General features: G+C 37.4%; 7 protein-coding genes across 10 annotated transcripts; 2 read left to right on the top strand and 5 right to left on the bottom strand.

The window, feature by feature from the left end:
- The first annotated feature begins 6,667 nt into the window (after window positions 1–6,667).
- LOC129923670 (uncharacterized) lies at window positions 6,668–33,796 on the top strand. The gene is made up of 3 exons (XM_056015744.1): window positions 6,668–6,689; window positions 26,084–26,466; window positions 29,987–33,796. The coding sequence occupies exons 2-3, from the start codon at window positions 26,308–26,310 to the stop codon at window positions 31,235–31,237; spliced, it is 1,410 nt and encodes a 469-aa protein (XP_055871719.1). The 5' UTR covers window positions 6,668–6,689; window positions 26,084–26,307; the 3' UTR covers window positions 31,238–33,796.
- LOC106065688 (adenylate kinase 2, mitochondrial-like) lies at window positions 33,343–41,777 on the bottom strand. The gene is made up of 5 exons (XM_056015745.1): window positions 41,608–41,777; window positions 40,190–40,235; window positions 38,818–39,008; window positions 37,659–37,826; window positions 33,343–34,780 (listed from the first exon to the last, which is right to left on the bottom strand). Exons 1-5 carry the CDS (start codon window positions 41,701–41,703, stop codon window positions 34,553–34,555), a joined length of 729 nt encoding a protein of 242 aa, XP_055871720.1. The 5' UTR covers window positions 41,704–41,777; the 3' UTR covers window positions 33,343–34,552.
- A 4,249-nt stretch (window positions 41,778–46,026) lies between these two features.
- On the top strand, window positions 46,027–62,990 carry LOC106065687 (uncharacterized). Its single transcript, XM_056015960.1, has 10 exons — window positions 46,027–46,164; window positions 50,469–50,668; window positions 52,186–52,478; window positions 53,543–53,725; window positions 54,171–54,381; window positions 55,499–55,677; window positions 57,975–58,049; window positions 59,247–59,403; window positions 61,397–61,646; window positions 62,721–62,990. Coding segments are annotated over exons 1-10 (1,755 nt in total). The 5' UTR covers window positions 46,027–46,162; the 3' UTR covers window positions 62,926–62,990.
- Window positions 62,991–65,504: 2,514 nt separating this feature from the next.
- LOC106065689 (solute carrier organic anion transporter family member 2A1-like) lies at window positions 65,505–95,286 on the bottom strand. The gene is made up of 13 exons (XM_056015738.1): window positions 94,970–95,286; window positions 90,412–90,668; window positions 87,426–87,564; window positions 85,411–85,761; window positions 84,027–84,113; window positions 82,286–82,454; window positions 76,255–76,397; window positions 71,345–71,509; window positions 69,743–69,926; window positions 69,193–69,316; window positions 68,145–68,299; window positions 67,046–67,110; window positions 65,505–65,972 (listed from the first exon to the last, which is right to left on the bottom strand). Exons 2-13 carry the CDS (start codon window positions 90,619–90,621, stop codon window positions 65,710–65,712), a joined length of 2,055 nt encoding a protein of 684 aa, XP_055871713.1. The 5' UTR covers window positions 90,622–90,668; window positions 94,970–95,286; the 3' UTR covers window positions 65,505–65,709.
- Window positions 95,287–97,138: 1,852 nt separating this feature from the next.
- On the bottom strand, window positions 97,139–131,388 carry LOC106073264 (solute carrier organic anion transporter family member 2A1-like). 2 transcript variants are annotated; one of them, XM_056015736.1, is made up of 13 exons: window positions 131,152–131,388; window positions 121,080–121,332; window positions 118,881–119,019; window positions 116,171–116,509; window positions 113,551–113,637; window positions 112,144–112,312; window positions 111,696–111,838; window positions 110,013–110,177; window positions 108,767–108,950; window positions 107,463–107,586; window positions 105,052–105,206; window positions 101,348–101,412; window positions 97,139–97,881 (listed from the first exon to the last, which is right to left on the bottom strand). In XM_056015736.1, exons 2-13 carry the CDS (start codon window positions 121,287–121,289, stop codon window positions 97,538–97,540), a joined length of 2,124 nt encoding a protein of 707 aa, XP_055871711.1. In that variant the 5' UTR covers window positions 121,290–121,332; window positions 131,152–131,388; the 3' UTR covers window positions 97,139–97,537. The 2 variants fall into 2 exon arrangements, with proteins under 2 accessions (XP_055871711.1, XP_055871712.1); XM_056015737.1 differs by lacking the exons at window positions 118,881–119,019; window positions 121,080–121,332; window positions 131,152–131,388 and adding an exon at window positions 117,327–117,425.
- Window positions 131,389–141,691: 10,303 nt separating this feature from the next.
- LOC106074881 (extracellular sulfatase Sulf-1-like) lies at window positions 141,692–203,114 on the bottom strand. Of its 3 annotated transcripts, none has more exons than XM_056015801.1 (18): window positions 202,897–203,114; window positions 164,177–164,600; window positions 163,170–163,406; window positions 161,670–161,898; window positions 161,068–161,163; window positions 159,767–159,917; window positions 158,708–158,883; window positions 157,618–157,746; window positions 156,085–156,153; window positions 155,283–155,451; window positions 153,613–153,832; window positions 151,475–151,552; window positions 150,741–150,898; window positions 148,914–149,059; window positions 148,499–148,668; window positions 146,832–146,974; window positions 146,545–146,659; window positions 141,692–145,424 (listed from the first exon to the last, which is right to left on the bottom strand). In XM_056015801.1, exons 2-18 carry the CDS (start codon window positions 164,511–164,513, stop codon window positions 145,249–145,251), a joined length of 2,799 nt encoding a protein of 932 aa, XP_055871776.1. In that variant the 5' UTR covers window positions 164,514–164,600; window positions 202,897–203,114; the 3' UTR covers window positions 141,692–145,248. The 3 variants fall into 3 exon arrangements, with proteins under 3 accessions (XP_055871776.1, XP_055871779.1, XP_055871777.1); XM_056015804.1 differs by lacking the exon at window positions 202,897–203,114 and adding an exon at window positions 176,408–176,426; XM_056015802.1 differs by lacking the exon at window positions 202,897–203,114 and adding an exon at window positions 165,338–165,464.
- LOC129923728 (LWamide neuropeptides-like) lies at window positions 179,919–180,470 on the bottom strand. Its single transcript, XM_056016194.1, has one exon. The coding sequence runs from the start codon at window positions 180,468–180,470 to the stop codon at window positions 179,919–179,921; it is 552 nt and encodes a 183-aa protein (XP_055872169.1).
- Window positions 203,115–212,401: the final 9,287 nt, after the last annotated feature.

Below are 212,401 nucleotides of genomic sequence, written 5' to 3'. Positions count from 1 at the left end.
TAGTCTCTAACAGTGCGCACCTTCTCAGTCTATCTCTACCAGTGCGCACCTTCTCAGTATAGTCTCTAACAGTGCGCACCTTCTCAGTCTATCTCTAACAGTGCGCACCTTCTCAGTCTAGTCTCTAACAGTGCGCACCTTCTCAGTCTATCTCTAACAGTGCGCACCTTCTCAGTCTAGTCTCTAACAGTGCGCACCTTCTCAGTCTAGTCTCTAACAGTGCGCACCTTCTCAGTCTATCTCTAACAGTGCGCACCTTCTCAGTCTAGTCTCTAACAGTGCGCACCTTCTCAGTCTATCTCTAACAGTGCGCACCTTCTCAGTCTAGTCTCTAACAGTGCGCACCTTCTCAGTCTAGTCTCTAACAGTGCGCACCTTCTCAGTCTATCTCTAACAGTGCGCACCTTCTCAGTCTAGTCTCTAACAGTGCGCACCTTCTCAGTCTATCTCTAACAGTGCGCACCTTCTCAGTCTAGTCTCTAACAGTGCGCACCTTCTCAGTCTATCTCTAACAGTGCGCACCTTCTCAGTCTAGTCTCTAACAGTGCGCACCTTCTGCACTATCTTGGATGTTGGTGCGCATGACAGTTTTATAACAATATGTTTATTGATAGGTGAAAATGTGTTTACCTGAAAAGCAGTTGTTTTTCTTTTCTACTGGTTATATTGGAAGATGCATAATATAAATTGTTATAGTCAAAAGTAAAGTACCCCTTTCAGACCATGTGGTCTATAGGGCAGATGATGTTAATGACATCTGTTTCTGTGGCCCACGGTCAACTAGAGTGTCATGTGGCCAACACAACGACCAACCGCCTTTGCTTTTCCCCAACCAGTGTCTGATACCCATTACCCATTAGAGCTTGGTGGACTAAAAATGCCGAAATTAAAAACCCATGCCTTCACCAGGATTTGAACACGGGGCCTTTCGGTTCGAAAGCCAAGCGCTTTACCACTCTTATAATCTTATCTTATAAAATACAGACGTTACTTCAAAAAAAGAAGATGATTACGTACTATGTGTGTCCCTATGTCAATCAAATCATGCATGTTGACCAATGACTTAAACTCTGCCAAGTCATTGGTTTTCCTGGCTGACACAAGCAACCCATTTCATTAGATTAAATACTGAGCCACAACGTACAAATACAAAAGCACAACGTAATAAAAATACAGAGACACACAGATAAAAGCCTTTTTTTATTCAGTCACATTCACCTTCACCTGTCCTTAAGTCCGTTGAGTCACTGGGGGCACCAGTTGTGGCGGTCGTTGACCTGTAGCATGATGCTGCTGGTAGCCAACTAAACCGTTGTAGGATTATTATATTTCAACATATAAAACTTGAAACAACTTGAGCTTTTGTGAACGAAACTAATATAACTTTTATTGCAATATAGACAAATTTAATTTGAGATGAAATGAAACAAATATAGTTGACCCAAGTACTACTATAAAATGGTATTTTAAACAAAATCTAACTCACTACAAAAACACGTCTTTTCAATTTGGCGTTCAGGAGTCGTCTGGCGTACCCAAGACAGCTTACGACAGAGTCGCTTATCTTGCATCATTCGCACTGCATAGCCACCAACCAATCGTTAACTTCTTCTCACCGTCACCATAGAAACACGCACACACAATCCATAACAGCGCCACACATGAACTCAGTCGAGCGTCTTCTCTATTTCTCTCAGTTTTTACAAAGCCTATATCAGCTCTTTATGTCTGTCTGTGTGTCTGTCTGGTAAAAACGTTTGTTCGATGTCTCCCCCCACCCTATCTCGGATCAAGCTAAAAATTGGGCACAATTATTTCTTTGACCACACAAGAATCCATTTTAAAAATAAAATAACCAATTAGTGAATTAACTATTGGTAATAAATTATTTTGTTTGGTATCTCGAACATGGGAAAGAAATTGTAATTGACTGAAGTGGTGGTATAAGCTGAATTAGTTCCCTTTTATAGGTCGTCGTCTGAGTCTTAGTAAACACAAACCTGAAAAAAAAGGTCTAGACTCTAGACTATATTTTTATAAATGCTTTTTTATTGTTAGTATAGATCTATTACAAATTTAATTAAATGACTAATCCCAACTAATGGATACGCTTAATTTAATTCTTAATTATTATTTTTATTTTCTTGTTTGCCTTGAATTGAATCTCTTTCAATGACAGTCCTGTACATTCTTTAATTTTGTCTGGTATTGTTCCCTGAAGGAAGGTCTTCGCGAACCCTGAAGAACTTGTAATATGGCTATAAAGTTTTAGTTTGTTTGTTGTTGTTTTTTTTACAGTGGCCAGCAGGTCATCGAGGCACCCAATAGCCATTACAAAAGTATAACTTTTTCGTTTTTATTATTTAAAAGCTTATACTCACTCTGTCTATCTGTGGGAAATCTTGTACACGTTATTTCTCTAAGTTCCCATTTTCCAATCAAGGTGAAACTTTGCACAATTATTCATTGTTGATTATGAAAGCAGCATATAAAATAAGCAATTAAAATAGTTACAGTGTCTAAAAGCAGTGAAACAGTAAAATAGTTACATTTTAAAACCTTTCCACCCCCCAGATTGTGTCTGATTGACGCTGAGTTGGGGGGAAAGGACACAGCTGTTTTTTTTTGGGGGGGGGGGGTTTGCATCTTTCTCGGTGCCCTGATGCCCTGATAGCCCCTATTCCATCTGTTAAGCGTAGTAACTAACATTTCATTCCATTCCACTCCAGAGGCTAATGACCTGAATAACTGTTTTTTTTTTAACTGTTACATATACAAGCAGAAGACGCGCAATTTACAGCAGACGTCAACATGTACAAATAGTTGTATGGAACTCAGATCATAATACAGCCTACCTCGTTTTTTTTTTAAAAAATCGATTTTTATAAAGGGGGAAATGGGTCTTGTAAAGTCATTTCAGTGGTTTCATTTTGTATTGACGGTGATTCGTCTATTTCCCCTCGCGTAAAATGAACACGTAGCCCTAATGCTACAACGTTATAAAGTAGAGTAAATATAGGCTACATCTTTTTCAAAGTATAAGTATACATCTTTTTCAAAGTATAAGTATACATCTTTTTCAAAGTATAAGTATACATCTTTTTCAAAGTATTAAGTCATGCAATTCGAATGCGTATTTCTTAGAAAGACGCAGCTTGGGGATATCTTGCAAAGGCCGCGGGGTAAACATTTAAAGCCTCAAAGAAGACAAATTTGTACAAATACTCCTTCTTCCCTGGCGCTAATAGAGCATGGAATGGGTTGCCTGAGCTAGCCAGGAAAACCAGTGACTTGGCAGAATTTAAGTCATTGGTTAGTATGCATGACTAAATGCATGACGCGTAGGACGTAATCATCTTCTTTTTAGAAGTAACGTCTGTATCATATAAAGATAAGATAACAAGACGAAGACAGGCGCAGAAGGTAAATTAAAAAGATAACTCGACCACCGGAAGACGACGTTTTTTTTTTCTGCCTTAGATGTGCCAAAATATTGTAATAACTTAAGGGAGGCAACTCAACGAGACATAGATGTTTATTTACACGGAGACACGACAAACACATAGGTCATAGGTCATCTGCCTTGAGCTCAGCATCTTCACGTTGGACTCTTAGAACTGAAGACATTACTCCCTGTGACTTGATAGCGCGAGTCTAACTATTTGTCGATAGATTATAATAAGTACATCGTTTATTATTGCCTCCTATCTGTTCGTTGAGTTGCCTATCTGTTCGTTTCTTGCCTGTCTGTTAGTTGAGTTGCCTATCTGTTCGTTGAGTTGCCTATCTGTTCGTTGAGTTGCCTATCTGTTCGTTGAGTTGCCTATCTGTTCGTTGAGTTGCCTATCTGTTCATTGAGTTGCCTGTCTGTTCGTTGAGTTGCCTGTCTGTTCGTTGAGTTGCCTATCTGTTCGTCGAGTCGTCTCCTTTAGAGTTACAACAATATAGAGGACAGCTTATCTGTGGAATCAAGACAAGCCTTTTTATTTCCAGAAAGGAAAATACCGTTTCCAGAATTCTTTGCTGAAAGTCCTCGTCTGATGAAGTCGACTGTAAGATGAGATTATTGTTTTTGAAGCCCATTCTGTTGATTGCAAGTTGTTTTGTTTTTTCACAATACCTCTATTCAGGTCACTCTTTCATGGTAGTTGGGCGGACGCTGATCAGAAGAATGGATCTCACGATTTTCCTAGCCAAATTTAATTTTTTTTTATTTTTTTACTTTGAAAAAATTACAACGGTCAAACTAGAGTTTTCTCCGTATTGCCAACGAGCTATTAATTCTTTTCTCAGCAATATACTTCAACTGTTAAATTTCTAGGAAAATCGTTGGAGTCGTTTTTGAGATCAGCGTCCAGGGTTACTGGATCAGGCTCCATGAAGTTCTGACTTGAATAGAGGTATTGTAAAAAAAAAATGCGTTCTAGATGTAAGGGGAATGAATGTCAGGAAAACGCCTTGCGCCACGCTCTAACGATGAACTTTTTTATTCACTTAATGTAGCCTATATTTAAAAAAAAACAACACAAACGCAAAAGTTATTAACGTTGTTTTTTTTTTCTTCTGCCATTCCTTTGTTAACTTCTTGTTCCAGCCAGAATCTCACCTAATGTATATGACGTCATCGTGATGTTTAAGGGCCGTGAGAGCAGACGATATACATGCAACGGTCATAAACATTTCATTGGTTAAAGATTGTGGTCACGTGATGTGAGCTACCATAAAACAATAGAAAAAGAAAAAAGAACTACTTTTTTAGATTGAATGGGTTATTAGATTCGCAAGGGAGTTTCTAGAGGGTCCTAGAATCTTGTTGAAATAAGCATTTGTTTTGTGGTTGTCGTTTTTTCCCAGAATTTAATGAGATTCTTCGTCCAACCAGATGTAAAGGGTATCTGACTGCAGGGGAGACAAAAAAACAACAGTTCGAGTTGTGCTGGCTGCGCAACTCCTTCGTAAAAATCATTAGCCACAACAAACAACAAAAAGTTGCATTTATCCGATTCGATCAGATTCTGTTATTTATCATAAGTGTAAGTGAGAATTTGTCTAAATTTATTAATTACTATCATGGTAACAAGATGTAGGTAGAACGTGGCAATGGTGAGGAACTGGACAAAGACTAAGACTAAGACTGCTTTATTGATTCTTACGGAAATTTGTTGTGATTACAAGGACTCTTTTTCTCATATAAAGACAACACAACAGAAAAATACACATAAATACAACAGACAACATAAAGAGTTCATTCAGCGACTACACACAGGTATCTTGGTGCATTTCATGTTTCCTGATCAATGAGTGTCGGTGATAGAGTCTGACCGAGTGAGGTAGCCACTGCTTCCTTCTGGCGGGGTTAGAGAGCACTAAGAAACACGGTGCCGCCACTGCATAGAGGACTGAAAGACAGTTTAACCACATTCTTTATGAATGTTGCGGTCTGCGCTAACAACGAAGGGGACAAAAGAGATGAGAGAGAGAGAGAGGGAAAGAGAGAGAGAGAGGGAGAGAGAGAGAGAGAGAGAGAGAAAGAGGGAGAGAGAGAGAGAGAGAGAGAGAGGGAGAGAGAGGGGGGAGAGAGAGTTGGAGAGGGAGGGAGAGAGGGAGAAAGAGAGAGAGAGAGAAAGAGGGAGAGAGAGGGGGGAGAGAGAGGAGGGAGGGAGAGATAGGGAAAGAGGGAGAGAGAGAGAAGGAGAGAGAGAGGGGGAGAGAGAGGGAGAGAAAGAGGGAGAGAGAGAGGGGGGGGAGAGAGAAGGAGAGAGAGGAAGAGAGAGGAAGAGGGAGGGAGAGAGAGAGGAAGAGAGAGAGGGAGAGAGAGAGAGAGAGAGCTTGTCCGGCAACGAGGCTGTCCTTTTACGGGGACAAGGTGACCCTAAGACTCACTGCCCGATTTCTTTCTGGTGCTCAAAGGGTTAAATTCTCATCAGGTTTGTTATTACTGATTCCGTGGGGGGGGGGGGGGGCACGGTTCCACTGGTCTTGGTAAAAAATCATTTACACCACTGCGTAGTTCCCAACACAGGACAACACATTCACACACACAAAACAACACACACACAAACACACTATAACACACAAACAGGGTTGTTGATTTTCCGAAATTCATTGTGACTCTGACATATAAGTACAGGCAATGAAGTCAATGAAGGGTTTTAGTACAGCGGCACTTAACTCTGGGTCCGGTTATTTCCCCCTCTTTCTGGGTAGTTGTTGTTGGCGGGAGTAAGAAGGGAGAAAAAAAGGGAGGGGGCGGGGGTGGAGTATAATCTTTGAGGCTTTAAGAAAGTCAATATGACTATTTTTGTTTTGTTTCGGTGGTGGGGGGAGGGGGGGGGAAATGGTGCATGATTAATATTAGAAGGTGTAGACTACTGCTGGGGAAAAAAAAACTCAGTCTCGATAAATAACTGGTTACGTTCGAGGGTGTCTCTGCGATACTGTTATTTCCTAGTGTCCGCGACACATTCGTTCGCTACTGCTGAGTTAGGCAGGTGAGATCTGTAGGATTAACACTGTAAACCAGATCAGAAAGACAAAGAAAGGAAAGTCTTTTGTAAGTCTGCTTTTCCAAATTTATGCATTGACAGTTATGCCAACTCTGTGTAGCCTAATTAAGTGTACATAATGTCTGAACACGTGAAATTCTTAAGTTCAACGGAACCATTTGAAGGAAAATAAAGACAAACAAGGTTTGTTAGCATTTGTATTGATTTACTTTCTTTGTGCAAGGATTTCCTTTAAAGCATCTGTCAGAATTTGCTACTTTGAAATATGGCACAGAATAAAAACTGTTTATACATTACAAATTATTTATATTCTAGAAATGTTTGTTTTATGCTCAATGTCCACTACCTAAAATGTGAAGTCGAACTGGGAGATATTGGCTTTTATTTGACGTAAATAACTTTAGCAATATCAGCAAACAGACTTTTTTCTCTCATTCTAATTGAAAGAAAATTAAATCTAAATAAATAAATTAATTAAAAAAAAACAACTTGCAAAATAAAACAAAAATACTTTTTTTTTTTTTAAAAAAACGTAGCTTTTATAAAAAAAAAAAAAAAGTACCGCACAATCACTACCATATCTCTCAATACTTCAAGGTTAATACTCCCTTTTCTATATGAAACAAAATTAATTGATTACCACTAATTTATTTCTATATTCTAGATACACACATACATACATACATATATATACACACATATATTTCCTCCAGGAAATCATTGTTTTACCACATAACTTGTAAACAACTGATGTTTAAAAAGTGTTATGAAAAAATAAAAAAAATAATAATTTTCAAACCTAAATAGTAAAATAGTAAAAAATAGATAAGTAAATATGTACCTAGATGAACACAGGGTATGATATTAGTTTATCCCAGCAAGATATTGTAGTTCGGTATGAAATTTTCTGTTTATCGCCTTCATAATTGGTTAGTTTCAGATAGATGAAAACAAAAAATCGATAAATCCTGTAAAAAAAAACAAAAACAAAGCCTGTCTAATGGGAAGAACTCCACCCTTACAACTTTGAGCTCAAAGTCAGACATAGCAGCTTTTTTTTTCTTTCAAATTTCTTTTTGACTTTCTTCCAGATACTTTCCTCCTCTTCCATACCCCCCTCACTCCCTCCCTGTCCACCCCCCCCCACCCCAAAATGCTTTACAAAAATACTAAGGCCAGAGCGCACTGAGCATGAAAATGTCGCTAAACAAAAACAGTAATAAAAATTATTTCCAACCGTGCAAATTTATTTTTCGCTAGTCTACAACTCTAAATGTATTACATGATTGATTCACAATATCTAATAATAATAATAATAAGACATGACTTACAGTCCAAAGATTAGTGAGGAATGCAGTATTTCCCATGGCTACTCAGCCCCAGCTGTGACCTGCATATTTTGCCACATCCAGGGCAGGCATAACCATTGTCCGCAGGTGGTCGATTTAGATTTTCTTTTCGCCGTCTGCGTTTGTCCTTGGCAGCGGATTTTCTTTTGGTCCCAAATGTGTATCCCGCGGCCCTCGTGAGTGACCTCCAGCTGTCTCGTTCTGAGGCCGCATGCAACCAGGTGCTCACTTCTAAGTCAGCCAAGGAAAGTTGACGCCTAAGCTGGTCTTTGAAGCGTTTTCCTCTGTTACGCCGACCACCTTTTAGCTCACCAAAAAGACTGACTTTGGCATACGTTCGTCTCCCATACGGGATAAGTTTCCCACCCAGCGTAACTGTCGGACCATAAGAAGTCCCTCTATGCTGTCCATACCGGCGTTCGCAAGGACATCGCTGTTTGTCGGGCTGTCTTGCCTACGTATGTCCATGATGGAGCGCAAGCATCTTTGGTGGAAGCGCTCAAGAAGTCTTAGTTGTTTTCTGTATGACTAATACAACTGCATTCAATATAATCATATTCAATACATTATTCTTTTTTTTATGTTACTTTGTATACATTCTTTGCACATCGCAGTTAGCTGAGTAAGTTAAACATATGAAAAAGTTTATGTTCATGAATCTACTCACAGCCTGGGGGATCAATAAGATGAAGGAAACATTGGCGGTTATATTTAGCTTCATTATCAAATACTAACAAGGGCAGGTAATCGATAGGAAAGAAACAAAACGCCAGTGTTCAGAGTTCAAAGAAATTGATTTAAGATGATTGAGTGAACGCCCTTGTTAAGTTGTAAGCTTATATGATCTCTAAGCTGCTAGTTAGTTGTTACAGTCTTGTGAAAGTTATAAGATCTACATACTGGACAAATGTTATGTGTTGTTAATAGCGCGTTTACGGCGATACGGAACGTACTAATGTAGATTCTTGTATTGTAGTATAAAGGTTACGGGTGGTTCAGTTACGTTACAAAGCTTATATCAATTCACTCTGGTTAAAAGTTTGAACACGTTATTTCTCCCACACACAATCTCGGATCAAGCTGAAATTTTGCACAATTATTTCTTTTACTTGACAACACAAGAATCAATAGTAAAAAATTAACTAATTACGTAACTATTGATAATAAATTATTTTGTTCGGTATCTCGAACAAGGGAAAGAAATGTTACCTGACTGAGGTGGTGGTATAAGCTGAATTAGTCTCCTTTATAGGTTTTCGTCTGAGGCTTAGTGAAAACAAACATGAACTAGAAACAATGGATAACTATACAATACAATCTTTTATGTTCATAGACTCTTCGCTAGCAGAGTGGTTACCGCGTTGTCTTGAGAAGCCTGAGAAGGCTTTAGCCCACGAGTTTGAGTTCAGGTCGTTCACATTTTTTTTTATAAACACATTTTTAAAAAGCGATCACCCAGATACCCATTCTCTATATCCCACCCCTTTCCAACTGGTCCAGACAAGTGTTAGGATCATAGCGTATTGAGAAAGATTAAAGCCTGATATTACGCTAAACAAAAACAATGGGTAAAAATAATTTTAATCTCTCAGATTTATTATTATTAGTCTAGATCTATTACAAATTTAATTACATGACTGAGCCAAACTAATTGATACACTTAATATAATCTTTTTTTTAAAGTATTTTTTATACATATCATATATAGCTTATGAAAACTGATCATTAGGAGAGAAGACAACCTTGCTGAAACCTTTTTTCACTAGATAGGAAGATGGAGTAACAATTAAAACCTTTGTGATGATAGTCTGATGGGTATCAGGTATTATCTTCCTGAAACTAAAAGAGCAGATATCCATTTTTTATTGCACTTAAAGCTATTCATCGGTACTTATTCCGAGTAATTCTTGTACTGTTACATCCGTCTTTCCTATTTAGCATTATAGGGATTGGTTATCCATTGAAGTATTACTGTAGCCAGAATATCTTCAAACCTTAGCAGATAATTGGAATAGAAGGCATTGAAATAGTCAACGGAAGTCAAAACGTCAGCTTCCAAATAGTTTGAATATTCTAAATTTGGTACTTATTCCGAGTAATTCTTGTACTGTTACATCCGTCTTTCCTATTTAGCATTATAGGGATTGGTTATCCATTGAAGTATTACTGTAGTCAGAATATCTTCAAACCTTAGCAGATAATTGGAATAGAAGGCATTGAAATAGTCAACGCAAGTCAAAACTTCAGCTTCCTAATAGTTTGAATGTTCTAAATTTGGAAATTTGTAGACTTTGTCGAGTCCAATATTTTGCTTCATTAGATCAATTCTCACAAGAAATGCTCAGTTTATGGACTTTTGTCAAATTTTGGCTGTCCCCTTGTAGTTGCAAGTTAACTCTAAATTTATGAGACAACAGACACAGAATTCTGCTTGATTACTATTTTGTTTTAAAATTATATCTTAAACATCGAAGAACTTCAAAAAGTGCTTAAAAAATGAAATATATTGTCAAACAGACTTTCGACTAACATCGTGAGAGGGAGGTATTGATAAAAAGGTCGTGGTCAAGTTCTTCGTCGATTTCTTCATGAATAATAAAACGAACATGTGTCAATAGTAAAGGCAAGGGCTAGCTGTCCAGATGTTTAGAGAAATATGTAGTTTGCAGCTTTCAATGTCATAACTCATTTCAATAACACACTTTTGAATTGTATTGTTGCTTGAATGAATTTATTTTACGACATCAGATGCTAGTTGTTTTTTGTGTGTGTGTGTGAAACAGTTCTCAAAACGTCTTCCAATGGCTTGAAAAATCAATCTTTGCCTTTAGTTTTGCTATAAGTGGAGATATTGTTCGTCGCTCGCAAATCTCTTCTCTTTGTTATGTTGAAGCTTTGTTCACAGTGTATCTATTATGACCTTATCTTTGGGTGATTGAAAGTTTTTCAGATCTTTATGCATTTTTATCAGCGTGTTTAGACCCAATGAAAAGCCCTCATTGAAAACACCAGAAGACGAAAAGAAAACTTAAATAGGCCACGGCTTTGTCTGCATGAGATGCGGGAAAATATTTAGGTCGCAAATGGGTCTGTGTATTCATGTGAAACGCTGCACCCAGCCTTAATCTTCGTAATCATAGACATTGCCGTTATTATTATTATCAACTCAAATTATCTTCTAGCTTAGATGTTTCATAGCGTCATTATTTAGTTGCATAATAGACACTTAGGCAATGAAGATAGGAATGAAGCTGTCACGGATGAATGTGTGTATGTATGTATAATCTATTTTTACATTCTGCGCGAATGACCGGAAGTGTGTTTTGTTGTCGGACAGAGACCATCGTGTGTGATATGCAGTAAAGCAGATTAAAGTTTATGTGTTTGATCTAGTGGTTTGTTTTATTTCGTTAACTAGAACTGAACCAGGGACACCTAGACGTATTGAGAGCTAAGGTAGATTCTATCGAGTTATAAGTATAAGTATAATAGGAAAGCTGTGACAGAAGCCACAGTTAAAATAATTCAAACTGTGCTGTTTACATTTCTTTTTGGATTTTGCCATGTTCATTCGTTTCATGTTGACAGAATTAAGATATTTAAATATCATACTAACATTTACAAATTAAAAAATTCATTTGAATATCAGGGTTGAAATTCAAAGGATTAGTCAAGGTGTGAATCATATGTGTGTAGAGTTAATTTCATTAATAGGAAATAAAATTTAAAGACTCCGTCTGCTTAGATGAGATCCCACTATCGTAAACCCCCATTTACATCTCATAGACCCCCAATTTATTTTTTTCACTCTCATAGACCCCTTGGAGGTCGTCATAGACCCCTTTTGGGTACAGATAGATCACATTGGGAATCATTGATCTAGATGTTGGTGTAGTTGTCTTCTAGTGACGATGTTGTCCTTTCTGGCGTCGAGGAGTGTCGGTTGGCGTCGACCCACTTCGAGCCAAGTCGGGCTCGCCAAAAATATGATTGTGTGTCGATCTGGTTAAAACTGAATCTGAAAGTGTTATTCTATGTTGACTTAGGTTGATTTTACGATAGATTTACCTCAATACAATTATCGACAACATAAAATTATTTGCATACTAGAGTAAGACGGGGAAGTTCAATATGAATTAGAGATGGGAATCGAACCCAACTTTTAAAGTTCGGGTTCTGTTCGGTTCGCTCAGATTTAAGTTCGAGTTCGGTTCGGTTCGATGACGAGTATAGTTCGGGTTCGGTTCGGTTCGGTCAGGTCTAAAGTTCGGGTTCGGCTCGGTTCGATGTTAGGAAATTATGTAATAGCAAAATTAAGTTATAAGGTTTAATGCAATTTATTAGTTAAAACTTTTTTATTTAAATTTTTACATAAAAGAAATACTTTGCAATATATAATAGGCCTATGGGCAATACTTTTGCCAAAATAATGTTGCCTACATACATTTAAAGCGTTGTAAAAATTTCGGAGATAGAAATGAAGATGCGGCAGGTTTTTGCTCAAGTCGGCAAGTGGTTTAATTCAGGGTGTGACTCGGCGATAAGCGAATTTTTTTTAAAAGGCTAATATCGATGTGCTTTCTTTCAGAACGCACTATTCATCATAATAAAAAAAAAGTCGAGGGCCATATTAAATCTAATAATAAAGAGGCAGACCTGGCCAATAGAATTATGCAAGGGACATTCTAGGAAGGCCTACATATTGCGCACATACTTCTATAATGGGCGTGATCTTTTTAAAGAAATATTCTTCGTGTAAAGACGTCTCTATCGAGGATTTTTTTTCACACATGAGTCTTCACTATTATAAATTGTAATATACAGAAGAATCACACTAGCGGAGATGTTTTAAAATGTTTTATTCAAAACGTTTTGACCCATATTGTGCATATGCGCCTCGCTAAAAGCAGTCTTCAGTTGACAAGGTCTTATTAGAAGATAAAATGACATCTCCACTTAATATATTTTAATTTTAAAACATGTAATTATACTAATATTCAGATAAGTTACACTAAACTTTTTTTTCAATGTCCCCTCTCTTTGTTAGTTGGTCATTGGTTTGTCGCTTACAGACAGCTAGTACAATTGAAGCAATAAAGGCGTTTTATATTTTTACCGGTAAGGATAGTATAGATGGACTTTTTATTGTCCGACAGTTACGCTGGGCAGGGCACGTATCCCGTACGGGGGACGAACGTATGCCAAAGGCAGTCTTTTTTTGGTGAGCTAAAAGGCGGTCGACGTTACAGAGGCGCCCCACGGAAACGCTTCAAAGACCAGCTTAGGCGTCAACTTTCCTTAGCTGACATAGAAGAGAGCACTTGGTTGCATGCGGCCTTAGAACGAGTCAGTTGGAGTTTACTCCCAAAGGCCGAGGGATACACATTTGAGACCAAAAGAAAATCCGCTGCCGAGGACAAACGCAGACGCGAAAAGAAAAACTAAATCGACCACCTGCGAACAGTGGTTATGCTTGCCCTGGATGTGGCAAAATATGTAGGTCACAGCTGGGCCTGCGCAGCCATGGGAAAAACTGTATTCCTCACTAATCTTCGGACTCGAAGACAAGCCTTATAATAATGTATAAGCTTAATAAACTTTAAAATAAATTTCTTATGTAAACAACTAAATATAGCCTAACTTTTATTACAATATTCACATATTTAACTTGTGACAGAGATGTAATATTAATGAAATATACTGATATTTAAACAAAATCTAGGTCACCACAAAACAACGTCTTTGCTCTTTCATGTCTCAAGATTGTCTGCCGTTTCACGTTTGCATTATTCTAATTTCATCATCCTTTATGCATAAACACCAATCAATCGCTTAACCTCTTCTTACCGCCACCAGAAAACACACACACTATGACACCCCTTTTTGTCAAGAAGTTGCGTCTCCCCATCCCCCAATTCAAGGTACTAACCATCCCCACCCACGGGAGAGGACCCAAAGTTTGAGAAACGCTGCATTAAAAATACTGATGATCAATAATGCAAAACAGAATAATAGTAAAAATATTCAGGGGCGTAGATAGGAATTTTTCATCATTTGGGGGCCCGGGAGGGGCTGGACCTCTTAGGGGGCCCCTGCATTTTGCGTAATATTGAATATTTATTGCAAAAAACACTAATTTGGGGCCCCCTCAAGTAGGGGCCCGGAGGGATTTTACATTTCTCCCCCTCCTCCCCCACCCTTGCTACGTCACTGATAATATTTCAATATGGAATACTTCACAATTTTGTAAAAATAAATCACTTAATAGAAGATAATTAAAATTTATTTTAAACTAGGACACAAATGAACTTATCTACACTCTCTAATCGGCAAAATTATTCTACTCTCAACTAACAGCCATCTCAAATAAAAGTGACAATATTTTAATGTCACCTTTCTACTTACTAGGAACTTGAATCTAGATCTAGATCTAATTAGAGGGCGCCTATTCGACTCAAAACCAATATTGCAAACAGCCCGCGAAAATTCAAGGTTAGGGGAGAGTCGGCACGTACGGAAAAACCCATGGGAATCTAAGCGCGCCGCTTTTTTTTTTTTTTAAATACCCCCCCCCTCCCCTCCCAAGTTTTCAAAGTATAATGGAATCATTAGAATTTAAATAAAATATTTAAGTAATTTTTTTTAAACCCAAAATATAAAAAAGGGATGTATAAATTGCAAAATTAGTTCGGTTAAGAAAAGCAGGGTTCGTTCGGTTCGGTTCGTACCAAGCAGTTTCAAAGTTCGGGTTCGGTTCGGTTCGGTCATAAGTGAGGTTCGAGTTCGGTTCGTTCGGGTTCGGTTCGTTTCCCATCTCTAATATGAATACTCTAATTACAATGAAAGGAAACAGTCCAATGTCGCCTGAATGCTTCGTCTCAAAAAACAAGTCCTTACTCTTTCAAGTAATAAAAGTCTCTCCTCCGTTGATTTCGTCTTCGTGTTTTTAATCAATCGTCGCGTCACTACGGAAATTCCCGATTAAACTACACGCCTGCCTATTGAATTACTACAAAAGTCTGGACGCCTTGCGTTTTCGGGGAACCGTTAGTTTGTCTTCTTGTTTATCATTGTAACTGACAATAAGCTAAATTTTAGTGCAAATACTGATTATATCAGCAAAAAGGGCAGCAAAGATTACGACTACTAAGAAAACTGTCCTCGTTTAATGTTAGCGAAAAGGCCATGGCTATGTTTTATCACGCTCACATCTGCAATATTTTAAGTTTCAATATCACTGCCTGGTATGGCAATCTGAGCATTAAAAATAAAAATAAACTTTATAGAATCCTAAATGCTGCTGGTAAAATCATTGGCAAAAAAACAAACCCCATTTGGGCAGTTGTTTGAGACAAACATCTATAAAAAAAAGCTAACAAGATCCTCGAAATAAAGAATCACCCTTTGTGTCAGGATTTTGTGATTTTACCATCACAAAAGAGATACAAGACACCGATGGCAAAGACAAACAGACACAAACACTCTTTTGTTCCCCTGGCAATCAAATCATTAAATAAGAACAATCTGATATAAACTTTGTCACATGTAAATTATGAGTGAGTCTGGTGTGAATGTACACTTTGGTTTCTTATAGTTATAATGTTTTTTGTTTGGTGTAATGCACACATTGTAAGACAAATTTCCATACGGATAAAAAAGATTATTATTATTATTATTATTATTATTATTATTATTGAATGCATACTGAAAAAAAATAATAATTAGAATATAAACTTTCGGCACACTATACATACATTCGTATAAACATTCAGGTCATAATTTTTAATATATATATAGGCGGCTTATATGCCTGAGATGCTTAGACCTAAGCTTACACTTTACTTCTATATTGTTTATTGAATTTGGTGACAGGGAATGCTAAAAGAAGCCACACAAAAAAAGGTGTTCCTCTGGGTGAGGGGTGTTAAGACATTGATATGAGTAGAGAAGGGGGGAGGACAGGTGAGAAGGACACTTGAAGTGCCCTTAAAAGTCCAGGGGTCAAGTGAAGTGTGGGAAACAGTCAGGAAAACGTTCTACAACTCTGTATACATAAGGGTTCAAGAGCTCTAGATGACAAGTTTATGAGACATGGTTCCAAACTCTGAATTCTTAATTGAGCTCGGAAAGTTTTAAAAATAGTCTCTCAATGAACATGGATGAAAACTTTACTTTTTACTATCTGAAAAAAAAAAAGGGATTGCCCTGTTTAAAGTAATCCAATAAAATAGGATGATACATGAGCCAATATACTTCGCATCACCTTGTATGTGCTAATAGGCATGTCCCCTTAAAAATAATACTAAAAATAACGCATGTCTTCGAGCCCAAAGATTAATGAGATAATGCAGGGTTTATCTAGCATGGAAACCAAGAAAGAGTTTTAAAGTTATAACCTTTTATTTTCACCAAAAATAACTCTCAAACCATTTCACTTGATCTAGCGGTGACCTTATTGAAGACTTCCGGAAATGGCGGAAAATCTATAAATAGTTATTAGCTTTTTTTTTGGCGTATCTGGTGTACAAAAAATAAGGAAGTGTTGATGGGCGTTGTTTTTTTCGAAGGTCTGTGATCATTTCTGGGCACTTTTTAGCTCTGCGGAATCAAAATGTCCTAAGCTCTTTCGAATAAAGCTCAAAATAGTTTCAATGGGAATGAAGCATTAGAGTTTCACTATAGGAGTTAGAAATTCACATTAAAATGGGCAACTAAATAGCGATAAGAAACGAGATTGGATACGAAGATAAACGAGATTGGATACGAAGATAAACGAGATTGGATACGAAGATAAACGAGATTGGATACGAAGATAATCGAGATTAGATACGAAGATAAACGAGATTGGATACGAAGATAAACGAGATTGGATACGAAGATAATCGAGATTAGATACAAAGATAAACGAGATTGGATACGAAGATAAACGAGATTAGATACGAAGATAAACGAGATTAGATACGAAGATAAACGAGATTGGATACGAAGATAAACGAGATTGGATACGAAGATAAACGAGATTGGATACGAAGATAAACGAGATTAGATACGAAGATAATCGAGATTAGATAAGAAGATAACTTAGATTGGATACAAAGATAAACGAGATTAGATACGAAGATAAACGAGATTGGATACGAAGATAAACGAGATTGGATACGAAGATAAACGAGATTGGATACGAAGATAAACGAGATTGGATACGAAGATAAACGAGATTGGATACGAAGATAAACGAGATTGGATACGAAGATAAACGAGATTAGATACGAAGATAAACGAGATTGGATACGAAGATAAACGAGATTGGATACGAAGATAAACGAGATTAGATAAGAAGATAAACGAGATTAGATACGAAGATAAACGAGATTAGATAAGAAGATAAACGAGATTGGATAAGAAGATAAACGAGATTGGATACGAAGATAAACGAGATTAGATAAGAAGATAAACGAGATTGGATACGAAGATAATCGAGATTAGATACGAAGATAAACGAGATTGGATACGAAGATAAACGAGATTGGATACGAAGATAATCGAGATTAGATACAAAGATAAACGAGATTGGATACGAAGATAAACGAGATTAGATACGAAGATAAACGAGATTAGATAAGAAGATAAACGAGATTGGATAAGAAGATAAACGAGATTGGATACGAAGATAAACGAGATTGGATACGAAGATAAACGAGATTGGATACGAAGATAAACGAGATTAGATACGAAGATAATCGAGATTAGATAAGAAGATAACTTAGATTGGATACAAAGATAAACGAGATTAGATACGAAGATAAACGAGATTGGATACGAAGATAAACGAGATTGGATACGAAGATAAACGAGATTGGATACGAAGATAAACGAGATTGGATACGAAGATAAACGAGATTGGATACGAAGATAAACGAGATTGGATACGAAGATAAACGAGATTAGATACGAAGATAAACGAGATTGGATACGAAGATAAACGAGATTGGATACGAAGATAAACGAGATTAGATAAGAAGATAAACGAGATTAGATACGAAGATAAACGAGATTAGATAAGAAGATAAACGAGATTGGATAAGAAGATAAACGAGATTGGATACGAAGATAAACGAGATTAGATAAGAAGATAAACGAGATTGGATACGAAGATAATCGAGATTAGATACGAAGATAAACGAGATTGGATACGAAGATAAACGAGATTGGATACGAAGATAATCGAGATTAGATACAAAGATAAACGAGATTGGATACGAAGATAAACGAGATTAGATACGAAGATAAACGAGATTAGATAAGAAGATAAACGAGATTGGATAAGAAGATAAACGAGATTGGATACGAAGATAAACGAGATTAGATAAGAAGATAAACGAGATTAGATACGAAGATAAACGAGATTGGATACGAAGATAAACGAGATTAGATAAGAAGATAAACGAGATTAGATAAGAAGATAAACGAGATTAGATAAGAAGATAAACGAGATTGGATAAGAAGATAAGCGAGATTGGATAAGAAGATAAACGAGATTAGATACGAAGATAAACGAGATTGGATACGAAGACAAACTGCCACGCATTGAAACATTGTTACAATTACATCACAATTATTTTCTGTTTAATAAGGAACAGTGACGTTCAATTTTGAGTCCTTGACATTGTCTACTTTCGCGTGAACACCTCCCATAAGAAACAAAATCTACATTATTTTTTTCTCTTGGGTTCACTATTCACAAAGCACAATATATAGATCTATTGCAGGGGTTCTCAACCTGTGGGTCGCGACCCCCTAGGGGGTCGATTGACGATTTGCCAGGGGTCGCCTAAGACCATCGAAAATATGGATTGTTATTGTCTATTCCTATATTGCAGTATGTGTGTGGGGGGGGGGATTGTAAAAAGGGGTCGCCGAGCATAAAAGGTTGAGAACCGCTGATCTATTGGGTAGCAGAAAAAAAAAATTTTGCGTTTCATGGTTAGAAATGTTTAAGTTCAGTTCATCTGGTACCAGGCATCTTGTAACCTACAGGGTATATTTCTACCCACCGTTAAGTCTGCCTTGTCATCTTGAATGCCCCTTCACCAGACGTCACTGTAATCACAAGACAGACCAGTAGATTGTAATTTTGACGCGTTGGTACCAAATCCACACAACTCTGCAACAAAAATATCCAAACGGATATTTATTCTCCCCCCTTTATTCAAGTCCATGTATTTGTTTGGCATTACTGGCAGCGGAAGGCAAGCGATCTCTCTGTTTGTTCAACACTCTCCATTTCCTTTAATAAATTGCTTTTTTAACCTTCACTTTTTTTTTTTTTGTGTTGGTCTTTAGAGCACGTAGGGGGAGCTACCGTAGATAAGTTTAAAGGAAACAAAAGAACTGTTCGCAGTGCTCTCCCCTTTTTGTCGTGTGCTGCGGCGTAATCAGAGACAGCACTCAGCAGACGTGACGTCTTCTGAAAGTCGTTTTAGTAAAAGTCTCTCTCTCGAAAACAAAAAAAAAAAACAACTTCGAGGCACCGGTCGAATACGAGAACTATATTTTTCGAAGGTAAGCTAGAAGAAGCGTTACAGATTCGTCATATATAAGTCGTTCTCAATTACAAATTAGGCTTTTTAACTCTTTCCTCTCCTAACTGACGATATCAGCGTTGATTCCACCAGAATGTGGTAAATAATGACGGAGAGAAAGAGTTAATACATTGATATTTTTCTTGTTGATCTTTTACCTTTACCTATCCCTTAGTCTGTTGGACCGTTGGGGCACTACGCAAGATTCGTCGACCGTCTTTCTCCATTCCTCTCTGTCTTTTGCCTTAGTTAGAACCTCTTTCAATGGCAGGCCCGTCCTTTTTTTTATGTTGATTTCCATCGCTTTCTGTGTCTGCCTCTTCTTCTTTTTCCTGGTACTGTTACCTGAAAGAATGTCTTAGCGAGCCCCGAAGACCTTGTAATATGGCCCCTTTTTATGATAGCTAGCATATCATCATGGGCTCTAATCGCTGCAGTAACCCTGTCTCTAATCTCTTGGTGGTTTTTAAATGTAATACCTAGGATCCTTCTGTAGCATCTCAATTCCATTGTTAGGATCCTTCTGTCTAGCTCTGCAGCGTCCAAGACTCACAAGCATATAATAATGTAGCCATGACCAGGGAGCGCATCAGTCTGATTTCGGTGCCGAGGGCTATGCCTTTGTCTTTCCATATTATTTTAACTTTTGAAAGGGCTGCTGTGAAATGTGTTCCCTCATCTGAGACAATAGCTCTAGATTTAGATTCAACTCAATTTACCTTACACCCAGCTCGGGATTTAATTAAATGTTGGAACTGGGCGACACTTTTTAGTGTTCCGTTGCCTTCTTTTAAAAACTTTTTAATGAGATTGATCTTAATTAGAGAAATGACATGTTAGAGTAATCCAGGATGGCTGCCTGGTCGTGCGGTCTGCGCGCTGGACTGTCGTTAGGTCGTCTCGATTGTTCCTGGTACATACCCAGCCCGCTGCCCTTCCCCGCCGTTCTGCGGGAGGTTTGGGTTAGGATATAGATTAGATTATCTTCAACTCTGAAGGAACATCTGAAACATTTAAAACATTTTACAAACATTTATGACATTTGGCCCGAGAATTCTAGTTTCTAGGTTTAACTTAACGTTTTAAAAAAAACGTTTATGTTTACTTTTGTGTTAATGTATTCGAAGAAATGAATTGTATGTGATATTTATCACTATAACCTCCCGTTCAATCGTTCTAAGTAATGTAAAGTATCCCTGATCTATAGGGCAGATGATGTAATGGTTATCTGTTTCTACGACCGACAATTAACCACGGTGTCATGTGACCAGCACAACGACCAACTGCCTTCACAATAGAGTAGGTGGACTCAGGACTCAGGGACTCAGGACTCAGGGACATCTTAAAATTCCGAAATTCAAAATCCCATTTTTCATTGAGACTCGAACCCGAGACCTCCACCACTCTGCCCCCACGATACCCTATCACTTATTCTAATAGGCCTATTGTGCTTTGTTTCCAAAATATTTCTAAAGTCACGTAATCAATCTTGGCTTTACCATCCTGGGTCACTCTTTTGAACCCATTCCAGGGACTCTTTTTTTATGGTCTTAATGACTTCCTTTACATGGAGTGTTCCGTTCAACCCACTTCATTGCCGCCTCTGTTTTTATGACTCAATCTATGCAGTCCTGTGTAAACGCCAGCTCCTTTGTCGTGTTCTAAAACCTGACTCCACCACAAGTCCAGTGGTAAATCATTTGTCCAAATCGATTCTAAATTGGCCTGTAAACATCAAATGTTAAGTCTTTATAAGGGCTGCAGACAGGCTAGCACGCGACCTAAGCTGTCACAGTTCAAGCTGTTTTGTTTCATAATACCCATTTTGTTGTTGTTTTTTTGTCCCAATAATAATATCATACATATTACATTTGTTTTGGGTCAAAACACTTCAATAATTTAGAATCCTTTTATCAGATGTTTTAAATAATTATGTTGAGTATTTCTTTGTCCATACGTAGTGTACCCCATAGAAAAGCTACCTCGAAGACAGGCACAGAAGGGCTAAAAGAACTGTAATAGACCAACAGCAGACTACAACTTCTTCTGCATAAATATTTGGTTATAATTTGTATCAGCACTACGGAACAATCAGGTTGTTTTGGGAGAGCTGTTGTATTGTCTCAATGATCATATGACACACGCCGATTCCGAGGTGCCCTTATATGGCTCCTTCTGTCTCGGTAGACAATTGATGCGCCCAGATGAGCCACTGGTTTTGGTTTCGTCTTGAGATGGGGGCAGAATCTGGAGTGACAGATCAAGCCAATTCCGGAGCGGCAGATTTTGCCACAGTTGGTGCAAGTATATGCATCTGTTTTAGGGCTAGCTTTCTAGACAGAGTATACGAATGCATGTTTCTCTATTCTAAAGCCTTCAAATCAACAAAGCAAATAATTCAAAATATAAATGACAATGATAACTTGGCTGACATACAATAATATAGTTGAGATATAACAGCGTAAGAGATACATAAGATCAATAATCCATTACAGAATAGTAATAATAATAATCCAATACTGAATATATGTAACAATGGCAACTCGAAGCAACGATCACCAGCTACCGACTGTCTACTATCCATGGGCGTAGCCAGGGGGGGTTCTTGGGGTTCAAACCCCCCCCCCCCCGAAATGAAATCCCCCCCCCTCGGAATTAAGTGAATGATTTTTGCTTTCATTTTGTTTATTTTAGGTGAGATTTTAATACTAAATCATCACTTACCACAGCACAGCCGAGGCAGTTTTGAGTTAAAAACCCTCTACCAGGGGGTTTTGAGTTTAAATCCCCCTACCAGGGGGTTTTGAGATTTAAAAAAACCCTATCAGGGGGTTTTGAGATACAAATCCCTCTACCAGGGGGCTTTGAGTTTAAAACCCACTACAGAGGGTTTTGAATTTTAAACCCCCTACCAGAGGCTTTTGCAGTTAAATCCCCCTCTTCTATAAAACAAAACAAAAAAAAATGCAAACAACAATCCCCAAATTCCAACAGCACAGTTGAGGAAGATTTTGATTTTAAAACCCCCTCCAAAATTTACGATAAACCCCATCTTCAAAATAAAAAAAGCAAATTACACACTCAAAATTCTATGAGCGTAGCCAAAGGGGTTTTGAGTTTCAACCCCCCCCCTCCAGTTGGGGTTTGAAGCTAAAAAGTACCTCTTCAATATAAAAAAAAGCAAATTACACACTATAAAAATCTATGAGCGTAGCCAAAGGGGTTTTGAGTGTAAATCCCCCTCCTCCAGATGGCTTTTTCTTTAAAGTTTAAAACCCCTCCAGATGGTTTTGAGTTTAAAATTCCCCTACAGAGCGTTTAGAGTTGAAAACCTCTCTCTTCAATATTATTTTAAAGCAAACTATAGTGACCGAATTCTTTAATCGTAGCTAAATGGGGTTTTGAATTAAAAACAAAACAAAAAAAAACTCCAGAGATTTCTTAGTTTAAAACCCCTCAACAGATGATTTGACGAAAAAACTTTCCTTTTCGATATAAAATCTAAAGCGAAATACAGGCATGTAATTCCAAGAGCGTAGTCAAGAAAGGTTACAAATTTCTACCTGTGGCTTGGGCTCCATTAATAAAGTGTGAATAGTCTTCTGCCGAAATTGAAAATCATTAAATGTATCTCAACAAAGATGGCTAAGACAGATTTTAGGAGTCAGTCATAGAGATCGGGTCTAAATAAAAGAAATCATATGCCGAACTGGGAGTCGAATCCTTAGTAAGGTTGTGACAGAGCGTCGCATGAGGTTTTGCGGGACATGTTCTCACCTAAAATGAATTACGCAAAATAAGAGTTGCGGAAACAGCTTGCCGGAAAATGCGCCGAACGGCGCGAGAGGGTCTAAGTCAGTAAGAATAGCACATTAGGTTTTTGAAATAAAACTTTTTAATAGCAAGATAATGCACTGTAGATACCTCAGAATATGCATTTTGTTGGCTTTCAATACCAGAAATAGTGCCCGGCGGCGGGGCTTCGCCCCGCGCTGGGGGATCGCTGCGAACTCCCCCAGACCCCCTTGCTAGCAAGGGCGAGGAGTCTACAATAAACAATAAACGTCTTCCGAAAGGGTGAGAATGTAATAAAGATTAATTATGTACACACACACACACACATATATATATATATATATATATATATATATATATATATATATATAATTTTTTTTCGCGGGGGGGTGGGCGGGGGGAATCCACCCCCCCAAAACCCTCCCCGAAAAACAATCCTGGCTACGCCCATGCTACTATCTAATGGTCAACCATGGACAATGACTAGCTAGCAACACCACTAGTTAGCACTATGCTCCTTAAATATTACCGTACCAAGATTGCTCCAGACCCTCTACGTCACTGATGGTAGATTTCATCATCTTCTACCTTGATCCCACATCATGTTTATTCAAATCAGGCTATCTGGAATAATAAGGACAGTGGACTTCCTGCTGGTCAGCTGAGTGTGTGCTCTCAAGCGTGACATAACCCGCTCTTCACTTTTGGTTTACGCTCTGAAGTGTGACAATTATTATTATAAGATAAGATAAGATAATTTCTATTGATCCAATCAAATGGAAATTCAGTTTGACTACAATTGACAACCTCAGCGTAACTACTATAACAATAACGTTATAGATGCAAATACGAATAACATTCACACACGAAATACAGACACACTCACAAGCAGTGCTTTATAAATTAGACTTCTTGTAATACTCTGACCGAAAGCGGGATGAAGGAGTTTTTAAATCTTTCTGTTTTAGTCCTAATGGAAATGGGACTTCGTTCAGATCTTATGTAACAGTGGTTTAATGGGTGCAGGGTTATCTTTAAGAATCGTGAGTGTTTTGGAAAGGCAACTTTCATGAAAAAGCTCTTCAAGAGATGGTAGCTGTGTTCGAGTGATATACGATGCTTTTTTAATTAGTCTAAGTCTTTGTGCTAGTGAAGTATTACCATACCAGCAGGTGATGGCAAAGTTAATTAGACTGCTGGTGGTTGCTGTATAAAAAAGTTTAATAATTGTTTTGTCGATGTTAAATTTTCTTAGCTTTCTAAGATAGAAGAGTTGTTAGTGAATTTTGGTGTAAAGGTTTTGACAGTGTTCACTCCGTTTTAGTTTGTTATTGGTGGTTGTACCTAGGTATTTATATTCTTGCTTTTGTTCTACGGTTTGGTTGTTTATCTGAATTACTGCAAGATACCCTTTATGTTTCCTAAAATCTATTATCATTTCTTTAGTTTTTTAAACATTTAAAATTAGAAAGTTATCTATGCACCATTGGTAAAAAGTGTTAATTGTTGAATGATACAGATTTTCGTCACCTGCAATAAGGCCAATGATTGCTGTGTCGTCATCAAATTTTATGATTATGATTATTATTATGTTAGAGAGATAATTAAGGGAAACAAAATTTATCGTAGTCCCTTTATCAGTTTCCACTGAGATATTTTCTGGTGATGTGGCAGGTCTGCAGCAGTACCGCCTTCTGACAGGCAACGAGAATGTTCCTAGGAATGCCAAGGGCCTTGAAAGTATCTGTGAGGTCAGTTGTCATAATCCCCTCGGTTGATATAACAACAGGATTTATTGTTATTTTAGATAACTTCCATAAACGCTTAATCTCCAAGCCCATATTTTCGCTGTTTTTCCAACTCAGTTTTTTTTTTTAATTATGAGATAGTGGTACGACGATGTCAATACTGGTGGCGGCTTTTCTTTTTTATTGATGAGCAGCAAATCAGGGCGATTAAAATCTACCGTTTTGTCAGTCAAAATAGGCCTATCCCAGTACAGTAGATGATCCGTAGACTCGAGAACCTCTCGTGGTGAGTATTTGTAATAAGGAGGAGTATCCTTACCCATCAAATTGTGTGTCAAAGCCAAGTGCTGGTGTATTAGCTTTGCAACTTGGTTATGGCGATTCCCATAGGGCTGAACATCCTGCCCTTATGTGTTCAATTGACTCACCCACATTTCCACATTTGTAAACAATATTGAGTTTTAGGATATGTTTCTCGTAATTTTTTGTGCTAATTACTCTGTCCTGTATTGCTGTGACAAAGCCTTCAGTTTCAGGGTAGAGATGACCTGCTTTGAGCCATGCTAAGGAGGCAGCCTTGTCAATGTTGTCCCCATCTAATAAAGCCGGGAATTGTTTGTGTTTTTTCTTCCCAATTGGCGAATCTCATGCCCTACTTCTTCCAAACCGACATTAACATCAACATTGTTTAGGTTTAGAGGGGTTATTATTATTATTATTATTTTGTATGTGTGTTGTTGGGGTTTATACAATGGTTAAGAACTCAGCTTCTGTTGCTTGCAAAGCATATGGTGGTTGGATCTTAGAACTAAGTCACACAAATTTCAGTTCAGATTAATTTTTTACCTTAAAACTAGGTTCGAAAAAAAAATAAAACAAGTAAAGTTTTTAATAGAATGTTATTTAATATTTAGCCCACACATAACAAATATACACTTGTAACTTTTGACACTGTATTTAAAATGTACGTATGATCTAGTTTAAATTTTTTTTTTTGCTGTTACAGTAAATAGCAGAGGCCAGGTATTGAGTTTCAAGTTACAATTAATAAAGTTAGCTGTCTTATTGTTAATTAAAGTTTCATTTGCATTCTCTTTCCTTAGACAACTCCGTAAACATCCAAATTCATAAGGAAAAAAACAGTACTCATTAGGCTACAAGCGTGAAGAATTAAACAAACAGCTATGAGAAATTTAACAACCAGCTATGAAAAAACTTGACCACAAGCTATGAAAAAACTTGATAACCAGCAATGAAGGAGAATCGTCTTTGAAACTAGATGCCATTACGTCAACACCCATGCGTTCAACAAATGGTCATTGAATGAATGAAGAGATTGGATCTTGCTGAGAATGGCGAAGGGGAGCCACCCATGCCAGTTGTAACAACGAGAATTATAGCCCCTGGAGAGCTGCAGCACCGTGACTGTTTGGAAGTTGATTTTGGCGACACTTCATTGAGCGGGGCACGCTTGGACGATGTCGAAGTAAGTAGCTGTAAATTATTCGATCTAGTTGAGGCCATTCCTGATAGAAGGCCTGAGCACTGACCTGCAACGTCACAACCTGTGGGCAGTTTATAAAACAGAATTTCTAAACGACAACATTCATAATGTTGTTTTTGTTATTATGCTTATGGACACTTGCGCCATAGTTGCTACACCACCTCTTGTGATAATGTTATCAATTACGTTTGTATTATTAGGCGTCTCCGCAGTGGCTGAACACTGACCTGCAACGTCACAACCTGTGGGCAGTTTATAAGACTTTCTAAACGGCAACAATTATATTGTTTTTGTTTTTTTTTTTAGTTGTTATACTTTTAGAGACTTGCGCCATAGTTTCTACACCACATCTTACAATAAGATTATCAATTACATTTGTATACATAGGCGTCTCCGCAGGGGCGTAGCATTAGTCAGCTCTATCCAATGCAGTTTGGGTACTTCAAGTGTCTGTTAATTGTAGTCATGCTAGTTGGAATAAGACCTTATTTACAAGGTCGACTGTATTCGTTACAGTATCACAAGGACTAAAGATTGTTTGCTTGAGTCGGGGATTTGGGGAGTCTATCAATGTACACTTATGTAACATATATGTAAGGATCCATAGGTGTAGCTAGGGTTGGAGGAGAAGGTGGTAGAATTTTTACATTAAAAATTAAATACTACGCAAAATGCAGGGGCCCCCAAAGATATTAAGCCACCCCCCGGCCCACAAACGATGGAAAATTCCTAGCTACGTCTCTGTAAAGATCGCGATAGGCGGTAATACTGTGCATCTGTACCCGAAGGCAAGAGGAATACCTACTTCTAGAATATTCTAGATGATACTTATATAATAAGAATTTATGTGTGGCGCGTGAATTGGATTTATAGAACAAGTCCTGCCTACAGCAAGCAACGTCAATCCTTTTGAAGTGCTTATATTTTATAATGTAATTGGTTAGTTAATTAATTAAAATTATTTCAAATTGGTATGGAACCTTCGGTGCTATTTATAGTGCATCTATTAAATGAAGGGAGGTAGTTTCGAGATTTAGTATGACAGTGCGGTGTGTGTGTAGGTATACCTTATATTAGTTATTTTTTAATAGAAAATATTTGTTCTTTTTTTGGTTATAATGTTTATGTCTTTTACAAGCCTGCATGCTTAGAACAAATGTCAACAGAATTCGTGAAGCTAAATTTAATTTGTGGATTTTCAATTATGTAATACCAGTCATCCTATAATTAAATTACATTATATTAAACATCTATTTATCACTGTTTTTCAAGGCTAGAATAGACTATAAATACTATTATGCTAAATTTTTTCATTCCTCGCAAAAGTGAGGTTCTCTTAGATCAGCTATATCTTTACTATTTCGAATTGGACCACAGTCCATCAATTAACCCGTAGGCCCTTCCCCTTTCCCAATAGGAAAATGACTAATTGCATTATATAGACCAGTGCTACCTAAACTGTGTTCCGTGTAACCCCAGTCACCCAGTGTTCCACAAACTACTGGAATAATTAAGTAGTAGGCCACTGCGTGAATTAATCTCTGAAAAATAAGCAAAGTGTTCCGCTAAATACTCAGAATGTTCCGATAAGGAAAAAAGCTTGGGAAACACTGGTATAGACCAATAAACAAAAGCAGCAAACTCAAGGTCTGTTATGTCTTATCGACATTGACTTCATACAATGTTACTAGACCGAAGAATTTAAGAAGTTGTTGTCTAATTTTTTTTGTTACGATTCTTGCTTTTGTGTTTGTTTATTTGTTTGTGGTTTCTTTCACATTTGGGTACAGGAGTATTCTAGAAAACTAGTATCTAGAAGATAAGAAGCATCTAAAGAGAATCTAGACCAGCGGTTCTCAACCTTTTTAACTGGGCGACCCCTTTTTACACCCCCCACTCTGCCGCGACACCCCTCCCCCATACACATACAGCAATAGAAGAGTATAACAATCCATATTTTCGATGGTCTTAGGCGACCCCTGGCAAATGGTCAATCGACCCCCAAGGGGGGGGCGCGATCCACAGGTTGAGAACCCCTGATCTAGACGATAAGTTCCAAGCTCTTCCCTATTTGTAGCTCAGCTTATGTTTTAGTTGGCAGCATCGAAGTTTAAATTAGCGTCCTTGACATTGTCGAGCTGATCAGGAAATCCCCAATACGACCGAATTTTTTGTTCAGTTTGTTAGTAAAAAAAAAAAAAAGTATTATTTAAAAAAAAAAATCTTGATAGTTTATTCGTTGGAAGTATGACATGCTCATTTTAGTTAAATGAATGAAGTACATTTTAATTAAGTTTTCAAGGAAGGTCATAAGCTTCCAGTCTCCAGTTACTGAAACCAAGTTCTGATATTAGCTTTTAATTTTAGGCCTACCTATCACTTAGTCTGTTGGGCCGTTGGGGCACCACGCAAGATTTGTCGAAACGTCCTTCACCATTCATCTCTATCCTTCGCCCTAGCCAGAACCTCCTTCAGTGGCAGGCCCGTCCATTCTTTTTGTTGACTGTTCCCTGAAGGAAGGTCTTTGCGAGCCCCGAAGACCTTGTAATATGGCCATAGATTTATAGCTTGCGTTTTTTTTACTATGGTAATCATGGGGTCCAATCGCTGTAGTAACCCTGTCTCTAATCTCTTTGTTTGTGATGCGGTCTTTGAATCTGATACCTAGGATCCTTCTGTGGCATCTCAATTCCATTGCTAGGATCCTCCTCTCTAGCTCTGCAGTCAGCGTCCAAGACTCACAAGCATATACAAATGTGCCCATGACCATGGAGCGCATCAATCTGATTTTGGTGCCGAGGGCTAAGCCTTTGTCTTTCCATATTATTTTAAGTTTTGAAAGGGGCTGCTTGGACTGTGCTATTTCGTTCCCTCATCTGAGACAATAGCGAGGAGCTATTAGCTTTTATGGAATTAAAAAAGTATAGACAGACTGAAAGATAAGACTTATAGAACAGACAGAGAGCAAGAGGATAGATAGATAGATAGATAGATAGATAGATAGATAGATAGATAGATAGATAGATAGATAGATAGATAGATAGATAGATAGATAGATAGATAGATAGATAGATAGATAGATAGATAGATAGATGGATGGATGGATGGATGGATGGATGGAAGGACGGACGGACGGACAGGCAGGCAGGCAGATAGACAGACAGACAGACAGACAGACAGATAGATAGATAGATAGATAGATAGATAGATAGATAGATAGATAGATAGATAGATAGATAGATAGATAGATAGATAGATAGATAGATAGATAGATAGATTAGATGGATGGATGGATGGATGCATGCATAGAAGGACGGACGGACGGACAGACAGGCAGGCAGACAGACAGATAGATTAATAGATAGATAGATAGATAGATAGATAGATAGATAGATAGATAGATAGATAGATAGATAGATAGATAGATAGATAGATAGATAGATAGATAAGAGAGATATTGGTTGATTGATTTATTGATTCAAATAAACCTTTATATTTACAGTGGCAACATGTGGACAGAGTTTCTGACATCAGATTTTCCAGCCTTGCAAGTCCGCGGGCAGACAGCTCATTGCCCCCAATTTCTAAAACTTCTAGTCACGTGACAGGGGGGCTACGTCTAGAACCATCCACGCCAAAGAAACTCGTTCACTCCTTGAGACTTTCTAAAAGTCAAAACTCTCTCACGAAACTCAAATCCAGCGAGTCAGGTGACTTCGGCTTTTTAAGGAATAACGCCTTCTTCGACCAGCATGTCGAAAAACATGCGACTCACACTCCAACGGCTCGCGTGGAAGTGAGAGAGCCAGGAAAATCAAACGAAGGCAGCAACGTAAGAACTTTCACAAAAAGTCCAGCGTACCAGCAGAAGCTAATGCCGTGGGAGTCCGCCAGGCTGTCGCCAGTCATTTCAGCGGACAATATCAACAACCGAGTCATCAAGTTTCTAGCCGCTGACAATAAACTCCATTCAGTGCCAGCATCTAGATCTAAATTAAAGACTTCTGTGCCATCTAGAGCGATGTACCCCAGTGCTTCGCAGAACACCATGACGTCATCTCATTCGACCGCTAGGCTTTTAGCATCCAAATCGCACGAAAGGCTCAACCCAGCCTTCTCCCATTCCCCAGTGCCTAGGATTTCGCCCTTTCCGAAGGCGTATCCGACAAAAAGCAGAAATATTGTGCGCACGAGAGAGTTTAAGCAGTTTGGGCCACAGGCTAAGTCTACGGAAAAAGGCGTATCGATTCGCAGAAAAATCGAGCAGTATCGAAAAAAATGCGACGAGCAATACACGGACACATTGAAGAGACTAAAGCTTGAGGGAGACCATGACAGCAAGCCGAGTCACTCAAGACCAACGGCATTACCCTTCTCGGGTATCGACTTTACCAAGATTCTAGAAGAACGAATCCACGAACACGTTGCTGACGACGACGGGGTCTCCCAAAGAGAGAAACTCAAACAAGCTTCAAGGAGCATGGTCAGCGAATACGCCACGAACGCTAGAATCGAAAAACGATCGCTGGTGACGTCATCGATTTTTGAGTCGCGGCCCGTGTCTCGAGCCACGTGGAAGACGTGGCGTGACGTCAACGAGAGCGACGCCTACAACGACGTGGCCCAGTACATCCGCGACAATGATCTTATGGACGCCGAACGAGAGCGCTGGATAACGACGTGGTTAGAGGATGTTCAGTCCGCCATGAAGAATATGGAAGCAGAAAGTGAAATGAATCTCATGGACTCGTAATTTTACCTTTTTTTCAACTAGAAAAACCGACATTAGAATTTGCCATGCAATTGTGGACATTTTGAAAAAAACAATCAAAAGCTCTAGAATGCTCAGTTTTTACACAAATAAAGAGAAAATAGACTTAACTAATGTCCACAGAATTAATATTAAAATATATATTGTTATATATCTATAGGGGAGGCGCGGTGGTAAAGCGCTTGGGTTTCCGAACCGACGGTTCCGGGCTCGAATCCCGTCGTACAGACATGTGACATGGCAACGATTTATTGGTCTCCACTGCCCACAGATTGCTCAGGCCTTTTATGATGATTGGTCTCGGTGTCAGTCTGACGCTTCCTTCAAATCGAAATATTTCTGTGCTATAATTGGAAGAGCGTAGAGAATTTGATTCCGCGATGTTTAAAAAGTGCTCAAGAATTAACATTTACTTTTTAAAACACTAAGTTATTAACACTTCATTTATTTAATACAACAGTTACACCAAAAATCTAGCCATTTATAGTTTTCCCGCCATATATGTAAATCCCCAATCATTTATGTCTCCAATAGTGCGCTAATTACGTATTAGAATGTAATAAAACTCCAGCGATGAAGGGCTTGATAAAAGAAAGTTAAATTAAAATCTCTTATTAAGTTTAAATTATTATTCTGTTATGTATTTACTCAGAAATCATCATCAAAATCCATATGAGTGAGGGCTTGAGAGGCTCAAATCCTCTCTTGCAAAAGCCCTGTTGTATTGCGTAGTGTAAATGCGACCATACAGGTCGCGAATTTTGGGTTTCCCAGACCTGTCGAGACGGAGATCAGCAAGTCTGAGGCAGTCAAAAAAGCCGTGAGAAATATGAGCCAACAGGATCTTGACTTGCCCTGCGCTATAATAGCTTACTCACGCCTGGACAGCCTTCACCACGAGAAAAAGCGATCAGAGGCGCCTCATGTGCTCCCAGACTCCACGGGCTTTTTGGGACATGTTCCCAGCACTTAAACCACTTTTCCATTTCTATTTTTTGCAATAACATGAAGAAAATATTTTTTTTCTGAAGCACGATAAGAAACCACAAACATTGAAGAGTTCCTCTTCAGAAGATCAAATAGTTTTCTTTCACTCATCAACTAGTATCTCATTGGTTTATGATCAAAGACTCGAGCGATGTAAAGTCTGTCTCGTTTTCTAAACGTGGTGTTTTTGGGTAAAGTTAGAATTTAATTTTCTGTGATCATTACAATACCTCTATTAAAGCGACACCTATCGTTAGGTAGCCCCGAACACTGACCTATGACGTGGAAACAGGATGGCTGCCTGGTCGTGCGGTTTACGCGCTGAACTGTCGTTCGGATTCATCGATGGTCCCGGGTTCAAACCCTGCCCGCGCCCATCCCCCGTAGTCCTGCGGGAGGTTTGGACTAGGAAGTAGGCCTAAATTATCTTCAACTCTGAAGGAACATCCGTAACATGTAAAAATGTGTTCTATTCATCTAAGAGTTTAATGTTTTTGAGTTGTGCACAGGTCTTCTAAGTCTAGATCTAAAGGCCTATCATTAGAATATTATAAAATCTTGTAGATAGTACTGCGCTCATACGTCAGTAGAAGAAACTGTCATCTGAGGTTTTCTTTGAAGTAGGCGTAGCTATGGTGTGGGGGGGGGATTTGAAAATCCCCTGGGCCCCCACTTAAGGTGGTCCCCCAAATGAGGGTTTGAATAAAATTGAATTTTTTTATGTTTACATTAAATATTACTGTATGCCATTATCTCATGTCATGAAGTAGAATGTCTCAATGCAGGGGTAATAAAGAGCCCAAAACCTCCAGATGCTTTGCTACGCCACTGGACTAACAGCAACCAACCAAGTCATCCCACAACTAACAGCATAAGTACACCTCACAAAGTAACCTTTGTGCAAATCTATACAACTTTAAACAAAGATACTTATGGCTTGTCTTGTCCAGAGATAAAATAGAGTGCACAATTTCATGCGGGTTTCAGTCCTATCTGTGACCTACATATTTTACAACACCCAACACAGACGAAACTGTTGTCTGTCTGTTTGTAAATGTTATTGTCCAAAAAAATAAGTTACAATCTAACAAAAAAAAATATTTATATTTAAAACTGCATCACTTTATTGTTCAAAACAAGTTGATTCATATTTACACTAAATATATTTTGAAATTCCAAAAAAAAAAACAACAATTAAATAATAAAGATGTGTACAAGAAGTTGACAATAAAAATGTTCTAACCTTAAAAAAAACACATAACGGCAAAATATGTAAGTTGAATGTTTTAGTCTCTGGTTCAAATCCCTGCAGTCCTGTACTATGAGATGATTATGTTTCAGCTAAAGGTCACAACACTACAGAAGTCTACATCAGAAACATTACAAGTTTGATCAATACACTGACCATCAGGTCCACCACCACCGGCCTTTATATATGTCCCCATGACCAAGTCAACATGCGGAGTTAAACATTAGCAAAAGTAGCGAAGGAATGGTAAATGTTTGTTACCCAACGATGAAACAGAGATTTTAATTAACAACAATTGAAAGGGAGGGGCGGTGGGAAATGGAATACATAGCATAATAAAGCACTGCTGAGTCACTCAACGGTGTGAATGTATCAGTACCACAGTTGTACATACAGGAAAACTTACACACTCAAAATTAACTTTAAAAAAATGTCCTTTTTTTCTTTATTTACTAACAAATTACAGTCAAAATATGTTAATATAATAATTAACTTGTCAAAAGTTCAGGAAAGCTAAGCAGTTAACCAACAATCCAAATAAATGTCTGTACAATAAAGTCACTGGTGTCATGAAACTCAAGTCTGCCACTGACTAACTAATTTTCAGCAATAACTAAGTGACCCATGGGCATGACAAACTTAATATCCACTAAAAGCACACTTTAGAGGGGAAAAAAAAATGGGATAGTATATAAATGACTGGTAAAAACTTATAGTACAATGCACACAAGCATTTTTAATAATAATGCATACATTATAGATAGGGTCAATAAAAGAATTTCCACATTGAAATCAAACCTTTCAAAACGAAGTACTTCCTGCTGGTCACAAAAAAAGGTTTGACAAGAAAAAATCTTTTAAGAGACGAAAAACAAAATAAAATAACAATTGAGCAGAGATTTCACTAAAATAAGGAAGAAAGATCTTTTTTTTTTTAAATAAATTCCTCTCAGCTATTGACACATCTAGCTGCCAACCAATTGAAAGATTCTATCTATATTACAACCAAAGATAAAGCAAATATAGAAGGTAATCTCAAAACATCACTAGGCATCCAGACCTCATCGCCTCATGTACATGACCTTGTCCTTGGAAGTGGCTGCAGAGAATATACACTTAATGGCAGCAAAGACAACATCAGGCGACTTGGAGGCATCCACTGAAGCGTGAAGCCCTCTCTTTGAGTAGTAATCCACCAGGGGCTTGGTCTGCTTGTGGTAAGCATCAAGGCGCTTCTGCAAGGCTTCGGCGTTGTCGTCAGAGCGGCGTACAAGCGGCTCACCGGTGATCTAAGTGGCAAGTGAGAAATAAAGTAAATTTTTATAATATACATTATGCCTTTTGATTTAAACAATGACATTATGTTAATAAAGGTGAGTAGCAAGGGACTCAAACAAAAAAAAAAGTCAGTGCCTTATTTAACAAAGGGGAATAAATCTGATCCAGGGAACTACATCTTACAGCCATTACTTCAAAAGAGAAGATAATTACATCATACGCATTTTTTGCATTTCATTTCGTGTATCAATCTAGTCTTGCATGGTAATCAGTGACTTGAACTTTTCTTAGCCTATGGAATAAGAAATGTGCCTCTATTTTGTGTCTTTCTGAGTATTTTAATAGGTTTATTTTTCTATTTGTAAATTATGGTTCAGAGTTTTTTGTATTACTGCTACTAACTTTTTATTCTTCTGTCCTGAAGTGTCTCTAAATTTAGAGATTTTACTAAAGGTGATGCTCTAACCAAATGTGAATATTTGTTTGTTATAAATCTCTCTGGTCTATTTTGCGTCATAATCTAGTTTCTTTATGTTTTCTTGAGTTGAGGGTAATCACTCAACAGCAGCACATGTAAAGGTGTCCCTCAAGAAACAACTACTGTTTCTAATTTACATAAATGATCAACTTAATTGCATTAGTTCAGAAACAAAAGTTTAAGTATTTAAAGATGATTGCATAAAACACAGACAAATAACCCACAAGACACTGACATTATACAACCAAGAGAATTAGATGAATTGCAGAACTGTAATAATGTAAGTCTTGCCACTAAAGAAAAAAAGCCAGATATTAAAAGTAAAAACTAAAACAAATAAAATCTACTAATCTTATTCATAGTGAACCAGTTACACATACTAAAAGAAAAAGTAGATATGGAATCCACTCATTGAAAAAATAATTATGAAATCAAGACACAATTTGAATTTATTAAAAGAAATTTTAAAAAATCAGACTATAACATAAAAATGCTATTTAACCTGAGTTAGACCAATATTAGAACATCGTTCCTCTGTTCGGGCCCCCTCAACTCAAGAAAATCAAAAGTAGACCAGAAGTGAAATAAAGTCGAAAGGTTTATAACTTGAATATTCACTTTTTAGAGTAACACCATGAGATAAAATCACTTAAACTTCAGAGAAGACACATCAGAACAAATACAAACAGACATGCCTACTCGCAATACCCAGAACATGGAACACTCAGGATGAAAATGTGGAATTTTGGACCCCAATGTGGAACATAGTCGCGTTTACATTTCGGAGCCATACTGCACACAATAAATAAAACTTCAATTATTACTTAAATAACAATGCTAGTTTGCTTCATATATATTAGATGTAAATAGTATAATTAAAAGTAAGAAAACCAGTAATTCACCATTTTATGTCCTTTGTTTGAAATCAATAGTTCTTTACTCTAAATTATGACTTCTAACCCAAATGTATTCTAATGACCTGGACTCTAAATATGCTACTAGGCCTTATCTATTTTTATTAGTTACTACTAGATCTAAATCTAGTAACTAGATCTACATTATTCTAGGTCTAGTTGATTATCTATCATTATCTAGGGCTCTACTCTAGACACTCTAGATGTTGTCTTCTAGATTCTATTAATCTTAAGTCCTACTTCAGGATTCTAGATCTAGAAACTCATTTAGACTGTGCAAAAAGTAGATAGTAGATCTATACTCTATAGCCTTTTTTAGGCCTGAGCCTTACTGTGCCTAAGTTAATTAATTACATTTAGGTCTAGATCTGTATATATATCTTAATATATTAATAACATATTTTTTAAAAACCCTTTCTTAGAAACCAGTTAGCTCTAGACTAGATCTAATAATGATAATCTCATCTTAAATTGACTTAAATCTAGTTTCTAGATACAATGAAACATTGTCGGGAAAAGTAAAGGATTTGAATGGAGCATTTGTCTTATTAGCGCTTACTAGATTCTAAAAATAGATCTAGTATCTAGACAACTAGATCTAGATCTATGTATATATATACATATAGATTCTAGCCTCCAGATGTAGCTCAACCATATATTCCTAAGCCTAGGACACACCAGGTCTGGGAGATGAAAGCAATAAACAAAAACCTATATATATTTTATTTTGCATTCAGTATTTTCATTTCGCACTATTAATAATTTTTATGATTTATGATGATCTTGTGGGACGGTTCCGGATAACGTATGATTGTAGGCATGTCTGTACAAAGGATTATAACTTTTTTTTTTACACATTTAAAACACAACCTTAAAATACTCACAAGAGCACAGAGATAAAGGCACATTTCTAGTTCTATGCTAGAAGAAATAAGCCTGGAAAACCAATGACATGCAACATGCACAACTAGATTAAGACATGAATAGGAATAGTAAAAAAAAAGTAAAGTTCCCCTTTCAGACATTGCTATCTATAGGGCAGATGATGTAAAGTTCACCTATTTCAGTGGCCCACAGTTTTACGAGGGTGTCATGTGGCCAGCACAACAACCAACCGTCTTTACTTTTCCCCAACTAATGTCAGGTACCCATTAGAGCTGGATGGGCTCAGAGGTGCCTATGATCCCGGAATTAAAAATCCCAGCCTTCACCAGGATTCGAACCCAGGACCTCGGTACAGAAGCCAAACACTTTACCGCTCAACCACCGCGCTTCGAATAGGATGTAATGAAATTCTTTAAGAAACATCTGTAATTTAATTATATGACAATGTGTTAGTATAATATTGGCATCAGTGTTTTTCATCAAGTCACTGCTGTTAGCTAAGATTTAAGTGTGTCTGAACAGTATGCACAAGACTAGTGGTGTCTTTATGTAGAGTTCAAGAGGTCAATGATTTTTGGAAAGGTTTCACAGTTCCTGTACAAAACAACTTACGTCATCCTTCATCTGTACTTTGGGTGGATTGAACTCTTCATGGTAACTGCGACCACTCTTGATGTGAAACAACCTCCCAGTTATCCTTCTTACCAAGAGACTGTCGTCAATGGCAAACTCGATGACAGCTTCCAACGGAGTCTTTCTTTTCTCCAACAAAACATCAAGCTGAAGAAATGACAAGGTGAAAGAAAAAGTTTTATTTATGCAAATAACATATTGTCTGATTCGGACACACTACAGAGAACAATTTATTTAGCCAATAACACTCTATAAATTTTTGCCAATGGTTTATATTAAAAATGTATTAATAAAAAAATAATAATTAGGATTGTCTTCGAGTCCGAAGAGTAATGATGAATGCAGTATTTCATGTGGCCACGTATCCCCAGCTGCTGCCAACATATATTAATTGTAATTAATATAACCTGATAATAAGTATTGAGTCAAGTTTCTATAAATAAGAGTTTGGTCTCAAAGCATATACTGGGTAGCCTGCACAATGATCCACTTTACTTTAAATCTTGGATGAAAGGAGTTTGTTGTAATGATCTGTGGCTGTGTGGTATAAACAACTTTTCTACTTATAAACAAGGAGGTAGCAAGTTTGAATCAGCCAGTAATTTTTAACTAAGATTTAAGTGGAGCTGAGTTGTGATTGCTGACCACCCAAAGCATCAAGTAAGCCTTCTTCTAGATACCCCGCCCATCCAATGTCCACAAAAGGGATTGGACTGGACAAGAACACACTTAATATGCCAAGTATGAATAATGTGTAATAATCATTTAGAAAAAAATATGCACGTATATAAGATCTATATGAAACAGATATCTAATGATAATACCCTAATATGTTTTCATTACATCCTTGATTTTCTAAATTGGTTTTGCAAACACTTAATTACTGACTTTGCATTTTAAGTGTTACCTTCTCAGCCTGTACAATGGTCCTTGGAAATCCATCCAAAAGAAAGCCATTCTTACATCTTACAAGTATGAATAATGTGTAATAATCATTTAGAAAAAAATATGCACGTATATAAGATCTATATGAAACAGATATCTAATGATAATACCCTAATATGTTTTCATTACATCCTTGATTTTCTAAATTGGTTTTGCAAACACTTAATTACTGACTTTGCATTTTAAGTGTTACCTTCTCAGCCTGTACAATGGTCCTTGGAAATCCATCCAAAAGAAAGCCATTCTTACATGCCGGCCTGTCCAAATGATCATTCACCAGCTCCAAGACTAGCTCATCATTAACCAACTGTCCAGCATCGATCACTCCCTTAATACGCTTGCCCAATTCACTGCCAGAGCTGATAACAGCTCGTAACATGTCACCTGAAAAAAAAAGTGAATTGCAGCAATAATGCACTGTTTCCTAAATTGTCAGAAAAAAAAAAGTTTAGTGCCATCGCAGTTTGAACAAAAAAAAACAAACAACAACTTGGGATTAAAATTAAACCTGTCAGAAAGTCAGTCAAATTAACCAGCTTATAAAGGAAACACCAGCAGCTATTCAAACTGGAGTAAAAAGAAAATAGAAACAACATAACAAGCTCATTGGCTTTTTTGATGGAAAACCAATCTGAAGTAATAGCAAGTGTCATTGGGAACAGCATCAACATTCATACAATTTAACAGAAATATATTCACAAACATTCATACAATTTAACAGAAATATATTCACAAACATTCATACAATTTAACAGAAATATATTCACAAACATTCATACAATTTAACAGAAATATATTCACAAACATTCATACAATTTAACAGAAATTTATTCACAAACATTCATACAATTTAACAGAAATATATTCACAAACATTCATAATATTTAACAGAAATATATTCAGAAACATTCATACAATTTAGAAGAAATATATACACCAACATTCATACAATTAAACAGAAATATATACACCAACATTCATACAATTAAACAGAAATATATTTCATAAACATCCATACAATTAAACAGATATATATATATATATATATATATATATAAACATTTATGCAATTAAACAGATATATTCACCAACATTCATACAATTAAACAGATTAATATACACAAACATTTACACAAATAAACAGAAATACAGTCATCAACAAAGGCTTACAATATATAATGAGTGTCAGATGGACTAACAAAATCTCTAAAACTATTGGGAAAAAAAAAAGACGCAACTGGGGCTGGATTGGATACATACAATGACAGGAATAACAGAAAATATTACAAAACAGACTGGAACCCACAGAGGAAGAGAAAAATCTGAAAGCAAACACGGAGATCAGTAGAATTAGAAGCAAACACAGCATCATGGACGCAGGTCCAAATGAGAAGAATGGGCCGGAACACAGAGTTCGACAGTGGAGCACCGTTCAGCACAATGCTCCACTAGGAATCAAAAGGATTAAGTCAAGTAAGTAAATAAGTTACATTGGGTAAAACTTAAAAAAAAAGAATATACCACACACATATCCACAAAATAGGTTTGAAGGATTGTAAAATTACCTGTTGACAAATGGCAGACTGAATATTCTTCAGCTAATTTTGGTGCCTGAGAAGAAGAAGACATACATGGTCATTAAAAACACAGGTCTGTTTTCTGATCTTTTTTACAAAGCTTATATATCAATTCACTCTGTCTGATAAAAAGGTTTGTACACTTATTTCTCTGGCACACGATCTCAATTCAAGATGAAATTTTGCACAATTATTAATTTTGCTCAACAACACAAGAATAAATTATAAAAAAAAATTAAATTAACCAATTAGTTAATTAACTATTCCGTAATTAATTTCTTTGTTTGGTACCTCAAACGAGATAGAAATTGTACTTGACTGAATTAGTCCCCTATTTTCTGACATTAACAAACACCCCACAATCTTTGTTAAAATAAGCCTCTATTTTGATAGCTATGATGAAACTAGTCTATTGTTTTTATTTATGCTCCATTTCTTTTTAGTTCAGACACATTTAGTTTTGTTTACTCTGGAAAAACAAGGGTTTTACATGACTTCAAAGAGCACTGGTTGGACAATGCCATTTTTTTTCTTTTATGACAGAAGGGGGGTAGGTCCGGGGTGAAGGAAATTTGTTTAGAAAATTTAGGTACCAGCTAAACAAGACCTATCTAAAATTCTTTTAAATAGGCCCTAAAATACATACATGTCAATGACACTAACGAATGCTAGATCTACACTTTAGCCACAAATCACTAATGCTCTATCTACAAATGTAAAAAAAAAAAATGTAAAGGGAGGGACAATTATTGATCGATCAGGTACCAAATTAGGCCACTGTCACTGAGCAGAGTGAGCGGGCTAGACAAGGTGTTCATTAATGTCAACACCGGACCTCATTGACCTGACCCTCTTTGACGTCATATTTTATTGTAACTGCGTAGCCTAAAAAACACCACATCTATTTTTATAGACAAATGGATGACGAGTTTATAGATGTTAACAGTTTTTACTAGGACCAACCATTACGGAGCTAAAAAAATTCAAACGTAAAAATGTCAATGGCAGGGCTTAACATGTCCGTTAGACGGAAACAACTATAGATCTATCATCTATTATGTCATTTATGATCATATTCATATTCAATTGTAATTGACAATTCATTTTTCATATCACATATTATATGTGTGTGACTCCGGTGTTTGTATTGCAACTAATATACTCAGTAATGTAAGCATGTACAATGTAGACAGTAATGTTCTATTTATTATTCTATATTATACTATAATAGATCTATATAGATCTAGAGTCTAGATCTAGATAAGATTATGACTACGTTCAACACGTTGTCTTTCCATCTCTTTCACTTTCTCTCCTTTTTCCAGCCAGTGACCGCCTGTCCCTACACAAGCTACGCTAGGCTAGAATACTCTAGGACGAGTATCTTTACAAGTTATTAAACAAACCTGTGTGCCTTTTCCTGAGCCTGGTGGACCCAAAAGAACAGCATTAATTCCTTGGGGTTCATCGTATGCTGGTTTGGGTCTTGGAGCAGCCGGCATTTTCGTTCAGGTTAAATTTGCTGAGAAATGCAGAGTTTATTTTCAATGACCTTTTAAGTTTGGACCGGAAGTGACTTTATGGTGTTGTTTTTTTTTCTTTTCGCCATGGTTACAAAACAAATAATATTTTTATTAAAACGAAAGAGAAAACTGCATAAATAGTAGGCCAATATAATAGTAATAATAATAATAAACAAACAAACAAACAAAGAAGAACTATTGTTGGTTAGACAAAATTTCATATTTAGTAGATGATTTAGAATTTAGAATTAGAGAGTCTAGAATAGTCTACTCTAAATCTAATGTAATGCATATAAAAGGCACAATGATACTATCATACTAATTACTATGATAGCTTAGTCCAGTAAAATGGACCTCATTCACCAATCGTAAACAAACAACATTTAGCCACGTGGTGCTTTATCTCTTCTATATAATTTACGATCTCATGTTTAATTCATGATGGTTGTCACGTGACAGTTTTTTTTCAATGTTTTATCAATAAGATCACGTGACTAAATGTTGTTTGTTTACGATTGGTGAATGAGGTCCATTGCTGACGTTCTTTCTGAGATGATTACCAGCTACAAGTATCCATATGTTAATCTAGTCGTGCATGTTAATTAGAGACTTAAGCTAAGGCATAAGCACAAAGATAAAGGCACGTTCGAATCCTCATTCCATATGCTAGGACAAATTTGTACAAATGCTCCTTCTTCTCTAGTGCTATTAGAGCATGGAATGGGTTAAATTGCCTGAGCCACCCAGGAAAACAATGGCAGTGACTTGGCAGAATTGAAGTCATTGGTTAACTTGCATGACTAGAAGCATGACGCGTAGGACGTAAACATCTTGTTTTTTTTTTTTTTTTTTTTTTTGAAGTAACGTCTGTAGGCCTATTATATAAAATAAGATAAGAATAATTTCCAGACTGTTCCATTTTGTACTTTATAAGATAAGATAATGGCATTTAGACAGAAAAAAAACTTGCAAGACCTTCTCCTGGCTTATGGCATAAGAAATGTGCCTTTATCTCTGTTTTTGTATTTGTAAATTAGGTTTCAGTGTTTTATGTATTTTTGCTATTGAACTAGCTGTTTAGTCTTCTGTACTGAAGCAAGCTATGTCTCTAAATTTAGTGATTTTACTAATGGTGTTAAATCAGTCAAGCCTGAATATTCATTTATTAAAAATATCACGGCTCTTTTTGCGCTCGTTTATCACTATGTGGCGTAGCATCCTTGACCATGGAGCGAAGTGGGTTCAATGTGACCTGACACAATACTTAGGGGCCCACCTATTCCATTGAAAGACAGTCATTTACTAATTTTAAGAAGTAGGCCTACAAGCATTGAGTGCCATAACACTATTAGCCCAGGACCGGCCTAAAATAATTGGATGCCCTATGCAAAGTGAATTTGGTGGCCCCCTAATGAAATAGAAAATTAAAAAAAAAATAATTAAAATAAATTACGCAATTTATGAAAAACACCAACAAGTGTTGGACAAGTTTCGCTATTTTTTCTTTAGAAAATTGTTTAAGAGTCCTCTGCGAGTCCCTACCAATAAGAGGCCCTGGGAGGCCTCTTAGTTTGTCTATGCCTAAGGCCGAACCTGTATAAGCCAGGAGTCTATTTGTAAGAAGTCATAGCTGAACTGAGTGTAATGAGACTACAACTTGCTAAAGGTGTTTCATCCATTGGAGTGTATTTTTGTAAAATGTAATGATGAATTGAAAAAAACATTGACCTACAAGGCCCACTGTTGCATTGCTACGGTACGCCACTTCTATCTGTACCCAAAACATCCTAATTAAGTTTGTTTTTTTAAATATAAAACGCTGAACCACAACTTACAAATACAAAACACACACACACACACACACACACACACATCCTAATAGATTACTCAGAAAAGCAAAAAAAAAATAATGGCGCTTTTCTTATTTCATATGCTAGGACTAATTCGTACAAGTACTCCTCTTCCCAAGTAACACGGAGCATGGAACGGGTGGCCAGAATCAGGCAGGAAAACCTGACTTGGAAGAGTCTCTTAATTAAACCTCTCACATGGAGTGTGGTAAAGATGAACTAAGAAACTATTTTGAAACGTCCACAGCGATGAGTTATGTGGCTTCTTCTTTTTAATCTTTCTCGCGTATGTCATAGTGGAAACTTTAGAAGCTGGAGCATAAACGGACAGACCATTTCCAATCTCTTGTTGGCAGATCAAGTAGACCCCAGCGCACAAAACAATACTCGGTATTGAAGAAAATATCCAGTCCTTTGAAAGTAAACTGTATTGTAGATTAACCAGTATAAAATACTCTGAAAGACACAAAGATAAAGGCACATTCCTCGTCCCATATGCTAGGACAAATTTGTACAAATACTCCTTCTTCCCTAGTGCTATTAGAGCATGGAATGGGTTGCCTGAGCTAGCCAGGAAAACCAGTGACTTGGCAGAATTTAAGTCATTGGTTAATATGCATGACTAAATGCATGACGCGTAGGACGTAATCATCCTCTTTTTTGAAGTAACGTCTGTATTATATAAGATAAACAGCTAAATCATTTGTCATGCTACTGTTAATCAGTTCGACAATATTTTTCTTCAGTATACCGCAAAGGAAGAGCGCCCTCGCATAGAAAGACTTCTGTTGGTCGGAGTGGCAGCTTTGGTTGGACACACCATTACATTACCGTCCCGCCTTTCATGACAAAAGTTGCAGATTCAGAACCTATTTTGTCCTTACCCAACTGCCGCCAAGGTTTCTTAGTGCTCAAGAGTCTCGTGTTGCTGATTTTGATTTAAAAACTTGCGCATAAGTGAAAATGAAAATTATTGCGTAATCGGCTACCTAATAATTAAAAGATATAGCTGTACAGGATTTTGTGTATACGTTTGAGTTACCTCTAAGAAGATTTGAAATGAAATCCTATAATTTTGGAATCGATTACTTCAACCTTTCATTCATGTGAAAAGTTACAGTAAAATTTAGAGAAAAAAATATTTCGGACATCGTTAAGCTACTTTAGGTAGTAGAGAAGATATTTATTTCGTTGGCCTACATCTGTAGCGTTTTATTCGATCTGATTTAGAACACTAATAATAATAATAATTTTTTTATCTAGAAAATTGTTTAAGAGTCCTCTGCGAAGTCCCTACCAATAGGAGGCCCTGGAAGACCGCTTAGTTTGTCTATGCCTAAGGGCGAACCTGTATAAGCCACCTTGTAAGAAGCCATAGCTGAACTAAGTGTAATGAGACTATAACGTGTTGAAGGTTTCACAAATCAGAAGGGTTTCACTAATTAGTTTTACGGCCATTATAGTAATATTGCTAATAATTAGCCTACTAATCTTGCATAGATAAATATATTGTCTTTGAATGTCTAAGAGAGAGAAACCGAGTCGCCAGTCTTCTATATTTAAAAACATTGCCCATATAGAAGAAAAGATGGATATTTTATAATTTATGGGGGAGCTATTCTATTCACAAGTTAACACTGCACCGTCCCTTGTCTGTGAAACTCTCTGGTCTTGTTAAAGGTTGGATAACTTTATAGTCAAGGACTTGGCCTCTCAAATGACCTCGAGACAATCTTGGATTGATGGGATCATTGGCATACTAAATATTGACTCAATAATGAGAAGTCCGTTCTGTTCATTATAAAGCTTAACGGACTATGCTCAATATCAGGGGTTCTCAACCTGTAGGTCGCGACCCCCTTGTGGGTCGATTGACGATATGGAAGGGGTCGCCTAAGTCCATCGAAAATATGGATTGTTTTGTCTATTCTTCTATTGCTGTGGGGTGGGGGGGGGGGGTTCGCAGCGTTGGGGATTGTAAAAAGGGGTCGCCGAGCATATAAGGTTGAGAACCGCTGCTCAATATAGTAGTAGACTAGGTAGAGCAATCAACATTAAGCTGCTTGTAACCATGTAACGTTATATTGTGCTCTGTCACGTGACTTTAATGGATACTATTTTCATGTTTATCAAAACAAATTGGGGGATTGTTTAAATTCTGAATTTTAAAAAAAAACATAATTTTGAAATTACAATTTTTATCGTTTTGTTGCATTTGACACTAACAAATAAATGAAAGAAATCTGATTTAAAAAAAAAAAAGAGTTTTACAGTAAACCAAACTCAAAATAGATCGTTAGCTTATCTTCTTATTTACATATCCTTCTCTCTACAGTCTACATGGACCTAGATCTTTTGAATATTTTTTTCCCCTCGTGACCCAAAATATTCAATATTTTACAGTAAACCAAACTCAAAATAGATCGTTAGCTTATCTTCTTATTTACATATCCTTTTCTCTACAGTCTACATGGACCTAGATCTTTTTAATATTTTTTCCTTTCGTGACCCAAAATATTCAATATTAAGCAAAATAGTTCATTATCTTTCCAAGTTTAGTCTTCCTAGATTTATAAGATCTACAAATCATGTAAGTCTTATATCTGATACATGAATGTGTTTTATTGTTCCTACTCAAATAGAATTACTTTCTCAAACATAAGTCTTAAAGTAGTTTATAGTTTTGTTGACTTCATTAACTCTTTATCTCCGCAATTATTTGTCCACATTCTGACAGAATCGTTCATTTTTCACATTTCTGCATTCTACCCTGCTATGATCAAACTTCACTAACATTTTTGTTTGTCATCACAAAATGTTACCTTTGGTAAAGAATTATAGGAGAATGCGTGCTCTTTTTATACAACTTATATAGTAGTTTATAAAACTAAAAATAAACTTAATTTAATGGGGTCAAATCAGCGATGTTATCGTTAATTAGGAGAGAAAGAGTTAACCTGGACCTGATATGAACTCTTTCATCCAATAACACAGATTTCAATGATATGTTTAAGGTAGTCTTTGAGATTTGCGGTGTTTCTTGTGATGTTTTGTATCTTAAATGGTACACGATAAATTTTTTCCCACCCTTTCGCAAGTAAAATCCAATTCTATACGTTTTGGCTAGTAGAATAGAGTAATTCTTATTATTACAAAGCTTTTTCTTTTAACTTATCCCGTCTGTCTGTCTGTCACGGTTCTTTGAGACGGTTTTCTCTCCCGTTTTTCATTCTCGGATCAAGTTGAAACTTTGCACAATTATTCACTGCTGATGACAACACACGAATCAATTAACAAATCAATCAATCAGTAAATTAATTAGTAGTAAGTAATGAGCTAGCCCCAGTGTTCAAAATACTCTTTCAGGCTTCACTTAACCAGGGCAGAGTACCAAAGGACTGGAAAGAAGCTAATGTCACCCCCCTATTTAAAAAAGGAGAAAAATCTGACCCAGGGAACTACAGACCAGTTTCACTTACCAGCATCACATGTAAAATCCTAGAACACATAATATGTAGCAACATCATAAACCACTTAGACAAACATAATGTCCTCACACCATACCAACATGGCTTTAGGAAATATAGATCATGTGAAACACAACTAATAGGACTAATTGATGATTTTTCAAAAGGTTTAGATAAAAGTGAACAAATAAATGATATCTTACTAGATTTTTCTAAGGCTTTTGACAAAGTTCACCACCATAGTTTGCTTAAAAAATTAAAATATTTCGGCATTAATGGTCCACTGCATCAGTGGATTAAAGACTTTCTGATAGGGAGAGAACAAACTGTAATAATAAATGGCTCTAAATCAACACCGATAACAGTAAACTCAGGTGTACCTCAAGGTACAGTCTTGGGTCCACTACTATTTTTAATTTACATAAATGATTTACCAAATTGCATTAGTTCAGTAAAGTCAGATTATTTGCAGACGATTGCATAATATATAGAACAATAAAAACAACACAAGACACAGATATTTTACAAAGAGAATTAGATGAATTACAGAAATGGGAATCAAATTGGAGCATGTCTTTCCACCCAGAAAAATGTCAGTTGTTAAGAGTAACAAAAAACTAAAACAAATTAATTCCACTTATCTTATTCATGGCAAACCAGTATCACAGACTAAAAACGCAAAATACCTAGGTGTTATAATAAATGAAAAACTATCATGGAATCCACATATTGATGAAACTACAAAAAAATCAAACAAAGCATTAGGATTTATTAAAAGAAATTTCTATAAATCAAATAAGAACATAAAACTAAAATGTTACTTAACCTTGGTTAGGCCAATAATAGAATATGCATCCTCCGTTTGGGACCCCTCAACTCAAGAAAACATTAAGAAACTGGAACAGACACAAAATAGAGCAGTGAGATTCATAACAAACGAATATTCACATTTGACTAGAGTAACACCTTTAGTAAAATCACTAAATTTAGAAAGCCTTCAGGACAGAAGGCTCAAAAGTAAAGTAGCAATCATACATAAAACACTGAACCATAATCTTCAAATACAAAAACAAAATTTAATAAAATACTCTGAAAGACACAAAGATAAAGGCACATTCCTCGTCCCATATGCTAGGACAAATTTGTACAAATACTCCTTCTTCCCTAGTGCTATTAGAGCATGGAATGGGTTGCCTGAGCTAGCCAGGAAAACCAGTGACTTGGCAGAATTTAAGTCATTGGTTAATATGCATGACTAAATGCATGACGCGTAGGACGTAATCATCTTCTTTTTTGAAGTAACGTCTGTATTATATAAGATAAGATAAGAAGATAATCAATTAAGTTTGTAAAGAGAAGGGAAATAAGTGCTGCGGTATTGAAATGGCCGTAATTGAGCAGTTCTTTCCCTTTATTTTGTTATTTACGTATTTTATTTTTATTTTGCTTGTATACTTAAGTTTCTTTTTATTTTCTTAGGTTCCCTTTACCTACCCCCCTCCCCTCAACATTTCTCCCTATTGCTTACCTTTAATTTTCTGTACGACTGTATTGCTAAAAGAATGTAGATATTTAAAAAATCTAAACAAACAGAAGAGTTTTGTTTCAAATTGTAATCGTCAACAACTGCAATAGTTCATGGGGCAAGAAGCAGTTTACTTATGAAAATAAACAAATATTTCTTGGGCCGGCCTTACTATTTGAGGGGCCCTATGTAACAGGTGCTTGCGAGTTCCCACTTCTAATTTTTTTTTTTTGTGGTTACAATAAGAGCTATTACTATTAATTAGATCATTATTCAACATTTATTAGTCTATTTGCCTCCTTCAGTCGTAGAACGACTATGGTTCATCTCGAACACTTTTTCATATGGCTGTGGAGCCCTATTTTGGAGAGACATTCCCGCCCACATATATTGCAGGTCAATTGGCTTTCGCTTTGGTGATAGAGGAGCCGGCCCTTTTCCGTGCGGCACGCTTTTCTTCAAGAGCTGAGGCCCATATTTTCTCGCTGTCCATAGCTTTCTTGGTCAGCGTCTCTCTCCAACTAGAGCGGTCTAAGGCTATGTCTTACCAATGGTCAGTATCAATTTTCACTGATTTTAAATCCCTTTTTATCACATCCACGTAACCGAGGTGGGGGCGACCAGTTTTTCTTGAGCCAGTCGAGAGTTGCCCGTACAGAATGATTTTCGGGATGCGAATGTTCTCCATACGGCGAAGCGCAGGCGTCGTTGCCTGAGGACTGTAAAGATGCTGGGAAGGCCTGTTCTCGTGAGGAGGATCTCAGTATTGCAAACTCTTTCTTTCCGTGTTATTTTCAAGATCCTACGAAGGCAGCGCACAGCATTTATTATAAAACATGCAAAGATAAGAACTCAAAAGCAATATGCGCCAGGGGGTTGTCAGGGTTTCCAAATTATATATATACAATGCTTTGCTCTCTTGTTCTTGTTGTGTTTCTTAACTTGGCTCCTGTGGCTCACTAGGGGTTTCTTGAATATTAAATAATACTTGCTTGGTACTTTCTTGGTTACTCAATTATAATTCAATACTTGCTTAACTCAAATACGAACACTTAATATACATCAACTCTAACTCCTTATATTCACGAATATCGATAATACTTTAATACTTAATAAAGCACACAATTACATCACTCTTATGAAATACACAAAACACCAGTCCATCAACTTACAAATATATAAATGCATAAATACCAGTCCAGGAAGTAAACGTCCAACCTTCCTGGACCGGGAGCAAGACCTTACTGACTAACACATTCTCTCGCACATTCAACGAAGACTTAATCACTCGGTTCACAACACGTGCAACACTTGGCATTCATAACAAGGGGATATAACAATCATATCAAAATATCAAACTAACATTCATTCTCGCCATACCTCTCCCTGACATGGGTTATTTAAAGTTACGTCAATCATATGATATACCATGGAACTATACTAAACATGTTCTGCATTTTTAAAATGCATGTGACTAGAGCCATGACTGATAGTGATATGCTAATGTAAATTGCGGGACCCCTGCCAGCGTGAACACAATTTTGGAACAATCGGTCAAATCTGCCTAAGGTCGACTCTGCGTATATATATATATATATATATATATATATATATATATATATATATATATATATATATATATATATATATATTATAGCTTTCATATAGCGCTACTTTCATGCTTATAGCATGCTCAGAGCGCTTTTGGTCCAGTCTCATTTGTGGAGAGGAAACTCGAGCCCCCTCCTAGGAAGCCAAGCCAAGCCAAGTTCAAGCGCACTTGGCCTCTTATATATATATATATATCTTGCCAATTAGGAGGATAATCTCTTAGAAAATCTAGAACAGATGAGAGTCAGTAAATTTGTATTCGATGTTTCATTTGAAACGTTTTTTTTTAAGGGCAAACGTGGCTGTGATTTTGTGGATGATCATCTTGTGCTGCCAAACACACTTTCTGAAAAGCCAATCTTTACGTCAAAATCAAACCTGGCCGACAAGAGTCTACCCCGGACATCTGAGTTTCCCGGACCATAAAGATTTGTACTACATCGGTAGCCATCTGGACGGAAGGCTGATCTCTCCATATGATCAGACCTACAGTAAGTTGTAGGGATTGTAGAGATATCTGAGCACAATGGAAACCTCTCAAAACTATGTTCGGGCCTACTTCTTAATTAATATCTCCTATTAAATATTCAACATCTTTAAGGTTTTATTGCATTGAGCTGGGTCTATATATGCCTTTCACTAGCACATATTACGCCATTACAATTAATAAATTCACTTCTTTAAGGCGACTGATAGTTCAATGACTGATCTTGAGATGACTCGTCTTGAAATGACTGATGTTGAAATGACTAGTACTGAAAATCCGCATTGAGGTGACCCTAGCTACTGAGTGTTGTGCTTTGATAGTATGAGTGAAGGGTTTGAGTTGAAAGATGGCTGAAGTTTAGAGATGTGACGGAATAAAAACATAAGTAAAGAGGAAGTGGCAGAATGAATATATGACAGGTGAGGATAAGAGAAAGAGAGAGAGAAAAAGTGAAGCAAAGAACTTGAGAATTAGTGTGTGTGTGAGAGGTAGAAAGAGAGAGAGAGAGAGAGAAAGGCTTAAAGATTAAGCAAGGTGTTTTAAAAAGACGTTTTCTTCTTCGTTCTTATATTTTAATATTATTGGATATTTTCACAGCAAACCGAACAATGTCAAGGACTCTAAATGGAATGTTAATGTTGCCAACTAAACTACAAACTAAGAAATTGAGTTTTAATTTGAACAAGATCTCACAACCTGGCGATTGATCATCGAATCGTCTCTTTTGACACCTCTTGTTACCTCCCTTTGTTTTAAATACATTTCAAGTCACAACGTGAAATTCTAATGCTCGCTCCATATTAAAGAGTTACTCGACGCTGACGAGCAATGTCGAACAAGAAGTTGAATACGTAATGACTGTCGAATGTCGATAAATTAAATTTTACTCCAGAAACTAAAGCCCACATCACTCTAAAGCTGCCGCCAAGATTATTCTATGTTTACTTTTTCTGAACTTCAAATTCTAGTCTTGTTTTTAATAGTCGCGTCACTGTCGCCAAGCTAAAACTTAACTCTTTTGATGAAACAACTTTTAGCTACTCATTCTTAATCGTGTCCTAACAATATGTATAGATGCTAACTATCATTAAAAAAAAATACGCAAGCTTAAAATCTATGGCCATATTACAAGGTCTTCGGGACACTCAAAGAACCTTCCTTTAGGGAACAGTACCAGAAAAAAGAAGAAGCAGACAGAGAAAGCGATGGGAAGACACCACAAAAGAATAGACGGGCCTGCCATTGAAACAGGCTCTATCTAGGGCAAAAGACAGAGAGGTATGGAGAATGACGGTCCACAAATTTTGCATGGTGCCCCAACGGATAGGTAAAGGTAATATATAATAGCAATGTGATCGATTTAAGCTACAAGTTGGGCGAGTTAAGTTTGAATCAAATGTTATGAAGTGTGCTTTTCATTGGGTCAAAGCGAATGAATCAATTAACTAAATAATTAGGCAACAATGATTAATATATCTTTATACATATTCTTTACATTAACGTTCAGTTGTTCTCCCACAGTGAACATGTCCTACTCAAGAAATATTCGAAAGACTAAACTACCCGGGCTGATCATTTTGCCTTACACAGTGGAAGATGTGCAGCGTATGGTCATCTACGCACGAAGCCACAATTTGCATTTGACCGTCCGATCGTCTGGCCACGATTACATCGGCCGCAGTACGCATGACGGAAGTATGAACCTCTACTTGACGTCTATGAACAAAATACAAGTGAATCTGAACTCGGCCAGAAATCCAGCGGGGGAGGTGAAAGTGCAAAGCGGCGCGTCTTGGTTGCAAGTCTATACAGAGGTACACCTGACATGTAGGCACGCTATACTTAAAGTACACCCTAATTAACAATGAATATCGTTAGTATATTTTTTCCCCAAAAATTCATCAGCATAATAAGGCTTGTCCTCGAGCCCGAAAATTAATGAGTAATGCCCCATCTGTGACCTACATATTTTGCCACACGCAGGGCAAGTATAATCATTGTCCGCTGGTGGTCGATTAAGATTTTCTTTTCGCCGTCTGCGTCTGTCCTCGGCAGCGGATTTCCATTTGGTATCCCGCGGCCTTTGTGGTGCGGACATTCCAGCAGGCGACTTTGAGAGGTATTCTTTTACATAAAAAACCCAATGTTAGATGAAAATCTACAATATAACAATATGTTTAGGCCTGTTATAGATCAGTGTTTCCCAAACTGTGTTCCGAGGAACCCTAGTGTTCCCCGAGGCCTGAATAAAATGAAGTGTTCCAAGAACTACTGGAATAATTGAATAGTAGGCCACGACGTGAATTAATCTCTCTAAGAAAATTAATCAAACTGTTACGCTAAGTAGTTAGATTGTGTGAAAAAGTTGAGGAAACACCGCTATAGACCAATGCAATATAGGTCCATTTGCATAGACATAAATAAATATAGACTGGCCGAAGGAAGTAACTTCATGTAACTTGAAAACATGTATATCTATTGTATTCGGATTTCCGAATTATGAAAAATTGCACGATTCTTAGAGATTCAACAAAACTACACTGCCTCCTTATTTACAATATATATGGTGTGTATCATTGTGTATATTAAAAAGAAAGTTTAAAAAGCACTTAACTTTTATACTGCTCATAAATGCTGTATAATAAAGTACACAAAATTGCTACTCAAAAAATTTCGTTTCATAAAACTCTTTAATCGGCCAGTCTATATTTATTTATGTCTATGTCCATTTGTTAAAAAATAGGTAAAATAGCGAAACAAAAATGTTAATACTTTTTTTTTCAAGTCAAATAGCCAATATTTAACTAGACTAGTTCATATATTTTTGCAAGGGTTGGAATTTCAATAACAGATTGCATCTTTTTGTTTGATTTCTCAGGTGGATAAGATCAGGGGGGCGGACGCCACGGGAACACAAACAGTAGGGCGCGTTGTTGTTGGGGGCTCAGCACACACTGTTTGCATGGGTGGCTACACACAGGGCGGTGGTCACAGCCCCATTAGTAGGAAGTTTGGGCTGGCAGTGGACAACCTCCTGGAGGCAACCATCGTGACTGCTGAAGTAAGTAAAACATATATATAATGTTTCCTTTCATTTTAGATTCTCATTTGCACAATCGTGATTAGCTTTGCTAAAAGTAACTATGTAACGCCAATATAGCAGTAACTATGTAACCAAGTTGTAGCAGTAATTATGCTAAGCTATTGTAATAGTTACTATGTAACGCCATAGTAACAGTAAATATGCAACGCCATTATAGTTGTAACTGTTGTACGCCATTTTACCAATAACTATAAAGCGCTATTGTAATAGTAACTATGTAACACCATAGTAACAGTAAATATACAACGTAATTATAGTTGTAACTGTGTAACGCCATTTTACCAGTAACTATGAAACGCTATTATTACAGTAAGTATATCACGCCATTGTAACAGTATTTATGTAGCGACATTGTAACAGTAACTCTCTTTATTTCTTTACTCATGATCTTGTTCCATCTCAGGGCAAAATCCGTGTGTTAAACTTCACCCAAACCCTCACTTACGACTTCGACGGCTCCGTCCACGTGACCAACGACACAGACCTCTTCTGGGCCATCCGTGGAGGTGGAGGGGGCACCTGGGGTGTGGTGGTGGACTTTACCTTCAAGTTACATTACCCGCCCGAGAGGTTCCGAAATGTACTAGCGGTCATTCCTCTTTTTGACCAAACAGGTAAATAGTGTTGTTGTTGTTGTTTTTTTGCCACTATGTGGATGCAAGGCTGTGATAAAACAAATTAATTTTCGATATGGCTTAAACGAAAACAAGGCGGTCCAGTGTAAAGTACACAGCTATGAATCGATGGTTTATTTTTGTTAATCAGTAGTATAAGAAAGTGTCAGCGAATAAGAGCCAGATATAAAGGAGAATTTGTCGTAAGTGGTGAACGTATTGTACAGCTGACCCGCGTTAATACCTTTCTTAACCATTTAGAAGTAGATCTAGACTAGATCTTAAGAGTTTCGGATCAGAACTTTAGATCTAGTGTTAGACCTAGATGTCCATATAATGAACATGACTAGATGCATGACGCATAGGATGTAATCATCTTCTTTTTTTGAAGTAACGTCTCTATTTTATAAGATATAAATGGTAGATTTTACTAGGCGTTAAGACAATTATAACTAGTATTATTATTTTGCTGCATAGAGATATATATATATATCAAAACGTCTTCTTTTTTTTTTTTTTTTTTTTTTTTCAATGACTTTCTTGAACTTGTCACAATGCAAGGGAATTTCTGATTGGCTATTAAAACTTACACTGTTCAGCACATATCACTTTCCTAATTTCCAACTTTAAAAAAAAACTATATACACTTTTTAATAAGTGTTAAATCATAGACATAAATAAATATGGACTGGCGGAAGGAAGTAACTTCATGTAACTTGAAAACATGTATATCTATTGTATTCGGATTTCCGAATTATGAAAAATTGCTTGATCTTCACGCTGAGAGATTTAAAAAAAAAACACTAGTGAAAATAGTGTAATACTTATATAGGTTATGGCTGAAATAGATATGAATACTTAACTTTTATACTGCTCATAAATGCTGTATAATAAAGTACACAAAAATTGCAAGTCACAAATTTTCGTTTTATAAAACTCTTTAATCGGCCAGTCTATATTTATTTATAAATGTCTATGTGTTAAATATTTACTTTCCTATTTTGAAGATTGCAAACATAAGGTTTTTATCACTTAGCTTAAAGTTTCTAACTATCAGTGTCTAAATAAAACGCATCTAATCTATGAAGTAAATGATGCAATATTTGTTTCGTTCTAGGAAATGCAATCAACAAGAAAGCGGTCGAGGATGTATTCAGTATCCTCAACGGTCTATCTCCCGAATGGGGTGGCTACATTTACACAGGCAACGAACCTGTGGCCGGAACACAATTCGTTGGTAGCCTCATGATTTTCATGAATCATTTCGGCTCGAATTCATCTGAATCAAACAACGAGGTGCGTCAACCATCCGTAGTTATAATATATCTTTTCACATTTAAAAAAGATTTAAGAAAACACGTGGATGAACGGTATTGTATTTATGTATATGCTTATACTTATGCTTATTGTTTTTATATAACTGTTTTAAATAACTTTTATATAGCGCTACTTTCATGCTTCTATCATGCTCCAACTCATTTGTGGACCTGTTGGGGGAGGGGCTGTCTGAGAGAAGGTTTTCCGTGCTGCCTAAAGCCGCCCAGTAAATACAATTCCACTCTGTTCATTTTCTTCTTCTTCATCGTTCTCATTGTTATGTTGGAGTGTTCATATGACTAAACCAATACATGAGATGAACTGCGCAGTGGTTTCCAAATCAGGGAGCTCTCCATATAGTTTTCTTTCTATTGGGGTGATTTTGGGCCAATGTCTTATACGGGCCTCTTGGTAGAGAGAGCAGTTTTGGAGGACGTGGTCGGCATTTTCTGGTGATACTCCACATGGGCAGATTTCACTGGTTCCAATTTTGAGCTTCCGGAACATGTGTTGTCGCATTCTGTTGTGTCCGGTCCTGAGTCGAAAGATTAGACGTTGGTCTTGTCGGGATAGCTTATAGTAAGCATCATCTTTCTTGTGATTTGGATGGGAGCTCGTCCATTTCTCATTTATTTTATCTACAATTAATTTCTTCATTTCTTCTGGATAGAGTGCAGAGTTTACTTGTGAGTTTATTCTCCCACTCTTGGCGAGTGTGTCAGCCTTCTCATTTCCTGCTAGTTGTATGTGAGCTGGTATCCATTGAATAACAGTTTTTTTGCTGTTGTGGTTGAGCTTTGTGAGTGCTGTTCTGAGGTTTTTAATATAAGGGGAATCAGAGTTTTGCAGGCTTTGGAGGGTTGTTTTTGCATCTGTTAGAAAGACAATCTGACTGTGAGGGGAACTTGGATGATTTGCTAGCATGGTAGCAGCTAGTGCTAGTGTTTCCCTTTCTGCTCTGTGACTGTCAGAGAGCTCTCCAGTTGCAAAGGATTTTTCTAGTTTTCCTCCATCTGGCCATTCGATAAGTATTCCAGCTCCTCCATTTGTGGTGGCTTTATGGGATGAGCCATCCGTGTAAACTCTGATCCACTGATTGCTAGGGTAATTGGTATGTAGAAAACAGTTCACTATTTCCTTGAGCTCTGTTGGTCTGTAATCAGATTTTCTTTTTATGTTTTCAATATGGTCCCTTATAGTAGGAAGAGGGCTTTCGTCCCAGGGTGGAGATTCATTATAGTGTATTGAGGATTCCAGAGTAATTTTTTCAAGTTGGTGTTTCTTTTTTAGGTTTAGAGATTCCTGTATGAAATGACTCTGTTCAAATAACGCACAATATATTCTTATATCATGTAAGGATTTTATTTAGTGCTGATTAATTGAAACTGAAACGACTTGGAGACACTCTGTGTTGATTGACTGGCCAGGAGTGGTTAGCCCAGGCTATTGTCCAGGCTGAACAGGCTGTAAGTTTTCATCATGCCCTGGCTATAATAAAAAAAAAAGAAATGGAAAAATGGTTTGAGTGCTGGGACAATCCCCAAAAAGCCCGTGGAGTCTGGGAGCGCAGGAGGCCCCCTGACCGCACTTCCCCGTGGTGGAGGCGGTCCAGGCCTGAGCAAGCTATTATAGCGCAGGACAGGCCACTCTCCAGTTGGCTAATATTTCTCACGGCTATTGCCAAATTTTGATTCATGGTGCCCCCGCTGCGGGGAAGAAGAGGAAACCGTGCCTCATATTCTGTTTGACTGCCCCAGACTTGCTGATCTCCGTCTCGACAGGTTTGGGAAACCAAAAATTCTCGACCTGTATGGTTACAGGTATGCAAGACAGCAGGGTTTCTGTCCAGGGCTTTTGCAAGAGAGGATTTAAGCATATCAAGCCCTCACTCAAATGGAGTTTGATGATGATGATAATGATTGTCCAGGTTCCAGAGAAAGGACGAAATGAAACTCTACAAAACTCCGTCACAGGTCTCTACGACCCACAGCTTGTGACGCAGGTCAGTGTTGAGGCCTTCCAGAAGAGGCCGGCGATCTGCATCGTCATAGAGATTCCAGTGCTGAAGTTTGTCATCTGCAGTAGAAGATGTACACACCAACATGAGCATTGTCAATTTTTTTTAATGAATCAAACAACCATGTTTGTTTGAATTATTTTTATATACAATTCAGCTTTGTGTTCTCACTATAAAATTACTTACAATTAGCTTAATATTTGATGTAATGCGAAAATTAAAATGGCTCTGAATTATTTGCATAAAATATATTCCGCAGATATCATCAATCCTTCACCACCCAAGTGTCATATACACAGAAGATCATTACTATAATAGTTTTTTAAACTATGAGGTGAGACTATTTCTTCACAATACAGCTATTTCTATTGCATTATTATAGTTGTTCCTACTTTAATATCTATTTCATGCTTCTCTGCTGACTAATTTCTTCCCCAGTAAACCATATGATGAGTTATTAAAGCTCTAGCAATGTTCTCAAGTCCACCCAACTTGGAGTGAAAACCTAAGTACTCGGGTTCAAAAAAAAAAAACAACTCTATAAATTGTTGATCAATAGAAAGTTTTTTAAACCTTTAGGCTGCTTGCACACTACACGTTGTTTTTTTTTTTTTCGTACGGCTGTAGATGCCAAGAAGGGCATTTACATTAATATTACTTTTCTTGTTTTCATTTGATTATTTTGAGTATTCACTTGGTTATCTTGAGTATTCATTTATCTTGAGTATTCACTTGATTATCTTGAGTATTCATTTGATTATCTTGAGTATTCATTTGATTATCTTAATTATTCATTTGATTATCTTAAGTATTTATTTGATTATCTTAAGTATTCATTTGATTATCTTGAGCATTTAATTGATTATCTTGAGCATTCATTTAATTATCTTGAGTATTCATATGATAATCTTAAGTATTCATTTGAATATCTTGAGTATTCATTTGATTATTTTGAGTATTTATTTGATTATTTTGAGTATTTATTTTATTATCTTAAGTATTCATTTGATTATGTTTAGTATTCATTTTATTATTGTTAGTATTCCTTTGATTATCTTGAGTATGTGGAATATGTATATTGTTATGATCTGTAATTTAGACTTCTTTTGTAGCACTTGTGCTTGGTGGCAAAACAAATGAAATTGTTAAATTGTTGTTGGAGCTTTCACATTAAACTCGACGGTCGACGTCCGACTTCTTGGACTCAGTGGCTTACATGACTAAATATCAGATATCAAACTACAAGCTATCACACTAGACGGATTTCATGCGACAACGAGATATAAACCAGTCACAAGTGATTTATTTACAGCAAATAAAATCAATATAAAATGAGGAACATCTAGGCAGAGCACAACAAATCACATCTGTCAAAGCTACAAAGACTGCCGTACTTCCAAACCGTGTAGTGTGCAAGCAGCCTTACTTATCTGCCCTATACAACTTTAAATGATTATAAGAGGAAAGTCTTGTTCGTCTCTGTGACTGAAATTTTTTTTTATTATAAACTTCTCGCTGTTCTATTGTTCAGGTGCACGCCGTAGACGCTGAATACTCATTAACGTACGTTTTCAACAGTTTGATCCGGAAGGAAGTCCTGCATCAGCAGACGTCACGCGCGCAGTTTGTTGACACGCTGCACGAGCTTCTCAAGGACAGCATCACGTGCATGAACGTGATGATTGGAGGTCAGTGGACATGCGCATCCTCTAGCTTGTGGTTACTGTGCTTTCTTTTGCCAACGAAATAGATATTTGATCCACAATTTAAGACCATACTTTTATGACGTAAACATTTTAGACTTTCCTTAGAATTGAAGATTTGTAGGCCTACGTCCTAACACAAAACAGGACCTCAGGACGGCAGGGAAAAATCAGGTTTCAAACTGGGGACCATATTGACGATTGTCCGGAGAGCAGAGGCTTACCACACGAGCAGGCAACCTATAATACACCAAATGTACTTATCGCATTTTCCAGTTGAGATTCCCAAATTCTATGCATAAAAGATTTTTATCACAAAAAAAGCCAAAACAAGACCAATGAATTATCTTTAGGTATTCTCTCAAATTTTCACTGTAGCCTAATTTTTTTTTTCTGCGCCACTTCGGTCATTGATTTCTTTGCTCAAGTTTTTCCAACCAATGCAATCACATATTGGATTCACGACATAGTGTGTTTTTTTTTATTATATTTATCATGTTATCATAATTATACACATGAGCAGAGGCGGACTGGGTGTCAAAATCGGCCCAGGCATTTCTATACCATCCGGTCCATAAAATGTATATGGAGATCCAGTTCTAGGTCTATCTGTCGTCAAAATCATTATGGTTTGATAATGTATCGATAGATGTAGAAATGCATATGTTGAACACAATATCTGTATAAGGGATATAGGCCTTATGTTGCTTTTTAATCGCAAAGTGTGTAGGCCCTTAAAGGATAAAGCCAACTAGTTACATTGTCTACGGATATAGGCTATTAAATTATTTTGGAAAATGTGTTCGATTAAATTAGTAAGCCCTAGTAGAGCCTGTAAAGGATTTTAGTTTTAAACACGACGCTCAGAGGGCCTCTTTGTAAGAGAATACTACAAAACCTTTAACAATTTGATATGTGCCATAGTGGCATCCATGCGACCCTTATCTTATAAAATACAAACGTGACTTAAAAAAAAAAAGATGATTACTGTTGTCCTTTCGGCCCATTTAGGTACAGGCCCACCGGGCATTTGCCCTAATGCCCATATAACTAGTTCGCCCCTGCACATGAGTAAGAAATAGCTGATAAAAGGCACATCTTGCGGCTATATATTTTCAAGTTGAAATGTGTTTCTCAACAAATCTAAAATCTTGCTTATTTATTCAACCACGTCATTTTTCTTAATAGAACAGAAATGTTGAACAGATTGCAAGGATTTTAAAAACTAAATATCCAGCAGACGTGAAGTCTGTTGCTACAGACGTGAAGTCTGTTGATTAACGGGGTATGACACACAGAGAGAATAGTGGCATGAATAAAAACTTTGTCGAATGCTAGTCGGACCAGTGGTGGCCGCCTAGAGTCTACTTAAACTCATACAAATATTATACAATTGGCCTAGAATGATTTTACGCACACAAAAAAAAAACAACAACTGAAGTCCATCAAGTGTTCTTAAATTTCATATAAATATAGAGCAGTGTTTCCCAAGCTTTTTCCTTAACAGAACACTTGGCACATTCTGAGTATTTAGCGGAACACTTTGCTTATATTTTTTAGAGAGATTAATTCACGTGGTGGCCTAGTAGTCAATTATTCCAGAAGTTCGTGGAGCACTTCTGATTCTGATTTTATTTTATTTGTCCATGAAAAAGAAAAGTTCCCATTTCAGACCTTGCAATCTTTAGGGCAGATGATGTAAATGTCATCTGTTTCTGTGGCCCACGGTTAACGATGATGCTATGTAGCCAGCACAACGACCAACCGCCTTTACTTTTCTCCAACTTAAGTCAAGTACCCATTACAGCTGGGTGGACTCAGAGATGCCTCAAATATCCCAAAGTTAAAAGACCCAGTCTTTTCACCAGGATTCGAATCCGGGACCTCCGGTTCTGAAGCCGCTTGGCTTTACCTCACATTATCTGGGATATTTTTGTAGCAGTCAATTTTCTATTTTGTATTTACAAAATTTGTATAGGAAACATGGCAGTCCAGTATGGAGGTAGCACTCCTGTCCACTCAGGGCTGAGGAACGGAATCTTCTCTACATCCTGTGCTAAATCTTGGCCCATCAGCGTAGGTTACGCCGACGAGCAAGGTATAGACACGGCGCTGAGAGGCGCACAGAAACTCTACGCCTATGGCTACGGCTCCTACATTAATGAACCGGCAGAAGATATGCCCGACTGGAAGCTAAGGTTCTGGGAAAATCAGACGACATATAACAGGTGATGGCTATAAAACTGAAATTCCAAAATTTAATAAGCTAAATTTTAAAACTAGATAAATTTTAAGAAAATAGTTGGGAACATGTTGCATACAGCATGTAGCGTAGTTTTCTAGTATTTGTTCTTCATCTTCACACCCCCTTTAGTCTGTTGGACCGTTGGGGCACCACGCACACACCATCTTTCTCCATTTCTGTCTTTTGCCTTGGTTAGAACCTCTTTCAATGGCAGGCTATTTGTATTTCATGTGTTTTTTTAAATTATTACATGTACATGTAAGCGTTATCTGGGTCGAGGTGGCCATGCCGTCTCAGGAAACAGAACGGAGCTCGAGTTCAATTCCCATTTTTTTAAGGTCATAGATCAACATAATTACGTAATGATAAATGTGAAACAGATTTGAATACACCACCTGGATACTTAACAAGGGGGGGGGGCTGATAGTTTGAAACCCGATTCGAGGCGAGCTATGCTTGCAGCACGGAAACCTTCTCCCCCGACACCCCCCTCCCCCACGTGTCCACAAAAGCGATGGGGCCAGAGCTGACACAGCCTGCTCTTAACACTACAGACACGCTATACAAGTGTCATTTTAATAGGTAAATGTAGCAATTTTCTTAATAAATCAGAAAGAACAGACAGAGTTTATTATATGAAGCGAGCCGACCCGCGGTGAAAGTTACGTGGGGTAACTCTAGTCCGACTTGCAGAAATAAAAGAGTTATCTTTCCATGACTTTTTCATCGAGGGTTAGAGACTCGGCGTGCTTGCGTGGTATCCCGCATGGTTGTGCAAACGAAGAGAATTATATAGATAGATAGATAGCTGTCTGTATGCTATTTTTATTCGCAGTGCTTATGGATAATTAAGATTATTATTATTATTATTATTATTAAAATTATTTAAAATGCAGATGTGAACAACATTAAAAAACAAAAAGAAACAAAAAATACATGTTCTCTAACCACATGAATTATTTGGTTCCAGAATTTTTTTACATTATCGCAGCTAATAACGAGAGTCAATTAATCATGCCGGTTTGTCCTTTACATTCTCTTCGTCCCAAAATTCCAGGTTGTTGAGTGTCAAAAAGAAGGTGGATCCTGACAACTTCTTTTGGTGCCACAACTGCGTGGGGTCAGATCTAGGTCGAGGCTATGCCCCAGCCAATATACAAGGGTTACCTGGCATGGTCAGTGGAACGTTTCATCCGGAGGTGGAGTTTGACCAGATCATAACGTCATCGAATACCCACCCAGTAAACGTCATTATTGGATGACCTATGTTTTAGTCCAGTTTTAGTCACTAATAAATGCATTTAAAAAAAAAAGATCTATCTTTTATAAACAAAAAAACGTGTTTTTCTTTCCTTGGTTTCATGTTTTTTATGTGTTAGGTTTTCTAGCATGGAACAAAATTTTAGGGAAGGGCATCGAACACAAACTCTCTTTTGTTCCCCTGGCAATCAAATCATTGAATAGGAACAATCTGATATAAACTTTGTCACATGTAAATTATGAGCGAGTCTGGTGTGAATGTACATTTTTTAGTTACAATGTTTTTTGTTTGGTGTAATGCAAAAATTGTAAGACAAATTTCCATACGGACAATAAAGATTATTATTATCGCAAGGGGACGGCTCATCAAGCTGGGAAGCAGCGTAGGTTTTCTGTGGGAGTTGTCTGGTCAAGAAGTTGTCAAGGGAAGTTGTAGAAGGTTAGTTTCAGCGAGTGGAAGACATTCCTGTTTGTTTGTGAGGGTAACCGTTCTTGAGTCAGCTTGAGAGAGGCAGCAACAGTGAACCTTGTGGGAAAGTAATCACAGAGGCAGCAACAGTGAACCTTGTAGGAAAGTAATCACAGAGGCAGCAACAGTGAACCTTGTAGGAAAGTAATCACAGAGGCAGCAACAGTGAACCTTGTGGGAAAGTGAAGACAGAGGCGGCGAGGTGAACCTTGTAGGAAAGTAATCACAGAGGCAGCAACAGTGAACCTTGTGGGAAAGTAATCACAGAGGCGGTAACAGTGAACTTTGTAGGAAAGTAATCACAGAGGCGTTGAACTTTGTAGGAAAGTGAAGACCTTCGGCGAGGTGAACCTTGTGGGAAAGTGAAGACAGAGGCGGCGAGGTGAACCTTGTGGGAAAGTGAAGACAGAGGCGGCGAGGTGAACCTTGTGGGAAAGTGAAGACAGAGGCGGCGAGGTGAACCTTGTGGGAAAGTGAAGACAGAGGCGGCGAGGTGAACCTTGTGGGAAAGTAATCACAGAGGCGGTAACAGTGAACTTTGTAGGAAAGTAATCACAGAGGCGTTGAACTTTGTAGGAAAGTGAAGACCTTCGGCGAGGTGAACCTTGTGGGAAAGTGAAGACAGAGGCGGCGAGGTGAACCTTGTGGGAAAGTGAAGACAGAGGCGGCGAGGTGAACCTTGTGGGAAAGTGAAGACAGAGGCGGCTAGGTGAACCTTGTGGGAAAGTGAAGACAGAGGCGTCGAGGTGAACCTTGTGGGAAAGTGAAGACAGAGGCGGCGAGGTGAACCTTGTGGGAAAGTGAAGACAGAGGCGGCGAGGTGAACCTTGTAGGCCAGAGTTATACAGCCTGATAGTCAATACTGATTTTTTATGTTTATTTCTGATCTTCTCAGATCCTGTATAACCTGTAACAAACATCATTTATCTTTTACCGTCACCCATCATTAAGTTGCCTTTTTTTTATAAAGATTTGTTTCAATATTTCCAAAGTAGTCGTTGTCACTGTTACACATAATTCTATTTCCTGTCGTCTAAACTGCGTCTGAGTTTCTGAAGCATCATTGGTTGCGGCTTGGGATGAAAGGGGACCTATATTATTGATTTTCGCAGGCAGTCTTATCTTATCTTATATAATACTGCATCATATCTACCTGAATGACTATGCCCAATTGTATATCATTCAGGTAAGCCAATACGGAATTCGGAATTATAATTTGCAGGCGTTCTATAAAAAGTATTAAGTCTTACGAATGTATTCACGCTGCGTCTTCTACCTATTCCTTGTCCATTAGGTGGAAATAATCCCTAAAAGTTCTTTGGGGGCCTTTAATAAAGAAAATAACTCGCAAGAATTGTATCACCTCCCCACGGTCGTCGCCCGGGTCACGGTTGTCTTTTGAGTCAACTTGTCAACTTCCCACTTGTCAATTGCAGTCGTTCCTTCAAAGGAGAAGTTCATTCGCGTGCCCATGTTTTAATCTAAAACGTAAGACTTTACGATCTATGGGGCAGATGATGTAAAGGTCATCTGTTTCTGTGGCCCACGGTTAACAATGGTGTCATGTGGCCAGCACAACGACCAACCGCTTTTACTTTTCCCCCAACTACTGTCAGGGTAGATAGCTGGGTAGATTAATAGGCGCCCGAAAATCCCAAATTTCAAAATCGTAGTCTTCACCAGGGTTCGAACCCGAAACCCTCGGTTCGGAAGCATAGCGCTTCACCACTCAGCCTCCTATGCGTTAATCTAATCGGGTATATTAATTAAATACGTAAAATCTACTAAGTCGTTGGTTTTTACTTGCAGACTAGCAAACCGTTCTAACAGCACTAGCTAAGAAGTACTTATAGTGTCCTAGCATATGGTAAAAGAAATGTGACTTTATCTTTGTGTTTATAAGCATGGCACGTTGTTCTATGTATTATCTCTGTGTTGTTGTTTTTTTTTTATTACAACCCAAAGAAATGTTATTTTCCACGAGTTAAACACAAATCTACATTTGAAAACCAAGATAAAGTTACACAATCACGACTACATTATAACAAAAAAAATTGTGCACGTATATACATATAACACACAAAACAATGGGTAGGGGTGGTTACAATAACACCTACTTGTCTTTATGTTAAAAGAGATTAGACAGATTAGAATTTGAGATCCCAGGGCATCGTTAGGAGATCAGAGTCACAAGATTCGACACAGGCAGTTACCCTCTCACAAGTTTATAAGATTATATAATCTCACAATTGATTAAATACTTATCATTTCAGCGTTCATATAATTTTCAGTTCTTACAGAAACACAATTCGGCATGTCAAATAAATGGGACCGTTATTGGAGTAGTCTTTTTCTTTTGGCCTTTCTCGTCCAGACAGCCAGTGCACCTGGCATATATGCAGGCAATGAGAAGAACCACAAACGAGCAGGCCAAAGAGGTGGCGCTGTAGCCGTGCAACTTGACCCGGAAGACGTCATTGTCATACAGAAGGCAGCGCCCTCTCTTGCCGCACGTCACGTCCCAAATGGTGCAAAAGCCATCAATGACGTAACCAATAAAAATTGGTCCCAAAAGCCAACCTGAAAAGGAAACATTTCTATTACAGAATAGTAAACAAAAGATCTACTGCAGTGATGCCCAAATTACGGCCCGCGGGCCAGATACGACCCGCAACGTGGTTCCATCCTGCCCGCCGATATGTCAGTTTAAAGTGTAGAAAATCAAAAAAAAAAAAAAAAAAGGTTGAAAATGTATCTTAACCTACGTTAGGTCCCTGACTTTTTCCTTGATGGATAGGAACCCTGACCTTTAACATCCGTACGTTCATGAAATGAGAGAGCCAATGAAGCTACTATTTGATGAACCGAATTATGAATCTTTCAGAAAAGTGAACTGATCTTTACTTTGTTGTGCAACTTGATAATAGTTGTAAAGAAAGTGTAGCTGTTTTTGTTTTTTTTTAAACATGTCGTATAAACGGCAGTATAAAACCAATGTGACGTCATTCTTAGTTTGAGCCGCGAATAAAAAGATTTTTAAACTACGCCTAGAGATTGGAGGATCGATGGGAATATTTACCAAAAAGAGACAAGAAAATGAGGCGGTGGCTATCTAGCTACAATGTTGTTAAACATTTCAAGTAGATAAATGAAGCCATTTCCCTACACGTAAATAAAAAGAGATAACTTCTAGATGCCCCATTAATTAATGTAAGTACTAGATACAGAAGTTTTAAATATAATTGTTTCATACCATTTTCATTTCGTTTTTTTTTTTACCTTTTCGGTCAGTGGTCCGCGACACGAGTGTCGGAAATTATATTGGCCCGCATGTCGAATTAGGTTGGGCATCACTGGTCTACTGTAAAAAAAAAAAAAAAAAACTGGCATTGCCTTTAAAAAAAGAAAATTGTATTATTTTGTTTGATATCAAATAAGGGAAATAGCTTCTACTTTATTGAGAGAGATAGTTGTGTGCGGGCTTCTTTCCCTTTGATAAGGTAATTGTTACAAAAGAAGTTGTTATATTTCGATTGTTTCGTTATATTATGTAAAGTACCTAAAAACGTTAAGCATTAAATATTTTTTCAAAGATTTGTTTCATGTCGGTTGTTTATTGGTTTGACTTTTTTTGTTTTTGTGATAATACTTACCGAACAATGACGTCATGAAAGCCGAGAGACCTAAGGCCGACCCCCTGTCTTTGTCATCCACACATCTGGCGAGTGACAACATAAATTTTTTTTTGTACAGATACGATAGTGACAATTCTCCTAAACAAGGAATATCACTCTTGTCCTTTATGACACATAAGCCTATTGAAAGTAATGACTTATTGTAGGACTTGTCTCATTTAATAATTATAATAAAAAGCGAACCTAGGCTTGGAGATTCAGATTTGTGGAAGTTGTGAAGTCAAACCTGGAATTAAAACTCCTAGTCTTCTTCTGGATTTGAACTCAAGCCCCCGCAGACACACACACATACACAAAATTATACATGCCCATGTATTCTCTTGAAAGCATTCTCAGTGCGATGCGGTCCAGACTCTTTTCGTAGACGACGGGAGAAATGCGGTTTAAACTTGCACTCATAAATAGCAACCCAATTTAAATCAGAAAAGGAGTTCCCCTTTCAGACCATGCGGTCTTTAGGGCAGATTATCTAAAGGTCATCTGTTTCTGCAGCCAACGGTGAACAAGGGTGTCATGCGACCAGACCATCAACCAACCTTCTTTACCAGGGGCGTAGCTAGGAATTTGTCATCATTTGGGAGCCCGGGGGTGGGGGTCTTGACCTCTTTGGGGGCCCCTGGTATTTTGCGTAATACTTAATTTTTACTGTAAAAAACACTCATTTGGGGGCCCCCTTTAAGTAGGGGCCCGGGGGGATTTTGAAATTCTTTCCCCTCCTCCCCCCAACCTAGCTATGCCACTGGTCTTTACTTTACACTAACTAATGTCAGAAACCAATTGTGCTGGGTGGACTCAAATGCACCCTAAGGATCCCGAAATTAAAAATCCCAGTCTTTAACAGGATTCGAATCCGGCCCTTCGGTTAGGAAGCCAAGTGCTTTACCACTCAGCAACCGCGTCCCCATGCTTGAGCTAGATCTGGAATTAAAATTCCTAGTCTACTTCTGGATTTCAACTTACACCTACTCAGCCATGGGCGCCCATGTACTCAGCCACACAATCCACATTAGGCATGCACAGTTATCTGTGATAGAGGTGATACATAAAAGCGCTTTACCTGAGCATTAGAATAATTTTCGGTACTATCACCAACGTGCCTGTGACTGTGCGGAGTGCTGCAAATATCGAGTACGCATACAACTGACCGCACCCATAGTCACAGGAGCCAGCCACAGCTGTTCCTCCAGCGATGCAAGTGCAGTTTTGGTATACCTGAGGAAAAAAACATCATACAACAAAAACTGTTACGTGAAACAAATTAAATTTTGCATCCACAGAGACAAATAGCTTAGGAAAGACAACCGGATTAATGTTTATTCTAAGGTTGCACTAAAGGGGAGGCCAATGTGCAGAAATTTAATAACCTATGCAAGTTTATGTTGCTTAATGGATGACGAGAACATCAACTATGAAGTACAAAAGTAACTTCCCTTTATAAAAAAATTTGAACGTATACCTGAAATGAACTTACTAAAAGCTAAGCTTTACGTTTTTTGTATTAAACTCAAAACCAGGTTTCTTAAAAATCTTTATAACTTCATACGCTAGAACATATTCGTAGAGGTGATTCCTCTTCCGTAGTGCCATTAGAAAATGGAATGGGTTGCCTGAATCAGCCAGGAAAACAAACGCCTTAGCAAAGTTTAAGTCAAAGAATAACATACATGACTAGATTAAAATGTGTAGGACGTAATTATCTTCTTTTTTTTTTCAAATAACGTCTGTAATATATAAGATAAGAAGATAAGACGTATAGCTCATCCACATCTACAGCTGGCGATTCACAAGGACGTCATGTCCAGCACAACGACCAACCACTTTTACTTTTACCAACTACCGTTAGGTACCCTTTATAGAAGGGTGGACGGCCGATAAATCTGGGTCTCCCCCACTGTCCAATTCGTCGAGGCCTCTGAGTTCGCGAGCCATGCTAGCTGGAACACCACTTGAACTCAGGGTCACCAAACACCCGCAGGACAACAAAAAAAAAAAAAGGACAAAGCTTTTCAAAAGTGGGGACAACTTAGGAGTTAGCAAGCAAACAACCAAACTTTAAATCTTTTTGGTTAGGTCAGCGGTTGGGTCAGTAGTTTCAGGTTACTCACGCCATTGTTAACACTGGTGCAGCCAGCTGTACAAGGTGAGTAGTAAGTCTTTCCGTCTTGCCCACAAATGGCGAAGTATTTGTTATCTTCACAATGGCAGTCATCGTAACAGGATTCTGTTGACCTAATTGCATATCATTAGATGACATAGTGATCCAATTACATAAGTTATAGTTCTACGTGAACGCAAATATTAACACGGTAGAACAGTGTAGATGATTATGATTTGTAATTTACTTTAAGATGCCACTCTTTATGTTGTGTCTGTTGTATTTATGTGTATGTTTCTGTTGTGTTTATCTTTATATGAGAAAAGAGTCCTTGTAATCACAACTAATTTCCACAAGGATCAACAAAGCAGTCATAGTCTTAGTCTATCTAACGACATGTATTTTAATATTTTAAGATTTCTTGTGTAATAAAGTTGCCACATAGGATAAATATTTAGTGCGTAGTTTGAGTGCTGGGTGACTACATAAAGTTTAAATTGATGTTTCGATTAGCTTTGTTTAAAAAAAATATATATATTTAAAAGAAAAATGCAGCTAACCCTGGCCAGTTGTGTACTGTCGGCTGCTCGCATTGAAAGAACATGGCTACTACAGTGCAAGTAATGGACAGGAAAAGGATCACAGTAGAAAACACCAAAGCCCTTTTCGCCGTCATCTTTAATCTTTTCGTCAGGTAACCGCCAAGAATTGTTCCAACACAGGAAGCGCTAAGCGACTGGCCAGCTTGTCATGTGAAAGAAATAAAATAAAGCTAAATGAAATTACTATATATGTTGAAACTTTCTGAAAATTTTTCAAAATATATTTCCTTTTTTTTTTAAAATCTTTGATAAGGTGTTTGGACATTGACCTACCTCTTTCTATTTTGTATTGAAATGTGACAATAAAATTATATCTGATAATTATAAAATGTCTGACTCTTGCCATGACAATCTGTACATAGGGTCTAGGATCTAACATATTTTCTTATACGGTGCTTTTAATTTAATTAGCGACAGGTTTTAATGTTTCATTAATTAATTGACCACATGACAAAATATTAATCCATGAAACGACATAGCATTCAGTATTTACCCTTGGTAGAAACAGGGGATTTAAAATGACATCGATCACTAGATATGAACTAATAACAGCTTGTGATGCAACAGGATGGCTGCCTGGTCGTGCGGTATGTGCGCTGGATGCTCGTTCGGTCGTCTCGATAATCTCGGGTTCATACCCTGCCCGCAGTTTGGACTAGGAAATAGATTATCTTCAACTCTGAAGGAACATCCGAAACATTTAAACATTTTACATGGCATTAATCAACGGATAGCTGGTCGTGAGGTATGCACTTTGGAAAGTCGTCACTATCAGATGAGTTTGAGTTCAAACCCTGCCGGCTTCCGTTCCTATGCCCGTCTTGCAGGAAGTTTGGACTAGGAAGTAATAATCTTTACATCACCTTCACCTATCACTTAACCTTCACCTATCACTTAACCTTAACCTATCCCCTAACCTTCACCTATCACTTAACCTTCACCTATCACTTAGCCTTCACCTATCACTTAACCTTCACCTATCACTTAATCTTCACCTATCACTTAACCTTTGCCTATCACTTAACCTTCACCTATCACTTAACCTTCACCTATCACTTAACCTTCACCTGTCACTTAACCTTCACCTATCACTTAACCTTCACCTATCACTTAAACTTCACCTATCACTTAACCTTCACCTATCACTTAACATTCACCTATCACTTAACCTTCACCTATCACTTAGTCTGTTGGACCATACAAGATCTGTTGGCCGCCTTTCTCCATTTTTTCTCTGTCTTTTGCCTTGGATAGAAGCAGGCACGTCCAATCTATAACGATGTCTTCCCATCGCGTTCTCTGTTTGCTTCACCTTCTTTTTCCTGGTACTGCTCCCTGCGGGAAGGTCTTTGCGAGCCTTAAGAACCTTGTGGCCATAGAGTTCTAGTTTGCGTTTTTTTTTTTTTACAATAGTTAGCAGATTATCGCGGGGTCGAATCTCTGAGCTAACCCTGTCTCTAATCTCTTCGTTTGTGAAATTGACCCTTCACATTGACCCTTGACATTGACCCTTCACATTGACCATTCACATTGACCCTTGACACGTGGCGTGACACATACCCATGATGTAGTTGGCTTTGTACGCGGGCAAGTTGAACATTCTCTCCATATATTTTGGTGTGAAGGACCCAATAGCGCTGGCTGAAAACAGGACAAAACAGGAGGACATGATCAAACATACGTAGATAGGGTTGGTCCATAGCCTTATTAGCGCTGCCAGGAAACCTGAAATAGAGATTTGAAGCTGTCAGAAAAAGTTCATTCGACCACTAGTCAGTTCTAATTAAAAAAACAAAAAAAAACAAAAACAAAAAAAACAAGCAAAATATTTTTAAAATCCTTTAAAAAATTTATCTATGAGAAGTATTCCGCATTTACAACTATAAATCTCAATAATATTCGATATCAAAGAAAATAATTAATTAGCAATAATTAATGAACTAATTGTTTAATTTTTTAATTGATTCATATTTTGTTAGGTACAATAAATATTGAATGTAGTTTCAAATTGATGCGAGAATGGGAGTGGGGTATAAAAAAACAACATGTATAATTATGTAAGGGGACAAAACCCAATACATATTTAACATATTGTGAATACTGAATGATTCATTTCCCTTGTTAGTATCATACAAAATAATTAGTAACCAATAATTAATTGACTAATTGGTTAATTTTTTTATTTATATATTTGCGTGTTGTCTAAGCCAATTATTATTATACCTTTTATATAGCGCTACTTTCATGCTTATAGCATGCTCAGGGCGCTTTTTGGTCCAATCTCATTTGTGGACCAGTGAGGAGGGGGGGGGGAGGTATCTAGGAGTTGGTTTTCCGTGCTGTCTTTAGGCGCTCAGTAAACGCAACTCTGCCCGAGTCGGGTGTCGAACCTCGAGCCAAGCCAAGTTCAAGCGCACTTGGCCTCTCGACCACGCTTCCCAATGAATAGTTGTGCAAAGTTTCAACTTGATCCGAGAATGGTTGTGGTAGAAATAAGGTGTTCAAACTTTTTATCAGATAGTGATTTGGTATAACCTATATAAAAATGTGTCCATCATGTATGCTTCTTTTTTTTTCAGCATAAGGTTAATGTATGCAACTGAACTGAGTAACCAAATAGCAAGCCCTTATGTGATGGCACATGACTAACATGTGGGTAGACTCTTATGTAAATATACCAGTTTTACATATGTATGACTATTGTATGTGAAATAGCTAACAGAAAAAAAAACTTAATGAAATATTGTAGGGCTCCCTACTACTACATATTCAGTTCATTGTTTCTCACTTTTAGTCAAGGGTGTTTCAATGTCATTCGTTGTAAAAGTACATTGGAGACGAATTCATGAAGCCTGATTGTGTGTGTGTGTGTGTGTGTGTGTGTGTGTGTGTGTGTGTGTGTGTTTGTTGTTTTTGTTGTCTGTATGGGGTTTGTGTTTGCATCTTTATTTTCGTTGTCCATCCTGCGAATGAGGGAGACGAACTGGAGCTGTTGTTATTGTTACTGCACTAATGCTGTGGTGGACGACTGTAGTCGAACTGAATATTGTTACAAATGACAGTGATAGGTAGAGGTCAACGTATGACCCCGGCGAGATAACACAGCAGCGGGTGTTCTATGGAATGTACACGTATAAAGAAAGACAGGATGTGACGTGTCCTTACGTGTTATTCCAGAAGGTACTGGCAGTGTCCAGTGACAGATAGAGGTCACAACTTGTGACCCCGGCAAGATGACACTGCAGCCGATGTTTTCTGGAATCTACATGTATAAACAAAGACAGGATGTGACGTTTCCTCACGTGTTATTCCAGAGAGGATACTAGCCGTGTTTGTGCAACTTTGGACAAGCAATTAGGGACTCTATATGAGCCAGAGAGTTAATGTGAAAGTCAGTCGTATGGAGTCGTGAGTTAACCGTTACAGTCGATACAGACGATGTAAGACGTGTGCGGCTCTAGTGGAAGAGAAATGTGTACGACTCGATGCAAGTTAACTAGGGTAGAGTTAACTGGAGTGGACTACTGTCGTTAAAGTCCATACAGCGAACTACAGTGGACTTGAGCCGTTACAGTCGATACAGTCGATGTAAGACGTGTGCGGCTCTGATGTGGTAGACTTGAGTACGACTTGGTTCAGCTTTGGGAGACCTGGAGCGACACTGGGAAGTGTGTCGTTGGTCTGTTCTGTGGAATACGGCTCGATGCATGTTGAGAAGAGATGAATTGCAACGAAGTGAAGAGATGAATTGCAACGAAATATAGCTAACTGTAAACTGAAAGATATTGTACAGTCTTCTACGCTACATGTTACAGTAACGAATTGTTAGAGTTAATAGTCATTAAAGTTATATGAAACTAAAAAGTTTAGTCGTCAAGTTCTTTGCAGTGTTTTTATTTGTGTGCCTACTAATACATTTAGCCAGAAGATTCAGAAATACGTAACAGTATATATTTGTTTGGAGCCAATACATGACCTTGTTCTGACATTTCTGCCCTTCCGTGTCAATTTCCTCTCAATTTAGGTTTCCATTATTTTGTGTTTACATTTAAGTATTTATCTTTCTCCTCTCTCTCTCTCTCTCTCTCTCTCTCTCTCTCTCCCTACCTACCAACCTACCTACATACCTACCTACCTACCTACCTACCAACCAACCTACCTACCTATATATATATATATATATATATATATATATTTCCCTTCTGCGCAATATCGATATTAGCACAAACTAAACTAGAATTAGTATACAGTATTTGAGTCTATGACAACATCCCGCAAGAGGATGGCATATTTCTATGAAAGAAATACAGTCGTATATTTAATTTTAAAACCAAAGGATTCGCTTTGAGTGACCAACGCATCTCAACTTAGCAAGGGCAAAAATAGTATTAACGAATTTCGTTTTCTAGGACGGCAGACGGGCAAGTCCATCACATAAAACTGATCACGGCATTTAACTCTTTATGGAGGCGTGGGGGGGGGGGGATTAAATGGGCTTTCAATAATATTGTTGGTACACTTTTTATTTACAAGCTGAGACACCCCCACCTCCCCCGCCCTCACACACACACACACACCAACTTACAATTCTTATAATAGAGGAAGACAGAAGAAGCTCTTCGCCTTTGTATGTGATTGTTAAAGCGTGTGATTCAGCATTTCCATTTGAAAGTAACCACAAAACAAAACAAAAAACATTGTTAATGCCTGTTTTGTAAAGGACAAAGTAATGGAATATTGTTAACAGCCCTATAGGTTGTGATGGACAAAGCACTACCTTTTTTTTTTGTTTTTGTTTCTGTGTTAACTGAAGCAGTGCTAATGTAAAAATATAGTTTCGCAATTTTCAATTGCTATTGTTATTTTATCTTATTAAAATAACACTTGCCTGTCATCTCAAACACAAATATTTCAAAAAACTAAGTCTCGCTGCCTGGTCTGCGCACTGGACTGTCATGCCCTGCCCGCTGTCATCTAGATAGGCTAAGTAAAAGTAAAAGTAAAGCTCCCCTGTCAGACCTTGCGATCTATAGGACAGATGATGTAAAGGTCATCTGTTTCTGTGGCCTACGGTTAACAAGGGTGTCACGTGGCCAGCACAACGACCAACCGCCTTTACTTTTCCCTAACTAATGTCAGGTAACCATTAGAGCTGGGTGGACTCAGAGGCGCCCGAAGAACCCGAAATTAAAAATCCCAGTCTTCACCAGGATTCGAACCCCGGTCCCCGGCTCGGAAGCCAAGCGCTTTACCGCTCAGCCACCGCGCCTCCTAAGATAGGCTAAGTACAGATGCAAAAAATGCCTTTCCTAGCTATCTTTTGTGAGCTTGTTGTTTTTTTTTATCTCATTCGGGGTGGAGCTTAGCTCGGTTAGAAAATTCAATAAGTCCGCCATGCAGTTCCACGAAGGGTCGTTCACAGCACGGGGGGGCTGGATTGGCGGCCCTCCCACGGTTCTTGCGGCGGTTGCAGTATAGAAAAAATGAGGAAAATACCTTGTAGCCAACTCAGCCTTCAGCAGATGAAAGCGAGCGGGTCTTTTGTCCCTTTGGATGTGTGCTATAAAAATGCCACGGCCGGAGCGGCTGATTTATGTTCTGGGGGATCCCTCGGACTGGACAGAGTGTAAAGTTTCGGCCCAGGCCTGGTCACTGGTTAAAAGCCTTTCCAGTCATCAATAACATTCCACTTTGTACAAGGTGTAGACTGACTCTACTTACTAGTACTTACCACTCGACAGCTATACCGCATGGGAGGGGGGGGGGAGAACGCATAGCAAAGGCGATATTTTTTTTTTAGAGCTTAAAGGAGGCTAGATTAGCAGAGGTAGCACCCAAAAGCACTATTAGATCAGATCAGGTGGTGCCATTTCGCCATCAGAGGCGTAGGGGAAAGCAGTTGGCAGCAGTTGGTCTCTGAAAGAGACAGCTGGAGAGCTCTCTAGAAAGTCGAGGGACACATATGTGAAACTCAAAGAAAAACCCTTGCCGACGACAGGCGCAAAAGACGAAAATAAAAAATTAAATAGAGCCCCGGCGGACAACGGCTGGATTAGATGGCAAAATATGCAGATCGCAACTGGGTTGGCATGGTTACTTGAAGTACTGCACTCTTCGGCATCGAAAACAATTTCTTATCGCAAAAGTTAGTTTCTCTACAAACTAATATGACGTCTTATATAATTTATACAGGGTGGGGCATAAAATCCCAGTCTTTACCTGGATTCGAACCCGGGACCTCGGTTCGGAAGTTTCTGCTCCTGTAATTATGTCTAGTTTCTCACATTCTAATAAAATGTCTTTCTAAGTCTGCTGTTTTGTTCCTAATGATTTGAAAATTTATTACTAAGATTAAAAGGTACTTTGTTATTTCTTCTTTAGTAAGTTTGTTTAATCAGGGCTTAGAGTTGGCCTAACGGGAGTCTTTAAGCAAGCTTTATTTTTACGGACAACACACATTTCCTATTTACCTTTGATTTCATGTAGCAGGGACTTCAGACGGAGTCTGTCTTGAGGATGATGAATCAAACTTCTAGTACGCAATTCCGAAGATTCAATCTTAGCGTCACCAGTCGCGTTAGAAGTCACCGGAAGTCCAGAGATGGGGAAATCGCTGAAGAAGAAAAGACAACATAAGCATTCTCCAGTAGATCTTGCTTGGGGGGGGGGGGGATAGTCATGAATAAAGACTTCGGTGTATCCGGTGTAAAAAATAGCAATCTGGTTTTAAAAGCATATTTTTGCAGTTTTTATCGCAAATTTTTAATTTCTTAAACCTATTGCTTATGAAGAAGCTAGGGAGGGATAGTAATTATTTCAATATAGTGTCTGTGACATTCTATTTTTTTTTAAATCCTCTCTCAATCTTGCTGTTTTTATTTGTGTACTTTTTGCTTTAACTCTTTCTCTCCTAACTGACGATACCATCGTTGATTTGACCTCATTAAATTAAATTAACGTTTAATTTTATAAACTTTACTTTCTGTTTTCTATAAAAAAGAGCATCAATTCCCCTTTAACTCTAGACCAACTAAACATTTTCTGATAACAAACGACAAAGCTATTGAAGCTTTAATCATAACAGGGGAGTGAAAGAGTAATGATCAACATGAAGAAATCCGTCGAAACGAGGTACGCTAATTACGGAGAGAAAGGGTTAAGTTTCATTATTTCAATCCACGTGTCTCTAACGTCGTTTTCTGTTCACAAAGCTTGTATCGACTCGCTCTGTAGGCCTATGACTGGTTTTAAAAAAAAGGTTATTTTCTCCCACATCCATTCTGGGACAGTGTTGAAACTTGGTACGATCATTTCTTGGCGAGGACAATGCGATGACAAAATTAACCAATTAGTCAAATTACGACCTATCTGTTTACAACTTTTTTTTTAGATTAGTTTGTCATTTTAGCACTTGTGTTTATGTTTGCAATGTTATCACAGCGCCTCGAGCCTACAAACTTGTTTGTTAACAGCGCTTTATAAATAAATTTATTATTATTATTATAAAAGAGCGAGTATCCATTTTCTGGCGAAACCAGGGTCGAGTTTCGTTAAAGGGAAACAAAATTCATCGTAGTCCCTTTATCAGTATCCACCGAGGAATTTTCTGGTGATGTGGCAGGTCTGCAGAAGTACCGCCCTCTGACAGGCAACGAGAATGTTCCTGGGAATTATAAGGGCCTTGAAGGTGTCTGTGAGGTCAGTTGTTATTATTGCCTCGGTTGATATAACAATGGGGTATATTGTTATTTTAGATAATTTCCATAAACGCTAAATCTCCAAGCCAAGGTTCGCATATTTTCGTTGTTTTTCCAGCTCTGTTTTTATTATTATTATTATTATTATTATTATTATTAGGCCTATTCTTATTATTATTGTTTTTTTTTTTTTTAAAGGGAAACAAAATTCATCGTAGTCCCTTTATCAGTATCCACCGAGGAATTTTCTGGTGATGTGGCAGGTCTGCAGAAGTACCGCCCTCTGACAGGCAACGAGAATGTTCCTGGGAATTATAAGGGCCTTGAAGGTGTCTGTGAGGTCAGTTGTTATTATTGCCTCGGTTGATATAACAATGGGGTATATTGTTATTTTAGATAATTTCCATAAACGCTAAATCTCCAAGCCAAGGTTCGCATATTTTCGTTGTTTTTCCAGCTCTGTTTTTATTATTATTATTATTATGTTAGAAATGAACGAGTAGTCATTCTCTGGCGCTGCCAGGGTCGAGTTTCGCTAAAGAGAAACAAAATTCATCGTAGTCCCTTTAGCAGTTTCCACTGAGGAATTTTCTGGTGATGTGGCAGGTCTGCAGCAGTACCGCCCTCTGACAGGCAACGAAGATGTTCCTAGGAATGTTAAGGGCCTTGAAGGTGTCTGTGAGGTCAGTTGTTATTATCCCCTCGGTTGATATAACAATGGGGTATATTGTTATTTTGGACAATTTCCATAGACGCTTAATCTCCAAGCCTAGGTTCCCATATTTTCTTTGTTTTTCTATCTCAGTTTTTCTTAAATTATGAGACAGTGGTACGGCGATATCGATAATGGTAGCGGTTTTTTCTTTTTTATCGATGAACAGCAGATCCGGGCGATTGAAATCTACCGTTTTGTCGGTCAGAATAGGCCTATCCCAGTACAGCAGATGTTCAGTAGACTCGAGAACCTCTTGCGGAGAGTATTTATAATAAGGGGGAGTGTCCTTACCGATCAATTTGTACGTCAAAGCCAGGTGTTGGTGTATTAACTTTGCAACTTGGTTATGGCGACCTAGGTAGGCTGATTCTGATAGGGCTGGACATCCTGCCATAATGTGTTCAATCGACTCGCCCACATTTCCACATTTTCGGCATTTGTCGACAACATTGAGTTTCAGGATATGCTTCTCGTAATTTTTTGTCCTGATTACTCTGTCCTGTATTGCTGTAACAAAGCCTTCTGTTTCAGGGTAGAGATGACCTGCTTTGAGCCATGTTAAGGAAGCAGCCTTGTCGATGTTGTCCCCATGTAATGAAGCCGGAAATTTTCCGTGGAGTGTTTTTTCTTCCCATTGGCGAATCTCATGCCCTACGTCGTCCAAACCGATATTGACATCAGCATTGTGTAGGTTCAGAGGGGTTGCATCGGAGTCGTATTTCCGTAGGAAGGAAACTAATTTATTGCTGGAGGCGAGCAGTTTTGATCGTATTTTTAAAACTTGCATCTTACACAATTTGAAGATGTTCTGCAATCCACGACCCCCATCCTTCCTGGGCAGGTATAACCTTATGGTGGAGGACTTGGGGTGTAGACATCGAAACTTGGTTAGTAATTTTCTAGTGAGTCTGTCAATGTCATGTAGGTCGGTGTCAGTCCATTTGATCACACCAAACGTGTAAAGGAGCACAGGGACGGCCCAGCTGTTAATTGCAGTGATGAGATTACTGCCAGACAGTTTGGTGTTGAGGATTTTATTAACTCTTTGCCTATATTTGCCAAGAAAGTCCTCTTTTAATTTCTTATGGTTTATCTTGGCATTCTGGTTTATTCCAAGATATTTATAAATAGAGGCGGAGTTCAATTCCTCGATGCCTTCAAATTCAATGTTGGTGTTCGTTGCCTTGCCCTTTTTAATGCTTATGATGCCACACTTATCCAGGCCAAAGGACATACAGATATCGTCACTAAAGCATTTTACCGTTTTGATTAAGGTGTGTAATTTTTGCTCGGTTTCTGCATATAGCTTTAGATCATCCATGTATAATAAGTGGGACACACATTTTGTACATTTAGTGTCAACCCTAAAACCGTTTGTAGAGTCTTGGAGTAATGTAGATAGAGGATTAATCGCTAGGCAGAACCAGAGTGGAGATAGTGAGTCACCCTGGTATATACCTCTTCTTATGTGCACAGAACCTAGTTTATCACGATTTAGGTGCAGGTTTATCTTCCAATTATCCATACAGACTTTCAATAGTTGTTTTATTCTTGGGTTGATTCTATGGATGTCCAGGGTTTTTAATAGCCAATCATGCGGAACTGAATCGAAAGCTTTTTTGTAGTCGATGTAACACATGTGTAAATTTCTCTTTCTTCTATTAGCTTGATGCAATATTATTATGTTAGAAATGAACGAGTAGTCATTCTCTGGCGCTGCCAGGGTCGAGTTTCGCTAAAGAGAAACAAAATTCATCGTAGTCCCTTTAACAGTTTCCACTGAGGAATTTTCTGGTGATGTGGCAGGTCTGCAGCAGTACCGCCTTCTGACAGGCAACGAAGATGTTCCTAGGAATGTTAAGGGCCTTGAAGGTGTCTGTGAGGTCAGTTGTTATTATCCCCTCGGTTGATATAACAATGGGGTATATTGTTATTTTGGACAATTTCCATAGACGCTTAATCTCCAAGCCTAGGTTCCCATATTTTCTTTGTTTTTCTATCTCAGTTTTTCTTAAATTATGAGACAGTGGTACGGCGATATCGATAATGGTAGCGGTTTTTTCTTTTTTATCGATGAACAGCAGATCCGGGCGATTGAAATCTACCGTTTTGTCGGTCAGAATAGGCCTATCCCAGTACAGCAGATGTTCAGTAGACTCGAGAACCTCTTGCGGAGAGTATTTATAATAAGGGGGAGTGTCCTTACCGATCAATTTGTACGTCAAAGCCAGGTGTTGGTGTATTAACTTTGCAACTTGGTTATGGCGACCTAGGTAGGCTGATTCTGATAGGGCTGGACATCCTGCCATAATGTGTTCAATCGACTCGCCCACATTTCCACATTTTCGGCATTTGTCGACAACATTGAGTTTCAGGATATGCTTCTCGTAATTTTTTGTCCTGATTACTCTGTCCTGTATTGCTGTAACAAAGCCTTCTGTTTCAGGGTAGAGATGACCTGCTTTGAGCCATGTTAAGGAAGCAGCCTTGTCGATGTTGTCCCCATGTAATGAAGCCGGAAATTTTCCGTGGAGTGTTTTTTCTTCCCATTGGCGAATCTCATGCCCTGCGTCGTCCAAACCGATATTGACATCAGCATTGTGTAGGTTCAGAGGGGTTGCATCGGAGTCGTATTTCCGTAGGAAGGAAACTAATTTATTGCTGGAGGCGAGCAGTTTTGATCGTATTTTTAAAACTTGCATCTTACACAATTTGAAGATGTTCTGCAATCCACGACCCCCATCCTTCCTGGGCAGGTATAACCTTATGGTGGAGGACTTGGGGTGTAGACATCGAAACTTGGTTAGTAATTTTCTAGTGAGTCTGTCAATGTCATGTAGGTCGGTGTCAGTCCATTTGATCACACCGAACGTGTAAAGGAGCACAGGGACGGCCCAGCTGTTAATTGCAGTGATGAGATTACTGCCAGACAGTTTGGTGTTGAGGATTTTATTATTATTATTATTATTATTATTATTATTATTATTATTATTATTAGGCCTATTCTTATTATTATTGTTTTTTTTTTTTTAAAGGGAAACAAAATTCATCGTAGTCCCTTTATCAGTATCCACCGAGGAATTTTCTGGTGATGTGGCAGGTCTGCAGAAGTACCGCCCTCTGACAGGCAACGAGAATGTTCCTGGGAATTATAAGGGCCTTGAAGGTGTCTGTGAGGTCAGTTGTTATTATTGCCTCGGTTGATATAACAATGGGGTATATTGTTATTTTAGATAATTTCCATAAACGCTAAATCTCCAAGCCAAGGTTCGCATATTTTCGTTGTTTTTCCAGCTCTGTTTTTATTATTATTATTATTATTATTATTATTATTATTATTATTAGGCCTATTCTTATTATTATTGTTTTTTTTTTTTTTAAAGGGAAACAAAATTCATCGTAGTCCCTTTATCAGTATCCACCGAGGAATTTTATGGTGATGTGGCAGGTCTGCAGAAGTACCGCCCTCTGACAGGCAACGAGAATGTTCCTGGGAATTATAAGGGCCTTGAAGGTGTCTGTGAGGTCAGTTGTTATTATTGCCTCGGTTGATATAACAATGGGGTATATTGTTATTTTAGATAATTTCCATAAACGCTAAATCTCCAAGCCAAGGTTCGCATATTTTCGTTGTTTTTCCAGCTCTGTTTTTATTATTATTATTATTATTATTATTATTATTATTATTAGGCCTATTCTTATTATTATTGTTATTAAATAATTATTAGTACCTAATTATTTTGTTTAATATTGAAAAAGGGGAAAAAACGTATACACTATTTAGTTAAATAGCTGTAAATGTTGGCTTCTTTCCCTTAGATAAGCCTTTTAAAACAATACTTTTACCTTTTTTTCTTGTTTGTCTCTTTCTATATTTTAATATCTTAGAGAACGCAATCCGGTCAAAAAAATGCAAAAGAATTACTGTGATCAACGAATATATGAATATCACATTATTAGGTCGAACATTTTATAAAAGACATTTGCTTCCTTTAGGATTTATCAGAAAACATAATGTATAAAATATTGCTTAATTCGTATATCATCCAGTACATTAAATCATTAAATCTAAAGCATCTCAAATCTTACTCTTTTGTAACTGTTTCTATGTCGCCAGGTGTCGTTCTGTGTTTCTGCGGAAGTTTTCGTGGGAACCAGAAGAGCGGTATCGATATTAGGAGGGCCAAGACTCCAAAAGTCACATAACCTAACCACCAAGCGCCAATCCACTTCGGGTGTCTGGGGGTCAAGGTTGTTGCTGTCAAAAAAAAAATAAATTACTAACTCAAAAACATAAAACGGATGACTTTTTTTCTCCGGGCAAGAGGGCGTTCACATCCGATGGGCTTTAGCGGAGCATTTCTAGCTTTCTTTTAGATGTATCTTTTTTGGTTCGTGAAAGCATACATTTATCCCAGCAGGTCACTGAGTCATTGGCAACGTACGGTGACCGTGAATGTCCAGTGTCAAGACACAACTGTTTTTATACGCACGGAAATAACCGTGTAATGTGCCAAGGGTGTTATTCCTTAAGGGTAAATGACATTTAGACTTCTAACCTTCTAAAATTTTCATTAGGTAATCGGAGTGACTGTGCGTTCCCAGTATTCCATTGACCGTTGGGAATAGGCCTGCCTTTTGTGATTTCTAGCCACGCTCATCTTGCAAACTACCAAAAACAAATAAATAAAATGACCATTATCATCTTGCACGAGGGTGCCGTGTGGCCAGCACAACGACCAACCGCTTTTACTTTTCCATAAACTAATGTCAGGTACCCATTAGAGCTGGGTGGACTCAGAGGCGCCCAAGGATCCCGAAATAAAATTCCCAGTCTTCACCAGGATTCGAACCCGGGACCCCCGGTTCAGAAGCCAAGCGCTTTACCGCTCAGCCACCGCTTCTTCTTATTGATAAAATAGTGTAGTAATAATTTATTGAGGAACAGAGAAACAAAAATGATTTTGGTTGAGGAACAATCTGTTGTTGTTGTTTTGTTGTTGTCGTTGTTGTTGTCGTTGTTGTTGTCATTGTTGTTGTTGTCGTTGTTGTTGTAGTTGTTGCTGTTGTCGATGTTGTCTTTGTTGTTGTCGTTGTTGTTGTCTTTGTTGCTGTCGTTGTCGTTGTTGTTGTCTTTGTTGCTGTCGTTGTCGTTGTCGTTGTCTTTGTTGCTGTAGCTGTTGCTGTTGTTATTGTTGTAAATAACAAGCTATCTTGGGAGGGACGAACAAAAGCACGTAGACTAGAGCTACAGACAGGTCAAGCAGCATGTCATTGTTTACTGGGAATAACAGAGATATAAATACAAACTTTTTGTACAAAGTCTTTAAAGAAACACATTGCCTATACCTTTACAAAATCTTTCCATTTCTCTTCTCAGTGTCTTTTTATGTTCAAGAGCTTGAAGCTTGAAACCTTTTCTTTTTTTTAAATATAGCCTTTTGAGTTGGTTTGTTTTTTTTACTTATGGCCTCTTGGGATCCTTTTTGTTTAATATGACCTCTTGGGATCATTTTTGTTTAATATGACCTCTTGGGATCCTTTTTGTTTAATATGACCTCTTGGGATCCTTTTTGTTTAATATGACCTCTTGGGATCCTTTTTGTTTAATATGACCTCTAGGGATCCTTTTTGTTTAATATGACCTCTTGGGATCCTTTTTGTTTAATATGACCTCTTGGGATTCTTTTTTATTTTTTTAAATATGCCTTCGTTTCTTGGTTGTTGTTTTATTAATATAATTTTGAGATGGGATCGACAACTCATTTTCTGCTTGTGTTTTAGGGGGGAAACTTTATTGTAACAAACGGTTTAAATCAAGGGAGATTACCTTCCAAGGTGACATACATCTTACTAAAGAGTCCTCCCAAAGTGTAGGCCGCGGGTGGTCCCAGGATTCCCATCGTAACGATGCATCCTGCAGAAGTTGTAGGTATAAGTTTAAAACATTTGCTGTCTTAATCATATTCGTCTTATTTTAGCATACAACTGTAGTGTCTATAGTGGTTACTTTGTTTCTATTGGCTCAATAGAATCTGATGTAACCACAAGGAAGTCTGTCGGAGTGGAGGATGTAAATTGGGTTGCGTGTATTTAGCTGTATTATAGGAAATAAGAAGGACGAGAGAGAGACGAGGGACAGAAAGAAGTGTATTTTGTTCAGAAAAGAAATGTCATTGACTTATATGGTTCAAGACAGAAATCCGTTTTTGTTTTTACATGCATCAAAATTGAAGTGGGAAGCTGCCAAACTTGTTCTATCTTGATTTAAGTGTTTATGCCGTGTTAGAATTATTATTATTTTTTTTTGTTTAAAGAAAAAATCTTTAATGAAAAGGAAATGTGCTAGCTCTTGGCTTTATCTGAAGACCAAAGGGCTATTAAGGCTTATTCATTTTTAGCTCAGTATATTATTAACAACTGTTAGATCTAAAAAGTTACAACTTGACTTCATATTTCCCCGTTAATTATCATCATCACAGAGTGAGGGTCTGGGAGGTTCGAATCCTCTCTTGCTAAAGCCCTGAACAGAAACCTTGCTGTTAAACGTAGGCACGCCTGTCATCATACAAGTCCAAACGGAAATTATGAAGACTAAGAAAAGAAAAGAATGAGAGTTTCCTCTTCCTCCCAGCAGCGGGTCACAGACAAAGTTTGGCAAAAACCGAGTGAAATATAAACCATCGGGATAGTGGCCTGTCCTTAACTGTGCTATAATAGTTTATTCAGGCCTGGGCAGCCTCCACAAAGAGGGCTCTCAGTTAAGGCGCCTCATGTGCTTCCAGAATTTGCATGTTTTTTATAACCATTTTGCCAATTTTATATCCCATTTATGAAATGTTCGATTTTTTTCTCCCTAATGCTATTGTTACAGCTTTACTATTATATATCTATTTATAATTCTCTGACAACTACCCTCTCAGTGTGTCTAGGTGTCCCGAGGTTCCGCTGTAATTATCGAATAAAACAACTCAACAACTAGATCAAAACACAGAGACTTTAATGAACTTTTCCGGCATATCACAAACTGCACTCTCTCCTTTTGACAACTAACTCACTTCCCGTGATTCGCTCCTTTGTAAAAATAGATTATACACACATACACACATTCACCCGTGACAGCGATGTAAAATTTAATAAGACACCCCCCCCAATATCTCAAACAGTTTAGGGCTTCATCCAGTCTAAATCTGGCCCTGACTGAAAGCACTCACCTATGAAAATCCCAGAGTTGGTTCTCTTGGTGTTGTTGTCAACGTAGGTAACCACGAGGGAAACTCTCGGAGCCTTGCCGAAACCCTGCAGCATCATGCCTATGAAAATGATCGCAAGGGAAACCGTAGTCACGTGCTCGGAGACCCACGCGCCAGATTTCTGAAGCTCTGTGTCACAAGGTGCCGAAGAGATGTTGCTGCTGTCACAGAGGTCTCCAAACATCAACGATCTCTGCTGAGATTGGTTAGATGCTACTTTGGCGGAAGCTCCCGAATGTTCCCGAGCTCCGAATATGAAGTGTGGCAGTGAGCAAAGTAATCCTGAGATTCCAAATAAAACTGTAGCAATACCTAGAAACAGATGTTCCTTTATGATTATTATGGAATTTTAAAAAACCAAAATAAGAACATTGATATATATATATGTATATGTGTATTGATGCATATATTCATGGTACATAGGAAGTAGACTTATATCTATTAGGTAGAGAAAGACCTGCTCCATTTAACTCTATCTCTTCGTAATTATTTCAGTGTTCAGAATGAATTATTAACTATTCCCATTTGTATTTCACTAGCCTGTTAGGGTTAAACTTCAGAAATCAGGCAATGTTTTAATTGGTAAAGATAAATGCATGCCCTTCTTCTATAACACCAATTAAAATTTATGAACCCAAAAATTCAGTTAATTTAAATGGGTCAAATCAACGATGGTATCGTCAATCAGGAGAGAAAGAGTTAATACAAATATCACAAACAGAGGTAGTACTTTGAAATGAACACAAAGAAAAATATGAGGCTGTCCAGGCAGCACGTTCTGCTTCGAGGTTGAATTCATCATTTCAAGAATTGTGGCGGGAATGATCCAATGAACATATACATATTCGTGAACAATTTACAATTTCTGGATAATGTTGACCGCCTGATTGTGTTGTACACTCCGGACGCCTTGCATTTTCCGCTAACTTGTTTGTCCTTTTACCTGAAATTTGAAAACGAATTAACGAGACCGTACAACCGAGACCAATGGTTAACACAGGCCTGAAACGTGGGCGATCCATGCGCAGTGGAGACCAATAGTTCGTTGTCACGTCGTACAGACAGACCTTCAACGTGACGAGCCATTAGTCCAAACTGCCCACAGGTTGCAATGTTGCAGGTCAATGTTCAGGCCTACTATGACCACTGGTCTCTGTAGAATACGGCCAAGCAGTCAACATCACCGAGACTTTATGTGAAATTAAAAACCACTAGGATTGTGTAGCATCTTTTTTTTTTTTAATCCGATGTACACATTTATTCAATATTTCACTTTATCATTTTGGGAATTACTGAAGCTGGGAAAAAAGAAGCAGAAATGCTTGTATATTATTGCCTCAAAAAAGGTTTTATATAATTATCATAAAAGTTTGTGATCTTTTAAACAATAAATTAAAAAAAAAACACATAAACATTTACTCGCATAGTCCACCTAGGCGGTACTCAACTGCATGGGCCTAAATCGTTAATTCTCTATACAGCTCAGTTTAGCTCTGCGTGGGTTCATCTGCAACGTTTGATATCTCTAATCTCCAAGAAATGATTAAAACACTGGACTCAGTCACACAGTTGGACGAAGTCAAGTTGACATTCATGGACACATTGTCCTAATTAATACCTGGGATTCTTGTTGTTGGTCCAGCGCGCGAAAAACAAAAATTAGGCCTATATCTCGAGGTAGATCTAATAAGAAATGTTCACTGACAGGCATTGACGCACTGATCTATATAGGCTTGATTTATAGGGTTAGTGAAAACTTTATTTTTATATTTATTAACCTTTTTTTTTTTTTTTTTTGGCTTTTGCGGGGAGGGGGTGGGAGGAAATGCGTATTTTCAGATGATAAACCGTGCTCGCGTATTTTCGTGTCCATTTGCGTAGAAAATACGCAAGAAGCGTACTTGTAGACAACTCCTGCATGTAACACAAGGTAACAAAATGTTTTGATAAAAAAAAAAAATTCTAGAGGAACTTACCCAACGACCTTGGAATGTGGATTCTGTCAGAGGAGTAGCTGACGAAGAGAACACAGATCAAAAAGCCGATGTCGTTGGCCCCCATAATGAGTCCTGTTTGTTTGGAGGTAAAGCCAAATTGCCTCTCTAGTGTGGTCAACTGTCAGTCAAGAAATACGTGAGAAAATGTGACATGAAGTCAATAAAATGGCCACACAAACACACACACACACACACACACAAATAAAAAACAGCAAGCCGAAAATAAAAAAAAAATAAAAAAGCTTTAAAACGAATATAATCTTACTTTCGGTTTCCGTTGCTTTGACACTAAATGGTGCATCTATAGCTAATGTTTTCTCAAGCTACGATAGTGTATAGAAAAATACGAAAAAACGTGCATATATGTAACCCTGCCGGACCAAGTAAAACAAAGGACGTTTGGGCCACGAGGCCTTCATCAGCTACAAAACAAACAAAAAATAAAAAAACAATTAACACAAAATAGTCTTAAGTTAACGTATCTGTCCGATGTTGTTCTCTATCGAGGCAGAAAAGAAATGAGCTACGCTGGTGTAAAAGCGCGGGAAAACGGAAGGGGGCGGAGATGTCAGGCAAAGATGAATGGGAAAAGGGGGTACCGTAGCGTTAGTGCCCATCGCGTATTAAATAAAAGTGTGCTGGTTGTTGATCCCGTTAGGTTGGAGGGTGCCTGACATGTAAATAATATTGTATGTACTGATTTATTTAGTTTTCATAATTGTGAAGAAGCAATAGAGTACTTTTATGTTTCATCTCATCGACCCTATAAAAATGGACGATTTTTTTAAGTCTGACAAATCGCTAATTGGAATTATGCGTGTTAAAATATCAGTACATTTTTTTTAAAAATAGAAGTGATCCAGCTGCTTCGTATATATTGTTATGTTTATACTTCTCATTTCTTTTACTTTTAAGAAAACATTAAGAAAGCTGGAACAGACACAAAATAGAGCAGTGAGATTCATAACAAACGAATATTCACATTTGACTAGAGTAACATCTTTAGTAAAATCACTAAATTTAGAAAGCCTTCAGGACAGAAGACTCAAAAGTAAAGAAGAAATTATACATAAAACACTGAACCATAATCTTCAAATACAAAAACACAATTTAATAAAATACTCTGAAAGACACAAAGATAATGGCACATTCCTCGTCCCATACGCTAGGACAAATTTGTACAAATACTTTTTCTTCCCTAGTACTATTAGAGCATGGAATGGGTTGCCTGGGCTAGCCAGGAAAACCAGTGACTTGGCAGAATTTAAGACATTGGTTAATATGCATGACTGAATGCATGATGCTGTAGGGCGTAATCATCTTCTTTTTTGAAGTAACGTCTGTATTATATAAGATAAGAAGATAAGTAATTTTTTTAATCAGTTTTTTTTTTTTTTTTTGTAGTTACATCAATACCTATTTATTCAGTAGAAAGACTACATTGCTACAAACACACAGGACAAAACCGTAAGTTCCATGTTTTCACAACAATTAAGGTTAATTAATAATAATAATAAATATGAATATGGTTTTTATGTAGCGCTACTTTTATGCTTATAGCATGCTGAGAGCGCTTTGGTCCAATCTCATTTGTGGACGAGTGGGGGTAGGGGGTATTTGGGGGAGGGTTTTCGTGCTGCCTTTGGGCGCACAGTAAGCACAACTCTGCAGGAGTCGGGTGTCAAACCTCGAGCCCTCTTTATGGGTAGTTAAAGCCAAGCCAAGCGTACTTAGCCTCTTAACCAAACTTCCCGATAACAGAGCAAATGCTACAGAATGATGCTATGTTTTTCATTTTTTTTTAAATAAGAATGCTAAGATTGCAAAATTTGAAAAAACTAGCGATTAGAAAAGCATTTTTCAGATTCCGCTTTTCTTATTACACAAATTTTCACTTTAAAAAAGGTGTACATGAGAATTGTAAAACTTTGACAAAATATATCTTTGTAAACATCAATTAATAATCAGTAGATATCATATTTCTTTTTGTATCAATTAACATATTTGTTTAATAAAACTGCGTTTTTGCTGATCTATAGAGTCAGCAACAAGGTCAACTATTTCTAAACTTTTTGCTGTTTTTTGTTAAAAATACCATTATTACATAATTACTATAAGTCTACTACATTTATTTATTTCTTCTCAAATTAACATTAGTCTCTATTGTAATTAAATTTATATTAGTGATATTCACAAAGAAGTGAAGTTATTTTAAGTTGTATAAGTTAAGATGCAGTACGCCTACCGTGGTCAAGTAGTCCTTCTAGACATACCTAAATGGCTAGGGCGTCCGCTACAGTGGGCCCGGGCACAATGAACCCCATCCAACCATGGTGGATACGCCATGGAGTATTCCTAAATATTTGTGTACGTGTAAAGACAGATTATTTATTTTACTAGTATTACCCTTGGTTTAAAAAAGAGGGGTTCTCAGTGCTTTCGTGTCCTTTTTGTCATTGCATCTAATTAAAATGTTATTATCTCTATTGTGGCCTTCATTCTCTGATTTACCCGTCATATAAGAATAGGCGCGTCCTTGACGCATACATTACGTGACAAGTTTATAAAGACTTGCATTTAGATCAATAAAAAAAAAAGTGAAGTAAAGTTCCCTTTTCAGACCTCCCGATCTATGCGGCAGATGATGTGAAGGTCATGTGTTTCTTTGGCCTACGGTTAACGAGCAGGGTGGTCATGTGGCCAGCACCCCAACTAAAGTCAGGTACCCATTAGAGTTGGGTGGACTCAAAAAAATCTCGAAATTCAAAAAGACAGTCTTCACCGAGATTCAAACCCAGGAACCCAGGTTCGGAAGCCAAGCGCTTAACCACTCAGCCACCGCGTCCCCGTTTAGATCTATAGTATAATACAAATATAAAATGATTTTCACATAGGACATTCAAGTTTACTTTACAACGATGCATATACTGACCAATGAGCTCAATATTTAGACATATAAACTGACCTGTGAGTTTACATAGATGGAGAGTGTGGAGGTCAACAGAGCTGCCATGCCATAGAAAGCAGTGAAGCAACTCATATTGGCACAAGGCTGGATGACCTCTGGTGTCACTGACAGAATCCCACAAAGCGTGTCCCTCTTTGGGCCACCTCGGAAGTCCTCGCTCGAATCTTTTCGTGAATCGGGCACTGGATTATACTCCGTTCGGTTCATGACAGCAGTTAGTATATGTCAATGTTTGTTATTATAGTTTAGACAATCTGTTGAAAAGTAATAATTTAATGTGTGAAATATTTATCCATTATGCAGACCCTAACTACTTTGTCAAATAATATGCCTAAATACACCAGCAATCAGAAGCTGGCTTTGATATAATGCATTTCCTCTTTAGCTAACCTAACTCTTTCTCTCCTAACTGACGATACCAGCGTTGATTCCACCAGAATGTGGTAAATAATTACGGAAAGTGTTAACAGAAATGTTTTGTTTTTTTCCACACTAAATGTCAATCGATCCCGAGAGTCTATATCGAAAGAACGTTTCTTAAAGGGTGGACTTGGTAGAGCGATGTGCAGACAATGGAGTTGCAAAGGCAGTCAAACTCCAGAAAAATCCTTTGTACCCAATTTGCAATTATAGATACATATTTGAGTGTCGTTCTTTTTAATAACAATATAAGAAACATTATTCTAAACATTTCAGACCTTGCGATCTATAGGGCAAACGATGTCAAGGCTGTATGTTTTTATGACCCTCGGTTAACGAGGGTGTCATGTGATAAGCACAAACACCTTCGATGAAGTCCAGTAGGGAATCGGCGCTTGTTGCGCCATTATCCCGTTGATTGTTATAAAGGCTTTTATCCAACAACCAGGTTTGGACATGGGGGCTCTTCACCCCTGTCCTGTCTGAGGGCTCCCAGCTTTGACGGCCATGACTGGGCATGAGGGGCCGTACCACGCACACGGCGCGCCAACCCCCGGTCCTGGGTCCACTCGCTACAAGTGGCCAAGAGCAGCACTTACCATGGGGAGGTTACCTCATATTCCTATACTGTAACCGTCACTGTTCCGTGTACGGACCGCCACTTCAGCTAACTGGACACTGAAGACTGCCAAATGAGTGGAACGGCTTGAATGACTTTTCGGACTGGGTTGCTGGCTTTTGTTCAATCCCCACCCCAAGTGAGATTTAAAAAAAAACGAAAAGCTGGGGGCCTGGTTCGCTACTCGTACTTGGCCTATCTAGTTCCAATACTAGACGTTTCCACCGGAAGCGCCACGCCGAGGCGACTGGTAGCTGGAATCCTTCGGAGCACAAACACCAACCACGTTTGTCTTTTCCGCTATGAATGTGAGGTACCCATTAGAGTAGGATGGACTAAAGGACGCTCTAAAAGTCCTTAAATTCAAAGTCCCGGGATTTGAATATGAGACCCCTCGATACGGAAGTCAAGCTCTTTAGCATTAAGCCACCACGCCCGCTAAAATAAAGAGACGTCTTTTCATGTAGCACCTTTTATAGCATCGTCTGCAACAAGATCCCTGATCTTTGAAAAGCTTATCTCCCCTTAGCTTAGAACTTTTTTCATATATATATAAACGAAACTGCTAATGTATTATTTAATTGGCTAATTCTTTTTTATTGATTCATGTGATGTCATGGACAAAGAATAATTGTGTAAAGTTTTAACGTGATTCGAGCATGATCAAAGGGAGAGAAAAACGTGTGAAAGGCTTTGACTAGATACAGACAGGCTTAGTGAGTTGATCTAAACACCTTTACAACACGATCGATAAGAACTTCTATTGCAGCTTAGAAAAGACCACCTGCACCTTTGGCACCAACAGCACAAACACGGGGGGGAAAAATTGGACAAGATCTTTTGTGTCTATAGATTCCTAGTTATGTGAACATACAAGCACCTATAGATAATACAAGCTACTCGCTTTAACAAAGTCCTTTCACAAGACTGCCATAAAACAAGGTTACAAAGACAGTTTGTGTGGAAACACAAACTCAAAATCGGCCCCCCTGAAGTGGTCCACCCAGGCAGGTAAAAAAAGACAGGTTTCACTATTTTCAGAAAGAATATCAAAATAGAATTCTATCAAAGACAAATGACAGACAAGAATGGGGAAAGAAGGTTGACAGATCCTGTGTGGTGCCCCAAAGGTCCATCAGTCCAAGGGACAGGTGAAAGTGAAGTTGGATCTGAACCTGCCCTAACTGATGTCATGTAATGATTATCTAATCTAATTGATCTAATTGTTTTGTAAAAGGTCAATCTCTTATTCATAGCCTTTAAAAAAAAAATTCGTATAACAAATATATAAATAAATAAAAATTCCCCTTCCTTTACTTGGGTGTTTTGTGACGTTTTGGCTGCTTCAGTTCACTCGATAATATGGAAAACTACGTATTAATTGTTGTTTTAAATTATGTTCTACTTATATGCATTCTAAATAGATTTTTTTCTCTTTAAAAGTAAAAGTAATTTTTTTGTTTGTAATTGTAGTAGTTAGTATGACAGAACTTACATAACTTAGCAATATAATTGTAAAAAAAAAATGTTTTTGACAAAATATCGAAAACAGTTTTAAAAATATGCTAAACACCAATCTTCCTTAATAAATAGCCTCCCGTGTTTGTTACTAGTAATAGTGAATAGTTGTAAAAATGGTGTATTTTTATGAAAAAAACTGCTTGCATAGTTGATTTAAAAATTAAATCTAAAAAATCTGAGCCAAATGTTTGGAATTGAAGACAACACTGTCGCAGTTTGTTTGCACCAAATTAACCCTTAAAGTGCTGAGCTGTTTGGAATTACAATTCTGATTTTTAGAGGCTAATCTACCAAACGCGTTTAAAGGGTTAAGAGCGCTGCTTTCTTCTAGAATCTAGGGCAATAACGTTATTTTTAACGGCCTCCGAAAGCGGAATAGGAACTATTAGTTTTGTGTGGTCTGTCTGTCCGTCCGTCCATCCATTCGTCACGTTTAGATCTCGTAAACTAGAAAAGATAATGAAAATCTGACATCGTGATATTTTAGACCACTGAAAGTTCTGATGCAACGGCTACGTTTTTCTTTTCAGAAAACAAAAATTTTAATTTTTAGAATCAACGGTGTTAGCAGGTTTTCATAAAAATACAACATTATTATAACTATTCACTATTAATAGTAACAAAAACGGGAAACTATTTATTTCAACACATGTATGCTAACAGTTTTAGATATTTTTTTGAATTTTCCATCGTTTGAGGGCGAGGGCCCCAGGGGCTTGACTTTTTGGGGTCCCCTGCATTTTGTGTAATATTTATTTTTTAATGTAAAAAAACATTCATTTGGGGGGCCTCCCTCAATTGACGGTGGAGATTTTCAAATTCTCCCTCCTCCCAACCCTAGCTACGCCACTGCAGCCTTAGCTATTTTGCCTCGGACTCTTTGACCTGTGTTTAGGTTGAATTTTATTTTACATTGTAATGATATTCCTTATTCGGATTCGTGCGCATTTATAGTTCTAGAGAAGACGCTAGAGTCTTGTTATTTTTATAGATTTTCAGTGTTGGCGTTACATATTTCACCGTTGAGTTCATACTGTGGGTACTGGTATTATCATGGACATTGCAGTCGGCATCTTTGTCATTCTGGATGGTCAGAAGTTAACTCTTTCTCTCCCAACTGACGATGCCAACGTTGATTTGACTCCCATTAAACTAAATTGGGTTTTTGATTTATAAACTTTAATTTGTATTGTGTAAAAAGAGCATGCATTCTCCTATAATTCAGTACCAACTATAACATTTTCTGATAACCAACAAAAATTATCAAAGTTTACTCATAACAGGAAAGTGAAATACAAATGAGCAAAACGAATAATACTATCGGAATGAGAAGAAAATAATTACGGAGAGAAAGAGTTAATGACAGTCCTTGAATGTTACTACCATGAATTATGTTGATTCACAGTTTATTCAGTATCTGCCACAGAGACGAATCTTTGGTACAAATTGTTGATGGGTTGTTGAAGTCATTGTCAGTGCCTTGTCATTGTTTTGTGATGGAACATCATAGCAAGGCGATTAATATATGCATATTATTTAAGTAATTATTATGAATACACATATGACTTCATATCTCCAAATGTTTTTCTGTTATTTATCATTCACATAATTCATTTCAGTTTCATTGTATAAAAATCATTGTATTAAATTCATATTTTATTTTAAATCATCATACGCACTGATTATTGGTTTATGTTCGACTGTGTCTGGTGTGTCTATTAGGCTAAACCTAATGATTGAGGCAAAATAGTTCAGCTACCTAGACATTTAAATATCTAATAACACATAATTAAAGTCCTGACAGACACCTTTATTTCACCAGACTTAAGAAACAAAAACAGTTCAAAATACGAAGAATATAATATCTAGCATACTGATAGTACTTTCTAAAAAGCAAAAGAAAAAAAAAGGTTGTGATTTCTAAAAACAACAACTTTGTAATTTAAAAAGAAAGAAACAAAAAAAATTTTTGTAACTAAAAAAAAAAATACTTACAATAGCAAATATAAAAGTATTCGGTGATAACCCAGTTGTGAGACTATGTTGCGTGCCTGCGAGATCTAACTACATTCTGTTGTCTGAATGAAAAGTTCTTTACACACAATGTGCCCGTATTAGTCTGTGTCTGTGTGGGTGGATGGAGAGGGGGCCGATGAATGGAATGATGGAGGTAACATATTTATATATGTATTATAGAGAGTGAGGGGGGAGGGAGAAACATACAGACATAGAAAGAGAAAGAGAGAAGGGGAGGGAGAGAGAGAGTAAATCATATACAAGTTACAAAAAAAATACTTTAAAAAAAAAAAAAAAAACTCACTCGTATTGAATGTAATTGTAACAGTGCACACTTTTGTAGACCAACCAGTACGGGGGGGGGGGGGGGGTATCTGGGAGAAGGTTTCTTTGCTGGCCTTTCAAAAGCAATATATAAAAAAAAATAGAATGTCGTCGAGCTTGAGCCTCCACAATGACAGGCCGACATGTTTTCCACTTAGCTATTCAAGTACTTATAAAAATAGGCTTTATAGTCTATTTTAGTTTAAAAATTTTTTAGCGAACTGCCCAATTTCCTACACCAGGCTTATCTACCATTAGCTTAGTATATTTTTACATATAAAACAAAATTAATTGATTCCGCCTTATCGTTTAACTAAGTGTTTCTTTACTTGATTTGTTTGTTTGTCGTCAACGATGAATAATTGTGCAAAGTTTGAAATCGATCCAGAATGAGAAGTGGGAGACATAACGTGTACAAGATTTGTACCAGACAGGCAAAGTAAGTTGATATAAGCTCAGTAAACGAAATAAGCAAAATTTAAAAATCCCTTTTTATTTAGAAAACTAACTTAATCTAAGGGAAAGAATTCCGCAATTACAACTATATCTCTCAATAATTTAGATGTTATTTTGCTTACTCGATATCAAGCTAAATAATTAATTGACTAATTTGTTTATTTTTCATTGATCCATATTATTTTAGGTACAATAATTAATTGTTTAAGGTTTCAAATTGATTCGAGAATGGGTGTGGGAGAAAAAAAAACGTGTTTAATTATCAAAGGGGTCGAAACCCTACATCTGTAGTCGTATACGTAACTACTGAAGGATTAATTTCCCTTGCTGGTATCACACGAAATACTTAATTACCAGTAATTGATTGACTAATTCGTAATTTTTTTTATTGATTCATATCTTGTCTATGCCATTGAATAAGTGTGCAATGTTTCAACTTGATCTGAGAAAGGATGTGGGACAAATAACGTGCACAAACTTTTTATCAGACAGACAGACAGACAGAGTGAGTTCATATAAGCTTTATAAAAGAAATACACTACCATAGTGACTTGCTTCTCATTGACGTACGATGTAGGTCAATTGAACACCTGGCCAGATTTTATACCTTCGTCAGACCAAACCACTTTTTGCCTCTTATTGTGCAATAAATAAAAATGTAAAGATTGATCCTTTCCCTTACCCCCTCAAGCCTTGCCAGTTTTACTTTCTCACTCGTACTAACCTAACATTACGTGTTCCTTTTCACTGAACTCTTTTGTTTACTAGTCATTTTGTACCCGTGATTGAACGGTTGACTTTTGTATTCATCTCTCCAGTAATGTAATTCCAATCTCAGACCACCGAGACAACTTTAATCTTGCTAAGTTATTGGTTTGAAATTCTCGATTGTGCTGACTGGACAAAGCCAGTCCGACATTGGACATTTGTATCCGAAGTCAAACACCAATAATAAATGTCTACAAAAATTAACCACTAACAGAGTAGATGAGATATACTTAGCAAAAGCAATTACATTTATTGCCATATTTATGTGCTGGGTGTGTGGCTATGTGGCATACACCACTTGGCGAACTAACAAGAGGGGTCGAGTTTGAGTCTCGATCTAAAAATTTATTTAAGTTATGAACGAAGATTTTATCAGAGGCCTAAAAGAATCATTATCAGCAAATCTGATGACAATTTAGAGAAATGAGAATAGAAATTGAAAATACAACAATACTTTATTCATCCTTGAATACAGCTGTTTTAAAATAGGCAACATTCCTATAAGTTTATATTGAGCATAATATTTGTTTTACAAAACTCCCTAATGCATGTAATACGAGATTTTAAAATAACAACTTATATACACATATTTTTTTTAAAAATTGATATGGTTAAAAACCTAATTGTAACCAATTTTTTTGTTCAGTGACATATACTGACTAAAGTTAGCAAAAGTAACATTTAGGCTTCCGTAAACGGTAATACTTTAAGGCAATTATGACATGCGCAGTGATACTTAAAAAAAAAAACACGATATCATGAGGGTAAAGCACATTTGGGATAAAAGCACGTTTCCAGCGGCGTAGCCTACCTTCATTTTACGGTTTGATAAGGAGAGAAAAATGATGTAATTGGAAAGAAACCTTTTAATAAGTTGAGCCCAGTTTTTGAACCTCTAAAAATCGTAAAGGTGACTTTCTAAAAGGGATAAGGCATGGGTCTGGACCTCCTTAATCGACACTTTCTTTCTGTTAAATGAGATAATCTCTACTGCTGAAATCATAATCCGTCAGCGTTCTTATTATTTTCATTGCTGACTGTAATGTCCTTGTGCTGGCTATAGTCAGAGTTGACACTGGTCAAATGTAGGGGACTCGTTTTGGTGTTATTATTGTTCTTTTGGTCTTTCTCGTCCAGGCATCCGGTGCACCTGGCATAGATGCAGGCGATCGTTAGAACCACAAACGAACAGGCCAAAGAGGTGGCGCAGTAGCTGTGCAGCTTGACCCGGAAGACGTCGTTGTCATACAAAAGGCAGCGCCCCGTCGTGCCACAGGTCACGTCCCACACTGTGCAGATACCATCGATGACGTAACCAATAATAATCGGCCCTAAAAGCCAACCTGAAATCGAAAATACAGGTTTGAAAAATAATTAAATATTGAATTAAATTAATTAAATATTAAATAGCTGTGACACAGTGTTTTCTGACTCTTCGAAACTTTTGCCTACAAGGACATAATGAAACTATCACGAAGGGGTCAATAGGAAGCAAGGATTTTCGCCGGAGGTGCGATCCATGACAGGCGACTGGACATCCATCTGATCAAGACCAATCATCACTGAAGGTCTGAACGCTAACCCGCAACGTTAAAAACAGAAGGCAGTGATGATTTATGGGTTTATATTATAGAGTTATAGCGTCACGTGGTCTGTACGACGTTGCAACGAGCTATTGGTCTCCACTGCCCACAGGTTGTGACGTTGCAGGTCAGTGTTGATCTATAGGTTTATATTATAGAGTTATAGCGTCACGTGGTCTGTGCGACGTTGCAACGAGCTATTGGTCTCCACTGCCCACAGGTTGCGACGTTGCAGGTCAGTGTTGATTTATAGGTTTATATCATAGATTTATAGCGTCACAGGTCTGTGCGACGTTTCGACGAGCTATTGGTCTCCACTGCCCACAGGTTGTGACGTCGCAGGTCAGTGTTCTATGACAAGTGGTCTCGATATGACCCCCAAGGCCGAAAACGTTGGGCACCTCTGCATTATACATTAAAACAAGCAAAATGTTTTTTTAATCCAAAAAAAAAAAACAGCTCTTTCCCTTATTCGATATCAAACAAAATAGTTTATTACCAATAATTAATTGACGAATTGGTTCATTTCTTAATAAGCGATCCCCGAAAGGGGAATAGACGCTATTATTTTTGTGTGGTCTGTCTGTCTGTCCGTCCGTTCGTCCAGTTTATATGTCGTAAACTAGAAAAGATATTGAAAATTCAGCATCATTATATTTTAGACCTTTCAAAGTTCTGGTGCAGTGGCTACTTTTATCTTTTCTGAACGCGAAATATTTAATTTTTTTTAATCAACTATGAAAGTAGTTTTTTCATAAAAATACACAATTTTTACAACTATTCACTATGAATAGTAACTATCACGGGAGGCTTTTTACTAAGGAGATGATTATTTACCATATTTTTAACACAATTATGCAAACGGTTTTAGATTTTTGTAGAAAAAAATTTTTTTTTACAAATTTATTGCTACGTTAAGTAAGTTCTGTCATACTAACTACTACATTTACAAAAAAAAGGGTTACTTTCTTTTTAAACAGAAAAAAAATCATTTAATAATGCATATAAGTGAAACATAATTTAAAACAACAATTAATAAGTAGTTTTTCATATTATCCTGTGTACTGCAGTGCGCGCGTGCAATATGGAGACCTATGCGAAACGAATTTGGCGGGGCCAAGTTTGGGTAGGGATACGGATAATAAGTGAAAACCCTAAGATTTTTTTCACGGAATTTTTTTTCTTGAGGCTTTCAATAAGAGATTGATCCTTTACAAAACAATTAGATCAATTAGATAATCATTATGACATCAGTTAGGCCAGACTCACATATAACTTCACTTTCACCTTTCTTGGTCTGCTGGAAGTGGACCGTTGGGGCACCACAAAAGATCGGTCAACCTTCTTTCTCCATTCTTCTCTGTCATTTGCCTTTGACTGAATTTCATTCAGTCATTCTTTCTGAAAATATTGAAACCTGCCTTTTTACCTGCCTGGGTGGACCACTTCGGGGGACCGATTTTGAGTTTGTGTTTCCACACAAACAGTTTTGTAACCTTGTGGATTTATGTGTTGGTAGGTACAATAAATAATTGTATGAGTCAAACTGTTGACATTTTAACATCACCGGCTGTATGAATTAGATTGTTGATATTGTAACATCATCGACTGTGTGAGTTAGATTGTTGACATTGTAACTTTGCTTCTTATGTTGTTACGTATAGGTCAGTGATGCCCAAAGTGCGGCCCGTGGGATATATCTGGTCCTTTTACACGTTTCCATTTGGCACCTCCAAACATATGCCAGCAGTGCACAATGAAACCTGAGAGGCTCGGTTACATCGTACAACTTTATTGCGGCAATGAAAAATAAAATGTAGAAAATGTATTTAATCTCAAGACAGGAGAAAATCTGGACACTTCTGGTCTTACAACAAGTCTAGTAGTTTTTTTACAATTTAAAAACAAAGCTTAGTTAAGGGAAAGCACCTCACAATAACTGTCACATTTCTCAATACAGCAAGGTTTATCTCCGCTCTTTAAATATAAAACAAAATTGCTTAATTACCACTAATTGATTAAAGGGAAACTCCGATGGTTTTGACAATTTTTGATTTATAGATAATGAATATATTATTCTTTTTTTTTTATTTGCAAGAATAACTTAGTAATTGATGTTTTTGTGACATAATTTTTCTGCGCATCCAAAACGGTCAGATTTTCACCGAATTTCTATGTGACGTCACGAGGGTGCACTCAAATCCTATAATTGAATTCTTTGGCCTGGAAATCCAATGTATTGTTGGTACTGCATCTGGTATTAGCTTCATTTTTTTTTTCAAATCCTATTTCCACAGCAATGAAGTTGCTGAAACAGCTTCTCTCAAAATGGTTTGAGCATAAATAGGAATTAGCTAATTCCTTTGTAAAATATTGGCTTTTCAGACGAATAAATTGTTCCCATTTTCCCTTTAAAACTTCATCTCTTGGAAACAAATGAAAAGAGACACTAATTTCTGTATCAGCATACTTGCTGATTTTATCTTTGGGATTGGAACTACTGCAACAAGCTGAAGAACAATATTTAATTTTCTTCAAGTAGAAATAGAGGTTTAGATCTAGAATATTATTTATTAACAAAGACCGATTATAAATCAACGTGGAGACTACATCTAGCTGTGAAGCGTAACAATAAATGCGATCCGATAGGTCTAGATCTAGAGAGTTTATCGGTTATATAGGTCTAGATCTAAATTTAGCCAGCACCCTTGTGACGCCACGTTTTTAAAAACTAAAAACATCTCGCAGAACCCCGTTTTTTTTTGGGGGGGGGGGGGGGGGACGTGAAGAATTTTCTGTCTAATTTATTAAATATAAAATTTTCTGAGCATTTAAATAAAAAATGATATAATATTTACTCTTACAACTTTTTACGCAGAATTTAAATAAGTCAATAACTAAAATTTGAAAAACTATCGGAGTTTCCCTTTAACCAATTGTTGTTGTTTTTTATTGATTCATGAACTGTCTTTGACAATAAATAATTCTGCAAAATTTCAACCTCACCCGAGAATGGGAAGTGGGAGAAAAACGTGTAAAAGATTCCACCGAGACAGACTGACTGACGGACTGTTCGAACGAAACAAAACCTTATATAAGCTGTCCTATAGTAAAAGTAAAGTAAAGTTCCCCTTTCAGACCTTGTGGTCTATAGACCACCTTTACTATACACATTTTAAATATGTCTCATGCTGTTTATTCTTTTAATTTTTGTTTAGATACTTACCGAACAAAGACGTCATGAAGGCTTGAAAGCCCAAGGCGAACCCTTTGTCTCTGTTTTCAACACATCTGAAGAGTTACAAGAACTGTATCACATAAGCGTTTAGCTAGTTTTACTAACAGATAGTACATAATACACAGGGCCGGTCCTACAGGTTGCGGGGCCCTATGCGAAACGGATTGCGCGGGGCCCAGTTTGGGTAGAGGTAAGGATAAGTGAAAATTAAGAATTTGTATTATAAAATAAATTCATCTTTGCATTTATTCATACTTTATTAAGTACAAAATCATTGTCAATTTAACTTTACGAGCCATCTACAGTAGAGAGTAGCTTTCCAACAAAAAGCCGATAAACACTCAGATCTTCCTATTAGATTTACTATCGACTCGCAAAATATCGCTTTTGTTGTTTTTTTTTAATACAAGAGGTTGAGATAGATTTAGATCTATATTTGTATACTAGTGACTATTAAAGTAAATTAAGTATTTGAAGTTCTTGTTTTGGTTAAAATTCGGTTTATTTTTACATTTTTATTAAATGAAAGCTGACAATGTTTTTTTTTTTAATCGCGAGTAGGATTGGCGTTTTCAATATTGAATGACACTTCGAAATGACAATTTTGTCTGTTTTAAGATTTGCATCAGTTTCCAGAAGATTTTAATAATTTCAGGAGATTTTCATGACTTTTTCTTATATTTAATAATTTCAGGAGAGTTCCAGGAACCATTTAATAATAAGTTAAAATGGTTTAATTTAATATTTACACCTAGAACTCGTACGCGCGGGGCCTATGAAAGAGCGGCCCTGCCTGTACATATCCAATGGACCTCGCAAAGCGCTGTTTTATATTGATATTAGATAGGACAAAGATGGATAAGCAATTAGATCCCCCTGAAGAGAACCCTCCAAACACCGGGAGCTCGAAGGGGCTTGTCACATGTGTTGTAATGTAGATAATGGAACTCCTTAAGACCGTGCGGTGTATGAGGCATTTGATTTGTTTCTCTGGCCCTACGGTCCACGACTGCGTGGCCCCAAGGACTAACCAACTATACTTCCCCAACCAATTGCAGGTAGCCATTAGGGATGGGGGAGGGGGGACCCAGATGTGACCTAGGAGTTCCCGAATTTCAAAATCATGATTGTCAACTCTACCCGAGCTCGAGACGCTCCGGTACCCCAAGCACTGACCACTCGGCCACCACGCCCCATGGGAGCATGCAGTGGCGTAGCTAAAGTGGGGGGGATAATTTGAAAATCTGCCAGGCCCCCACGTGAGGGGGGGGGGCAAATGAATGTTCGAATATTATTTTTCACCTTAAATATTAAATATTACGCCATTATCTGATGTCGAGTGTCAAAATGCTGGGACCCCCCACCCCCAAAGAGGTCAAGCAACCCCGGGCCCTCAATATGATGTCAAATCCCTAGCTACGCCACTGGGAGCATGTGATGTGATAACAGCAAATAATTCGCGATACTGCAGCGTTCGTTTTTTTATTGTTTTTTTTATTTTGTTTTTGTTTTTTTACGGTGACTGAAAACACTACGACTCTGATCTGCAAGCAGCAGAAACTGCAAAGGAGTGCCTTTGTAATTGAAATTGACCATGTATAATGTATAGAGGTCATAAATGCAAATGTAAACTATTTGCATATAAGAAACTCTGTATTCAATGAGGACACGGGAATTGTACGTATAATGTATACCAATTACGAAGAGAACTTTGCCTTGTTATTACATGAACATAAAATGTACAAATAAATATAATAAAATATAAGTGAATACTAGAAATATGTTTTAGCCTTTTAGAGACGCTTATGATTAAATAAAAGTTTTATTTGTTTCGTTTTGTTTTGTTTTTTGTTGTTTTTTAGAAAAAAAAATGTTATTGTAGTATGAGTACAGTTAAATGTAAATGTATAAATATATATACAGTATAAATGTACAGTTTAGGCTTTCAAAATAATTATTAATAGTCTTTTTTCTTCTGGGTACAACTTACAATTTAGTGATAAATGTACACTACTATGTACAATGTGCACGTTAAGGCAGGTATATATTTATAGCTTTTATATAGCGCTATATAAATTGCTTATTCATGCTCAGAACGCTTTGGTCCAATCTCATTTGTGGACCAGTGGTTGGGGTGGGGGGGTGGGAGGGGGTGGGAGGGGGTATCTAGGAATTGGTTTTCCGTGCTGCCTCAGTAAACACAACTCTGCCCGAGTCGGGTGTCGAACCTCGAGCCCCATTCTAGGTAGCCAAGCCAAGTTCAAGCGCACTTAGCCTCTCGACCACGCATCCCACATCTATATTTAAAAAAAAAAATGTTTATGTCCAATTGTATGCTGTGTCTTTTACGTGAAACGTGCAATGTCACTATCGTCTTAGTTGAACTCGAAATATGGGCAATAACTAATAAACAGCCCTCCAAAAGTTTAGTCGTGTCTGGTTACGCGACGTTTTTAACGCAGCCTTTTTAGCGCCAACTTTTTGGTGAAGCTGTTTTGGCGCAAAAGAATATGATGATAATTTATATTTAAAAAAAAAAATTCAAATATGTTTTTCGCTATACTATTCTGTAGTAGCCTATATATAGTATAAAAACTCTTTCCCCACCCCCACCCTTATTCCCCTTCGAAAAAAGGTTTTAACAATTTTGACAATTTCGTGTGGTATACGCTCGGGACATGTCTCGATGATCAATGTTCGAATCTCGCCCGCCGCAATCCTCCGTCATTCTACGCGAAGATTTTTGCTCAGATACAATAATCTTTAATTCCGAGGGAACATCCAAAACATGTAAAACATACCATGAAAGGTCAGATTCCAACCTGAGACCACAAAATTGACATTCTTACCCCCCCCCCACACACACACACCTCCTTAAATTATATTGGAGATGTGCAAAATGCACAGGATGGTATTATCAGTTTTGTTGTTGATTTTTTGTTGGAGGTATTATATATTAGAGTTTTAAAAAAAATGAATAGACATTGATGTATATTTTGCGCACTGTCTTGTTGTTAGACACCTTGTTTATAGATTAGTTATTTTGCGACGCACCATAGAAGACGTATATTGAACGAGACTAGTGACGTTTGGGATATTTTGGGTTAGAGACCGGAAAATCAGTTAGCGATAGAATCCTCTAGGGTAAAGACGTGTTTATTTTGACAGAGACTTTTACTGTGGCCTTTTCTTGGAATAAATATAGTATGAACTGTTCATCAGTGTTGACCACATCTCTTTACTCGTTAAATCCATCGTCTTGTTTATTCTGTATTGTTGATCAACTACACTGAATACACCCGAGCAATAAAACTCAAACGCTTGCAGAGTAATTGGTTGAAAGTCAACAGTCATCTATAGTTGACCTCAGGACAGCCTGAACAAGTACATCACAGTGTATAGACTGCAAAACAGTTTTAAATAAACTGAGGAAGTACTGCTCACTTGAATGACTTCTTACACTATTAAGAGTTACATACAATAAATTGACGGAAATAGTGAAGGGCTTTTCATAATGGACAAATGTTGGGTTTTTTTTTAACTTTATAGTATGTTACTTGCTTGTTTGTTTTTCTTTAATAAATGTCAAATCTTAAGATAAAAATAAAATATACAAAGAGAAGATAACTGTGTTCAAAAATTAGAGTACAAATACCTAATACCAAATACCTAATACCAAAAAAAAAAGTCACCTGATTATAAGAATGATTTTTGGCACTATTGCTAATGTTCCAGTGACTCTACCTAGAGCAGAAAAAATTGCGTACGCGTACAGCTGATTGCAGCCGTAGTCGCAGAAGCCAGCTACAGCTGTTCCTCCAACTATGCAAGTACAGTTTTGGTATACCTTAGGAAAATAAGACTTGCATAAAAAAAATAATACCTTATTTTCTTCACAATTGATCAAAATAGAATGTTACTTTGTGTAAATTATAACTTAATTTCTTTGTTACCTATAGTATAAATTAGTTATTCAAAGCTATTCTTTCTTTCTCTCTCTCTCTCTCTCTCTTTCTATGCTCTCTCTGTATCTCTCTCACTCTCTCTTTCTATCTCTCTCACTCACTCTCTCTTTCTATCTCTCTCACTCTCTCTGTCTATCTCTCTCACTCTCTCGTTCTATCTCTCTCTTTTCTCTCTCTCTCTCCTTCTCTCGCTCTCTTTCTCTCTCTCCCTCTCTGTTTCTCACTGAGACTGAGCATGTGATCTCAGCTACATCATCCACTCTACACTGTCAGCTACATCATCCACTCTACACTGTCAGCTACATCATCCACTCTACACTGTCAGCTACATCATCCACTCTACACTGTCAGCTACATCATCCACTCTACACTGTCAGCTACATCATCCACTCTACACTGTCAGCTACATCATCCACTCTACACTGTCAGCTACATCATCCACTCTACACTGTCAGCTACATCATCCACTCTACACTGTCAGCTACATCATCCACTCTACACTGTCAGCTACATCATCCACTCTACACTGTCAGCTACATCATCCACTCTACACTGTCAGCTACATCATCCACTCTACACTGTCAGCTACATCATCCACTCTACACTGTCAGCTACATCATCCACTCTACACTGTCAGCTACATCATCCACTCTACACTGTCAGCTACATCATCCACTCTACACTGTCAGCTACATCATCCACTCTACACTGTCAGCTACATCATCCACTCTACACTGTCAGCTACATCATCCACTCTACACTGTCAGCTACATCATCCACTCTACACTGTCAGCTACATCATCCACTCTACACTGTCAGCTACATCATCCACTCTACACTGTCAGCTACATCATCCACTCTACACTGTCAGCTACATCATCCACTCTACACTGTCAGCTACATCATCCACTCTACACTGTCAGCTACATCATCCACTCTACACTGTCAGCTACATCATCCACTCTACACTGTCAGCTACATCATCCACTCTACACTGTCAGCTACATCATCCACTCTACACTGTCAGCTACATCATCCACTCTACACTGTCAGCTACATCATCCACTCTACACTGTCAGCTACATCATCCACTCTACACTGTCAGCTACATCATCCACTCTACACTGTCAGCTACATCATCCACTCTACACTGTCAGCTACATCATCCACTCTACACTGTCAGCTACATCATCCACTCTACACTGTCAGCTACATCATCCACTCTACACTGTCAGCTACATCATCCACTCTACACTGTCAGCTACATCATCCACTCTACACTGTCAGCTACATCATCCACTCTACACTGTCAGCTACATCATCCACTCTACACTGTCAGCTACATCATCCACTCTACACTGTCAGCTACATCATCCACTCTACACTGTCAGCTACATCATCCACTCTACACTGTCAGCTACATCATCCACTCTACACTGTCAGCTACATCATCCACTCTACACTGTTTCGTCATACTGATACGGATCAGGCTACACTAACATTCACTGTTACCATTGACCACAATGACCAACACTGTTTCCATAGACCACTGACCAGAATAATTACCGCACTCGATTACCACAGACCGTTTTAGATAGAACACCGGCCAGAATAACCACCCAACTCAACCACCACTAACCGTCACTCGAACACAACAAACCATTAATACACCACTAACAACTTACTAAATCTACTATAATGCACCGTATTGCTAATGATGAATCAATGCAAGTAGTCTAGAATTTATCCCACTGTAAAGTCACTCAGTGTTTTACCCTAAGCCTTCAAAAATTGCACGCTAAATAAAGTCTCACACTGATCTAATCTTAAAACAGACCTTTCATGTACCTTGTCTTCAATCAGATCTTTCATTGACCTAGTTTTGGAGCAAAACTTTCACTGACCTAGTTTTCAAACAGACCTTTTGCTAGCCTAGTTTTTGAACAGACCTTTTATTGGCTTATATTCAAACGGACCTTTCACTGACCTAGTTTTTTCGAAGTGTCTCTAACCCAAAGTAGTACTCTAACATTGTATCAAAAAAGCATTGCTGAGTATTTTTACTTAAAATTATGAACTAAGTTGACTTCAGACAGCCCCCCCTCCTCACATCCAGGCCAATCATACTAGTCTCCTACCTCTTTAACGATATTCTTACAGCCAGCTGTACATGGGGAGTAGTAAGTCTTGCCGTCTTGACCACAAATGGCGAAGAATTTATTTTCCTCACAATGGCAGTCATCGTAGCAGGACTCTGTGGACCTAAGCACACGTGGAGGACTTAATGACATAGTCACATATGGATTTTTTTGTGTGGATACCTAGTCACATGTGGATTTTTTTGTGTGGATGACTTAATGACAGTCACATGTGGATTTTTTTTTGTGGATGACTTAATGACCTAGTCACATGTGGATTTTTTTGTGTGGATGACTTATTGACCTAGTCACATGTGGATTTTTTTGTGTGGATGACTTAATGACCTAGTCACATGTGGATTTTTTTGTGTGGATGACTTAATGACATAGTCACATGTGGATTTTTTTTGTGTGGATGACTTAATGACCTAGTCACATGTGGATTTTTTTGTGTGGATGACTTAATGACATAGTCACATGTGGATTTTTTTTTGTGGATGACTTAATGACCTAGTCACATGTGGATTTTTTTGTGTGGATGACTTAATGACATAGTCACATGTGGATTTTTTTTTTGTGTGGATGACTTAATGACCTAGTCGCATCAGCTTGTGTTAGAAGAATGACAGTCAAATATGCGAGGGTGTGTCTTTAAAGTCAAATATATATATTTATAGATATTTTTACAAAGCTTATATCATCTCAATCTGTCTGTGCAAAAAAAAATTAAACACGTTTTTTCTCCCAAACCAATTTTCGAATCATATTCAAACTTGACACAATTATTTACTGTACCTAACAAACCATGAATCAATTACACACTAACCAATTAGTCAATTAATTATTGGTAATTTAGTTTGATGGATAGGCTTTACATATATCGTTGTTTCCCTTTTATAAGCTTTTTATAAAAGTAAATTTTTACAGCTCTGCTTGTTTAAACTTGTGATGTGTTAAGCCTACTGCAGGATGGACCCGTGTCCCTCTGGTTTATGCTTTGCACAGTTGAGGCCAAACTTCGACTCTAGGTTCCCCCACTGCAGGGAGGAGGAGGAGAAAGGCGTATCTCATATTCTTTTCGACTGTCTTAGATTTGCTGACTTCCGTGTCGACAGGTGTGGGAAGTCACATGCTATTGACCTGAAAGGTGACATACTTTGCATGGCGTACGACCGCAAGGTTTCTACCCAGAGCTTTTGGAAGACAAGATTTAACCCCTTACTCACATGAAGTTTGATAATGATGTTAATCGAAAAGTTAAAAAAAACAACATTACAATAATTGAGGAATAAAATGCAGCAAACCCTGGCCAGTTGTGTACTGTCGGCTGCTCGCATTGAAAGAACATGGCGGCTAGAGTGCAAACGAAGGAGAGAAACACCGCCCCGCTTATAAACAGAAGAGCTTTCTTGGCCGTCATCTTGAGTCTTTTGGTCAGGTAACCGCCCAGAAATGTACCAATACAGGAAGCACACAGTGACTTGCCAGCTTGTTATGGAAGGATGAAAAAAAAAAACAGATGTTAAAAACATAAAGGATAAATCAAAGAGTGTCGACTTAATCAAAAGTGGCAATGTATTTCATTAGCCTTAGACCTATAAATCTAAATGTCAGACTTAGTCGGACCCTGTTAAAAGGTGACACATCTAACTTTCCTATATCTATATATTTTTTATCTAATTCATTCAGCATAAACGAAACAGTTGAAAAGAGAGTTAAGTAAGCTAAACAGTTAAGTGAGTTTAAACAGAGTTAAGTACGATTAACACGGAGTTTAGTAAGTTTAACACAGAGCTAAAGGAGTGTGTTTGTAAAAATAAAAATATAAATTGACATGAAAAATAAAGTAAGAAAATTTAGTACTAAACATAAAATAAGTCCTCTAGATAATACAATAACTTACTTTCTTGTAAATGTAAACGTTTGTAACTTGTTCATTTTTTATTTCACGTTTTCTCTTTTGGCAGATTTTGGCCAAGAAATAAGTCACCATATTTGTTGAGAATATTGCGATAACATTGAAACATGACATCAAGTTAACATCTAAAATAGCATTAGGCCAAGAAAAGCCATGACATCATTCTGCGAAATGACATGGTATCTACCCTCGAAATGGCATGACTTCAACCCACGAAAGAACATGGCATCTACCCACGAAATGAAATGGTATCAACCAAAGAAATGGCATGGCATTAACCCAGGAAATAACATGATATTAAGCCAAGAAATTGCATGCTATTAACCCATGAGATGGCTTGATATTAAGCCAAAAAATTACATGATATTAAGCCAAGAAATTACATGCTAGTAACCCATGAGATGGCTTGATATTAATCCACGGAATGGCATGGTATTATCCCAGGAAATGGCGTGATATTAATCCACGAAATTGCATGCTCTTAACCCATGAGATGGCTTGATATTAACCCACTCAATGACGTAGTGTTACCTCATGAAATGACATGATATTAACCAACGATATGTACAAGTAATAACCGATGAAATGCCATGAAAGTTACCTACATGGTAACATGACATTGTAATACATACCCATGATGTAATTGGCTTTGTAGGCTGGTAAATTAAACATTCTCTCCATGTATTTTGGTGTGTAAGAACCTATAGCGCTGACTGTAAACAGGACGAAACAGGAGGAGATAATCGTACAGGTGTAAATAGGATTAGTCCAAAGTCTAACTAAGACTGCCAGGAAACCTGAAAGAGAGACAGAAGTTATAAAAAAAAATGAACATTTTCTCACACACTACAGCAGTTGTATGCTAAAACGTTGATTTTATTAATTCTTCATGGTCTTAAATACAAGAACTCAAAAGTTACAGAATCAAATCAATGCCCACACTTTACATAATAACTTAGATAACAACCACACATAAATACCTTTCTTCAGGTCTCACTAAAGCATTTTACTTATCTTATAAAATACAGACGTTACTTCAAAAAGAAGATGTTACAAATGTTACTTTTAGTCATGCATGTTAACCAATGACTTAAATCATGTCAAGTCACTGGTTTTCCTGGCTGGCTGATGCAACCCATTCCATGCTACAATAGCACTAGTGAAGAAGGAGCATTTGTACAAATCTGTCCTAGTGAGGAATGTGCCTTTATCTTTGTGTCTTTCTGAGTATTTTATTCGTTTTTCTTTTTGTATTTGAAGATTATTGTTCAATGTTTTATGTATGATTGCTACTTTACTTTGACGTCTTCTATCCTGAAGGCTTTCTAAATTTAGTGATTTTACTAAAGGTGTTAGTCTAGTCAAATGTGAATATTCGTTTGTTATGAATCTCACTGCTCTGTTTTGTGTCTATTCCAGTTTCTTAATGTTTTCTTGAGTTAAGGGGTCCCAATCAGAAGATGCATATTCTATCATTGGCCATTTGATAAAGTTCACCACCATAGCTTGCTTTAAAAATGTCAATATTTTAGCATTGCTGGTCCATTAAACAAATGGATTCATTATTTCCTGATAGGCAGAAAACAAAATGGAATAAATAAATGGCTCTAAAGCAACATCTAAAACCGAAAAAAAAACGTAAACCCGTGTGTCACTATAGGAACAGTCTTTAGACACATAACCACTTCTCGTTTACAGCAATGACCTAATTCCATGAACTCAGGAACAGAGGATTGCATAATTTATAGAATAATAAAAAAACAACACGCGATGTCGAATGTTGACAAGAAATTAGAAGAATTACAGAAATGGGAATCCAAATGAAGCACGTCTTTTCACCAAGAGAATTGCCAGCTATTAAAGAGTAACTAAAAAAATACTAAAGCAAAAAAAAAAAACTACTTGTTTCATTCATGGCGGGCCATTTACACAAACAAAAAACGCAAAATATCTAGGTGTAATAATTCATGAAAAGTTATTATGACATCAATATATTAATAAATTTATTGAAAAATCAAAGAAAGCATTAGGGTTTGTTAAAAGAATTTTTTAAACCAAAGAGGAACATAAAACTAAAATGCAATTTAACATTAGTTTAGAATATTAAAAATATGCATCAACAATTTGGGGCACCTTAACTCCAACACAAACGAGAAATAGTAGAACAGACATAAAATAGAGCCATGAGATTTATAGCAAATGCATATTTACATTTGACTAGAGTAACTAACTGGGGAGGTAATGATTTAACTGGGGGAGGGGGGGGGAATGAACTAACTGGGTAGGCAAATTATCTTTACGAACATCTTTCTCACCTTTAAGTTCAAGTAGCAGTGATTTGAAACTGAATCCGACATGGGGATGGTGAATCAAACTTCCGTTACTTGATTTAGTAGATTCGTTGATTCCTTCACCGCTTGCGTTCGAGGCCACCGGAAGTCCAGAGATCGAGAAATCACTGCAGACGACAAAGCAATAAACACTTTGTTTTGTTTTTTTGACGAATGAAAGCCAATCTTTAATGGCACTTAAGCTTAAAGATTTAATTCATTTTTTTTAAAGTCTGTCTTTCTTTCAATAAAGATCGTTAACAAAAATTGAAATGTATCTTTCAGGAAATTATTATTTTTTCTATTGCTTGCTTTAGTTTAGAGTTTAGGTATTCTATAAAATACCTAGACAATCAGCAGATTAACTAGAGCTGCCAGTGAAATATATACATCAATTTTCATGAGGTAGATTAAAACTTAATTAAAATCTTACTTTTTGGTAACTGTTTCAATGTCGCCAGGTGTCGCTTTGTGCCTCTGTGGCAGTTTTCGTGGGAACCAGAAGAGCGGTATCGATATAACAAGGGACAGAATTCCAAACACAACATAACCTAGCCACCAAGCGCCAATCCAGTTAGGGTGTTTAGGGGTCAAGGTCGTTGCTGTAAGCAAACAATAACCTTTTAGATGAAAACTGATTTGAGGGGGGGGGATGATTAGATCTAATTACATTTGTATCAACAATGTTTGGAAGAAAAAAAATTTTAGGCAATCAGCTCTTTAATGTTTACTTTAATCGAAAGTATAAATGTTGGTCTAAAGATGTAAGGTAACATCGCATGAACGTACATCGAAAAAAGACAACGGCTACTCGCTCCATCATAACTACGTCAGGTCGTCGCGAAGTGGGCGACTACTGTCAATCAAAACAAGAACAGAGCGGCACAAAAACTCGTTCGTGCCTCACTCGGTCAGACTATATCACCGCCACTCGTTGATCGGGAAATATGAAAAGGACCAAGATGCCTGTGTGTAGTCACTAAATGAACTTTTTATGTTGTGTCTGTTGTATTTATGTGTATGTTTCTGTTGTGTTGTCTTTATATGAGAAAAGTCCTTGTAATCACAACAAATTTCCAAAAGGGTCAATAAAGCAGTCTTAGTCTTAGTCTTATATAAAAGATCCCCTACAATTTTTTCGAAAGCGTAATCAAGATCCACTTATGAATAAGAATATATCTCAAAGCATGCTCTGTTTTAGAAGAAAGAAATACAGTTCCTGTAAATTTTATCTCCCTCCCCTTTAAAAACAAATTTTATATGAATATTTTAGTTTTAAAAAATGTATATCTTTGAGTTTGTGGAGAGTAAGTCCCTTGGTAGACGCATTGTCGTAAATCCGGAGCTGTATTTACTTATTCCGAGCATACTACAAGCGTACACTTATTAATCACATTTTTGCCAGCCTTAAAAAAGCGAAAAAAAAATTCAGATATATTTTTAACTCTTTTGTAGAAGTCCTCTTCTCGTGGAGACGACAGGGCTGTAGCCTCGCCTGCACTCCACTAAATCCGGCCCTGTGTAAAGTACACAATAGCCCATTTTTAAGCGGGGTTTTGCAAAGAAATCAATTTGTTAGTTTCATTCAATCTGTGACTCAACCATATATCAAGACATTTGAACTGTTAATTATGAAGATTATGTAAGTTAATATTGTTTAGGTAAAGGTAAGGCTGTTAGTATGTATATTATACAGGTTATGCTACTCAGTATTCAGCAGTAATGTCTCTAGTTTATTACTAATGTTGTTTAACAGGTATGGCGTCCTAATGAACAGCTGATTTGTCAGTTACAAATTATCAGTTACAGAACTGTAGGCTAATCCATGAAGTAAGTTTACCTTCTAGAGAGACGTACATCTTACTAAAGAGGCCTCCCATAGTGTAGGCCACGGCAGGACCCAGAATTCCCAGTGTAACGATACATCCTGTGGAGAAAATGTTTGGTAATTAGTTGCGCTGTTTCAACACCAGTTACACAAACGCTATTATTCTTACAAATCATAGATACTCAACATTTAACTAGTATATATATTTAAAAAATCATCCAATTGGTCAGTTAATTGTCGGCAATTAATTAATTTAGTTCGATACATAAATATAACTATAAATGTACAGTTGCTTCCTATTTATAAGTATAAATGTACAGTTGCTTCCCTTTTCTAATCGTTTTTTTAAAGTATTTTTTTTTTATTTCTGCTTGTTTCAACTTGAGATGTGTTATAACATACGGCAGTATCAGCATTGTCCCTTTGGTTGATATGTTGCACGGTTCAGACGACACTTCAACTCACGGCGCCCCCGAAGCGGAGAGAAAGAAAAAAAAGCGTTTCTCTTTTCGACTGCCTCAGAATTCGTCTCGACAGATGTGGGTAATCACACGCTATTCACCTGAAAGGTGGCAGACATGCATGTCGTACTGCCGCAGGTTTCCGCCCAAATTTTTGGAAAGAGAAGATTTGAGCCCTTTAAGCCCTCACACACATGAAGTTTGATAATGATGTTAACCGAAAAGTTAAAAAATAATACTGCTACGTTCTTCTCTATCAGGCCTTCTGTAAACACTGCTAAACACAACACAGCACATCTAACACAAGAACTTGACAACAAGAGCTTCAATAAACAATGTGGCGGTTTTATTTACAAATACATCAACAGCCAATAAACACAATTGGCTACAACTAACTTGAAATGCTTTCTTGTACTTAACAGAACTGCCTGACTTACACTACAAGTCTCTCTAGCTCGTACAGCTACATTCTCGAGGACTCAAAGGCACCTGACAGTCCTTACATCTTTGGTGTCCAGGACTCAACTGTCTTTTCTTACACACTGTCTCTCGACATTAAAGGCTCTCGGTCACATGACCACAACACATTTCATACTTGCGTTTACTAGCAGTGATGTCCCTTGTTCATCAGCCGTTGACCCGTTGACCTGTGTGATTGGCCTGAGTCGTGGGTATCAGTAGGCCGCACACACATTAACCCTTTCAGTCCGCCCCTGGAGTTGCAACTATAATAATTGAGGCAAAAAGGCATTTGTGTACTGTCGGCTGCTCGCATTCAAAGTGCAAACGAAGGAGAGAAACACCGCCCCGCTTATAAACAGAAGAGCTCTCTTGGCCTAAAGTCTAACCCTAGACCCTGCCAACTGACAGACGGAAGGTGCAAGCTGTGAAATTTGCACAACCCCCAGCTGGAATAGCCTGTCCAGTGTGCATCCGAACATTCCGGGCTGGCATAGGTCTCACCGTTTGATCGTCTAAAGAGATGAGCCGAAGGCTCTTCGAGCTCTAAGTTTGAAAAAAAAACTGTTTGGACGCTAAACAGTAAAAAAAACAAAAAAAAAACCTGTGAGAACACAGTTCTGTTTGAGAGAGACCCGAGTCAATGCCTATGTAAAGCATTGCTGTTTCCGATGCCTTTGGCCCTCTACGCATGCTTGGCTGCACATGGCCGAAGGCCGAGGACACCGGAAGCCTCCGCCATTTTCCTTCGTCATACCAAGCTGACCGTGGGAGACATGCCATTTATGTAACGGTCTCTTGAGGGACAGCGCATGGATGTGTGACAGGTTTGTGGGAACTCTTTTGCAACCCCGCCCGTGCAAGAGGTGGACTCTCGTCTACCCGTGGGCATCCCCACGGGAGTTATGTTTCGCCATTCACTTAGCCTAGCTACCCCCTCAAGTAGCCGTTTCCACCCGGGTGCCACGGTGAGGCAGAACAGTGTACCCGGGCATAGGTCTCACCAGCCACAAGAGGAGGCACAAATCCGCAGTGCAAAGCTCTCAGACCCCTGGATGAAGAAGGTGTGTCAAAGCTTCTCTGAAAGCTTTCAGCATTGACCCAGCCAACTGGGAGACAGAAGCACATGGCAGAGCATCATGGCGTCACCCTGTGAAAACTGGCGCACAAATTTCTGAGGACAAGAGAACAGCGCTGGCAAAAGAAAAGCGATAGAGGAAAAAAAAAGCAAGGCCAAGGACACTAGCTCCATCTGGAGTAACCTGCCCAGTGTGCAGCCGAACAATCCGGGCTCACATAGGTCTCACCAGACACATGAGGAGGCATAAAACCCCAGCGCAAAGCCTTTAGCCCCCCTATTTTTGTTTTGTTTTTACATGTTTCGGATGTTCCTTCAGAGTTGAAGATAATTACTTCCTAGTCCAAACCTCCCGAAGGACGACGGGGGATGGAAGCGGGCAGGGTTTGAACCCTCGACCATCGATAAATCTGAACGACAGTCCAGCGCGCAAACCGCACGACCAGGCAGCCATCCTTAATATATATAATATATATACTGTATATAATCAAAGTCCCGTGCTGTTTTAAGGCTGCCCACTTCTGTGTCTAAATATATATTGCATTTAACTAATTCTTACCAGCGTGCAGCGGCCAACTTTTGAAGCTCTAGTTATCACAAACGTACGAAGGAGTTAAACAGTCAATAAACTCACCCATAAAAATCCCAGTGTTTGTTCGCTTCGTGTTGTCGTCTACGTAGGTCACAACAAGGGACGCCCTCGGAGCCTTGCCGAAACCTTGCAGCATCATGCCGACAACAATGATCCCCAGGGAGATGGTCGCCACGTGCTCGGAGCTCCAGGAACCAGATCTCCGAAGGTCCCTGTTGCACAATGCCGAAGAGGAGTTGCTGGCGTCACAGAAGTCTCCGTACATCTGTGATTGGTTAGAAGTCACATTAGCGAAAGTCTCCGAATGAACCCGAGCTCCGAATATAAAGTGTGGCAGTGAACATGATAATCCTGAGATCCCAAACGTAACAGTAGCAATACCTAGTTTTAAAAAAAAAGTTCTCGTATTGATCTAATATTATGGAATTTTTAAATACCAAAATAAAAACATTAAAAGTAAAAATACATATACATTAACTCCAATAGTTGAAGTATACATCCAGGTAATAAAGTAGGCACATAAAGCCCAAAAAAAGAGGCAAAGAAGGCCCAAGGATTCCTATGATGATAAAGCTAAAACTGAATATCGCAAATTCTGAGGTTTCCTTTAAAAAAAAAAATCAAATGATTTAAAAATTAATAGTTAACAATGCAAGAACAAATTCATGTAACTAAACTATATTTCATTGTGTATTTATGGAAGGCCACATTCTTCTGCGAACACTAATCGAACTACGTCGTGCGAAGAATATCTTTCTATTATATTTATACAGGCCCCTAGATTTATATATGAATGGAAAGTAGGCTATATTGTTTTTTTAAAGTAAGAATTCGTAATAAATGTTACGAATAAAATAATACAAACGTTAAAAAAATAATGAACTCCTAATGATTTAAAAATAAAGAATAATTATTAAAAGCAAATAAAACAAAAGCTACTTTAAAAATAAATTATTTCGTGTTTTCATGTCACAATCGCGTAGAATGTGACCTAAAAACACGAAGTAGGCCTAATGTTTATGCATAGGCCCTATGAAAAGAAAGTAAGCTATCCCAATTTGTAAGACCCAGTCTAGTTCTAGTCCTAGAATTATAGGCCTATAGATCTAGATCTAAAATCTTATAAACTAAGGCATAATAGATTTGAATTATTAGAAGCTAATAAAAGAAAAGCTGTTTTTTATATAGTGTTAGTTACCTCGAAATGCGAAATTATCTATTTAATGTTGATCTGCTTATGAAAGCAAGGTAGACTAATCCATTCCCATTTGTAAAGCTCAGTCTAAGCCAGCGGTTCTCAACCTTTTAAGCTCGGCGACCCTTTTTACAATTCCTCACTTTGCCGCGACCCCCTCCCCCTTACACACACACACAGCAATAGAAGAGTAGACAATAACAATCCCTATTTTCGATGGTCTTAGGCGACCCCTGGCAAATCGTCAATCGACCCCCAAAGGGGTCGCGACCCATAGGTTGAGAACCCCTGGTCTAAGCCTATTCGTAGTATTATATAGCTTTGGATCGAGGATATTTGAAAATAAAGCAAAAAGATTATAATTCTTAGAAGGAAATAAAACTAACGATATTTAGTGACCTCAAATTTTCGCTAGATTTTGAGTATGGAACGATGTAGTCATTATGACTCTGGAAGAAGATAGTCATTATAAATCCGGCACAAGATAGTCACTATAACCCTAGAACACAAGAAAAATTATTTCCAAATTAAAAAAATAATAAATGAAACCAAACTATATCAGTCGAGAGACGGCACATGAACAGAGAAGACAGCTCAGAAAAAGTTTATTAACTCTTTCTCTCCTAACAGACGATTCCAGCGTTGATTCCATCAGAATGTGGTAAATAATTACGGAGAGAAAGAGTTAAGAGTCGTAGCGGCTAACCGACTCTGCAGACTCCTATGACTACAGAGAATGATTTCATTAAGTGTACAGGCTTTAACTAAGAGCTCCTCATACCCGAATCTGTCTAAAGGTGTCCTCAGTTACCATTACTGGGTTTGGGTCACACTATTTTGTCAACTCAGCAGCGCTCCAATTCCTTATTACGGTACCAAAGGGAACTACATATTGTCTAAATACAGCAACAGCCTTGAACAGCTGTTTCCATCTTCACTAAAAGGCCTTTCCTCCTGTACATTGGGCGTCGAGCTACAGCACCACACTGCTGTCCGTTGACTTGATTCTTATCTATCTTATATAATACAGACGTTACTTCAAAAAAAGAAGTTGGTTACGTCCTACGCGTCATGCATCTAGTCATGCATGTTAACCAAGTCACTGGTTTTCCTGGCTAGCTCAGACAACCCATTCCATGCTCTAATAGCGCTAAGGAAGAAGGAGCATTTGTAAAAAATTTTCCTAGCAGATGGAATGAGGAATGTACCTTTATCTTTGTGTCTTTCTGAGCATTTTATTGATTTTGTTTTTGTATTTGAAGATTATGGTTCAGTGTTTTATGTATAATTGCTACTTTACTTTTCAATCTTCTTTCCAGAAGGATTTCTAAATTGACTGATTTTACTAAAGGTGTTACTCTAGTTAAACGTGAATATTAATTTGTTATGAATCTCACTGCTCTCTTTTGTGTCTGTTCCAATTTCTCAATGTTTTCTTGAGTTGAGGGGTCCCAAACAGAGGATCCATATTCTATTATTGGCCTAACCAAGGTTAAATAACATTTTAGTTTCATGTTCTTATTTCACTCAAACGGAACGTTACAATACAAAACTTACCCAGCGATCTAGGGATGTGAACCCTGGTCGAGGAGTAGCTAACAAAGAGGACGCAGATCAAAAAGCCGATATCGTTGGCTGCCATGATGAGTCCAGTTTGTTTGGATGTAAAGCCAAACTGTCTTTCTAGCGTGGTCACCTGGCAAATCAAAAAGTAACTGTTTGTTATCCGTCGGTGTAGACCCTATTTACCACTGCAATGTAAGATATTTACTTAGGCCTTAGACCTACATGTTTGGTATGAAGCTACATTAAATGATAGTATGATATGAATCGGTTTATAGTATATACTTAAATAGATTTATTTCGAGTATAAGGGTTATCCACCGCCGTCCCCTCTTTCTCTTTCCTTTGGGGGTTCCAGGTTAGGGCTTGCCTTGTTCGGTTGTATACAGGAAGTGGGGACTGCCCAGGAATACATGGAGCCGCGATTTGGAAGCAGATTCGAAGCAGATGGGCAAGACGTAGGGGCAGTTGGAGAGACTCGCCCAGAGCCGAGACGTCTGAAGCTGGTTGGTAGCCTATTCCCCAGAAGGGTCCACAGGCAGAGATGAGATAAAATGAATAAAGATTACATATATTGTTGCATTTTCGTAATTACGTAGTCTTAATTTAATTTTATTTTCGGGAGAATCAATATACCACAATATCCCCTACTCTCTACCAGTCACTACTGGGCATATTTATCTGCAGCTTGAACGTATTTTTGGCCTTTTCAAGACCGGGATTCGTGGTGACTGAGTACTAAAGCGCTCGGGTTCAGATCCCAGCAAAAACTGGGACTTTGAATTTTGGGATTTTTAGGACGCCCCTGAGTCCACCCAACTTAAAATGGAGAAAATAAAGGTGGCTTGCGTTGTACGGGCCATATTATACCTTCTTTAAATGTCAACCAAAGAAAATGATGACCCTTTAATCATCTACCCAAATAAATATCCGTGTCTGAAAGGGGTAGTTTATTACACGCATATTTTGTGCAATCCCTACCCTGTTTTCACGGCTTCAATTAAAATTAACAAAATGAATGCAAAGGTATTGACATATAAGAGTACTTGTATATTTCATGTCATTGACAATCTATTTGTTGTATTTTGTCTGCATATTGTCTTTTGAGGGTAAGGCTCTGGACAGTTGCACTGTTTGCACTCCCATAAATATAAAGAACTCTATAATAATTACAACTTAAATACAGACCAGTGGTCTAACGGTTACTTTATAATGACTTCAATTACCTACAGCTGACAAGTAAATTAACGCAAAGGCTGATCAGTAAATTAATACAACAGGCTGACCAGTGAGTGAATTAATACAACAGACTGATCAGTGATTTAACACAACAGACTGACCAGTGGATTAACACAACAGACTGACTGGTGTATTATCACAACAGACTGACCAGTGAATTAACACAACAGGCTGGTCGTGCGGTTTGCACGCTGGACTGTCGTTCGGACTTATCGATGGTCCCGGGTTCAAACCCTGCCCGCTCCCATCCCCCGCCGTCCTGCGGGAGGTTTGGACTAGGAAGTAATTATCTTCAACTCTGAAGGAACATCCGAAATAAGTAAAACATTTTACAAACATTTTTACAGTGAATTAACACAACAGACTGACCAGTGATTTAATAGAACAGGCTGACCAGTGAATTAACAGACTGACCAGTGAATAAGCAATTAGTAGTCCTAACGTAGCAACATAAGAAATAGCTTATTACATACAGAAGGAAAACAATGCATTGAAACATATGCAAACATGAGAATGTCAGCCCTATGGAAAAAAATCATGAACCGGTGACTCGTAAGCAGCTTGCACCAACCAGTGTTACATCCTGGCAGAAGTTGATCACAAAGTGTATCGGGTATATGCCGCTCCTTTGGACACATCAGCGGCATGGATATGGCTAACCGCTGCATGGGCGACATTGTTCCAACCATAAATAATACCCAGGTTCCGTCCCATTTCTATGCGTTGAACCAAAGTCGTTCGGCGACTGAGGGAGACCACAGCACAAACACAGACTCGACAATACGATAATAATAATAATAATAATAATAATAATACATACATACATACATACTTACATACATACATACATTTATACATACATACAATCATACATACATACTGATCCACTAATTTACATATTACTGAGATAACTACTTTTTAGTTGTTTTTTTGTTTTGGTTGTTTTTCACTGACCTGTGAGTTGACATAGGAAGTCAGCGTGGAGGTCAAAAGGGCAGCAATGCCGTAGAAAGCCGTGAAGCAGACCATGTTGGCACACGGCTGTACGGCATTCGGTGTCACTGACAGAATCCCACAGCGCGTGTCACTGCCAGCGTCATCGCTGACGTCATCGTCCTTCTTCTCTCGCAAGCCTTGCACAGGCCTGTAGCCCCTTGTGCTCATGATAGTCTTTGTCAGTGCTAGATCTAGCTGTCTTTAGGTATCCCTGGAACAAATTTAAAACAAAATACGAAAAAAACATTATGAGCTAATAGAATGTGTAGAATGCTAAAAATATCGCTGCGGAAGAAAAGAGAACCCTGTGATGATTCATACCAATAGAACATCCACCTTCAACCTAAAACACCCAAATGAATTAGAGAACTTATATATATATATATATATATATATATATATATTTAGCAAAATTAAAATCGATAATGCAATCCGAAATTTATAACAAAATGGCGACCGACAATCGAGCCGTCTGTTTTCACTCTGACGTCATCTTTTATTTACGTCCAGATATTCGCACCGCACCGTACCGTTTAAAAACGTGCTAGATACATAGATATAATGTGGTCACAAGATGCAGAGGAATACTAGAACAAACCTGGCGACGCAGTGAAGCTGAGAAGGCAGGAAAGAGCGGGCAACCGATAATAAGACTAGCATTAGATCGTGAAGAGTAGTCTGTTATTGAGGCCCTTGTTCCATGAGGAAAACAAAGGGTAAATAATGATGAAAAGATATTTCCATTTTTTTGTGTGCCTCAAATTTTTGCGTATTAAGTGGTGGATGAGTGGTACAGCGCTTCGATTCCGAACCGAGGGGTCCCGGGTTCGAATCCTGTTGAAGACTGAGATTTTTAATTTTAGGATCTTTAGGGCTCTAGTGGGTGCCTGACATTAGTTGGGAACAAGAAAAACAAACAAAAATACTTTTTTTTTTAAAGAAAAATGCTTCTATTTATTGTAATTGTATCAATTAGTTTGGATTATTCATGCAATTTCTTATGGCGTCATCCTTGACATAATAAATCTGTGCGATCAGAAATATTTTTATCATTTGTTTTTGTTGAACTTTTAGCTTTCTCAATACGCTATGATCCTATCTTTTGTCTGGACCAATTGGGAAAGAGGGGAGGGAAGAAGGGGGGTATCTTGTGATCGTTTTTTTTTAATGCATTTTAAAAAATGTTCAGGGCTAAAGAGTCCTCAAGGGGATTAATTCAACTTATACCTCCACATCTGTCAACTACGATTTCCTTCCCTTGTTTTATATACCAACGAAAAAAAAATATTTACCAATAGTTAATTAACTAATTAGTTAATTTTTGTCTGAAATGGGAACTTTACAAACAAGATCAGCCTTTTAACACTCCTCACCCCTTTTTTTTTAACGTTCGGACTTATGCATGCATATGTTTAATGTAACCGTCAAACTTTCTGTATATTTTCAGTAAACTACCCAGACTTACAGTCAATACAAAAGTCTTTTTAAAGTCTTCAAAAGTTGTTTCAAAAAGTGAATCTCGTCTGTCACAGATTACATTATAGAATTGTTTGTACATTTCACTTTTAAAAGAAAATATAAGCCCTCGACATGAGCCTCGGGATTTACCCCTCAAATTTAGACACTTGATAACACGTCAGGATTTACCCAAGGGACGTGATTAGTATGTCTGAAATCTATTGGTTGATTTGAAATTAAACAAAGACATTTTTTTGAAAAGAGTTAGCGCCAGAGAATTGGCGGGGTGTAAGAAAGTAACGCCAGTCGAATAAATAATGTCCTTGTAGACAGTCACGTTTCTAAGAGCTCTGTTTGAAAAGCCTTTGTAATATGTTTCATGCTCATTGATTTGTAATTTTGTACATAAGCTGTACTTACGTTATATTTAAATAAAGTTCCAGAGTTTTGTTTTATCAAAGAATCGTCAATTGTAATTCTAGATCGTCATTTTTCTTAACTATTGAATTCAAGTAAAATCCCCGGCATAAAAACATCGTACCATCCAAATGTTGTGACATATCTGGCACCTCCGACGGGACAAAAGTTCATGGACAACTTTTAACGAAATTTATTCAAGATCTAGGACCAATTTCTAAACTCTTCAAAGGAACTTCATTCTTATTTAACGGAGGACAGAATTTCTGTGTTTAACAGGTCAGTTGGTTATCGATAATTCTTTTATAAAGATTTTCGTTAGAGTTACGTCTAACTCACGAAATCCATTATTATATGTAATTGGCAAAAGGAATAAGACCAATATACATAATAACTGGCAATATAAAAAGACCAGTAAAGCAAATAACTGGCAATATAAAAGACCAGTAAATCAAATAACTGGCATTATAAAAAAGACCAGTAAATCAAATAACTGGCATTATAAAGAAGACCAGTAAATAATCATTTGTGCAGCACAAAGTAAACAGAAGACCAGATTTAACCAACTGTTAAACCAGTAAAAAGTACTCGGCTCAATAGATCTATATATTCAATCATACGACTCCAGTAACTACAAGTCTACTGTCAAGAATTTATTAGCAAATGGAGGCTTCAAGAACTTTGTCACTAGATCTATATTATTATTATATCTGAGATAAAGCCAAAATCCAGATATTGAACTTTTTGCTCCAATACAAGAAACTAACAAAAAAATTAAATACGGCTTCCGGCTCTAGAACACAACGACTCCAGTAGTACTTCTACTGTAAAACAAAGTTATACTTCATAGCCAGTTACGGCATAACTAACATTCATTTGTTATATTCAAAACGTTACTATATTTCTACATTCCAAGTTGGTATATTTTTCAACATGTCTCCAAAGACAAGAACACAAAGATGGTTAGAATTATTTGACATAGCTAAAGAAAAACAAGTACCTAAACCAGATGAATGGGTTCATCGACAGGAAGAAAAAAGAATATCAAGCAAAAGTACATTGTAACATGACTTCAACAACAGACCTAATAGGTGAAGCCATAGCTTTAGCAGAAAAACTCAATATTCCTTCACATGAACGAGAAAGATGGTTTGATAATAAATTAGCTGAAATAGACAGAGAAGATGACAAAAGACGGCAAAAAGAACTAAAACGAGAATTATTAGAATTGAAAAATACCGAATTCAAAGCTGAACAAAAGAATGATGCAACATTAACAAGAATATACCAGAAAGCTCAATTAAGAAAGCTTACAGCATATCTTGAAGATGAATTTCTCAAGAAGATTATTTTCCACAAGTACAATATAATTGAACAAATATATGTACCACAGAAGTACAGACAACAAATAATCAAAGCCAAGCATGAGTTTTATGAAACCATAGATATGAGTGTAACAAGTACTAAGAAGAGAATTGCCAAAGAATATTATTGGCCTAGCCTGACCAAAGATGTCAAGAAATACATTAATAATTGTTCACATTGTCAACATGATTATTGTGAGAAGAAACAAACTCAAAAGAAAAGCAACATAACTAAAACAAAGAATGAACCAGACTACAAAGCCAGAATTGACAACAATGAATCTATGCATCATGACTCAAGTAAATCTACAGGGACATCACTGCCTACTACATGTCCATCCCTACCCACTACATGTCCATCCCTACCTGACAATATAAGCCCATCCCTGCCTAGTACTTTCCCATCCCTAACCATTGAAGATGACTTCATACATCAAGACTTGAACAACACTGCATCTGCATCATTACCTACCAATACTATGGTATGCATTGAACATTTCTGCTGCAATCAAGACAAGTCTCATGAACCAGAATCAGAAGCAGATAACAAAGAAATTTTTATTCAATCAACTTTGGCTATACCAGACAAAAGAAAAACTATGCAACTTGACTCTACCACTCATACAAGTATTCCTCATTTGAAAGAATGTGAGTCAACTCAAGAAGCCATTACATCCAAGAACATTGAAAGTCAAAGAATAGTACATGAACACATGAAATCAAGATATTTTGCTCAAGGAGATCAAGTCAATTTACTGTTACCAGATTGGAGTAACAAGCTATTCTACAAATGGCAAGGTCCATTTACCATCACCAGAAAGATTTCCAACCTGCTTTATGAAATCAATGTCAACAAGGTTACCAGAGTATTTCATGTTCATATGTTTGAACATTACCATGAAACAGATAATGAAGACATCAAAGCAGAAGTTAATAATTTTACAAGCTTAGCAACTATTCCTGAGGAAGAAGAAGAAACATCATCAACACCCATTCCTGAGATAGATGTTTCATTACCGGCATCAAATCAATTTGACATTCCCAAGGTCATCACTCTGGATGACATAGCACTACAGCAAGTGAAGGACACTAAAGTGTTTCCAGACCATGCAGATTTCTTTACCAGTGTTTCTGAAACATTTCCAGTACTGCAATTTGAAAACAACCCAGAGAGCAACAACATTGACAACACCAAGTTTCATCCTCCTTCTACTCAAGGGGCAACTTTTCTTCAGAAAGGAACAAATGAACTTCTTCAACATTGCTGTATTGACCGATTGAACTCAGACATGTTCAGTCATTGCTCTATTGAACATTCTAATGCAAAGCATTCTGCTACCATTGTTCTACAGCGTCAAAGTTCATCAACCAGAAAATTGAGTTTTGGTTTCGGACAGTTCTTATTTTCACCAAACTCAAACGCGGTTCAATCAGACATTATCTGTGAGATCATTATGACATGGAGACAACAGCTTCATAAACTGAAAGACCTTTTCTTCAAGTTTAGAAAACGCACATGCACATCCATGTCGGCAATTCAGAAGGGTTCCGAACTTTACATTTCTACTCTACATATGTACTATAGCATATTTAGTGCCACTTGATCCATTATCATTCATACTCGTCAAGGAAGAACAGTATTCAGTTGTACTTAATCAATTAATTTGTCTACTCATTTTTTCCACAGGAGTTCTATATCAGATGTTGTATTTATTTCAGCACCAAGCAACCCACTGAGGAAAGTCACTCATTCAAGATACTTTGTTTATTATGTTTCAGCATCTTTGCATATGACATGCATCAGACATCTTAATTTTTAAATCATGTGCATTTTATTTCAGGTATTTTATTTCAGGTCGAATATTATTGCATATATCCTATTATAATAGTACAGATACATGACAGACAATTGGAATTTTTCATTGCTTCACACATGATGAGATTTATATCACATTGAGTATTATTATTCAGAAGATTGATCACATTGAGTATTATTTTCTCAGAAGATTGTCATGTACTATCACAATTATTTTTTCTATGTCAATTTTTCATATGCAATATATTTTTCCAAGTACACATTTTCACATTAGTACTATCCAAATGAGTTATAATGTCATATTTTAATATTATCATGAAGCACCATGAAGAGAAGTAACTCATTCAATTCAAGATTTAATTTATCCAAGTATTATGCTTTGTACAACTTTTGATATTGTTCATGACAAGCATTGTCTCATTTTCATAACCACTTGAATAGTGAAACAGGTGTCCAAAGTCATCAATAATTTTATTCACTGCATTTACATTTTTTTTATCTCCAAGTTGACTTTATTTGTCATATGTTACCTCAACCATTTTTCTATAATTTCATGTATGGTATTTTGTGTATATTTAAATAATTTTAATACATATGAGCATTTCTATTACTATACAAATGCTAAATGGAGGGGGGGGGGGTAATATGTCACAGATTACATTATAGAATTGTTTGTACATTTCACTTTTAAAAGAAAATATAAGCCCTCGACATTAGCCTCGGGATTTACCCCTCAAATTTAGACACTTGATAACACGTCAGGATTTACCCAAGGGACGTGATTAGTATGTCTGAAATCTATTGGTTGATTTGAAATTAAACAAAGACATTTTTTTGAAAAGAGTTAGCGCCAGAGAATTGGCGGGGTGTAAGAAAGTAACGCCAGTCGAATAAATAATGTCCTTGTAGACAGTCACGTTTCTAAGAGCTCTGTTTGAAAAGCCATTGTAATATGTTTCATGCTCATTGATTTGTAATTTTGTACATAAGCTGTACTTACGTTATATTTAAATAAAGTTCCAGAGTTTTGTTTTATCAAAGAATCGTCAATTGTAATTCTAGATCGTCATTTTTCTTAACTATTGAATTCAAGTAAAATCCCCGGCATAACAACATCGTACCATCCAAATGTTGTGACATCGTCTATTGTGATAAGAAAACAAATGACAAATTCGAATTTAAAATTTTCCCAAAAGAGTAAGCAAGGAAACTTGTCAGCACCATCGGAATGCCTTTCACCACCTTTCCTTTGCCCCTCGGACATACATTTGCAGCCTATAGGATTCGGACAATAACGAATCCGGTACTTTAAGATTGTATTTTAAGACCGCAGTGAGACCCCGAATCTTTTTCTTCGTCGCTCTCATTTCTATGCTGGAAGGTTCAAATAACTAGTCCTGTATCTGATAGGAACTACGAATTGGTTTTCAGATATGGAGGTTCTCCATATAATTTTTCTTCCATAGAAAAAAGGTTGAGGGGGTGCAATGTCTTGTTCAGGCCTCTCGATAAAGAATGCAGCTTTGAAGGACATGGTCGGCCCCGAATAGAGCAGTGAGATTCATGACAAAAAAATATTCACCTTTGACTAATGTAACACCTTTAGTAAAAACACTAAATTTAGAAAGCCTTTAGGATAGAAAACTTAAAAGTGAAGTAGCAATTATACATAAAACACTGAACCATAATCTTCAAATACAAAAACAAAACCTGATAAAATACTCAGAAAGACACAAAGATAAAGGCATATTCCTCGTTCATATGCTAGGACAAATTCACACAAATGCTCCTTTTCCCCTAATACTATTAGAGTATGGAATGGGTTGCCTGAGCCAGCCTGGAAAACCAATGACTAGGCGGATTTGAAGTCAATGGTTAACATGTATGACTATAAATAACGTCTGTATTTTATAAGATAAAATCAAATAAAAAAAGTTATTTTTTCATCAAACTGGGATATTTTGTATAAAAAAAGAATATAAAAGAATATTTTAGATTAAAACAGACATTGAGAGGTGTTCTGAGGGTGAATACATTTCTGGCGTGTGTCGCGGGCTGCATTATCGCAAAAAAATCGTCGCGTCTAATTCTTTGCGCCATGGAGAAAGACGGTTGACGAATCTTGCATGGTGCACCAACAGACTAAGGTAAGGTAAGGTATTTTTTTTCGACTACATTCTGCACTGTGGGAAGACGCTGGGTATTGAGTCACGAGCCAGGTATGGCCCGCAGCCCGTAGTTTCGTCAACCCTCGTCAATACTCAAAAGAGTGCCAACAAAGTGCCCCTTAAATGCCCTTTAAGTGCATGTTAAGTGCCCGTTAAGTGCCCATTCATCTGGGTCACTGTAGACTAGGTTGTTGCCCAGGGTCACAAACTATTAAAAAAAAATCTATGCTCTGGTTTTCGTAGGAAATCTTTGGCATACATCTTTACACCCGAGACCTGTTTGTGTGACCTTTGCCCGAGTGTCAGGATTCGTTCTCCGTGTGTCTGGGTCTCACGACAGATTTTGTAAATGAGGATGTCATGATGTCGATGTAATGTCGGCCACTGAGACATTATCAGCAGCGTTGCTATTTGTAATAGACTAAAACAACACGAGCTTCAATAAACACAATGATTTTATTCGTCTCTATTTCTGTTCTTTACTCCAGCCACTTGTTCTCTAAAACTGACCTCCTTTTACACACAGTCCTGACACACTGCTGTTCACTCAACCATGTACACTCAAAGTCCACTGGTCATTTCGTACACAGGCACACACACACTGCACTACCAGCCACTCAAAACACATACACTTACTATCACACTATTGAAACAGAGTAACTTCGTCTAATGAATGGTAGTACCCTTGTCAAACTAATCCTTTCCTTTCAAAAGAGATTTCTGTTTTTCAAAACGAGGGCCTGCCTTAGGGCTTAGGTCATTGCAACCTAATGCTATCAGTAAATTATAAAATTTAAACATTATAAGCTATATATACTATAAATATATACTGATTTTTCAGGAGCCCCTTGAAATCTCCTGAAATTGCCAAATATACGAAAAGTCCTGGAAATCTGAAATTATTAAAATCTACCGAAAACTAATAAAATTCTCATGAAAATAGACAAAATTGCGATTTAAAAAAAACGGCATTGTCAGCTTTTGATAAAAATGTACAGCAAGAGGTACTCGTGAAGAGAAGTGTAAAACTCTAGTAGCTCAGGGGTTCTCAACACCTGTGAGTCGCGACCCCTTTGGGGGGTCGAATGACCACTTGCCAGGGGTCGCCTAAGACCATCAAAAATGATAGTTTTTGTCTAAGTTTCTTTGAAAGATTTTTTTTCTTTGGTCATACGATTTCTTAAGTGTTGTATCAACTACATTTGTACCATAGATGTTATATTTTAAAGATTTTTTTTCTATTGTAATTTATTTTAAGCACAAATTTATTTCACACTTCATAAAATTGCATAATGGTTTTTGCTATGTAAATACATCATGGATGTCAGCTGTATACATTTAAAATAGGATTATGATTTTATAACATTAGAAAAATCACAATTAGGGCTTACCTAGGCCTATGAACGAATTAAATTTTATGGTTGGGGGTCACCGCCTAGTGGAGAAACGTATCACGGGTTCTCCGAGCTAAAAAGGTTGAGAACCGCTGTAGTAGCTACACACAATAGTAAATTAATGAAAGGGAGATAATTGATACTAGAAAATTAGACAACTTTTGATTTCTGAGCGTCGGAGAGTTTTAAAAGGGGAGAGAATCGTTTCCTGATTTCTTCTTTTAGGATTAAATCAATTTCTTTCAGAAATACACAATTCGTTTTCTTTTAATCAAAACAAGAATACGCGACATCAGGGCCGAATTTGGGGGAGGGCAGGTCGGGCTACTGCCCCGTTGCCTCCACAAAAGAGGTGCCCAACAGCAGAGACAAAAGCTCACAAAGTTCCATTCGTTAACGCGATAATTTAGTGGGTTTTTTTTTTATAAATTTTATTTCTAAATAATGGAGACAGAGCCGGTCTTAGGCCACTGCAGCCTATGCGGTCGCAGTCGGCCCCGCGCTTTCATAGGCCCCGCGCTATTTAATTAAACCAATATAACTTATATATAATAAAAAGGTTTCCACAGCCTCCTGATTTTCAGGAAATTTCCCGAAATTATTAAAGTCTCCTGAAAAACGGACAATATTGTCATATCTGGTGTGCCAATAAATAAAAACAGCATTGTGAGTTTTCATTTAAGTAAAATTTTTTGCAAAGACGAAAATATTTTCTAACTAAAATAATCTTAATTTTGATATTATGCTTATCCCTACCCAGACAAGGCCCCGCGCAATCCGTTTCGCATAGGGCCCCGCAATAGCTAGGGCCGGCCCTGAGTGGAGATATGTAGGCCTAGTCATCATAGAAATACTTTTATTTGTTGGCAATACATTTCTGAAAGACTTGACGGGAAAAAAATAATTAGGGGCCTGTAACAAAAGTGAAAACTTACTTTTTTGTTGTTGTTTTTGGTGGGTTATGATATCACCTACCACTTACCACCTCCGCAGTGGTCTAAGGACTATTCACGTAAGTTTTCACCAAGATTGGTCAAACAGTGATGATTTCAATAAATAGCAAACATCACTATTGAAGATTGGTCAAACAGTGATGATTTCAATAAACAGCAAACATCACTATTGGCTTGAAATATCAGATTTTAAAGACGCATTGGCGCCGTATCGTTTCACTTCCATATCGACTTCCAAGTAAAAAATATAATTAACCCTTTCTCTCCTAACTTACGATACCAACATTGAGTCCACCAGAATTTGGTAAATAATTACGGAGAGAAAGAGTTAAGTAGTAGACTGGAAAGATTTAGCTAGACAGTAGCCCTAATATGTTTTTCATTCAAATTCACGCTAAAGATTATCTAGCACTGAATAGATAAAAAAAATTCCAGCATATGAAGAATTGCGTGTCCTTACCTTTAATCCTGCGAAACAGTTTTATTGAATTGAACAAAGCTAAAAAAGTATTTTGTGTTCAAAGATAACCTTACAAAACAGTTCAGTTTACTTGAGCTCATTAGAATCACTGGGGGCAGCCTCCTATCACACCCACTGCTATGTCAATAGTCAGTTCACCTGTCAACAAGTCCTCACTGAACTCTTAGACTGATAACAAGACGGACACACACAATTAAAACAACATTGGCCCCATAAGAAAAAAAGATGAGAGCTTTATTTATATTTATATATAAATGTACATCTTATTTTTTTTTTTTTTGCGTAATCTGTTATAACAGAACTCAAAAGTAGAAGAAATATCAGTATAAAAACTAACAAAATGTATATATATATAGATATATATATATATATATATATATATAGATATAAAGGAGGTTCTCAATAACCATCATTTAGGGCTTCTATAAAAAGATAAGTGAAGTCTTTATGGATTTTAGCGGCCCTTGTAGGTAAAATCCTCAACTGTATTTCATGCTTTCTATCATTTAATGTGTTTGTCTTTCTGTCAAGTTTACAACTCAAATAACTAAAAGCGAAATCGTGTGTATCATTTTCAAAATCAATTTAGTTTTGAAATAAAATATTCATTTTTGTTTCATACACATTTTCAAACCATTTTCAAAACAATAATTTATTCTTATATTTTTATTGCTCACTATTGCCCCATTGGCACGGATGGAATAAACCTATTAAATTGTGTTCTATGTTGTGCATTTAAGTACATCGGGCTACTAAATATTTGTCTAAAGTGTGCATTATTTTTTTTTTACTCTTAGCACACATGTTGTTGTTGTTTTTTTTTTGCATATCTTTTTTTTTTTTAAAGCAAGTTTTATTTAGCTGTTTATTTTGATCTTCAATATATGATTACGACCGATCCACATGGGCCACCAACGAGTTTGTGTGTAAAAGCTAACTCCTTTTATTATGTTGAATTTTTTTTAGCCTTTTTTTTTTTTTTTTTTTTTACTTTCATTTTCCAAAAAAAGCAACAATGTCGTTGGTGGTATTATCGTTTTTGTTGTTTTATTTGTTTTTTCCACTGCACACAAAGTACTTTATCACGCCTACATAATATTTATATTCATAGATCTCAAAACTATCGAACGTGATTGGGAATCTATAACTGGGGCAACTTGTATGCACGTGGATCTATATCTAGTACTGAAGGAACTTCTTTACGAAAAGACCCCGTGCTCTGTATAATGAGACTCTTCTTTAAACGCCAGTTCAGGGCGAGACGAATGAATTAGGACGCAAATCATTGTTGAGACAGTTGTTAATCTAAACAATGGACATAATATGATCTCGTGGTATCTTACAACTTCGTGTCGTATCTTTGGGCCCGCTTTGTATGAATGATTTACTTGCTAGTGGAACTATATCCCTATATCCTGTATAGGGTATGTTTTCTTTGACGGACAGTGGGACTTGCCAACTCCGGTCAAGTGTCAAGTGTGGAAATTGTAGCGAGACTATCTCACTGTTTTAAAAGTGTAATAACAAAAACAAGAGGCATAACATACTGGCAACTACTTATAAGAATAACATATAATAAATAAATCCCATATTTGTGTCCAGGTTCGGTCTATGGAGAAAAAAATTCTACTAGCTAAATGCTAAGCCTACTGCTCTGAAATGGTTTCTGCAGTGCTCAATGCCGCACAATCTAACGCAGGACTTGGATTGTTGATATAGAGATTGGGTTACCAATGTTTCGATGGTTCTTTCAAAGGGAAAACTACTTACTTACAAGCAAACATTTTCTGTTCAACGCTTGTGTGAATTGTGTAGGGCGATGATGCTCAGCCTAATTCGACCTGTGGGCCATTTTCATTTCCGACACTCGTGTCGCGGGCCACATGACCGAAAAGAAAAAAAACAAGGAAATTACCTGAAACAATTAGCCCTAGTACTTACATTAATTAATGGGATATTTGACGTTTATTTTTGTTTTTACGGGTAGGAAAATGGCTTCACGGCTCTACTTAGAATTGTGAATATCATTGTAGATATTTGTACTACTGACTCTGATTTTCTGGTCTCTTTTTGTAAATATTCCTTTCGATCATCCAATCTCCAAGCGTATTTTAACAATCTTTATTCACAGCTCAAAGCAAGAATTGCGTCATATTTGTTTTCTAATGCCGTTTATATATTGTTGTTGTTTCATATCTAACTTCACCTATCTCTTGGTCTGCTGGAACGTTGGGACACCACACAAGATCCGTCAACCTTCTTTCTCCATTCTTCTTTGTCATTTGCCATTGATAGAATTTCATTCTGAAGTTCTTTCTGAAAATATTGAAACCAGCCTTTTTACCTGCCTGGGTGGAAGGACCACTTCGGGGGCCGATTTTGAGTTTGTGTTTCCACACAAACTGTCTTTGTAACCTTGTTGTTTTTGTTTGTTTGTTTATTTGTTTTGTTTTTTTTTTGTTTTTTATTTGAAGATTATATTGTTCAATGTTTTATGTATGATAGCTACTTTACTTTTAAGTCTTCTATCATTATGATATTATTTCTGAAAAATATTGAAACCAGCCTTTTTACCTGCCTGGGTGGAAGGACCACTTCGGGGGTCGATTTTGAGTTTGTGTTTCCACACAAACTGTCTTTGTAACCTTGTTTATTTATTTGCACGTAGTCCAAGATTTTATTAGGATCTGGATCTAGGTTAATTGGGCGAGACACTATCCTGCTCGATTAAGGGAAGGGATTAAAGCAGCTTCGATAAACATTTGCTCCCACATAAGGATACGCCTTTTCTTTGTTTCGGCTTCGAGTCAAGACATGTTAAATTGTTTATCGAATCTAATGTTGATCAAAATCCATCCTCCACAAGTCTTATAGATTCAAAAGCAGCAATAACTATGAACGAATATAAGCTTGAGTTTCTCAAAATTGACGCCATTTTCTGTAAGGGGCCAAATCAGAACCCTTGGCTCTGAACAGTAATCCTAACCTCAATCCTGACACTAGCCCAAGAAAATATGCCACAAGACATCGTAGAATGACTTGACAAAAAATGACGTAGCACCCAGAAGGTCCTGGCGAGAAACGTCAGGTCATTAATGATAACATCCACGACTCTATTAACATGCAAACAAACGTTTTGACAAGTTGAGGTCAAGGACGCAGAAGTACGTACAAACTGCAACAAGCACTAATAGACCAAAAATATATATCTAGGTCTTACAAGATAGAATTCATAAGTGTTTGTTCTTTTTCATTGACAATAAGCACTGACATACAAAATATATATATAGGCCTTAAAGGCCTTACAAGATAGAATTAATAAGTTGTTGTTTTTTTTGTTTCCATTGACAATAAGCACTGACATACAAAATATATATATAGGCCTTAAAGGCCTTACAAGATAGAATTAATAAGTTGTTTTTTTTTTTTTGTTTCCATTGACAATAAGCACTGACATACAAAATATATAGGTCGTACAAGATGGAATCCATAAGTTTTGTTGTTTGTTTTTTAGGGGGGTTGGGGGCGGGGTAGTAGGCCTGCAGGCAGCAATGATAGACAAAATTTATAGATCGTTCCCTTTTTTTAAAGAATTTTTTTTTGTTTTTTACTTCTTTATTACCCTTCATTTGTTTATTGTTATTTTATTTTTTTTCTTTGTTTTATTTTGTTTAAAGATAAATTTGGTTTGGCTGACGTTATAGCAAGATGCTTTAAATAATTCTTTGCACAAAAGCGTATTTTAATTTTGCTTTTTTTGTCATGCTTAGAATGTGTATTCTTTCTATTATGATATTATTTCTTGTTTAGATCGCAAATTAAAGCAGTGTCTTCAAGTCTGAAGATTAGGAAGGAGTAAGTATATCACTTGACTTCAAAGACCCGGTTGCGACCTCTATACTTTGTTACAACTAACACAGACCAATCCGTTAGAGTCTATTTAAGTTTGTTTGTTTTTTGGTTGTTGTTGTGTTTTTTAATGTCTGAGCATGTCTTTTGATGATTGTTTTTCTTTGGGTCTCAAATGTATACAATCGACTTTTACAAATACCCTCTAGACCAGTGAGGGCAAACTGACACCTGAGTTTATCCGGAGAAAAAGAGGGGGGGGGAAGTAACGTCGCCATATTTTATGCTCCCCGTATGGGATAGGTGAAATTGAAGATGCCGAGCATGAAATGGAGAGCTGCCTGGTCGTATGGTATGCGCGCTGGACTGTAATTCAGAGCTTCTCGATTGTCGAGGCTGACATTCTCTGGGACATTTGGACTAGGACGTAGAATTTTTTTTCAACTCTGAAGGAACACCAGAAACATGTCCAAGAAAAGTAATAAACATGCAAAAAGTAAAAAAAAAAGAGCAACACTCCACTATTCACACCTTCGATGAAGTCCAGTAGGGAATCGGCGCCGACAGGCGCCGTTCATCCCGTTGGTAGTTAGAAAGGCTTTTATCCAACCACCAGGCCTGGACATTGGGATTCTTCACCCCATGTCCTGTCTGAGGGCACCCAGCGGTAGACGGCCATATCGATTGACTGGGCCCAGACCGGGCCGTGCCGCGTACACAGCGCACCATCCCCGATGCTTCGTCACCCGCTATAAGTGTCAAGGACAGTGCTAACTGCGGGGGGCTTGTCTCATATTCCTATAATGTAACCGCCACTGTCCCGTGCGAGGGTCGCCAATCCAGCAATCCGGAACTGATGACGACACCCTTTGTGGAACGGCGTGGCGGACTTTTTGGACTGGGTTGCAAGTTACTTGTTCCATCCCCACCCCGAGTGAGATAAAAAAAAAACAACAAAAGCTCACCCAGGGAGACCTACTAGAAGGCCTGGTTCGCTACTCGTTCTTTGCCTATCCAGTTCCACCCCTGGACGTTTCCACCGGAGGGCCACGCTGAGGCGACGGGTAGCTGGAATTTCCTCCGGACTATTCACACCAGCGTTGAGCACTAAATGTTTGCTCGTAAGACCAACCGCCTTTACTTTCCCCTCCCCAAAGTCAGATACCTGTTAGGGTCGTGTGGACTGGGAGGGACCGTCACCTCCGTGACGCCGGAGGGACTCCCTTAACATACCGAAATTAAAATCCCAATCTTTACCGAGATTCCTATAAGAATATATATCAATCCTTTTTTTTTTCGGGTTGGTGCTCGCCCCTTGGCTTTGAGGTAGTTTGAGATCATATATGCTGGGGGGGAGGGGGGTATAGTGGCGCATGTATTTCAGCTCAGTCAAATCCTTTGATTAGTTTTAATAAAAAAAAAAGCTACGACCCAAATTCTCTTTGCCACATTTAGACTCAACCTCTGCACTCTGACCTCACCGTTGGGTTTAAACTTATTTTATCTTTTATATAGCGCTACGTTATCACTAACTCTAGCCTTCTCCGTGTGTGCTTATGACCTCTGTAACATACTTGACGTAAGTGTTGAGACGAACGCAGGTAACGACTATGTTTGTGAATAACGCAATCGTTGCAGCTACGCAGGAATGGAGATAGCTTCTTAGTTCATTGAAGGATTCAGAAGTATTGAAAATAAGTAAAATATAAAAAGTCCTTTAAAAAACACAAAAAAAGCTTATCTAATGGAAAAAACTCCGCACTTACAACTATATCTCTCAATGATGTCGAATCATTTCTCTTATTCGATATCAAGCAAAAAAAAAAAAAAAAACAATAATTAATTCACTGATTAGTTAATATTTTTGATTGATTCATGTTTTGTCTATGTCAGTAAATAATTGTGCAAAGTTTCAACTTGTTCCGAGAAATAACGTGTACAAACTTTTTACTGTCTGTTTAAGCTTTGTAATGATTATTTTTTGGAAGAGGAATATTTAGTTACATTGAAATGATATGGAATCCTTGGCATTAGCTTTAGTCGGAACCATGTTGACCACGCAGAAGTCCCCCCCCCCTCCTTACACGCATCTGATGTGTCCAAAGAAACATCCAATACACGATACAGTTTGGGATCCAGCGGCGTAGCACTGTGTGCTGCAAGCTAAGTGTCATCGCCCATCGATTCCTAATTGTTCTTTACAGTTGGCGTACGAAGCCTTTCCCGTTTTTGGGAGCAGCAGACGTTTGACTAAGTTTTTATTCCAGGTGAGTAGTTGCCCTTGGCTAACGAGCCACTCCTTTCTGAATTGATTAATTTATTTTTGTCAACAAAAACATTCTTTTAATATTGGCCTTAGATCTGAGAATATAAAAAAACCATTTTGGTTCGTGAATTATCACAGATCAACATTCAAGCAAACAGTTATCTTTATAAGCGGCTGTACAATCAAGACTAGTAACTGTTATATCCGAGTGGTTAAGCGCTTGGCTTCCGAACATGGGGTCCTGTGTTTGAATCTCGTTCAAGACTGGGGTTTTGAACTTCGGGATTTTTAGGGCGCCTCTGAGTCCAGCAAACTCTAATGGGTACCTGACTTGAGTTAGGGAAAGTAAAGAGTTCTGGTCATTGAGCTGGCCACATGTAACTTAAGTAAAACCGTGGGTCACAGAAACATATGTCCTTAACATTCTCTGCCTTATAGACCGCATGGTCTGAAAAGAGGAACTTTACTTTAAGCTGTTATCTCTGGAATCCACTACTGCAGCCTATTTAAATCACTGACCTAGCAGACTGAGGGAAGAAAAAAAAGCTCAGCTATTTTGTAGTTGGCTGCTCACATAACAAGAGAAACAAGAAAACCAAAATAAACAAACAACTATAGAGAAACGTAGTCAGAGACTGAAGACAAGCTTATCTTATATTCTCAAGACATTCACCCCAAAAGAGATCATTAAATAAAATTATTTATTTTCTGATGCTATCATTTCGGGGATATAGTGGAGACTATTTAAATAGAAACTATTTGTAGGAAAAGACTGTTCTGGAACTTAAACATTTATTCGTATTAATATAAAATATTATGTAACCTACTGTTGTAAATTTCACATTTAATGTTAAAGAGAAACTTTAGGTATGAATGAGCTTTGTGTGTTATCGTATAAATTGTTTGCTTTTATACTGTACTGTTATTTGTAAAGCACCATTGTAGATTTCCCTAACTCAGGGGTAATAAAGATTAATATCAGGTGACCGAGCCTCGCTCGGATGAATAATTTGTTAAGGGAAGATATATACCCGAAGTCATTTTGGGAATATTTTTGTAATTACGAAAATGAACGATCAGATAAAGACTACTAATCTGAAGAGTTGCTTTAGTGTTCTGTTAGTTCTAAATGTAATTGTACAAGGCGATTAAATATACATACATACATACATCTCTCATACATACATACATACATATATGCATACATACATACATACATACATACATATATGCATATATACATACATACATACATACATAAATACATACATACATACATACATACATGCATACATAGTAAATACATACATACTTACATACATATATGCATACATACATACATACATTCATGCATACATACATATATGCGCCTTACATTCTGCTGCTACACCACGTTGGAATCCCTAATAAAGAATGTGCACAAACACTTCATGGGGCACCTCTGTTACGCCAAACAATATGCTCGTTACCCATACGGGATACGTGTCCTGCCCAGCCTGGCTGTTGGACTATAAGAAGTTCATACCGGCTTTTGCCATCCATCCATCCCAGTGGTGCTACAGCCCGTGGAGGGATATGGCCTGCTTATACACATCCCTCCATTCAGATCTCACCTGGGCCTTCCATCTCCAAGCCCTAACCCCAAGCTTTTTATATATATAAATATTATATCAGTTTACCGAGCCTCGCTCAGATGAATAATTTGTTAAGGAAGGATATATACCCGAAGTCATTTTGAGAATATTTTTGTACCAGGTGGCCGAACCTCGTTCTGTTAAATAATTTCGGAAGGTTATATACCCGAAGTCATTTTGGGAATATTCTTGTAATTACGAAAATGAACGATCGGATAAAGACTACTAATCTGAAGAGTTGTTTTAGTGTTCTGTTAGTTCTAATTGTAGGCCTAATTGTTCATGTCGATTACATTTAAAATCTTTTAAGTCCTCCTACAGTCTAGACAAACTACAGCTCACGTCCGTCTTATAGTTTTACAATCCATCTTTTGCGTAAAACTATTGTAGGCTTACTATTATTGGCTTGGAAGAAAGTCTTTGCAATGTAACTTCTCTACGTTATAGGGTAAAACATGCACTTAGTGACATAATAAAATGGCGCATTTTTTCTTATTAGACTTAAATCATGGCATTAGTTTTCTAAAGAAACGTTTCCGTGGGGCACCTCTGTTACGCCAAACAATATGCTCGTTACCCATACGGGATACGTGCCCTGCCCAGCCTGACTGTCGGACTATAGGAAGTTTATACCGGCTTTTGCCATCCATCCATCCTTGTGGTGCTATGGCCTGCTTTTACACATCCATCCATTCAGATCTCTCCTGGCCCTAACTCCAAGCTTTTTACCGAGGTTTATAGTTAAATCAAAAGAGGCTGCAGTGTACGCAAACTCGTTGACCGCTAGATGGATATCATGTTTAGTGTGAGCAAGTATGGCGTAGAGAAGCTGTGTTATGACCATTTCCTTTGTTTTGGTACAGGAGAGGTAGACACTGAAGCATGAACACATGGTAATAATTCACCAGCAAAATAATAATAATAATAAGGCTTGTCTTAGAGTCCGAAAATTAATGAGGATTGCAGCTGTGACCTACATATCTTGCCACATCCAGGGCAAGCATAACCATTGTCCGCGGTGCTCGATTAAGATTTTCTTTTAGCGTCTTCGTCTGTCCTCGGCAGCAGATTTTTTTTTGTCTTAAATGTGTATCCTCGGCCTTTGTATAGAGGGAATTCTTTAAGTCCGACAGTTACGCTGGACAGAGCAGTATCCTGTATGGGAGACGAATCTCAGACGAACGCATGCCAAAGGCAGTCTTTTTTTGGTGAGCTAAAAAGTGGTCGACGTAACACCGAAACCCTTAAAAGACCAGCTTATGGCGCAAACTTGACTTAGCTGACATAGAAGAGAGCACATGGTTGCATGCAACCTCAGAACGAGACAGCTGGAGGGCACCAGCTAAATAAACAACAAAGTAAAAGGTATTTACACCGCTCTACACAATTAAAGTGTAAACAACTTATTAAGCACTTAAAACACAATAACTAATCATATATCGGCACATTTAATTTCATTACTTCTCTTTCATAGTTCTATAATAAATCAATCTACAGTAAGATGGTGTGCAAATGTTTCATTAGGTCTATTGATTCTTTAAAACTCGTTATTGTTTGCAAAGAAATATTTTAGTATACTGCTGTAAGCCTAGTGACGTAAGCAGCGTTTTTCCCGTTTACGTCATGGAAAATTTTCATTCATAAAACATTCTAGCCAAAATAAATTTTTCGATAATGAGGCATTTTCAAACCGATATAACGATCGACCTCGAGTTTTCCCGATGTGGCTAATGAGTTGAGAATTTTTTTCTCACTAATATGCACATACCTTGAAATTTTAAAGAAAATCGTTAGAGCCGTTTTCGAAATAAAATTTATATATATATATATATAAATATAAATATATATACATACATACATACATACATACAAGAATTGCTCGCTTAAGAGTATAGGATATAGTTATAACTCTGCCATGCGCACCGCCATCCAGGCCAGTGCAGAGGTGCGCACCTCTAGAAACCAGACTAGAAAAGGATGTTGGCATTAGAAGAACGACTTCCGCCCAAGTCTAGAGCTGAGATGAAGATGCTGTGTACAAGGCAGATGTCCTTTGTGTTTGTCGCTTGAGATAAGACACCCTGGGACTAATAGCCGAAGTCCACGCCTGTTTGTACTGTAAATAAATACCTCGTTTAGTGTTACCTCCTGCCTTTTGTTGGGTGCCTACCTTAGAGTTACAACAATATTGTTGCCTTCCCTTCCAAACTGAGGTCACAGAACCTGTGCTTTTGGAAAGTTATTAAATTAAATGAAGAAGTGTAATGGACTTCAAGACCGTTTCTTGAGTGTTGTTATGGGATCTCATTCCATTGCTGCAAGCGACAGGGAAAAGAAGTAGCAGTAAAGAGAAAGAGAGGAACTGAAAGAGACAGTTAACAAATCATGTGTTGGGCAACAACAACGTCCAACAGACAAAGGGTTAGAGAAAAGTAAATGTAGAAACAATATCAGAAAACTAAAAGATAAATGCATAGCAAAGCCTGATTACTAATAAAGAGAAATATAAACATAAAGCACATGCACACAGACATACAAATTAGAGCAGCAGTTCTCAACCTTTTATGCTCGCCGACCCCCTTTAACAATCCCCCACTCTGCCGCGACCCCCCTCCCCCCAAACACACATACAGCAATAGAAGAGTAGACAATAACAATCCACATTTTCGATGGTCTTAGGCGACCCCTGGCTAATCGTCAATCGACCCCCAAGGGGGTCACAACCCACAGGTTGAGAACCCCTGAAATAGAGCAACAATAATTCAACAACAAAAATTTGACATGTTTTTTTTTAATTTTGTAACATTTGAACTGCTCTTTAAAAAAAATCCATTTTGTTTAACACAGACCAATTGGAGAGAAGAAAAAAAAAAGACAAGAACTTTCTTTTAATAGTCTACAACACACAACAATTGTGTGACATGGAAGCAGTAGGTACATGTCATCATGAATACATCAACGTAGACTGTCTGTACATAAGTCATAAAGTCAATTCAGATCAGAAATAGGTGATGTTGTACCAACATAATGAAATGGCACTAAAACTGGTCACAATGTATACAGTTCCACATATTGTCTTACAACTAACAATTGACTTAAAGTTGTCAATCTCAGAATTCAAAATGAATTTCTCTATTCTTATATATTACATTACAGAGATTCCTTAAAAAAATAAGTTTATTATCGTCAATAGTGGAGCCCCCCAGGGCACAAAGACGCAGAGGAAGACCAAAAATATGTGCCGACGCAATGAACTAGCTGAAATCGAGAAGACAGGAAAGAGCTGGGAAGCCATTAAAAACTAGCAAGAGAATGTGGAAAGTGGCATGTTTTTACTGAGGCCCTATGTTCCATGGGAGGTGCAGTGGCTGATTTTGAACTGGGTTCCTGGGTTCAAATCCTGATGAAGACTGGGATTTTTAATTTTGGGATCTTAAGGCGCCTCTGAGTCCACCTAGCTCTAATGGGTACCTGACATTAGTTGGGGAAAAGTAAGGGCTGTTGGTCATTGTGCTGGCCACAGAAACAGATGACCTTTACATCATCTGCCCTATAGATCACAAGGTCTGAAAGGGGAAATTTACTTTTTATGTTCCATGAGGAATGCAAAGGAAAGATTACGATGAATAGTTATGCAATAGGGCAGCCAATGCCCCCATACATGGCAAGCCTTTGAATGCAAAAATAACAGAAACCCTAATTGGCACATGGGATGCAAGGACCCTACACCAATGGGTTAAACTGGATCAACTTTTGAAAGAATCGGAAACCTGGGACGTTATAGGAATATGTGAGCCTAAAATCTGTGGGCAACAGATGGGAAGACTGAATGACTGAATTCTGTAGAGAGAGCTTCCCCCTTAAGCACCAAATGGCATGGGTCTAAGTAAGTAATAGCTTGTATTGGCCAAATCAACAATCAAGTCTTACTATGTGGTCTGTTACCAAACAGAATGGCTTCCAGCAGTCTATCAACAATCAAATATACAGTAATAAATGCTATGAGTTTAATGCCAATTTATATTTGTTTAAAGAAAAAAGACACCTAAATCTTTAATTCCAAAAACAATGCAGCTAAACATTAGGTCATCAGTTCTGAATTCACAAAACAAAATAGCTAAACATTAGATCATCAGTTCTGGGAAGCGTGGTCAAGAGGCCAAGTACGCTTCAACTTGGCTACCTAGAAGGGGGCCCAAGGTTCAACACCCGACTCGGGCAGAGTTGTGTTTACTGAGTGCCTAAAGGCAGCACGGAAAACCAACTCCTAGATACCCCCTCCCCCCCACTGGTCCACAAAAGTGATTGGACCAAAAGTGCTCTGAGCATGCTATAAGCATGAAAGTAGCGCTATATAAAAGCTATAATAATAATTTACAAAGCAAAATAGCTAAAAATTAGGTCATCAGTTCTGATTTCACAAAACAAAATAGCTAAAAATTAGGTCATCAGTTCTGAATTCACAAAACAAAATAGCTAAACATTAGGTCATCAGTTCTAAATTCACAAAACAAAATAGCTAAATGTTGGTCATCAGTTCTGAATTCACAAAACAAAATAGCTAGTAGGTAACTTAGCTAAGTTTGGGAAAGTAAAGGTGGTTGATCATTGTGCTGGCCACATGATAACCTATTCATTAACTGTTGGCCAAACAAAAACCCAAATGATCTTAACATAATTTGCCCTATAGATCTCAAAGTCTGAAAGAGAAACGTTTCTTTACTTTTTACATGAAGATTTGTTCAGATGAACTGACCTTCTTATCTTATAAATTACAGATGTTCCTTCCTAATAGAAGAAAATTATGTCCTACACATATCCATGTTTTGATACAATTTAGCTTTGTCAGTTTCTGTACCATTTTGTAGACTTTTTAAATACATTGGTATGTAACATAATGAATCAAAATAGACATATTTATCTCTGATCGCTACAGAATGAAAGCAATAAATACACAATTAAATGGTGCAGCTTATAAAAGTAATCTGCAGAGGAGCAATCACTGCACAGTTTGGGAAATGACACACATAATACTATATGACAAAGATGAAAAAATGCTTACATACTCAGAAACATAACAATTACATAACATTCAATAGAGAAAAACAAACATCATAAAGAAAATTTCAGCTTCTTAAGAATTTTTAAAAATTATTATTTAATGTTCAATGGAAACAGGTCAGCAGGGAGATAATCAGAGAAGTGTATTATGAAACCATTCATATATTTTTAGCTCAGCAGAATTGCAAAACAAATTACTCGCAGATCTGAACAAACACCAATAATACTTATGTCATGGTTGACACATTGGACTGCAGAAACATAGTCCCAAAGCTTACACCTCAGCCATCGTCATCAAATGGCAGCCAGCAGATGATTAGCCTGAGGTCCTAAGTTTCATTCTAGAATGAATATATATATATATATGTATAGATCGAACTTCAAAATCATAATCTCTACATATAAAAAGATGAACGAGACTCATTCAGGTGACTAAAGCTTAATAAATACAGGTCACCAAGAACAAGGGCAGTCAGGAAGGGACATGATAAAACCAATCACTGTAATTTTACAATAAGCTTCCAACCAATAGCTCTTCTAGGACACAAGAATGAAACAGTGGATTACATGGCAAAGAATGCATACACCACATAATTCCCATAATCTAATAATTAGAAGAAAAAAAAGGAAGCATGGTGTTTTATGAGAAAAGGGGAAGTAACAACTATAAAAAAGATCAGAAATGTATAAACACAAATACCATTCAAAAGCCATGAGGTCCACATTAAATGAAGCCATTTTACACAATGACACTTTGCCATCAACATTGACTGGGTCTCTCCCAGTCCACTATAAACAAATACATAGCAAACATTCCCATACAAAGCTATGGTATAGTCATTTCTCATCGGCAGGGGATATCCTTTCTGAAATATAATTATATTATAAGTAAAGGATTTCAAATTCTACAACCAGTTTTGTAAGCTTTACATAAAATGAGAAAGCTTATTGAAATCGCACAAATATTCTATGCCAACAAACTATTTGTCTTGTACAACTATATCAAAATAAACATAACATTTGAAACTGTAACATAATATACACAAAATAAAAATATATCAACAAGCATTTCAACAGCATAAATATGTATGAACAAACAGAACAAAGAAATAAAATATTAGCTTTAAGATTATAAATTAATTGTTTTATGTTTCTTTTTTTTACATCTTCTATGATCAGTAATAACCAAAGTCCAACGGTTCTACTCTGTCAGTCGAAGTCTGACTGCTCTTGTAGGTCACTGATATCCACTTCTGTTCTATTCTGTCAGTCGAAGTCTGACTGCTCTTGTCTGTCACTGATATCCACTTCGTCTGAGTACTCTTCATCGTCATAAATGTAGTCTTCCAGCTCCACGCTGTAATCTTGATGATGTGTGTTTTTTTTCTGGGATGACAAGTATTGTTTGCCAGGCCACTGAGGGTCATGGGGAAGTCTGTTTTCTGAACAACAACAAAAAGTTACTAGATATTATTTTGTATACTAAACTATGTTTTAATACATATATGTTACAGCAGAAATGTCCATTTTTATAGTTCAATCAGAAGAAATCGGTAAACAAAAATTTTGAGACAATGAAATGTGAAAGAAATAGAGATCACAATTGGTTTAATTATTGTTCATTGATTAATTTATGTTAATTTATTCATTTGGTGTGATCTTGTTTGTTTTTTTAATATACATTTCAAACTTTATAAAAATATGTTGAATAAAAAAATGAGACTATAAAATCAAAAGCCTTAACTCTTTCTCTCCTAACTAACGATACCAATGTTGATTCCACATGAATGTGGTAAATAATTACGGAGAGAAAGAGTTAAGTCAATCATCACTAATTCTAACATATAGCTACTATCTAAAAAAAATGAATTATTGACCAGTCTTTACCAGTGTCCTTAGAATAACTAAAAATATTTTCAAATGAATGTTGTTGTTTTTCCTCAATAGGAAAACTAAGGTATGTTTTTATTATGGACTACATTTGATAAATCTAAAAGTTGGCATGTAAATGTTATAGTAAAAAGGCTAGGCAAAGCAAAATTATTTTAGCTTTATGGGCCACTACTAAAATACCAATAAGGGTGTGTGTGTCGGTGTAAAAAAAAAAGAGGGGGCAGATAAATCATGCAAAGGAGGCTCCTGTTGACTTACCATTTGCAAGCCAAAACAAATGTGTTTCATTTTTAATGACAACTGATAGGCCAAGAGTGTGTTACTGTTGCCTAAAGAATGAGGGATTTGTCAAAGGCAAATCAAAGGTATTTTATCCTTATGAGCTGAGCTATTTTATCCTTTTGAGCTGAGGTATTTTATCCTTATGAGCTGAGGTATTTTATCCTTATGAGCTGAAGTATTTTATCCTTATGAGCTGAGGTATTTTATCCTTATGAGCTGAAATTGATTGGCCAAAGAAATATGTGTGCGTCTAAAAAGTGTAATATACAACCTATATATTTTAAACCACCGCTTACTCAAAATAATGTAATTTCAACATGAATAAAATCAAATGACAAAACAAAGTCTGTCTATAACTGTGACACTACCATCTTTTAGTCAACTTACTTTGACTACTGCTGAGATAACAGTCTTTGCTAGTCTTACAGTGTTTTAGTTTCTTGAGTTCTTCATGGAGCTGTTGCAATATTCCATAATTGAGCTCAGTGGCAATGTTCTTCAACTGAAACCAACAGACCAATGGAATGTTTAACAAAAAATCAATCAATTAGTAACTTCAAGAAATAACTAAAACACTTCCTTAACCAACTTCAAAAGAACAAGAAACATTTATCAATCAAAAAAGATTTTCTTCCGAAACCAAAATATTTCTGACAATTTGGAATCGCACAAACCTGATGAGGATCTTTCCTCAAATCATAAAAATTCATAAAGGTCGTGATGAACTCACAGTACAGAAAGTCATGTGTTTGGTTGATTGTCCGCAAACACCAGTAGGTGTTATTGTTAGAATTTGCACAGAAGCAGAATGGACCATCTGAAAGATTCAAAAATTAGATTAAAATGATTTTTTTTTAATGTTTCGTAATTTAATTATTCAAAGATTTAAAGATTCTGTAGCTAATAAATAGACTACTATCCTCTGTCTTGGCCATTTCTGCCCATCGGCCATTTCAACAAGTTGTAAGAACTATTATATCAGGCAGTCATGATAAAGAGTATGTGAAATCTTTAACGGATTAGGTGATGACAAAGTTGACCATGTCCTGACATGAGAGAATTAACAAAGTTTAAAACAAATCAAACTGCTGCTCGGTTTGATGGGCAGTTTGGGAGCCATGAAGAACATTTGTATCATTAACCCTTAAAGTGCTGAGCTGTTTTACAAGGAGTGCATAAACAATGGAGGCTAAACTACCACACGCACCTTAAGGGTTAACCTCTAAAAAAAAAAGGAAAGTGAGACTGTGCCTCACTTTAAGCAGACTGGGGTTACAGTCAGATACAATGAAACCAACATATCTGATTTGATACTTCAGTAGTTGCAAAGGTTGACTTTTTTTTAAAAGGACTTTTTGTGCATTTTTCATTCTATAGCAAACTAAGTGCACAATAATCTAATCTCTATATGGGGAGGGGGTACCTGGGGGAGGTTTCTGTCCTGCCCTCGCTAGGCAGCTAAGGAGTTTATGACAAACATCCCACTTTACAAATACAGCATTACGGAGTCTTAGATTATTTTAGGAATGCAAGGGTCGCATTGGATGAGTAAATATGTCCAGAAAGGTGGAGTCTTCCAATGTTTACATAGAGTAAAGTAGAGTTTTCTAATGTTTGTTACATGTCCAGTAAGATGGATTCTTCTGTTTACTTACAGTAAGGTGGAGTCTTCTAATGTTTACTTATGGTAAAGTGATAATTGTTAGTTACACGTCCAGTAAGGTGGAGTATTCTGATAATTGTTAATTACACGTCCAGTAAGGTGGAGTATTCTGATAATTGTTAGTTACATGTCCAGTAAGGTGGAGTTTTCTGATAATTGTTAGTTACATGTCCAGTAAGGTGGAGTATTCTGATAATTGTTAGTTACATGTCCAGTAAGGTGGAGTATTCTGATAATTGTTAGTTACACGTCCAGTTAGGTGGAGTATTCTGATAATTGTTAGTTACACATCCAGTTAGGTGGAGTATTCTGATAATTGTTAGTTACACATCCAGTAAGGTGGAGTATTCTGATAATTGTTAGTTACACGTCCAGTAAGGTGGAGTATTCTGATAATTGTTAGTTACATGTCCAGTAAGGTGGAGTTTTCTGATAATTGTTAGTTACACCTCCAGTAAGGTGGAGTTTTCCGATAATTGTTAGTTATACGTCCAGTAAGGTGGAGTTTTCTGATAATTGTTAGTTACACGTCCAGTAAGGTGGAGTATTCTGATAATTGTTAGTTACACGTCCAGTAAGGTGCAGTTTTCTGATAATTGTTAATTACTTGTCCAGTATGGTGGAGTCTTTTAATGTTTACTTACAGTAAAGTGGCGTATTCTAATACATGTTACTTACAAGTCCAATAAGGTGGAGTCTTCCAATGATTGTTGTCATGTGTAAAACAGTTCATACTTTCCAGATTACAGGAACTGGTCTTCTCTTTTCTACGTAGTCGACGCATCTTCAGTCTCTCTTCCCGTGTCAATGTCTTGTTTCCAGGATTGACAATCTTACTGTCAACTTTTCTGATGGGATGAAAAAAAAAAAAGAATAAAATAACTACACTAGACAAAGCCAAAATATTTATTTCCAAAAAAGCCAAAATATTTATTTCCAAAAGAATGTTATAACATAGAATTATCTTCAAGATGTTCAGAAAGTCTCTTTGTGCACTTTAAAAAAAAAATTGCCACATGGAGAATGTACAACAAATGATTTTCTTGTGTTTACAAGGGAGGTAAAAAGTGGACAAAGGGAATTAATAACATACTTCATTTTCTTTGGGTCTATGATGTTCCCGCTCTCATCACACTCACAAATCTCATCATCTTCGATCACAATTTCTTCCTCTGCTGCTGAATTATTTTTAGTCACAGCATCAACAAGCTTGTGCTCTCTGAGCTGTTTACGGAGGTCCTGGTGAAAGATTTCAAAACTGTTGTAGGAAATATTTTTCATATTTTTTAAACTTTTTCTTTGGCCATTCAGAGCCCCCGAAAATAAAAAAACAAGAGGAAAAGTACAAATGCTAAAAGTCATTTATGATCACATAAAAATAGACACTTTAACTCTTTCTCTCCTAACTGACGATACCAGCGTTGATTCCACCAGAATGTGGTAAATAATTACGGAGAGAAAGAGTTAAATATGTTTATCAAACATTAAGTTGTTGTTTGTTGGACATGTTTCAGATGTTACTTCAGAATTGAAGATTATTACATCCTAGCCCAAATCTCCAGTAAGACGGTGGGTAATGAAGGTAGGCAAGGTTCAAACCAGGCACTATCATGATGACAGTCCAGAACACATACCACACAACCCACAATTAATTTGGAAAAAAAAAAAAAGGATTTATTAATAAATAAAAATATACTCTGATTATATTCAGCTGCTTTGGAGTCAAATATATAAATAATGCTCAACTTATCATCAGAAAAAATCTGCTGTAAAGAAAATTAATGATTAATGAATTAAAATAGTGCATCTAGTTGAACAGTTGTAAATGTAAGCATTCAATTATCTATAGATTGTTTATGTGTGATGAAAGTAGATGTTTACAAAAAGAAAACATTTTCAACACAATTAACTTTAATGTCTCCAGGCACTGACATTCAAAACAAGCCAGATGAGAATTATAAGAGAACTATAATTTTATAAGAGACACTGACAAGAATTTTGTGTTTTAAAAAAAAAATAAAAACACTGTTTAATAGGAGCAACTAATTAAAACCAGATGATCTACTGTTTACAAAGTAAGAATAAGAAGTCTTAGGATACTGTAATGTTTCTGACTATCCTGGCTCTCTGCAAACTGCTCGACATGATACTACCAACTCAAAGAAGAACTTGGCGACTCAGGGCTCCAAAGTAATTAACAGTTTAATGTCCAATAGATCACTGCCAATACTGTACAATTGGCAACACTAACTCTGACTGCACAAATATTCCTTTATTAAAAACCGTACTGCCAAGTCAATTCTTGTACTGGCCTCTCTGCCTTGTCCCAGACTTGCACTAGGTTCAACTGTTCCCGACAGGCTAAGTACGAGTAGCAAACCAGGCCCTTGCGGGACCCCCTGGGTAAGCTTTTATTTTTTTTACCTCAGTCAGGATAGGGATGGAACAAGTAGGCCACACACCAGTCCAAAAAGTCTGCCACACCATTCCACAAAGAGGGCCGACATCAGACCCGTGGCTGGAGTGGCGGTCCCTGCACGGATCAGTGGCGGTTACAGTATAGGAATATGAGACAAGCTCCCCGCAGTTAGCACTGTTCTCGGCCACTTATAGCAAGTGGGACCCAGTGCGCTGTGTACACGGCATGGCCCGGTCTGGCCCAGTCAACTAATATGACCGTTTACCGTTGGGAGCCCTCTGACAGGACAGGGGTGAAGAGCCCCATGTCCAGGCCTGGTAGTTAGATAAAAGCCTTTCTAACCACCAATGGGATAATAGCGCCGACGCCCTACTGAACTTCAATGAAGGTTCCCGACTGACTTCACAAACTAGGCTTGTTGTGTCAGGCTTGATCCAACACACAATGAAGTCAAACTTTTGCTTTGTCAATCCAACATACAATGAAGTCAAACATTGTTACCTTGAGGTCATCCAAAACCTTTTTGTACTCTTTGATCATAATGTCAATGGTTTCCTTTTGGTTCTCCCATTCTGCTGTAGTTTTGTTGAGGTGAATGTCGCAAATGACTGACTGGTTGGCCAGACGACACCTTGGACTCAACAGTGGTTCAAAGCTATCTGTTTAACATGAAAAAAAAAAAAAAAACATACATTCACTACTGGGTTAAATTACTGGTAGATAATTTTTACATGAAATTTTAAATTTTAATGTCATACTATATTGAAGTGGTTTGATGTGGTGACAAAAATAAAAAATAATATATTTTAAATACATAGCAACTACATTTTTCAGCTTTTTACTGCAGAGCTGTAAGCTTTTGGGGGAAAAACAAGCAACTACATAGCCTTTGTGATATTTCTTTTGTGATATAATATAAAGGAGGTGTAGTGGCTTAGTGGTTAAACACTTGGCTTTCAAACCAAGGAGCCCCAGGTTAGAATCCTGGTTGAAACTGGGACTTTTACTTTAAGGATCTCTAGGGTGCGTCTGAGTTCACCAAGCTCAAATGGGTACATGACGTTAGTTAGGGAAAAGTAAAGGCAGTTGGTCGTTGTGCTGGACACATCACACCCTCATTAACTGCTGCCCTAGAGATCATAAGGTCTAAAAGGGAAACAATATAGTACAAGTTTAAAGATAACAACAGAAATTTGTCTAGGCAGCAACACAAATGTCATGGAAGCATAACTTACTTTGCCTTAAGCTTACTGCGGTTGTTGGGAGTACACTGCCATTGGTGTCTGCAAATCTTTTCACTTTTAAATGACTTTCTAAAAAAAAAGGTTATTAAGATGTGTCACTGGTATGTCAGATATAATATGTCAATACAATACAAACAAGAGCACGCTTGTAAAAAAGATACAGAATACAGAATTAAAACTTTTAAGCAGTGCTGGATTTACTTATAGGAAACACAAGTTATGGCTAAGGTGAGTCCAAAAATGATTGAAACTATCCATGCTTTCAATCATTTTGAAGAAAGAGCAAAGAAAAAATGTGTGGATTACATCCTGTCCAGCCTCTAAGCATTTTGTTTTAAATACATTTTTTAATCAACTTATAATTGGTAAAACCTATTTTAAAATTGATTAATTTGGCTATAATTACAGCATAAGGATAATGGAATAAAATATACAAAGAATAAAAAAAAATACGCTAGTTATTGCTCTGACTTAACCATTTAGAAATTAAGGAACAAGAATTTTCAATAGCAGGGAAAAATGACCTACCATTTGTACAGTCATGAAAATTAAATCACTAGCTATCAAAACAGTTAATATTTTGAAAGTGTTTCTGTAATAATTATCATTATATTTTTGTATTGTATTATATTTTATTTCTTAGGTTTTTGGGAGTAAAAGCAACATTAAATTGTAAACATCTTAAGTACACAATAAGCTGCCATAAAACCCGTCCATTAAAACATTTAAGGAATAAAGAACAAAAGATGTCAAGGTTGCATCCATTTTTTAGGCCACTTCAGAATAGGATGAAAAAGGAATTTCGCTAGAAATGTTAGTTTTTTTAAATCGATACAATGACAGATTGACAGACTTATAGTGGCTTGAATATCTCCAAACAAAAACATTCGAAAAATAAAAACAATTAGAACAAAATATCTCCAAACAAAAACATTCAAAAAATAAAAACAATTAGAACAAAATATCTCCAAACAAAAACAATTCAAAAAATAAAACAATTAGGACAAAATATCTCCAAACAAAAACAATTCAAAAAATAAAACAATTAGGACAAAATATCTCCAAACAAAAACAATTCAAAAAATAAAAACAATTAGGACAAAATATCTCCAAACAAAAACAATTCAAAAAATAAAACAATTAGGACAAAATATCTCCAAACAAAAACAATTCAAAAAATAAAACAATTAGGACAAAATATCTCCAAACAAAAACAATTCAAAAAATAAAACAATTAGAACAAAATATCTCCAAACAAAAACAATTCAAAAAATAAAACAATTAGAACAAAATATCTCCAAACAAAAACAATTCAAAAAATAAAAACAATTAGGACAAAATATCTCCAAACAAAAACAATTCAAAAAATAAAAACAATTAGGACAAAATATCTCCAAACAAAAACAATTCAAAAAATAAAAACAATTAGGACAAAATATCTCCAAACAAAAACAATTCAAAAAATAAAAACAATTAGGACAAAATATCTCCAAACAAAAACATTCAAAAAATAAAAACAATTAGGACAAAATATCTCCAAACAAAAACAATTCAAAAAATAAAAACAATTAGGACAAAATATCTCCAAACAAAAACAATTCAAAAAATAAAAACAATTAGGACAAAATATCTCCAAACAAAAACAATTCAAAAAATAAAAACAATTAGGACAAAATATCTCCAAACAAAAACATTCAAAAAATAAAAACAATTAGGACAAAATATCTCCAAACAAAAACATTCAAAAAATAAAAACAATTAGGACAAAATATCTCCAAACAAAAACAATTCAAAAAATAAAAACAATTAGGACAAAATATCTCCAAACAAAAACAATTCAAAAAATAAAAACAATTAGGACAAAATATCTCCAAACAAAAACAATTCAAAAAATAAAAACAATTAGGACAAAATATCTCCAAACAAAAACAATTCAAAAAATAAAAACAATTAGGACAAAATATCTCCAAACAAAAACAATTCAAAAAATAAAAACAATTAGGACAATTTAAAATCCTTATAAAAAAAAACTTAAAAAAAAATTGCTTTCTCTTATTGTTTTGAACATCTGTTTTGCTGATTTCTGACTTTTTCATATTCATTAAAGAAGAGCTTTATGCAGAGCTTACTGTGATGGGTATGTCTCTTCCTGTTCTTCTTGTGTTTCTCTTGTTTGTTGGACTTCTTGTTTAGCTTGGGTAGACACGGGCAGGGCTGTGTTTTGACAGGCTGGTCTTTCAGGATGGACTCTGTCTCAGCATTGCTCATACTCTTGTTGGTAGGGGTTACAGCAGACGAGCGGCATCTGTGTTTACTGAACTGGCCATTCTCCTCCAGGCAATACCATTTCTACAACAAACAAAAATATTTTAAATTTTTTGTAACAATATCAGTAAATTTGGAGATACCATTTCTAAATCTGCATACCTGGTTGTGTACTTGGTGCTTTGGAGTGTCCATATTGGCCCAGGTTCAAAACTTTCTTTCTTCCATCCCCTGCTAACCTTCAGGAGGCTAGAACTAGAATGTTACATTAATTTCTGAAGGATTTCTGAAGCATCCTTTTCAAAGAAAGCCTTTGGCATAAACAAATAAAAACCTCAGCAGCTCAAGAACCGTAGTATAGAAAGCATTCCATTAAGTGTTTTAAGATAAAAGCAGTTTCATAGCTAGGGAAACAATACAACTATCATTTGTTGCAGTAACACCAACCACATCAACTGAACACAGAGACAGCACAACATTATATTGTCATGGTAGATCTTCTGAATGACAGAGGTTCCAAATCAGTAATCAAATGACATAGAAATCATATTCTATTCTATGGCCTCCTTCAGTCTAGAAGTTACTATGGATAGAAATGAGATGAATATCTGGACATTAGCTATGGTCAGAACGATGTCACCTGTACAGTACTTCCCCAATCTCCATGCACCTGATTTGATCAAAGGAACAGCAAGTGCCAGTACAGTTTGGAAAACTAATGATTAAATTGATCTCCGCTGACTGTTAAAGCACAGATTCCGTTCATTCTATTATGTCATTATTAGCTTGTTTCCATTCACTGTTTTAGTTTTGAAAATGGGAGGGTTGCTAGTATCTTATTTTATTGTGTATCTTTGTGAACATAGATATAGCTCTTTAAAAAAGTGTAAAAAAAGAAGGATGTTGATATTATGTAAAGATATTGTTAAAGGTATGAATTTTAGTCATGAAAGTAACGTCCCTTGTTGTAATTTAATATAAACAAAATGGCCTTCATCACTATCAAACTCCACAGGCTGGGAGGGGTCAGGGCAGGCTCAAATCATTGCAAGAGCCCTTGACAGAAACCCTGCTGTTGTGTGTAAACCAAATGGGTCACCATCAGGTCAAGATCTTGCGACTTCCCAGACCTGTTGAGATGGAAATCAGCAGGGCTGGGGCACAAAATGGCATTAGACAATTATAACCAAAGCCTTTTATTTCTTGAATGAATGTACCAAGAATTGTATCAAACATTTCTGTTTAGACTGACATTAGAGCTCCCTTTTTCTTTCACAATTCAAACTGAATGACCTATCCAGTAATTCACAAATATGCAGATATACCATCTGAATCAAAACTCACATCACCAGAAATATATTAAGAAATCTCAATTTATTTGTAATTTTGAAAATTTTTAGGTAAAAACAAATGTTTTAGGGATTCAAGAGTGAATAGCTAAGTGTTAAAACAAACAAAATACAGAAAAACATAGAATATGCTTCAAAATAAAATGTATATATATATAAAGAAACCCAGATTAACCCAAACTGACCTGTTGAGGTTGGCATGGCAACTGATTCTCCCTCCTATGACATTCAAGTGAGACTTTCCTGGTCCGTGATGGAATGTAATAATGAATACGCTTGGAGCTGACAGGCTGGTTGATTAGCGTCAGTTCCTCACTCATCATTTTGAGTTTCATCATCTTCTCAGTTACCTTTCTGAACAGAAAACAAACACAACGTTGACAAAACAGAAGCTGTATTCTCTGGAAAGATGTCTACTTTATTTCGTCATAAAATCAATAGCTTTTCTGTTTTGATGTTTACATTACTCATATTTTGCTCTAATACTAATTAAAGGATTATGAGAAAATGAAAGCTCGATTAATACAATGTAGCATACAAAAGATTTAATTTGAACATTACTTGAAGTAAAAAGTTTAACCCAGAAAAATTAGGAATTGGACCCTTTTTAATCTATTTTGGCCTGCATAGCAAAGTGGAATAAGAAGGACTTAAAACTCAACCATTGAAATGTAATGGTCATGTAGGAAAAGTATTTTGTTATGGCATAAATTCTTAGCACAGAAAGTTTGATGTGGAAATGGAGGAACATTTTCAGGCTAATCACACTTAGTTGGTGAATGGTAAAGAAAAAAGAATTTTAAAATGTAACAACAAAAATGAGTGAATTTCTATGGAAAACAACAACAATAACTATTAAAAAATGAAACTGCGAAGAACTGTTGTTACACTGTTTTAGCCATAGCATAGTTTCATTCTTTCATTCTTTGTTACGCAGTATTAGCGATAGCATAGTTTCATTCTTTGTGTTTCACTCTAACTACTCACCCTCTTTCCAGTAGCACTGTGTCTCTCCAAGGCTTGTTGGGGATGTTCACAAAACCTCGTTTGTCCACCCTGGAATAAATATTAAAATAGATTTAAAATTTTCACCAAAGTAAAGCTGCAATGTTTTTGAAAACCCTCCAAGTAAAACTTAAGTCTGTGAGACTGGAGTCTTCAAATAGCAGTCAGGTGAAATTATTTTTTCTTAAATGGTTGAATTTTTAGTCCATTTAAGTTCCAAATATGAACATTACATTATCATTGAGCATGTCAGAACAATTTTAACAACCAAGGACTTCACTAGCAGAGATGGAAAGTAATTCCTACACCTTAGAGATAAGACTTTATTCAGCACCTAGGCATCACTGACTGATATGAAATGTCAAATGAGAAAAAAATCATTTTGGAACATATTGGCCATGGCACAAAACTATAAATGTGACACTGCCATGTCACATCCTCAGGACTTATTGAGACCTTTCTGCAATTTAAAGTAGGCCTACCTGGGAAAAGAAAAATCGTCAGGGTAAAGAAACTTTCAGAAAGATGTTAATAGCTGGTTGGATTTTACATGTCCCAAGGCTATTAGGCCTGGCAAAAGACAAAGTGGGAGAGAAATGGTCAGCAAATCATTTGTGAAAGTGAAGGGCAGAATAAATAAAAATAACTCTAATCCTTACCTCATGCAATGACATCTAAAATACTATTTAATTTTAAGACCAAAGTATAAATAATTGGCTGAAATTTAATATGAATAAGTGAATTGTCCCCTGGAAAAGGAAAGTATAATGAGATTGTTGAGTTAAATGGTGAAGTTCAAATTATCACAGAATGAGATTTGTATTTTTAAGTTTGGGTAACTGGAGAGTTGAACCAGACCTAATTATTACCTGAGATGTTTGTTGTTGTTTTTTTTCTAAAGTAAATGCAGTTTGTCATTGTTCCAGCTACATCATCTTTCATATAAACCTATCTTACAATGGAACTTACTTTTTATGAATGAAAAATTAGAAGTTGAAAACAAAATAATATTTTCCTAACACAAAAGTCCATAGACGATGTTAAATTTACTTATATCAGTGGTCAAAAATAAATAAAAGTATTGTGTTACAAGAGCAAGAAAAACTACATTTTTATCTAATAGGATGACCACCTGGTCATGTGGTATGCTCTCTGGGCTGTTGATGTTATCATGTTCAAACCCTGCCCATCACTTGCTGCCCTGTGGGAGATTTGGGCTAGGATGTAATAATCTTTTCGAAAACATTTTTTTAATTGAAACAAATAAATTAAGTCTATTCTAAGTGAACCTTATCCAGAATACTAATTCCTCATAAAAATCCATATACAACAGATCCAACCTCCAACCCTAGAATAGGCTGCTGAGTGCTTGAATATTCATCAGGTTTTTTTTAGTTATTTTAGTGTTTTTTTTTGTTTGAATGAAATTAAAGGGTAATTTAAAAGCTTTTTGAACTAATGATTGAAGATGACCTAAATTGAAAAGACTATACTAATAAAGCAAGAGGTTCTCACCTTGTAGGGTCTTGAGCAGCTCTGATCAGTTTCATGAAGGATTCTCCATCCATGTGTTCAGGGACTTCCTCTCTAGCCATATCAATGACAGTTGGAGCTATATCCACATTAGATATGATGTTGGAAATACTGCCAGAAAATAATAGTAGATCTAGTTGTTTTCATGACAAATTTTCACACGCAAAAAATGTTTCTATATACTTAACAAAACAATACTGGGTGATTATTTGAGAAGAACTACAAAACAGTGTATAGTATAATATACTATTGTGTATAAATTATTATTATTACATCATCTAGTACTATTAGGAGTTATCTCGGGTAAGGTTACAAAATATCAGTCATCTTTATGCCTTTAGAATATGTGGCATAAACTGCTTATCTATCAACAGGGCTCAAGTGCAAATCCTGACTGAACCTGAATTGGCAGCATAGAAACCTTCTCCCAGATACCCCTCCACCCACCTGTCCATAACAGAGATTGGACCATAGCACACTGTAGATGCTATACTATGAAAGATGCATTCTACAAAAATGTAAAAACAGCAAAGACACATGTAAGCAATTATTTAAGAAATGTGACAACAAAATGATGTAAATTATAATAAAAGTTTAGTTTGTGTGAAGTTGGTCTTAGGTCTAGGTCCTTTTTAGCAGCAAGTCATTTAAACAGGCATACACTTATTTGTGTGCCACTATTGTATTGTATCTATTTAGGATTTTCATAAATGGATTTTTTTGTGTATCCTGAAGTATTAATAAGCTATGAGTTTTTAAAAACACTGCAGTATCTAAATTTCTACAAAATGTACTCTACTATGAAAATTCACACTTGCATCTTAATAAGTTTAAGCAACCCACTTAATATTTAATTAAGTTTGATAAGTAAATTAACAAAATAAGATTTGAAAAATCTTTCAAGACAAAAATGTAATTGGTTATTTTAAAAAAATATATTATTAGTTTTTAATACATTTATTTACTATTATGAGAAATATAACTTAATGGTTAAGATAGATTCAAATGATAAACTAGGTAGGATAGATTCATATAAGGTTACTTAGATTGGAGCTCCGTCTCTCCAGCTTACATGGTTCCCGGTCGTATGCCTGGCCCTCTCACAATCAGGGGGACTTTGGTGTCAAAGTCAAAGGCCATGGCCTTGCCCTTTATCAGGCCAAATTGGCCAAGATGGTAACCATGATCCGAAGTATAAATAATATAAGTGTTGTCCAATTCACCTTGGAAGTCCAGCTCTTCGACAATCTGGATAAAAAAAGTGTTTTATACAAATTCAGTATTATTTTGATAGCACCAATAAGAAAATAATAGAACTTGAAAACATAAAGTTATAATGTTAACTGGAGTCAATGAGAGTCTAGATTTTGAGAAATCTTAAAAAGCCTTTTTAAGACTAATGATTTTTCACTAATTCAATTCTTATTAGAGCATTGTGCTGCCAGAACAGTGATCTTTACATTTTCTAGTAATGAGACTCACAATCAGCCAAGACAGGGGGGATTAAGAAAAATATAACTGACAAGTAGAATCGATTATACACACATGACCTGTAAATATACATAGTAGATTACTTGTTCTCTTTCCATAACTTCTTGGTCACAATGGTTAAGTCCGGCGCTGCTATTTAGTGTTTGTAAAATGTTTTACATGTTTCGGATGTTCCTTCAGAGTTGATGATAGTTTACTTCCTAGTCCAAACCTCCAGCAGGACGAAGAAGGATGGGAGCGAGCAGGGTTTTGACAGTCCAGCGCGCAGCCATCTGTATCAACGTGTGAATACCCACTTGTTCTCCCCCCCCCTCTTGTTTTTTCGTGGGGTGACTATCCGCAGAAATAAAATGTGATCTTTCCTTTACTTCTTCTTCTCGTCCAAACTCTTGAGGGAAGAAGAGAATTATATATATAGATTCTTGACTTCAAATCTTAAGTGACCAACGAGGATAGAGTAACTAAATTAGGAATCTGGAGTCATAGTAAGAAAAACAAAGTCTAAGATTTGGGTCTATCTATTTTTACTCAAGAATGCTGATTTGTAAGCCACACAGCATATCACTGCAGTAATAGTCAAAGTATTATGTATGGTACAATCAAATGGTACTTGAGTTTAGAGAAAGAAAAAAAATCTTACATTTTCTACAAGATCATCCACTGACTGTAAAGTTTGTAGCCTTCTTCTCTGCAGGAGATCAGTAAACAGTTTCAACTGAGGTGTCATGGGATAGACATACTGGAGGAGCCACTGCTTGTCAGGGTTTGGGGCATGGTTCCACGATGGCGTTCTGGTGAGAGGCAGGGAAAAAAAGTCAAAAGAGTTGGTTATTACATGAGTTTTTTAATAGTAAACTTATCTTTTTTACATAGCATTTGGTTAGTGATTTTCTTTTACATTTCTTCAGAAAAACTACTTTCAAACTATAGTGATCAAATTCTCAAGTATTCAAGAATTCTGAACTAATCTTACAGATAAAATAGTAAAATTAGTGTACTTTATGATATTTAATGTGAATTTGTTGAACATGAAACCATGGACATGTGGAGATTAGTTAGCAGGTGACTGGAAGGGAGAATGAGACTTGAGTCAGTTAGCAGTCAGTCAACTAAGAAGTCAAAAGTTAAAAGTTAGTGAAGTTAGAAGTCAGTCAAGTCAGTGGTCATTGCATTCATCAACAAGTCAAGAGTTCATAGAGGGTTAATATGTAACTTTGGACTGAGAGCAGTCACCATGTAGTTATAAAAGTTATAAGGTACCTTAATATATAAACCATTAGAACAATTTTTTAAAAAGGCATAGAAAAATCAATCAACAGTAGACCTGAGATACCCCAATGGTCAAACAACTATGAAAAAATATTACAACTAAAGGGAAACTACTGACCTAAACAGCTTTATTAAACATAATTCAAACTTTGCTTACTGTCCCTTTAAAAAAAAAAGGCCTACTCCATAAAGATCTAAATGTTTGTTTTTAAATAACATAACTATTTAATAAATTTTATTAATTTGCTAATAGACAGGAAAGAAATAAGTAACTGATCAAACCTAGGTCTGTGTTGTTGATCTGTGTTACCTAGTTCTAAAGTTGTGTTATGAAAAGTTATGTTATAAGATTCATAATCTTATCTCTATCTCCCAGCTAACTGAACTCCTGACATATCCAAACCAATTACTAAAAAAATTTAAGAATGGGTTTGTTTTTTATTAATGAGGACAGAAGCAGACGGCAAAAGAAAATCTTAATCGACCACTGGAGGACTATTGTTATGCTTGACCTGGATGTGGGCTGCATAGCCATGGGAAATACTACATTCCTCATTTATCTTCAGACTCAAAGACAAGCCTTATTATTAATGAGTTAACTTAAGTTATCTAGAGACAAGCAACTGATCAAACCTATGATCTTTTAAACATGAGAAAGGAAACTGATCAAACCTATGATCTGTGTTGTTGGCAAACATGTGTTGATATTGTGGTGCTGAGTCCTCAGGGCCATGTGGAGCTGGCACGCTTAAAACCATCATCAAAGGCCTAAGAGAGCAACATCATATAAACGTATTAGTTGTAAATAAATAAAACATTTATTGGAAAAAAAATGTTAATGTTAAAATCTTCATTTTTTAAAAAAGAATTTTACTATTTATTATAAAGTAAATAGTGACAAAAAAAGATGTACTAAAAATAATTGATTGCCTTAAAATACATAGAATAAGAAAGATTGTAGGATGTAATTACTCAGTAGTGACCTACAAACATATTATTTTTAATATTAAGACTTTTGTCATTTTTCTGTAGTCCCAAAGACTTTTCTAAATGTAGTGAATAAATTAAAATTAGTATATTTATTGGCTGTAAACATTTAAGATAAACCTTTTAGCTTTCATAGGTACCATATTTTACAATTGTCTTTAGTTAAGGAATTCCAAAATGTTTGCACAAATTTAACCCAATTTTTAAGCTTCTATGGCACCATACTGATTCGCTACCCATTGTTTGTAAAACATGGAAATAATTCAAAAAGATTTTAAGTTTCTCACTTATTTGGAAACTTCTTTTTGCTGTCATGGATGAATGCCCGGCTTTCATTAGAAATAAGATCAGTCAAGTAATCAGCATAGTAGTTGTCATAGTGCCTTGTCTTGACCCCATTCTCATCCACCATGCTGTAGTTATAGAATCGTGAGTTCTTAATGAGGCCAAACCACCTCTGCCAGCCTTGGGGTGTATGAGCACCATCATACTCATTCAAGTATTTCCCAAAATAGCCTGGCAGAAAAATATAATTTAACCAAGTCAACAACCAATCAAAATCAAAGATGCTTAAATAGGTTTAAATTTGAAAAATGGATAATGGCAGTTACCCTTGTATAGACATAAAAAAATGTCAAGACTTGCTACATAAATTAGGGTTCACATTAAAAGACCATAGTGTTAGAAGGGCAACACCCTCACAAAACTAACCTCTTATTTTAATTAATTAATTGGAAAGACAAGGGCTTGACCCTCGACACCAAAATCAGACTGATGCGCTCCCTGGTCATGGCCCCATTTTTATATGCTTGCGAGTCTTGGACGCTGACTGCAGAGCTAGAGAGGAGGATCCTAGCAATGGAATTGAGATGCTACAGAAGGATCCTAGGCATCACTTTCAAAGACCGCATCACAAACCAAGAGATTAGAGACAGGGTTACTGTAGCGATCGGACCCCATGATAACCTGCTAACTATAGTAAAGAAATGCAAGCTTAAAATATATGGCCATATTACAAGATACAGGGGGCTCGCAAAGACCTACCTTCAGGGAACAGTACCAGGAAAAAGAAGAAGAGGCAGACAGAGTAAGCAATGGGAGGACAACATAAAAGAATTGATTGGCCTACTATTGGTTGAGGTTTTAAAGAAGGCAAAAGACAGATGGAATGGAGAAAGACGGTCGACAAATCTTGCTTGGCGCCCCAACGGTCCAACATACTAAGGGATAGGTAAAGGTAAAATTTAAAAAGAAATAATTTCTACATTACTTCAAAGTAATTTTTAATGTAGTAAATATCCAGAATTCTAATTTTACTTTTAATATTTTTTATTCCATATCAGAACTATATCAAATCATACATAGTTTTAAGTATTTAGTTAAAAAAAAATTCTGTCAAAAATGCATGATATTTTTTAATTTAACTTGATTCTATTTGTTTTTACCTAAAAAGATAGCATTATTAAGTTTACACTACCATAACAGAATTCACTAAATTAGAAGTGCAACAAATGTGCAATAAATTCTTAACAAACAGTACAGGATTCATTGATGAAACCATACAACACTAATACCCACTCACAGAGCCAATTTCTAATGCTTAAGTTTATACATACTACCCTACCTACAAAGCCCATAACTAATATTCTGGTATAATGCCCACCTTCAAAATCCAGCTTTAAAGCCAAAGTATCTCAAATGTTCAATCTTAACACTCACCTCTAATGCCTATCACAAAAAGCCAATCTTTAATATATAACAATAAACCCCAACTTATAAAACCCTACCTGTGAGATAGCTATCATTGATATAGTTTGAGAACACTCTAGGCTCATGTGTCTTCTGCCACTCAGGTGATGAACAGTTAGCATTGTTGCTGAAGATATTATGGTTGTGCGGATACAAGCCTGTCAAGAAGCTGCTCCTTGATGGGCAGCACATCGGTGTCGTCACAAAGGAATTATTGAAGTAAACCCCTTGCCTAATGAGGAGGTTTTGAACCTTAGGCATATACTTAAGTGAACCTGTTGATGACCAATAGAAAAGCTGTAAAACTTTTTATTCAGACACAACATGAAAAACTGAACCTCTAACTTTAACAACGATTCAAATATTTTTTAGAGCAACATAAAAGAAAGAAACCATAGGATAACAGAGGTTACAACCTTTCTAATCATTTCAAAGTTTGAAAATGGGACTTGGAGTAAATGACAGAGAATATAAATGTATGGATTTGGCAGCTGTTGATAAAAGGGCTTTGATGTGAACTTATAAAAAAAAAAAATTAACTGTCATTCAACAAAAAGGGTCTCCATCACCCCATTTAAGAATTATCTTATAAATTAATTACAGATGTTCTTACAAAAGAAAAGGTAACTAAGTCCTAATCATATCTATGTATTAATCTGGTTATACATGATAATTAGACACTGCTAAGTCATTGATTTTCCTGGCTGATTCAGGCAACCCATTTCATGTTTGGCATGTATATTAATCTTTAGAAGGAACACCTTTAATTTTTTAAGATCTAAGATATATTCCTTTAGGCCAATATCTTTCTCCAAAAAAAACTTTTTTCTTTTCTTTTACCATCTTATCTTCATCCATTAAAAAAATTATTTTGTAATTAAATTTAAAAATTAAAAAATTGTCAACATTTCATAAATATTGCATAGACTAAGATAGACACTTGAGCAAGCTGTCAATAAACAATACTGTATAATTCTGATCCAAAAGTTCTCAGATGTTATAAGACCCAAAATAATGATAAAAAACTATTTTCTTAGGATCTTACCAAGTAAAACATCCTGATCATCTGTAAGAATCACAATGATGTTTGGTTTATCACTGCGGTGCCCTGACCTCTTTTTGGGACCTGCTGGTGACCTGTTAGGTTGCCGAAGAGGGCTTCGAGAAGTTGAAGAAACGCTGGAGGACATTTTTGATGAGAAGTCCAAAGTCTGTTTGATATGGACCACATCTTTTGGCTGAAGGTTGAACCTATTTCCTTTGACAGTAATCCTGCGCTCCTTTTGGATATCTGACTCTACATTCTGTGCTGTGGCTACCTGCCCTGCCATGACTAAGGCAATCATTATTATATGCAGAAATGAAGTCTCATGGTGAAACATTTTTTTGTGCAGAGTAGCCTCTTCTTGATGAAACTATCAGGCATGAGTTAATGCCCCTGATTTAAATGAGCAGGTTAAGTAACCTGTCTGAAAAAAAAAAAAAAAAAGTATTTAACAAAATTATCAGAGTAGCCTACTGAATGAAAACAAAAATAATAAAAAAGATAATTTATAACAGTAAATAAAAGGCTAATACATTATTTATTACTAGACCATCAGGTATGTCTAGTTCTTTCAAGAATCTACATGAAAAACTATTAAACTCTAATAGATTCTAGAATATAGATCTGTCTATAAATAATTGTTACTAATAATAATATGAGTGTAGTAAGGATCCTATTATCTGGTCCCTCTTAAATTCTCTCTTTCTCAACCCACTTTGTCAAACTAGATAGATTAGCAGTGGCTAGAGTCTAGATTCTAGATCTATATAGGCCTATTATATATTATAGATAATCATAAGATATATATTATATAGGCCCTATGTCTATATACGCTATATATATATATATATATATATATATATATATATATATATAATCATCTAGCAGACGACTATATCTAGATTCTATAAGTGGTTTACATCTTAGGACATCCAGATCTAGATATAGGTGATAAATCTAAAAGCTTAATTCAAGAAACAACTTCGGTAATGACAAATAGCCTTCTTCTTAACTTTTACTTTATCTAGCTTTACACTTTAGTAGCTTGATCTAAGTCTAAATCTAGATCTAGATTCTAGTTAGAGTCTAGATCTTGAAGGAATTTTAAAAGCAATACTTTTAACAGCTTAAGGACTTTCTTTCCAACGTTGCCTGACTCACCTCATTCAACACCTTTCTTCCAATTACTGATTTCACAACATAACTTGGCAGTAGATTTATATGCTAGCCGCCCCATGTTATGTAGTCTAGATCTAGTGTCAATTGTATTTTATACAACTGGGAGCGGGGCGCTGTTCCGAAATTCTCACCTGGGGTACGATCCACGGACGAGTAGGCCCACGGCTACGCCAATCGACGGTAGCCTAATATTAACGGTTATCAACCTAATTTCGGTCAAGGGGAGGAATCTGTGTCATGGATGACGTCTGCTCTTTGTGTTCAGTTCACACTGGTGACGAAGTACGAAAAAAAACCCAAACAAACCCACTACTAACGGGTCAGAGAAGGTAGGCTTCAGACAGTCTATGCGTTTCGGCCAACTCTTTGTTTAAAAAAAAAAAAAAAAAAGCAAGAGTGAGAAATGGCATAGTAATTGCGCTGCAGGTCGCCATGACCGATGATGTAAAAATCAGGTTACTGGAAAACCAGGTTACTGGTTCAGTTTTTTTGTTGTTTTTTTTTTTAACAGGTGAGAAGGGGTAAGATCTAAGGGCCACATGCCTTTTGACATATTAAAGTCAAAGGAGATTAACCTTCCAGAAATATTAAAAACTTACAAAAACAAAAAATCGAACCTCTAATAAAAACAAAAAATTGAACCTTGAGTACAAGTAGGCTATGACTAGGCCTACATTAGGCAGGACCGTTTGCCGGTGTATCGTTTTCTGATTGGCATTATTCCACCCGATGTCCTATAAATGGGCAAACTTTGTGATATGCCTTTTCGTGCACACCTTAGGATGCATACATGCAGTGGCGTAGTTAGGAATTTGCAATCATCTTGTGGGGCTTGACCTCTTTGGGGTGTGGGGCCCTGCATTTTGCGTAATATTTAATATTTAACGTAAAAATACTCATTTGGGGGCCCCCTCAAGTGAGGGCCTGGGGGGGGGTTCAAATCATCCCCCTCCCTCCCTCACCCTAGCTACGCCTTTGCATACATGGTATCAGATGAGAGAAAAATGGTGAAATAAATATAGGCCTACAATTAGCAACAACAATGGACCATCCGAATAAATCACTCGACCATCCTCAGGGAGTGTCCATTTGGGTCGAGCTCGCGCACTTTTATGACCCTTGACGAAAGAGAAGGATTTTACCCAGAGGCCGGGAGCGAGAAATGGCTCTTCAACGATTCCTATGTCCAACTAGATGACCATTTAATCACACCCTTTTTTTTTTTTTTGTGAGACACGGCTCCTTGAGCTCTTTCTGGGTTATCCACTCTGAGAGTGGCCGAAGGCCGAGCCCACGGGGGTTCCTATGTATTCCTATACTGCACCGCCACTAACCGTGCGAGAGAAATCACCACAGCTTATGGCCCTTGGCGGATGGGATGGTTTAGCGGAGCCTTTCTTTCATCCTCCACACGTGCTTGTTAGCTAGAACGTGCTGTGGAAGCCCACTGGAGGAAATAGCCCATCTCAGTTAGCCTATCTGTTTACCCCAACAGACGTATCCACGCGGTTCCACTGTGAGGCCTGGAATGTACCCCACACTTGACAATCCAGGTTTCCTACCAAGAATCGTCATCATTCACGTGACCCACACTGTCCCGCCCTCGCCTTTCAATACCCTTTTTCATAAACAATATTTTAACAGCCGACACAAATAGCCGTTACTCTGTTATTAGACAAACAATGGGCTCTATTTTAATAGTATATCTCTCAACAGATCACTAGGGCTACAAAAATAGAATACTTATGGAAGCTTCAGTAAGTAGATAGCAGTTAAGCTTAAGATAGACATTTAAAAGTGAATCTACATGTTATAGCAATGAATGGTGCACATTTGCTTCAGTATAAGTATTAGTATTTTATGAAATAAAAGTGGTGAAATTAAACATAGCGAAACAATGGGCAGTTCTCTGTAATCCCTTTCTAACAATATTGGAAAAAGGAGGGCCGTTTGCAGGCTTTTTATAGGCCCTAGGCCTTTGGAAGAAAAAAAGCTAGGAAATGTCTACTGTTTCATTCCAGAACTCATCTCCTATTATTTCTACCATTAACAACTACCAATACACTATAGGCCTTAATTTTGATCCGTATAATTGTGTCCGAGTGATCGTGTGATTGTATATATATAGATTTATAAATTTATATAAATTTAAAAAAAAAACGGTGGGTCCTACTGGTAGTTGGAGTCATAGGAGGTCCCTAGTTTGCCTACGACCAAATACGGGCCTGGAAAAAAAGAAGGGATAGAGCAATTCTAAGCCAGGATACAAGGCGTCTTTCTCACTCAACTTAAACAGTCAAAGTAAGAACAATCACCCACTCCCCAAAATGACACATTGAACCAACAAAGACAGGAATGGCTTTTGAACTGCCATTTCTCATCTATGGCATTCACTTAAATCCTAAAGTTAGTTTACCGGATTAAAACTCTATTTTTACGACATCAGAAAGCCCTCGATAACAACTTTTTTGGTCAGATGTTGTTAACCTTTTCTTTTCGTTATTGATGTATGCCGTTTTGGATGATTCCAAAATAGACTTGTTTGTTTTGAAAGTGGAATAGAATGCCGCCCCCCTCCTCCATTTTCTCAATGTTTTTTTTCCCCTAGAGAACTATATTTAGAAGCGCAAAGGTCAACCTCTTATGACACAAGCATGCACCACAGCCTTTATTATGACTTAACGCGTAACATGCAGGCTGGGTACTTTTTAGCTCACAGCTGGCGTGTTATTACGAGTACGGTTGAAGAGGTTCTCAAATTGGATCCAGTGGCTTAATGGCATAAGAGGGTCACCAATAAATTATGTATTCCGGCCATGAAACTCCACTGAAATGTGCAGGGTCGGACTTAGCCTACCTATATACATCTCAAGCTATATAGCTTGGAGCCCCAAGAAATATTTACAACTCGCATATAATATATGGGCTTATAAAGGGCCGCATATCTCAAATAGCTGTGAGCCTTTTTGAAGTCTAAATATAGCACTGGCAAAGTGGATATAGATCCACTCTATATCATTATAACAGAATTGGTCTGGGTTGTTTGGGGTTTTTTTTACGCTCGATTTGTGAACATTTATATTCTCATGTTTTAACCGAATGGATGTCTGATACGATTTAGTCATTGGCAAAATGGTAGGCCTACATCAGTGTTTCCCAAACTGTGTTCCGCAGAGCCTCAGTGTTCCGCGAGGTCTGAATAAGTGTTCCACGAACTACTGGAATAATTAGCAAGTAGGCCACATCGCGAATGAATCTCTCTAACTCTGTCTTAGAAAATAGGCAGTGTTCCGCTAAATAATCAGAATGTGTGAAGTGTTCCGTTAAGTAAAAGTTTGTGAAACACTGGCCTACATCAACAGTGAATGGATATGTTGTACGATAAAATCCGGATAATCGGACCAGCTGCATGTGTGGACTAAATTCTAAATTGACCGAAAATGTTTGTTTGATCGGACAAGCCGTTTATTAGAACCTTGAAGGTCGTGTCCAAAAAGTGGTCCGATTAACCGGAATCGAATGTATATTATTTTTTAGATATAACGCTAACCCTCACCGTGATTATTTCTATTACAAACATCAAATTAGCCTAATTTAGCATCCCCAATCGAGCGACTTGCCAACTAGATATCCTTAGAAGAAAAAAGGAGTGTTCTTTTTGCAAAGCTTATATCAACTCACTGCGTCTGTCTCTGTCTGGTACCACATCCCTTTCTCAAATCAAGCTAAAACTTTTATATAATTATTCATCGTTCCTAACAAAATATAAATCAATAAAAAATAAACTGATTAATTAGTGGTAATTAGTTAATTTTGTTGTTATATAAAAAAAGGGAAAGAAGTATTACGACAGTGAGAGATATTACTGTTCAAGTTCAGTTCTTTCTCTTATATTAACTTTTTTTTTTTTTTAAGTGCTTTTTTTTTATTATAAAACGTCGAAAGTAAAAGCAATGTATAAATCTATGCAACAAAAGAGAGATTAACAAAAGAGAACTCATTAGGGATAAGTAATCAGACCACCACAACTAGGACTGCGGTAACCAGGTGGAATACTGCACGCCTCCTTGATCTTCGGACTTCAAAACATGACATTATTGTTTTACATCGAATCAACGCCTCTTCACGCGCCATATCAACAAAACTGTCGATGAATAGATGAGTGGAGGTCTTTAAAAAAAAAAACCAGCAAATCTTTACCGTCTAGTCATCTTTTGAACAAGACATGGTCTTAGAATCAATCATAAATCAGACATGCTATAGTGTTCACTGTTCATTTCCTTTCTGCTGTATCTTCTGTTCTGGGATGTATTTTATGGTCTTTTGTGTTCTTTGTCATTTTATCTTGAATATGGGTATAAACAACGAGGGGATAAGTTGGGTTGTTTTTTGATACACTTTAATGATGGCGTCTGCTGCCGTTAGAGTTATTGCGTGCGTGCCTCTCATCCTAAGAGCCATCGTACCGCCACCGCCTCTCTGCTGTTTATTTTGTTGATTTCACTCAAGGTGGATTCCCTACGGAGTGAAGAAAGATAGTTTCAGGTTATTTTTCTAGGTTTTCATCTCTTCTTGCGTTCATCAACTTTAGAATGAAGATGTGCACTTTAAGTTTTACTCAACGGGGGAAATAACTCTAAAAAAGAAGAGAAATGCTCTCCCTTGTAATTCTGACGGCTAGAGTTGCCTGGCGTGTTTTTGATGAATTTTTTTTTTTTAAATATGAATTTTGAAGGCCGAGTAACTGCTGTCTTTTTTTCAAGTACTTTCTATCAGTCAGTGAGTAATATATGTCAGCGTTACTGACATATGTAAGTGCTGAGACGCACGTGAAAATTAAGGACTCTGGTGCTTGTTAAGGACAAAAGACTTAACAAATCGTAAAATATGTCTTTGTTTCAAGAGTTGATTTCCACTGACACGTCCACGCCGCAGTTAATTCAAAAACATTATTAGTAGCAATACAGCAGTAGAGGGAAGAAAACAAAAGAATCACTGGTAATACAGCAGTACCAACATCAGTGGTAATAAAACAGCACCAACATCATTGGTAATACAGCACCAACATAAGTGGTAATAAAACAGCACCAACATCAGTGGTAATACAACAGAACCAACATCAGTGGTAATACAACAGAACCAACATCAGTGGTAATACAACAGAACCAACATCAGTGGTAATACAACAGAACCAACATCAGTGGTAATACAACAGAACCAACATCAGTGGTAATACAGCACCAACATCAGTGGTAATACAACAGAACCAACATCAGTTGTAATACAACAGAACCAACATCAGTGGTAATACAGCACCAACATCAGTGGTAATACAACAGAACCAACATCAGTGGTAATACAACAGCTCCAACATCAGTTGTAATACAACAGAACCAACATCAGTGGTAATACAACAGAACCAACATCAGTGGTAATACAACAGAACCAACATCAGTGGTAATACAACAGAACCAACATCAGTGGTAATTCAACACCAACATCAGTGGTAATACAACATAACCAACATCAGTGGTAATACAACAGAACCAACATCAGTGGTAATACAGCAGAACCAACATCAGTGGTAATACAGCAGAACCAACATCAGTGGTAATATATCACCGACATCAGTGGTAATACAGCACCATCATCAGTGGTAATAAAACAGAACCAACATTAATGTTAATACAGCAGAACTCTAAAAGGTGATACCATCTAATAGATGAACAACTTTGTTAAAGCTTGATTTCTAACTTTGTAAACAAAAAGACTAACGAATGTGATTGGAGATTTTCATCTATAGCAAGACACTATAAAAAGCTTTTAACGGCTATTTCGAAAACTTTCCCAAAATTTTCCTAGAAATGTAACAGTGTGTGTTGAAGAAAAAAAAAGAAGCAGACGTGAGCCAATTTTTAATTTCAATACGATTTTATTTGAAAAAAAAAATAATCGTCAAACTCTAGTTTTTCACTGCGTGATCAATAAGGTATTTTTTTCCCAAGATAAACACACGGCTTCAACGGGAATTTCCGCACTCGACTCAAATGTCTCTTTGTATTCGGTAAAGAGTTGAATAAACACATAGACGTGAAAGAGCATTTTGCGCACCAACTTGATTGCGCATGTTATGGCACGATTAGGAATTTTATTTTTCTTATTTTATACCATAGACTATATAATACAGACGTTACTCAAAAAAAAAAGATGATGATTACGTCCTACGCGTTATGTATCTAGTCATGCATGTTAACCAATGACTTAAATTCTGCCGAGTTATTTGGATTTCCTGGCTAGCTCAGGCAACCCATTCCATGCTCTAATAGCACTAGGGAAAAATTAATTGATTCATAAAAAGGAAAAGTTTTGACTAACAGACGAATTAAAAACAAGACCAGGATTTTAAGGAAAAATCACAGAATAATTTTGGCAGCCCTAGACTCTAGAGCAGGGGCTCTTGACCTGTGGGTCGCGACCCTCTTGGGGGTCGATTGACGATTTTCCAGGGGTCGCCAAAGACGGTCGAAAATATGGATTGTTATTGTCTATTCTTCATTCGCTGTATGTGTGTGTGTGGGGGGGGGGTCGCAGCAGAGTCGGGGATTGTAAAAAAAGGGTCGCCGAGAATAAAAGGTTGAGAACCGCTGCTCTAGAGTAACTTCGGCTTTAGTAAATGAAGTAGAGACTTAGCTTTAGGACACTCGACCGTTCCCTTCGTTATTCTTAAACGTCTTGATCAACATTCGCTATCAGAGTCGACTAACTTATATCGTTGGCCTTTCGCCTTGTTATTTCATTTCGTTATTAGAGTGTCACCTCAGTTTGACTTAAGACACAGCGCGGAAGAGCCTAACAGCAAAGCTCATTGAAAAGACTCCTTGCAATAATGAGTAATAAACAGAATGACAAATTATAGACCACCATCAGCATCAAAAAGTAGGAATAGATTTTACAAAACAAAAACTTTTTTTTTGTTACTTGTTCTTTTCGTTATCTCTTTTTTTTTCATTCAACTTTTTAATTTTTTTTCCTCCATAAGCACGTGCTCTACACGCACTGCTGAATGCTGGGAATGAGCAACAAGCCAAAGTAAAGAGTCACATTAGGCGAGCAACACGCAAGCACACCCACACACACAAACCAGAGGAAATATCACCATCGGCGTTGCCCGTTTCATAATGTTAGAAAATAAAGGAGGGGTCGGGAAGGAATGTTGATGCACGGGGTGGGTATAATTATAGACATACTGCAAGACCGGCTAATATATAAAAGAAAAGAAAAAAAAACTGAATGAAGCATTAAAAAAAAACAAATAAGGCGCAAAGAGGTAAAGAGAAGACTGCTTGAGGCTTGCGCTAGTCCTCGACATATGCTAGAAATAAAAAGGAAAATAAATCGTACAATGAAATAAATGGTAGTAAATGTGCAGTTCTTCCTCCCTTCAAATATTTGGCTTGTTATTTGGCTCTGAGGAGTCATTTGTCTGTGTGTTGTTGTTGTTGTTGTTTTCATATAGGCTACATTTACGCAAAAGACTGCAGTGATTATACTGGTCGCAGCCATGTATCGCCATGCCTTAAAACCTGCATGCTTGTCACTTCTTTCTAAAGGGGCCAGGCTTGGAGCAGGATCTTGTCCATTTCCATACAGCAGTGATGCCCAAATTACGGCCCGCGGACCGAATTCGCCCCATGACGAAGTGCTTTCCAGCCCCTCGAAATCTTTACCCAAAGTTCAGGAAATCTGCTTGTCAAAAAAAGACAAGAGATAAAACGTAGCCTACTGAACTGATACGCGTATCAGAAATTCATATTGCCCCATAGGCCAAAAAAGGTTGGGCCCCCACAGCCCTACAATATTTTCTAAATAATTGCTCTATGGGCATCATTGTATATTTATAGCGCTATCAAAGTGCCCTCTACCCTGTTAGCAAAGCCAGAGATCTGATGGAATGATGCTATAAAAAAATCTGTGATAGAAATAAACACGGCGTGCGTATATTTATCTTAGCAGGACGTGTAATAAAGAAAAGGGCTATTCATACGGCAGGAGAGCGTCTGCGTGCGTCTTTCCGACTTGGCAATAGACACGGGGACAAGTACTCAAGTAGTACTTGAAGACACCGCTTTTTAACACTCGAGGTCCTGGAACAGTGAGATTATGATTGTTATAGATCTTGAAGTAGAAACAAGGAACTAGATCTAGTTTAGCGATAGGCATTTAACCTTGCAAAATATATTTTGATGATCATTTCGATAGCGTTTCAGGAATGTTCTAAATTAGAGCTATTTTTAGATTTTGATATAAAATATATTTATACTAATTTATAGTTTTCAAACATATTAATTAACAAATCGTAAAGCAATTTGAATATCTCGCCAACAATGACAAAGTCTAACTTTAGAAAGAGCAAAGTCGAACAATCACTGATTGAAATTTTGAAGATTATTTTTTGTTTTACATTTTTCGTGGCTCAGAACTAAATTACATCCTAGCCCAAACCACCAGCAGGAAGCCATGGGATGATGGATGGAACCCAAAACCATCGAGGCGACAGTCCAGAGCGCATACAACACGACCATCCTAAATATTGAAGACTATCAGAACAAGAGTTCTTATATGAGTTGCTCCTTCTCACTGGATTAAGAACTGCAATTTTTAATGTCTTTTGGGGCTACTTTTTCTCTTCTATGTTAGACTCAAAAGTACAGTAGTAATATACATAAAACACTAAACCATAATCTTCAAATACAAAACAAAGATAAATGCACATTCCTCGTACCATATGCTAGGATGACTTCTTACAAATGCTCCTTCTTCCCTAGTGCTATTAGAGCATGGAATGGGTTGCCTGATCCAGCCAGGAAAACCAGTGACTTGGTAGAATTCAAGTCATTGGTTAACATGCATGACTAGATGCATGACGCGTAGGACGTAATCATCTTCTTTTTTGAAGTAACGTCTGTATTTTATAAGATAAGGGGCAAATGATAAATCATCTTATCTTATACAGCTCTATAGCCTACAACTACAAAAATAATCTAACATGCATATCCATAACATTAAAGAAGCAGGTCGATATGGAGATCTAGATCTAGGTATCGGTCTTACTGGATCAGGCGATTTTATAAATAATTAAATTTTTTTTAAAGTACTTGAAGCATACACAATCACTAAGACATGACAGAGACGTAGACCTAGATCCACATCTAGATACAAAGAAGAGTATCTCGAGCTGTCAACAGACATAGATAAGCTGAGAATAGTGAAACTGGGTATCTGGGTATATCAAACAAACTGATCTCGGTGGAATAATGGTTCAAGCAAGAGCAAGTAATACTTTCTGGATGGATTTCAAATAACTTGAAAGAAAACTTGTAATGTTAGGTTTTTAAGTGTTTTTTTTTTTACTAGACATTTGAGAGCATTTACTGTTTGCTATTTAGAAAGCGGCTTGCGTTTATTACTAACTAATACTGATTGACTTCGGATTAAATTTTTTTTGCTGTTAAAAAAGTAAGTACCCCTTTTAGACCTTGATATATATAGGGCATCTGTTTCCATGGGTGATGGTTAACGATGGTGTCATGTGGCCGGCACAACGACCAACCAACTTTTCTTCCCCAAGTAATGTCAGGTACCCATTAGAGTTGGGCGGATTCAGGGGTGTCCTAAAGGTTCATCGGCTCAGAAGCCAAGCGTTTTACCACTTAGCCACCACCCCACCAGCCCCCTAAAAATACGAAGGAAAAAAAAACGATACAGCTAGAAAAAAAATATTTAGGGTAAATCTAGGAAATCGCCGTGATAGAAAGTTCAGTCTACGCCACTTTAAACGGACTTTCTGTCTGGTGTCAGTTTAGTACTGTTATAGACTCGTGTTTGTGGAAATGTCTGGAAGGTTTTAGGAGAAATTTAGATAGGCAACTTTGTCTTTTGTGTTATCCATAAATTAGAAAATAAAAAGTAACAAAGAGTGATGATAATGAAAAGTGATGGTAATAAAGAAAGATGGTATTACTGTATGTAAGATATGTGTGTGCGCGTGTGGTTTCTTTTAAATGTTTTAAATATAGAGAGATTATGACAGTTGTGATATTTTCAACCCCCATAAAGAAATTGGCTTCAGCTTAGTTGTTTTAACTTGTTACGATTGACAATTTAAAACAAGTGATGACATGCTTGCATACCCTGGACGCTTACTACAGATCATATCCATGGAATTGAGATGCTATAGAAGGATACTAAGTATCACATACAAAGAACTTTCACAAATGAGGAGATGACATATGACCACTGTAAAAAGGCAAACTAAAACTTTATGGTCCTCAAGGCTAGTAAAGACCTTCCAGAAATACAGAAAAAGAGGTAGACACGAGAAAGCGATGACAATGCTATATAAAGAGCAATGATGTTATATTACGGTCTCCTTCTGTCGTTAAGCGACTTTGAAATATCTCATCAGCTTGAGATCTCAGGTTCTGCCAAGGTGTAGCACTGCCTGATTTTTCTTCATGGTTGACTCCCGAAGACTTTCCCATGATTGATTATAGTTGCATGGCAGCAGAGGTTTGAATTTAGAGTTTTCCGTCTGCTAGGTGGGTCACCAGCAATGGCTAACGAGCCCCTGCTGTCCGAAGCTTACTGGTTTAGGCGCCAGTTACTCGCCTTCGCTCCTTCTTCTATTAGTGAAAACAATTTTACCGGACTCAATATCTGAGCCACACGTGAAGGCCAGAAGTTGGACTGGTTGTCAGAAGCTATTTGAGACGCATGCCATTAGGAAACATTTTATAGGTAGTGGAGTGCTTACATTCATTACCGCTCCCGGAAATGACAACATTGCGAAACCTGATGTTATATAGAGGGATTCTATTTAAAGAAACATGATGTTATGTAGAGTGATACTATTGCTTTTCTAAATAAAGAGAGTTGACGACATGCTAAGAGAAGTGATGGTATGTAATGAGAAGTGATGGTATGTAATGAGAAGTAATGGCTTATTTAATAGAGGTGATGGTATGGTAAAGAAAGAGGGGATGGTATGCCTACCGACGTGATGGTAAGGTGCTATCTTTAAGACTGGTTTCGTCAGTGAAGAAAACCTCAGACTGCATTAAACAAACATGACAAATAGCTCACAAACTTCTCTGCACCAGATCCACGCTCACATGAATCCAAGACATCGCGACCCAAGCAGCCGAGAGCTGAGACGAGAGGTCACCGTGACACGGAACCGCATTCAAGACGCCCCACAAGTTCAGTGCTACAGACACAGAAATTCAAGTGCCTTCCTGGGATTGGTTTGTGGTGGCGCTAGGGGGGACAAAGACGTAAAACACAGCTTGAATCATACGCCCCTGAGGGTGTAAAAAACAAGGGTCTAACCAGGCATTGACCTTTGCGTGAGGATGTGAAACTCTACCCAGAACACAACCCATACAAATACTTTAATGTTAAGGAACAAGGTTGCAGGACACACAAAAAAAAAACACAAAAAAACCCAGACATTCTTGAGTTTTGTTGACACGACATTCCGTAGCATCTGATTGGTTCACATAAGCATAGCTTGCGCTAAAGCTATAAGATCCCATTCAAACACTGAGAGCTAGAATGTGTTATTATAAACTTATATCTAAACAAAAACTGGGTTTTTTTTTTATCCATTTCTACTTTACGAAGCTGGTGATGAATTCGTGTGATGTTTCGCCTTCAGCTATCACTAGGTCTGTTCAACCGTTGGGGCACTACATAAGATCTGTTAACCGTCTTGTTCCATTCCTGTCTTTTATCTTGGATTACATTTCTTTCACTGAACTGACATTCGTTTATGTTGTCTTCCCATCGCTTTTTTTTTCTGTCTGCCTCGTCTTCTTTTTCCTGGTACTGTTCCCTGAAGGAAATTTGCTAGCCAATTATTTTTTTTTTGACGTCATTCGTAACTATTATCTGGTGAGAGAAAGAAAGAGAAAGAGTTCTTAGAGAAAAGTGGGAGTGGGGTAGAAACAAATAAGATGGGTTCAGGGATAGGTCTAGCCAAACGTCTGGTGGTTAAGACAAACCAGAGAGAATAGAATAAGAAACGAAATAGAACTGAAAGAAATTATTTAGAAAGAAATACAGATTTGATTTGGCGAAAGGATAAGAAGTAAGGAGTTATCAGGCTGAAAGTTTATAAACAATCAATACGATCTCAATTTATGTTTTCAGTTTATGTTCTCAGTTTATGTTTTCAGTTTAAGTCTCAGTTTATGTTTTCAGTTTAAGTCTCAGTTTATGTTTTCAGTTTAAGTCTCAGTTTATGTTTTCAGTTTATGTTTTCAGTTTATGTTTTCAGTTTATGTTTTCAGTTTTAATTTTCAGATTATGTTTTCAGTTTATGTTTTCAGTTTATGTTTTCAGTTTATGTTTTCAGTTTATGTTTTCAGTTTATGTTTTCAATTTATGTTTTCAGTTAATGTTTTCAGTTTTAATTTTTAGTTTATGTTTTCAGTTTATGTTTTCAGTTTATGTTTTCAGTTTATGTTTTCAGTTTATGTTTTCAGATTATGTTTTCAGTTTTAATTTTCAGTATATGTTTTCAGTTAATGTTTTAGATTTATGTTTTCAGTTTATGTTTTCAGTTTATGTTAGTTTATGTTTTCAGTTTATGTTTTCAGTTTATGTTTTCAGTTTATGTTTTCAGTTTATGTTTTCAGTTTATGCTTTCAATTTATGTTTTCAGTTTATGTTTTCAATTTATGTTTTCAGTTTATGTTTTCAGTTTATGTTTTCAATTTATGTTTTCAGTTTATGTTTTCAGATTATGTTTTAGGTTTATGTTATCAGTTTATGTTTTCAGATTATGTTTTCAGTTTAAATTTTTGTTTATGTTTTCAGTTTGTCCTCAGTTTACGTATTCAGTTTTTGTTTCAGTTTATGATTTTTGTTTATGGTTTCAGTTTATGTTTTCAGCTTATGTTTTCAGTTTATATTTTCTGTTTATGTTTTCAGTTAATGCTTTCCGTTTATGTTTTAGACGTTTTTAGTCTAAGTTTATATTTTCAGTCTTAAGTTTATGTTTTCATTTCATGTTTTGTTTGTTTACTGAGAGACAAATACAAACAAAACATAAAAAAACTAATATTATAGGGATGTGTTTAAATATGTGAATAACAAACAAAAAAGGGCAATAAAGTTGCTTGTTGCTTACCCAAAAGATTATACATTACCCTACTCCCCATCCCCCACCTGCCTCTCCGCCTTAAAAATCTACGGATCACCCCCCTCCCCCCGGCCCATGTTCCTAATTACCGAAATGAAGAAAGGGGGAAATAGGAGACAAGAGAATGTTGGGGTGGGGGGGGGTGTGTCTTGGGGGAGACCTGTAGAGTTGGATACAGCGGACCTGTCCGAGATTGGGTGTGAATTCATTAACTTCGTTTCCTGACAAAGTGGTAGAGACAGAGATTGAGTTAGCCCGAGTTATCCATCTTCATTTACCCAACGATTGTAACTGCCCCAGCCAGGGCTAAAGATGGAACTGAAGCTCTCTCTCTCTCGGCCGAGGTTTTCCCTTCCAACAAACGTGGACGTTGTGTGTGCGTGCATGAGTGCGGGAGAATAAACGAGGGGGGGGAAAAATATATAAATTTAAGATTGGCTCCCATATTGATGCCACCTGAGACTCCAAGCTCCGTCTTTTATTTTGTACATGCGTGGACTAAATCAGTGTCAGGGCATGAGGGTGGCATGTATCACTGCATGGCGCCTTCCAATGGTTTCTTCTTTGTGCCATATACGTACAATAGACGCCCAGCTTGTGCGAATGACAAAAGGAACAGACAAAGAAGCACTTACATAGGTGTGACAGCGATGTTTCTAGCACTGCCCCTTGACCTCAAAGGAAGTGGTGCCCAAATTAAAACCCTTGGGACACGTCCTGCTCGTGATGCGGTGCTTTCCGGCCCATGAAATGTTGGCTTAATGTGCATATTGAAGCAGCAAAGGATGGATTGGATTAGATTCCAAGATTTTTTTTTTCAATGATTAGGCCCGTGATACATATAAACACATTTGCATGGCCAAGTTAGGTTGGTAATCACTGGCCACAGACCAAGTTAGGTTGGGAATCATTGCCACAGACCAAGTTAGGTTGGGAATCATTACCACAGACCAAGTTAGGTTGGGAATCATTGCCACAGACCATGTTAGGTTGGGAATCACTGGCCACAGACCAAGTTAGGTTGGGAATCATTGCCACAGACCAAGTTAGGTTGGGAATCATTGCCACAGACCATGTTAGGTTGGGAATCACTGGCCACAGACCAAGTTAGGTTGGGAATCATTGCCACAGACCATGTTAGGTTGGGAATCATTGCCACAGACCAAGTTAGGTTGGGAATCATTGCCACAGACCAAGTTAGGTTGGTAATCATTGCCACAGACCAAGTTAGGTTGGGAATCATTGCCACAGACCAAATTAGGTTGGGAATCACTACCACAGACCAAGTTAGGTTGGGAATCATTGCCACAGACCAAGTTGGGTTGGGAATCACTGCCACAGACCAAGTTGGGTTGGGAATCACTGGCCACAGACCAAGTTAGGTTGGGAATCACTGCCACAGACCAAGTTGGGTTGGGAATCATTGCCACAGACCAAGTTAGGTTGTGAATCATTGCCACAGACCAAGTTAGGTTGGGAATCATTGCCACAGACCAAGTTAGGTTGGGAATCATTGCCACAGACCAAGTTAGGTTGGGAATCACTACCACAGACTAAGTTAGGTTGGGAATCATTGCCACAGACCAAGTTAGGTTGGGAATCATTGCCACAGACCAAGTTAGGTTGGGAATCATTGCCACAGACCAAGTTAGGTTGGGAATCACTGCCACAGACCAAGTTGGGTTGGGAATCATTGCCACAGACCAAGTTAGGTTGGTAATCATTGCCACAGACCAAGTTAGGTTGGGAATCATTGCCACAGACCAAGTTAGGTTGGGAATCATTGCCACAGACCAAGTTAGGTTGGGAATCATTGCCACAGACCAAGTTAGGTTGGGAATCACTGCCACAGACCAAGTTAGGTTGGGAATCACTGGCCACAGACCAAGTTGGGTTGGGAATCACTGCCATTGAGAAAGTTAGGATGGGAATCACTGGCCACAGACCAAGTTAGGTTGGGAATCATTGCCACAGACCAAGTTAGGTTGGGAATCACTGGCCACAGACCAAGTTATGTTGGGAATCATTGCCACAGACCACGTTAGGTTGGGAATCATTGCCACAGACCAAGTTAGGTTGGGAATCACTGCCACAGACCAAGTTAGGTTGGGAATCACTGGCCACAGACCAAGTTAGGTTGGGAATCACTGCCATTAATCATGTACATTAACTTGGCAGGAAGCCCAACCGGTCGGATTAAAATCAAAGAAAATTTTTGTTTTAGTTTTTGACCCAAATTACCAGACGTGCTAAGAAAAAGAAGTTTAAGTTGTTTCCCTTTCCAGTTGGATTATTTGATACAAATTTCAATGAGAGGTGGGATTATTTTATTTATAATTTTAGCAGACAAGAACATACATTTTGAAAAGTAATAATATTACAAAAGGGAAATTCTAGAAGAAAAAAAATTGAAAGAATTAAATTATAACTTTGGCATCAACAATTTCAAAATGATCCGACTTTTTTTTTCTTTTTGTTTCGTATATTTTTTTAAAAGAGGAACAAAAAAAATGTTGTTGGTTTTTTTTTAATAAATTGACATCGTGTACTTAATAACAGACATTTTGTCTGCCCAATATGATAACAGACATTTTATCAGCTTCCACCTGAGCTAGCATGAAGGAGTCTTACATTCTGCTGTAAGATTATGTTTATAAGTACGTGTTATACCCTGCTAGCAACAGACAAGATAGAAGGTCGTTATCCCACGAGTGACAGATTGATACAGCCGTGTTAAATGTAGCCAAGCAAATGTGCCACTCCATTTGCACTGGATTGTGTGAAGGTCAACGGTGCATGATGGGATAGCTGAGAAAGTAAGGAAGGGGGAGATTTGTGACCTATTTACATACAAAATGAAGTACAAAAGAATTGCTGGATAATACTGGATATAGATCAATAGCCCTCTTTACATGTCGTATAAATCTCGTTCTTTTAGTTCTCTCATTCTCTATCTTCCTCTATGCTCTCTCTCTCTCTCTCTCTCCGTCCTTCTCTCTCCATCTCTCTCTTTTGTTTTCCCCTCTCTCTACTTCGCTCTTTGCGAACATACCATTTTGGTCTATTTCTATATCTTGTTATGTCTCTTTCTGTTTTTTTTTTAGCGGCCCCCGAAAGGGGAAAATACGCTATTAGTTTTGTGTGGCCTAAATGTCCGTTCGTCCCGTTTAGATCTCATAAACTAGAAGGGGGAAAATGAAAATCGGATATCGTGTTCATTCAAAGTTCTGATGCAACGGCTACTTTTTTCTTTTCTGAAAGCGAAAAATTGAATTTTTAAAATCAATTATGCAAGCAATTTTTTTTTCATAAAAATACACCATTTTTACAACTATTCACTATTAATAGTAACAAACATTGGAGGCTTTTTATTAAGGGTTGCACAAATACATCATATTTTTCTACACATTTATGCAAATGGTTTTAGATTTTGGTCAAAAAATATTTTTTTTTACAATTGTATTGCTAAGTTATGTAAGTTCTGTCATACTAAATACTACATTTACCAAAAAAATGTTTCCCTTTTTTTTTAAAGAGAAAAAATCTATTTACTATGCAAATAAGTTAATAATTGCAAACAACAATTAATAAGTAGATTTCATATTATCGCAAAAGTATTCTCTTCTATTGAACCCAAAATTGGAGCAATTTTCTAATATTTTTTTTCTATGGAAATATTTTTTTCTAGAGGCTTTGAATAAGAGTTAGGCCAGGTTCACATCTAACTTCACATTCACTTTCACCTATCCATTGGTCTGCTTGACCTTTGGGGCACCACACAGGATCTGTCAACCTTCTTTCTCCATTTTTTCCTGCCTGGGTGGACCACTTCGGGGGCCGATTTTGAGTTTGTGTTTCCACACAAACTGTCTTTGTAACCTTGTTTGTATGTTGGTTTTTTTTTGTCTGTTTCTCGTTTTTTTCTCTCTGTCTCGATCTTTCTTTCTCCTTCTCTGTCTCTTTCTCTCTTTCAATCTCTCTCTCTCACTCGATTTAACTCTCTCTCTCTCTCTCTCTCTCTAGATATATATCTTGATATAATCCTTGTTTTATTCTCATTAAGTCCAATCTCTAACATCAGAGGGACACTGCTAGAAAGTGTTCTGTGGTCAGATCAACCTAACCTGTCTATAATCTCGGTGACCCGCCTTTCAAGAACAGTAACTCTTCTTTTAGTTTAACAAAAAAAACAGCCACACAAACAACAACTCAAAAGAGTCACGTGTAGGGCAGGAAATAAACTTCAGTGATAGTTACGATACCGACTTTGCCTGGTGTTTTGATCCCGATAGGCCAGTGCCAATCAATGAAAAAAAAAAGTCGTGTCGTGAGTTCCTTCTTCCCTAGTGCCATTGGAGCATTGAACGGGTTGCCTGAATCAGCTAGGAAAACCAAAGGTTTAGCATAGTTTAAGTCTCTCATTAACAAGCATGACTAGATTGACGCATTGTAATGTGCATGACGTAGTTATCCTATCTTAGGGCCTTCCCAAGAGCGCTCCATATATTCCAAGACGAAGATGGCATATGTTATCCCATAGAAGCGTATTTTAAAAAGAGTTTATAGGCACTTCGCCTTAAACCGCATCTTCGATTTCAAGTAAGAACATGCATACACACACACACACACACACATATATATATGATAAAGTATGTGAATACTGAATACGACTGTCTCGCGGGGGCCACCCATGAGTTTGTGTAAGAACCACAAACTCGCTTGGTTATCTAGTTTAGGGTTAGGGTGTCGATTCACATATATTTATGATAAAGTATGTGAATACTGAAGACGACTGTCTCGCGGGGGCCACCCATGAGTTTGTGTAAGAACCACAAACTCCCTTTGTTATCTAGTTGACGATTAATATTTTTTAAATGTGTATGCGGTACACTTCTATTAAGTGAAACTGTTGATGTGATTAGTTACATTACAAATAAGAAAAGAAGGTTCAAGAATGCCAAGCAATCTAATATGACAAGAGTGTAGGTAGGCACACGTTGGGAGAGGAAAAAGAATTGGGTGCACGGGAATCAGGGGCGTAGCTAGGAATTTTTCATCATTTGAGGGCCCTTTGGCTTTACCTCTTCGGGAACCCCTTCATTTTGCGAAATATTTAGTATTTAATGCAAAAAAAACACTCATTTGGGGGCCCCCTTCAAGTGGGGGCCCGGGGGTAGTTTCAAACTCTCCCCCTCCTACCCCCCAACCCTAGCTACGCCACTGACAGGAATGGAGTGAGACTATGTAGGTTCACCATTGGGAGGGCGGGGGAGAGACTCAGTTTAGGAACTCGCAAATATGCAAGACTGAAAGGTCTATTATTAAAACAGCGATAGAGCCACCCATTGACCTGGCGTGATTGAGTTGTCGATGCCAAAACTGAGTGAAGATGAGGATTTCCTCTTGTGAGCGTGCCGGGGGAGGAACAATACAAGAGGAATGTGATATTTGTGTTGCAGGAATTCAGTCTGGGTGTGTTGGCCTGGGGTAGGGGAGTTTGAAGAGGAGGATGAGCAATAGATGAAAAGGAGGCTGGAGAAGACGGTTGAATGTCTTAGTAGTCCTTTAACCCAATTGGATGTCAAAAAAATATGTGCAATTTTTTTTATATTTGTACCGTGTGTGACGCGGTGGCTGAGTGGTTAAGCGCTTGACCTGGGGTCCTGGGTGTGAATCTCGGTGAAGACTGGGATTTTAAATTTCGGAAATTCTTAGAGCTCTGATGGGTACCTGACTTTAGTTTGGGAAAGTTTGGTCGTTGTGCTGGCCAAATGACACCCTGTTCGTTAACCGTTGGCCAAAGAAACATGTGACCTTAACATCATCTACTTATAAATCGCAAGGTCTGAAAGGGGAACTTTACTGTATCGTAATGAACGGCCCAACACAAATTACTAATAAATAAATTATAGTTACATAATATTCCCTTCAAATGTCCGTAACTAAGACTCTAAGGCAGTACTTTTCCTACTTTATTGAAGTAGTTAGACCGAGTGGCACTGTCCTAGACCCTTATTGTTTTTTTTACTTTATTCTGGACAGGATTCAGACCTGATGAGGCCCTAAACTTTCGAACTGAGAGGTCCCGGGTTAGAATTTCGGTGAAGACTTGGATTTTTAATCTCGGGATTCTTAGGGCGCCCATGGGTCCACCCAATTCTAAATGGGCACCTGTTATTAGTTGGGGGAATAAAGCGGTTGGTCTTTGTGCTGGTCAAATTACACCCTCGTTAGCCGTAAGCCATATAAAAAAGATGGTATTCAGATCGCAAGATCCGAGAGGAAAATTTTACTTTAAAAATTGTTTTACTATGTCATGGACCACATCACCCCCCCCCTTTTTCACCCAAAAAAATCGTGAAAGCTATAAAACATTTGAGCACGATTCTTATTTCATATGCTAGGACAAATTCGTTTAAGTGCTCCTCTTCGCTAATGTCATTGGAGCAGAGGACGGTTGCCTGAAACAACCAAAAAAGGAAATACGCTAAGTAGGTCAGCCATAGAAACAGACGACCGGTGCATCCATCTGATCTATAGATTGCAAGGACTGAAAGGAATGCATTAATTTTTTTACTTTACTTGGATAAAAGATTGACATAAATGTACATTGTACAATCTTACCGCTTTTGGAATATAGATCATTACTCCTAATTATAGCAACTATGGGGTTCATTGAGCCCGGGGCAAGACCGATAGGGGGCCAAACTGGGTCTTATAATGCAGAAATGTGTTGACTGGCGGACTGGCTATATGGGCATTCGGGCAATTGCCCAGTGGGCCGGTACCTAAATAGGTGCCTAAATAGGCCGGTAGGACTACAGTAATATCTTCTTTTTTGAAATCACGTCTGTGCTTTATAAGATAATGGCCACAATGATGTCACCAAGGCACGTATTAAATTGTCAAAGGTTTTATAGTATTGTTGTAAACCTGGTGGTGACACAGATGGGGGTAGTGCTCTGTGTTTTTAGCTTACCCAAATCGCCACAGTCCAGCGCAGGACCGTGACCAGTGACAGTACATGCCAGTTCGGCAAGGACCAGTGTTGTAAATATTACGCACGCAAGTCACGGCGAAAGTGATCAACTGGAGTGGTCAAGAAGGTTCGAGGCCAGTAGAGACACTATATAAGAGCGAGTGTGTCAGAATCACTTCACGTTACCTCGCTATGAGACCAGTACGAGGCGAGAACCAGCACGGTGTGTGATGTCAGGCGGAGCAAGACTAGGTGTTTGTAAAGACAGTGTTAATGTTGCTGCCAATTGCGATGTATTTGAAATTAAACTGACTGATACTTTGGAGCCCTGAGTTGTAAGGTTCGTTGTGTCGTGTGGTGCAGTTAGAATAGAGTCTGGATAGTAGGAGAGACGTAACAGTATACTCTTACAAAAGGGGCTCTCTCTCTCTCTTTTAATATTCACAGTATGCATGTGTACAGCTATTAACATTATGATTTTGAGGACAGGTAGACCTAGAACTGGAAGTCCATCAATAAAAGTATGTAATATAAAATATATGGGCGGATGAAATAAACATGACCGGGCCGATTTTGACACCCAGTCCGCTCCTGATTGACTATGAAAATTTCAATGTTTCAAACTAATTACATTATTTAACTTAAGTCATTATATGTTTGTGCTTCCTAAATTATATTTCTGGAGTCCTAGCAAAATAACAAATCGGTATAAATCTTATTGTTGTAGAATAAACTGTATATAAGGAACGTAACTCTAAAATTGTCGGTAGAGCATTTCATTCAAATTAAACGTGTTAAGATTTTTAATAATAATAATAATAATGATGATAATAATAATAATGATGATTAGTAGGCAATGTAAAAGTGCACTATAAAATAAAATTATGCATGTTTTTGTCTTTGTTTTATTATTTCTTCCCTTATCATTGGGATACATACTCACTAGTTGAATTACGTGTATTATTACTATCAGTAAACAGTAAATTAAGATTTTTTCTAACACTTCTGGAAAGCTACTAATAAAATTATTAAATCTACATAAACAACTTTCGATGATTGGTATGATTGTATATCATCATGAGAATCATTAATCTTTCATGCCATAACCCCCCCCCCCCCCAGGTCGGTAACCTGCGGCTCATTGGTTTTGAAGTTGTGGCTCTTTAGTTCCATACGCAAAAAATATTTATTTTATCGAAAGATTTTTTTAAAAAATAGTTCTGAATCGTTTAACGAGGATTAGGCACCGATTGTGTCTCTCAGCCACTTGTACTCGCTTTTCACCACACCCCTCCCCCATTACACGCGTCGTCATTGTTGTCAGTCCGTCGGCAGCTCCCGGCCGTCGCCGGATGCTTCTATGTAGGTTTTAATTCTCTTTTGATGCAAGACGAATTGGCATCTTCACCACTCGCTTTAGGTATGAGGTATAGTTTGCTGTTTCATATAAATGAGTTAGAAGCGAATTATCTTCTCAAAGTTAGAAGCAATCTACAAGTAATGCTAATCCGGCAAGCTTTGCGGCACCACTAGAAGTTGAAAATGTACAGATGGTGAGTATGTCCAAGACTGCTTCCTGCGTGCATCTGAAGAACTGTTTTCTGATTTCAAAAACAAACCAGAAATCTTGAAAAACAAAAATCAAAGATTTGCCTCTATCCGCTAAAACAGTACAAGATAGAATAGCTAAAATGTCTTCAACTGTAACATATTTGTAATTGGAGGATATTCAACTTTCTTCTGTCTTATTACTTGCTATAGATAAGTCTTGAGACATAAAAGACACGGCACAATTGCCCTTTTTGTCAGGTATATGTCTTCCCAAGGTCCAAGAAAAGAACATGTTTCGTAACAAACTAGAGGAGATGTAGTGAATGCCGTGCAGAAATACATTGAACACATTAAGATCGATTTAAATAAAATCGTTTAAATAACAACTGATGGAGACAGAAATATGACAGGAAAAAATAAAGGGGCAACAACGATTTTTCGGAGAAACATAAACCATGAAATTCTTACGTTTTACTGTGCGATTCGGAAGTGCTTTGGGCCTAAAAAGATTCCTACCGAAATAGTTAAGGTCATAAATTTGGCCATCAAGATTTTGTATAACATCTTTTCAAAAAAACTCCACCATCGTCAGTTTAAAGAATTCTAAAACGAAACGGGAACTCAGTATTCTGACCTCCTTCTTCCCAACAAAGTGCGAGGGCTTTCCAAAGGTTGAAACGTTTTGCTTTGTGCTTGAATGAAATAAATACATTCCTAAATGAAAAAAAAATGCATTAATCACCCTGAATTATAAAACGACAAATGGTTGCAAGCATTTTACTTTAATGAGCTGAGTCTAAAACTGCAAGGAAAGGGAAACCCATCCTACGGTTTGGTAGAAGAATTTGTTTGTTTTAAAGAAAAATATATTATTTTTGCAGAAGATATTCAGAACATTCAGAGTGTTAAGTTACTTCGTTTTAATATCCAAAGCAGTATCGCGATGAAATCCGTGCAACATTTGACACAAATTACTTCAGCACAGTTATATAAAAAATCAAAGATGAAGTTCTTGAGAGATTTGAGCAATTCAAAACAAAGAAAACCATTCTAGCATTTAGAGTAAATCCTCTCAACATAAATAGTAACGAAATCCACATTGATCCATTTGCAATTGATACTGGATCTCTAGACATGCAATTAATCGATTAAAAAGTAAAGCTTTGCGGGGTGGAAAATTTACAGAGTTGAAAAGCAATTGGGAGGTTGGAGGTCCAGAAATGTATGCAACGCAAAAATATTGGACAGCTTTAAAAGGAATGCCGCGAGTTGACTCGGCGAATGGAATAATTTTCCAGACTGCTACAGTCAGGTGAAGAAGTTGGCATTTGGAAGGCTGACTATCTTTGGATCGATATATTCGTGCGAGCAAGCGTTCTCTTGCATGAGTATAAATAAAAGTAAAGTAAGAAGTCAACTAACAAATGAAAATTTAAAGTCGTGTTTGAAACTGAAAAAAATTTTTGAGCCAAACGTATCCAAACTTTTTAAAACCACGCAGAGCCAAAGCTCCCATTGAATTTGTTTGCTCAATGTTTGTTATTGAAGTACAAATTAGTGTTGTAAGTAAATGTTTAACTGCTTTAGTTGTTACCCAAATAAAAAATAATTATCTAATAATGCCATATATATATATAATCTAATTTGATGTGAAAAACACTACTTATATATGAATAAATAGATTCGTGTTTTTCAGAAAAAAAAATGTGTCAGTATTATTTATAGTTGGCAAGAAAAAACTTCGTGATGTTTTATAAATTATAATTTTTGGCTCTACCGACTCAAAAGGTTGCCGACTCCTGCCATAACCAGAAGGTAGAAAAAGACATTTCCAATTTTTCAAAGTAATTTAAAACTTTGTCTATGAAAACTGAGCAACTTAATGAATGACCAAAAAGATTGAGGACCTCGTTCTCGTTTACCCCATGGGGAACGTGTGTACTTTGTGTGTTGTCTGTCGTATGTTTTCTTGTATATGTACTATATCCGATAATGCTCAATTTGAGCTCAGTCACACTCAACTTACTGTAAGGGGCCCAAAGTCACATCACCCTGAACCTGGGCTCACGGGTACCTTGCCACTGTATAGGGTTGTTAAATAACTTTCACTTTAAAAAAAAAAAAGTCATAACCACCACTCCACTGAGGGATATTTTTGTTTAAAATTTCAACTTAAATAAAGGAGTGGTAAGGTCAAAATGGGAGTGGGGAATTACAAGTTAGATAAATAAAGCATAAGCAAAATTACCCCCCTTATAGTAGTCTACTAATAAAACGTGTAAGCCGAAAACACACCAATCATTTTTTTAAGAAATCAAAAGGAAACTTCTAGATCTATAAACTATATATCCTAAGTATGACCACATTTATATGGAGAAATCGCCAATGTTAATAATTTAAAATATATAAAGGGGGGGGGGGGCGAATGAAATGCACAATCTACTAAGATCTAAATCTAATACTCAATAAGAACGAGAGTTGTCTCCCCCCCCCCTTTTTTTTTTGGATTATTCCCCCTTGGTCATTATAAATCAGAGCGATCTTCCGAGTGTGACCACAGGGAGGATAACTCTATCTGGCAGGGGGCAGACAAGCACGCTGGCGTTAATTAACAAGTACATTAGCGCTAATGCGGTTGTCGTTCTTAGTTTCCGCTCCGTAATGCTCCGAGAACTCGCGATGAAACGCGAGATGTCTGGAAGAAAAAAAAAAAAAAAAACAGCGGAACTATCAGGACTGTCGGTCATTTGCTTTTATGACAGCCATTTCTCCATTTTATAGTACAGAAAAATTTGCATACAATATTTTCGTCCCGTGGAAGTGTAGAGATGGCCGTATCAGATTTAAGTACCGGATTTTGATAAAAAGTTTTCCCAGACACGTGGGCCATATGTAGGCAATAAAACAAACGAAATCACATGTAGAAATCTAAAGTAGGCAACCGGTAACATATTAAGAACGTATATTCTAGGGCAGGGGTTCTCAACCTGTGGGTCGCGACCACCTTGGGGGGGGGTCGATTGACGATTTGCCAGGGGTCGCCTAAGACCATCGAAAATAGGGATTGTTATTGTCTACTCTTCTATTGCTGTATGTGTGTGTTTGGGGGGGGGGGGGGTCCGCGGCAGAGTGGGGGAATGTAAAAAGGGGTCACCGAGCTTAAAAGGTTGAGAACCGCTGTTAAATCTAGGGTATGGCATATTACAAGATCTTCATGGATCGCAAAGATCGTCCTTCAGGGAACAGAACCTGGAAAAAGAAGGAGAGGCAGACAGAGAAAGCGTTGGGAAAGCAGCATAGAATAATAGACGGGCCTGCCATTGAAAGAGATACTATCCAAGGCAATAGACAGAGGGGAATGGACAAAGATGGTCGACAGATCTTGTGTGTCGCCCCATCGGTCCAACAGACAAAACCCTTAGAGATAGGTGTAGGTGATTCTAGGTATACTTGAGAAAGTTTAATGAAGAACAATTGAACTCTTCCGTAAAGAAAACGATAAAACGTTGAACTAAAGAATAAAGCAGGATGGCTGCCTGGTCGTGAGGTACGCGCTCTGGGCTATCGTCTCGATAGTCCCGGGTTTGAACCCTGCCTACTGCCATCCCCCGTTGTCCTGCGGGAGGTTTGGGCTAAAATGTTATAATTTACATTTATAACGGAGCGTCAGAAATATGTAAAAACATACAAACCAACTGGTAGACATAAACATGTAACATGAATAGTTTGAGTTTAAACATAAACATGTACCCACGGAACCGCCCACAAAACCACCCGATCATCCCAACCAGAAAAAAGAAAAAAAAGAGAAAAGAAATGGAAAGCAAGAGTGTGTTGTACAATGAATACAAATATAATTATTTGGATTGTAATTAATCTACAATCTTCTGTGGTTTTTTATTGACATTTTAATTTGGTAACAAGGGGGGTAAGCAAATAAAATAAAATGACACAAAAAAATTTATGCGCAAGCAAACCAATCGCCATTTACAATGGGTTTATATTATAGGTAAAGTTGATAACAGGAACAAATGAATGTATACCATTCACTCAATGCCTAAGACGGATTTTTTAAAAAATAAGTTGGCAAGATAAAGCAACTAATGAAGAAGCACTACGAAGAGCAGGATGCCAGGACATCCGGTTTCCAGCAACAGACGCCCTGGCTGGTTTGGTCATGTCCACAGAAATCCACAATGTCGACTTCCACAAGACATTCTGTATGGTGATTAACAGAAGGCAGGAGAGCCGCTGGTCGACACTTCGAAGGTAAACTGATGTATGCAAACGCGATCTGAAGCCCTTCAAAATCGACACTAACAGAAAAAAGTGGCACAGAATAGATCCACATGGAGAGCAAGCATAAAGTAAGGGGTCCAGGAATAGCAGATACCATACACACCAGAAGTAGAAAGAAGGGTGAAAGTGCAACAGCTCCTGGTGATTATCGATGCCCAACCCATGACCGCAGCTGTGCATCAAGGATTGGCCTCTTCACACAAGAAGCTGCAAAGGAAAAAGATCGTGTCTCGAGACTTAAAAGGGCCACAGAGAAACTTGATATCGCCTTACTAGGAGAATGGTTTTACTAAAGGGTTGGATCATCACCACAATTCCCAACCACCATTAAATCTTAAACAGATGTCAACTATTCATACGGATGTTCACCGTTCATGAATACAAAACCAAGTAGTTCAAAAGTTAATCCATGGTAATTAGGTAGTCCTACTCACACTCTGTCTGCAACAATACACCACTTCAATGTGACTTTCATGGAAACCATTCAGTGATTACAACCACCGTCCCGAATCGATCGATTTGGGGAGGGGGAAAGAAGGGGTGTGTGTGTGGGGGGGGGGATACAATCACACAGACGGACTCAAAGAACTTTGAAACGAAAAGCCAGCCATCTTTGCCTCTCAGCTAGGGTTTCGATACTTAAGTCCAGAGTGTATCCGGACTCGGCAAGGAATCTGAAATTCACAGCATTAACTCTTGTGTGTGTGCCAGTGTGGGGGCAAACCTATCAGTAGATCCCAGGATCATAATGCACAGCTGGGCGTCTCGCCGCCTAACAGACTGACAATCCAGGGGGAGGTAATAAGTCCAGAATGTTTCCACTCCCTGGCTACAAAAAATAAAAAGTGTTATCGGAAAATAACGCGGACGAGTGTCGAAGCATAGAGAAGACGAAATTTTATGTCATGTCTGCGTTTTACTTTACACCGGGCTGGGGATAATAGGAAACATGAACATTGTTCTGATTTTATGACACAGGGTTACCGAAGACAAAAAGAAATGAGAAGTTTGAATATTTAGAATTGTTGTTGTTTTTAATTTAGTAGTTTTAGAATTTTTTGCATAATATTAGTATAATTATAAATGAATTTTAGACGTAACACGTTAAACTTCAGACTTTAACTTTAGAATTTAACTTTAGACTTTAACTTTAGACTTTAAACTTCAGACTTTAACTTTAGACTTTAGCTTCAGACTTTAACTTTAGTACTATAGACTTTAAACTTCAGACTTTAACTTTAGACTTTAAACTTCAGACTTTAACTTTAAAATTTAACTTTAGACTTTAACTTTAGACTTTGACTTCAGACTTAAGCAGACTTAAAAATTCTGACTATAACAGTCTTTAAACATCAGGCTTTAAACGTCAGACTTTAACAGACTTTAAACTTCAGACTTTAAACCTCACACTTTTACAGACTTTAAACTTCAGACTTTGAAATTCAGACTTTGAACATTAGACATTAAACTTCAGACTTGGAGACTCACAGCTTACGAATAATGTATTCCCTGTAAATAAACCACATTTCAATAATAAACAAGTTTTAAACTCTAGCTTTTAAGAATAGAGTTTCCTTAATAGCCCCCGTGGGCCCATAATACAATTCCCTAATGTAAAAGGGAAAAAACGCTTATACTAATAGTCAAAAGGAAAGATATAGTAACAGGCCCACAAGTGTAGCAAGGTGAGCCCGGGTACAATAATACGATGGTAGTTTCCCTTCACCACCTCTAGAGATGATCTAAGGTTGGGTACCTGCCGTCTCGATGGTCCCGGGCTCATTCCCTGCCCGCTGCCATCCGAGACCAATCGTCATAGAAGGCCCAAACACTGACCTGCAACGTCACAATACTAAATATAATTTTATTTATAATATAGACAAAATCAACTTCATATGAAATAAAATAAACGAGCCGACCCGCGGCGTAGCATACGCCCCGCCTCTCTTTTTTTTTCTGAGCCTCGCTCTCTGTCGCCGCGGAATTTACGTGGGGTAACTCTAGCCAGACTTGCAGAGATAAAAGAGTTATCTTTCCATGACTTTTTCATCGTGATGTCTCGCATGGTTAAGCCACGAAGAGAATTATATATAGAGATGTTGCAGACTTTAGTCATAAATTATTTATTTTTTTTTACAAAATCTAACTCACTCCAATAACACAATCTTCCAGTCTCAAGTCTGTCCTACCAAATGACGACAATGCCACCTATGTTGCATCATTTACAACCAATCGCCCACCTCTTCCCGCCGTCACCATAGAAACACACACCCACACTCCATAACACTACGCCACTGAATAGCCTTGATTTTCGTAGCTTGCTCATAACTATGGTATGTTATTTCAGAAGGGAAAGAAAAGCTCATAGGGTCCCAAGCCTACCCGTAATACGCATAGAGCTGCTATCAAAATATTTGGGTAAATGTCTCAAGGGTTTAAACCAGGGGTTCCCAGCCTGTGGGTCGCGACCCCTTTGGGGGTCGATTGACGATTTGCCAGGAGTTGCCTAAGACCATCGAAAAATTGGTTTGTTTTTGTCTATTCTTCTATTGCTGTATGTGTGTACGGGTGGGGTGGGGGGTCGCGGCAGAGTGGGGGAATTGTAAAAGTGGTCGCTGAGCTTAAAAGGTTGAGAACCGCTGGTTTAAACGAATGTTAATAGACTCTTTGAATTATCAAATAATTGGATGGACGCATTCTTAAATAAAGATGATAGTTTAGTATTGATGTGCTAGTGTTGTATCCAAAACATTTTTACGAGCAGGTGTTGTTTTGTCTGTTTTTACTCAAAAGAAATGAGCACAACAACGAACTATATTAAAGAAGTAGGTTCTATCAGTTGAAAAAAAAAATGACTTAATAGAGGTTTGGCGGCGCGGTGGCTGAACGGTAAAGCGCTTGGCTTCTGAACTGGGGAACCCGGAATCGAATCCTGATGAAGACTGGGATTTTTAATTACGGGATCTTCGGTCGCCTGAGTCCTCCCAACGTACCTTACGTTAGTTGGGGAAAAGGAAAGTCGGTTGGTCGTTGTGCTGGCCACATGACACCCTCGTTAACAGTAGGCTACAGAAACAGATGACCTTTACATTATCTGCTCAATAGACCACTAGGTCTGAAAGGGCAACTTTTTTTTAATACTTTTTTTTTTAAATAGGGGCTTAAATGGTTCATTTACATGATTGACTAGATTAGCTAATGACTTACGAGTTGATGATCTTCTTGACGAAAAAAGTCGAGATAATATAAGATAAAAGATAAGATAAGGGAGAAAAAAAACGAATAACGGAGAAATACTTTGTCCTCTATTCAGATCTAATAGGTCTAGTGTGAACGTTTCTGTTCAAGTTCTTGTCATTCATCCCCCTCTCCCCCCCCCTCTCTCTCTCCACACACACACACACACATTTACAAACACCTCCCGGAATCATTCTCTTTCCTCACCTCGCCCCCCCCCTTTTTTCTTTTTCGTACCTTTAAATGTGAACACAAAGCTACGTAAATGTTTATTCAGTGTCCTGTTCAGGCGGAGGAGTGAGAGAGAGACACAGAGGGAGAGAGAGAGAGAGGGAGAGACAGAGAGAGAGGGGGGGGAGAGACAGAGAGAGATGAGAGGGAGAGACACAGAGAGAGGGAGAGAGACACAGAGAGAAAGGGAGAGAGACAGCGAGAGAGAGAGAGAGAGGGGGGGAGAGGGAGAAACACAGAGAGAGAGACAGAGATAGAGGGAGAGAGAGAAAGAGAAAGGGAGAGAGACACAGAGAGAGATGGAAGGGAGAGACACAGAAAGGGGGAGAGAGAGACAGAGAGGGAGACAGGGAGAGAGACAGAGAGAGGGAGAGAGAGAAAGAGAAAGGAAGAGACACAGAGAGAGATGGGAGGGAGAGACAGAGAGAGAGAGGGAGAGAGACAGAGAGGGAGACTGAGAAAGGGAGAGAGACACAGAGAGAGACACAGAGAGAAGAAAAGTGCAGAAAGAAGAACGTTGAAGGTGTGTGTGTGTTGGCAGGACTCTCTATACACGTCCAATGTAAATGAGGCGAGACGAAGTGGGTGGAGGGGAGAGACCCCCAAGCGCAGACGACATGATGATAGCCAAACCAGAAGACAACAATGACTACATCGGCAATAATTCGCCAACGATGAAGACAGCAACAACCGTGATTGTACCAGAAGAAAAAGTAATCAATCACGTTTTAAAACAGAAAAAAGAATGATTCAGGGAAAGTTAAGGTTTAATGAATTGAAAGAATCTGGACAAAAACTGGTTAAGCTTGTAGACCTACTAGCCTCGTGATTTCCAAATGTCAGAACCTTCTAGATTGATAATCAGGCGCACTCACGCAATCTTGTAGTCAAGCGAAGTTTCAAACAAGTTCCTTTTTGTTTTAGTAATTCCGGATCCAAGTATATAAAGTCTCTCAAAAGGCCATTAACCTTTTACGAAGATTTTTTTTATGTAAAGGGACTTAATTAATGACAAGGTAATGACCCATTGGAGTACTTTCCCCTTTAATTCCAATATTTTTCTCTCTTTGTATTTAATGTACATATTTATTTGTATTATGGATTTAGTTTGTTGAGCCCCCCCCCCAAGGCCCCAACCATTTTGAAAGGGAGTCGCTGGGAGGCTGCACTTTCTGTACTTAAAGAATTCTAAAAAAAAAAAAATTCCCAGTTTTACTGTCTACGTCAGCGGTTCTCAACCTTTTATGCTCGGTGACCCCCTTTTTACAATCCCCCACTCTGCCTCGACCCCCCCCCACACACACACACATAAAGCAATAGAAGAGTAGACAAAACAATCAATTTTTTTCGATGGTCTTAGGCGACCCCTGGCAAATCGTCAATCGACCCCCCCCCAAGGGGGTCGCGACCCTCAGGTTGAGAGCCCCTGGTCTACGTAGTACACGTGTTGTTGCTGGCCGTTGACTTGTAGTACCAAATTTCTTGGTAAGACAACTAGACCGCAGTGTAGTAGGCGTATTCATATTCTAACTTCTAAAACTTGAAATAACTTAAATAACTTCTTTGTGAACGAAACTAAATAGAACATTTATTACAACATAGACTTACAAAAATCGTACTTTTTAAACAAAATCTTTTTTATTACAACATAGACTTACAAAAATCGTACTTTTTAAACAAAATCTTTTGTATTACAACATAGACTTACAAAAATCGTACTTTTTAAACAAAATCTTTTTTATTACAACATAGACTTACAAAAATCGTACTTTTTAAACAAAACCTTTTTTATTACAACATAGACTTACAAAAATCGTACTTTTTAAACAAAACCTTTTTTATTACGACATAGATTTACAAAAATCGTACTTTTTAAACAAAACCTTTTTTATTACAACATAGACTTACAAAAATCGTACTTTTTAAACAAAATCTTTTTTATTACAACATAGACTTACAAAAATCGTACTTTTTAAACAAAATCTAACTCACTCCAAAAACACGTCTTTTTATCTGGCATTCTGGAGTCGTCTGGCGTACCCAAGACAGATTACGAGAGTGCCACTTTATTTTGCATCATTCACACTGTTCTGTTGTCACAGAATAATAATAAATTACTGTAGACGTTACTAATTAATAATGATAATAACGAGACTGTCTTTATGGTGGTCGAGAGGCTAAGTGCGCTTGAACTTGGCTTGGCTTGGCTACCTAGAAGAGGGCTCGAAGTTCGACACCCGACTCGGGCAGAGTTGTGTTTACTGAGCGCTTAAAGGCAGCACTGAAAACCAACTCCTTGATACCCCTCCCCCCACTGGTCCACAAATGAGATTATATATATATATATATATATATATATATATCAAGGTAGAAATATATAACTATCTTTTATTTCCGTCCGATCCTTTGCTTTCGCACAAAACATAAACAACAAACAATGATGTAATATCATATAATATTAGCACACACACTGCATGGCGTCCAACCAATGGCTAACGTCTTCTAACCGTCACCATAGAAACAAACACATACAGAATCCATAGTTCTAAAATATATCTAACGTTGGTAGGCTATCTAGACCAAAAAAAAAAAAACATGTACATATACATATACATGTTTCGGATGTTACTCCATTGGTGGACAATGATTACATCATAGCCCAAACATACCGCAGGACGTCGGTGGATGGCGGCGGACAAGGGACCATCGAGATGATAGATAGATAGATCAGGGCCGGCCTAGGATAATTGAAGGCCCTAGGCGAAGTTAATTTAGGAGGCCCCAAATGAAATAGAAACATTAACAGTGATCTAACCTAAATTACGCAATGTATTAAAAACCTAGTGTACTCCAACCAAAAACATTGGCGACAAGTTTCGCTATTTCTTCCTGTGCGAGGCCCCCACTAATCGGAGACCCTATGCAGCTGCCTTGTTTGCGGGCCCTGGACAGAGAGAGAGAGGGAGAGAGAGAGAGGAAGAGAGAGAGGAAGGGAGAGAGAGAGGTGTAGATAGATAGATAGATAGATAGAGAGATAGATAGACAGACAGACAGACAGACAGACAGACAGACAGACAGACAGACAGACAGACAGACAGACAGATAGATAGATAGATAGATAGATAGATAGATAGATAGATAGATAGATAGATAGATAGATAGATAGATAGACCCTATGCAGCTGCCTTATTTGCCGGCCCTGGGCAGAGAGAGAGAGGAAGAGAGAGAGAGAGAGGAAGAGAGAGAGAGGTGTAGATAGATAGATAGATAGATAGATAGATAGATAGATAGATAGATAGATAGATAGATAGATAGATAGATAGATAGATAGATAGATAGATAGACTTATGCTCATATATCTATCATAAGGCTAGAAGATTAGAGTCACGTGTTGAAGATACGCTTTGCAGTCTAGCCAATAGAGGGAGCGGGGAGGGGGGTCTACTTGTTTAACACTGTTTACCAAACACAGGGATAACTGACAACTTCCTTTAAAAAGACAGCGACAACAGACCAGATAAAGGGGAACGCTCGCCAGTACCAAAAACAACAAATTAAATCATAACACCTGTTCGGCCCGCATAGTTAAAGGATTGTCAAGCCAACACAGTGGGGGTATACACTGAAGGCTTGGCGTACTAAGGGTTCCTGTGGCCGGTAGATTGAGATTAAGAGGCAGGATTGCCATACACTAACCTAGCCTACAGCAAAGGTTCCCACGCCATGATTAATATACGAACCTCGTTGTGAATTTACGAAATGACAACGCTCAAGTAGGATGAATACATTTATACATATCATAAACAAAGTAGAACTGAGAGCAGTGGCCTAACTAGGTGATTTGATGACAAGTGCGGTAGCTTGTTGTGATGCCTTAAAAAAAAAAAACCCGATGAAATGCAGAACATAATGTTCTTTCGTTTCACAACAATACGTATTTCAGATAAACGTGTATTTCAGATAAACGTGTATTTCAGATAAACGTGCATTACAGGTAAACGTGTATTACAGGTAAACGTTTATTTCAGGTAAACGTGTATTTCATATAAACGTGTATTTCAGGTAAACTTGTATTTCATGTAAACGTGTATTTCATGTAAACGTGTATTTCAGGTAAAACGTGTATTTCAGGTAAACGTGTATTTCAGATAAACGTCTATTTCAGATAAACGTGTATTTCAGATAAACGAGTATTTCAGATAAACGTGTATTTCAGATAAACGTGTATTTCAGATAAACGTGTATTTCAGAACAGCGTGTATTTCGGATAAACGTGTATTTCAGATAAACGTGAAGAAAGTGTTTCTCAAGCTTTTACTTGTGATACTCTCATGCTAAATAAATTTTTAATCACGTCCCCCCCCCTTTTTTTTTCAATAACTGGATCGTACTTGGATGGTTATTTCACCAACATCAGTAATTTGCCTCAGACTTTCTCATTCGACTTCCCCTCCATGCCCAAAATAGTGCCAGATATTTAAATTATGGACTGTCCACGGTAAGGTACTAGAGACTGATCATTCGGGCTGACAGGCCATGGTCATGCAGACCGATAGATCGGGATCTCGGGTTCAAAAAGTTAACACCTTCTAGAGGGGAAAGTCACATCCAGGCTGCCCGCACCTCCCGCACATCGATAGGTACGCAGGGTGAGCACGAGAACTTTCTGGAAACGTCAATTGTGGATTATTGGGTTGTATTTCCAGTGGAGGGAGCACAAAGAAAGGGCCGTCCAAAGAAAAGCTGGATGGATAACATAAAAGAATGAACCGGCTTCTCTCTTGATATCCTTCTAAGAACACCTGCTGACCAGGTAAAGTAGAAGGACTTTGTTACGCGAACTGTCACAGCCCCCCCCCCTACGACTAAAGTCAAGGGACAGATGAGGTGTGACTTGCAGACAGCTTGCCCAACTTCCCTTGTAGGCGGACTACTTAACTTGATATAGATAGCAATAATAATAATAATTATTATTATTTAAAAAAAAACTGAAACAGAAAAACAAAGAAAATATGGAACCTAGGCTTGAAGATTAAGGGTTTATGGAAGTTATCCAAAATAACAGCATACACCACACCATTGTTATATCAATCGAGAGGGATTATAATAAAACTGACTTCACATTCTTCTTACTCTTCTTATCTTATATAATACAGACGTTACTTCAAAAAAGAAGATGATTACGTCCTACGTCCTGCCACATTCCCAAGAACATCCTCGTTGCCTGACAGAGGGTGGTACTGCTGCAGACCTGCCACATCACCAGAAAATTCCTCAGTGGAAACTGTTAAAGGGACTACAATGAATTTTGTTTCTCTTTAACGAAACTCGACCCTGGCAGCGACAGAGAATGAATACTCATTCGTTTCGAACATAATAATAAAAAAATAGTAATAATTTCCTTTACAAAAAAATAAATAAACTTGACTTTTATTTATAGATATTTAAAGCTTTTAGTCTTTCTGTAGAAATGTATTAAAACAAGTGAAAATACAAATTGTCAAAGGATTAAAAAAATATATCCTAACTCATTTCACAACGAGCTTTCTTAATATGCAGTAATGACGTTCCGTCTCCTCTTGCACAAGTCCATCTTTATCCAATCAACTGCATCAAATATAATCGGAGTGTCATCAGATACTAGACACACACACACTCCATAACACCAATAAATCTCTTTTGATAAATGCAATGGCAATCATCTTCAGATTTGTCTCCAGAAGATTATCTATCATGCCCTACTTGTAGGATTTAACCAGAAGTCTATGGAATGCTAGTGTTATTTTTAGCTAATGAGATTAAAATTAAAACCGGACGTCACAAACGTACGCCTCGTTGTCGATTCATTTCGTATGGGAACGTGTAGCCTACTGGAATTTGTGTGCCAAGGTCAGGGTTATGCCCAATGAAAACAAGGATTAAATTGTCCGTATTTAAAGGATATGCATTTAACACTTGACTACTTTATCATTCATATCGTCTAGATCTAACCGTTTTTAATTCATTAATGGGGTTATAGGTATCTAAGAAACTGGAAGAAACATTGAGAAACTGGAACAGACACAAAATAGAGCAGTGAGATTCATAACAAACGAATATTCACATTTGACTAGAGTAACACCTTTAGTAAAATCACTAAATTTAGAAAGCTTTCAGGACAGAAGACTCAAAAGTAAAGTAGCAATTATACATAAAACACTGAACCATAATCTTCAAATACAAAAACAAAATTTAATAAAATACTCTGAAAGACACAAAAATAAAGCACATTCCTCGTCCCATATGCTAGGACAAATTTGTACAAGTACTCCTTCTTCCCTAGTGCTATTAGAGCATGGAATGGGTTGCCTGAGCTAGCAAAGGAAAACCAGTGACTTGGCAGGATTTAAGTCATTGGTTAATTTGCATGATTAAATGCATGACGCGTAGGACGTAATCATCTTTTTTTTTTGAAGTAACGTCTGTATTATATAAGATAAGATAACTGTGACGTGTCTAGATTACGCTTGTAACTAATAACAACGGAAGTTGTTCAATTTCATGGCCACCCGAGAGAACAGTATAGGTGTTTCCAACAAAAGTGACGTAATTGAAAGTTGATAAAAAAAATAAAAAAAAAAAAAAAAAAAGAGCGTCGAGGTAGACTTCCGCTTCTGGATGGTGCCTACGTCTTCTAACTCAAAACAATAATGTTGGGGGCATAGGCATAAAATATATAGACTGGAAGATGGAACTAATTTCCTGTAGCTTGAGAACTGGGTATTTCTGTTTCAAGTTCTTTTATAAATTCTGGAAAGTCGCATGCTCTTCAGTTTTGAAAAGTAAAAAACAAACTACAAGATTGGAGTTACTCATGTGTATATTGGGCTTTAGCTTAGTTCCTTCACAGTGGATTTATTTCTATGCATTGATATTGTGTCACTAGATCGGAAGCATCTTGTGCACATGTTTAATCTGAAACTCCACGGATCCCCGGACATACATTGAATGTTGTGTCACTACATCTAAATCTAGAATTACTACAACGCAGTAACACCAGCGCCACAAAGAATCTTAAAATTGTGTATGTCAAATCAGAAGGCTATTTCACGGAAAAAAAAGTTGACGAATTCGTATGTGGATCGATTTCCCCATATTTAGATGATAATTCTTGAGCATGTGAGCCGCATTTATCTGATTGCAATGTAGTCTGTGTATAGTCGACTACCTAAACGACTTTTTAAAATGGGGAGCTGTAGAGCAAAAAAAAAGAAGGCGTTGTCGAGCGGGTCAACACAAGAGATATAAAGATACTCTCAAGAGCTCACTCAAGGAATGCGAAATCTACACCCCGTGAGTGGGATTTAATAGCCCATGAATGCTCCCAATGGCGCGGAGCCTTGAGTGTCGGTGTTTCACGTTACGAAGCAAAGAGGATATCGCCATCAGCGAAGAAATAATATCAACCCACAGACCTATATATTATAAAATACAAAATATTCTCGCCTCAAACCCCACCCCCAGAGGCGGGTCTAGCCCTCACGTCCATTATCGCGTGGTGCAAATCAAACATTATAAAGATCCAATGATAGGCCTATTTTTTTTTTAAACAAGTTATCCATTTAGTAGAAACTTTGTTTTTATATAGACGAGAAGCTTAAACAACCCGATCGATTACACACAATGATTCACAATCACATATAGAACTGTATAAACACATTATATACACTCGACAGTTGTCAATAGATAGACTAAAAAGACAGACAGACAGACAGACAGACAGATAGATAGTTAGATAGATGGTATGAACATAATATGTGGTTAAAAAGTATTTTGCAAATAGGCAAGTTATGTGAAGTCTCGAGTTATTTGATCTATTAAATCAAAGCCAGAGATTTCTTCAAAGGCAAAGTCTCAAAGATAATCTGGATAGTTAAAACATATGGTCTACACATTTTAAAAAATCTGGATTAAGTCCTAATCGGCACAAGCTGTTTGCAATAAGTAAGACACAAAGAACGGTAACGCTATCCACACAATTATTGTTTACGTGTTACTTACTCAATCACAGAATCACTATTACAAACATCTATTCGCACATTATTTTAGTGTGTATTTGTACATATATCCACAAATCAGACGATATCCTGTTCGACTTTCACGGCCCCTACATCGCCACGGCTGAAGCGTCTTTCTCTCGCTGTTAGATCGAGATCTACAACTACTACTAGCGCTCGTGGCCCTCTCGTGGGATGGCAGGTGATCTCAGCAGCGGGCGGGCGGTATCGAGTCAGTCCGCCACTTCCTCGGCCGCTGCCGTCTGCTACCTTGTTACCGTGGGAAGTAATCGAAACTTTGCGAAACTGTCTTTGTGTCTCCATTTACCGACTATCTGACTAAATCCACAGTGAGGTGGTGAATGAGAACTGGCACTGTAACTCTGTAACCCTCTACGCATCTCTTTACGCATCTACGCACCGTTACATCCCCCCCCCTTTCCGAAATCACACGCTTCATCGACTTTTTATATTTAAGGCGCAAACTTAAATTGAGAAGTATTCCAAACGCCTAAGTCATTGCATTTTAAAAGACACCGTTCTAGACGTTACTATGCATAAATAATAATAATGTGTATTATCTATAAGGAAATTTGTCTTACAATTTGTACATTACAGTGAATTAATCTAAACAAAACATTATAACTATAGAAAAACAAAATATACATTTACAGTTAAATTTTATTTAATGATTTGATTGCCAGGGGGACAAAAGAGTGTTTGTGTCTGTTTGTCTTTGCTATCGGTGTCTTGTATCTCTTTTGTGATGGTAAAACCACAAAATCCTGACACAAAGGGTAATTTTTTTATTTCTTAAAGATAAAGCCATGTTGCGTTTTTGTTTCCCAACCCTGAGCAATGACTGGACTTTGGTATCCCAAGGCTCCTAGGTATGTCCAGGACGCCCCTGGCAGTTTTTTTTTTTTTCGAAAGCTTTAATAAAAATCCACTTATTAACAATAATTCTTATATCTAAAAGCAAGCCATATTTTTAGAAGAAAGAAATAAAGTTCTTGAAAATTGGATCTAAATTCTCCTTCGTGTAGAAAAATTTTAAAATATATATTTTAGTCAACATTGTATATTTTTAAGTTTGTGGAGGGTAAGGCCCTGTGTTGACGCACTGCAGTAAACCCGCAGCTGCATTTATATAGTATGTGCACTCTACAAGCGGACATTTTTTAAAAAACACATCAGTGTTGCCTACTGTAAGATTTAAAGTATGGTTGGTAAAAATGCGATATAATAATTAAACGTGTATGACCCATTAAAATTGGAATATTTTTGAAAATCTCTATTGTGGAGACCTCGGAGCTGTAGCACCACCTAACCTCCCCTAAATGTTTCGGGATTTTCATTATGTGTTAGAAATTTTCATTACATTCAGGCGTAGCACAAGGCTGTCGTAATGGCAAAATCAGGCAGAGCTTCAAAAAAAAAAAAATAAAAGGATGTATTTACTTCACTTTTTTTTTTCCAGTTTTTTTTTCATTGTTCCACACACACACACACACACACACACACACACACACACGTTGAAGTCTGTACTATTGTCAAGGCACGTAACACAGCAGTCTGTCTTGTTTCCAGAGCTGTTCACACAATGCTGTGTCATCAAACGACGCGTGCCATGGGGGCAAGACACGTGAGCTTTTTACAGTTCGTAGTTGGAATTTTTTTTTCTTTTCTTTTTATAAAGTTAAAACAAGTAGCATACAAAAAAAAAAGTTGTTTTTTTTTTAAGACATTTCTTCCATTGTGAAGATAATGACTTTTTTTTGTAAGAGCGACCAGTTCGCTTCTTATAACTAATGAATGGTAGATTTAGGGGGGAAAAAAAAGGAAATAAATTTACCCCACCCCGATTCCCCCTTCCCTCGTTACACCCGGAGTATAAGTCTACATAAATCAGAGTATTAAAAAATGTAGAATGGTGATATAGATCCGGACTTGGAAACATTAAAAACAGTAGCCTAGACTAGAATACTGAATCTAGTTAGAGATGATCCTTAGTCGCTTCGTGACTGAAGTAGACCAAATATTATATACATTTGTTTTACATGTTTCGGATGCTCCTTCAGAGTTGAAGATAATTACTTCCTAGTCCAAACCTCCCGCAGGACGACGGGGGATGGGAGCGGGCAGGGTTTGAACCCGGGACAATCGATAAATCTGAACGACAGTCCAGCGTGCAAACCGCACAACCAGGCAGCCATCCATATATATAAGTAGTCACACATTTTCCTTTCCTTTTGTTTTATTTACGTTGAAAGCGTTTTTAGATTTCAAAAAAAGGGTTTCATTTTCACAACTATCGATGATTTTTATCTATATCGGAAAACTATAATTAACTTGCTATTTGGTGTATCCGGCGTAAAGAGAATAGGATGTGCTGATTAGCAAAGTAATAAGGCATACGATACATTTTGTTTACTTTTTAGCACCTTGACATATCCCTTAGTCAGTTGGACCGTTTGGGCACCACACAATTCACCCATCCCTTAGTCTGTTGGACCGTTGGGGCACCACACAATTCACCCATCCCTTACTCTGTTGGACCGTTGGGGCACCACACAAGATTTGTAGAACGTCTTTCTCCATTCCTCTTTTTCTTTTGCCTTGGATAGAATCTTTTTCATTGACAAGCCACTTTATGTTGTCCTCCCATCACTTTCTCTGTCTTCCTCTTATTCTTTTTCCTGGTACTGTTCTCTGAAGGAAGGTCTTTGCCAGCCCTGAGGACCTTGTTATATGGCCTTAGAGTTTTAGCTTGCGTTTGTTTTTTTTTGACAGTAGTTAGCAGGTCATCGTTGGTTCCAATCGCTGTGCTAACCCTGTCTCTAATCTCTTCGTTTGTAATGCGGTCTTTGTATGTGATACCGAGGATCTTTCTGTAGCATCTCCATTCCATTTCTAGGATCCTCCTCTCTACTTCTGTGTCCAAGATTCACAAGCATATAAGAATGTGGCCATGGCCAGGGCGTGCATCAATCTGATTTCAGTGCCTTTGTCTTTCCATATTGTTTGGAGCTTTGCAAGTGCTGCTGTGGACAGTGCGATTCCGGTCAGTAGTTTAGGTGAGTAAAATCAACCAAAAGAAAATTGTATTACACACACACTATTTTTGTTTGTTTGGCAATAGTGATCTATTTATAAAGCGTTCTTGAACCTAAAATTTATCTTGAAAATCCCCGAGAAGCCAACTGTGTTAATTTAGGGCTAAAATTTGGCCTGCCTTTTTCAAATTCATGCCTGAAATGGCTTTAATGGTGTCTTTTAAGTCTTTAATTAGAATGTATTGCAAGGTTACAATTGCCAGCCTAATCCTGCTTGAGCTCAGCTTTCAGGGGCTCTCATAACGGCAGATCTAACTAAACCATTCTTGTAAAATCTCGTTGGAACGAGATGTTGCGAGAATCACTTGGGTCATTAATCCTATACTCATACGTGTCTCAGAAAAAAAATAAAAAATCTTTCAAGTCTTGGCAACGCTCATTTTACGATTCAGACTTGGCCTCAAGTTTCTCGACATGAAGAAAGCCAATCCTGCGTCGTCTCACCCTCCCTTTGCATGTAAAGCAGGAAATTGGTTTAAATAAATACCTCGGCAGTGTAAAGTATAGAAGCAGGGCAGGTGAGGGGGAGTGTGGGGGGTTGCGTGAAAGAGGGCGCTGTGGGTAAGGAATGGTGGAAGGAGAAAATGGAGGGGGGGGAGGTTGGAGATGGAGGGGGGGGGGGGGCTAGGTGGTAATGTCTACAGCTGTTTGTTTTTTCCTCTATCTCTGTTTGTATGTTTTGCAGTGTTTTCAGAGGCGTGTCTTTTACCACCATCCCTTCGTACTTTTTTTTTAAACATATCATTTACGTCTCTATGGCCTCCCACCCACCCTCACCCACACCTCTCTCGTGGGATACGCCGCTGCTTACAAGACTAAAAAAATTGTAAGTCACAAAACCAGTATGTTGACCTTTTACCAAAGTGGCATCTGTGCAAATAGTGGACCTCTGATTGGGGGGGATATATGTGCGCGCCCGCGCGCGTGTGTGTGTGTGTGTGTGTGTGAATATTGACTGCCTGTGTTTGTATGTTTTTGTGTTAGCATCAGTGTTTATGTGGTAGAGCACTTTAATTACTGTGCCGACTGGTTTGGGGTTCGAGACCTTCAATAAAAATCTGGAAAAGTTTTTGACACTAAACATTATGGGAAAAAACTAGGTCATTTACGTAGTGGCGAAAATCCCCCCGGGATTTGTTTTTTTACATTAAATATTTAATATTAGGACAAAAAATGCAGGGTCAAACCCCAGGGCCCCCAAATGATGCCAAATCCTTAGCTACCGTCCTGGATTTACAGACCATTTAAACGCCTGATCACTTTGTCTGTCAGTGCATGAAGTTTAATTAAAAGACTTTCAACAAACATCAGAAATAACCCATTGGCGCGAATAGGAGCTTAATAAGTTTAAAGGACTCTGACAGTACTGTGTCACCGCTGTGGTGAATGAGGCTATATCAATGCTGTGGTGAATGAAACTATATCAATGCTGTGGTGAATGAGGCTATATTAATGCTGTGGTGAATGAGACCATATCAATGCTGTGGTGAATGAGACTATATCAATGCTGTGGTGAATGAAACTATATCAACGCTGTGGTGAATGAGACTATATCAATGCTGTAGTGAATGAGGCTATATCAATGCTGTGGTGAATGAGGCTATATCAATGCTGTGGTGAATGAAACTATATCAATGCTGTGGTGAATGAGGCTATATCAATGCTGTGGTGAATGAGGCTATATCAATGCTGTGGTGATGAGGCTATATCAATGCTGTGGTGAATGAGGCTATATCAATGCTGTGGTGAATGAGGCTATATCAATGCTGTAGTGAATGAAACTATATCAATGCTGTAGTGAATGAAACTATATCAATGCTGTGGTGAATGAGACCATATCAATGCTGTGGTGAATGAAACTATATCAATGTTGTGGTGAATGAAACTATATCAATGCTGTGGTGAATGAGGCTATATCAATGCTGTGGTGAATGAGGCTATATCAATGCTGTGGTGAATGAGGCTATATCAATGCTGTAGTGAATGAGGCTATATCAATGCTGTGGTGAATGATACTATATCAATGCTGTTGTGAATGAAACTATATCAATGCTGTGGTGAATGAGGCTATATCAATGCTGTGGTGAATGAGGCTATATCAATGCTGTGTTGAATGAGGCTATATCAATGCTGTGGTGAATGAAACTATATCAACGCTGTGGTGAATGAGACTATATCAATGCTGTAGTGAATGAGGCTATATCAACGCTGTGGTGAATGAGACTTTATCAATGCTGTGGTGAATGAGGCTATATCAATGCTGTGGTGAATGAGGCTATATCAATGCTGTGGTGAATGAGGCTATATCAATGCTGTGGTGAATGAGGCTATATCAATGCTGTGGTGAATGAGGCTATATCAATGCTGTGGTGAATGATACTATATCAATGCTGTGGTGAATGAGACTATATCAATGCTGTGGTGAATGAAACTATATCAATGCTGTGGTGAATGATACTATATCAATGCTGTGGTGAATGAAACTATATCAATGCTGTAGTGAATGAGACTATATCAATGCTGTAGTGAATGAGGCTATATCAACGCTGTGGTGAATGAGGCTATATCAATGCTGTAGTGAATGAGGCTATATCAATGCTGTAGTGAATGAGACTATATCAACGCTGTGGTGAATGAGGCTATATCAATGCTGTGGTGAATGAGGCTATATCAATGCTGTGGTGAATGAGGCTATATCAATGCTGTGGTGAATGAAACTATATCAATGCTGTGGTGAATGATACTATATCAATGCTGTGGTGAATGAAACTATATCAATGCTGTAGTGAATGAGACTATATCAATGCTGTAGTGAATGAGACTATATCAACGCTGTGGTGAATGATACTATATCAATGCTGTGGTGAATGAAACTATATCAATGCTGTAGTGAATGAGGCTATATCAACGCTGTGGTGAATGATACTATATCAATGTTTTAGTGAATGAAACTATATCAACGCTGTGGTGAATGATACTATATCAATGCTGTGGTGAATGAAACTATATCAATGCTGTAGTGAATGAGACTATATCAATGCTGTAGTGAATGAGGCTATATCAACGCTGTGGTGAATGAGGCTATATCAACGCTGTGGTGAATGAAACTATATCAATGATGTGGTGAATGAGGCTATATCAATGGTGTGGTGAATGAAACTATATCAATGATGTGGTGAATGAGGCTATATCAATGCTGTGGTGAATGAAACCATATTAATGGTGTAGTGAATGAGGCTATATCAATGCTGTAGTGAATGAAACTATATCAATGCTGTAGTGAATGAGACTATATCAATGCTGTGGTGAATGAGACTATATCAATGATGTGGTGAATGAAACTATATCAATGCTGTAGTGAATGAGACCATATCAATGCTGTGGTGAATGAAACTATATCAATGCTGTAGTGAATGAGACCATATCAATGCTGTGGTGAATGAAACTATATCAATGCTGTAGTGAATGAGGCTATATCAATGCTGTAGTGAATGAGGCTATATCAATGCTGTAGTGAATGAGACTATATCAACGCTGTGGTGAATGAGGCTATATCAATGCTGTGGTGAATGAGGCTATATCAATGCTGTGGTGAATGAGGCTATATCAATGCTGTGGTGAATGAAACTATATCAATGCTGTGGTGAATGATACTATATCAATGCTGTGGTGAATGAAACTATATCAATGCTGTAGTGAATGAGACTATATCAATGCTGTAGTGAATGAGACTATATCAACGCTGTGGTGAATGATACTATATCAATGCTGTAGTGAATGAGGCTATATCAATGCTGTAGTGAATGAGACTATATCAACGCTGTGGTGAATGAGGCTATATCAATGCTGTGGTGAATGAGGCTATATCAATGCCGTGGTGAATGAGGCTATATCAATGCTGTGGTGAATGAAACTATATCAATGCTGTGGTGAATGATACTATATCAATGCTGTGGTGAATGAAACTATATCAATGCTGTAGTGAATGAGACCATATCAATGCTGTGGTGAATGAAACTATATCAATGCTGTAGTGAATGAGGCTATATCAATGATGTGGTGAATGAGGCTATATTAATGCTGTGGTGAATGAAACTATATCAATGCTGTAGTGAATGAGGCTATATCAATGCTGTAGTGAATGAAACTATATCAATGCTGTAGTGAATGAAACTATATCAATGCTGTAGTGAATGAGGCTATATCAATGCTGTAGTGAATGAAACTATATCAATGCTGTAGTGAATGAAACTATATCAATGCTGTAGTGAATGAAACTATATCAATGCTGTGGTGAATGAAACTATATCAATGCTGTGGTGAATGAAACTATATCAATGCTGTAGTGAATGAGGCTATATCAATGCTGTGGTGAATGAAACTATATCAATGCTGTGGTGAATGATACTATATCAATGCTGTGGTGAATGATACTATATCAATGCTGTAGTGAATGAGGCTATATCAATGCTGTGGTGAATGAAACTATATCAATGCTGTGGTGAATGATACTATATCAATGCTGTGGTGAATGATACTATATCAATGCTGTGGTGAATGAAACGATATCAATGCTGTAGTGAATGAAACTATATCAATGCTGTAGTGAATGAAACTATATCAATGCTGTGGTGAATGAGGCTATATCTATGCTGTGGTGAATGAGACCATATCAATGCTGTGGTGAATGAGACTATATCAATGCTGTAGTGAATGAGACTATATCAATGTTGTGGTAAATGAGACTATATCTCATGCTGTGGTGAATGAGACTTTGACTTTACTGTACAGGATAAGACTACCCTACAACTCCCAATATTTTCTATCCTGATATTCCTACTTTTATAAAAACCTAGTCACGAGTTTCTTAAATGTCCAAACCAACAACAGAAGGAATAGTATAAAATACGTTAATCCGGCCTTTTAGAACACAAAACGTTATTAAATAAAGAAGGCCACAGTCCACGTCGTCAAACTCACTACAAGCGGTCTTTCTTCTTCTTGTCGTCCGTTGGCCTCTAACCTATTTCCGTTTGAACTTTTTAATTATACTGTCGCGTCAAAAAGGAAATACCCAAAATAAACCCAACTTCTACGTGTCTTACTATTGAGTCATTACAGTGTTAACTGAAAAACCCAAGTCCAATCAATAATTATCACTTACCGACAGGATGATGCTATACTCCACACGCGTTGAGGTACCTGACTCACAAACTCCTTGTACATTTGCTTTGTCAAACTGGATCAAGATGTTGAACTTCAAATCAATGAACTCAACAAAATAATCATAATAACCATCCAGGAAAAACAACGACTTAGCAGAGTTTAAGCGAGACCTATTGTCATAGAAGGCCTGAACGCTGACCTGCAACGTCACAACCTGCGGGCAGTTTAAACCAATAGCGTGTTGCCACGTCACAAAGAATTGGTACGTACACATTAAATTTACTGTTATTTTAGACTGCATAGTTAACAAAAAAAAAAAAGGGTTGAGGGTGTATAAGAAGGATTCCGAATTTGGTACTGTAACCTAGCCTGTATTGAACCAGTTGATGTAATTGTACAGCTAGTTCGGCCAATCAGCTTCCAGAAAGTTTGGCGATGACGTATTAAGTTGTTGTTTTTTTTTTCCCAATAGACTACTGAGCATAGACATCGTGCGGCCTTGGAAAAACCAGTGTCACCATGTTAAAAAAACAACAACAAACGTCCCTGCTTTCACACCACCCTCGCTTTATTACCAAAACTTTTTTTTTTTTTTTTTGAATTAATTTCTCGTCGTGCAGAATGTCACAAAGAAGAGAAACCGGTCACGACATTCTCTGTCTACAAAAATTAAAAAATAAAATCCCTAAATTTGACGACTCCACTGGTCATTAACTCATTTTATAGAGTTTGCCAGCACCAACGAGAATGAAGTAAATACGCATACCTTTAATTAAAACTGATTAATTAAAAGTTCAACATCTTGATTTAATTAAAACTGAGCAATGAAGGGCTTGTGATGAGTGTGATGTGAGGATAGACTGTTGTCAAGTCATCAAAACTTTTATCTAGAAAGCTGAGAAAGAAGACTAGAATATATGTAAATAAAAGATATACGCCTACAGGGGTGAACGACTGTATAGAAAGCACAATAAAACGGGTCTACATATATGCAATGTTTATCCTTGTTTTTGAGTTTTGAAGTATCTTTTTCCATTACTGCATCTTTGTGTCTGTAAAGTCCTTTCTTGTAGGCTACATAGTATACAGGGCCGGTCATAACAGTTGCGGGGCCCTATGCGAAACTGATAGCGCGGGGCCTAGTCTGGGTGGGAATAAGGATAATAAGTGAAAATTAAGAATTTGTATTAGAAAAAAAAAATCGACTTTGAATTTTATTCATTCTTT

The sequence above is a fragment of the Biomphalaria glabrata genome, chromosome 17 (genome assembly GCF_947242115.1).
Source record: "Biomphalaria glabrata chromosome 17, xgBioGlab47.1, whole genome shotgun sequence".
Lineage (NCBI taxonomy): Eukaryota > Metazoa > Mollusca > Gastropoda > Planorbidae > Biomphalaria > Biomphalaria glabrata.
Note: the sequence above shows the minus strand (reverse complement) of the source record. Positions and strands in the feature narration are given on the sequence as shown.

Coding starts and splice junctions, on each gene's coding strand:
- LOC106073264 (XM_056015736.1), bottom strand. CDS start 121,289: ATGAGCACAAGGGGCTACAGGCCTGTGCAAGGCTTGCGAGAGAAGAAG. Junction 112,313..113,550: donor GATGTACGTCTCTCTAGAAG/GTAAACTTACTT, acceptor GTTTGCTTACAG/CAACGACCTTGACCCCTAAA. Junction 108,951..110,012: donor CAAAGCCAATTACATCATGG/GTATGTATTACA, acceptor TTCCATAACAAG/CTGGCAAGTCACTGTGTGCT.
- LOC106065688 (XM_056015745.1), bottom strand. CDS start 41,703: ATGCCGGCTGCTCCAAGACCCAAACCAGCATACGATGAACCCCAAGGA. Junction 39,009..40,189: donor AGTCTGCCATTTGTCAACAG/GTAATTTTACAA, acceptor TTTTTTTTTCAG/GTGACATGTTACGAGCTGTT. Junction 34,781..37,658: donor AAGTACAGATGAAGGATGAC/GTAAGTTGTTTT, acceptor CTTGCCACTTAG/ATCACCGGTGAGCCGCTTGT.
- LOC129923670 (XM_056015744.1), top strand. CDS start 26,308: ATGAAGAGATTGGATCTTGCTGAGAATGGCGAAGGGGAGCCACCCATG. Junction 26,467..29,986: donor CACGCTTGGACGATGTCGAA/GTAAGTAGCTGT, acceptor TTATATTTACAG/TGGCAACATGTGGACAGAGT.
- LOC129923728 (XM_056016194.1), bottom strand. CDS start 180,470: ATGGCAGTGATTCCCAACCCAACTTGGTCTGTGGCCAGTGATTCCCAA.
- LOC106074881 (XM_056015801.1), bottom strand. CDS start 164,513: ATGTTTCACCATGAGACTTCATTTCTGCATATAATAATGATTGCCTTA. Junction 157,747..158,707: donor GGCATACGACCGGGAACCAT/GTAAGCTGGAGA, acceptor ATTTTCTGGCAG/TATTTCCAACATCATATCTA. Junction 155,452..156,084: donor ACAGTGCTACTGGAAAGAGG/GTGAGTAGTTAG, acceptor TTTTCTGTTCAG/AAAGGTAACTGAGAAGATGA.
- LOC106065689 (XM_056015738.1), bottom strand. CDS start 90,621: ATGAACCGAACGGAGTATAATCCAGTGCCCGATTCACGAAAAGATTCG. Junction 71,510..76,254: donor CCTGCTACATGAAATCAAAG/GTAAATAGGAAA, acceptor TCTCTATTTCAG/GTTTCCTGGCAGCGCTAATA. Junction 65,973..67,045: donor TTTCATGACGTCATTGTTCG/GTAAGTATTATC, acceptor TTTCCTTTTCAG/GTTGGCTTTTGGGACCAATT.
- LOC106065687 (XM_056015960.1), top strand. Junction 53,726..54,170: donor CAACCATCGTGACTGCTGAA/GTAAGTAAAACA, acceptor GTTCCATCTCAG/GGCAAAATCCGTGTGTTAAA. Junction 61,647..62,720: donor AATCAGACGACATATAACAG/GTGATGGCTATA, acceptor CCAAAATTCCAG/GTTGTTGAGTGTCAAAAAGA.